Raw genomic sequence first — 253,781 nt, 5'->3', positions numbered from 1 at the left:
AAATCTTTATGATACACACTGCCCGTCCTCCTCTTCATTCTTCTGATACCGGAGACGCGCGGCTTCTGCTTTCACTATAGTCAGAGCGCCCCCTGCCGTTGTCTGGCCCCAGCCCCGTGCAGTGTGGAGGCAGGGAGGGGGCGCTCTGTCTATAGACTATGATACAGAAGCCGCGCGTCTCCTGTATCAGAAGAATGAAGAGGAGGGTGGGCAGTGTGTATCATAAAGATTTATAACATGTAAAGGTCAGTGGGGCCGGACACTTGCGCTGGGAACCCACACAGCGGTCCCAGCGCTCACTATAGAAGGGGTCAGTATTAGTCTGGGGGGGGGGTACAGTACACATAACAATTATATACTGTAGAAGCGGCTCCACTCGCTCCCCTGTATAGACCTGTCACAATTCATAATCCCCGCCAGAAGACAGGAGCTCTGATTGGCTAATAGTGGTGAATAGCTTTCCACCAATCAGAGCTCCCCTCTCCCAGCGGCGGGGATTATGAATCGTGACATCTGTATACAGGAGGAGGGGGGGGGAGGGGAGTGCAGTGTTGCCGCTGGCTTTTTAAGTTAATAAATGCAGATCGCAGCGGGTCTCTGGAGAATGACCTGCTGCGATCTGTCCTTCAGCCCGAGGACTACAACTCACATCATGGACAGAGTCTGTCCATGATGGGAGTAGTAGTCCTAACAGTCACAATACAGTTTCGCAGCTGGGGGATGTGTAAGAGCCATCCCTCAGCACTGCGGTACTACAACTACTCCCATCATGGGACACAACATTTCCCATGATGGGAGTAGTAGTCCAAGGGCAGACTGACGGATCTCAGGGGTCTCACTCTTGAGACCCCTTGCAACTTCTCCGCCCCTGCCCCCTATATGACATCATTAGGGGGCGGAGCTTCACAGTCCAGGCCTGAAGCCAGGGTGGTAAGTATGGCTCTGTTCTCATTATGCGTTTTGCATAATGGGAACAGAGCCTTTTTGGCAGTGTGTTCCCAAACAGGGAGACTCCAGCTGTTGTTTACCTACAGCCCCCATGATGGGAGTTGTAGTTTAGCAACAATTGGAGGCTCCCTCTTTAGGAACACACTGCATTATGTGCGCTCTACCCAGGGGAGAGCGCCAAAAATGTACTGACCCATTTTTCGTGTTTTTATTTTCTTGTCATTTCAGATAAGTGAATGCAGAGGACTACCTGAGATTCGGTGGAGTGTGACGATGACTAGCATTTTTTTAATGTCAATAAAAGGGTTAACGAGGGCTGTGGGGGAGTGTTTTTTTAAATCCATTTTTTATTTCATGTGTTGTGTTTTTTATAATTGAAATTTCAGGCTTAATAGTGGAAGCCGTCTTGTAGACGGAATCTATTACTAAGCTGGGCTTAGCGTTAGCCCCGAAAACAGCTAGCGCTAACCCCCAATTATTACCCCGGTACTCACCGCCACAAGGGTGCCGGGAAGAGCCGTTACCAACAGGCCCGGAGCATCAAAAATAGCGCTCCTTGGCCTAGGCAGTAACAGGCTGGGGTTATTTAGGCTGGGGAGGGCCAGTAACAATGGTCCTCGCCCATCCTGGTAATGTCAGGCTGTTGCTGATTGGTTGGTGTCTGATTGACACTGAAAATATGGGGAAGCCTATGTGTTGTTTTTTTTTGTAATAAAAAAAAAGTGTGTGGTTCCCCATATTTTCAGTGTCAGTCAGATACCAACCAATCAGCAACAGCCTGACGTTACCAGGGTGGGCGAGGACCATTGTTACTGGCTCTCCCCAACCTAAATAACCCCAGCCAGGAGTGCTATTTTTGACACTCCAGGCCTGTTGGTACTGGCTCTTCCCGGCAACCCTGTGGCGGTGGGTAACGGGGTAATAATTGGGGGTTAGCGCTAGCTGTTTTTGTGGCTAACGCTAAGCCCGGCATTGAAAAAAAAATGTATTTAAAAAAAAAAAACACTCCCCACACAGCCCTCATTAAACCTTTTATTGACATTAAAAAAAAGCTGGTCATCATCGCAATACACTGAATCTGACGTAGTCCTCCCCATTCACGTATCTGAAATGAGGAAAAAAAAAGGTGAGGACATCATTTGCGATCTCACCTGGGGAGTGCGCCCATACTGCAGTATGTAACAGGGAGCCTCCAACTGTTCTTGTCTGCCTACTGTATCCTGTATATACAGTCATCTATAGATGGCTGTATATACAGGAGAACGCACAAAGATTTAACTCAGAGCTGCAGTGTGGGTTAACTCTTTCCTTGCTGGGCTCCTGTATAGTATACATGGATACACTATGCCCCCTGTATACTATACAGCGGGCGGAGGTAAGTAGTGATGCTCTGCACCCTGTATATGTATATGCTATACATCACTCCTTACCTCCTTACACTCCGTGGGGCGGGCGCTCTGCATCCGGCCCCTGGAGTAGTACCTGCAGTGAAAAAAATGCACACAGGGTACAAAAATGTTTGTTTCCGCACATCAGCAAAAATGCAAGAAAAAACACAAGGGGAGAGATTAATCAAAACCTATGTAGAGGAAGAGCGGTGCAGTTGCCCATAGCAACCTATCAGATTGCTCCTTTCATTTTTGTAAAGAAGCAATCTGATTGGTTGCCATGGGCAACTGCACTACTCTTCCTCTGTACAGTTTTTGATAAATCTCCCCCAAGAAAAATTACCAAAATGCAGGAAAAGCTGGGACCGTTTTTCAGGCGTTTTTGCTGGTGGACAAAAAAAAAACCTCAGTGGAATCCTGAAAAACAATAGAGCAAAAGCCCAGTGTCCAGGATACACCACTATTCCTGTGAGGTGTAGAACAGGTCTACAAATAGAACTTTGTGGAGATTTAGACCATTGCACGAAATTTATCATGGGGCTTGCACAAGTTTGATAAATTTGGAGAAATTGCTCCAAATTTAGACCAAACAAAATGATCTACAAAAAACGTCTACCAACAACAACATTGATACATCTCCCCCATAGAGTATGAGCATTGTGTAGACGGAGAGGAGCACCACTCACCCCACACTGAAAGAAATTTACCTGGACATTTCCTATGTTTATATACCAAATGGGAGAAGGGTATCACTGCATTCACCAAAGCCTTCCATTGAGATAAAGTAGGAGGGCTGGGGTCCATCCACTTAAGTGCAATAGCCTTCCTGGCCATGAATAATGTTTCCCTCAAGAAGACGCAGACATGATGAGTCCACATCTCCTCATCTAAAACACCAAATAGACAGATTAAGGAGTCAGCAGATAAGGGAGGCTGAGCAAGTGTGTTGAGATATCGAATAACCTCCCCCCAAAATGCATCAATATAGGGGCAAGCCCAAATGCCAAAAGTCCGCTCCGGCATCACCACAGCGGTGACAGGCATCAGAGTCGGAACGACCCATTCTAAACAGTCTGAGAGGGGTAACATAGCTGTAATGAATGATATTCAATTGAATCAATTTATTATTAGCCGCTGGGGACACCAGCATATGCGTATAAAATATTTCCTCCCAGATCTCTGTAGACACATTGGGGATGTGAGACTCCCAATGCCGGACCGCCGGCAGCTGGGAACCGGAAACCTTGGCCTGAATGAGGTGTGTATACAGGATGGACACCAGCCCCCTAGGACCCTGAGATCGCAGCACACCTATTAGAGGAAAGGCTGATATAGGGGCGCTACCTACAGGGAACTGAGCATTAAGCGCATGGCGCAACTGTAAATACCTGAAAAAACAGTGCCTGGGCAAAGCATAGGTGGATTGCAACTGATCAAAGGAACACAGTACATTGTCACGGTATACATGGTCTAAAGTAAGAATCCCGAGTCCCCTCCAAAAGGGTGGGTCCAGAGAGACAGTAATGTGTGGGAGATAGGGGTTGTCCCACATCGGGAGATCCAATGGCACACCAGTATAACCATAGAGCACCTTAGCAGAATGCCAAACCTTGATCGCCAGTTTATGGAGGGGTAGGTAAGCCCGCCCGCCAAGGGTGGGACTCTCCAGTAGAAGTCTCAGGGTCAAGAACGGGACAAAGCTAGCCAAGGATCGCTCCGGACCCGTTCCAACATCCTCTCCCACCCATTGCCTGAGATAACGCAGCTGGCCCGCCAAATAGTAAAGGTAGAAGTCGGGTAATGACATACCTGCCGCTAATTTAGGGCGTTGCAAAGTAGAAAGTCAAATTTTGCGTCTATTTGGGACCCAAATAAAAGGAGACAGGAGAGAGAGAAGGGAGTCAAAAAAATATTTAGGGACAGGCCCAGAAGCGTGTTCCAACATATACAGGCACTTAGGGAGGATAATGAGTTTAATAAGATTAACACGCCCAGTAACAGATAGCGGTAACGTAGCCCAAACTCCAAATTTGGATTTGACATATGGGATCAATGAGAGGATGTTAGACGATAGGTCACTAGCTGGGTCTCTATGGATAAAGATCCCCAGGTACTTAAACTCCGTGACCGCTGGAGCGCCATGCGCATTTGAGGCCTGAATAAGGAATTTGCAATAGGGGCGGACCCGGTTACCTACAGTAAAACCCTACAGCAGTATTTCCCAAACAGGGTGCCTCCAGCTGTTGCAAGACTCCCAGCCTGCCAGCACAGTCTATGGCTGTCCGGCAATACTGGGAGTTGTGGTTTTGCAACAGCTGGAGGCTCTGTTTAGGAAACACTGCCGTATGAGACGTTTTTAGTTTTTATTGGGGGGGGGACGTGTAAGGGTGTATGTATATGTAGTGTTTTACTTTTTATTATTTGTTAGTGTAGTGTAGTGATTTTAAGGTACATTCACACAGGCGGGGATTCAAAGTAAGTTTTCCGCGGGGGAGTTTGAGCTGCAGCGGAAAATTTGCCGCAGCTCAAACTTGTAGAAGGAAACCTACTGTAAACCAGTCCGTGTGAATGTACCCTGTACCCTGTACATTCACATGGGGGAGGGGGGGGGGCACCCCAAACCTTCAGCTGTGGCAAAATGACAACTCCCAGAATGCACTGACAGACCATACATGCTGGGAGTTGTAGTTTTTCAACAGCTGTAGGCACACTGGTGGGGAACCACTGAGTAAAAAAACAGACTCTAGCTCAGTGATTCCAACCAATGTGCCTCCAGCTGTTGCAAAACTACAACTCCCAGCATGTACGGTCTGTCAGTGCATTCTGGGAGTTGTAGTTTTGCAACAGCTGGAGGCACACGGGTTGGAATCACTGAGTTAGGGAACAGACTCTAACTCAGTGTTTCGCAACCAGTGTGCCTACAGCTGTTGCAAAACTACAATTCCCAGCATGACCAGACAGTCAGGGATGCTGGGCATGTAGCTCTGCAATATCTGGCCCTTCAGATGTTGCAGAACTACAACTCCCAGCATGCCTGGACAGTCTGGGCATGATAGGAGTTGTAGGTATGCAACAACTGGGGAAGAACAGTTTGGAGACCGCTAAGTAGTGGTCTCCAAACTGTAGCCCTCCAGATGTTGCAAAACTACAACTCCAAGCATGACCCGACTGTCCAGGCATGCTGGGAGTTGTAGTTCTGCAAGATATGAAAGGCCAGATATTGCAGAACTACATGCCCAGCATCCCTGACTGTCTGGCCATGCTGGGAATTGTAATTTTGCAACATCTGGAGGGCTACAGTTTAGAGACCACCGTGTGCCACTTCAGATGTTGCAAAACTACAACTCCCAGCATGCCCAGACAGTCAGTTCATGCTGAAAGTTGTAGATTTGCAACATCTGGAGGACCACAGTTTAGAGACCACTGCACAGTGGTCTCCAAACTGTGACCCTCCAGATGTTGCAAAACTACAACTCCCAGCATGCCCAGACAGCCTTTGGCTGTCTGGGCATGCTGGGAGTTGTAGTTTTGCAGCTTTTAGAAGGCCACAGAGAAGTTCACTTACCGCGATCTTCACTGCAGCCTTCTCCACACCGTACTTTCCAGCCGCCGCTCCTCCTGCTGCCGCCGCTGCTCCGGGATGCCGACTCCGCCGGTTTGGGTAAGTCGGGCCACGCTCCCCCCTCGCCGCCCATTTTCCCCCTGCTCTGCCCCGACTTCTGATCGGTGGGCAGAGTGGAGGAAATGAACTCTAACTCAACCAATGGCAGGGGATAGGAGGGGGTGGCAACACTGCCACCTCGCTCCTATCCTTTAGGATGGTCGGCGCTGTCTCTGACAGCTCCGATCATTCTTATTTATCGAATTGACCAGCGATTTGCCGCGATCGCCGACATTGGGGGGTCTCAGGACCTCCCTAGGCATTGCCATGGGATGCCTGCTGATAGATATCAGCAGTCATCCCGGTCCGATCATCGGCCGGCGAGCTGCGGTGAACGGTAATACGGAGGGCGTATGGATACGCCCTCCGTCCTTAAGTGACGGGACGCGAGGGCGTATGGATACGCCCTTCGTCCCCAAGGAGTTAAGGGGTGTAGTTTCCAAAACAGTATGCCATGTGTTTTTTTTTTTCTTTTTGCTGTTCTGGCACCATAGGGGCTTCCTAAATGCGACATGGCCCCCCAAAACCATTTCAGCAAAATTTGCTTTCCATAAGCCAAATGTGACTCCTTCTCTTATGAGCATTGTAGTTCGCCCTCAGAGCATTTTACGTCCTAACATGGGGTATTTCCATGGGGTATTTCCATAAAAAAGATGGGGTTACAAATTTTGGGGGGCATTTTCTCCCATTACCCTTTGTAAAAATGGTAAATTTGGGGGGAAAAATGCACTTTAGTGAAAATGTTTTTTTTTTCATTTACACATCCGACTTTAACGAAAAGTCGTCAAACACCTGTGGGGTGTTAAGGCTCACTATACCCCTTGTTACGTGCCTTGAGGGGTGTAGGTTCCAAAATGGTATGCCATGTGTTTTTTTTTTTGCTGTTCTGGCACTATAGGGGCTTTCTAAATGCGACATGCCCCCGAAAAAATTCACTCTCCAAAATCCCATTGTTGCTCCTTCGCTTCTGAGCCCTCTACTGCGCCCGCCAAACACTTGACATCCACAAATGAGGTATTTCCTTACTCGAGAGAAATTGGGTTACAAATTTTGGGGGGCTTTTTCTCCTATTACTCCTTGAAAAAATTCACCTAAAGGGTTAACACACTTACTGAATGTCATTTTGGATACTTTGATGGGTGCAGTTTTTATAAAGGGGTCATTTATGGGGTATTTCTAATATGAAGGCCCTTCAAATCCACTTCAAAACTGAACTGCTCCATGAAAAATTCAGATTTAGAAAATGTTGTGAAAAATTGGAAAATTAATGCTGCACTTTGAAGCCCTCTGATGTCTTCCAAAAGTAAAAACATGTAAACTTTATGATGCAAACATAAAGTAGACATATTGTATATGTGAATCAATATATAATTTATTTGGAATATCCATTTTACTTATAGGCAGAGAGCTTCAAAATAAAAAATGCTAAATTTTCAATTTTTTCATCAAATTTTGGAATTTTTCACAAAGAAATGATGCAAGTATCGACAAAATTGTACCACTAATATAAAGTAGAATATGTCACGAAAAAACAATATCGGATTCAGAATGAAAAGTCGGCTATGTTGTTCCAGGAGCCATGAGGCGCCATGAGCTTCAGGTGAACAAATGACGTACAACAAGTCCTTTCCATGAACCGAGGATTATCCGCTATAGGGGGAGATTTATCATGACCTGTCCAAAGGAAAAGTCGGCCAGTTGCCCATAGCAACCAGATTGTTTGTTTTATTTTTAACAAGGCCTCTGCAAAGTTCTTCCTATAGAAGATCCAACTTCTTTATAATAAACAGATCGTTCTCACTATAACCGCGATGTGTCGTCTCTTTGTTCTTTGGTCTCTTTGCCGTCTTCTTACAGCAGTGGTCTCAAAGTGTGGCCCTCCAGATGTTTTAAAACTTCAACCACCAGCCAAGCACCTGACTTATATTCCATTGAAAATCTACAGGAAAGAACTGAAGATCATGATTCATAGAAGAGGCCCACGGAACCTTCAGGATTTGAATACTATTTTGTTTTTTTTGTGTCACAGTTTAGACTATTGTTTCCCAACCAGGGTGCCTCTAGCTACTGCAAAACTATAACTCCCAGCATGCCCGGAGTTGAAGTTTAGCAACATCTGGAGGGCCACACTTTGAGACCACTGTCTTGGACGAGTATCGGGTGGAATATTCCCATCATATATATCTCAATGGGTTTTTAGTCTCAAGTCCCATGCAAGTATCTCCTCTGCGCCCTGCATCTCCTGGTGAGTGCGTCAGTCCAGCTTACAAGCCACACCCCTCCAGCATTCCCCACCACATCTAACAAAGCCACACCCACAATGTAAGCCACACCCCTTTTATTTTCTACCCTTTTTTGTGCATCAGCCCAGCTTGCAAGTCACGTTCATTCCCACAAAGCCACGCCCCCCATCTCTTCATCACAACTTAGCCCCACCTGAGGGCGGGATATGAGAACAGCATACAAGGTCAAGATACGGGGACGGGATATTAGGATGGGATATGAGCTTGCAAGTCACGCCCATTTCCACAAAGCCACACCCCCAATCTCTTCATCACAACTAAGCCCCACCTGAGGGCTGGATATGAGGTCGGGATATGGTGACGAGATATGAGGACGGGATATGAGGTCAGCATATGAGGACGGAATATGAGGACGTAATTCGAGGTCAGGATAAGGATATGAGTTTGTGATATGAGGAGAGTATATTGAGACGGGATATGAGGATAAGAGCTTCCTCCTATTTTGCTTTTCCTCCCCCACAAGGATTAGGTAGGGAAAACCGGACAACACCCGGTGCTCAGCTACTGATAAATGTTAGAGGCTTCAGCCCCTCAGAGAGCTGGGAACCAACCATAGAGCCACCTGGTTAATTCTTCTCCGCACTTCGGCCGAATACAACTTGTTCTTCCCTCTATAACCTAAGGAAGGACCCTGTGTAGAGTAGGAGACCCCACTAATCTAACACCTATATGATCAGAATGTCCTAGAAGCCAGAAGATAGAAGTGATTTTATATGTCTAATCTGGTCATGTCCTGGAATTCTTCATCACTGGAATAAGTCCCTTCTCTGTGAGGTGTTTGGGTCTCCAGTAGCAGCTCCCCATGGATTATGCCTGTTGGGTCTTCTTAATGAGGAGCAGTGAATATCACAACCATACAGGGATGTGGAATTCCTATCGCCTGACGCCTGGGACATGCAGTTCCGGATGCCGGGAAGGTGAAATTTTCAGGCCCTTAGCTCAGCTTCAGGCAAGCAGGGCCAGACCTGACAAGTGCGGCGGCGCTCAGCAGTCTGTATGGAGCAGCATCCGGACTGGAGCCTGTTCCATACTCTGCAGCCCCCGACTGATTTCAGTAGCTGGGGGCCACCGCTAATAGCGAGCATGTGGCGATCGCCGTGGCTGGCTATTGCTATTAACCATTTAGATTGCCGCTGTCAAAGCTGACAGCGGCATCCAAAGGGACATGTGAATGCTCCCTGGTGGGCTAGTGGAGTGAATCGCCACCCACAGCACGATCCACTGTAAAGGTAGCCGGAGGGCTTGCCTCTACTTCCCTGGTGTCTGTGGCTCTGTCATTGACAGATCCTGGCTGGACCAGGCTCTATCAGTGGATCACAGAGCACACAGATCAATAGGGTTCAGTAGAACTCTATTGATCTGTATGAGGAATCTAATGATTCCTCCTAAAAGTCTAATAAAGTGTAAAAAAAAAAAACAAGTTTTAATAAAAGTTTAAAAGACATTAACCCCTTCAAATCATCCCCCTTTTCCTACATAAAAAACATGTAAACATATTAAAAATAAACATATTTAGTATCACAGCGTGCGTAATTGTATGAGCTATTAACCTGTTCAGGACCCATGACGTATGCATACGTCATGGCGTTTTCCGGTCTCTGCCGCTCGCCGGGCAGAGATCGGAACTGGATGCCTGCTGAAATCCTTCAGCAGGCATCCAGGGCAAACGCCGAGGGGGGCCATGTAGGCCCCCCATGTCGGCGATCGCCGCAAGTCGCAAGGGAAATCGCCCTTGCGATCTGCGGCGATACCGGGCTGATCGGGTCTCTGGGACCCGACCGCCCGGTAATTTCGCATGATCCCGGCTGTCGCAGACAGCCAGGACCATGCTGGAGTATCGGAGCGAGGTGGCAAGCCGGCCACCTCCTCCGATCCCCTGCGATCTGTCGGTTAGTTAACCGACCAATCGCAGGAGGGGGGGCGGTTACTTCCTCCCGTCCTGCCCGGCCCCTGAAAGTCCGGAGAGGACGGGAGGAAGACCGGAGGACGCGGCGGGGGACGGGGGAGTGCTGGGGACCGGCCCCGGTACTTACCTCGTCCCTGAAGACCCGGATCCAGACGATGAAGACGGCGGCGGCGACAGGTGAGTGGATCTTCAGCCGCGGTCGGGCCCTTTACAGCAATGCACGTCGCCGTAAAGCGACATGCATTTCTGTAATAGGACCCTGTAAACTACAACTCCCAGCATGCCCAGACAGCCCTTGGCGTCTGGGCATGCTGGGAGTTGCAGTTTTGCAACATCTGGAGGTACACAGTTTGGAGACCACTGTGCCCTTCCAGATGTTGCAAAACTACACATCCTCAGCATGCCCTTACTGTCCAGGCATGCTGGGAGTTGTAGTTCTGTAACATCTGGCCCTTCAGATGTTGCAGAACTACAACTCCCAGCATGCCTGGACAGTTTTGGCATACTGGGAGTTGTAGTTTTGCAACATCTGGAAGGGCACAGATTGGGAACCACTGTATTAGTGGTCTGCAAACTGTAGTCCTCTAGATGTTGCAAAACTACAACTCCAAGCATGCTGGGAGTTGTAGTTCGGCAACATCTGGCTCTAAAGATGTTGCCGAACTACTACTCCCAGCATGCCTGAGAATGTTTGGGAGTTGTGGTTTTGCAACAGCTGGAGGCACACTGGTTGGGAAACATTGTTTCCTAACTCAGTGTTTCCCAACCCGTGTGCCTCCAGCTGTTGCAAAACCACAACTCCCAAACATTCTCAGGCATGCTGGGAGTTGTAGTTTTGCAACAGCTGGAGGTCCCCCCCCTGTGAATGTACAGGGTACATTCACATGGGCAGGGGGCTTACAGTGAGTATCGGACTGCAAGTTTGCGATGCAGCAAATTTTGCGCGGCAGCTCAAACTCGCTGTAATCCCCCGCCCGTGTGACTGTACCCTAAAAACACTACACTACACTAACACAAAATAAAAAGTAAAAAACACTACATATACACATACCCCTACACAGCCCCCCTCCCTCCCCAATAAAAATGAAAAACGTCTGGTACGCCACTCTTTCCAAAATGGAGCCTCCAGCTGTTGCAAAACAACAACTCCCAGTATTGCCAGACAGCCGTTGACTGTCCAGGCATGCTGGGAGTTTTACAACAGCTGGAGGCACCCTGTTTGGGAATCACTGGCGTAGAATACCCCTATGTCCACCCCTATGCAAATCCCTAATTCAGGCCTCAAATGCACATGGCGCTCTCACTTTGGAGCCCTGTCGTATTTCAGGGCAACAGTTTAGGGCCACATATGGGGTATCGCCGTACTCGGGAGAAATTGCCTTACAAATCTTGGGGGTCTTTTTCTCCTTTCACCCCTTATGAAAAGGTGAAGTTGGGGTCTACACCAGCATGTTAGTGTAAAAAAAATAAACTTTTTACACTAACATGCTGGTGTTGCCCTATACTTTTCATTTTGACAAGAGGTAAAGGGGAAAAAAGCCCCACAAAATTTGTAACACAATTTCTCCCGACTACGGAGATACCCCATATGTGGGCACAAAGTGCTCTGGGGGCGCACAACAAGGCCCAGAAGGGAGAGTGCACCATGTACATTTGAGGTGATTTGCACAGGGGTGGCTGATTGTTACAGCGGTTTTGACAAACGCAAAAAAAACAAAACCCCACATGTGACCCCATTTCGGAAACTAGACCCCTCACGGAATGTAATGAGGGGTGCAGTGAGAATTTACCCCCCACTGGTGTCTGACGGATCTTTGGAACAATGGGCTGTGCAAATTAAAAATGTTGTACAGCCCACTGTTCCAAAGATTTGACAGACACCAGTGGGGGGGTAAATGCTCATTTTATGCCTTGTTACGTTCCTCAAGGGGTCTAGTTTCCAAAAATGGTATGCCATGTGGGGGTTATTTTGCTGTCCTGGCACCATATGGGCTTCCTAAATGCGACATGCCCCCCGAGCAAAATTTGCTCTCAAAAAGCCAAATATGACTCCTTCTCTTCTGAGCATTGTAGTTCGCCCGTAGTGCACTTCAGGTCAACTTATGGGGTACCTCCATACTCAGAAGAGATGTGGTTACAAATTTTGGGGGGTATTTTCTGCTATTAACCCTTGTAAAAATGTGAAATTTGGGGGGAAACACATTTTAGTGATTTTTTTTATTTTTTTTTTACGTATGCAAAAGTCGTGAAACCCCTGTGGGGTATTAAGGCTCACTTTATTTCTTGTTACGTACCTCAAGGGGTCTAGTTTCCAAAATGGTATGCCATGTGGGGGATTTTTGCTGTTCTGGCACCATAGGGGCTTCCTAAATGCAACATGCCTCCCAAAAACCATTTTAAAAAAACGTACTCTCCAAAATCCCCTTGTCGCTCCTTCGCTTCTGAGCCCTCTACTGCGCCCGCCGAACACTTTACATAGACATATGTGCTTACTCGAGAGAAATTGGGCTACAAATATAAGTATACATTTTCTCCTTTTTCCCCTTGTAAAAATTCAAAAATTGGGTCTACAAGAACATGCGAGTGTAAAAAATGGAGATTGTGAATTTTCTCCTTCACTTTGCTGTTATTCCTGTGAAACACCTAAAGGGTTAAAACGCGGACTGAATGTCATTTTGAATACTCTGGGGGGTGCAGTTTTTATAATGGGGTAATTTGTGGGGTATTTCTAATATGAAGACCCTTCAAATCCACTTCAAACCTGAACTGGTCCATGAAAAATTGTGAGTTTGGAAATTTTGTGAAAAATTGGAAAATTGCTGCTGAACTTTGAAGCCCTCTGGTGTCTTCCAAAAGTAAAAACATGTAAATTTTATGATGCAAACATAAAATAGACATATTGTATATGTGAATAAAAAAAAAAATATTTGGAATATCCATTTTCCTTACAAGCAGAGAGCTTCAAAGTTAAAAAAATGCAAAATTTTCAAATTTTTCATAAAATGTTGGGATTTTTCACCAAGAAAGGATGCAAGTTACCACAAAATTTTACCACTATGTTAAAGTAGAATATGTCACGAAAAAACAATCTCGGAATCAGAATGATAACTAAAAGCATCAGAGTTATTAATGTTTAAAGTGACAGTGGTCAGATGTGCAAAAAATGGCCGGGTCCTGAGGTGTAAAATGGCTGGGTCCTTAAGGGGTTAAAATATAACATTATGTATCCCAGTATCCCATACGGTAAATGACATAAATGTAAACAAAATACCAAACCACAAAATTACAATTTTTATAATATCCCAGAAAAAAAAGTTGAAATGCGATTAAAAGTCAGATCCATACCAAAATGGTACAAAAAACTGATTATTGAGCAAAAAATTTGCCCTCATACAGCCTGGTATGCGAAAAAGAAAGCTACAGGGGTCAAGAAATGGCAATTAAAAGAAATCGAAAAAAAGTTCAGAATTTTTTTTTAAATTAATAAAACATGACGGAAGCTCTACAGATCTGGTATTGGTGTAATCAGGCGACTAAAGTATCAAAACAACATGTTACCTCAACCACAAGGTGAATGGTGTAGAAAAGGAAAACACCAAATCTGCTAAATTATCTTTTACTAATTCAATTTCACTTCACCGATTATCTATCTATCTATCTATCTATCTATCTATCTATCTATATATATATACACACACAAAAAGAGAAGACCTGACTCACTGACTGCTCAACGCCCAGCCTAAACCCTTGGACCTAGAAAGCTGAATTTTTTCACAGGTGTTGTATTTAAGACGTAGACGAGGAATAAGAAAGGATTTTTCGAAATTCAACCCTTGAGGGGTTGAAAGTTTGTATGGAAGTCCGTCATTTTTGAAGCTAGAAGCATGAAACTTTGTTTTTGGGCTAACAATTAGAGATAAAGAAACACGTGTTTAAACGATTTCTAATATTCCACCCCTGAAGGGGTAAAACGGGGGTTCAAAGTTTGTATGAATTAAGATTAGGTTGAATGCGCCATGCACGCGCTGCACCCAGACAGTATATAAGCAGCGCGAGAAGGCGGGTTCCCCTGCGTGCAAACTCGGTAGAAGTCCTCGAAGGATGTTGATCTTCAATTCCATGGAACAGCAGACGTAATGTTTGGTAGAATTCGGGTTGTTTGGATGCCCGTAGACTTTACCCAGAGCGGCCTCATTACTATAGGATCGTAAAAAGTAGATCTAAGTTACCCCAAATTTAACGAGAGCGAAGCCGCGGGCAAAAGCTACTATATTTATATATATTTATATTTGGTTCGGAGAAGGTTATTGAACAATTAAATGGTATCATTATAGTAGTTAGTTATGGTTATTATCGGGTGAGGAGGAAAGAACGAGAGCGTAAAAACGAAAATTGGCCGGACAAGTGGATCCTCAGGAGGGACAAGTAGATTTTGCTCCATTTTAGTCCCATGGACAAGCAGTTTTTTTTTATTACATTTCCACACCCCTGACCATATATAATACTCTTCTCCTACCATGTAAACTATAGTGATGACATCGCTGGATCGGTGACTACGTCCTAAAAGAAAACTTTTATTAACAATTGGTAACAAGTTTGGAGATGCAGTATATGATATATGTATAAATGTCAGATATCCTATGTACATGGTTAATATATAGATGTGTTATCTGCATCATTTATTGCTCTGAATTGGCTTCTCTCCTGTAGGAATTCTTAGATATCTAATAGGTAATGATTTCTAAATAAAACATTTCCCACATTATGAGCATGAATATGGCTTCTCCCCTGTGTGAGTTTTCTGATGTTTAAGAAGATTTGATTGACAAGTAAAACATTTCTCACATTCTACACATACAAATGGCTTCTCTCCTGTGTGAGTTCTTTGATGTTGAATAAGACTTGTTTGATCAGTAAAACATTTCCCACATTCTGCACATAAAAAGGGCTTCACCCCTGTGTGAGTTCTTTGATGTTTAACAAGATCTGATTTCTGAGCAAAACATTTTCCACATTCTGAACAGGAAAATGGCTTCACTCCTGTGTGAGTTCTTTGATGTACAACAAGATATGATTTCTTAGTAAAACATTTCTCACATTCTACACATGAAAATGGCTTCTCTCCTGTGTGAATTCGTTCATGATTAACAAGATTTGATTGCTGAGTAAAACATTTCCCACATTCTGAACATGAAAATGGCTTCTCCCCTGTGTGAGTTCTTTGATGTTTTATAAGAGCTGATTTCTGAGTATAACATTTTTCACATTCTGAACATGAAAAGGTTTGTTCCCCTGTGTGAGTTCTTTGATGTTGAACAAGGTGTGATTTCCGATTAAAACTTTTTTCACATTCTGAACATGAAAATGGCTTCTCTCCTGTGTGAGTTCTTTGATGTACAAAAAGATATGATTTCTTAATAAAACATTTATCACATTCTACACATGAAAATGGCTTCTCCCCTGTGTGAGCTCTTTGATGTTTTATAAGATCTGATTTCTGAGTACAACATTTTCCACATTCTGAACATGAAAATGTTTTCTCCCCTGTGTGAGTTCTTTGATGTTGAACAAGATGTGATTTCCGATTAAAACATTTTTCACATTCTGAACATGAAAATGGCTTCTCTCCTGTGTGAGTTCTTTGATGTACAACAAGAACTGATTTAAATGTAAAACATTTCCCACATTCTGAGCATGAAAATGGTTTCTTTCCTGTATGAGCTCGTTGATGTCCAACACCCCTTCTGTGACCTTTATTTTGCAGAACATCCTGTGATGAGTGAGAAGACAGGACCTGTATATAAGGATGAGATGACAGATCTTGGCTGTGAAGGGCTGAGGGTGTATCTGGGATAATGGAATGTTCTTCATATGTATCTTGTGTGATATCATCATCTGCTTTATAATCTGAAGATATAAGATTCTCCTCTGATCTCCAGGTACAATTATCTGCCAAGAATAAAACAGATTTTATCAGTATTAACCCTTTAACCCCTTAAGGACTCAGCCCATTTGGACCTTAAGGACTCAGACAATTTTATTTTTATGCTTTAGTTTTTTCCTCCTCCCCTTCAAAAAATCATAACTCTTTTATATTTTCATCCACAGACTAGTATGAGGGCTTGTTTTTTGCGGGACCAGTTGTCCGTTGTAATGCCATCACTCGCTTTACCATAAAATGTATGGCGCAACCCAAAAAATACTATTTGTGTGGGGAAATTTAAAAGAAAACCGCAGTTTTGCTAATTTTGGAAGGTTTTGTTTTCACGCCGTACAATTTATGTTAAAAATGACATGTGTTCTTTATTCTTTGGGTCAATACGATTAAAATGATACCCATGATTATATACTTTTCTATTACTGTTGCGCTTAAAAAAATTAAAATCGCAAACTTTTTAACCAAATTAGTACGTTTAAAATCCCCATTTTGAAGACCTATAACTTTTTCATTTTTCCGTATAAGCGGCGGTATGAGGGCTCATTTTTTGCGCCATGATCTGTACTTTTTATTGATACCATATTTGCTTATATAAAAATGTTATTACATTTTTTATTAATTGTTTTTGGAATAAAATGTTATAAAAAAGCAGGTATTTTGGACTTTTTTTTTTTTTTATGTTCATGCCGTTCCCCGTACGGGATCATTTACATTTTATTTTAATAGTACGGATATTTACGCACGCGGCGATACCAAATATGTATATAATTTTTTTTTACACTTTTTGGGGGTAAAATAGGGAAAATGGGACAATTTACGTTTTTATTGGGGGAGGGGGTTTTCAAATTTTTTATACTTTATTTTTTTTACTTTTATTTTTACACTCTTATAGTCCCCATAGGGGACTATTTATAGCAACCATTCGATTGCTAATCCTGTTCAGTGCTCTGTATAGGACATAGCACTGATCAGTGTTATCAGTCATCTTCTGCTCTGGTCTGAAGGAAGGCAGATCAGAGCAGAAGACTCCCGAAAGACAGCGGAGCCAGGTGAGGGGACCTCCGTCTGCCGTGTAGGATGATCGGATCGCCGCGGCAGCGCTGCGGGCGATCCGATCATCCTGTTAAGTGATCACGATGCTGCAGATGCTGTGATCTGTCTTGATCACGGCATCTGAGGGGTTAATGGCGGACATCCGCGGGATCGCGGGTGTCTGCTATTACCGGCGGGTCCCTGGCTGCGATCCACAGCCGGGACCTGCCGCGCATGATGCCGGCATCGCTCTGATGCCCGGGGTTATGCTCAGGACGTAAATGTACGTCCTGGTGCGTTAAGTACCGCATCACCAGGACGTACATTTACGTCCTGCATCGTTAAGGGGTTAATAACACAGGAAATTTTAAATTTTGAATTTTCTTTTTTCCTCCTCTTCTAAGAGCCATAACTCTTATTTTCCCATGTACAGAGCCGTTTGGGAGCTTGTTTTTGTAGGACCGATCTTGCATTGTAATGACACCCTACATTAACTGTGTGGTAAAATTATTCATCAGCTCAGTACGATCACAATGATATATTTCATTACACTTTAGTCCTAACAACAATTACAACAATTTTTTTAATTACAACTTTACATTTTTACACCAAAAAAATTTACGTTTTTATTATTCGAGGGGGTTTATTTACATTTTTAGTCCTCGTATGGGACTTGTATAAGCAATCATTCTATTGCTCATACAGATGAATGCAGTAAATGTGCACTGTATTGATTCATTACATCTGCGCTCTATTGATAGGAGTTTCAAATGTATTTTCCTTTTTTTTTTTTTATATATGATTTGAGCAAAAATCTGCATTTTTGGCATTTGGCTTTTTTTATGATTAGACTGTTGACTCTAGGGCATCAAAACATTAGATTTTAATAGTTTGGACAATTCCTTATTTGGGAATACCACATATGTTTATTATTATTATAATTTTTTTGTAAAATGGAAATAGAAGGGTGATATTATTTTTTATTAGGGGAGGGGCTTTTACACAATAGTAAATAAATTTTTTGTTTTTTATTCCCCTTAGAGGACTTTTATACATAATCCTTAGGTTGTATTCACTGTAGAATATTAAATCTTAATTAAGCACACATTAATTTAAAAGATACAGTGTTTTTCCACTCCTAAGGTAATAGCTGCTATATAGCACTCTCCGTATTTATGATCGGTGCACACCTGCAGCGTGTACAACCAATATAGGAGCTAAAACTGATATTTAAAATCAAAGCTCAGCCCCCCTCAACATGTTTCGCTGCTGGACGCAGCTTTGTCAAGAGGTTAATGAGTGCCGCAGCAGCGATCCCCGGGGTCCCCAGCAGCGGGACCGCGGCGATCTGACATCTTATCCCCTATCCTTTGGATAGGGGATAAGATGTCTAGGGGCGGAGTACCCCTTTAAGCCTATAACTACATTTCAAGATTAATATAAACCATTTCTAGGTTTTACAGATCTTGTTTTTGGTTCATATAGAGAAGCTTTGTTTTTGTTCTAAAACAACCAAATAATGAGGTTTGTATTTTTGAACTAGTAAAGTTCTTGTTCCTGATGTTTATGCCGACTGCTACTATCCAGCCACTTGATTAAATTAATAAAAAAAATAAAAATAAAAAACTTTGTTGTTTTCATTGTGTTTGTCTTTTGCTTAAACTGTTCAATACAGTAGACTGTTGGCTTCCCAGCCAGGAGTCCTGTGGTAATGACATGTCTGTCGCCTTTCTTTCCTTCCTGGAGTGTATAAAATACATTCGTATATTAATACAGAGGAGTCGGAAGTACAAAAACCTGCGGAGTCGGAACATTTATCTACTGACTCCACAGCCCTGCTGAGCAGGAGTGTACATGGTTGGTGGTTGAGGTACAAAAAGCTCAACAGGAGGCAAACAGAACTGTAGCATATTAAATAGCCAGGGCCCAGCAGGGAAATGTGTTGCTGATTGTTAATAATGCTGAGGAAGAGAGAGAACCCATCCTTCAAAGACTCCTTCTGTTATCTGGTACATGGCTCCATGTTGTGTATTGTGTTATCTGGTATATGTCTCCATGTTGTGTATTGTGTTATCTGGTATATGTCTCCATGTTGTGTATTCTGTTATCTGGTATATGTCTCCATGTTGTGTATTGTGTTGTCTGGTATATGTCTCCATGTTGTGTATTGTGTTATCTGGTATATGTCTCCATGTTGTGTATTGTTATCTGGTATATGTCTCCATGTTGTGTATTGTTATCTGGTGATATATCTCCATGTTGTGTATAGTGTTATCTGTTATATGTCTCCATGTTGTGTATTGTGTTATCTGGGTATATGTCTCCATGTTGTGTATTGTGTTATCTGGTATATGTCTCCATGTTGTGTACTGTATTATCTGGTATATATCTCCATGTTGTGTATTGTATTATCTGGTATATGTCTCCATGTTGTGTATCCTGTTATCTGGTATATGTCTCCATGTTGTGTATTGTGTTATCTGGTATACGTCTCCATGTTGTGTATTGTGTTATCTGGTATATGTCTCCATGTTGTGTAGTGTGTTATCTGGTATATGTCTCCATGTTGTGTATTGTGTTATCTGGTATATGTCTCCATGTTGTGTATCGTGTTATCTGGTATATGTCTCCATGTTGTGTATCGTGTTATCTGATATATGTCTCCATGTTGTGTATCGTGTTATCTGGTATATGTCTCCATGTTGTGTATTGTGTTATCTGGTATATGTCTCCATGTTGTGTATTGTATTATCTGGTATATGTCTCCATGTTGTGTATTGTATTATCTGGTATATGTCTCCATGTTGTGTATTGTGTTATCTGGTATATGTCTCCATGTTGTGTATTGTGTTATCTGGTATATGTCTCCATGTTGTGTATTGTGTTATCTGGTATATATGTCTCCATGTTGTGTACTGTGTTATCTGGTATATGTCTCCATGTTGTGTATTGTATTATCTGGTATATGTCTCCATGTTGTGTATTGTGTTATCTGGTATATGTCTCCATGTTGTGTATTGTGTTATCTGGTATATGTCTCCATGTTGTGTATCGTGTTATCTGGTATATATCTCCATGTTGTGTATTGTGTTATCTGGTATATGTCTCCATGTTGTGTATTGTGTTATCTGGTATATGTCTCCATGTTGTGTATTGTATTATCTGGTATATGTCTCCATGTTGTGTATTGTGTTATCTGGTATATGTCTCCATGTTGTGTATTGTGTTATCTGGTATATGTCTCCATGTTGTGTATTGTGTTATCTGGTATATATGTCTCCATGTTGTGTATGGTGTTATCTGGTATATGTCTCCATGTTGTGTATTGTGTTATCTGGTATATGTCTCCATGTTGTGTATTGTGTTATCTGGTATATGTCTCCATGTTGTGTATTGTGTTATCTGGTATATGTCTCCATGTTGTGTATTGTGTTATCTGATATATGTCTCCATGTTGTGTATTGTGTTATCTGGTATATGTCTCCATGTTGTGTATTGTGTTATTTGGTATATATGTCTCCATGTTGTGTATTGTGTTATCTGGTATATGTCTCCATGTTGTGTATCGTGTTATCTAGTATATGTCTCCATGTTGTTTATTGTGTTATCTGGTATATGTCTCCATGTTGTGTATTGTGTTATCTGGTATATGTCTCCATGTTGTGTATCGTGTTATCTAGTATATGTCTCCATGTTGTGTATTGTGTTATCTGGTATATGTCTCCATGTTGTGTATCGTGTTATCTGGTATATGTCTCCATGTTGTGTATTGTGTTATCTGGTATATGTCTCCATGTTGTGTGTTGTGTTATCTGGTATATATGTCTCCATGTTGTGTATTGTGTTATCTGGTATATGTCTCCATGTTGTGTATCGTGTTATCTAGTATATGTCTCCATGTTGTGTATTGTGTTATCTGGTATATATGTCTCCATGTTGTGTATTGTGTTATCTGGTATATGTCTCCATGTTGTGTATTGTGTTATCTGGTATATGTCTCCATGTTGTGTATTGTGTTATCTGGTATATGTCTCCATGTTGTGTATTGTGTTATCTGGTATATATCTCCATGTTGTGTATTGTGTTATCTGGTATATATGTCTCCATGTTGTGTATTGTGTTATCTGGTATATGTCTCCATGTTGTGTATTGTGTTATCTGGTATATGTCCCCATGTTGTGTATTGTGTTATCTGGTATATGTCTCCATGTTGTGTATTGTGTTATCTGGTATATGTCTCCATGTTGTGTATCGTGTTATCTGGTATATGTCTCCATGTTGTGTATTGTGTTATCTGGTATATGTCTCATTGTTTTCTATACTATTCTCTAGATTCATATTAGTTTGCATTTTAGCTAAATGTAGGAAAGACTAACAGGACACAGAGCTTAACGAATACACAAACAATTATTTTGGCCGGTGACTGAATAGAATCTGTGACCCTTCTCTATATTTAGTGGTCACGACTTACCTGGGTGGTTACTTGTAGAAATGTCCTCCTTATACTGCTCATCACCGCTCACATCTGTCTCTTCTTCTACTTTTACTATTATGTCTGGAGCGTTAATATAGATCAGATCTTTCCTTGTAGGAATGTCCTCCTTATACTGCTCATCACCGCTCACATCTGTCTCTGCTTCTTCTTCCTTTATATCTGTAGCATTAATATAGATCAGATCTTTCCCTGTAGGAATGTCCTCCTTATACTGCTCATCACCACTCACATTTGTCTTTTCTTTCTTTATGTCTGTAGCATTAATATAGATCAGATCTTTCTCTGTGGAAATGTCCTCCTTATACTGCTCATCACCACCCACATCTGTCTCTTCTTCTTTTATCTCTGTAGCATTAATGTGGATCAGATCTTTCTCTGTAAGAATGTCCTCCTTATACTGCTCATCACCGCTCACATATGCCTCTAGAGCATTAATATTCTTCCGATCTTCTCCCTAATTCATAAAATGTAGAACAAAAATTATAAAAGTCATCAGACAATAGAAAGAGTCACGTGGGATGTTATAGATGAGGAGACATGGAGGGTGAGGGGACTGACCACAAGAGCTTCACAGCCCTTCTACAGATCATAGGGAATATCTCCATCTACCTGATCATCCTGTGGAAGAAGAGGGCGGGGACACCTCTCTGGTGCTGTTCTCTTACTGGATCTGACTGTAGGGAACACATACAGAGACTGAATTCATTCTTTACATACAAATAATGAGAGGACGTGTGTATATAGTCATGTCTATTACCTGGTGATGTGAGGGGCTGCTGATCCTCCATCATGACCTGATCCTTGTACTGATCCTTGTGTCCTTCTACATACTCCCACTCCTCCATGGAGAAATAGACCGCCACGTCCTGACACCTTATAGGAACCTGACACACAATGATACCGTCATCACCCCGACCCCTCCAGTGGTGTTACTGTATAATGTCCCAGCATTCCCAGCAGTGTCACCTCTCCAGTCATCACCAGACCCCTCCATTACTGTATAATGTCCCAGCATTCCCAGCAGTGTCACCTCTCCAGTCATCACCAGACCCCTCCATTACTGTATAATGTCCCAGCAGTGTCACCTCTCCAGTCATCACCAGACCCCTCCATTACTGTATAATGTCCCAGCAGTGTCACCTCTCCAGTCATCACCAGACCCCTCCATTACTGTATAATGTCCCAGCAGGGTCACCTCTCCAGTCATCACGAGACCCCTCCATTACTGTATAATGTCCCAGCAGTGTCACCTCTCCAGTCATCACGAGACCCCTCCATTACTGTATAATGTCCCAGCAGTGTCACCTCTCCAGTCATCACCAGACCCCTCCATTACTGTATAATGTCCCAGCAGTGTCACCTCTCCAGTCATCACCAGACCCCTCCATTACTGTATAATGTCCCAGCAGTGTCACCTCTCCAGTCATCACCAGACCCCTCCATTACTGTATAATGTCCCAGCATTCCCAGCAGTGTCACCTCTCCAGTCATCACCAGACCCCTCCATTACTGTATAATGTCCCAGCAGTGTCACCTCTCCAGTCATCCCCAGACCCCTCCATTACTGTATAATGTCCCAGCAGTGTCACCTCTCCAGCCATCACCAGACCCCTCCATTACTGTATAATGTCCCAGCAGTGTCACCTCTCCAGTCATCACCAGACCCCTCCATTACTGTACAATGTCCCAGCAGTGTTACCTCTCCAGTCATCACCAGACCCCTCCATTACTGTATAATGTCCCAGCAGGGTCACCTCTCCAGTCATCACCAGACCCCTCCATTACTGTATAATGTCCCAGCAGTGTCACCTCTCCAGTCATCAACAGACCCCTCCATTACTGTATAATGTCCCAGCATTCCCAGCAGTGTCACCTCTCCAGTCATCACCAGACCCCTCCATTACTGTATAATGTCCCAGCAGTGTCACCTCTCCAGTCATCACCAGACCCCTCCATTCCTGTATAATGTCCCAGCAGTGTCACCTCTCCAGTCATCACCAGACCCCTCCATTACTGTATAATGTCCCAGCAGTGTCACCTCTCCAGTCATCACCAGACCCCTCCATTACTGTATAATGTCCCAGCAGTGTCACCTCTCCAGTCATCACCAGACCCCTCCATTACTGTATAATGTCCCAGCAGTGTCACCTCTCCAGTCATCACCAGACTCCTCCATTACTGTATAATGTCCCAGCAGGGTCACCTCTCCAGTCATCACCAGACCCCTCCATTACTGTATAATGTCCCAGCAGTGTCACCTCCCCTGTCATCACCAGACCCCTCCATTACTGTATAATGTCCCAGCAGTGTCACCTCTCCAGTCATCACCAGACCCCTCCATTACTGTATAATGTCCCAGCAGTGTCACCTCTCCAGTCATCACCAGACCCCTCCATTACTGTATAATGTCCCAGCAGTGTCACCTCTCCAGTCATCACCAGACCCCTCCATTACTGTATAATGTCCCAGCAGTGTCACCTCTCCAGTCATCACCAGACCCCTCCATTACTGTATAATGTCCCAGCAGGGTCACCTCCCCAGTCATCACCAGACCCCTCCATTACTGTATAATGTCCCAGCAGTGTCACCTCTCCAGTCATCACCAGACCCCTCCATTACTGTATAATGTCCCAGCATTCCCAGCAGTGTCACCTCTCCAGTCATCACCAGACCCCTCCATTACTGTATAATGTCCCAGCAGTGTCACCTCTCCAGTCATCACCAGACCCCTCCATTACTGTATAATGTCCCAGCAGTGTTACCTCTCCAGTCATCACCAGACCCCTCCATTACTGTATAATGTCCCAGCAGGGTCACCTCTCCAGTCATCACCAGACCCCTCCATTACTGTATAATGTCCCAGCAGTGTCACCTCTCCAGTCATCAACAGACCCCTCCATTACTGTATAATGTCCCAGCAGTGTCACCTCTCCAGTCATCACCAGACCCCTCCATTACTGTATAATGTCCCAGCAGTGTCACCTCCCCAGTCATCACCAGACCCCTCCATTACTGTATAATGTCCCAGCAGTGTCACCTCTCCAGTCATCACCAGACCCCTCCATTACTGTATAATGTCCCAGCAGTGTCACCTCTCCAGTCATCACCAGACCCCTCCATTACTGTATAATGTCCCAGCAGTGTCACCTCTCCAGTCATCACCAGACCCCTCCATTACTGTATAATGTCCCAGCAGGGTCACCTTTCCAGTCATCACCAGACCCCTCCATTCCTGTATAATGTCCCAGCAGTGTCACCTCTCCAGTCATCACCAGACCCCTCCATTACTGTATAATGTCCCAGCAGTGTCACCTCTCCAGTCATCACCAGACCCCTCCATTACTGTATAATGTCCCAGCAGTCACCTCTCCAGTCATCACCAGACCCCTCCATTACTGTATAATGTCCCAGCAGTGTCACCTCTCCAGTCATCACCAGACCCCTCCATTACTGTATAATGTCCCAGCAGTGTCACCTCTCCAGTCATCACCAGACCCCTCCATTACTGTACAATGTCCCAGCATTCCCAGCAGTGTCACCTCTCCAGTCATCACCAGACCCCTCCATTACTGTATAATGTCCCAGCAGTGTCACCTCTCCAGTCATCACCAGACCCCTCCATTACTGTATAATGTCCCAGCAGTGTCACCTCTCCAGTCATCACCAGACCCCTCCATTACTGTATAATGTCCCAGCAGTGTCACCTCCCCAGTCATCACCAGACCCCTCCATTACTGTATAATGTCCCAGCAGTGTCACCTCTCCAGTCATCACCAGACCCCTCCATTACTGTATAATGTCCCAGCAGTGTCACCTCTCCAGTCATCACCAGACCTCTCCATTACTGTATAATGTCCCAGCAGTGTCACCTCTCCAGTCATCACCAGACCCCTCCATTACTGTATAATGTCCCAGCAGTGTCACCTCTCCAGTCATCACCAGACCCCTCCATTACTGTATAATGTCCCAGCAGGATCACCTCTCCAGTCATCACCAGATCCCTCCATTACTGTATAATGTCCCAGCAGTGTCACCTCTCCAGTCATCACCAGACCCCTCCATTACTGTATAATGTCCCAGCAGTGTCACCTCTCCAGACATCACCAGACCCCTCCATTACTGTATAATGTCCCAGCAGTGTCACCTCTACAGTCATCACCAGACCCCTCCATTACTGTATAATGTCCCAGCAGTGTCACCTCTCCAGTCATCACCAGACCCCTCCATTACTGTATAATGTCCCAGCAGTGTCACCTCTCCAGTCATCACCAGACCCCTCCATTACTGTATAATGTCCCAGCAGTGTCACCTCTCCAGTCATCACCAGACCCCTCCATTACTGTATAATGTCCCAGCAGTGTCACCTCTCCAGTCAGCACCAGACCCCTCCATTACTGTATAATGTCCCAGCAGGGTCACCTCTCCAGTCAGCACCAGACCCCTCCATTACTGTATAATGTCCCAGCAGTGTCACCTCTCCAGTCATCACCAGACCCCTCCATTACTGTATAATGTCCCAGCAGTGTCACCTCCCCAGTCATCACCAGACCCCTCCATTACTGTATAATGTCCCAGCAGTGTCACCTCTCCAGTCATCACCAGACCCCTCCATTACTGTATAATGTCCCAGCAGTGTCACCTCTCCAGTCATCACCAGACCCCTCCATTACTGTATAATGTCCCAGCAGGGTCACCTTTCCAGTCATCACCAGACCCCTCCATTCCTGTATAATGTCCCAGCAGTGTCACCTCTCCAGTCATCACCAGACCCCTCCATTACTGTATAATGTCCCAGCAGTGTCACCTCTCCAGTCATCACCAGACCCCTCCATTACTGTATAATGTCCCAGCAGTCACCTCTCCAGTCATCACCAGACCCCTTCATTACTGTATAATGTCCCAGCAGTGTCACCTCTCCAGTCATCACCAGACCCCTCCATTACTGTATAATGTCCCAGCAGTGTCACCTCTCCAGTCATCACCAGACCCCTCCATTACTGTATAATGTCCCAGCAGTGTCACCTCTCCAGTCATCACCAGACCCCTCCATTACTGTATAATGTCCCAGCAGTGTCACCTCTCCAGTCATCCCCAGACCCCTCCATTCCTGTATAATGTCCCAGCATTCCCAGCAGTGTCACCTCTCCAGTCATCACCAGACCCCTCCATTACTGTATAATGTCCCAGCAGTGTCACCTCTCCAGTCATCACCAGACCCCTCCATTACTGTATAATGTCCCAGCAGTGTCACCTCTCCAGTCATCACCAGACCCCTCCATTACTGTATAATGTCCCAGCAGTGTCACCTCTCCAGTCATCACCAGACCCCTCCATTACTGTATAATGTCCCAGCAGTGTCACCTCTCCAGTCATCACCAGACCCCTCCATTACTGTATAATGTCCCAGCAGTGTCACCTCTCCAGTCATCACCAGACCCCTCCATTACTGTATAATGTCCCAGCAGTGTCACCTCTCCAGTCATCACCAGACCCCTCCATTACTGTATAATGTCCCAGCAGTGTCACCTCTCCAGTCATCACCAGACCCCTCCATTACTGTATAATGTCCCAACAGTGTCACCTCTCCAGTCATCACCAGATCCCTCCATTACTGTATAATGTCCCAGCAGTGTCACCTCTCCAGTCATCCCCAGACCCCTCCATTCCTGTATAATGTCCCAGCATTCCCAGCAGTGTCACCTCTCCAGTCATCACCAGACCCCTCCATTACTGTATAATGTCCCAGCAGTGTCACCTCTCCAGTCATCACCAGACCCCTCCATTACTGTATAATGTCCCAGCAGTGTCACCTCTCCAGTCATCACCAGACCCCTCCATTACTGTATAATGTCCCAGCAGTGTCACCTCTCCAGTCATCACCAGACCCCTCCATTACTGTATAATGTCCCAGCAGTGTCACCTCTCCAGTCATCACCAGACTCCTCCATTACTGTATAATGTCCCAGCAGTGTCACCTCTCCAGTCATCACCAGACCCCTCCATTACTGTATAATGTCCTAGCAGTGTCACCTCTCCAGTCAGCACCAGACCCCTCCATTACTGTATAATGTCCCAGCAGTGTCACCTCTCCAGTCATCACCAGACCCCTCCATTACTGTATAATTTCCCAGCAGGGTCACCTCTCCAGTCATCACCAGACCCCTCCATTACTGTATAATGTCCCAGCAGTGTCACCTCTCCAGTCATCACTAGACCCCTCCATTACTGTATGATGTCCCAGCAGTGTCACCTCTCTAGTCATCACCAGACCCCTCCATTACTGTATACTGTCCCAGCAGGGTCACCTCTCCAGTCATCACCAGACCCCTCCATTACTGTATAATGTCCCAGCAGTGTCACCTCTCCAGTCATCACCAGACCCCTCCATTACTGTATAATGTCCCAGCAGTGTCACCTCTCCAGTCATCACCAGACCCCTCCATTACTGTATAATGTCCCAGCAGGGTCACCTCTCCAGTCATCACCAGACCCCTCCATTACTGTATAATGTCCCAGCAGGGTCACCTCTCCAGTCATCACCAGACCCCTCCATTACTGTATAATGTCCCAGCAGTGTCACCTCTCCAGTCATCACCAGACCCCTCCATTACTGTATAATGTCCCAGCAGTGTCACCTCTCCAGTCATCACCAGACCCCTCCATTACTGTATAATGTCCCAGCAGTGTCACCTCTCCAGTCATCACCAGACCCCTCCATTACTGTATAATGTCCCAGCAGTGTCACCTCTCCAGTCATCACCAGACCCCTCCATTACTGTATAATGTTCCAGCAGTGTCACCTCTCCAGTCATCACCAGACCCCTCCATTACTGTATAATGTCCCAGCATTCCCAGCAGTGTCACCTCTCCAGTCATCACCAGACCCCTCCATTACTATATAATGTCCCAGCAGTGTCACCTCTCCAGTCACCACCAGACCCCTCCATTACTGTATAATGTCCCAGCAGTGTCACCTCTCCAGTCATCACCAGACCCCTCCATTACTGTATAATGTCCCAGCAGTGTCACCTCTCCAGTCATCACCAGACCCCTCCATTACTGTATAATGTCCCAGCAGGGTCACCTCTCCAGTCATCACCAGACCCCTCCATTACTGTATAATGTCCCAGCATTCCCAGCAGTGTCACCTCTCCTGTCATCACCAGACCCCTCCATTACTGTATAATGTCCCAGCAGTGTCACCTCTCCAGTCATCACCAGACCCCTCCATTACTGTATAATGTCCCAGCAGTGTCACCTCTCCAGTCATCACCAGACCCCTCCATTACTGTATAATGTCCCAGCAGTGTCACCTCTCCAGTCATCACCAGACCCCTCCATTACTGTATAATGTCCCAGCAGTGTCACCTCTCCAGTCATCACCAGACCCCTCCATTACTGTATAATGTCCCAGCAGTGTCACCTCTCCAGTCATCACCAGACCCCTCCATTACTGTATAATGTCCCAGCAGGGTCACCTCTCCAGTCATCACCAGACCCCTCCATTACTGTATAATGTCCCAGCAGGGTCACCTCTCCAGTCATCACCAGACCCCTCCATTACTGTATAATGTCCCAGCAGTGTCACCTCTCCAGTCATCACCAGACCCCTCCATTACTGTATAATGTCCCAGCAGTGTCACCTCTCCAGTCATCACCAGACCCCTCCATTACTGTATAATGTCCCAGCAGTGTCACCTCTCCAGTCATCACCAGACCCCTCCATTACTGTATAATGTCCCAGCAGTGTCACCTCTCCAGTCATCACCAGACCCCTCCATTACTGTATAATGTCCCAGCAGGGTCACCTCTCCAGTCATCACCAGACTCCTCCATTACTGTATAATGTCCCAGCAGTGTCACCTCTCCAGTCATCACCAGACCCCTCCATTACTTTATAATGTCCCAGCAGGGTCACCTCCCCAGTCATCACCAGACCCCTCCATTACTGTATAATGTCCCAGCAGGGTCACCTCTCCAGTCATCACCAGACCCCTCCATTACTGTATAATGTCCCAGCAGGGTCACCTCTCCAGTCATCACCAGACCCCTCCATTACTGTATAATGTCCCAGCAGGGTCACCTCCCCAGTCATCACCAGACCCCTCCATTACTGTATAATGTCCCAGCAGGGTCACCTCTCCAGTCATCACCAGACCCCTCCATTACTATATAATGTCCCAGCAGTGTCACCTCTCCAGTCATCACCAGACCCCTCAATTACTATATAATGTCCCAGCAGTGTCACCTCTCCAGTCATCACCAGACCCCTCCATTACTGTATAATGTCCCAGCATTCCCAGCAGTGTCACCTCTCCAGTCATCACCAGACCCCTCCATTACTGTATAATGTCCCAGCAGGGTCACCTCTCCAGTCAGCAGCTCCATCATCTTGTTGATGAGTTCTCGGATCTTCTGTTCATCCATTTCCTCATGTATCAGGGAGTGAGGTGGGGGCCCCAGGATTGGGCTCAGGGTTTCTCCCCATCCTTCACACATAGAGGCCTGACAGCGCCCACTAGAGGACTTCTTCACTACTGTGTAATCCTGTGTATGGAGAGACACATTAATATCACTACATAAATTCCCAGAATCCCTCACCTCTCCAGTCATATCCATCTGTTATTACATAGATAAGAATGAGGTCATGTGACATCACTCCCAGAATCCCTCACCTCTCCAGTCATATCCATCTGTTATTACATAGATAAGAATGAGGTCATGTGACATCACTCCCAGAATCCCTCACCTCTCCAGTCATATCCATCTGTTATTACATAGATAAGAATGAGGTCATGTGACATTACTCCCAGAATCCCTCACCTCTCCAGTCATATCTATCTGTTATTACATAGATAAGAATGAGGTCATGTGACATCACTCCCAGAATCCCTCACCTCTCCAGTCATATCAATCTGTTATTACATAGATAAGAATTAGGTCATGTGACATCACTCCCAGAATCCCTCACCTCTCCAGTAAGCCGGAAGAGTATCTGTAGGGTGAGGTTTATGATCCTGTCGGCCATCTTGTTCCTGTCTCTCTCCATGGTTGATGGGTCATCCAGGAGAATTCTCTTATATAGAAGATATCAGCAGAGGATCCTGGATTGGAGAAACCTGAAGGGAAGAAGAGGAGACGATGATAAACCGCACCAGATTCTATGGAGAAATAAAATCCATTTCCTGGAGATAATCTGGGGAAACATCTGAGGAGACATTATAGTCACAATCATGGAGGCTGTAAACCTAGTCAGGGGATCCATCATAGTCTGGAGCGGAGTCATGGGGGATGGGTAGAATACGGAGACAGGAATCCACCCTCCATGTTATCCAGGTAATACCAGAAGCCGCGAGTGGTGAGAAGAGGGAAATGGTGGACAAAGTGTCTGAGGACTCTTGATCATCCAGTAGATGTGACCTGTCGTGGTCGGAGGTCAGGAGGTCACTGTCCTATGTCACACACCTTCTCTTACCATCCTATTTTAACTATAGTCAGTTATTCTGATGCCAACTAGGTGTTTACCCCGACCACTGGAGGGCGCCAAATATCAGGACTCCAGACAATAAACAGTTACACATAAGAGATTTGGTGACACCGCACTGGAATCACTGATAAAGGGATCATCCATCTGGGATATTTCCACACAGGATCGAGAACTTTTGCGTCCTACTAATCCCAAGGATTTCCTCACATTATCATCTTCTATTATATACATACGTATACGCTTATTGTGAGCGGCTTTACCTCATCTCACCTTCTCTCATAGTGGACTGAGGACATCTAGACCTGATATTCCTTCATTGTATGTATCCCACTGCAAACAAACCATTGTGCCTCCCCTCAGGGGTGTAAAGACCTTCACTCAGAACAAACATGGCGGAAACATTACAACAACGAGACACAAACAAACCATTGTGCCTCCCCTCAGGGGGTGTAAAGACCTTCACTCAGAGCAAACATGGCGGAAACATTACAACAACGAGACACAAACAAACCATTGTGCCTCCCCTCAGGGGTGTAAAGACCTTCACTCAGAGCAAACATGGCGGAAACATTACAACAACGAGACACAAACAAACCATTGTGCCTCCCCTCAGGGGTGTAAAGACCTTCACTCAGAGCAAACATGGCGGAAACATTACAACAACGAGACACAAACAAACCATTGTGCCTCCCCTCAGGGGTGTAAAGACCTTCACTCAGAGCAAACATGGCGGAAACATTACAACAACGAGACACAAACAAACCATTGTGCCTCCCCTCAGGGGGTGTAAAGACCTTCACTCAGAGCAAACATGGCGGAAACATTACAACAACGAGACACAAACAAACCATTGTGCCTCCCCTCAGGGGTGTAAAGACCTTCACTCAGAGCAAACATGGTGGAAACATTACAACAACGAGACACAAACAAACCATTGTGCCTCCCCTCAGGGGTGTAAAGACCTTCACTCAGAGCAAACATGGAGGAAACATTACAACAACGAGACACAAACAAACCATTGTGCCTCCCTTCAGGGGGTGTAAAGACTTTTGTGACATGGTCACATGACACTTCTCTGTGCTTTCTGTACTTTAGTTCACATAAAGCTTTGGTGGGATCATAGTTGAATGGATCCGCGTCACACTGGGAATTATTGTCCAGAATCCGGGCAGAAAGCCAATCTGCTCTCCAGGGTCGGTACAACACTGTGTCGGGAGTTTGAATCCTGACGTGGATGTTGTCCCTCCAGGTAACCACATTATGGATCCTTTTCATCTGGAACACGTTGTTTGTGGTAAAGGGGATGGAACAGAGGGGCCCCGAGCAGAGAAGGCTGAGGGAGAAGCCTCTGAGGAGAGACCATATGTTACCACTGTGCCTCGTGTGCAGCCGTAAGGAAGGAGGTAGAAGCAGCCACCGGGACCACAGAGGCGGCCATCTTAGATTGCTGTATGGAAGAAATGGCTAATACCCAGAGAAGAAATTAACCAGATGACAGGATGAGCGGGGAGGTGACCTGCAGCCCTTCACCATACAAACACGCCCCTTCCATAGATCTGCATTGAGAGGGCGTGACAGAACGAGGGGCGGGGCTTTGCCAGCACAACCCCCGCTCCAATCGTTCTGAACACTGGGGCAGCAGAGTACCCCTTTATTGGGTTAATCATTAGCGGCGAGTCCTGGCTGCTTATAGCTCCTAAGCTCTAAATCCCATATGGGGCGCAGGGCGTAAATTAGGGCTGGGCGTTATACCGGTTCATACCAAATACCGACATTTTTGTGCTGCACGATATGAATTTTAACCCATTCCGCAATACCGGTTGGGCCCCTCCCCCTCGGGAGAGTAATGAATGAATGAACCCAGCGCAGCCCTGTCCCCACATCGGGGAACTAATAAACAGTCACCCGCGAGCGCTGTTCTGCCCCCCAATTAATTATCAGCCCAGCGCTGTCCCCATCGGGGTAAATACTGATATGTCACCCGCATGCGCTGCCCTCCTCATCCTCATGATTGTTGCAGCCGCCGGCGCTGACACTCTATACCAGTGGTCTTCAACCTGCCGACGGCTGTCCGGGCATGCTGGGAGTTGTAGTTTTGCAACATCTGGAGGTCGGCAGGTTGAAGACCACTGCTCTATACTGTGTGTTATCCCTATGCCCGGGATGCAAAAAGTAAACAAAATAAACTTTAACTCACCTCCCGTTGGTCCGTTACCGGCCTCATCTGCTTCCTAGTGAATGGAACGTCGGACAGCCGTCAGCCTAACACAGGCCGCTTATATGCTGAGCCCACTGTCATGTAAGAAGCCGCCCAGAGCTTCTTACATGACAGTGGGCTCAGCCTATCAGGGGCCAAGGCGGAACATCGCTGCGGCCGGTGATAGGCTGACGGCTGTCCGCTGTCCTAGCGTAAGGCCGACGTCGGAACATGCGTGAGTTTATTTTGTTTACCTTGTGTCAGCGCCGGCAGCCGCAACAAACAGCACAAGGAGGGCAGCGGGTGACATGTGATGGGGGCAGCGCTGGGCTGAAAATTTTTGTTGGGGGGGGGGGCAGAATAGCGCAGTGCTGGGCTAATTAATTTTTGCTGGGGGGGGGGGCAGAATAGCGTAGCGCTGGGCTGATAATTAATTTGGGGGGGAGGAAATACCGTTACATACCGTGGAACCGCCGAAAGTTACAAAAATACCGTGATACGCAGATTTGGTCATACCGCCCAGCCCTAGCGTAAATGTACCGCATGTTCATAAAGGAGTTTTGTAGGGACCCCCTGCGATCTCTTGTACAGGGCCGCGACAGTCCACAGGAAGGGGGCGAGCCAACCCCTGCACGGAGTGGCGCCCAAAACGCCCCCACCATGTATCCCATAGAAATACAGGGAGGAAGTGCTTCGGCAGCGGCTTCCTGCGAACTGATGGGGACCCGTACAGGAGATCGCGGGGGATCCCAGCAGTTGGACACCCGCAATCTATAACTAATGTTATTTTTCACTGCCCTAGTCCTTTAAGGGTTAATAACATCCCCAATAATCCTGATCTGATGGTGACCTCACACACATACCTGTATCTGTAGAGGAGCCGTGGCTTAAAGGACCTGCGATGATGTCACCATCATGTGATCAGTCACATGGAGGAGGAGGAGTCACATGATCAGGGGCTGCTGCTCTGAGCGATCTCCACACACAACACAACGGCAGTGACTGCCCCACCAGGACCTGCTCTATATCTGCTACATGCTGGAGGTGTAGGACCTGTGATGATGTCACAATCATGTGACCAGTACATTTGGGGGCAAAGTTTAGCAGTATAGCAGTAACTGTGGATGAAGGACCTGTAGGGAGGATCATGTGACATTAGTGGGCGTGGTTGAGCAATTCAGGACATAAGAGATTGTAGTTGAAGGACCTGTGATGATGGTCATGTGACAGCAGAGTCCTGCATACACTGAGCAGATGAGCCTAGAGCAGCAGCCCCTGATCATGTGACTCCTCCATGTGACTGATCACATGACGGTGACATCATCGCAGGTCCTGTAAGTACACGGCTCCTCTATAGATACAGGTATGTGTGTTCTCTCCCTGTCAGGATTCTCTTACGTCCCTCCAGCAGCACAGATGGTATATTCCTCCCCCCGCACACTGGTATGACCCATGCATTGTACTGACAATAAAACCTTACAAGGGTTAATCGCACCCCCTCCCCTATATAGAGGCCGATCCCCTCATCCTGTGATTTCTCCTTTGGGGATTATTTTTATGTATTTTTGTGTTTTTTACTATAATATTATTTTATCTTTGCTCCTGGTGAGAGAAGGGTTAATATATTGTCTTGTTTCTGCTGCTGTTTGTGTTATTCCGCCATCTTTACTCATTTCCTATATCTCCGCCCACTTGGCCCCCAGCTAGAAGCCCCGCCCTCCTGTCCTTGTGGCCCTATTCCTGTTATGTCTTTACCTCTAATATGTCAGGTTCTTCTTCTCCTTCTGGTTCTCTCCCCGCGGTGTCCACATGTCTCCCCGGCCGCCGCCATCTTGTAGAAGGAGGTTTATGGAGAACTGGGCCGACTCCTCTGTGGATCCAGGCTCTGCCGACACCCCCCCCCCTCCCATAGACATGAATGGAGGGGGTGTGGCTGTGACATCACGAGGGGGTGTGGCTGTGACGTCACGAGGGATTGTGGCTGTGACATCAAGAGGGTGTGTGGCTGTGACATCATGAGGGGGTGTGGCTGTGACATCAAGAGGGGGTGTGGCTGTGAGATCATGAGGGGGTGTGGCTTTAATGTCACGAGGGTGTGTGTCTGTGACGTCACGAGGGGGAGTGGCTGTGACATCATGAGGGGGAGTGGCTGTGACATCATGAGGGTGTGTGGCTGTGACATCATGAGGGGGTGTGGCTGTGACATCATGAGGGGGTGTGGCTGTGACATCATGAGAGGGTGTGGCTGTCAGCATGAGGGGGTGTGGCTGTGACATCACAAGGGGGTGTGGCTGTGACTTCACGAGAGGGTGTGGCTGTGACATCACAAGGGGGTGTGGCTGTGACTTCACGAGGGGGTGTGGCTGTGATATCATGAGGGTGTGTGGCTGTGACATCATGAGGGGGTTTGGCTGTGACATCACGAGGGGGTGTGGCTGTGACGTGACAAAATGAACCCCTATAAAGGTGACTCCGCCCCCAGACACCAGAGTGTTCTCTGCTATATTGCTGGGTCATGTGATTGGTCGTCCATTCCCGCCTTATGCTCCTCCCCCCCTTGTTTCCCTTCACCCTCTATCCTCCCTTTTCCTTCTCTTTTCTTTACGTTTACCTTCTTGTCTTTCTTTTCGTGTTCTCGGTGTTTGTTCTTCTGTATTTGATTCTTTGCCGCCAAAGATTCTGAAAGATTTTCTGGTAATTTCCGAGGACGTCATCATAGAGGAGAACTCATCCGAAATCATTGTGACTATAATGTCTCCTCAGATGTTTCCCCAGATTATCTCCAGGAAATGGATTTTATTTCTCCATAGAATCTGGTGCGGTTTATCATCGTCTCCTCTTCTTCCCTTCAGGTTTCTCCAATCCAGGATCCTCTGCTGATATCTTCTATATAAGAGAATTCTCCTGGATGACCCATCAACCATGGAGAGAGACAGGAACAAGATGGCCGACAGGATCATAAACCTCACCCTACAGATACTCTTCCGGCTTACTGGAGAGGTGAGGGATTCTGGGAGTGATGTCACATGACCTCATTCTTATGTATGTAATAACAGATGGATATGACTGGAGAGGTGAGGGATTCTGGGAGTGATGTCACATGACCTCATTCTTATCTATGTAATTACAGATGGATATGACTGGAGAGGTGAGGGATTCTGGGAGTGATGTCACATGACCTCATTCTTATCTATGTAATAACAGATGGATATGACTGGAGAGGTGAGGGATTCTGGGAGTGATGTCACATGACCTCATTCTTATCTATGTAATAACAGATGGATATGACTGGAGAGGTGAGGGATTCTGGGAGTGATGTCACATGACCTCATTCTTATCTATGTAATAACAGATGGATATGACTGGAGAGGTGAGGGATTCTGGGAATGTATGTAGTGATATTAATGTGTCTCTCCATACACAGGATTACACAGTAGTGAAGAAGTCCTCTAGTGGGCGCTGTCGGGCCCCTGTATGTGAAGGATGGGGAAGAACCCTGAGCCCAATCCCGGGGCCCCCACCTCACTCCCTGATACATGAGGAAATGGATGAACAGAAGATCCTAGAACTCATCAACAAGATGATGGAGCTGCTGACTGGAGAGGTGACCCTGCTGGGACATTATACAGTAATGGAGGGGTCTGGTGATGACTGGAGAGGTGACACTGCTGGGACATTATATAGTAATGGAGGGGTCTGGTGATGACTGGAGAGGTGACACTGCTGGGACATTATACAGTAATGGAGGGGTCTGGTGATGACTGGAGAGGTGACCCTGCTGGGACATTATACAGTAATGGAGGGGTCTGGTGATGACTGGAGAGGTGACACTGCTGGGACATTATACAGTAATGGAGGGGTCTGGTGATGACTGGAGAGATGACACTGCTGGGACATTATACAGTAATGGAGGGGTCTGGTGATGACTGGAGAGGTGACACTGCTGGGACATTATACAGTAATGGAGGGGTCTGGTGATGACTGGAGAGGTGACACTGCTGGGACATTATACAGTAATGGAGAGGTCTGGTGATGACTGGAGAGGTGACACTGCTGGGACATTATACAGTAATGGAGGGGTCTGGTGATGACTGGAGAGGTGACACTGCTGGGACATTATACAGTAATGGAGGGGTCTGGTGATGACTGGAGAGGTGACACTGCTGGGACATTATACAGTAATGGAGGGGTCTGGTGATGACTGGAGAGGTGACACTGCTGGGACATTATACGGTAATGGAGGGGTCTGGTGATGACTGGAGAGGTGACACTGCTGGGACATTATACAGTAATGGAGGGGTCTGGTGATGTCTGGAGAGGTGACACTGCTGGGACATTATACAGTAATGGAGGGGTCTAGTGATGACTGGAGAGGTGACACTGCTGGGACATTATACAGTAATGGAGGGGTCTGGTGATGACTGGAGAGGTGACACTGCTGGGACATTATACAGTAATGGAGGGGTCTGGTGATGACTGGAGAGGTGACCCTGCTGGGACATTATACAGTAATGGAGGGGTCTGGTGATGACTGGAGACGTGACACTGCTGGGACATTATACAGTAATGGAGGGGTCTGGTGATGACTGGAGAGGTGACACTGCTGGGACATTATACAGTAATGGAGGGGTCTGGTGATGACTGGAGAGGTGACACTGCTGGGAATGCTGGGACATTATACAGTAATGGAGGGGTCTGGTGATGACTGGAGAGGTGACACTGCAGGGAATGCTGGGACATTATACAGTAATGGAGGGGTCTGGTGATGACTGGAGAGGTGACACTGCTGGGACATTATACAGTAATTGAGGGGTCTGGTGATGACTGGAGAGGTGACACTGCTGGGACATTATACAGTAATGGAGGGGTCTGGTGATGACTGGAGAGGTGACACTGCTGGGAATGCTGGGACATTATACAGTAATGGAGGGGTCTGGTGATGACTGGAGAGGTTACACTGCTGGGAATGCTGGGACATTATACAATAATGGAGGGGTCTGGTGATGACTGGAGAGGTGACACTGCTGGGACATTATACAGTAATGGAGGGGTCTGGTGATGACTGGAGAGGTGACACTGCTGGGACATTATACAGTAATGGAGGGGTCTGGTGGTGACTGGAGAGGTGACACTGCTGGGGCATTATACAGTAATGGAGGGGTCTGGTGATGACTGGAGAGGTGACACTGCTGGGACATTATACAGTAATGGAGGGGTCTGGTGATGACTGGAGAGGTGACACTGCTGGGGCATTATACAGTAATGGAGGGGTCTGGTGATGACTGGAGAGGTGACCCTGCTGGGACATTATACAGTAATGGAGGAGTCTGGTGATGACTGGAGAGGTGACACTGCTTGGACATTATACAGTAATGGAGGGGTCTGGTGATGACTGGAGAGGTGACACTGCTTGGACATTATACAGTAATGGAGGGGTCTGGTGATGACTGGAGAGGTGACACTGCTGGGACATTATACAGTAATGGAGGGGTCTGGTGATGACTGGAGAGGTGACACTGCTGGGACATTATACAGTAATGGAGGGGTCTGGTGATGCCTGGAGAGGTGACACTGCTGGGACATTATACAGTAATGGAGGGGTCTGGTGATGACTGGAGAGGTGACACTGCTGGGAATGCTGGGACATTATACAGTAATGGAGGGGTCTGGTGATGACTGGAGAGGTGACACTGCTGGGAATGCTGGGACATTATATAGTAATGGAGGAGTCTGGTGATGACTGGAGAGGTGACACTGCTGGGAATGCTGGGACATTATACAGTAATGGAGGGGTCTGGTGATGACTGGAGAGGTGACACTGCTGGGAATGCTGGGACATTATATAGTAATGGAGGGGTCTGGTGATGACTGGAGAGGTGACACTGCTGGGACATTATACAGTAATGGAGGGGTCTGGTGATGACTGGAGAGGTGACACTGCTGGGACATTATACAGTAATGGAGGGGTCTGGTGATGACTGGTGAGGTGACACTGCTGGGACATTATACAGTAATGGAGGGGTCTGGTGATGACTGGAGAGGTGACACTGCTGGGAATGCTGGGACATTATACAGTAATGGAGGGGTCTGGTGATGACTGGAGAGGTGACACTGCTGGGAATGCTGGGACATTATACAGTAATGGAGGGGTCTGGTGATGACTGGAGAGGTGACACTGCTAGGAATGCTGGGACATTATACAGTAACACCACTGGAGGGGTCGGGGTGATGACTGTATCATTATGTGTCAGGTTCCTATCAGGTGTCAGGACGTGGCGGTCTATTTCTCCATGGAGGAGTGGGAGTATGTAGAAGGACACAAGGATCAGTATAAGGATCAGGTCATGATGGAGGATCAGCAGCCCCTCACATCACCAGGTAATAGACATGACTATATACACACGTCCTCTCATTATTTGTATGTAAAGAATGAATTCAGTCTCTGTATGTGTTCCCTACAGTCAGATCCAGTAAGAGAACAGCACCAGAGAGGTGTCCCCTTCCTCTTCTTCCACAGGATGATCAGGTAGATGGAGATATTCCCTATGATCTGTAGAAGGGCTGTGAAGCTCTTGTGGTCAGTCCCCTCACCCTCCATGACTCCTCATCTCCTGCTCATCTATAACATCCCACGTGACTTCTCCTACTGTCTGATGACTTTTACTATATTTCTTCCACATCTTATGAATCAGGGAGAAGATCTGAACAATATTAATGCTCCAGAGACACATGTGAGCGGTGATGAGCAGTATAAGGAGGACATTCCGACAGGAAAAGATCTGAACAATATTAATGCTACAGATATGAAGGAAGAAGAAGAGACAGATGTGAGCAGTGATGAGCAGTATAAGGAGGACGTTCCTACAGGTAACCGCCCAGGTGAGTAGTAACAACTTAATATAGAGAAGAGTCACAGATTCTTCTGCTGTAATAATTGTGTAGAATTCTTTAATCTCTCTGTCCTGTCTCTTGCTGTATATTCTTCTATTCAGCCAAAATGCAAACTAATGTGATACTACAGCTGGAATATGGACAAGAAATATCCCTATGTGTACGAGGCCATCACACCCGCTCCCATAGACTTGCACTGAGGGGGCACGATGTGACATCATGACCCCCGCAGCCCACACCCAGCGTTTGGAACTAAATGTTCTGACTGCTGGGGCAGTGGAGTACCCCTTTAATCTCCCTGTCCGTTCTCCCTCTGCGGCAGAACAGCTCATGTCCATGTATCAGAGATCTCGAAGAGCTCTTATCTTTCACTATTCTAGTTGACACCATTCAGATAGATCACTATTTTGGGACCCTTTGAGGAGGCCTTCTGTCAGATTGTCGCCTCGCCTTTCATGCCCCCCTCACGCCTCCCATGCCTCCCTCACCTCCCATGTCTCCCCTCACCTCCCATGCCTCCTTTACCTCTTATGCCTCCCTCGCCTCTTATGCCTCCCTCGCCTCTTATGCCTCCCTCACCTCTTATGCCTCCCTCACCTCTTATGCCTCCCTCACCTCTTATGCCTCCCTCACCTCTTATGCCTCCCTCACCTCTTATGCCTCCCTCACCTCTTATGCCTCCCTCACCTCCCATGCCCCCCTCGCCTCCCATGCCTCCCTCGCCTCTTATGCCTCCCTCACCTCCCATGTCTCCCTCGCCTCTTATGCCTTCCTTGATCATATAGTGACGGGATAATTCTACCGTACTGATACTGAATAAAACCCCTGTACGCAGACCACTATCACCCTAACCTCTTAAGGACGCAGGGTGCACCCGCTCCCGTGCTGTAACACAGGGTCGGGCCCGGCACCTAGCAATGACCGGGACCGGTGGCTAATATCGGACATCACTGATTGCGCTGATGCCCGGTATTAACCCTTTAGACGCGGCGATTAAAGTTGATTGCCGCATCTAAAATAAAAAATAAATGCTTCCCGGCAGCTCAGTCAGTGGTGAATCCGTGATGTCCCGATCAGCTGTGAGGGCGTGGAGGGTCCCCACCTGCCTCCTCGGCGTCCGATCGTCGTCACTCTATTGCTCCATGCCTGAGATCCAGACAGTGGAGCGCCGATAACACTGATCAATGCTATTCTATGGCACAGAACAGTGTCTGCAATCAAAGCATTGTATGTAATAGTCTCCTATGGGGGGATATAAATGTGTAAAAAATATAGTTAATAAATTTGATTTAACCCCTTCCCTAATGAAAGTTTGAATCGCCCCCTTTTCCCATAAAAAAAAAATTTAAATAAAAATAAATATAAACATGTGCTATCGCCGCGTGGGTAAATGTCCGAACTATAAAAATATATCGTCAATAGCGAATACGTAAAAAAAAAAAATCCAAAGTCCAAAATAGCATATTTTCTGTCGCTTTTTATACCATAAAAAAATTTGTAAAAAGCGATCAAAAAGTCAGATTAAAACAACAATAGTACCGATAAAAACTTCAGATCAGGGCGCAAAAAAAGAGCCCTCATACCGGCCCATACGCAGAAAAAAAAAAGTTATAGGGGTCAGAAGATGACAATTTTTAAACGTATTAATTTTCGTGCACGTAGTTATTTTTTCCATAAATACGACAAAATCAAACCTATATAAGTAGGGGATCATTTTAGTCGTATGGACCTACAGAATAAAGAGAAGGTGTCATTTTTACCCAAAAATGTACTGCGTAGAAACGGAAGCCCCCAAATTTTACAAAATGGCGTTTTTTTTTTATTTTGTCCCACAAATATCTTTTCACCATAGATTTTTGGGTAAAATGATTGATGTAAAATTACAAAGTACAACTGGTGGCACAAAAAAACTGTGCAAATATGGAAAAACGTTGAGTCGTTAAGGGGTTAAACCCATTTCCACCTTAAAGGGTACTCCAGTGGAAAAATATTTAGAAAAAATCATCTGGTGCCATAAAATTCTACAGATTTGTAAATTACTTCTATTATAAAATCCTAATCCTTCCAGTACTTATCAGCTGCTGTTTGCTCCACAGGAAGTTTTTGTTTTTGCACTTTCGTTTTTTCCCTTATCACCTTCTAAAAATCATGATGCGTTCAATTTTGCACCTACAGACCCATATGAGGCTTGTTGTTTTTTGCGTCACCAATCGTACTTTGTAATGACAGCAATTATTTTATAACAAAATCTACGGTGAAACCAAAAAAATTGTTTGTGGGGTGAAATAAAATTAAAAAAATCGCCAATTTGCCACTTTGTAGGGCTTCCGTTTTTACGCCGTGCACTTTTTGGTAAAATTAACACCTTATCTTTATTCTGTAGGTCCAGACGGTTACAAGGATACACAAGTTATATAGGTTTTATTTTATTTTACTACTTTAAAAAATTCATGCACCAACATTAATATGTTTAAAATTCTCCTCTTCTGAGCTCCATAACTTTATTTTTTTCCGTATACGCGTCTGTATGAGGGTCATTTTTTGCGCCGTGGTCTGTAGTTTTTATCGGAACCATTTCTGTTTTGATGGGACTTTTTTTTATCGCATTTCATTAATATTTTTATAGTATATGAAGTGACCAAAAATGCAAAATTTTGGACTTTGGTATTTTTTCACCTGGACGCCATCGACAATGCGGTTTGGCCAACCTTATATTTTAATAGTTCGGACATTTATGCACACGGCGGTACCACATGGGAATTATTTTTTCTATTTAAAAAAATAATAATTTTTATTACATTTATTTAAAAAAAATGGAAATGGGGGGGGGGGGGAGGGATTCAAACTTTTATTAGGGGAGGGGCTTATTCACATGTATTTACTTTTTAAATTTATCTTTTAGCCCCCATAGGGGACTATTACCTGCAATCTTCTGATTGTATATACTGATCAGTGCTATGCCATAACATTGATCATTGTTATCAGTGCTCTGCTGCTTCAGTCTTGGAGTAATAGAACACTGATCAGATGGCGAGGAGGCAGGTAAGGGCCCTCCCACCGTCCTCTCAGCTGATCGGGACATCAGGATTTTGTGGTGATAAAGGAATAAAAGGGATGAATAATTGCACCACATCATGACCACCACCATTACCACCATATAGTGACGGGATAATACTGCCATACTGATACTGAATAATACCCCTGTACACAGACTAATATCCCCCATACAGTGCTCCCGGCTCTACACAGGCACTGCAGACCATATAAGTGATTACAGTGCAGTTACATGTAGTGAATCACAGGGGGCGTCTTCCTGAAGTCGTTCTCTTTCCTTTTCGTCCCCACAGAATCTGCCGGAGAAACATGTTAGGCACCGCACGTTTCCAGCACGTTTCCCAATTCTTTCCTACCCTCAGTGCCCTAAATAGTGTAGATAATGCCAGTATGAAGGCAGATAATGGCGGTAGGTAGATAGCGTTGGTAGGTAGACTGTGTAGGTAGGTAGTGGTGGTAAGTAGATAGATAATTTTACCACAAAAACAAAAATAATACATAATTTGTGGCTTCCATTCTTATGCAGTGCACTTTTCGGTACAAATGACGTCATCTATATTGTGTCCAAACAATGACATCGATTCCCAATATATATAGGTTTTGTGTTATTGTATTATATTATTATTATTGTATTATATTGTATTATAACTTTTTTTTGTAATTTTTCTGTAATATTTCTGCCCCCCCCCATAACACTTTATTTTCCTGTATGAGGGATCGTTATTATTTGCACCGTGATTTGTAGTTTTTGTTTCGCTTTTTATGCTTTTTTTTTTTTCTGCTATTTTTTTACATTTGCGCCATTCACTGTGCGGTTTAATTAACAACATTATATTATAATAGTTCAGATATTTACACCAAATATGTTAATTTATTTTTGTTTACATTAATTTATTCCAAAAATGGGAAAAGGAAGGGGGGGGGTGTAATCAAACTTTTATTAGGGGAGGGGCTATTTCACATTTATTTCAAAATGTTTTCAATATTTTTATTTACTTTTTCTGCTATAAATCAGTGATCTGAAACCTAAGGCTCTCTGCCTGCTGCAAAACTACTACTCCCAGCATGTTGCACTATATAGTAGTATAGGTCATGGTACAACATGCTGGGAGTTGTAGTCTCTGGTCGGCTGCAAAGCCAGAGGCTGTGTCAAGGAATGCTGGGAGTTGAAGTTTGTAACTACATCACCCAGCATGCTCTGATACGGCCTATGGCTCTGCAGCTGACCAAACCCAAAACTACTCCCAGCATGTTTCACCATATACTAGTATAGTAAAAGTAATGGTGCAACATGCTGGTAGTCGCGGTTTTGGGTCTGCTGCAGAGGTATAGGCTGTATGAGGGCATGCTGGGTGTTGTAGTTGGTAACTGCCACTCCCAGCATTCTTTGAATCCCAGCATTCGTGATGTCACACATCCCCCGCAGCCCGCCCCTCCAATAGACTTACATTGATAGAGCATGGCTTGACTTTACGAGGGGCGTGACCGTGACATCACGACCCCCGCAGCCCGAACCCAGCGTTCGTAACAAAATGTTTTGAACGCTGGAGCAGTGGAGTGCCCCTTTAAGGGGTTACAAAGTAGTAAAGCGTAACAAAAACTATGCAAATTGAGCATTGTGATCGTATTCACCTGAGAAATAATTGTACCGCACAGTGAATGAAGGAAAAAATGTTATGGCAAAATAAGAGTTTTGGCTCTACTCTTTTCCTTCAAGCCTCCACCCAATCCCCCCCCCCCCCCCCCCCCTCCGTCTCCTTATAACTCTAATCTAAATATTAAGTTTTATATCTTGTCTATTCTCCCTATGTCTTAAACAACTTATGATTATTTGAAGTTTGTTGTCCGTGCCCATGAACAATTCATACAGTATATTTTTATATCATGGCTAAATTCTGTAATAATTTATTACAATGAATTATCTTAAAATGAAGTATTAATGTCCGGATATCCCCTATGATATTTAGAGACTCATTGTCTGAGGAGTTAACGATGTCCCCCCCCCCCTCTCTGGTCCGTGATGGGCTAGAACTCAGTACACATTGCGCCGTAGCCAGTGTGATGTCTGTGTCTTAGCCATAGACCTACCTGTCAAATACCCTAATATCTGTCTACATCAGCGCTCCGTGCCGCTAAGTGATTAGGCATCAGCTCTGACGTGCGCAGCTGCACACGCCCTCGGTGGTTGCGTCGACCGGGGGCGGGGCCTAGCGCATACTTAGCCGCGGCCATGAGCGGATGTGACGTCAGACGCCACACGCTCGCCGGAACCTGCGAGAGAGCCAGTAATTCCCGGCTCCCTGCTGGATGCAGGTGTCTCACGCCGGACAACTGTATAACTGCAGTAACCGTGAGTACTATAGTCTGTCACCGTACAGATCTATAGAAAATTCTCTCCACAGGACACTATTGTGAGTGGGATTCTTTTGTTTTATTTTGCAGGTGATGCACAATATCAGCGGCATCTGAACAATTGAGCCTTGGGACATATTCATATATATGAGGAAATACAATTTCTTTTTCCCTTACAGGACTGTCATAGTGCAGATGTAGCCATATACTTTGTACATGATTCTGTCGTTTGGGTCCATGGGCTAATTGTATCATATTATTTTGCAACTGCTGGAGGCTGCCTTTAAATTGCCTCCGATTCTTGTGATTCGCTGTGGTTATAATCGTGTCCACAGCATCATATAGTTGTCTTGATTTAAACAGCCCCACTTGCTTGACTTTAGTGGGCTCCATTTCTATGTGAAGTTACGATTGTCTTTTGCATATACCTCCCTGATGACACCACCAAGGCCGGTGGTAGAAACGCGTTGGCGGTATATTTAGAGTTTCTGACACAGTTTTTTTTTAACAGTTTATGTGCGGGACTTTGTGTGGCTGGGCCCAGCCGCACTTAGCCAGTGCATTCTTTCTTTTTTTTGCCATTGTGCAATGTTATATTAACAACACTAAGTAATTTACCTTTTTAACTTAGTAATAATAATTAAAGGTTACGTTTTATAGCACATCCCGAGAAAGATATTCTCTATTTTGTTGTTCTCAGAGGAAAGCTTATATTTCCTTAGTTGTTAAGGGGTTAAAATAAAATGTGTGTTATTCTCTGCAGATTCTTGTAGCAGGAGATCAGAGGAGAATCTTCTATCTTCAGATTATAAAGCAGATGATGATATCACACAAGATACATATGAAGAACATTCCATTATCCCAGATACACCCTCAGCCCTTCACAGCCAAGATCTGTCATCTCATCCTTATATACAGGTCCTGTCTTCTCACTCATCACAGGATGTTCAGCAAAATAAAGGTCACAGAAGGAATGATGGACATCAACGAGCTCATACAGGAAAGAAACCATATTCATGCTCAGAATGTGGGAAATGTTTTACTTTTAAATCAGGTCTTGTTACACATCAAAGAACTCACACAGGGGAGAAGCCATTTTCATGCTCAGAATGTGGGAAATGTTTTACTCAGCAATCACATCTTGCTGTACATAAAAGAACTCACACAGTGAAGAAGCTATTTTCATGCTCAGAATGTGGGAAATATTTTAGTGAGAAACCAAGGCTTGTTAAACATCAAAGAATTCACACAGGGGAGAAGCTATTTTCATGTTCAGAATGTGAGAAGTGTTTTACTAATAAATCATACCTTGTTGTACATCGAAGAACTCACACAGGGGAGAAACCATTTTCATGTTCAGAATGTAGGAAGTGTTTTATTGACAAATCAAATCTTGTTCAACATCAAAAAACTCACACAGGGGAGAAGCCATTTTCATGTTCAGAATGTGGAAAATGTTTTACTGAGAAATCAAGTCTTCTTTATCATCAAAAAACTCACACAGGAGAGAAGCCATTTCCATGTTCAGAATGTGGAAAATGTTTTATTCAAAAATCACATCTTGTTAAACATCAGAGAACTCATACAGGTGAGAAGCCATTTTCATGTTCAGAATGTGGAAAATGCTTTACTTGCAAATCAGGTCTTGTTAAACATGTAAGAACTCACACAGGGGAGAAGCCATTTTCATGTGCAGAATGTGGGAAATGTTTTACTGAGAAATCAAATCTTAAAAAACATAAGAATTCACACAGGAGAGAAGACAATTCAGAGCAATAAATGACGCAGATAACACATCTATATATTAACCATGTACATAGGATATCTGACATTTATACATATATCATATACTGCAGGGGTCTCAAACTGGCGGCCCTCCAGATGTTGCAAAACTTCAATTCCTAGCATGCCTGTGAGGGGAGTCAGCTTGTTATATGTTTTTATATAACCTTTTATAATAATCCTTTATATGATTATACGCCATTTTGTATATCATCACCATGTTGTCTATAGTCCACCATCTTGTCTATGTTCCTTCATTATGAACTGAGTGTGAACTTTACCAGAATTATAACCAGGAAACTTGTAAACAAGAACCACAACTGCTGAGCGTACAGAAAACTCCAAGGCTACTGAGTCTGAAGACGTTCACACTTCCCGTCCTTCCTACTTAGAGATAAGACGTCTGTTTGTAACCAGGTATCATTGGGCAGTTTGCCGTCCTTTCATCTTTGTCTATAAGAATTCTGCTGTATGTAGTAAACGTCAGAAGACGCTGTATACAGATCCCAGTCTGTGTCATTTCTTCCAATCTATCAGGCCTGATTGATAAAACATTTCCAATTTGGCCTCGAACAGCAAATGTACCTGAAGGAATTGGTTAAATTCCTTAACATGGCCGACACCGGTTATCTGCAGCCAACAGCTGTCCGGGCATGTCCTGGCATGCTGGGAGTTAAAGTTATACAACATCTGGAGGGCCACCAGTTTGAGACCCCTGATATACTGCATCTCCAAACTTGTTACCAATTGTTAATAAAAGTTTTCTTTCTTATATAATTTATTATTCTTATATTCATCTCCGCACACTGGACTTATAATAAATGTAATATTGTCCCTGACGTTGTATATAGGGAATGTAACGCGTCAGGTTCTTAAATCTTAATATTTAACCCCTTCAGGACCCCCCCCTAAAAAAAAAAAAAAATCCCCCTGACCCCCTAATAGGTCCTCAAGGGTCCGCATTTGGCCCCCTTTAATTTTTTTCTTATAATGGTGTGTGATTTCTTTTTTTTTTTTTATATAATAACAATTTTTATTAATTTTCCAATGCCTTAGATACAATAATAAGAAAAAAGCGTGATACATCGCCAAAGGTTAAGCTTGACATTGAGTATTGACAAGACATTTGCAGCAAATATAGTAATATAATAAATCCCAACGTATCAAATCAGCGATATTCTCCGTACCGCTTCTCGTTCACCTGACACTATCATGTTTGTACGCAACGGCCATCATAGATGCGTTACTAGTAATAAGTCTACTATTGTGATGACCGCATTGAGACATATCAGAAATAACGAATAAACAGTATTCGAGAACAAAACATATAAACATTATAACCGGCCCTCTTCAAGCATTCATTCCCTCCCCTCTACTGCAAGCGCTCCTAGAGTTCCCCATAAAGACTCCATAGTGTACCACTCAGTCCTACTGAATTTATTCATCAGATGTCTCCTGTCCCCATCAGGCATGATCCTCTCTATAACTTTCCTCCACTTGGAGAAGAAGGCCCTTGTGTGTTTGTCTGGATCTTTCAGAGTCTCCCCTGCCTCCAATCCCAGTAGGTGAATTAGTGTATCCCTGACCTCCGTGAGCGTCGGCACAGTAGCCACAAGCCAGTGGCGTAATAAGCACTTCACCCCTATCAGCAAAGTAACATGGACATCTTTAGCCGCGAGCGTGGCCAAAGCAATATCATTTGTCGGTTTAGGAATATGGTGAAAGATAAAGTGTAGTGGTTCCAAGGGAATGTGTATGTTCCAAATATGGGAAATGAAGGCCTGAATAGTCTTCCAATACTCCCTCACCTGGTCGCATTCCCAAAGGCAGTGCCACAGGTCAGCCCTGTCCCAATGGCATTTCGGGCATGCTATTAAATAATGAGCAGGAACTTCCCAGTGTGAAAAATGAAAAGCATAAATCGCCCCGTGGAGAATCTTGAAGTGCATTTCCCTCCAGTCCTCCCCATTTCCCTCCAGTCCTCCCGTGTGATTTCTAATCACACACTGTTATATATAAATTACACCAAACAAATTAACTACACACTTCCCTGATAAGACCTCTGGGGGTATTTTTTTCTCTGGGTCATAGGTCACTGAGTCACTATCAGGGACTTTTTTATGTTGCCTCAAATGCGCAGCGTTCTCTCTCCACATGAGCGGCGCATTTGAGGCAACAGGTTAGGGACGGCCACACACATCACATTCCCAGAATGATGATTCAGAGCATAGGGTTTGGGGCGGGCATATTTTTTAGTTTTGGCTATGCTCTGGGTCATCAATCTGGGAACATAACAACCTATTTTGTAATTTTACGTCCCACTGTACCCCAATTTAGTAACTCAGTGTACCCCATGTAATGTTCCTTGAGGGGGGGTCCCACTCTTCTGGCTCCATAGGCAGCTATGTAAATGCTCGAGGCCCCTGACTGTGCTCCTGCTCCTCCAAGACCTGGTGTGCGCCCGCAGAGCTGTTTATGTCCTAATATGAGGTATTTTCTTACTCCAAAGAAATGTATGTACAAATGTACAGTGACATTTTATCCTATTACCACTTGTGAAAATGAAAACTTTGGGGTAACCCCAGCATTTTAGTGTAAAAAATCAAATTTTTCCTTTTCACATCCCATTATAATGCACATTTATCAAACACCTGTGTGGTGTTAAGGCTCACTGTACCCCTTGTTACATTCCTTGAGGGGGTTTAGTTTCCAGAATAGTATGCCATGGGTTTTTTTGTTTTTTTTTGCTGTTCTGGCACCATAGGGGCTTCCTAAATGCGACATGCCCCCCAAAAACCATTTCAACAAAATCTGCTTTCCAAAAGCCAAATGTGACTCCTTCTCTTCTGAGCATTGTAGTGCGCCCGCAGAGAACTTTTTTTTATTATTCTTTATTTTTCTCTTTTCTTTTCGTATATACATAAAACATAAACATATTGGCATAGAATTGTAGGATTATACATTTACAAATTTGGGCAACAAAAGTTTAAAGAAAAAGAACGAAGAGAACAGGGGAAAAAGCAAGAAAGGGAAGGGGAGAGAGAAAGAGGAAGAAGAAAAAAAAAAGGGGGGGGGGGAGACGGAGTTATTAAGATCTAAATTCAAGCCAATTTGCCCATACAGAAGTAAATCTTGACAATTGGTTATTAGCAGAAGCAATGGATTTTTCCATACTATAATTATAGTGGATTTTATTGATAATATACTGAAGGTCAGGTGTTTCTACGCTTTTCCATTTTAGTGCCACTGCCGCTCTGGCAGCTGTGAGAAAATGTCCCACTATATCCGCATCTGCAAAATGGACCTCCTCGAGGCCCAGGTTCAGTAATGCCACTTCTGGGCCCCAAGGGGGAGTGTAGCCTATAATTGTACGCAGAGTAGAGTACACTTTACACCTAAGGGTTGTATCTCTCTACAATCCCACCATACGTGAATCATATTGCCTTCTCCTTCATTGCAGCGCCAGCATATGTTAGATTGGCCTGGGAACATTTGTGCCAGTTTATACGGTGTTAAATACCATCCATATAGAATTTTTTGAGCTATTTCTAAATGAGAAATATTATGGGAGATCTTAATATTCAGACTTTATATTCTGCCCACAGAGAACTTGACGTCTACACATGGGGTATTTCCATACTCAGAAGAGAAGGGGTTACAAATTTTGGGGGACATTTTCTCCTATTACTCCTTGTAAAAATTACAAATTTGGGGAAAAAACTGCATTTTAGTGAAAAAAAAATCCTAAATGTGACATGCCCCCCAAAAACCATTTCAGAAAAACACTCTCCAAAATCCCATTGTCGCTCCTTCCCTTCTGAGCCTTGTAGTGCACCCAAAGAGCACTTGACATACACATATGAGGTATTTCCTTACTCGAGAAAAATTGGGTTACAAATTTTGGGGGATTTCTCTTCTTTTACCCCTTGTAAAAATTCCAAAAACTGGGTCTACAAGAACATGCGAGTGTAAAAAATGAAGATTTTGAATTTTCTCCTTCACTTTGCTGCTATTCCTGTGAAACACCTAAAGGGTTAACACACTTACAGAATGCCATTTTGAATACTTTGAGGAGTGCAGTTTTTATAATGGGGGTCATTTATGGGGTATTTGTAATATCAAAACTGAACTGGTCCCTGAAAAATTCTAATTTTGAAAATGTTGTGAAAAATTGGAAAATTGCTGCTATACTTTGAAGCCTCTGATGTCTTCCAAAAGTAAAAACATGTCAACTTTATGATGGAAACATATAGTAGACATATTGTATATGTGAATCAATATATAATTTATTTGGAATATCCATTTTCCTTATAAGCAGAATCAGAATGAAAAGTAAAAGCATCCCAGTTATTAATACTTAAAGTGACAGTGGTCAGATGTGCAAAAAATGCTCCCGTCCTTAAGGTCAAAATGGTCTGAGTCCTTAAGGGGTTATAATGCATCAGCTGGGGACTCTATATGACAATATGACGGTGAGCCACCTCAGTGGACTCCTCCTTGTCTACAGTCAAATGGTGTGGTGGAAATGTCCAACCTAGACACTGTGTATCCTCATCTCTGTCTTTGTCCCCCTCCTGCTATGCAGAAGGATAGCACTAGCCACAAGGAGAGACAAGCTTTAGAGTGTGTTGCCAAGGTGGTGGAGGTTGAATTGGTGGCCGAGCTTAGAACTCGCAGGACTGGTGGTGGTAGGTGTGATGAGGATAATTTAAGGTGTCATAATGGCTATGCTGAGGGCAAGCAAGGAGCCCAAGAAGTTTATGAAGAAAGAAGTAGTTTGGATGAAGAGGAGTTTGTTTTTGAGGATATTGTGTGGGAGAAGACATGGGAACCAGTTGAGGAGGAGTTGACGTGTTCAGAGCAGGATGGTTGTGGCAGTATCAGAGAAGAAAAGCATAGTCAAAGTAGGTGGTAAAAACTGTGAAATGTAACAGATGTAGGGCTGCTGTTCTGATGAGCTCAGGTGACACAGACGCTGCTGCATGTGTAGGTTCTATAAAACACCTTCCAGAGGAGGAGCACAGTCAGGTGGAGCAGTCACTGCCCGGTATTCTTTTCTACCTTACCAGATGAAGATAACATGGTACTATGTCATCTGTACATACAGAGAGTAAGCCGTGGCCAGGGTCCGAGTGTAAGAACTACGTCTCTATGTAGCCATATGGAGTGTCACCACATGGGACAGTCAAGACTGTATCAGTTGGAGAATCTATGTCCTCCAGACAACAGTATTTACCCTGTTGTACTGCGCCTTAATTCGCACCTGGTCAAGCTGTTGGTAGGTGTTCCCGCACCATCTTGTTGACTCCACGGCCTTCAGGCTTCTGTGAGCAGAACAATGCATGCTACCGTAGATACATGGAGTAGTAGCTATGGCCAAGGCCAATACATGGCCCAATGGTTCAACATCCTGCAGAATGAGGCTTCACTGTAACAAGGCCAGGTAATTTTGGTGACCACCACCACAGTTGCACCAATCAGGTTGAACTGCTTACACCACCCACCTATCCTCCCCCTCATGCGGGTCCTCCTCTTCCACAAACATCTTGCATCACCCCACAGGGAAGAGCGTATCTTATCCCCCTCCCTCCTTTCATCACTGCATAATCAAGCGCTGCCATGCTGTGTTACATCTGCTTAGCCTGGGAAACACACAGGAAGTTTTATCACACTGGCTCTTTGGTCGTGATCTGACATTAAGAAACGTGGTCGCTGATAACAGCACAAACATCATCAAGGCGCTGCGTCTAGGTGGTATGACTAACTATCCCTGTTTGGCACAAGTGCTAAATCTTGTCGTGAAGTCTTTCTTGAAACTTTGTGGCAGAAAGTGTGCATTCAGTTCAGCCATTCCTATGCTCTTAACCCCTTAAGGACGCAGGGTGTACCCGTACGCCCCCGTTCCCGAGTCCTCAAGGACTCAGGGCATATAGGTACGGACCGTACCTCTGTGTGTGGCCTGCCCCACCACTGATCAGTGGTTTTTGTTTTTTTGGGTTCAGGAGGATGCTTTTTTTGGGGGGGGGGGGGGTAATCATTTTTTTTATTTTTTTGTGTGTTTTTTTGTGTGGGGGGTCTGTGTACGTGCCACCAGCCACTGTTCTTGACTGAGTGGCCTGACCCCCCACTGACTTCTGCACTCCCTGCCACCATCAAGCACTAATCAGTGTGCACACCACTGATAATGTAAACGCTTTTTTTGGCGAAGGTTTTTTTTTTTATTTAGTTTTATTTTATATTTTTATATTTTTGTTCTTAGGGCGGGTTAGGGTAGCACCACACTACATGCAGCACACACACCAATAAAGTTTTTCCCCACACATATACACTTCATCCACCATTAGAGTAGGGAAATGGCCCGCAGGGCATTTTCAGCAGAGGAGGCATATGCCTCACTTGCCTCCGACACTGAAAGCGCCTCAGAGGACAAGGAAGACCCCCCCCCCTTCCTTATTTCCACATCCTCCTCATCATCTAGTTCTGATGATGAGCCACCAAGGTGACGGAGACGCCGCCATGCTAGGCCGCAAACCTCCTCTGCTCCTGACCCTGTGCCCCATTCTAGTATGAGTCCCCCTGGTGCTCATACTAGTTAAGCCCCAAAGCCAAGTTCACTGGTGCCTGGTACCGGTGAACTTGTCTGGACTAGATACAGTAGTGATATAAAAAATATAAATTTCGTTAAATACAATTTTTTCCAAAAACATTTTTATACATTTTTAAACAGAGATGAATTTATGTGGGTGGGCAGGGAACTAAAAATGTTGCCGACAATAACATAAAATTTAGAAAGGGGCCATTTAAATGTAAGTATTACATATAAGTTTTTAATAGTAATGTATTTGAATAATGTGTTTAATAAAGTGTGTGTTTTTAACTTTTTTATCCTTAATTGTTTAGGTAGTACTACTACTCCCAGCATGGAACAGACTGTTCTATGATGGGATTAGTAGTACCTGTACTAATAGACAGATCGCCCCAGGCAGCACTTCTGACACCCAATGGGATCGTCTTATCAATTGCAGAGATGCAGAGCGGCTTTCTCCTGCGCTGGCTTCTCCGCACTATACTCCGGCCGGCCAGTGATGTGAATAGAATATCACTCATTCATATTTCCCGCTGAGAACTGTGATTGGCTGCAGCCATCCGGCCAATCACCACTCTGGGCGGAAAATATTCACATCACTGGCCGGCCGGAGTACAGTGCGGAGATGCCAGCACAGGAGAAAGCTGCTCCGCATCTCTGCAAAAGATAGGACGATCGCATTGGGTGTCAGAAGTGACACCCGCTGTTATCTGACCTTAACTGCAGGTACTACTACTCCCAACATGGAGCACACTCTGCTCCATGCTGGGAGCTGCAGTACCTGCATTAATAGTCAGATTGCAACAGATGTCAGAAGTGACACTCGGGCCATCTGTCTTTAACTACAGATACCTCAACTCCCAGCATGGAGCAGAGTGTGCTCAATGTTGGGAGCAGTAGTACCTGCAGTAAAAGACAGATCGCAGCAAGTGTCACTCCTGACACCTGTTGTAATCGTCCTGATGTGAATTTCGGGACTCATCTGTGCTTGTGGCTACAGAGCCAGGAGAACAGCTGATGCTGAGCAGTAGATATATGCATTGTATATATACTGCCCAGCAAGAACTTACAGTGGGCCTGCAATGGGTATACAGTATACACATTGCTGGCTCACTTAATCCCTTGCTGGGCTGTGCGCTATGCACCAGCCCAGCAAGGAAAAAGTTAACTTACACTGCTGGACAGTGTAGGTTAACCCTTTGAGCAGTATACAGAATATACAGCTATCTATAGATAGCTGTATATAGTGTATACAGAAGATGAAGTCCCCTTACCTCCCTCCAGTCCTGGCTTGTTCCGTGTAGCTCCGCCCCTAGAGATGACATCATTAGGGGGTGGAGCTTCAAACAGGAGCCAGGTTGGTAAGTTTGAGGCTTTGTTCACATTGTATGTTTTGTATAATGTGGACACACCCTCTGGCAGTGTCTTCCCAGACAAGGAGACTCAAGCTGTTGCTAAACTACAACTCCCAGCATGCCCAGATGCTGGGAGTTGTAGTTTTGCAACAATTGGAGGCTACCTGTTCGGGTAGACATTGCATTATGGACGCTCTCCCCAGCGGAGAGCGCCAAAAATGTACCAACCAATTTTTGGTGTTTTTTTTTTTTTCGTTTCAAATCCGTGTATGCAGAGGATTACGGCAGATTCGGTGGATTACGGCGGATGAACTGGTTTTCTTTTCTTTTAATACAATGGCTAGCAAGGACTGTGGGAGAGTGTTTTTTTAAATCAAATAATTTTTCCAATGTGTCCTGTTTTTTTTTTTTTTTATTATTGAATTTTCAGGTTTTCGTAGTGGAGGCTGTCTTATAGACGGAGTCCATTACTAAGCCGGGGCTTAGCGTTAGCCCCAAAAACAGCTAGCACTAACCCCCATTTATTACCCCGGTACCCACCACCACAGGGGTGACGGGAAGAGCCGATACCAACAGGCCAGGAGCATCAAAAATGGTGGTCCTGGGCCTAGGTGGTAACAGGCTGGCGTTATTTAGGCTGGGGAGGGCCAGTAGCAATGGTCCTCACCCAAGGTTGGCGAGGACCATTGTTACTGGCCCTCCGCAGCCTAAATAACGCCAGTCTTTTACCACCTAGGCCCAGGAGTGCCATTTTTGACGCTCCGGGCCTGTTGGTACCGGCTCTTTGTGTCACCCCTGTGGCGGTAGGTACTTGGGTAATAATTGGGGGTTATCGCTAGCTATTTTTGGGGCTAACGCTAAGCCCCAGCTTAGTAATGGATTCCGTCAATAAGACGGCTTACACTACTAAGCCTGAAAATTCTATAGAAAAATAAAATAAAAAACAAGACACATTGGAAAAATTAGCCCTCTTATAATGTGAACAGACCCTTCTGCCAGTGTCCTCCCAGATAGGGAGACTCCTGCTGTTGCTAAATCACAACTCATGCTGGGAGTTGTAGTTTTGCAACAATTGGAGGCTCCCTGTTTGGGGGTGACATTTTATTATGAGCGCTCTTCCCAGCGGAGAGCGCCAAAAATGTACAAACCAATTTTTTGTGGGTTTCTTTTTCTTCTCATTTCAGATCCATGTATGCAGAGGATTACTGTGGATTCAGTGGATTACAGCGATGAACTAGATTTTTTGTAAATAATTTTTTTTTAAATTCATTTTATTAAAAGAAATTTGGTGGATTACAGCGATTTTTTTTTTAAAAGAAACATTTTTTATTTTATTCATTTTATTAAAAGAAAAAAAATCTAGTTAATCGCGGTAATCCACCAAATCTGCCGTAATCCTCTGCATACACGCATCTGAAACAAGAAGAAGAAGAAGAAAAAAAGAATTGGTTAGTACATTTTTGGCGCTCTCCACTGAGAAGAGCGCCCATAATGCAATGTTTTTTCAAACAGGGAGCCTTCAATTATTGCAAAGCTAAAACTCCCAGCATGAGTTGTGGTTAAGCAACAGCTGGAGTCTCCCTGTCTGGGAGGACACTGCCACAAGGGTCTGTTCACATTATACAAAACGTACAATGTGAACAAAGCCTAACACTTACCACTCTGCCTACCATCTGTAGCTAAACCCCATAATGATGTCATCACTAGGGGCGGAGCTACATTGACCCCCACAGGGAGCGAGGGAGGTAAGGGGATCTTCTCTTCTGCATACACTATATACAGCTATCTATAGATCGCTGTATATCCTGTATACCGCCCAAAGGGGCTATAGGAGCAGGGAGTCCTCTATCAGTCTGGTGACAGGATTCCCGGCTCCTGTATAATATACACGTGTACACTATGTCCCCTGTATACTATATGGCGGGGGAGGTGAGTAGTGACGCTATACATCACTCATCACCTCCTTACACTCCATGGAGCGAGTGCTCAGCATCCGACCCACAGAGCGGTACCTGAAGACAGTAAAAAAAAACAACTGCCAAAATGCAGGAAAAAGCTGTGACAGTTTTTCTGATGTTTTTGCTGCTGTTTTTTAAGGTGTAAAAAAAAAAAAAAAACAAGTGTAAACTTCTCCTTAGTCATACAACGTTTAGACTGAATTTCTCCAGTTAAATAGGGGAAATGAGCCGGGGAGATGGAAAACACCTGCGCCAGGTCATTTAACCCCTCACATTATTAGAAATACCGTAGTATACATAATAGAAGAGAAAACCATCTATAACATATGACTAAAGTGCAGGAAGAAATGAGTGGTGTAATAAGGATCCGCTCTTATATTCAGCCCATTCAGGACCCGTGTACAACAGTCATGATCCACAATATCTCCGGGGATAATACTTTTTGTGTAAAGTCTGACTCGTTCTATTCCCTGGCCAAAGAAAGCAAAACTAATCCTAAATATTTTTTAAGATATATACATACAAAAAAACCAAGGACAGAGCATGTAAGACCCCTTAATAATGATAATGGGGAGGTTGTCACGGGCGATCAAGAGAAGGCGGAGCTACTGAATGGGTTCTTTAGTTCTGTATACACTATGGAAAAAGGAGCTGACATTGGCCAGGTCAGTGCTGGTAACACATCATGTACAGGTCAGTGCTGGTAACACATCATGTAATGTACTGAACTGGCTTAATGTAGAGATGGTACAAGGTAAGTTAAGTAAAGTAAATGTAAGCAAATCTCCAGGGCCGGATGGACTACACCCAAGAGTTCTTAGAGAGGTAAGTTCAGTAATATCTGTACCCCTGTTCATGATATTTAGAGATTCTCTGGTGTCTGGTATTGTGCCAAGGGGCTGGCGCAAGGCTAATCTGGTACCAATCTTCAAGAAGGGCTCTAGGTCTTCGACAGGCAATTATAGACCGGTAAGTCTAACGTGCATTGTGGGTAAATTGTTTGAAGGACTTATAAGGGATTACATACAGGAATACATAGGGGATAATAATATTATAAGTGATAGCCAGCATGGGTTTACTAAGGATAGAAGTTGTCAAACCAATCTAATTTGCTTTTATGAAGAGGTGAGTAGAAGCCTTGACAGAGGAATGGCTGTGTATATAGGAGGGGGGCTGTGTATATAGAGGGGGGCTGTGTATATAGAGGGGGGCTGTGTATATAGAGGAATGGCTGTGGATATAGTGTTTCTGGATTTTGCCAAAGCGTTTGATACTGTCCCTCACAGACGTCTGACAGGTAAGTTAAGGTGCTTGGGCTTGGAAACTTTAGTTTGTAACTGGATTGAACACTGGCTCATGGATCGTACCCAGAGAGTGGTGGTCAATGATTCGTACTCTGATTGGTCCCCGGTAATTAGTGGTGTCCCCCAAGGTTCAGTACTGGGCCCGCTGCTGTTTAATTTATTTATCAATGATATAGAGGATGGTATTAACAGCTCCGTTTCTATCTTTGCAGATGACACCAAGCTTTGTAGCACGGTACAGTCTATAGAGGAGGTGTATATAGTGGGGGGCTGTGTATATAGTGGGGGGCTGTGTATATATAGAGGATGGTAATAACAGCTCTGTTTCTATCTTTGCAGATGACACCAAGCTTTGTAGCACGGTACAGTCTATAGAGGATGTGCATATAGAGGGGGGCTGTGTATATAGAGGATGTGTATATAGTGGGGGGCTGTGTATATAGAGGGGGGCTGTGTATATATAGAGGATGTGCATAAGTTACAAGATGACTTGGATAGACTAAGTGTCTGGGCATCCACTTGGCAAATGAGGTTCAATGTGGATAAATGTAAAGTTATGCATCTGGGTACTAATAACCTGCAGCATCGTATGTCTTAGGGGGGCTGTGTATATAGAGGGGGGCTGTGTATATAGAGGGGGGCTGTGTATACTAATAACCTGCATGCATTGTATGTCTTAGGGGGGATTAAACTGGCAGAGTCACTGGTAGAGAAGGATCTGGGTGTACTTGTAGATCACAGACTACAGAATAGCATGCAATGTCAGGCTGCTGCTTCCAAAGCCGGCAGGATATTGTCATGTATAAAAAGAGGCATGGACTCAAGGGACAGGGACATAATACTCGCCCTTTATAAAGCATTGCTACGGCCTCACCTGGAATATGCTGTTCAGTTTTGGTCGCCTGTTCATAAAAGGGACACTGCGGAGTTGGAAAGGGTGCAGAGACGCGCGACTAAACTAATATGGGGCATGGAACATCTTAGCTATGAGGAGCGATTAAAGGAGTTACAATTGTTTAGTCTTGAGAAGAGACGTTTAAGGGGGGATATGATAAATGTATATAAGTATATTAATGGCCCATACAAAAAATATGGAGAAAAACTGTTCCAGGTTAAACCCCCCCCAATGGACGAGGGGGCACTCCCTCCGTCTGGAGAAGAAAAGGTTTAGTCTAAAGGGGCGACACGCCTTCTTTACCGTGAGGACTGTGAATTTATGGAACGGTCTACCTCAGGAACTGGTCACGGCAGGAACAATTAACAGCTTTAAAACAGGGTTAGATACATTCCTGGAACAAAATAACATTAATGCTTATGCAGAATTATAAAACTACATCCCTTTCCCTTATCCCCTTACACCCTTCACTTCAATTCCCTGGTTGGACTTGATGGACGTATGTCTTTTTTCAACCATACTAACTATGTAACTATGTAACTACTTGTAGTGCGGTTGTATTGTCTGAATGATATTGTGCACAGTGAGCAGACACTGCGGAGACATTTCCAATGTAAAGTATGGAAGAAATGTTTCCTAATTCTAACTATGAGAGGGGTAGTGGTACAACCGCCATATTGGAATTGGCAGTCAGTACATGAAATAAGGGAAATAACCCGTAGTGTATGACATCACCGTATTGTCCGGTGTTATTATATATTATGTAAATGAGCCCGTATGTCTTAGCCATGTGGGGACACGTTCGGGAGAAATAGAGAAAAGACTGGGTGACAATAGGTGACCCAATGTGGGTGCACGTCTGGCCTCACATTTCTATCTACCAGTTAGGATATTATTATAGATTATGTGCCGGTGCCTCCTAAACATGGCGGATTTACCGGTTTTGGCGACTGCAGATAGACTATATTCAGCTCTCCTTGTGAGGAGGGTATGAATACTTTTTGGTGTGTGTGGATCTCTTTTCAGGTTGGCCTAAGGCCTATCCGGGGAGAAATGGCGATGTAAAGATGGCAGCAGGGCAGATTGTGAAGGATATGGTAGATAGTTCCAGAAGTTATTGATAGTGATGGAGGTCGCACTTTACTGGATGAATTATGATGCAGGTAATAGGAGCAGGTTATGGATTTATTGGGACAGAACATTGATCCAGGGATTTATTCTGATATTTTGGGAAGGAATTTTTCCCCCGTCATGGGGCAATGGGAATCAGCCTCATAAGGTTTTTTTTTGCCTTCCTCCGGGTCAGCACAGTAGGGACACAATAGGGATATGGATTGACCTTTATGGACTCTGGTCTTTTACAACCTTATGAACGATGTTATGAAGAAGCAGCGGGTTGTCTCCTTATGGGGGGACACTTTTTGGTTGTGCTCCTAGAACAGGGTTGTACTGTCCACAGCTACTGCAGATGTAACACAGTCACCTATCTAGCTATGTGCGGCCGTACACAAGCACGTACAACAAGCGCATACACAAGTCTTTATTCTATTCCAGATGGTAAAACTCCTGATATAGATCCTGGAGATCGGGTGGTGAGAAAGAGACACAAAGAGTCCTGAATCCATCCTCCTGGTCTTGTAGTATATAATGCTCGGCCTAGAAGTAAATGACCTGTGGTAAAATCAGAGGCATTAATCCCACTTCTATTGTTATCTGATATACAAACTAATAGAAATGCATAGAATAGGGCCGCCCGAAATTATTAGCTGTATAACCATGGCCGTGAAGAAGTAGAGAACCTGGGTTGTTTTAAAGTGGAACTCCACTGCCCTAGTCTTGGGAACATATAGATCCAAATGCTGTGTGCGAGCTGCAGGGGTGGTGATGTCACGAACATGCCCCTCTTGACGTCACACCAAGCCCTCTCAATGCAAATCTATGGGAGGGGGTGTGGCATGACATCACAACCCTCCCAGCCCACACCCAGTGTTGGGAAATAAATGTTCTGAACGCTGGGGCAGTGGAGTACCCCTTTAATCTACATCCATACAGACAGACAGCCTCCGGCATCAAGCAAGTTGTAAGCGGTGATTGGCGGTCCTGGCTTTTGGACCTTCTCCCTGATTGGTTGAGGAATATCTTCTCCTGGTTGAAGGGACTCATAGCTATAGTGATGGGACTGATTGTATTTATACTCGTAGGTTACTGTACTATAATAAATCTGCTGCTGGGGGCTCCGCAGAGATACTAAATCAAAAAGCTATCGATTAAATAATACGAACATCGGAAACAATGAACATTACTATGAATGGACGGCACCAGGAGATGAGGAGATCCCAAATCCTTCTATAAAAATGTATTTGTTACATAGTTAGTACGGTTGAAAAAAGACAAACGGCCATCAAGTTCAACCAAGGAATTGAAGGGAAGGGGTGTGGGGCGATATTGGGGAAGGGATGTGATTTTATATTTCTGCATAAGCATTTGTTATTTTGTTCTAGGAATTTATCTAACCCTGTATTAAAGCTTTCAACTGTTCCTGCTGTGACCAGTTCCTGAGGTAGACTGTTCCATAAAGGCGTGTCGCCCCTTTAGACCAAACCTCTACTTCTCCAGACGGAGGGAGAACCACCTTGTCCAAATGTAATTCTTTTAACCTTTCTTCATAGCTGAGATGTTCCGGCCCTTTATTAGTTTATTCGCGCGTCTCTGCACCCTTTCCAGCTCCACAATGACCCTTTTATGGACTGTGTCCAAAACTGAACAGCATATTCCAGGTGAGGCCGTACCAATGCTTTATAAAGGGGGAGTATTATGTCCCTGTCCCTTGAGTCCATGCCTCTTTTGATACATGACAATATCCTGCCGGCTTTGGAAGCAGCAGCCTGACATTGTGCTATTCTGTAGTCTATGATCTTCAGGTCACCCAGATCCTTCTCTACCAGTGACTCTGCCAGTTTATCTCCTAAGACATTTGTTGCATGCAGATGTTTAGTACCCAGATGCATAACTTTACATTTATCCACATTGAACCTCATTTGCCAAGTGGATGCCCAGACACTTAGTCTATCCAAGTCATCTTGTAACCTATACACATCCTCCATAGACTGTACCTTGCTACAAAGCTTGGTGTCATCTGCAAAGATAGAAACAGAGCTGTTATTACCATCCTCTATATACACAGCCCCCCTCTATATACACAGCCCCCCCCCCCACTATATGCACATCCTCTATAGACTGTACCGTGCTACAAAGCTTGGTGTCATCTGCAAAGATAGAAACAGAGCTGTTAATGCCATCCTCTATATCACTGATAAATTAACAAGAGTGGGCCCAGTACAGAACCTTGGGGTCACCACTAATAACCGGGGAACAGAGTATGAATCATTGACCACCACTTTCTGGGTACGATCCTTTAGACAGTTTTCAATCCAGTTACAAACTAAAGTTTCCAAACCAAAAGACCTTAACTTACCTGTCAGACGTCTATGGGACGATTAGCAAAATCCAAAAATACTATATCCACAGCCATTCCTCTGTCAAGGCTTCTACTCACATCTTCATAAAAGCAAATTAGGTTGGTTTGAGTTCTCTCTATTACATTCAGTGCTCCGGACAGACAAGCTGACCATGAGCGCTTTTCTTCTCTGTCCTCCTCAGCTGGCGGGGCTGGGATTCGCATTGTGGCACATGCCCGCTTGTGAATCCCAGCCTGTCACTCACCTCTGCTCTCTGCTGTCCCTTCATGCTCTCACAGTGGCGGCGCGTGTGCTTCAGCCTCGTAGGGCACTCGCGCGCCGGTGCTCTTGAATTTAAAGGGCCCCCCACTCACTGCCGGATCTTTGTTTGCCATTATGCCTTAGAGAAACCGTTCTGTCTTTGCCATACCGTGTTCCTGACCTTTTGTTCCGTGACCTGACCTTGCTCCAGTGCCACCTGCCTATTGACCTCTTGCCACGTTCCTGACCACTCACCTGTGCTGCCAGCCCTGACCTTCGGCTATCCTGACCACGAGTTGCCGTATGCCTCCTGTACCACGTTACATCTCAGCAACCTGTGAATACGAGTCATGCCAGGGGTAGCTAGCTGGGTGCCGCCTGCCGCAGCAAGTCCATCCCCATTGTGGCGGGCTCTGGTGAATGTCAGCAGCACCTTAGACTCTGCTCCCTGGCACGGCCCACGTAATCTTCCACATAGGCCCTGAGGATCCACTACTGCCGTGTTTCACTATCCTTAGTAAACCCATGCTGGCTATCACTTATAATACTATTATCCCCTATGTATTCCTGTATGCACTAAGAGAAGGACATTGGGGGAGATTTATCAAAACCTGTCCAGAAGAAAAGTTGCCCAGTTGCCCATAGCAACCAATCAGCTTGCTTCTTTCATTTTTAACAAGGCCTCTGCAAAATGAAAGAAGCAATCTGATTGGTTGCTATGGGCAACTGGGTAACTTTTCCTTTGCACAGGTTTTGATAAATCTTCCCCATTGTCTTCACTAACTTAGAGAATAGTGGTTTTCCTGCTCACCGGTTCGGTTTGTTAGAAGTTATACTGTGGGAATTTACCTAAAGTGAGACCATTAAAAGGGACACTCCACTGCTAGACATCTTATCCCCTATCCAAAGGATAGGAGATAAGATGTCTGATCACGGGGATCCCGCTACTGGGGCTCTCTGCGATCTCCCGCAGCACCGGGTGTTCTAAACAAACACTGGGTTCCTGCAGCAGTGGTCATGATGTCATGCCATGCCTCCTCCATTCATGTATATGAGAGGGGGTGTGACACGGCTGACATGCCCCCTCCCATTGACATGAATTGTGGGGAGTGGCGTGACATCACGATCACAACCTCCGACAAAATATCCGAATACAACTTGTTCTTACCTCTATAACCTAAGGAAGGACCCTGTGTAGGGTAGGAGACCCCACTAATCTAACACCTATAGGATCAGAATGTCCTAGAAGCCAGAAGATAGAAGTGATTTTATATGTCTAATCTGCTCATGTCCTGTTACCTTGTAGCCATATATGAGACTCTTTTCCTCCCATGTAAAATTATAGAGATGACATCGCTGGATCGGTGACTACGTTATAAAAGGAAAACTCCCCCCCCCCCCCAATGTCTCTTTTATTGTTAACAAAAGATTTTTTAAAAAGTAAAAAATAATTGCTTTTTTTTATTTAAATGTATTTTTATCACATCATGTATAACAATAATTACATTCTATGTTAATAACCTATAACATCCCAACCTTCCCCCCCCCCTCCCATAAAGAGAGACCGAAGAGAAGAGGAAAGAAAAAATGATTTTAATAAACTTTTAATGCTGTTTTAATCTGTCCATTTCTCCCATGTCTCCACCAGTCTTTTCCCTTCCCTAGCGGATCCTTTGTTTGCCAGTAACTCATATCTCTTTATTTATTAGATTTATCCAAGTCCTTATATCTGGGACCTCTGAAAGCCACAATCTTAGAATTAATAATCTAGCAGAAAAGAGGAATTTCAAGCAAAGTTCTGAATTCTTATTTATTTCCGTATTATCTCCCAAAATAGCTACCTCAAATTTAAATGGTATATCTATCCCCAATCTCTTTTTAAGTTCTTCATATATCCTTTCCCTATATTTCTGAATTTTTCTGCACGCCCAAATAATATGGGTGTAATCTGCCTCATTTAGCTGGCATCTTGGGCATTCTGCGTCAAGCCTATACCCAAATCTCACCAAGTCAACCGGAGCCAGGTGAGGTTTCCACAAAATGTTCCACTGGATAAATCTGTGATCCCTATTAATTGAAACCCTATTAACATTCTTAAACACAGGACCCCAAAAATGTTCATTTTTACGCTGAAATTGATTTATCCACCTCCCTTCTACTCTATGTAAATTCTCTTTGTTTATTTCCACCAATATTTTTTGGTATATTTGGGTCATATCTTTTTTATTATAGAACCCATTCACCAAAAATTCAATAATATTATGTGAATCAACCTGAAAGTGTTGTATCTACAGTGCATTTATACATGTGATATACAGTGCATAGTGAAAGTATTCGGCCCCCTTGAACTTTTCGACCTTTTGCCACATTTCAGGCTTCAAACATTAAGATATAAAACTGTAATTTTTTGTGAAGAATCAACTACAAGTGGGACACAATCATGAAGTGGAACAAAATTTATTGGATATTTCAAACTTTTTAAACAAATAAAAAACTGAAACATTGGGCGTGCAAAATTATTCAGCCCCTTTACTTTCAGTGCAGCAAACTCTCTCCAGAAGTTCAGTGAGGATCTCTGAATGATCCAATGTTGACCTAAATGACTAATGATGATAAATAGAATCCACCTGTGTGTAATCAAGTCTCCGTATAAATGCACCTGCACTGTGATAGTCTCAGAGGTCTGTTTAAAGTGCAGAGAGGCTGGTCCGAGATACTGTTGTGGAGAAGTTTAAAGCCGGATTTGGATACAAAAAGATTTCCCAAGCTTTAAACATCCCAAGGAACACTGTGCAAGCGATAATATTGAAATAGAAGGAGTATCAGACCATTGCAAATTTACTTTCAGCTCATACAAGGAGAAGACTGACCAGAGATGCAGCCAAGTGGCCCATGATCACTCTGGATGAACTGCAGAGATCTACAGCTGAGGTGGGAGACTCTGTCCATAGGACAACAATCAGTCGTATACTGCACAAATCTGCCCTTTATGGAAGAGTGGCTAGAAGAAAGCCATTTCTTAAAGATATCCATGAAAAGTGTTGTTTAAAGTTTGCCACAAGCCACCTGGGAGACACCAAACATGTGGAAGAAGGTGCTCTGCTCAGATAAAACCAAAATCCAACTTTTTGGCAACAATGCAAAACGTTATGTTTAGCGTAAAAGCAACACAGCTCATCACCCTGAACACACCATCCCCACTGTCACACATGGTGGTGGCAGCATCATGGTTTGGGCTTTTCTTCAGCAGGGACAGGGAAGATGGTTAAAATTGATGGGAAGATTGATGGAGCCAAATACAGGACCATTCTGGAAGAAAACCTGACGGAGTCTGCAAAAGACCTGAGACTGGGACGGAGATTTTTCTTCCAACAAGACAATGATCCAAAACATAAAGCAAAATCTACAAAGGAATGGTTCACAAATAAACATATCCAGGTGTTAGAATGGCCAAGTCAAAGTCCAGACCTGAATCCAATGGAGAATCTGTGGAAAGAACTGAAAACTGTTGTTCACAAACGCTCTCCATCCAACCTCACTGAGCTCCAGCTGTTCACAAACGCTCTCAATCCAACCTCACTGAGCTCCAGCTGTTTTGCAAGGAGGAATGGGCAAAAATTTCAGTCTCTTGATGTGAAAAACTGATAGAGACATACCCCAAGTGACTTACATGTGTAATCGCAGCAAAAGGTGGCGCTACAAAGTATTAACTTAAGGGGCTGAATAATTTTGCACGCCCAATTTTTCAGTTATTTATTTGTTAAAGTTTGAAATATCCAATAAATTTCGTTTCACTTCATGATTGTGTCCCAATTGTTGATTCTTCACAAAAAATGTAAGTTTTATATCTTTATGTTTGAAGCCTGAAATGTGGCAAAAGGTCGAAAAGTTCAAGGGGGCCGAATACTTTCACTATGCACTGTATTTGATAATATCTGAATCTATAGGATTCACCGATATTACATCTTACTTTTAATTCTACAAAAGTGCACGTTTTCCCTTTCACAAAAAAGTGTTCAATTAATCTTACCCCGACCTTAATCCAAGAACCACTATCTTGAAATTCATTAAATTCCTTCAACCTAGGGTTAAACCACACCGGTGTAAACCTAAGATTATTTTTTATATGACAAATTCTTTTAAAATTAACCCATATTTTCCTAAATAATTAGCATTGCGTGATAGTAACAAATCATCGTTACACCACAATAATATTCATATTGCCGCAATACAGAAATACAAACTCTAAATAATAAACTCTAGAAATAGATAACAGATAAACAGATAAACCTGACGTCTAGCATAAACCGTAAAAATCAATTATCTAATTAAAAGGTTCTAAAAGTAATCTAAGGAGAACAAGTCTCCAAGGAATTACTTAAGAAATTTTGCCAATGGGGGGCGTGGCTTGGCGCTTGCCGGAGATGGCCGCTTGATCAGAGCGCTACGTGCACTGCTAGCGACTTAAGCGACTTACACCCCTCACAGTTCCTGCAAATTCAGCGAAAGTCTTACCCACTGACTCGCCATGTCATATAGGACCCGCAGGAGGCAAAACCGGGCTGACCGACTTCTACATTCAGGCTGATTTGAGCGGATCTCAAGATGGCGCCGGTGCGCGTTCTCCGGCGGGGCCAGGCTCTCCAGCGTCCCAGCACTGTGTGTACAGCACATCGGAGAGGCGGCAGAGGAGTGCTTCCGTGCCACCTTCACCTCCAGTGCCTGGCTTGGTCCCTGCTGCCCTGGATCCGAACTTTCCCGACAGTGCGAAGCGGCACTTGGGTGGAGGAACGTCCTTCCCGGCTACACTACCCTCCGGGAGCCCGGCGAAACAGAGACAGCACCTGCAGGGAGAAGAAGATCTCCCCCCTGACACTGAGGTGAGCGACTCCTTATATGCAGTGGTGGACTGCCTGGCTAACCAGACCTCCTCTGATGCTCCGGTGACAGAGTTAACACTTAAGAATATGGTGGTGGCCCTGCATCATTCCATTCATTGTGATGTACACTTATTGAACCCAGTGAAACGGGACCTGGCTGAAGTGCAGTCTAGGATATTGCACGTTGAGACAAAGATGGGGGAACTGGTGCCCTCTCATAATGAACTGGTGGATGCTCATTACAAGCTAGAAGATGAAGTATCCTCTATTAAAGCAAAGATTGCCGACCTCGAAGACCGGTCACGCCGAAATAATGTTAAATTCTGAGGTATTCCTGGGACTGTACCACCTTCTGCGCTCAAACAGTATTTGCTGGACTTTATTCAATTGATCCACATTGTACCCCTATTGATCTGACCATAGACAGGGCTCACAGGGTCCCTAGACCGAAGCACTTATCCGAGGATGTACCGCGTGATGTCTTGGCAAGGATTCACTATTTTCACGTTAAAGAAGAACTAATGGCGGCTGCTCGAAAATCTCCGCCCTTGCCTGACAAATTTCGCAATGTTCTGCTGTTCACCGACCTGTCTGCTACGACTCTTCAACAGAGGCACCTTGTTGCTCCTATCACCACAGTGTTGCGTGAGGAAAACATCATGTACAAGTGGGGGTTCCCGGTACGCCTCCTTGTTCAAAGGGACAATACTATGCATGTTATCCGTAATTTGGAAGAGGGCTCCAGATTGCTGTTGAAGTGGAATCTACCCCTTCCTAAGGACCCTGCCTTTCTGGGCTCCCACACATGTTCCTCAGGACTGGAAAGTAGTGGGATCTGCTACTTGAGGGTTCAGTGCCGACCTGATTGAGTGTCCTCTTCGGTGCAAGTGAACTGTGCTCCTACCCTTTTTGGTACCATCTGCTCAATGTGGCAGGTTTTCCAAACTTTGGACTTGCTGTTTCATTCCATGTTGTTTTTGTTGTTATGTCTTTTCTCACCTTGTTCCTTTTCAGGTAGACCATCATCTCCTTATCCTTTAGTATTTGAGAATCCCTCACCTGCTAATGTCGGGTATGCTTCATATGCTGATGCATTTTATATTCTGATATCATGGTTTTGAGGTTTATTTCCATTAATGTGAATGGGCTTAATTGGGATTCATTGTGGAGGGAGGCTAAGAAGTTGAGGTGCGATATACTCTGTGCCCAAGAGACGCATTTATTAGTGAGTGATGCCCGCAGACTCACAAACCGGTTCTTCCCCCATATATTTCAAGCTCATGCCCCTAAGAAAGTATGTGGTGTTATGGTGGCTCTTAAAAATACTGTAGCTTTTCAATTAGTGGACTCCTATGCTGACCCGAAGGGTCGTTTTCTCATTGTGGTGGCTTATCTCAACAACATTCTCTACACCATAGTCACATTATATGCCCCTAACCACGGCCAAATTAGTTTCATCCGTAAAGTGTTGCGCAGGGTGGAGTAGATGGGGAAGGGGAGAGTGGTGATTTGTGGGGATTTTAATGCGGTGGCTGACAAGGAGTGGGACTGCACCGGGATCACATGTACACTCGTCTGACCTTAGAGAGGTTATCTCTTCATCCTCTTTCTATGATATATGAAGGGCTATGCATTCCTCAGAGAGGGACTACTCCCACCTCTCCTCTGCCCACAATCGTTACGCCAGATTAGATATGTTCTTAGTCGACAAAGCAGTTTTACTAGATACAGCCATAGAACTTAATACATGGTCAGACCACTCGCCCATCACTATGTCGATTAAGGAACAGGGCCGCCTCCCTCTCACATACCTATGGCGCACAAATTTATTCTTGCTTAACCATGCTACACATAACAATACACTATTGAGAGATTTGAGTTTTTCCACATTCATGCTAATGACCCCTCTTGCATTCATACAATCTGGAATGCCCACAAGGCCTTCATTAGGGGGTCCTTTATTAAACTTGGAGCCAGAGTTAAGAGGGAACAGGAAAAAGCTATGACCTCCTGGCTTTCTGAAATGACCTCCTTGCTTTCTGAGATCAAGCAGGCAGAACTTACTAACCAACAGACACCTTCCCCTGTTACTATAGATAAGCTGAAGGCTCTGAGAACCTCTCTACAGGAACTCTTATTCATAGATTATGAGAAGAGGGCAAGGAAACTCAGGGCTTCGTATGACATGAACTCGGATAAGGCGGGGAGGCTATTGGCCTCTAGGCTCAAGGCCAAACATTGTAAATCCTTGTCCATCCCATATTTGTGGGATCCGGCACACCGAGGGAAATTGACTGACCCCAGAGCAATAGCTAACAGATTTAAAGACATTTTGACATGAAACAGGTTTCTCAAATTTTGAACTGGGAACTTTTTTTGCACCGATGGTTTGAACTAAAGTCTCTATATTCATAATGAGATGGGGGCGGGGACAACACTGACGCGTTACATTCCCTATACACAACGTCAGGGACAATATTACATTTATTATAAGTCCAGTGTGCGGAGATGAATATAAGAATAATAAATAATAAGAAAGAAAACTTCTTAAAAATTAATAACAAGTTTGGAGATGAAGCATATATTGTATAAATATATATAAGTATGTATTACTGTCAACTATCCTATGTACTTGGTTAATATATAGATGTGCTAGTTCTTTTATGTTTAATAAGATGTGATTGCTGAGTAAAACATTTCCCACACTTAGAACATGAAAATGGCTTCTTCCCTGTGGGAGTTCTTTGATGTTTAACAAGATTTGATTTCCCAGTAGAACATTTACCACATTCTGCACATTAAAATGGCTTCTCCCCTGTGTGAGTTCTTTGATGTTGAACAAGATTTGATTTCCCAGTATAACATTTCCCACATTCGGAACATGAAAATGGCTTCTCCCCTGTGTGAGTTCTTTGATGTACAGCAAGAATTGATTTCAGGATAAAACATTTCCCACATTCTGAGCATGAAAATGGCTTCTCCCCTGTGTGAGTTCTTTGATGTCCGATAAGACTTAATTTCCGAGTAAAACATTTCCCACATTGTAAACATGAAAATGGCTTCTCTTCTGTGTGAATTATTTGATTTTTAACAAGATTTGCTTGCTGAGTAAAACATTTCCCACATTCTGAACATGAAAATGGCTTCTCTCCTGTGTGAATTCTTTGATGTTTAACAAGATTTGATTGCTGAGTAAAACATTTACCACATTCTGAACATGAAAATGGCTTCTCTCCTGTGTGAGTTCTTTGATGTTGAACAATAATTGATTTCAGAGCAAAACATTTCCCACATTCTGAACATGAAAATGGCTTCTCTCCTGTGTGAGCTATTTGATGTTGAATAAGATTTGATTTCGTATTAAAACATTTCTCACATTCTGAACATGAAAATGGCTTCTCCCCTGTGTGAGTTCTTTTATGTTGAACAAGATGTGATTTAGAAGTAAAAGATTTTTCACATTCTGAACATGAAAATGGCTTCTTTCCTCTTTGAGCTCTTTTATCTTTAACACCTCTTCTGTGACCTTTATTTTGCTGAACATCCTGTGATGAGTGAGAAGACAGGACCTGTATATAAGGATGAGATGACAGATCTTGGCTGTGAAGGGCTGAGGGTGTATCTGGGATAATGGAATGTTCTTCATATGTATCTTGTGTGATATCATCATCTGCTTTATAATCTGAAGATATAAGATTCTCCTCTGATCTCCTGCTACAAGAATCTGCAGAGAATAACAGATTTTATTATCAGTATTAACCCTTTAACAACACAGGACATTTAAGCTTTTGTGTTTTCATTTTTTCCTCATAGCAATAACATTTTATTTTTCCATCTACACTGGGTTTAACCCCTTAGCGACCACGGATGCATATTTACCGTATATACTCGAGTATAAGCCGACCCGAGTATAAGCCGAGACCCCTAATTTCAACCCAAAATCCCAGGAAAAGTTATTGACTCGAGTATAAGCCTAGGGTGGGAAATACCTCATCCCCCCTGTCATCATCCAGACCCGTCATTAACATCCTCATCATCATCCCCTTGTCATCATCCCACACATCCCCCCTTCATCATCCCCTTATCATCCCACACATCATCCCTTCATCATCCCCTTGTCATCATCCCACACATCCCCCCTTCATCATCCCCTTATCATCCCGCACATCCCCCCTTCATCATCCCCATATCATCCCACACATCCCCCCTTCATCATCCCCTTATCATCCCACACATCCCCCCTTCATCATCCCCTTATCATCCCGCACATCCCCCCTTCATCATCCCCTTATCATCCCACACATCCCCCCTTCATCATTCCCTTGTAATCATCCCACACTCCCCCCCTTCATCATCCCCACCCCCCTTCATCATCCCCACACCCCCCCTTCATCATCCTCTTCTCATCATTCGCCCTCAGTGGTCTTCAACCTGCGGACCTCCAGAGGTTTCAAAACTACAACTCCCAGCAAGCCCGGGCAGCCATCGGCTGTCCGGGCTTGCTGGGAGTTGTAGTTTTGAAACCTCCGGAGGTCCGCAGGTTGAAGACCACTGCGGCCTTCAACATCATCCAGCCCCCTCTCACCCCCCTTTAGTTCTGAGTACTCACCTCCGCTCGGCGCTGGTCCGGTCCTGCAGGGCTGTCCGGTGAGGAGGTGGTCCGGTGAGGAGGTGGTCCGGGCTGCTATCTTCACCGGGGGCGCCTCTTCTCCGCGCTTCCGGCCCGGAATAGAGGCGTTGCCTTGACAATGACGCAGAAGTACGTTGGCAATGAACGCACCTCTGCGTCGTTGTCACGGCAACGTGACTATTCTGAGGCCGGGCCCGAAGCGCTTAGAAGAGGCCTCCCCGGTGAAGATAGCAGCCCGGAACCACTATCCCACCGGACCACCTCCTCTCCGGACAGTCCTGCAGGACCGGACCAGCGCCGAGCGGAGGTGAGTATTCAGAACTAAAGGGGGTGAGAGGGGGCTGGATGATGTTGAAGGCCGCAGTGGTCTTCAACCTGCGGACCTCCGGAGGTTTCAAAACTACAACTCCCAGCAAGCCCGGACAGCCGATGGCTGCCCGGGCTTGCTGGGAGTTGTAGTTTTGAAACCTCTGGAGGTCCGCAGGTTGAAGACCACTGCGGGTGGGGGAGTTCACTCGAGTATAAGCCGAGGGGGGTGTTTTCAGCACGAAAAATTGTGCTGAAAAACTCGGCTTATACTCGAGTATATACGGTACGTCCGTGGCCGGCTCCCAATCTGTGAAGCGCGCTCACAAGCTGAGCGCGCTTCATAACTGCTGGGACCTGGTTGCTATCAGCACCAGGACGCGCGGCTAATACCGGATATCACTGATCGGACTGATGTGCGGTATTAACCCTTTAGTTAGTTGATCGCGGCATCTAAAATGGGAGAAATCCATACCGGCTAGCTTAGCGGAGCTGTTCGGGACCGCCGCGGTGAAATAGTGGCGTACCTAACAGCTGAGAGGACAGTGGGAGGTATCTTACCTTCTTCCCGGCCGTCCGATCGGCGTATGATTGCTCCAAGCCTGAAATCCAGGCTTGAGCAATCAAGCGCAGAAAACAATGATCAATGAATTCCTATGGCAATGCATTGAACAGTGTATGCAATCTTATAGCCCCTAGAGGGGGCTATAAAACTGCATAAAAAAAGTAAAAAAATAATAATAATAAAGTTAATAGATTTAACCCCTTCCCTAATAGAAATTTTAATTACCACCCCCCTCCTTTTACCATTAAAAAAAATATATATACTGTTTTAATAAAAAACATAAGTGGCATCACCGCGTGCGTAAATGTCCGAACTATAAAAATATATTGTTAATTAACCTGCACGGTCAATGGCGTACACGTAAAAAAAAAAATCCAAAGCCAAAATAGCGTATTTTTGGTCACGTTTTATACCATAAAAAAATTAATAAAAATCAAAAAGTCTGATCAAAATAAATATGATACCGATAAAAACTTCAGATCATGGCACAAAAAATTATCTTTCAAACCGCACCGTACGCGGAAAAAAAAAAAAGTTATAGGGGTCAGAAGATGAGAATTTTAAACGTATACATTTTCCTGCATGTAGTTATGATTTTTTCCAGAAGTGCGACAAAATCACCTATATAAGTAGGGGATCATTTTAATCGTATGAACCTACAGAATAATGATAAGGGGTCATTTTTACCAAAAAATTTACTGTGTAGAAACTGAAGCCCCCATAATCTACAATTTTGTTCAATTTTGTTGTACAATGATATTTTTTCCTGTTTCGCTGTAGATTTTTGGGTAAAATGACGTCATTACAAAGTAGAATTGGTGGCTAAAAAAAATAAATAAGCAATCATATGGATTGTTAGGTGCAAAATTGAAAGGGTTATGATTTTTAAAATGTAAGGATGAAAAACGAAAGTGCTAAAACGGAAAAATGCTTGGTCCTTAAGGGGTTAAGAGCTTGTTTTTTTTGGGACCAATCTTACCAATCTAGCGCAATTTGTTAGTGTTCTTAATGCCAAGAAGAAAGGAGACACATAATAAAATGGGTAGAAGAAGAAGAGAGCCCACCTAGCCTGTCCTAGAGATAAACATTTGGCCGCAGGGAGGTAAATGAAGTGTTTGTGATCCATAAGAATTAGAATAGGTCCGGTAGTACCCACAGACAAGTGCGGCCACTCCTTGAGGGACAAATGATGGCCACTGAGGAAAGTTTCTTGGTAAGAAAGCTATAAGGATAAAATGGTCTCTCTGGGGTAGGAAGGTGAGACACCTATTCTGTCTCAGACGCATCGTATGAACAGGAAAGCTGGGTTGTGGTGACCCAGGATGGGAGCTGTGGTGACGGCAGCTTTCAGGGTGGAAAACGTTTGTGACCTTCGTGGAATTCACATTTCTCCAGTTTGTAATACAGAACAATCTCTCACAACGTAGCAATGCAGCTAAAGATTACAGCGCCGGAACTCTGCATATACTAAACGGATGTGAGTAAGTGACCCCTCTTTGTAAAGCTGTTTACCCCACTATAACCCCGTATATTGGCTTTAGTGTGGAGAACAAGGGGTCAGATTCTCTATAAGTTACTTTGGATAAGACTGTAATGTGATTGAGGCCCCTGCGATTGATACAGGGCCTCAACTCACCAATCCCAGGGGCCTCAACTCACCAATCCCAGGGGCCTCAACTCACCAATCCCAGGGGCCTCAACTCACCAATCCCAGGGGCCTCAACTCACCAATCCCAGGGGCCTCAACTCCCCAATCCCAGGGGCCCCAACTCACCAATCCCAGGGGCCTCAACTCACCAATCCCAGGGGCCTCAACTCACCAATCCCAGGGGCCTCAACTCACCAATCCCAGGGGCCTCAACTCACCAATCCCAGGGGCCTCAACTCACCAATCCCAGGGGCCTCAACTCACCAATCCCAGGGGCCTCAACTCACCAATCCCAGGGGCCTCAACTCACCAATCCCAGGGGCCTCAACTCACCAATCCCAGGGGCCTCAACTCACCAATCCCAGGGGCCTCAACTCACCAATCCCAGGGGCCTCAACTCACCAATCCCAGGGGCCTCAACTCACCAATCCCAGGGGCCTCAACTCACCAATCCCAGGGGCCCCAACTCACCAATCCCAGGGGCCTCAACTCACCAATCCCAGGGGCCCCAACTCACCAATCCCAGGGGCCTCAACTCACCAATCCCAGGGGCCTCAACTCACCAATCCCAGGGGCCTCAACTCACCAATCCCAGGGGCCCCAACTCACCAATCCCAGGGGCCTCAACTCACCAATCCCAGGGGCCTCAACCCACCAATCCCAGGGGCCTCAACTCACCAATCCCAGGGGCCTCAACTCACCAATCCCAGGGTCCTCAACTCACCAATCCCAGGGGCCTCAACTCACCAATCCCAGGGGCCCCAACTCACCAATCCCAGGGGCCTCAACTCACCAATCCCAGGGGCCTCAACTCACCAATCCCAGGGGCCTCAACTCACCAATCCCAGGGGCCTCAACTCACCAATCCCAGGGGCCCCAAATCACCAATCCCAGGGGCCCCAAATCACCAATCCCAGGGGACCCAACTCACCAATCCTAGGGGCCCCAACTCACCAATCCCAGGGGCCCCAACTCACCAATCCCAGGGGCCTCAACTAGATTTCTGGATGAACTCCTGGGACAGTCCATCTGTAACATACTCTTCTATGGGTTGGTTCTCTGCCACAAACAGAGGGTAGACTCGGCCCTTTGGGGGTATAGCACCTGGTTGAGGCTCAATGGTACAATCATGGGGTCTGTGGGGAGGTAGTGCCCCCCGCCTACATCTTATCAAACACATTGCTGTACTCCTGGTATACTTTAGGAAGAGAAGATCTTTGTCGTGTACAATTATACAACAGACCGAGGAGATACAAACCAACCAAACCGATCTATATATACAGGTAGAAGCAAACTGAGGGGACCAAGACAAACCTCAGCTGTGACCCAGTCCAAACGGGGATTATGTCTCTGGAAACAAAGAGAACCGAGCACAACAGGATAATGCCGAGAGATAATCACCTGGAACTAGAGGGTCTCCTAGTAAAGAGCCCCCAAAACCACAGACAAGGGAACTGTCTCATGGATAAGGTGAGGGGGCTGTAAGGGTCTTCTATAAATCACTTCCATGGCCAGAGGACCCAAAGCTGGAGTGGAATAGAGTTTTTGGCTACAAACACATGATCCTTAAAATACCCATCAGCACTGGAGACCACGGGGACCTGCGTGACCACAGAGGAAATATACCATGATAGGATAATCCTAATCATAGCTTTGTCTTTGTGGAACTCTGGGGATGAAGGAAAAACCACCCAATATCTGTCCCTAGCAGGACCCCAAGTGTTTCCTCACCAGGTTTGGCATGATCCGAGCAAAGGGCCCAATAAAGACACATCCCCTCCCCCCTACTATAATCCTTCTCTTCCACGGAAAGGGGGGTGGTCCTGAGCAGCATTGGTTTCTCCCTTTCAGATGATCCAGGAGGCCACAATCTCATCTTGTATAATATTGGAGAGTCCACGAGAGAACGTGTCCACCAGCGCTTCCTTATCCCAGCACACTTCTGCTGCTACAATACACAACTCTATTGAATTCTTGGCCACAGTTCTCGTCCCCTGTTACATGAACATGAGCTGCTCTGCCGCAGAGGGAGAACGGACAGGGAGATGAAATGTCTCTGTAGTCGTAGATAATACGTTTATCAGTCTCCAAAGAGGATTCACCCGGGATAAAGCGTTATCAGTAAGGAGGGAGATCAGGAAACCTACCTTACTTCTATCATTAGGACAGGACTACGGGACTATTTCCAGATAAATGCCCACTTGGTTCAGGGAGCCTCTACATTCATTAGGATCGCCCCCATAATGCTGGGGAAGCGGGGCAGATCCAGTAAACCCACAGGAGGCAATGGCTTCTATGGCAGCAGAAATAGTTGCCGGAGCAGGAGGGTAGGTGGCTGCCGGTTGAGGCACAGGAGGCTCTAGGGGAGACGTACGATTCTAAAGCGTCTGCATTACAAGTGCCAATTGCTCAATCCTCTGATCCTGCAGATCCATTATAGTGAAAATGTTTGGTGCTGGTGGATTGTCTGCATCATCCGGATTCATGGCCCTTGTGTAATGTCAGGAACCACAAAACCAGATGGAGATGATCAGAACAAATCACCTTTATTATATTCTCAACCGTCTCACATTCTCATCATTTATAGTTTATATTCTGACTGAATAAAGGAATATACAGCAGAAAAGACTGACAGGACACAGGGCTTAAAGGGGTTCTCCGGTGGAATACAATTTTATTTAAATCACCTGGTCCCCAAAAGTTTAACAGGTTTCTTAATTACTTTTATTTAAAAATCTTAATTCTTCCAGAACTTATCAGCTGCTGTATGCTTCACAGGAAGATGTGTAGTTGTTTTCTGTCTGACCACAGTGCTCTCTGCTGACACCTCTGTCCATGTCAGGAACTGTCCAGAGTAGGAGAAAATCCTCATAGCGAACCTCTCCTGCTCTGGACAGTTCCTGACACGGACAGAGGTGGATAAGAGCTGATAAGTACTGGAGGGCTAAAGATTTTTAAATAGTAATATACAATTCTGAATAACTTTCTAGCACCAGTTGATTAAAAAAAATAGTTTTCCATCAGAGTACCACTTAAAAAAATTCCATAAAAAATTATTACAGTCGGTGACTGAGCAGAATCTGTGACTGATCTCTGCAATTAGTAGTTACTACTCACCTGGGCGGTTACCTGTAGGAATGTCCTCCTTATACTGCTCATCACTGCTCACATCTGTCTCTTCTTCTTCCTTTATGTCTGTAGCATTAATATGGATCAAATCTTTCTCTGTAGGAATGTCCTCCTTATACTGCTCATCACCGCTCACATCTGTCTCTTCTTCTTCCTTTATGTCTGTAGCATTAACATTGTTCAGATCTTTCCCTGTAGGAATGTCCTCCTTATACTGCTCATCGCTGCTCAAATCTGTCTCTTCTTCTTCCTTTATGTCTGTAGCATTAACATTGTTCAGATCTTTCCCTGTAGGATTGTCCTCCTTATACTGCTCATCACTGCTCACATCTGTCTCTTCTTCTTCCTTCATATCTGTAGCATTAATATTGTTCAGATCTTTTCCTGTTGGAATGTCCTCCTTATACTGCTCCTCACTGCTCACATCTGTCTCTTCTTCTTCCTTCATATCTGTAGCATTAATATTGTTCAGATCTTTCCCTGTAGGAATGTCCTCCTTATACTGTTCATCACCGCTTACATCTGTCTCTGGAGCATTAATATTGTTCGGATCTTCACCCTGATTCATAAGATGTGGAAGAAATATAGTAAAAGTCATCAGACAGTAGGAGAAGTCACGTGGGATGTTATAGATGAGCAGTAGATGCGGAGTCATGGAGGGTGAGGGAACTGACCACAAGAGCTTCACAGCCCTTCTACAGATCATAGGAAATATCTCCATCTACCTGATCATCCTGTGGAAGAAGAGGACGGGGACACCTCTCTGGTGCTGTTCTCTTACTGGATCTGACTGTAGGGAACACATACAGAGACTGAATTCATTATTTACATACAAATAATGAGAGCACGTGTGTATATAGTCATGTCTATTACCTGGTGATGTGAGGGGCTGCTGATCCTCCATCATCACCTGATCCTTGTACTGATCCTTGTGTCCTTCTACATACTCCCACTCCTCCATGGAGAAATAGACCGCCACGTCCTGACACCTTATAGGAACCTGACACACAATGATACAGTCGTCACCCCGACCCCTCCAGTGGTGTTACTGTATAATGTCCCAGCATTCCCAGCAGTGTCACCTCTCCAGTCATCACCAGACCCCTCCATTACTGTATAATGTCCCAGCATTCCAAGCAGTGTCACCTCTCCAGTCATCACCAGACCCCTCCATTACTGTATAATGTCCAAGCAGTGTCACCTCTCCAGTCATCACCAGACCCCTCCATTACTATATAATGTCCCAGCAGTGTCACCTCTCCAGTCATCACCAGACCCCTCCATTACTGTATAATGTCCCAGCAGTGTCACCTCTCCAGTCATCACCAGACCCCTCCATTACTGTATAATGTCCCAGCAGTGTCACCTCTCTAGTCATCACCAGACCCTCCATTACTGTATAATGTCCCAGCAGTGTCACCTCTCCAGTCATCACCAGACCCCTCCATTACTGTATAATGTCCCAGCAGTGTCACCTCTCCAGTCATCACCAGACCCCTCCATTACTGTATAATGTCCCAGCAGTGTCACCTCTCCAGTCATCACCAGACCCCTCCATTACTGTATAATGTCCCAGCAGGGTCACCTCTCCAGTCATCACCAGACCCCTCCATTACTGTATAATGTCCCAGCAGTGTCACCTCTCCAGTCATCACCAGACCCCTCCATTCCTGTATAATGTCCCAGCAGTGTCACCTCTCCAGTCATCACCAGACCCCTCCATTACTGTATAATGTCCCAGCATTCCCAGCAGTGTCATCTCTCTAGTCATCACCAGACCCCTCCATTACTGTATAATGTCCCAGCAGTGTCACCTCTCCAGTCATCACCAGACCCCTCCATTACTGTATAATGTCCCAGCAGGGTCACCTCTCCAGTCAGCAGCTCCATCATCTTGTTGATGAGTTCTAGGATCTTCTGTTCATCCATTTCCTCATGTATCAGGGAGTGAGGTGGGGTCCCCGGGATTGGGCTCAGGGTTCTTCCCCATCCTTCACACACAGGGGCCCGACAGCGCCCACTAGAGGACTTCTTCACTACTGTGTAATTCTGTGTATGGAGAGACACATTAATATCACTACATACATTCCCAGAATCCCTCACCTCTCCAGTCATATCCATCTGTTATTACATAGATAAGAATGAGGTCATGTGACCTCACTCCCAGAATCCCTCACCTCTCCAGTCATATTCATCTGTTATTACATAGATAAGAATGAGGTCATGTGACATCAATCCCAGAATCCCTCACCTCTCCAGTCATATCCATCTGTTATTACATAGATAAGAATGAGGTCATGTGACCTCACTCCCAGAATCCCTCACCTCCCCAGTCATATCCATCTGTTATTACATAGATAAGAATGAGGTCATGTGACATCACTCCCAGAATCCCTCACCTCTCCAGTCATATCCATCTGTTATTCCATAGATAAGAATGAGGTCATGTGACATCACTCCCAGAATCCCTCACCTCTCCAGTCATATCCATTTGTTATTATATAGATAAGTATAAGGTCATGTGACATCACTCCCAGAATCCCTCACCTCTCCAGTCATATCCATCTGTTATTACATAGATAAGAATGAGGTCATGTGACATCACTCCCAGAATCCCTCACCTCTCCAGTCATATCCATCTGTTATTCCATAGATAAGAATGAGGTCATGTGACATCACTCCCAGAATCCCTCACCTCTCCAGTCATATCCATCTGTTAATACATAGATAAGAATGAGGTCATGTGACATCACTCCCAGCATCCCTCACCTCTCCAGTCATATCCATCTGTTATTACATAGATAAGAATGAGGTCATGTGACATCAGTCCCAGAATCCCTCACCTCTCCAGTCATATCCATCTGTTATTATATAGATAAGAATGAGGTCATGTGACATCACTCCCAGAATCCCTCACCTCTCCAGTCATATCCATCTGTTATTACATAGATAAGAATGAGGTCATGTGACATCACTCCCAGAATCCCTCACCTCTCCAGTCATATCCATCTGTTATTACACAGATAAGAATGAGGTCATGTGACATCACTCCCAGAATCCCTCACCTCTCCAGTCATATCCATCTGTTATTACATAGATAAGAATGAGGTCATATGACATCGCTCCCAGAATCCCTCACCTCTCCAGTCATATCCATCTGTTATTACATAGATAAGAATGAGGTCATGTGACACCACTCCCAGAATCCCTCACCTCTCCTGTCATATCTATCTGTTATTACATAGATAAGAATGAGGTCATGTGACATCACTCCCAGAATCCCTCACCTCTCCAGTAAGCCGGAAGAGTATCTGTAGGGTGAGGTTTATGATCCTGTCGGCCATCTTGTTCCTGTCTCTCTCCATGGTTGATGGGTCATCCAGGAGAATTCTCTTATATAGAAGATATCAGCAGAGGATCCTGGATTGGAGAAACCTGAAGGGAAGAAGAGGAGACGATGATAAACCGCACCAGATTCTATGGAGAAATAAAATCCATTTCCTGGAGATAATCTGGGGAAACATCTGAGGAGACATTATAGGAGTTTTCAGATTTCTCTATAAAACAAATTCCATTGTCCGAGGGCTGTAAAATAAGAGACTAGAGCGCACTCCCCTCTCCCGTCCAGTGGTGGCGCTCTGGTCCTCCAGGTCTTCTGAGGTCGCTCTCCCTGCTCTGCTGAAGACGTTGTGAATCCATTTCTCCTAATCTCTGAGGCTGCGGTGTATTCAGAACGTCTTCATCAGAGCAGGGAGAAGAATAGAGGGATTCAATATGACATTGTCCAATGAAGAATAGTGAAATGTGTCCACTAGGGGGCACAATATACATCACAATTACATCAGGATTTTATGTGAATTGTGATATGTCCCCCCGGAAGAACCTGCTATTACCTGCAGCAGAGGCCGAGCATCATATACCGTTACACACGCAGGGTCTAGGCCAACACCGGAGTCAGTGTTTCCCAAGCAGGGTGCCTCAAGCTGTTACAGCATTTGGCTGTCAGGGCATGCTGGGAGTTGTAGTTTTACAACAGCTGGAGGCACGCTGGTTTGGAAACACTGTCTTATGTAATAATAGGGGCGCGGGAGAAACTTAAAAAACCTGATGCTTACATAGTCCTGTATGGAAGAAGTGGCTGATACCCGGAGAAAAGAGACTGACCAGGTGACAGGATGGGCGGGTAAGTGACCTGATACCTTCACCATCCAGACATCCCCTGGGGGGCAGTATAGGCAGGAAATCAGGCAAACATCCGCTGGTCGGCACGGCGCTGCCTAGAGAAACAACCGCACAGCGCCATGTCTAAGCCACGCCCACCTGCATTATTTTATTACAGAAATGGGATATAAACTTATTAGGGGAGGGGCTTCTATTACAAACCCTGAATAACGCTCTGCCATAGTGATCAGTGTTATCGGTGCTCGGCTTATACAGGCTGTGGAGGTGTCTGTATACTTAGAGCACCGATCTGAGCACAGAGCACGGTAAGGGGCCCTCCGACCGTCATCTCAGCTGATCTAGACTCCGCCCCCCAACAACTGCATTTTACTAATTTTACATCCTGCAATCGACTTTGATCATGGAATCTAAAGGGTTAATGGCGATGAGCGTCATTAGTGGTGAGTCCTGGCTGCTTATAGCTCCTGAACTCTCCTCAAAGTCCCATATGGGGCGGAGAATGTAAATATATATTGTGTCCTTAAGGGGTTAATAATAAACATCCCCAATAATCCTGATCTGATGGTGACCGCACACACATACCTGTATCTGTAGAGGAGCCGTGTGCTTACAGGACCTGCGATGATGTCACCATCATGTGATCAGTCACATGGAGAAGGAGGAGGAGTCACATGATCAGGGGCTGCTGCTCTGAGAGATCTCCACACACAACAGCAGTGACTGCCCCTCTAGGACCTGCTCTGTATCTGGTGGAGGTGTAGGACCTGTGATGATGTCACAATCATGTGACCAGTACTTTTGGGGGTAAAGTTTAGCAGTATAGATGCGACTGAGGCTGAAGGACCTGTGGGGAGGATCATGTGACAGTAGTGGGCGGAGCTCAACAGTGCAGGATAGAAGAGATTGTAACATAGCTGTTGAGCCTAGAGCAGCAGCCCCTGATCATGTGACTCCTCCTCCTCCATGTGACTGATCACATGACGGTGACATCATCACAGGTCCTGTAAGCACACGGCTCCTCTATAGATACAGGTATGTGTATGCGGTCTCCATCAGATCAGGATTATTGGGGATGTTTATTATTAACCCCTTAAGGACACAGTATATAATAACATTCTGCACCCTCTATAGGACTTTGAGGTGAGCTCAGGAGCTATAAGCAGCCAGGACTCACCACTAATGTTGGTCACCATCATTAACCCTCTAGATCACACAATCAGAGCTCTGTGGAAGCTCTGTGCCGGTGCATTGCCGTAGAATGAGATTTGCCATAGAATGAGATGGTCCGCCTCCATCACATCCTATTGGCTCTCTCTTGTCACGTGGCATATTTAAACGTCACGCATCGATGCGCACAGCAGTGTCAGTTTGGCTATCACAGGGAGAGGATCTCCTCACCCTGTGATAGCTGAAGCTGCACGGAGCTCTCATGGCCTCTGTGGCCCGACAGAAGTTCACACATTTACGCAGCTCATACGGCTGCCTCATATACATTTACTGTTGATCCACAGCGATATCGGGATCCCGATGCCCGATGGCGCTGTCATCAGTGTGCGTCCCCGCGAGCGCCCCACGCCCGCAGCTCTACTCCCCGTCCCCCACAGCTCTACTCCCCGTCCCCCGCTCCCCGCAGCTCTACTCCCCGTCCCCCGCTCCCCGCAGTTCTACTCCCCGTCCCGTTAACGCTCAGGGAGCGGGGAACAGAAAGTAGAGCATCGGGCGCAGGTTAAGTTATTTGCGTAGTGCTGCGCATGCGCAGTACTACTTTACCTGCGCCCGATGCTCTACTTTCTGTTCCCCGCTCCCTGAGCGTTAACGGGACGGGGAGTAGAGCTGCGGGGAGCGGGGGACGGGGAGTAGAGCTGCGGGCGTGGGGCGCTCACGGGGACGCACATTGATGACAGCGCCATCAGGCATCGGGATCCCCATAGCACTGTGGATCGCTCCCTGAGCGTTAACAGGGGACGGGGAGTAGAGCTGCGGGGGACGGGGAGTAGAGCTGCGGGGGACGGGGAGTAGGGGGACGGGGAGTAGAGCTGTGGGGGACGGGGAGTAGAGCTGCGGGCGTGGGGCGCTCGCGGGGACGCACACTGATGACAGCGCCATGGGGCATCGGGATCCCGATAGCGCTGTGGATCAACAGTAAATGTAATAATACAGTAAATGTATATGAGGCAGCCGTATGAGCTGCGTACATGTGTGAACTTATGTCGGCCCACAGAGCCCATGTGAGCTCCGTACAGCTTCAGCTATCACAGGGGGTGATTGAAAGAAGATCCTCTCCCTGTGATAGCCAAACTGACACTGCTGTGCGCATCAATGCGTGACGTTTAAATATGCCACGTGACAAGAGTGAGCCAATAGGATGTGATGGAGGCGGACCATCTCATTCTATGGCAAATCTCATTCTACGGCAATGCACCGGCCAGCACTCATTTACCTGATCTCCTGCCTATACTGCCCCCCAGGGGATGTCTGGATGGTGAAGGGCTGCAGGTCACCTCCCCGCCCATCCTGTCACCTGATCAGTCTCCTTCCTCCGGGTATCGGACACTTCTTTTGGAGGCTACGATCCTGAGCCGCCTCCAGATATTAATCTAAGATGGCCGCCACTGTGGTCCTGGTGGATCTCCCCACCTCCCTTTGTTACCAAAAACAATGTGTTCCAGATGAGAAGGGTCTATAACGTGGGTACCTGGAGGGACAACATCCACGTCAGGATTCAAACTCCCGACTTAGTGTCGTACCAACCCTGGAGACCAGATTGGCTTTCTGCCCCATTTTTGGACAATTCCATAACATTCCGGGACAATAATTCCCAGTGTGACGCGGATCCATTCACCTATGATCCCACCAACGCTTTATGTGAATCCGAGTACGAAAAGCGCAGAAATGTGTCATGTGACTGCGACAATAACTGAGGAGGACAATGTGGTAAACGCTGTTATAATACAGGACAGATGTCAGCGCCGTTTACCCAATATGACCGTTATATCCAATGATCAAGTCCTGATGAAAGTCATCGCCCGACCGTCTCCCGTAACTCCAGGATTATGATCGTGCTCTGTATCATGGTGAGATAGAGGATATTGAGGGGGAAGTGGAGACGCCTTCCGAAACTGGGAGATTGTCATTGACCCTGACTTGGCATTTTTTCTAGATCATAAGCCCAGCCGTACGGCCCGAATGGTCATCCGTAATGATGATGTCACCGTGGTATGCTGCGCTCTACTTTTGAGGATTTCTGAAACAACTAATTGGGGCACAATTTATTGGTAAAGGAAATCGTCGACATCGATTACCAATAGTTATTTTAATCGAAAATGTCCATTAATCCCTTCTCATCCCCCATGTGATCACCGTCCAACAGAGAAAGTGAGGTCCTGTTCCTGGAGCTCGGAGAAGGCAACGGGCAGGATCCTGTGTAGAATGCAGGAAAGAGAAAGCGAAAGTTCCTGTTCCCAGGAAAAAGGATAGTTAAAAATCCAACCCTCCCCATAGACACGTCAGTAAGAACTAAACAGCATTGGATTCCTGTCTCCATATTCTGCCCATCCCCCATGACTCCACCACAGACTATGATGGATCCCGACTAGGTTTACAGCCTCCATGATTGTGACTATAATGTTTCCCCAGATTATCTCCAGGAAATGGATTTTATTTCTCCATAGAATCTGGTGCGGTTTATCATCGTCTCCTCTTCTTTCCTTCAGGTTTCTCCAATCCAGGATCCTCTGCTGATATCTTTTATATAAGAGAATTCTCCTGGATGACCCATCAACCATGGAGAGAGACAGGAACAAGATGGTCGACAGGATCATAAACCTCACCCTACAGATACTCTTCCGGCTTACTGGAGAGGTGAGGGATTCTGGGAGTGATGTCACATGACCTCATTCTTATCTATGTAATAACAGATGGATATGACTGGAGAGGTGAGGGATTCTGGGAGTGATGTCACATGACCTCATTTTTATCTATGTAATAACATGGATATGACTGGAGAGGTGAGGGATTCTGGGAGTGATGTCACATGACCTCATTCTTATCTATGTAATAACAGATGGATATGACTGGAGAGGTGAGGGATTCTGGGAGTGATGTCACATGACCTCATTCTTATCTATGGAATAACAGATGGATATGACTGGAGAGGTGAGGGATTCTGGGAGTGAGGTCACATGACCTCATTCTTATCTATGGAATAACAGATGGATATGACTGGAGAGGTGAGGGATTCTGGGAATGTATGTAGTGATATTAATGTGTCTCTCCATACACAGGATTACACAGTAGTGAAGAAGTCCTCTAGTGGGCGCTGTCGGGCCCCTGTGTGTGAAGGATGGGGAAGAACCCTGAGCCCAATCCCGGGGCCCCCACCTCACTCCCTGATACATGAGGAAATGGATGAACAGAAGATCCTAGAACTCATCAACAAGATGATGGAGCTGCTGACTGGAGAGGTGACACTGCTGGGAATGCTGGGACATTATACAGTAATGGAGGGGTCTGGTGATGACTGGAGAGGTGACCCTGCTGGGATATTATACAGTAATGGAGGGGTCTGGTGATGACTGGAGAGGTGACACTGCTGGGAATGCTGGGACATTATACAGTAATGGAGGGGTCTGGTGATGACTGGAGAGGTGACACTGCTGGGAATGCTGGGACATTATACAGTAATGGAGGGGTCTGGTGATGACTGGAGAGGTGACACTGCTGGGAATGCTGGGACATTATACAGTAATGGAGGGGTCTGGTGATGACTGGAGAGGTGACACTGCTGGGACATTATACAGTAATGGAGGGGTCTGGTGATGACTGGAGAGGTGACACTGCTGGGACATTATACAGTAATGGAGGGGTCTGGTGATGACTGGAGAGGTGACACTGCTGGGACATTATACAGTAATGGAGGGGTCTGGTGATGACTGGAGAGGTGACACTGCTGGGACATTATACAGTAATGGAGGGGTCTGGTGATGACTGGAGAGGTGACACTGCTGGGAATGCTGGGACATTATACAGTAATGGAGAGAACTGGTGATGACTGGAGAGGTGACACTGCTGGGAATGCTGGGACATTATACAGTAATGGAGAGAACTGGTGATGACTGGAGAGGTGACACTGCTGGGACATTATATAGTAATGGAGGGGTCTGGTGATGACTGGAGAGGTGACACTGCTGGGACATTATACAGTAATGGAGGGTCTGGTGATGACTGGAGAGGTGACACTGCTGGGACATTATACAGTAATGGAGGGGTCTGGTGATGACTGGAGAGGTGACACTGCTGGGACATTATACAGTAATGGAGGGGTCTGGTGATGACTGGAGAGGTGACACTGCTGGGACATTATACAGTAATGGAGGGGTCTGGTGATGACTGGAGAGGTGACACTGCTGGGAATGCTGGGACATTATACAGTAATGGAGGGGTCTGGTGATGACTGGAGAGGTGACACTGCTGGGACATTATACAGTAATGGAGGGGTCTGGTGATGACTGGAGAGGTGACACTGCTGGGACATTATACAGTAATGGAGGGTCTGGTGATGACTGGAGAGGTGACACTGCTGGGACATTATACAGTAATGGAGGGGTCTGGTGATGACTAGAGAGGTGACACTGCTGGGACATTATACAGTAATGGAGGGGTCTGGTGATGACTGGAGAGGTGACACTGCTGGGACATTATACAGTAATGGAGGGGTCTGGTGATGACTGGAGAGGTGACACTGCTGGGACATTATACAGTAATGGAGGGGTCTGGTGATGACTGGAGAGGTGACACTGCTGGGACATTATACAGTAATGGAGGGGTCTGGTGATGACTGGAGAGGTGACACTGCTGGGACATTATACAGTAATGGAGGGGTCTGGTGATGACTGGAGAGGTGACACTGCTGGGACATTATACAGTAATGGAGGGGTCTGGTGATGACTGGAGAGGTGACACTGCTGGGACATTATACAGTAATGGAGGGGTCTGGTGATGACTGGAGAGGTGACCCTGCTGGGACATTATACAGTAATGGATGGGTCTGGTGATGACTGGAGAGGTGACACTGCTGGGACATTATACAGTAATGGAGGGGTCTGGTGATGACTGGAGAGGTGACACTGCTGGGACATTATACAGTAATGGAGGGGTCTGGTGATGACTGGAGAGGTGACACTGCTGGGACATTATACAGTAATGGAGGGGTCTGGTGATGACTGGAGAGGTGACACTGCTGGGAATGCTGGGACATTATACAGTAACACCACTGGAGGGGTCGGGGTGATGACTGTATCATTATGTGTCAGGTTCCTATAAGGTGTCAGGACGTGGCGGTCTATTTCTCCATGGAGGAGTGGGAGTATGTAGAAGGACACAAGGATCAGTACAAGGATCAGGTCATGATGGAGGATCAGCAGCCCCTCACATCACCAGGTAATAGACATGGCTATATACACACGTCCTCTCATTATTTGTATGTAAAGAATGAATTCAGTCTCTGTATGTGTTCCCTACAGTCAGATCCAGTAAGAGAACAGCACCAGAGAGGTGTCCCTGTCCTCTTCTTCCACAGGATGATCAGGTAGATGGAGATATTCCCTATGATCTGTAGAAGGGCTGTGAAGCTCTTGTGGTCAGTCCCCTCAGCCTCCATGACTCCTCATCTCCTGCTCATCTATAACATCCCACGTGATTTCTCCTACTGTCTGATGACTTTTACAATATTTCTTCCACATCTTATGAATCAGGGTGAAGATCCGAACAATATTAATGCTCCAGAGACAGATGTGAACGGTGATGAGCAGTATAAGGAGAACATTCCTACAGGGCAAGATCTGATCTATATTAATGCTGCAGACATAAAGGAGGAAGAAGAAACAGATGTTAGCGGTGATGAGCAGTATAAGGAGGACATTCCTACAGGTAATCACCCAGGTGAATAGTAACGTCACAGATTCTTCTCTGTCACCGAATGTAATACGGCATCCGATGAAAAACTATTTTTTAATCAACTGGTGCTAAGTTATAAGTTAGAATTGTAAATTACTTCTATTTATAAATAGTTATCCTTCCAGTACTAATCAGCTGCTGAATGCTCCAGAGGAAGTTGTGTAGTAATTTCCAGTTTGACCACACTGCTCTCCGCTGCCACCTCTATCCATGTCAGCAACTGTCCAGAGCAGGAGAGGTTAGATAGATAGATGTGGCAGAGAACCAAGCCATAGAGGAGGATGTTACAGATGGACTGTCCCAGGGGTTCATCCAAAATCTAGTTGAGGCCCCTGGGATTGGTGAGTTGAGGCCCCTGGGATTGGTGAGTTGAGGCCCCTGGGATTGGTGAGTTGAGGCCCCTGGGATTGGTGAGTTGAGGCCCCTGGGATTGGTGAGTTGAGGCCCCTGGGATTGGTGAGTTGAGGCCCCTGGGATTGGTGAGTTGAGGCCCCTGGGATTGGTGAGTTGGGGCCCCTGGGATTGGTGAGTTGAGGCCCCTGGGATTGGTGAGTTGGGGCCCCTGGGATTGGTGAGTTGAGGCCCCTGGGATTGGTGAGTTGAGGCCCTGTATCAATCGCAGGGGCCTCAATCACATTACAGTCTTATCCAAAGTAACTTATAGAGAATCTGACCCCTTGTTCTCCACACTAAAGCCAATATACGGGGTTATAGTGGGGTAAACAGCTTTACAAAGAGGGGTCACTTACTCACATCCATTTAGTATATGCAGAGTTCCGGCACTGTAATCTTTAGCTGCATTGCTACATTGTGAGAGATTGTTCTGTATTACAAACTGGAGAAATGTGAATTCCACGAAGGTCACAAACGTTTTCCACCCTGAAAGCTGCCGTCACCACAGCTCCCATCCTGGGTCACCACAACCCAGCTTTCCCGTTCATACGGTGCGTCTGAGACAGAATAGGTGTCTCACCTTCCTACCCCAGAGAGACCATTTTATCCTTATAGCTTTATTACCAGGAATCTTTCCTCAGTGGCCATCATTTGTCCCTCAAGGAGTGGCCGCACTTGTCTGTGGGTACTACCGGACCTATTCTAATTCTTATGGAGCACAAACACTTCATTTACCTCCCTGCTGCCAAATGTTTATCTCTAGGACAGGCTAGGTGGGCTCTCTTCTTCTTCTCCCCATTTTATTAGGTGTCTCCTTTCTTCTTGGCACTAAGAACACTAAGGCCGGGTTCAAATGGCTGAAAATGTGCGGAATGAACACCCAGAAAACACGGGCGACATTCCACACATTTAAATGATCCGATGCAATCACTACACCTCACTACCTCCTTGACGGGGTCGGATTATGAGGTCTGCAGTATCCTTGACTCCCATATGTCCAGGGGCGGCCTCCAGTATCTAATCCACTGGAAAGGCTATGGACCAGAGGAACTATCCTGGGTTCCAGCTACAGATATATGTGCTGCTGCCCTTCTCCGTGCCTTTCATGCTTAATCCCTTCACAAATCTGTTGCTCCCCTATCTGGAGGGTTTGTTTAGAGGTGGGTACTGTGAGGGCTCTTGCCTTTGCTCCACTTCTGGTTTCTCAGACAACAAAATCTTAGCTGATATTAATGAGCACCTCTTTATTTCCCTGGCTACCTTTCAATCAGCCAGTCTCTTCCCTGCTGGGTCCTGGCTATTTAACAGCAACAGTTCAAAGACCACGCAAGGGCAGAGGCAGTCTGATCTCCAAGCGCATTACTGTTGTTCCTGATTGTGATTCCATGTATGACCCTGGTCTGGTTGACATCCACTCTGGTTCCCAATCCTGGTTCTGACTTTTGGGTGTCCTGACTTCGGCTATTCCTGAGTACCAGCTTTGGTTTCTGAACCTGGCTGTGTGTTTGACCTGGTTTTCGCTATAGTTTATTTTTGTATTTTTTATTATTTTGACCTCATAATGATGCAGCCAATTTTCATTTTTGCGATCCCTCCACCCATTGAAGCAGACAGGCTCCCTGTCATCAGCTGACTAGTGAGGTCAGGTCTCGGCCGCATTGCAACCTGGGAAAAATCCGAGACAACAGTCATTTTGTATGCTGTTAAAAATAAATGTGGTGAAAATCACAGAAGAATTGTGAGAAAACCGTCACACACAGGTACAGACACTATATTATGGACTACACTAACTTTACAGCCCCTGTAGCATAGGAAAAAAACAATTCCTGGAATACCCCTTTAAGGCTGTGTTCATACATTGCATATTTGCCATCATTTTCCTAAATTGCTTTAAAATGATTCTTTTCCCATAGTTGCGCAAATTGCCCAAAAAAACAGGTATCCTTGGAAACGTGTGAACTCGTCTGAAGACTTCAAATCTTCAGAAAACAACTGAAGATTACATTTTGGGAATATTTCTCTAAAAAACCCTCATCTTGAATAAGAAAGTGCCCTGATAAGTTCCATAAGGTATGGGGGGGCCGGGGTGGTTCTCCCTCGGCTTTCACCTCTTTTCTGTCCTCCGCACTCTTGGCTCCTCCTTTTAACCCTTTCCTCTTCTGTCTTTCTCCTTTCTTTCTTCCTTTTCTGGTGGGTAGTGTGGGGGGTCCCTCTGCTCCAGTCAGGGAATTCTTTCCAGCTCAGTCTAGGGTCCTACCCTATCCGTGGTGGCTCAGGAGGCGTTACCTGTTCAAGTTTAAAGTGTTACTCCGCCCACAGACATCTTATCCCCATCTTATAAGGGGATAAGATGTCTGATTGTGGGGGTCCTGCCGCTGGGACCCCCTGCGATCTGCGTGAAGCACCAGGCATTCTAAACAGTATGTTTAGAACGCTGGGATTGGGTGGCCGGAGATGTGAGCTCATGCCACGCCCCCTCGCGACGCCATGTCACGCCCGCTCCCATAGACATGAATCATAAGCACAACCACTGCCACCCAAACCAAGCATTCTGAAAACAAACTTTCTGCCTGGAGATCATGGAGGGTCCCAGTTGCAGGACCCCCGTGATCAAACATCTTATCCCCTATCCTTTTTTTGTTGTATTTGTTTTTAACGGAAACTATTCAAATTAGATATCGCTGTGATCGTATGGACCGGACTTATATTTAATGCACAGGTAATATAATATAAGATCGGTCCCACAAAAAACAAGTTCTAAAACCCAGTGTAGATGGAAAAATAAGAGTTATGGTTATGAGGAGAGGAGGAAAAAAAAAACAAAAGCTTAAATGTCCTGGGTTGTTAAGGGGTTAATACTGATTAATAAAATCTGTGTTATTCTCTGCAGATTCTTGTACCAGGAGATCAGAGGAGAATCTTATATCTTCAGATTATAAAGCAGATGATGATATCACACAAGATACATATGAAGAACATTCCATTATCCCAGATACACCCTCAGCCCTTCACAGCCAAGATCTGTCATCTCATCCTTATATACAGGTCCGGTCTTCTCAGTCATCACAGGAGGTTCAGCAAAATAAAAGTCACAGAAAGAATGATGGACATCAAAAAGCTCATATAGGAAATAAACCATATTCATGTTTAGAATGTGGGAAATATTTTACTGGGAAATCAAGTCTTGTTAGACATAAAAGAACTCACACAGGAGAGAAACCATTTTCATGCTCAGAATGTGGGAAATGTTTTACTCAGAAATCGCAGCTTGTTCAACATAAAATAACTCACACAAGAGAGAAGCCATTTTCATGCTCAGAATGTGGGAAATGTTTTACTAAGAAATCACAGCTTGTTCAACATAAAAGAACTCACACAGGGGAGAAGCCATATTCATGTTCAGAATGTGGAAAATGTTTTCCTGGGAAAAAAAATCTTGTTCAACATAAAAGAACTCACACAGGGGAGAAGTCATATTCATGTTCAGAATGTGGAAAATGTTTTCCTGGGAAAACAAATCTTGTTCAACATCAAAGAACTCACACAGGAGAGAAGCCATTTTCATGCTCAGAATGTGGAAAATGTTTTACTCAGCAAACAAGTCTTCTTAGACATCAAATAACTCACACGGGGGAGAACTCATTTTCATGCTCAGAATGTGGAAAATGTTTTCCTGGGAAAACATATCTTGTTCAACATCAGAGAACTCACACAGGGGAGAAGCCATTTTCATGTTCAGAATGTGAGAAATGTTTTACTATTAAAGCAAATCTTGCTGTACATCAAAGAACTCACACAGGGGAGAAACCATTTTCATGTTCAGAATGTAGAAAGTGTTTTACTGACACATCAGGTCTTCTTAGACATCAAAGAACTCACACAGGGGAGAAGCCATTTTCGTGTTTAGAATGTGGGAAATGTTTTACTCGGAAATCAGCTTTTCTTCAGCATCAAAGAATTCACACAGTAAAGAAGCCAATTCAGAGCTGTAAATAATGCAGATAACACATCTATATATTAACCCCTTAACAACGCGGGACATAAATGTACGTCCTGGTGAGGTGGTACTTAACGCACAAGGACGTACATTTACATCCTATACATAACCGCAATGTAAATGTAGGACGTTCATGCTCGGCTGGTCCCAGCTGCTGATAGCAGCCAGGGACCCGCCGGTAATGGCCAACATCCGCGATTGTGCGGATGTTCGCCATTAACCCCTCAGATTGCGGTCACTAAAATGGATGATCGGATTGTCCGCAGTGCTGCTGTGGCAATCTGATCATTCAGAACGGCTGACGGAGGTCCCCTCACCTGCCTCCACTGCCTTCCATGGGTCTTCTGCTCTGGTCTGCGATTGAGCAGACAATACAAGAAGATCACCGATAACACTGATCAGTGCTATGCCCTATGCATAGCACTGAACAGTATTAGCAATCGTATGATTGCTATGAATAGTCCACTATGGGACTATTCAGTAAAAAAAGTAAAAAAAAAAATAAAAATTTGAAAACCCCCTCCCCAATAAAAATCTAAGTTGTCCCATTTTCCATTTTTCACCCCAAAAAAGTAAAATAAATAAGTAATTTATATACATATTTAGTATCGCCGTGTGCGTAAATATCTGAACTATTAAAATAAAATGTTAATGATACCGTACAGTGAACGATATGAACGTAAAAAAATTAAATAAAAAAAAGTCCAAAATTGCTGCTTTATTTTATAACATTTTATTTTAAAAAAATTTATAAAAAAAAGTATTAAGTCTTATAAGCAAATATGGTATCAATAAAAAGTTCAGATCACGGTGCAAAAAATGAGACCACATACCGCCACTTATACGGTAAAAATGAAAAAGTTATAGGTCTTCAAAATAGGCGGATTTTAAACTTACTAATTTGGTTAAAAAGTTTGCGTTTTTTTTTTTAAGCGCAACAGTTATAGAAAATTGTATAATCATGGGTATCATTTTAATCGTATTGACCCAAAGAATAAGGAACACGTAATTTTTACAATAAATTGTACGGCGTGAAAACAAAACCTTCCAAAATTTGCAAAATTGCTGTGTTCTTTTCAATTTTCCCACACAAATAGTATTCTTTTGGTTGCGCCATACATTTTATGGTAAAGTGAGTGATGACATTACAACGGACAACTGGTCCCGCAAAAAACAAGCCCTCATACTAGTCTGTGGATGAAAATATGAGTTATGATTTTTCGAAGGCGAGGAGGAAAAAACTTAAAAATAAAATTGTCTGAGTCCTTAAGGCCCAAAAGGGCTAAGTCCTTAAGGGGTTAACCATGTACATAGGATATCTGACATTTATACATATATCATATACTGCATCTCCAAACTTGTTACCAATTGTTAATAAAAGTTCTCTTTCTTATATGATTTATTATTCTTATATCCATCTCCGCACACTGGACTTATAATAAATGGAATATTGTCCCTGACGTTGTATATAGGGAATGTAACTCGTCAGTGTTGTCCCCGCCCCCTTCTCATTATGATTATAGAGACTTTAATTCAAGGCATCAGACAGGATCCGCGCGTCTCCCTTGAAGATCGTCTCTTCTGAACATAAGACGCTGCAGATACTTTTATTTATCACAAACCCTAGACCAGCGTTTCCCGTCTTGACGTCTATTTTTGGTCTCAGATCTTAAAGGGGAACTCTAGTGGAATTTTTTTTTTCAAATCAACTGGTGCAAGAAAGTTAAACAGATATGTAAATCATTTCTATTTAAAAATCATAACCCTTCAATTACTTATCAGCTGCTGTATACTACAGAGAAATTTGTGAAGTTCTTTTCTGTCTGAAAACAGTGCTCTCTTCTGACACCTCTGTCCGTGTCAGGAACTGTCCAGAGCAGGAAAGGTTTTCTATGGGGATATGATTCTAATCTGGACAGTTCCTGATATAGACAGGGGTGTCAGCAGAGAGCACTGTGGTCAAACAGAAAAGTAATTCACAAATCTCTCTGGTTTATACAAAAGCTAATAAGTACTGGAAGGATTAAGATTTTTTTAATAGAAGTAATTTACAAATCTGTTTACCGTATTTATCGGGGTATACCACACACCCTAATTTTACCAAAGATATTTGGGTAGAAAAAAGGTTTTTACCCAAATATCCTTGGTAAAATGAGGGTGCGTGTGTGTGCATGCGTATACCCCGATACACTGTTTCTGACCCCGCAGAAGCCCCCAGGAAAGACAGGGGGAGAGAGGCCGTCGCTGCCAGCTTCTCTGCCCCTGCCTTTCCTGGGGTCTAGAGCCATGGTGCCGCCGCTTCTCTCCCGCTGGCTATCGGCGCCACTGCCCGTTCTCTCCCCCTCACTATCGGTGCTGGCGCCGATAGCCAGGGGGAGAGAAGCGGCGCCTGCAATGGGGCAGCGGCGCCGATAGCCAGGGAGAGAGAAGGGGCAGCGGCACCCATTGCCGGCACCGCTGCCCCGTTGCCTCCCCCATCCCCGGTTGTATAATTACCTGTTGCCGGGGTCGGGTCCGCGCTGCTTTGGGCCTCCAGTGTGCGTCCCCTGTGTCGTTGCTATGCACTGCGCGGCGCAATGACGAGTGACGTCATTGCGTCTCTCAGCGCATAGCAACGACGCAGGGGATGCACACCGGAGGCCTGAAGCAGTGCGGACCCGACCCCGGCAACAGGTAATTATACAACCGGGGATGGGGGGGCAGAGGCGCCGGCAATGGGTGCGCTGCCCCTTCTTTCCCCCTGTCTGTCGGCGCCGCTGCCCCATTGCCGGCGCCGCTTCTCTCCCCCTGGCTATCGGCGCCGATAGCCAGGGGGAGAGAACGGGCAGTGGCACCGATAGGCAGGGGGAGAGAAGGGCCGGCAGCAGGGCTCTAGACCCCAGAACAGGCAAGGGCAGAGAAGTCGGCAGCGACGGCAGGTCTCTGCACCTGCAAAGCCGCTGCAGTTCATTGATTTACAGCACCCGCTTTAAATCATTGAACTGCAGCGGCTTATCGGCGTATAACACGCAGATAGACTTTAGGCAAAAAATTTTAGCCTAAAAAGTGCGTGTTATACGCCGATAAATACGGTAACTTTCAGGCACCAGTTGATTTGAAAATATTTGTTTTCTACTTATTTCCACCGGAGTTTCCCTTTAAAATCCATTTTTCTATATGAGAAGTCGTCAATATGTCAGCGTCCCCCGGGTTCAGTAAACATCGGTGTAATTCTTTTCCTTTTCTTTGTCCTCCCCGGGGTATAAAATCCCTAGAGATCTGATCACATCTGGTACAAGATCTCTTTACTTCACACTTTGCGCCATTATTACACGGATTGAAGACCCAGTTACACGCTCGTAAATTCCCATATATGTCGTGGATTGGAAGGAAAAAGGTTCTTAAATCTTATATTTACCAATAATATTTTATATTTTTACAGTCCGTCCCTATCATAGTACGGAATTGTTATTTCTCTTCTATCCGATGGTTATTTAGTAATTTTGTTATGATTCAGAAGAGACCACGTGTCCCGTATAGACGCCCACCCTGAAGACATTAGACGGCGGTTTTGTGTTTCCGGATTTACACACTTATTATAAAGCTTTTCCTTCGTCTGGATTATTAGAGCTCGTTCGCTCTTCTTTTTCTTATCCTCCCCTTTATATTCCTCCTCATGTAGATATGTAATGGATGTGTGTGTGTGTGTATATACATATATATGCATAAAATTACTATTTGACAATGCCCATCCCCCACGCTACTTTGCTCCTTGCTCTCCCCCCCCCCCCACCACCGAGTAGAGGAATTTCCTGTCCTCTTGGACAACTCCTTGAAGCCCTCCAAAAATCTAACAGTGGGTATACCTTATAATGGTATACCAGAGCTAAAAACACCTCCCTAGTGAGGGCGGGAACTTATGTTAATTGCAATGGTTATATAAGCTTGGACAACCGCCTAATAAAGAAGAACTATGAAGTATTTGAAACTGACATAACTCTGTTTGATTTACTTTGGTGTATACCTTCTGATAACGAATTTGGTCGGGAGTACGATATTTACTAGGTCACTGATAAAATCCATATCGGTTTTGGCGCCCAAACAAGGACTCTGGGTTATGATACCATGAGGCAGTCGCCCAATTTACAAGGCATTAAGATTGGACCATAGAGATGGAACAGACGGGAGCTGCTCACCTCCCCAAGAGTACGGTAGGACACTTTCATGTACCTAGCCAAAGTACCACTTTCTCCCCCTCTGGTTTATCTTGGTGCCTTAAGTCGACTGTCTCATGGCCAACAAAAGACAGGTAACATAAATTCCTGCCCAGAGTCATTCACCTGTACCTGTCATAATGTAACTATCTGCTACCGGAGTCTGTATGAAATGTGAGTGAGTGAATAAGCAGGATCTTGGGTCTCTGGGGGGATTGAATAGTTTCAGAGAAAGCTGATGATCATCCATAGAGAGGATATCAGTGGAGTTTGGCGCAGGACGCCGATTAACTGGGACTGTTTCTTCGGGGAATGGAATTCTGGGGTAAACCGATAATCGCTCCTCCAGAAGTCTGTCTGTGAGAGAAGATATCAGAGGATACTGTCATAAGTAGACACTGAAGGCGTGTCTAGGACGGGACTCTCCAAAAATAACATAATCCCTGGGACACGTCCTGTTGGGTCTATAATATTCTCACATATCAATTGCCATACCTAAATTCATATACTATAGCTAAATGTTATATGCTGTAGCTAGAAATATTGCAAAGAACTTTGCTTTCCTTAATCCAAAACATTTCAGCTCGCTTTTGGCCTTAATCAAGAAAAGAACCGTGGGATACAGATTAATGACCAAAGTTTGGATTTGAAGTCTAAACATTTGAACTTTTAAGGAAGGATGGAAAAACCTCAAGAGGGAGACGTTGAATTATGCTTTGAGTGCTTAAATTTGCTGCGCCATGCTCAAATGACCAATCAGTATATAATACGATGATTTGGAGGAGTTTACTCCCCTTTATCAACTGTAAAAACTAACGTGATTTCCTGTTTTAATAAAGAGAACGCTCATCGGGGGCTCTGGGGAACAGCTCCTGGGCTTCCTGCTGATTTAGGGTGCATTCCCACAGGGCGTATACGCAGCGTATTTGACGCTGCGCAAAATTTATGGCAGCAGCGGGAAATACGCTGTGTATCCCTTGCTCACTATACACACAGGGCTTTCCGGCGGCAGCCCTATGTGTGTAGTGAGTTTTGGAGGCGGAGCCATATGCCGGCGTGTCTGTGACGCGCGGCTCCGCCTCCAAAACTCACTGCACACATAGGGCTGCCGCCAAAAAGCCCTGTGTGTATAGTGAGCAAGGGATACGCAGCGTATTTCCCGCTGCTGCCATAAATTTTGCGCAGTCAAATACGCTGCGTATACGCCCTGTGGGAACGCACCCTTAAGAGGTTTTATACCACAAATCCTGTCTGGTGTATATTTTCTTGCAAAGAACTTAGCAAAGAATAACAGTACGGTCAATGACATTTAAAAGCCTCTCCTTGGCCGATCCTTGACAGTTGGTGCCCTGCTCGGATGGTGACGAGGTTCATGCATATCTGTTCCCTGGATCACACTCGAGGAAAGAGCCAAATCTGGGGGAGCGACAGCTTTAACCATCCAGAGGAATCTGGAACTGCTCAAAATGAAGGGCTTGATCACCTCTACGGGACATGGTAAGGCTCCTTTCACACTATAGAAGTTCACCCGTTATATACATACGTTAGAAAAGCGTTAAACGTTCAGTAAACAACCCCATTCAACTCTATGGTGTTTTTATATTCCACGTTATGACCCGTTATAGCCCCTCATTAATAACGGACGTTATTTCTAACGGGAGAAAAAACGTGACATGCACTCATTTTCTGCCCGTCACAAGAAACGTGTAAATTAACGTCTGTTATTTTTAACATTGAAGTCTATGGCCGACGTACGTTAGTAAATACACCCCTTAATGGCCATTATTATAACAGATGTTATTTTTACTGAGCATGCTCAGAAGAGGTGACATCAGCAGACTGCTGCAGTGCTGAGGGACTACTACTACTCCCATCATGAAACAGACTTGTTCCCATGATAGGAGTAGTAATTCCCCACTGCGGAAGTCTGCCGGCGGCTTGGGAGGTTACATTAGTGTTTGTACTACAACCCCCATCATGGAACAGAGTATGTTCCATGTTGGGAGTAGTAGTACAGGGGCTGAGGGACTGATCGCACCGGGTCTCACGTCTGACACCCGATCTGATCAGAAGTTATTAAGCAGGGGAGCGGGTGGCATGGTCCGCAACCCTGCGATTAGAGATGAGCGAACTTACAGTAAGTTTGATTCGTCACGAACTTCTGGGCTCGGCAGTTGATGACTTTTCCTGCGTAAATTAGTTCAGCTTTCCGGTGCTCCGGTGGGCTGGAAAAGGTGGATACAGTCCTAGGAGACTCTTTCCTAGGAATGTATCCACCTTTTCCAGCCCACCGGAGCACCTGAAGGCTGAACTAATTTACGCAGGAAAAGTCATCAACTGCCGAGCCGACAAGTTTGTGACGAATCGAATTTACTGTAAGTTCGCTCATCTCTACCTGCGCTCACAATGTATTTTTTACTTTCATTTTTAAATTCCCCACGGGGATCCCTGAATGGCCGGTACTGAGGAGCCATACAGGGCACCTGCAGGGTTTTTAAAATGGATAATGTGAGGGGACATATGTATATTAAAAGTGTTATGGGGATGGGGGGGCATAGAGCGCTATATATCTAGCCCCCCAGCGCATTAATAAAAATATGATCCCTGCCAGCGCATTAATAAAAATATGACCCTCGCCAGTGCATTAATAAAAATATGGCCCCCGCCAGCGCATTAATAAAAATATGGCCCCCACCAGCGCATTAATAAAAATATGGCCCCCCACCAGCGCATTAATAAAAATATGGCCCCCGCCAGCGCATTTATATGTATATATCTATACCCAAGCCAGCGCATAATGTGACCCAGCCGGCACATTTGTCTTAATTTTCCATTGCAGCGCTATATGTGACAAGTATATCTATCAGAACGCATCCAGCAGCCGCCCGGCCAGATGATCCTGATTGATGTACTATTCATTCATAGCGCCGGAGGCTGCATATGTATATAAATGTGCTGGGGGGGCAGACATATACCGTTATCTGCCCCTCACAGCACATCTATATACATATGCAGCCACCGCTCTATGAATGAAAAGTATATCTGTCAGCATCATCGGCCGGGCGCCTGCTGGCTGCGTATATCTATTAGCAGGGCATAGTGCCGACAGCCGTCTCCTGACACTATGCCCTGCTAATAGAAATACTTTCCATTAATAGCGCTGCAGGGGTATATGTATATAGATGTGCTGGGGGAGGCAGACATATAGCGTTATCTGCCCCCCCACAGCGCTTCTATATACATATGCAGCTGCAGCGCTATGTATGAAAAGTATTTTGGGCGGCCGATGCTGCTGCTAGAATGCTTTTCACATATAGCGCTGCTGTGGCATAGGTATATAGAAGCGCTGCGAGGCTACATTATACATGCGCTGCGGGGGGTATTTATTTGATGCGCTGGCGGGGGTATATATCTAATGCACTGCTGGGGGCTAGATATATAGGCTATATGTCTGTCCCCCTCCTGCAGCGCTATATATCTTGCCCCCACAGCGCTTTGACTGGAGAGGTGACACTGCTGGGACATTATACAGTAATGGAGGGGTCTGGTGATGACTAGAGAGGTGACACTGCTGGGACATTATACAGTAATGGAGGGGCCTGGTGATGTCTGGAGAGGTGACACTGCAGGGACATTATACAGTAATGGAGGGGTCTGGTGATGACTGGAGAGGTGACACTGCTGGGAATGCTGGGACATTATACAGTAATGGAGGGGTCTGGTGATGATTGGAGAGGTGACACTGCTGGGACATTATACAGTAATGGAGGGGTCTGGTGATGACTGGAGAGGTGACACTGCTGGGACATTATACAGTAATGGAGGGGTCTGCTGATGACTGGAGAGGTGACACTGCTGGGACATTATACAGTAATGGAGGGGTCTGGTGATGACTGGAGAGGTGACCCTGCTGGGACATTATACAGTTATGGAGGAGTCTGGTGATGACTGGAGAGGTGACACTGCTGGGACATTATACAGTAATGGAGGGGTCTGGTGATGACTGGAGAGGTGACACTGCTGGGACATTATACAGTAATGGAGGGGTCTGGTGATGACTGGAGAGGTGACACTGCTGGGATATTATACAGTAATGGAGGGGTCTGGTGATGACTGGAGAGGTGACCCTGCTGGGACATTATACAGTAATGGAGGGGTCTGGTGATGACTGGAGAGGTGACACTGCTGGGACATTATACAGTAATGGAGGGGTCTGGTGATGACTGGAGAGGTGACACTGCTGGGACATTATACAGTAATGGAGGGGTCTGGTGATGACTGGAGAGGTGACACTGCTGGGACATTATACAGTAATGGAGGGGTCTGGTGATGACTGGAGAGGTGACACTGCTGGGACATTATACAGTAATGGAGGGGTCTGGTGATGTCTGGAGAGGTGACACTGCTGGGACATTATACAGTAATGGAGGGGTCTGGTGATGACTGGAGAGGTGACACTGCTGGGACATTATACAGTAATGGAGGGGTCTGGTGATGACTGGAGAGGTGACACTGCTGGGACATTATACAGTAATGGAGGGGTCTGGTGATGACTGGAGAGGTGACACTGCTGGGACATTATACAGTAATGGAGGGGTCTGGTGATGACTGGAGAGGTGACACTGCTGGGACATTATACAGTAATGGAGGGGTCTGGTGATGACTGGAGAGGTGACACTGCTGGGACATTATACAGTTATGGAGGGGTCTGGTGATGTCTGGAGAGGTGACCCTGCTGGGACATTATACAGTAATCGAGGGGTCTGGGGATGACTGGAGAGGTGACACTGCTGGGACATTATACAGTAATGGAGGGGTCTGGTGATGACTGGAGAGGTGACACTGCTGGGACATTATACAGTAATGGAGGGGTCCGGTGATGACTGGGGAGGTGACACTGCTGGGACATTATACAGTAATGGAGGGGTCTGGTGATGACTGGAGAGGTGACACTGCTGGGACATTATACAGTAATGGAGGGGTCTGGTGATGACTGGAGAGGTGACACTGCTGGGACATTATACAGTAATGGAGGGGTCTGGTGATGACTGGAGAGGTGACACTGCTGGGACATTATACAGTAATGGAGGGGTCTGGTGATGACTGGAGAGGCGACACTGCTGGGACATCATACAGTAATGGAGGGGTCTGGTGATGACTGGAGAGGTGACACTGCTGGGAATGCTGGGACATTATACAGTAATGGAGGGGTCTGGTGATGACTGGAGAGGTGACACTGCTGGGACATTATACAGTAATGGAGGGGTCTGGTGATGACTGGAGAGGTGACACTGCTGGGAATGCTGGGACATTATACAGTAATGGAGGGGTCTGGTGATGACTGGAGAGGTGACACTGCTGGGAATGCTGGGACATTATACAGTAATGGAGGGGTCTGGTGATGACTGGAGAGGTGACACTGCTGGGACATTATACAGTAATGGAGGGGTCTGGTGATGTCTGGAGAGGTGACACTGCTGGGACATTATACAGTAATGGAGGGGTCTGGTGATGACTGAAGAGGTGACACTGCTGGGACATTATACAGTAATGGAGGGGTCTGGTGATGACTGGAGAGGTGACACTGCTGGGACATTATACAGTAATGGAGGGGTCTGGTGATGACTGGAGAGGTGACACTGCTGGGACATTATACAGTAATGGAGGGGTCTGGTGATGACTGGAGAGGTGACACTGCTGGGACATTATACAGTAATGGAGGGGTCTGGTGATGACTGGAGAGGTGACACTGCTGGGACATTATACAGTAATGGAGGGGTCTGGTGATGACTGGAGAGGTGACACTGCTGGGACATTATACAGTAATGGAGGGGTCTGGTGATGACTGGAGAGGTGACACTGCTGGGACATTATACAGTAATGGAGGGGTCTGGTGATGACTGGAGAGGTGACACTGCTGGGAATGCTGGGACATTATATAGTAATGGAGGGGTCTGGTGATGACTGGAGAGGTGACCCTGCTGGGACATTATACAGTAATGGAGGGGTCTGGTGATGACTGGAGAGGTGACACTGCTGGGACATTATACAGTAATGGAGGGATCTGGTGATGACTGGAGAGGTGACACTGCTGGGACATTATACAGTAATGAAGGGGTCTGGTGATGACTGGAGAGGTGACCCTGCTGGGAATGCTGGGACATTATACAGTAATGGAGGGGTCTGGTGATGACTGGAGAGGTGACACTGCTGGGACATTATACTGTAATGGAGGGGTCTGGTGATGACTGGAGAGGTGACACTGCTGGGAATGCTGGGACATTATATAGTAATGGAGGGGTCTGGTGATGACTGGAGAGGTGACACTGCTGGGAATGCTGGGACATTATACAGTAACACCACTGGAGGGGTCGGGGTGATGACTGTATCATTATGTGTCAGGTTCCTATAAGGTGTCAGGACGTGGCGGTCTATTTCTCCATGGAGGAGTGGGAGTATGTAGAAGGACACAAGGATCAGTACAAGGATCAGGTCATGATGGAGGATCAGCAGCCCCTCACATCACCAGGTAATAGACATGACTATATACACACGTCCTCTCATTATTTGTATGTAAAGAATGAAATCAGTCTCTGTATGTGTTCCCTACAGTCAGATCCAGTAAGAGAACAGCACCAGAGAGGTGTCCCCGTCCTCTTCTTCCACAGGATGATCAGGTAGATGGAGATATTCCCTATGATCTGTAGAAGGGCTGTGAAGCTCTTGTGGTCAGTCCCCTCACCCTCCATGACTCCTCATCTCCTGCTCATCTATAACATCCCACGTGACTTCTCCTACTGTCTGATGACTTTTTCTATATTTCTTCCACATCTTATGAATCAGGGTGAAGATCCGAACAATATTAATGCTCCAGAGACAGATGTGAGCGGTGATGAGCAGTATAAGGAGGACATTCCTACAGGGAAAGATCTGAACAATGTTAATGCTGCAGACATAAAGGAAGAAGAAGAGACAGATGTGAGCAGTGATGAGCAGTATAAGGAGGACATTACTACAGGTAACCACCCAGGTGAGTAGTAACTACTAATTGCAGAGATCAGTCACAGATTCTGCTCAGTCACCGTCTGTAATAATTTTTTATGGAATTTTTTTAAGTGGTACTCTGATGGAAAACTATTTTTTTTAATCAACTGGTGCTAGAAAGTTATTCAGAATTGTATATTACTTCTATTTAAAAATCTTTAGCCTTCCAGTACTTATCAGCTCTTATCCACCTCTGTCCGTGTCAGGAACTGTCCAGAGCAGGAGAGGTTCGCTATTTGGATTTTCTCACACTCTGGACAGTTCCTGACATGGACAGAGGTGGCAGCAGAGAGCACTGTGGTCAGACTGAAAACAACTACACATCTTCCTGTGAAGCATACAGCAGCTGATAAGTTCTGGAAGAATTAAGATTTTTAAATAAAAGTAATTTAGAAACCTGTTGAACTTTTGGGGAGTACCCCTTTAAGCCCTGTGTCCTGTCAGTCTTTTCTGCTGTATATTCCTTTATTCAGTCAGAATATAAACTATAAATGATGAGAATGTGAGACGGTTGAGAATATAATAAAGGTGATTTGTTCTGCACTATCATCTTCATCTGGTTTTGTGGTTCCTGACATTACACAAGGGCCATGAATCCGGATGATGCAGACAATCCACCAGCACCAAACATTTTCACTATAATGGATCTGCAGGATCAGAGGATTGAGCAATTGGCACTTGTAATGCAGACGCTTTAGAATCGTACGTCTCCCCTAGAGCCTCCTGTGCCTCAACCGGCAGCCACCTACCCTCCTGCTCCGGCAACTATTTCTGCTGCCATAGAAGCCATTGCCTCCTGTGGGTTTACTGGATCTGCCCCGCTTCCCCAGCATTATGGGGGCGATCCTAATGAATGTAGAGGCTCCCTGAACCAAGTGGGCATTTATCTGGAAATGGTCCCGCAGTCCTGTCCTAATGATAGAAGTAAGGTAGGATTCCTGATCTCCCTCCTTACTGATAACGCTCTATCCGGGTGAATCCTCTTTGGAGACTGATAAACGTATTATCTACGACTACAGAGACATTTCATCTCCCTGTCCGTTCTCCCTCTGCGGCAGAGCAGCTCATGTCCATGTAACAGGGGACGAGAACTGTGGCCAAGAATTCAATAGAGTTCTGTATTGTAGCAGCAGAAGTGTGCTGGGATAAGGAAGCGCTGGTGGACACGTTCTCTCGTGGACTCTCCGATATTATACAAGATGAGATTGTGGCCTCCTGGATCATCTGAAAGGGTGAAACCAATGCAGCTCAGGACCACCCCCCTTTCCGTGGAGGAGAAGGATTATAGTAGGGGGGAGGGAATGTGTCTTTATTGTGGCCCTTTGCTCGGATCATGCCAAACCTGGTGAGGAAACACTTGGGGTCCTGCTAGGGACAGATATTGGGTGGGCTTTCTTCATCCCCAGAGTTCCACAAAGACAAAGCTATGATTAGGATTATCCTATCATGGTATATTTCCTCTGTGGTCACGCAGGTCCCCGTGGTCTCCAGTGCTGATGGGTATTTTGATGATGTGTTATCCGTGGTGGCTCAGGAGGTGTTACCTGCTCAAGTTTAAAGTGTTACTCCGCCCACAGACATCTTATCACAAAGGATAGGGGATAAGATGTCTGACTGTGGGGGTCCTGCTGCTGGGACCCCTGCGATCAGCGTGCAGCACTTTGCATTATAAACAGTATGTTTAGAACCCTAGGTTTGGGCAGCCGGAGATGTGACGCCCCCTCCCATAGACATGAATGGAGAGGACGTGATGTGACATCACGAGGGGGCATGACATGACGTCACAACCACTGCTACCCAAACCAAGCATTCTAAAAAAACTTTCAGAACGCTGGGTGCTGCCTGGGTGCTTATCCCCTTTAGATAATGGATAAGATGTTTGTGGGCAGAGTACCCCTTTAGGGTATGTTACGTACGCAGATTTGTTGCGCAGGATTTGATGCACAGGATTTTCTGCTGCAGATTTCAATGTAAACTAAATGACTGAGCACAACTTTTAATCTGCAGTTACAAATCCTGCGCATCAAATCTGCAGAGGATCCTGTACGTGTGAACGTGACCTTAAAGGGGTACTCCGCCCCTAGACATCTTATCCCCTATCCAAAGGATAGGGCATAAGATGTCAGTTCGCCGCCGTGCCGCTGCTGGGGACCCCCGGGATCCCCGCTGCAGCACCCCGCTATCATTACAGCACAGAGCGAGTTTGCTCAGCACGTAATGACGCGCAATACAGGGGCCGGAGCATCGTTACGTCACGGCTCCGCCCCTCGTTACATCATGGCCCGCCCCTTTCAATACAAGTCTATGGGAGGGAGAGCGGCGGTCGTCACGCCCCCTGCCATAGACTTGCATTAAGGGGACGGGCCATGATGTCACGAGGGGTGGAGCCGTGACGTAACGATGCTCCGGCCCCTGTATCGCCCGTCATTGCGCACAGAGCGAACTCGCTCTGTGCTGTAATGATAGGGCGGTGCCGCAGCGGGGATCCCGGGGCTCCCCAGCAACAGGACCGCGGTGATCTGACATCTTATCCCCTATCCTTCGGATAGGGTATAAGATGTCTGTGGGCAGAGTACCCCTTTAAGGTTCCCGGTTTAGGTTGTATTGTGTCTGTAGTCAGTGACTGTGTTATGCAGCTGTCCTCACTCTGTATACATCATGCTGTGCTGAATGGGATTTTGTCATAGACTTCCACGGTCTGTACTTACACTGTACGGCTCTTTACTCACTTTTCAGTAAAATAAGTTTAACCCCTTAACGACGCAGGATGTAAATGTACGTCCTGGTGAACTGGAACTTAACGCACCAGGACGTACATTTACGTCCTATACATAACCGCGGTCATCGGAGCGATGCCCGGATCATGCACGGCAGGTCCCGGCTGTTGATCGCAGCCAGGGACCCGCCGGTAATGGCGGACATCCGCGATCACACGGATGTCCGCCATTAACCCCTCAGATGCCGTGATCAATACAGATCACGGCATCTGCAGCATTGCGGACATGAAAATGGATGATCAGATCGCCCGCAGACTGCTGCGGCGATCCGATCATCCAGAACATCAGACGGAGGTCCCCTCACCTGCCTCTGCTGCCTTCCACAGGTCTTCTGCTCTGGTCTGCGATCGAGCAGACCAGAGCAGAAGATGACCGATAACACTGATCAGTGCTATGTCCTATGCATAGCACTGAACAGTATTAGCAATCGAATGATTGCTATAAATAGTCCCCTATGGGGACTATTAAAGTGTAAAAATAAAAGTAAAAAATATTTGAAAAACCCCTCCCCCAATAAAAATGTAAATTGTCCCATTTTCCCTATTTCACCCCCAAAAAGTGTAAAAAAAAAAGTTTTGGATACATATTTGGTATCGCCGCATGCATAAATATCCAAACTATTCAAATAAAATGTTAATGATACCGTACGGTGAACGTACAAAAAAAACTCCAAAATAGCTGCCTTTTTATAACATTTTATTCCAATAACAATTAATAAAAAAATTATTAAAAGTTTTATGTAAGCAAATATGGTATCAATAAAAATTACAGATCAAGGCGCAAAAAATGAGACCACATACCACCGCTTATACAGAAAAATAAAAAAGTTATGTGTCTTCAAAATAGGGGGATTTTAAACTTACTCATTTGGGTAAAAAGTTTGCGATTTTTCTAAGCCCAACCGTAATAGAAAAGTACGTTATCACGGGTATCATTTTAATCGTGTTAACCCAAAGAATAAAGAACAACATTTTTACCATAAATTGTACGGCGTGAAAACGAAACCTTCCAAAATTTGCTAAATTGCGGTTTTCTTTTTAATTTCCCCACACAAATAGTATTTTTTTGGTTGCGCCATACATTTTATGGTAAAGTGAGTGATGGCATTACAACGGACAACTGGTCCCGCAAAAAACAAGCCCTTATACTAGTCTGTGGATGAAAATATAAAAGAGTTATGATTTTTTGAAGGCGAGGAGTAAATACGTACTGCACTGATCTGTATGAGCAATCCAAGTCCTATAGAGGGACCAAAAAGTGTTTAAAAAAAAAAAAACATTTAAAAGATTTTTTTAAAAATGTAAATTAACCCCTCCAATAATATTTGAACTTTTTTGTTTTAAAAATGTAAAATCAATTTTTATTGTAATTGTTTTCAAAAAGTTGTAAAGTGTAACAAAAACTATGCAAATTAGATATCACTGTGATCATATGGACCTGACTTATATTTTAATGCACAGTTAATACAATGTAAGATCGGTCCCACAAAAAACAAGCTCTAAAATGCAATGTAGATGGAAAAATAAAAAAGTTATGGCTATGAGGAGAGGAGGGGGGAAAAAAACACAAAAGCTTACATTTCCTGGGTTGTTAAGGGGTTAATACTGATAATAAAATCTGTGTTATTCTCTGCAGATTCTTGTAGCAGGAGATCAGAGGAGAATCTTATATCTTCAGATTATAAAGCAGATGATGATATCACACAAGATACATATGAAGAACATTCCATTATCCCAGATACACCCTCAGCCCTTCACAGCCAAGATCTGTCATCTCATCCTTATATACAGGTCCTGTCTTCTCACTCATCACAGGATGTTCAGCAAAATAAAGGTCACAGAAACGGTGTTGGACATCAACGAGCTCATACAGGAAAGAAACCATATTCATGCTCAGAATGTGGGAAATGTTTTACTGACAAATCAAGTCTTCTTAGACATCAAATAACTCACACAGCAGAGAAGCCATTTTCATGTTCAGAATGTAGAAAGTGTTTTACTGACAAATCAAGTCTTCGTAGACATCAAAGAACTCACACAGGGGAATTTTCATGTTTAGAATGTGGGAAACGTTTTACTCGGAAATCAACTTTTCTTCAGCATCAAAGAACTCACACAGGGGAGAATCCATATTCATGCTCAGAATGCAGGAAATGTTTTATTAAGAAATCACATCTTGTTCAACATAAAAGAACTCACACAGGGGAGAAGCCATTTTCATGTTCAGAATGTGGAAAATGTTTTAATGACAAATCAATTCTTGTTAAACATCAAAGAACTCACACAGGGGAAAAGCCATTTTCATGTTCAGAATGTGGGAAATGTTTTACTTCGAAATCAGGTGTTACTCGACATGAAAGAACTCACACAGCGGAGAAACCATTTTCATGTTCAGAATGTGGGAAATGTTTTGCTGGGAAAACAAATCTTGTTCAACATCAAAGAACTCACACAGGGGAGAAGCCATTTTCATGTTCAGAATGTGAGAAATGTTTTACTAATGAATCAGGTCTTGTTGTACATCAAACAACTCACACAGGGGTGAAGCCATTTTCATGTTCAGAATGTGGGAAATGTTTTCCTGGGAAAAAAAATCTTGTTCAACATCAAAGCACTCACAGGGCGGAGAAGCTATTTTCATGCTCAGAATGTGAGAAATGTTTTACTAATAAATCAGGTCTTGTTGTACATCAAAGAACTCACACAGGGGAGAAGCCATTTTCATGTTCAGAATGTGGGAAATGTTTTACTTGGAAATCAGATGTTACTCGACATCTAAGAACTCACACAGGGGAGAAGCCATTTTCATGTTTAGAATGTGGTAAATGTTTTACTCGGAAATCAGACCTTGTTGTACATCAAAGAACTCACACAGGGGAGAAGCCAATTCAGTGCAATAAATGATGCAGATAACACATCTATATATTATCCATGTACATAAGATATCTGACATTTATACATATATCATATACTGCATCTCCAAACTTGTTACCAATTGTTAAAGGGGTACTCCGATGGAAAACTTTTTAAAATCAACTGGTGCCAGAAAGTTAAACAGATTTGTAAATTATTTTAATATGCAAATTGTAATTCTTCCAGTACTTATTAGCTGCTGAATACTACAGAGGAAATTCTTTTCTTTTTGGAACACAGTGCTCTCTGCTGACACCTCTGTCCATTTTATGAACTGTCCAGAGTAGGAGAAAATCCCCATAGCAAACATATGCTGCTCTGGACAGTTCCTAAAATGGACAGAGATGTCAGCGTTTTTCAGTTTTTGCATTTTAGTTTTTTCCTCCTTACCTTTTAAAAATCATAACCCTTTAAATTTTCCACCTAAAATTCCATATGACGGCTTATTTTTTACACCACCAATTCTACATTGCAGTGATATCAGTCATTTTACCCAAAAATCCACAGCGAAACAGGAAAAAAAAATCATTGTGCGACAAAATTGAAGAAAAAACACAATTTTGTAACTTTTGGGGGCTTCCGTTTCTACGCAGTGCATATTTTGGTAAAAATGACACCTTATCATTATTCTGTAGGTCCATACGGTTATAATGATCCCCTACTTATATAGGTGATTTTGTCGTACTTCTGGAAAAAATCATAACTTCATGCACGGAAATTTATACGTTTAAAAATGTCCCCTTCTGACCCCTATAACGTTTAAATTTTTCTGTATACGGGGCGGTATGAGGACTCATTTTTTGCGCCATGATTTGAAGTTTTTATAGGTACTTTTTTATTTTATTTTTTATCGCTTTTTATTCATTTTTTAATGGTATAAAAAGCAACCAAAAATACGCTATTTTAGAGTTTGGAATTTTTGGCGCATATGCCATTGACCGTGCAGTTTAATTAACAATATATTTTTATAGTTCGGACATTTACGCACTCGGCGATACCACATATGTTTATTTTTATTTACACAGTTTTTTTTTTTAGAATGGGAAAAGGGGGGTGATTCAAACTTTTATTAGGCAAAGGGTTAAAAATGACCTTTATTAACTTTTTTTTTCACTTTTTTTTTGCAGTGTTATAGCTCCCATAGGGACCTATAACACTGCACACACTGATCTTTTACGCTGATCACTGGCATGCATTAACATGCCATTGATCAGGGTTATCAGCACTTGACTGCTCCTGCCTGGATCTCAGGCATGGAGCAGTCATTCGCCGATCGGACACCGAGGAGGCAGGTAGGGTCCCTCCAGGTGTTTTGTAAGCTGTTCGGGAAGCGGCGGTCAACTTTGATCGCCGCGTCTGAAGGGTTAATACAAGGCATCACCGCGATCGGTGATGTCCTGTATTAGCCGCGGGCCCGGCCATTGATGGCCGCCGGGACCGACGCGATATGACGCTGGGTCACCGCGTGACCCCATGTTATATCGCAGGAGCCGGCGCAGGACGTAAATATACGTCCTGCGCCGTTAAGGAGTTAATAAAAGTTTTCTTTCTTATATGATTTATTATTCTTATATTCATCTCCGCACACTGGACTTATAATAAATGTAATATTGTCCCTGACGTTGTATATAGGGAATGTAACGTGTCAGTGTTGTCCCCGCCCCCTTCTCATTATGATTATAGAGACTTTAATTCAAGGCATCAGACAGGATCCGCGCGTCTCCCTTGAAGATCGTCTCTTCTGAACATAAGACGCTGCAGATACTTTTATTTATCACAAACCCTAGATGAGCGTTTCCCGTCTTGACGTCTATTTTCGGTCTCAGATCATAAAATCCATTTTTCTATATGAGAAGTCGTCAATATCTCAGCGTCCCCCGGGTTCAGTAAACATCGGTGTAATTCTTTTCCTTTTCTTTGTCCTCCCCGGGGTATAAAATCCCTAGAGATCTGATCACATCTGGTACAAGATCTCTTTACTTCACACTTTGCGCCATTATTACACGGATTGAAGACCCAGTTACACGCTCGTAAATTCCCATATATGTCGTGGATTGGAAGGAAAAAGGTTCTTAAATCTTATATTTACCAATAATATTTTATATTTGTACAGTCCGTCCCTATCATAGTACGGAATTGTTATTTTTCTTCTATCCGATGGTTATTCTGTAATTTTGTTATGATTCAGAAGAGACCACGTGTCCCGTATAGACGCTCACCCTGAAGACATTAGACGGCGGTTTTGTGTTTCCGGATTTACACACTTATTATAAAGCTTTTCCTTCGTCTGGATTATTAGAGCTCGTTCGCTCTTCTTTTTCTCATCCTCCCCTTTATATTCCTCCTCATGTGGATATGGAATTCTCCTCAGTCCCTCCTTCTATAGGGCCCATTTTGTGGCCCCCGCACTCCTCCTTGGCCTCTCTAGTTCTTTCCTCTTTTATATATAACTTTGTCGGTATTACGAGACTGCTCTACGACTGATTCTGATTTCCCTTCTCCCCTAACCCCACTTTCTTTATACCCTATGGTTATTACTAAACACATTTTCCCTCTTCCCCTTTGTGGGAACGTTTACATTCTTTTACGTTACGAGATTTATATTCTTCTACTAAGCCTTTGGCCATAGAGGAATCTCAGGCTTTCTGGGGTTTTATAAGTAAATTTATCTTTACTCTCCAATGTTTTAAGCGTTATACTAACATACGTCCCTGAAATTGGTTAGAGAGATTGTATTTATTTCCTAAATAATAATACTATCTAAGCTTTATTCTTATCTGATTTCTTCTGCTCCTAATAGTAACCAAAATGCATCTTATATGAGAAGAGGAGCTGAATATCCAACTCTCTGAAGAACAGTGCGGATTTATCTCTAGCGCTCACATGGCTCTTCCCCCTGTATTCGTATACAGGAGAGTTCATATAAGTTATATTGTCGGGGGTATGGGACTCCTCCTCTCCTTTTGTCACATGGTATTCCAGAATCTTCTCAATGTTGGAGGTGTGGAAGTGAGTTGTGGACTCTTTTACATATACAGGGGTCTTGCTTTAAAATTTAATCTTTCTGGCGGGAAGATATTTCGATTACCGTATATACTCTAGTATAAGCTCGTTTTTTCATGGTGAAAATTCCCCCCTCTGATTAAACTCGAATGAAAAAAAAAATTAGTACTGACATCAGTCCAGGCATACAGATGGTGGTGGTGGTCTGGGTCGTCTGTCTTCACCGTGAGGCCCCCTTTCTCCGCTCCTTGCCGGCCACAGACACATCCACAGGTACCATCCGCATACCTGTGGGAAAAGTGAGCTCATCTGGTCTGTCCATCCGGCCCCTGACTAGTGATGCTGGGGTAGGATCTCTGCCACACAGGGATTCCCCTGACGTCACGGACCTGTCCCTTTCCCGGCTCTCAGGCAACAGGAAAAGACCTGCCGCCACGAGAGCTACAACTGGGGAGGTGATTAGATGATGAGAGGGGGATGGATGATGACAAGAGGGGGATGGGTGTTTGTTGCAGTGGGTGATGATAGGCTTATACTCGAGTCAATAGGTTTCCCCCCCAGGTTTTTGTGGTAAAATTGGGGCTTTGGCTTATACTCCAGTATATACAGTATTTTCTTGGTTACAACAAAAAGAGATTAATTTTACTCTGGAAATGGTTCTTCTTGCGGTTACTTCTTCGGATTTCTGTCCTATCTCGACTTGCTGAATCACACACCTACTATTGGTGACTAGACGCTTATTCCGATATACTAGAGATCTTCTACCCCCTCCAACCATCGGTGCAAAAAAAGTTCCCAATTCAAAATTTGAGAAACCTGTTTCATGGCAAAATTTCATAAGCAATTCCTTGGAGACTTGTTCTCCTTAGATTACTTTTAGAACCTTTTCATTAAATAATTGATTATTACGTTTTATGCTAGATGTCAGGTTTATCTATTTCTATCTTTATTTTTTTTTCTAAAGAGTTTGAGTTTGTAATTTCTGTATTATTGCGGCAATATGAATATTATTGTGGTGTAACGATGATTTGTTACTATCACGCAATGCAAATTATTTAGGAAAATATGGGTTAATCTTAAAAGATTTTGTCATATAAAAAATAATCTTAGGTTTACACCGGTGTGGTTTAACCCTAGGTTGAAGGAATTTAATGAATTTCAAGATAGTGGTTCTTGGATTAAGGTCGGGGTAAGATTAATTGAACACATTTTTGTGAAAGGGAAATCGTGCACTTTTGTAGAATTAACAGTAAGATGTAATATCGGTGAATCCTATAGATTCAGATATTATCAAATATATCACACGTATAAATGCACTGTGGATAAAACACTTTCAGGTTGATTCACATAATTTTATAGAATTTTGGGGGAATTGGTTCTATAATAAAAAAAGATATGACCCAAATATACAAAAAATTATTGGTGGAAATAAACAAAGAGAATTTACATAGAGTAGAAGGAAGGTGGATGAAACAATTTCAGTGTAAAAATAAAAATTTTGGGGTTGTGTGTTTAAGAATGTTAATAGGGTTTCAATTAATAGGGATCACAGATTTATCCAGTGGAACATTTTGTGGAAACCTCACCTGGCTCCGGATGATTTGGTGAGATTTGGGTATAGGCTTGACGCAGAATGCCCAAGATGCCAGCTAAATGAGGCGGATTACACCCATATTATTTGGGCGTGCAGAAAAATTCAGAAATATTGGGAAAGGAGATATGAAGAACTTAAAAAGAGATTGGGGATAGATATAGCATTTACATTTGAGGTAGTTATTTTGGGAGATAATACGGAAATAAATAAGAATTCAGAAGTTTGCTTGAAATTCCTCTTTTATGCTCGATTATTAATTGTAAGATTGTGTCTTTCAGAGGTGGTCCCAGATATAAGGACTTGGATAAATCTAATAAATAAAGAGATAGGAGTTACTGGCAAACAAAGGATCCACTAGGGAAGGGAAAAGACTGGTGGTGACATGGGAGAAATGGACAGATTAAAACAGCATTAAAAGTTTATTAAAATAATTTTTTTCCTTTCTTCTCTTTGGTCTCTCTTCGGTCTCTCTTTATTTGGGGGGGGGGGAGGTTGGGATGTTATGGGGTATTAACACAGAATGTAATTATTGTTATATATCATGTGAATAAAAATAAATTTTAATTAAAATACGATGATTTGCTACTTTTTAAAATCTTTTGTGAACAATAAAAGAGACATTAGGGGGGGGGGGGGGGAAAGTTTCTTTTATAACGTAGTCACCGATCCAGCGATGTCATCTCTATAATTTTACATGGGAGGTAAAGAGTCTCATATATGGCTACAAGGTAACAGGACATGAGCAGATTAGACATATAAAATCACTTCTATCTTCTGGCTTCTAGGACATTCTGATCCTATAGGTGTTATATTAGTGGGGTCTCCTACTCTACACGGGGTCCTTGCTTAGGTTATAGAGGGAAGAACAAGTTGTATTCGGGTGAAGTGCAGAGAAGAATTAACCAGGTGGCTCTATGGTTGGTTCCCAGATCTCTGAGGGGCTGAAGCCAGCTGTGCGCTCTCCGTTCAAGAAAAGGACTTGTTAGACGTCATTTGTTCATTTAAAGGGGTATTTTTTATATCAACTGGCTCCAGAAAGTTAAACAGATTTGTAAATTACTTCAATAAAAAAAATCTTAATCCTTCCAATAATTATCAGCTGCTAAAGTTGAGTTGTTCTTTTCTGCCTGGCAACAGTGCTCTCTGCTGACATCTCTGCTTGTCTCGGGAACTGCACAGAGTAGAAGAGGTTTGCTATGGGGATTTGCTTCTACTCTGGACAGTTCCTGAGACAGGTGTCATCAGAGAGCACTTAGATAGAAAAGAACAACTCAACTTCAGTAGCTCATAAGTACTGAAAGGATTAAGTTTTTTTATTAGAAGTAATTTACAAATCTGTTTAACTTTCTGGAGCCAGCCGATATATAAAAAAAAAAAGTTTTTTCCTGGATAACCCCTTTAACCTGTTCAGGACGTAGGACGTATGCATACGCCCTGCATCCCGAGTCCTTAAGGATGTGGGGTGTATGGATACGCCAGTGGGAATTCCGGTCCCCGCCCTAGCCGGTTGGGGACCGGACCGGAATGCCTGCGCGATAGTAGCGAGGTCGCAGTGCTGTGATCTCCTCCTATCCCCTGCCATTAATCAGAAATTAATTCTGACCAATGGCAGTGCACGACAGGGTTGCCATGGAAACCCCCCGCTCTGCCCACCCCTGGATGTCGGGCAGAACGGGGGGGGGGAGAAGATGGCGGCGGGTACCTGAAGAGAAGATGCCGTGGGGACTGACGATCATCGGTGGAGACTGCAGAGATCAGCGGCACAGGTAGGGAGGCGACGGTGGGGGGAAAGGAAGATGGCAGTAAAGCGATCTTTACTGCTGCCCTTCTAGTGGTTGCCAAACTGCAACTCCCAGCATGCCCAGACAGCCAAAGGAGGGTCACAGTTTGGAGACCACTATTACAGTGGTGCCCAAATGGTGGCCCTCCAGATGTTGCCAAACTACAACTCTCAGCATGTCTAGACTGCCCAGGCATGCTGGGAGTTGTAATTCTGTAACATCTGTCCTTTCAGATTTTGCAATTTTCATGAAAATTTTGAAAATTGCTGCTCTATTTTGAAGCCCTCAAATTTTTTCTAAAAGTTAAAATATGTCCATTTTATGATGCCAACATATAGTAGACATATTGTATTTGTGAATCAATATAACATTTATTTGGAATATCAATTTTCCTTACAAGTAGAGAGTTTCAAAGTTAGAAAAATGCTACATTTTTAAAATTTTCATGTAATTTGGGGATTTTTCACCAAGAAAGGAAGCAAGTAACGCCGAAAATTTACCACCAAAATAAAGTAGAATATGTCACGAAAAAACAATCTCAGAATCAGAATATTCGGTAAAAGCGTCTTAGAGTTATTAATGCATAAAGTAGGGCTGCGTCCTAAAGGTGAAAATGAGCTGCGTCCTTAAGGGGTTAAGTCGTGTGATCCGTTTATCATGTGATATTTGTTAGGACCTGCAAGTCATGTGATGTACCCATGATTGAATGGTCACAGGTAACTAAGTAACTTGCCACCAATGAGCATTAGTCTAGCCCACACTATATAAAGGGCTGTATTCTGATCCTTCTTCCTGTTTGTTCCTGTGTTAGTTCCGGGATCATCAGATAAGACAAGCACAGATTTATCTCTTATCTCTACTCATCTCAGATAGGCCTCAAGCCATCTCACAGCAGCCACTTATAACTCCGGGACTACTTCCAAGCCAAAGTAACAGTAGCACAGTGGTTCACTCAAGTGTATGCTCAGTCCTGACAAGTGTGCGAGGTTACCTGCAAACCAGAGACCTCAGAACCGTAAAGACTGTTAATGGTTGTTATTGCTGCACAAGCTACAAGTAAAGAGTTAACGTTCTGATAACTTCAGCCGTGGACATTCTATTACTTCCATCACCGTTTCTGGGCAGATTAACTGGAAAAACCTGCACCCTGGCATCTCGATACAAGTAAGGGGTTAATACCAACTCGCCCCTACACAGGGTTAATACCACCAGCTTGCAGCTAGCTTGTATCACCCGACTACCACACTACTTCGCCCTAATGATCTGCACTACTGCCCTAATGATCTTTGACACTGCCCTCTAATGATCTGCACTACTGCCCCCTAATGATCTGCACCACTGCCCCCCTAATGATCTGCACCACTGCCCTCTAATGATCTGCACCACTGCCCTCTAATGATCTGCACCACTGCCCCCCTAATGATCTGCACCACTGCCCCCTAATGATCTTTGACACTGCCCCCCTAATGATCTGCACCACTGCCCCCTAATGATCTTTGACACTGCCCCCTAATGATCTGCACCACTGCCCCCTAATGATCTTTGACACTGCCCTCTAATGATCTGCACCACTGCCCCCTAATGATCTGCACCACTGCCCTCTAATGATCTGCACCACTGCCCCCTAATGATCTGCACCACTGCCCTCTAATGATCTGCACCACTGCCCCCTAATGATCTGCACTACTGCCCTAATGATCTGCACCACTGCCCTCTAATGATCTGCACTACTGCCCCTCTAATGATCTGCACCACTGCCCCCTAATGATCTGCACTACTGCCCTAATGATCTGCACCACTGCCCTCTAATGATCTGCACTACTGCCCCTCTAATGATCTGCACCACTGCCCCCTAATGATCTGCACCACTGCCCCCTAATGATCTGCACTACTGCCCTAATGAACAGTTTAGATGTTTTCAGAATACGTTACCCAGTTTCCCTGCTTGTCTTTCCATTAACCTGTAGACCTGACCTCTTGGTTCCACCCAACACCCCCCAGCAATCTACTTTTGTTACTATTGCTTATTTTTACATGTATATATGGATTTGCTCTATTCTTGACTTTATTTTTGGTATGAACTTTTGCTAATAATCAGAGGTGGCTCTCCTATTAGGCGAGCTGGGCTGCTGCCTAAGGCCTTGCGCTGGAGGGGGGGGGGGCTAAAGGGGGCTGCTGCTGCTTCTGCTTCCTAAATGGGGCTTCTGCTACTACTGCCTAAAAGGAGCTGCTAATACTACTGTCTAAAGGGGGCTGCTGCTGCTGCTACCACTTTCTAAAGGGAGCTGCTGCTACTATTGTCAAAGAAGGCTACTACTACTGTCTAAAGGGGGGGGGGGGGTACTATTTATTTTACCTAAAAGGGGCTGCTGATTTTCCTACCTAAAGGGGGCTGCTTCTACTATATGCTGGGGGCTGCTACTACTATATAGGGGGACCTACCTACAGGTGACACCTACTTACTTAAGACACCTGTGTAATGCAGAAACCATGTAAGGAGAATCTATCTACCCTTCCCCAAACCCACGTATCTACCCACTCTACTATGTGTGACACTCGTGTTATTATTACTGTATAGAGCGCTAAAGGTGCTAGAAAAATCTAAAATGTTTGTCTGGCTGGTTCTGTGGAGTTGTGGCTGAAAGAAATCATCATGACGGTCTGGGCTGTATAGAGAAGAAAAAGGAAAGTGATGAGAGAAGAGGTCACCTGATGTAACTGTATGTAATCAGTACTGTTATATGGTGTGTAGAGCCGGGGTCACTACTGTCTGTGTATAGCGGTGTTATAATGTGTAGTCATGGTGTGGTACAATCATTTGTCCCTTGTATAGTGGTGTTATTGGTGATACTGTGTATAGCGGTTTTATCCAGTATCAGTATGGTAGTATTATCCTGTCACTATATCATGCTCATTAGGGCTGCAGCTAACCATTATTTTAATAATCGATTAGTTGCAGATTATTTCATCGATTAATCGGAAAAAACTCCAAAATGCCAAAAAAAGGGGTTCAGCTGATTCTACTTGAAGAATCATGTACAATGGCCATATTAGAAGTTTGTAGCATGTGATTTCACCAAACAGCAGAATTATTATTTTTTTATGTTTATGCCGGTTGCTGTCATTATTAATGATCCTGTACAAAAACCAGCGTAAATTTGATACTGCCACATGGGTAACTGTCTGAACTATTAAAATAACATGTTAATGATTTACTAACATTTAATTTTAATAGTTCAGACAGTTCGCCACGCGGCAGTATCAGATATGTAAACATTTTTTTTTACTTTTTTTGTATAGCAATAGGAAAAGGGGGAGCTAATTTTTATTGGGGGAGCGGTTTATTTCCATTTCATTTTTTTTACTTTACACTTTTTATATAGCACTCCTATACACATGTGGGTATGTGCAGACTGCAGAGCATTGCACCCGACCCATGTCTGTTGTACAGACTCTGTAGTACAAACACTAGGGTGCAAATGCTCTGCAGCCCCCCATGTGTATAGCAGTGTATATGTACTACAAACACACTGCTTTACCTATGGGTGTATGTGCAGAGCATTGCATCCTAGTGTCTGTAGTACAGACACTAGGATGCAATGCTCTGCATATACTACCATGTGTATAGCAGTGTGTATGTAGTACACACTTACGCTGTTTACACACGCAGCTCTGCTACATACACACACTCACACACTCAGTTTTGCTACATACACAAACTCACACACTCAACTCTGCTGCATACACACACTCAGCTCTGCTACATGCACACACTCACACACTCAGCTTTGCTACTTACACACACTCAGCTCTGCTGCATACACACACTCACATATTCAGCTCTGCTACATACACACACTCACACACTCAGCTCTGCCACACACACAATGACACATAACTCTGCTGCATACACACACTCAGCTCTGCTACATACACACATTCACACACTTAGCTCTGCTATATACACATTCACACACTCTGATCTGCTACATACACACATTCACACACTCTGCTCTGCTACATACACACATTCACACACTCTACTCTGCTACATACACACACACACTCAGTTCTGCTACATACACACAATATTGCAGTCAACTCTGCTGCATACACACTCAACTCAATTTTCACAAAGTCTAGAGCCGCTCATAGAACTCTAGGCTTATATGTATTATGATCGTGTCATCAATGTTGTTGAATGTTTTGATTCTATGATTTTCACTTTTATCTTTTTCATGTATATTTAGTCCACAATATGACAGGTTTCTTAGGTTTATATATATTTATTATAAGTCACACACTAGCACTTAAACTCTGCTAAAATGAAATGAAGTCCTGTGCTTCTTAGTTGAGCCATTGACAGTCAGCACTGTAATTGCGGTGGTGGTCTTACTTTTCCTTTGTGGGAAATTTGGTTATGATACCGTTCTGTAGACACGTTATGAGATGTCCCCTTATTGCCGTGTGGTCATATGTCACCTCTGGGTCTCCGTCCTTTGCCAGCAACTCATAAGCATAAGCGATGGCAAACACTCCACAGTCGTAGTTATTACTCTGCTGGTCTACGTCCAGAAAGTGCAGATGATTAAGGGGCTCGTGTACCACTCCACTGTATAGGTTTGTTATCTGGTCACGTATGGAAGGTGACAGATTGTGGGTTCTTATGCTGTCGGCCACCATGATCTTGCCATCTCTATAGCAGGTGGTTAGCCAATGCATTCTTTTCCAGTCGTTATGGATCTGAACGGCATCTTTTGTTACCTCGTACCCGGGAAAGAGGACAGCGGCCACAGGCTGGAGGCCATCGGAGTCGGGGAATTGCCTTTGGAGGAGATCTTGAGCCATGTTGATGATCTCATCGTCCAGCATGCCGTCATAGCCTTGACTTTGCAGCACTGACATTTGGTTGGGAGACAGGCCCTTGGTGTTCTGTGGTGTGTAGATATTGGGCTCATCCTGGGATGGACCTTCATCTTCACCACTTTGATCACACTTGCCTTCTGTCCTGGGTTTCTTGGCTGGTGGTGCGGTGTCAGGCTCCTCCGAGGCCGCAGCCTTTCTCTTCTCTTCTTCTGAGTTGTCATCATCAGAAGATTGGTTTTTATTGGTTGGTTTCTCTACAACAACTTCTTCTAAGTCGTCATGTTGTGTAGATTTATATTTCTTAATACAGATGTAGAATATGACCCCGATCACTAACAGGGTAAATAATCCACTGGGTATAGCAATAATATAAAGCTCCATGATCGCTCTCAATCACAGTCTGAGGCTGAAGCTGGTTACACAGAACCTTTCATCAGTATGTCCAGCATTGTCACATCATCCAGGACTATTTTCTTTGGTGCATTTTACTTTTCCATCCACAGGACTTGTTTTTTTGCACAACTGATTGTACTTTGTAATGACACCTTCTATTTTACTATAAAATGTCCAGCGACACCAAGAAAATGTCATTTGTGGAGTAGGAATTAAAGAGAAAATAAATGTGCACCTTTTGGTGTTTTTGTTTTTCCACAGTGCAGTTCATGGTAAACCTGGCACGTTCTCTTTATTTTGTCATTTAATAGGATTTCAGCGATACTCATAGTTACATTTGGTTTATACTATCGCACTTCTTTTAGAAAAGTAAAACCTTTTTTTCCCAAAATAAATCTTCTTCCAATTCCCCTATTCTGCCCCTTATGACTTTCGCCATCTTCCATGTACAGGGCTGTTTGTGGGGCGGGTTGCGCTGTCATCTACAGGTTTTAATGGCGCCATTTACCATTTTTCTTTAGAATGGACTCATTGGGAGAGATTCATCAAATCCGGTGCAGAGGAAGAGTGAAGCAGCCGCCCACAGCGACCAGTCAGACCGCATATCCCATCTTTATAAAGGCCTATGAAAAATGAAAGTAGCGATCTGATTGGTCTTCATGGGCGACTTATCCCCTCCTCCTCCACACGGGTCCGATAAACCTCTCCCATTACAGATTATTTATACACCAGATTTTATTGTATTATAATGTAAGTCAATGGTAAAAAGATCCTGTAGTAATGTGAAGCGCAGAATCTGTTTTAGCTTCTAACGTTACGTTTTTGTCCTTTCCAAGAGTATAAACGGAATCACAAACACAGTTATCAAAACCTGTCCAGAGGAAAAGTTCCCCAGTTGCCCATAGCAACCAATCAGATGGCTTCTTTCACTTTGCAGAGGCCTTGGTAACAATGAAAGAAGCGATCTGATTGGTTGCTATGGGCACCTTTTCCTCTTGAAGGGTTTTGATAAATCTCCCCAGTGTGACTCTCGCCCCCTACTGGACACATTACACAACTAAGAACCATGCCGGCTGCTTCACAATACCAATATCTTCCCACTATGTTTTATCACCATTTCTGGGATAGAAAAGGCCCCAAAAAAGGCTCAAAAATCTGTCCCAAAAGGAGCAAATATTTCCTGTAGAATTCCTATAAATGTAATGGGGAAATGGCTTTTTGTGCACAGTTTAATGTTCCAGCCATTATTGTTACAGAAAATGGTGGGGATTATAGCCTAAAGCTTGGACCTGTATGCCAGGAAAGTTTAACTTGTTACATCCCGGCCTGCGTGACTTGCTGCACCACTTAAGCAGGACTAGGTCTGTGCATCGCTATACGGTAGTGTTTCCCAAACAGGGTGCCTCCAGCTGTTGCAAAACACCCAGCATGCCTGGACAATTTTAAGAGATGTTTTTCTATTTTAGAAACTACTCTCAGCTCCCAGCATGTACTGACAGACCATGCATGCTGAGAGTTGTAGTTGTGGACACAGCTGTAGGCACACGGGTCAGGAAACACTAAGTTAGGATCTGTTTTCTAACTCAGCGTTTCCCAACCCGTGCACCTCCAGCTAGTGCAGAACTACAACTCCCAGCATGCCTGGACTGTCTGGGCATGCTGGGAGTTGTAGTTTTGCAATATCTGCACAGTGGTCTCCAATCTGTGGCCCTCCAGATGTTGCAAAACTACAACTCACAGCATGCCCAGACAGCCATAGGCTGTCTGGGCATGCTGGGAGTTGTAGTTTTGTAACTTCTAGCAGGCCACAGAGAAGATCACTCGTAATTTTACTTAAATAGTTTGAGATTTTTATAAAGCGGTAGAATAATAGAAAAGTATATAACATGGGGATCATTTTAATCGTATTGACCCATAGAATAAAGAAAATGTCATTTTTACCGTAAAGTGAACAGTGTGAAAACAAAACCTGACAAATTTTACAAAACTGCGGTTTTCTCTTAAATTTCCCCACATATAATAATTTTTGGGGTCCGCCATACGTTTTATGGTAAAATGAGTGATGTCATTACAAAGGACAAAGCGCAAATAACAAGTCCTCATATGGGTCTGTGGAGGGAAATATAAAAGTTATGATTATTAGAAGGCGAGGAGGGAAAAACGAAAATACAAAAACCACGCAGGACATATATTTACGTCCTGCGCCGGCTCCTGTGATATAACGTCAAATCGGGTCGTTCCTGGCGGCCATCAACGGCCAGGACCCGCGGCTAATACCGGACATCACCAATCGCGGTGATGCCCGGTATTAACCCTTCAGACGCGCCGATCAAACAATAGCATGGCATTGATGAGTGTTATCGACGCTCGACTGCTCCTGCCTGGATCTCAGACACGGAGCAGTCATTCAGCGATCGGACAACGAGGAGGATCCCTACCGGCCTCCTCACTGTCCAATCACCAAATGACTGCTCCGTGCCTAATATCCAGACAGGAGCAGTCGAGTGGAGATAACACTGATAAATTCCCTGCTATTGTATGGCAGTGACCAGTGTAGGAAATCAGTGTGTGCAATGTTATAGCCTCCTATGGGAGGTGTAACATTGCAAAAAATAAATAAATAAAGTTAAAATAAATGTGATTTAACCCCTTTCCTAATAAAAGTCTGAATCCCCCCCCCCTTTTCCCATAAATAAAAAAAAAATAACTATGTCAATAAATATAAACATATGTGGTATCATCGCGTAAGTAAATGTCCAAACTATAAAAATATATTGTTAATTATACCGCACGGTCAATGGCGTACACGTAAAAAAAAAAATCAAAAATAGCGTATTTTTGGTCACTTTTTATACCATAAAAAAAAGAAAAAGCGATCAAAAAGTCCGATCAAAACAAAAATTGGACCGATAAATCCTTCAGACCACGGCCCAAAAAAATGAGCCCCCATACCGCCCCAAAGTCTGGATACTTAAGACTAATGTCCTGGGAAATCCCGGTGTGAACGACAGATTGGAAATGATGCATCATCTGGATTTTGGTGAAGACGAGTGATCAGACGCACACGATTTGTTATTAATTCACTGTGTGTTAGGACGAAGTGACACCCCCTCTTCTGTGACGTGGGTGGGGGAGGTGTATTTTACCTGCGCCCAGGTGGGGGGTCTGACGGAGCACTGCTTGATCAGTGTGACAGCAGCTGTTAACCTGTTTGATCCCGGGCTCTTGGCGTCCCGCTGTATGAAGTGTATGCACCGCACTGTTCTAGAATAAAGACATCACCTGCATTCCCCCAAATCCTGACTGCTCCCTCTGTTCTTCTTCCAGTTTTGTCACATGATTTGTACTTTTACTCTTAAGAGGTTGTAGCAGGGAAGATAGCTTTAATGGCGGTACCGCTATTGTGACCCTTCTGCTGTTGTAAGAGTACGTACCGGGGAAACCAGTCTTCTCATATGGCAGTTACCGACCTCTGTCTCTTCCTGCATCGTGTGTATGATTAGACTTAGAATCGTCCTCCTCTGACCCCTATAACTCTTATTTGTCCGTATACAGGAATGTACGAGCCGGATGTGCCGGGATCTGTACTATTTTATTACCACTATAGTTTTCCTGGGGCTTATTGATCGATTGGTAGTTTTTATGTTTACGCCATTGACCGCGCGGTTTCATTAAAGAGAACCTCTCATTAACTTGTTACATGTTATAAACCTCCCAGGTCACTGCCCCCATCATGATAAACCACCCCCGGCCTTTATTTTTATTATTTGTTATTTTTCTACCTTGATATTACTCTGTATTTTCTTCTCAGTCAGATTCACAGACTGGGAAGGGGCGTTCCCCAGCAGGCGTGACATCATCTGAAGCCATACAGGGGAGAACTTCCTCCCTCACTCTGCTGCACACAGCACAGAGCAGTTCAGTGTGAGATGAGCCATGATTGGATAAGGCTGCACCCCCCACCCCACTCAGCACTCCAGGCTGCACTTCCTGTGTTTGGACTTCTGCCAGGCCAGCAGGAGTCCAAAGTCTGTGTATGAGATGGGGGGGAAAAATGTGCTCTGGACAAGAAGGGAAACACCTAGTTGCAGCTTTTTTTAAACACAAATAAAACATAAAAAACAAAGATTTAAACAAAGATTTTTTATTTACCATAAGGAGTACAATAGCAAAAATTTGTTTTATTGAGAGTGACCATTAAAAATTCAACTAGAGAAAAAAACAGACAACATGTGCAGTGATCTCGGCCTCTCAGCAAAATGTATTAAAATAACAGGAGGTTATTGTACTTAATGATCATAAAGTCACCGCCACCTGTATATAACCACCATATACAGCTCTACTGTGTACACATACAGCTCAGCTACATGTATATTACACATATACAGCTCTACTGTGTACACATACAGCTCAGCTACATGTACATTACACATATACAGCTCAGCTACATGTACATTACATATATACAGCTCTACTGTGTACACATACAGCTCAACTACATGTACATTACACATATACAGCTCTACTGTGTACACATACAGCTCAGCTACATGCACATTACACATATACAGCTCTACTGTGTACACATACAGCTCATCTACATGTACATTACACATATACAGCTCTACTGTGTACACATACAGCTCAGCTACATGTACATTACACATATACAGCTCTACTGTGTACACATACAGCTCAGCTACATGCACATTACACATATACAGCTCTACTGTGTACACATACAGCTCAGCTACATGCACATTACACATATACAGCTCTACTGTGTACACATACAGCTCAGCTACATGTACATTACACATATACAGCTCTACTGTGTACACATACAGCTCAGCTACATGCACATTACACATATACAGCTCTACTGTGTACACATACAGCTCAGCTACATGTACATTACACATATACAGCTCTACTGTGTACACATATAGCTCAGCTACATGTACATTACACACATATACAGCTCTACTGTGTACACATACAGCTCAGCTACATGTACATTACACATATACAGCTCTACTGTGTACACATACAGCTCAGCTACATGTACATTACACATATACAGCTCTACTGTGTACACATACAGCTCAGCTACATGCACATTACACATATACAGCTCTACTGTGTACACATACAGCTCAGCTACATGCACATTACACATATACAGCTCTACTGTGTACACATACAGCTCAGCTACATGTACACTACACATATACAGCTCTACTGTGTACACATACAGCTCAGCTACATGTACATTACACATATACAGCTCTACTGTGTACACATACAGCTCAGCTACATGTACATTACACATATACAGCTCTACTGTGTACACATACAGCTCAGCTACATGTACATTACACATATACAGCTCTACTGTGTACACATACAGCTCAGCTACATGTACATTACACATATACAGCTCTACTGTGTACACATACAGCTCAGCTACATGTACATTACACATATACAGCTCTACTATACACATACAGCTCAGCTACATGTACATTACACATATACAGCTCTACTGTGTACACATACAGCTCAGCTACATGTATATTCCACATATACAGCTATACTGTGTACACATACAGCTCAGCTACATGTACATTACACATACAGCTCTACTGTGTACACATACAGCTCAGCTACATGCACATTACACATATACAGCTCTACTGTGTACACATACAGCTCAGCTCCATGTACATTACACATATACAGCTCTACTGTGTACACATACAGCTCAGCTACATGTACATTACACATATACAGCTCTACTATACACATACAGCTCAGCTACATGTACATTACACATATACAGCTCTACTGTGTACACATACAGCTCAGCTACATGTACATTACACATATACAGTTCTACTGTGTACACATACAGCTCAGCTACATGTACATTACACATATACAGCTCTACTGTGTACACATACAGCTCAGCTACATGTACATTACACATATACAGCTCTACTGTGTACACATACAGCTCAGCTACATGTACAATACACATATACAGCTCTACTGTGTACACATACAGCTCAGCTACATGTACATTACACATACAGCTCAGCTACATGTACATTACACATATACAGCTCTACTGTGTACACATACAGCTCAGCAACATGTACATTACACATATACAGCTCTACTGTGTACACATACAGCTCAGCTACATGTATATTACACATATACAGCTCTACTGTGTACACATACAGCTCAGCTACATGTACATTACACATATACAGCTCAGCTACATGTACATTACATATATACAGCTCTACTGTGTACACATACAGCTCAGCTACATGCACATTACACATATACAGCTCTACTGTGTACACATACAGCTCATCTACATGTACATTACACATATACAGCTCTACTGTGTACACATACAGCTCAGCTACATGTACATTACACATATACAGCTCTACTGTGTACACATACAGCTCAGCTACATGCACATTACACATATACAGCTCTACTGTGTACACATACAGCTCAGCTACATGCACATTACACATATACAACTCTACTGTGTACACATACAGCTCAGCTACATGTATATTACACATATACAGCTCTACTGTGTACACATACAGCTCAGCTACATGTACATTACACATATACAGCTCAGCTACATGTACATTACATATATACAGCTCTACTGTGTACACATACAGCTCAACTACATGTACATTACACATATACAGCTCTACTGTGTACACATACAGCTCAGCTACATGCACATTACACATATACAGCTCTACTGTGTACACATACAGCTCATCTACATGTACATTACACATATACAGCTCTACTGTGTACACATACAGCTCAGCTACATGTACATTACACATATACAGCTCTACTGTGTACACATACAGCTCAGCTACATGCACATTACACATATACAGCTCTACTGTGTACACATACAGCTCAGCTACATGCACATTACACATATACAGCTCTACTGTGTACACATACAGCTCAGCTACATGTACATTACACATATACAGCTCTACTGTGTACACATACAGCTCAGCTACATGTACATTACACATATACAGCTCTACTGTGTACACATACAGCTCAGCTACATGTACATTACACATATACAGCTCTACTGTGTACACATACAGCTCAGCTACATGTACATTACACATATACAGCTCTACTGTGTACACATACAGCTCAGCTACATGTACATTACACATATACAGCTCTACTATACACATACAGCTCAGCTACATGTACATTACACATATACAGCTCTACTGTGTACACATACAGCTCAGCTACATGTACATTACACATATACAGTTCTACTGTGTACACATACAGCTCAGCTACATGTACATTACACATATACAGCTCTACTGTGTACACATACAGCTCAGCTACATGTACATTACACATATACAGCTCTACTGTGTACACATACAGCTCAGCTACATGTACATTACACATATACAGCACTACTGTGTACACATACAGCTCAGCTACATGTACATTACACATATACAGCTCTACTGTGTACACATACAGCTCAGCTACATGTATATTCCACATATACAGCTATACTGTGTACACATACAGCTCAGCTACATGTACATTACACATACAGCTCTACTGTGTACACATACAGCTCAGCTACATGCACATTACACATATACAGCTCTACTGTGTACACATACAGCTCAGCTCCATGTACATTACACATATACAGCTCTACTGTGTACACATACAGCTCAGCTACATGTACATTACATGTATACAGCTATACTGTGTACACATACAGCTCAACTACATGTACATTACACATATGCAGCTCTACTGTGTACACATACAGCTCAGCTACATGTACAATACACATATACAGCTCTACTGTGTACACAAACAGCTCAGCTACATGTACATTACACATACAGCTCAGCTACATGTACATTACACATATACAGCTCTACTGTGTACACATACAGCTCAGCAACATGTACATTACACATATACAGCTCTACTGTGTACACATACAGCTCAGCTACATTACACATACAGCTCAGCTACATGCACATTACACATATACAGCTCTACTGTGTACACATACAGCTCAGCTACATGTACATTACACATATACAGCTCTACTGTGTACACATACAGCTCATCTACATGTACATTACACATATACAGCTCTACTGTGTACACATACAGCTCAGCTACATGTACATTACACATATACAGCTCTACTGTGTACACATACAGCTCAGCTACATGTACATTACACATATACAGCTCTACTGTGTACACATACAGCTCAGCTACATGTACATTACACATATACAGCTCTACCGTGTACACATACAGCTCAGCTACATGTATATTACACATATACAGCTCTACTGTGTACACATACAGCTTAGCTACATGTACATTACACATATACAGCTCTACTGTGTACACATACAGCTCAGCTACATGCACATTACACACATACAGCTCTACTGTGTACACATACAGCTCAGCTACATGTACATTACACATATACAGCTCTACTGTGTACACATACAGCTCAACTACATGCACATTACACATATACAGCTCTACTGTGTACACATACAGCTCAGCTACATGCACATTACACATATACAGCTCTACTGTGTACACATACAGCTCAGCTACATTACACATATACAGCTCTACTGTGTACACATACAGCTCAGCTACATTACACATATACAGCTCTACTGTGTACACATACAGCTCAGCTACATTACACATATACAGCTCTACTGTGTACACATACAGCTCAGCTACATGCACATTACACATATACAGCTCTACTGTGTACACATACAGCTCAGCTACATGCACATTACACATATACAGCTCAGCTACATGTATATTACACATATACAGCTCTACTGTGTACACATACAGCTCAGCTACATGTACATTACACATATACAGCTCTACTGTGTACACATACAGCTCAGCTACATGCACATTACACATATACAGCTCTACTGTGTACACATAAAGCTCAGCTACATGCACATTACACATATACAGCTCAACTACATGTACATTACACATATACAGCTCTACTGTACACATACAGCTCAGCTACATGTATATTACACATATACAGCTCTACTGTGTACACATACAGCTCAGCTACATGTATATTACACATATATACAGCTCTACTGTGTACACATACAGCTCAGATACATGTACATTACACATATACAGCTCTACTGTGTACACATACAGCTCAGCTACATGTATATTACACATATACAGCTCTACTGTGTACACATACAGCTCAGCTACATGTACATTACATATATACAGCTCTACTGTGTACACATACAGCTCAACTACATGTACATTACACATATACAGCTCTACTGTGTACACATACAGCTCAGCTACATGCACATTACACATATACAGCTCTACTGTGTACACATACAGCTCAGCTACATGTACATTACACATATACAGCTCTACTGTGTACACATACAGCTCAGCTACATGCACATTACACATATACAGCTCTACTGTGTACACATACAGCTCAGCTACATGTACATTACACATATACAGCTCTACTGTGTACACATACAGCTCAGCTACATGTACATTACACATATACAGCTCTACTGTGTACACATACAGCTCAGCTACATGCACATTACACATATACAGCTCTACTGTGTACACATACAGCTCAGCTACATGCACATTACACATATACAGCTCTACTGTGTACACATACAGCTCAGCTACATGTACATTACACATATACAGCTCTACTGTGTACACATACAGCTCAGCTACATGCACATTACACATATACAGCTCTACTGTGTACACATACAGCTCAGCTACATGTACATTACACATATACAGCACTACTGTGTACACATACAGCTCAGCTACATGTACATTACACATATACAGCTCTACTGTGTACACATATAGCTCAGCTACATGTACATTACACACATATACAGCTCTACTGTGTACACATACAGCTCAGCTACATGTACATTACACATATACAGCTCTACTGTGTACACATACAGCTCAGCTACATGTACATTACACATATACAGCTCTACTGTGTACACATACAGCTCAGCTACATGTACATTACACATATACAGCTCTACTGTGTACACATACAGCTCAGCTACATGTACATTACACATATACAGCTCTACTGTGTACACATACAGCTCAGCTACATGTACATTACACATATACAGCTCTACTATACACATACAGCTCAGCTACATGTACATTACACATATACAGCTCTACTGTGTACACATACAGCTCAGCTACATGTACATTACACATATACAGCTCTACTATACACATACAGCTCAGCTACATGTACATTACACATATACAGCTCTACTGTGTACACATACAGCTCAGCTACATGTACATTACACATATACAGCTCTACTATACACATACAGCTCAGCTACATGTACATTACACATATACAGCTCTACTGTGTACACATACAGCTCAGCTACATGTACACTACACATATACAGCTCTACTGTGTACACATACAGCTCAGCTACATGTACATTACACATATACAGCTCTACTGTGTACACATACAGCTCAGCTACATGTACATTACACATATACAGCTCTACTGTGTACACATACAGCTCAGCTACATGTACATTACACATATACAGCTCTACTGTGTACACATACAGCTCAGCTACATGTACATTACACATATACAGCTCTACTGTGTACACATACAGCTCAGCTACATGTACATTACACATATACAGCTCTACTATACACATACAGCTCAGCTACATGTACATTACACATATACAGCTCTACTGTGTACACATACAGCTCAGCTACATGTACATTACACATATACAGTTCTACTGTGTACACATACAGCTCAGCTACATGTACATTACACATATACAGCTCTACTGTGTACACATACAGCTCAGCTACATGTACATTACACATATACAGCTCTACTGTGTACACATACAGCTCAGCTACATGTACATTACACATATACAGCACTACTGTGTACACATACAGCTCAGCTACATGTACATTACACATATACAGCTCTACTGTGTACACATACAGCTCAGCTACATGTATATTCCACATATACAGCTGTACTGTGTACACATACAGCTCAGCTACATGTACATTACACATACAGCTCTACTGTGTACACATACAGCTCAGCTACATGCACATTACACATATACAGCTCTACTGTGTACACATACAGCTCAGCTACATGCACATTACACATATACAGCTCTACTGTGTACACATACAGCTCAGCTACATGTATATTACACATATACAGCTCTACTGTGTACACATACAGCTCAGCTACATGTACATCACACATATACAGCTCTACTGTGTACACATACAGCTCATCTACATGTACATTACACATATACAGCTCTACTGTGTACACATACAGCTCAGCTACATGTACATTACACATATACAGCTCTACCGTGTACACATACAGCTCATCTACATGTACATTACACATATACAGCTCTACTGTGTACACATACAGCTCAGCTACATGTACATTACACATATACAGCTCTACCGTGTACACATACAGCTCAGCTACATGTATATTACACATATACAGCTCTACTGTGTACACATACAGCTCAGCTACATGTACATTACACATATACAGCTCTACTGTGTACACATACAGCTCAGCTACATGCACATTACACACATACAGCTCTACTGTGTACACATACAGCTCAGCTACATGCACATTACACACCGCTCTGCTGTGTACACATACAGCTCAGCTACATATATATTACACATATACAGCTCAGCTACATGTACATTACACATATACAGCTCTACTGTGTACACATACAGCTCAACTACATGCACATTACACATATACAGCTCTACTGTGTACACATACAGCTCAGCTACATGCACATTACACATATACAGCTCTACTGTGTACACATACAGCTCAGCTACATGCACATTACACATATACAGCTCAGCTACATTACACATATACAGCTCTACTGTGTACACATACAGCTCAGCTACATTACCCATATACAGCTCTACTGTGTACACATACAGCTCAGCTACATGCACATTACACATATACAGCTCTACTGTGTACACATACAGCTCAGCTACATGCACATTACACATATACAGCTCAGCTACATGTATATTACACATATACAGCTCTACTGTGTACACATACAGCTCAGATATATGCACATTACACATATACAGCTCTACTGTGTACACATACAGCTCAGCTACATGCACATTATACATATACAGCTCTACTGTGTACACATAAAGCTCAGCTACATGCACATTACACATATACAGCTCAACTACATGTACATTACACATGTACAGCTCTACTGTACACATACAGCTCAGCTACATGTATATTACACATATACAGCTCTACTGTGTACACATACAGCTCAGCTACATGTATATTACACATATATACAGCTCTACTGTGTACACATACAGCTCAGATACATGTACATTACACATATACAGCTCTACTGTGTACACATACAGCTCAGCTACATGTATATTACACATAAACAGCTCTACTGTGTACACATACAGCTCAGCTACATGTACATTACATATATACAGCTCTACTGTGTACACATACAGCTCAACTACATGTACATTACACATATACAGCTCTACTGTGTACACATACAGCTCAGCTACATGCACATTACACATATACAGCTCTACTGTGTACACATACAGCTCATCTACATGTACAATACACATATACAGCTCTACTGTGTACACATACAGCTCAGCTACATGTACATTACACATATACAGCTCTACTGTGTACACATAAAGCTCAGCTACATGCACATTACACATATACAGCTCTACTGTGTACACATACAGCTCAGCTACATGCACATTACACATATACAGCTCTACTGTGTACACATACAGCTCAGCTACATGCACATTACACATATACAGCTCTACTGTGTACACATACAGCTCAGCTACATGTACATTACACATATACAGCTCTACTGTGTACACATACAGCTCAGCTACATGTACATTACACACATATACAGCTCTACTGTGTACACATACAGCTCAGCTACATGTACATTACACATATACAGCTCTACTGTGTAAACATACAGCTCAGCTACATGTACACTACACATATACAGCTCTACTGTGTACACATACAGCTCAGCTACATGTACATTACACATATACAGCTCTACTGTGTACACATACAGCTCAGCTACATGTACATTACACATATACAGCTATACTGTGTACACATACAGCTCAGCTACATGTACATTACACATATACAGCTCTACTGTGTACACATACAGCTCAGCTACATGTACATTACACATATACAGCTCTACTGTGTACACATACAGCTCAGCTACATGTACATTACACATATACAGCTCTACTATACACATACAGCTCAGCTACATGTACATTACACATATACAGCTCTACTGTGTACACATACAGCTCAGCTACATGTACATTACACATATACAGTTCTACTGTGTACACATACAGCTCAGCTACATGTACATTACACATATACAGCTCTACTGTGTACACATACAGCTCAGCTACATGTACATTACACATATACAGCTCTACTGTGTACACATACAGCTCAGCTACATGTACATTACACATATACAGCACTACTGTGTACACATACAGCTCAGCTACATGTACATTACACATATACAGCTCTACTGTGTACACATACAGCTCAGCTACATGTACATTACACATATACAGCTCTACTGTGTACACATACAGCTCAGCTACATGTATATTCCACATATACAGCTCTACTGTGTACACATACAGCTCAGCTACATGCACATTACACATATACAGCTCTACTGTGTACACATACAGCTCAGCTACATGTACATTACACATATACAGCTCTACTGTGTACACATACAGCTCAGCTACATGTACATTACACATACAGCTCTACTGTGTACACATACAGCTCAGCTACATGCACATTACACATATACAGCTCTACTGTGTACACATACAGCTCAGCTCCATGTACATTACACATATACAGCTCTACTGTGTACACATACAGCTCAGCTACATGCACATTACACATATACAGCTCTACTGTGTACACATACAGCTCAGCTACATGTATATTACACATATACAGCTCTACTGTGTACACATACAGCTCAGCTACATGTATATTATACATATACAGCTCTACTGTGTACACATACAGCTCAGCTACATGTACATTACATATATACAGCTCTACTGTGTACACATACAGCTCAACTACATGTACATTACACATATACAGCTCTACTGTGTACACATATAGCTCAGCTACATGTACATTACACACATATACAGCTCTACTGTGTACACATACAGCTCAGCTACATGTACATTACACATATACAGCTCTACTGTGTACACATACAGCTCAGCTACATGTACACTACACATATACAGCTCTACTGTGTACACATACAGCTCAGCTACATGTACATTACACATATACAGCTCTACTGTGTACACATACAGCTCAGCTACATGTACATTACACATATACAGCTCTACTGTGTACACATACAGCTCAGCTACATGTACATTACACATATACAGCTCTACTGTGTACACATACAGCTCAGCTACATGTACATTACACATATACAGCTCTACTGTGTACACATACGGCTCAGCTACATGTACATTACACATATACAGCTCTACTGTGTACACATACAGCTCAGCTACATGTACATTACACATATACAGCTCTACTATACACATACAGCTCAGCTACATGTACATTACACATATACAGCTCTACTGTGTACACATACAGCTCAGCTACATGTACATTACACATATACAGTTCTACTGTGTACACATACAGCTCAGCTACATGTACATTACACATATACAGCTCTACTGTGTACACATACAGCTCAGCTACATGTACATTACACATATACAGCTCTACTGTGTACACATACAGCTCAGCTACATGTACATTACACATATACAGCACTACTGTGTACACATACAGCTCAGCTACATGTACATTACACATATACAGCTCTACTGTGTACACATACAGCTCAGCTACATGTACATTACACATATACAGCTCTACTGTGTACACATACAGCTCAGCTACATGTACATTACACATATACAGCACTACTGTGTACACATACAGCTCAGCTACATGTACATTACACATATACAGCTCTACTGTGTACACATACAGCTCAGCTACATGTACATTACACATATACAGCACTACTGTGTACACATACAGCTCAGCTACATGTACATTACACATATACAGCTCTACTGTGTACACATACAGCTCAGCTACATGTACATTACACATATACAGCTCTACTGTGTACACATACAGCTCAGCTACATGTACATTACACATATACAGCTCTACTGTGTACACATACAGCTCAGCTACATGTACATTACACATATACAGCTCTACTGTGTACACATACAGCTCAGCTACATGTACATTACACATATACAGCTCTACTGTGTACACATACAGCTCAGCTACATGTACATTACACATATACAGCTCTACTGTGTACACATACAGCTCAGCTACATGTACATTACACATATACAGCTCTACTGTGTACACATACAGCTCAGCTACATGTACATTACACATATACAGCTCTACTATACACATACAGCTCAGCTACATGTACATTACACATATACAGCTCTACTGTGTACACATACAGCTCAGCTACATGTACATTACACATATACAGTTCTACTGTGTACACATACAGCTCAGCTACATGTACATTACACATATACAGCTCTACTGTGTACACATACAGCTCAGCTACATGTACATTACACATATACAGCTCTACTATACACATACAGCTCAGCTACATGTACATTACACATATACAGCTCTACTGTGTACACATACAGCTCAGCTACATGTACATTACACATATACAGTTCTACTGTGTACACATACAGCTCAGCTACATGTACATTACACATATACAGCTCTACTGTGTACACATACAGCTCAGCTACATGCACATTACACATATACAGCTCTACTGTGTACACATACAGCTCAGCTACATGTATATTACACATATACAGCTCTACTGTGTACACATACAGCTCAGCTACATGTACATTACACATATACAGCTCTACTGTGTACACATACAGCTCAGCTACATGTACATTACACATATACAGCTCTACTGTGTACACATACAGCTCAGCTACATGTACATTACACATATACAGCACTACTGTGTACACATACAGCTCAGCTACATGTACATTACACATATACAGCTCTACTGTGTACACATACAGCTCAGCTACATGTACATTACACACATACAGCTCTACTGTGTACACATACAGCTCAGCTACATGTACATTACATGTATACAGCTATACTGTGTACACATACAGCTCAGCTACATGTACATTACACATATGCAGCTCTACTGTGTACACATACAGCTCAGCTACATGTACAATACACATATACAGCTCTACTGTGTACACAAACAGCTCAGATACATGTACATTACACATATACAGCTCTACTGTGTACACATACAGCTCAGCTACATGTACATTACACATACAGCTCAGCTACATGTACATTACACATATACAGCTCTACTGTGTACACATACAGCTCAGCAACATGTACATTACACATATACAGCTCTACTGTGTACACATACAGCTCAGCTACATGTACATTACACATATACAGCTCTACTGTGTACACATACAGCTCAGCTACATTACACATACAGCTCAGCTACATGCACATTACACATACAGCTCTACTGTGTACACATACAGCTCAGCTACATGTACATTACACATATACAGCTCTACTGTGTACACATACAGCTCAGCTACATGTACATTACACATATACAGCTCTACCGTGTACACATACAGCTCAGCTACATGTATATTACACATATACAGCTCTACTGTGTACACATACAGCTCAGGTACATGTACATTACACATATACAGCTCTACTGTGTACACATACAGCTCAGCTACATGTACATTACACATATACAGCTCTACTGTGTACACATACAGCTCAGCTACATGTACATTACACATATACAGCTCTACTGTGTACACATACAGCTCAGCTACATGCACATTACACACAGCTCTGCTGTGTACACATACAGATCAGCTACATATATATTACACATATACAGCTCAGCTACATGTACATTACACATATACAGCTCTACTGTGTACACATACAGCTCAACTACATGCACATTACACATATACAGCTCTACTGTGTACACATACAGCTCAGCTACATGCACATTACACATATACAGCTCTACTGTGTACACATACAGCTCAGCTACATGCACATTACACATATACAGCTCTACTGTGTACACATACAGCTCAGCTACATTACACATATACAGCTCTACTGTGTACACATACAGCTCAGCTACATTACACATATACAGCTCTACTGTGTACACATACAGCTCAGCTACATGCACATTACACATATACAGCTCTACTGTGTACACATACAGCTCAGCTACATGCACATTACACATATACAGCTCAGCTACATGTATATTACACATATACAGCTCTACTGTGTACACATACAGCTCAGCTACATGTACATTACACATATACAGCTCTACTGTGTACACATACAGCTCAGCTACATGTACATTACACATATACAGCTCTACTGTGTACACATACAGCTCAGCTACATGCACATTACACATATACAGCTCTACTGTGTACACATAAAGCTCAGCTACATGCACATTACACATATACAGCTCAACTACATGTACATTACACATATACAGCTCTACTGTACACATACAGCTCAGCTACATGTATATTACACATATACAGCTCTACTGTGTACACATACAGCTCAGCTACATGTATATTACACATATATACAGCTCTACTGTGTACACATACAGCTCAGATACATGTACATTACACATATACAGCTCTACTGTGTACACATACAGCTCAGCTACATGTATATTACACATATACAGCTCTACTGTGTACACATACAGCTCAGCTACATGTACATTACATATATACAGCTCTACTGTGTACACATACAGCTCAACTACATGTACATTACACATATACAGCTCTACTGTGTACACATACAGCTCAGCTACATGCACATTACACATATACAGCTCTACTGTGTACACATACAGCTCATCTACATGTACATTACACATATACAGCTCTACTGTGTACACATACAGCTCAGCTACATGTACATTACACATATACAGCTCTACTGTGTACACATACAGCTCAGCTACATGCACATTACACATATACAGCTCTACTGTGTACACATACAGCTCAGCTACATGCACATTACACATATACAGCTCTACTGTGTACACATACAGCTCAGCTACATGTACATTACACATATACAGCTCTACTGTGTACACATACAGCTCAGCTACATGCACATTACACATATACAGCTCTACTGTGTACACATACAGCTCAGCTACATGTACATTACACATATACAGCTCTACTGTGTACACATACAGCTCAGCTACATGTACATTACACACATATACAGCTCTACTGTGTACACATACAGCTCAGCTACATGTACATTACACATATACAGCTCTACTGTGTACACATACAGCTCAGCTACATGTACACTACACATATACAGCTCTACTGTGTACACATACAGCTCAGCTACATGTACATTACACATATACAGCTCTACTGTGTACACATACAGCTCAGCTACATGTACATTACACATATACAGCTCTACTGTGTACACATACAGCTCAGCTACATGTACATTACACATATACAGCTCTACTGTGTACACATACAGCTCAGCTACATGTACATTACACATGTACAGCTCTACTGTGTACACATACAGCTCAGCTACATGTACATTACACATATACAGCTCTACTATACACGTACAGCTCAGCTACATGTACATTACACATATACAGCTCTACTGTGTACACATACAGCTCAGCTACATGTACATTACACATATACAGTTCTACTGTGTACACATACAGCTCAGCTACATGTACATTACACATATACAGCTCTACTGTGTACACATACAGCTCAGCTACATGTACATTACACATATACAGCTCTACTGTGTACACATACAGCTCAGCTACATGTACATTACACATATACAGCACTACTGTGTACACATACAGCTCAGCTACATGTACATTACACATATACAGCTCTACTGTGTACACATACAGCTCAGCTACATGTATATTCCACATATACAGCTATACTGTGTACACATACAGCTCAGCTACATGTACATTACACATACAGCTCTACTGTGTACACATACAGCTCAGCTACATGCACATTACACATATACAGCTCTACTGTGTACACATACAGCTCAGCTCCATGTACATTACACATATACAGCTCTACTGTGTACACATACAGCTCAGCTACATGCACATTACACATATACAGCTCTACTGTGTACACATACAGCTCAGCTACATGTATATTACACATATACAGCTCTACTGTGTACACATACAGCTCAGCTACATGTACATTACACATATACAGCTCTACTGTGTACACATACAGCTCAGCTACATGTACATTACACATATACAGCTCTACTGTGTACACATACAGCTCAGCTACATGTACATTACACATATACAGCACTACTGTGTACACATACAGCTCAGCTACATGTACATTACACATATACAGCTCTACTGTGTACACATACAGCTCAGCTACATGCACATTACACATATACAGCTCTACTGTGTACACATACAGCTCAGCTACATGTAAATTACATGTATACAGCTATACTGTGTACACATACAGCTCAGCTACATGTACATTACACATATGCAGCACTACTGTGTACACATACAGCTCAGCTACATGTACATTACACATATACAGCTCTACTGTGTACACATACAGCTCAGCTACATGCACATTACACATATACAGCTCTACTGTGTACACATACAGCTCAGCTACATGTACAATACACATAAACAGCTCTACTGTGTACACAAACAGCTCAGATACATGTACATTACACATATACAGCTCTACTGTGTACACATACAGCTCAGCTACATGTACATTACACATACAGCTCAGCTACATGTACATTACACATATACAGCTCTACTGTGTACACATACAGCTCAGCAACATGTACATTACACATATACAGCTCAACTGTGTACACATACAGCTCATCTACATGTACATTACACATATACAGCTCTACTGTGTACACATACAGCTCAGCTACATGTACATTACACATATACAGCTCTACTATGTACACATACAGCTCATCTACATGTACATTACACATATACAGCTCTACTGTGTACACATACAGCTCAGCTACATGTACATTACACATATACAGCTCTACCGTGTACACATACAGCTCAGCTACATGTATATTACACATATACAGCTCTACTGTGTACACATACAGCTCAGCTACATGTACATTACACATATACAGCTCTACTGTGTACACATACAGCTCAGCTACATGCACATTACACACATACAGCTCTACTGTGTACACATACAGCTCAGCTACATGCACATTACACACAGCTCTGCTGTGTACACATACAGCTCAGCTACATGTACATTACACATATACAGCTCTACTGTGTACACATACAGCTCAACTACATGCACATTACACATATACAGCTCTACTGTGTACACATACAGCTCAGCTACATGCACATTACACATATACAGCTCTACTGTGTACACATACAGCTCAGCTACATGCACATTACACATATACAGCTCTACTGTGTACACATACAGCTCAGCTACATTACACATATACAGCTCTACTGTGTACACATACAGCTCAGCTACATTACACATATACAGCTCTACTGTGTACACATACAGCTCAGCTACATGCACATTACACATATACAGCTCTACTGTGTACACATACAGCTCAGCTACATGCACATTACACATATACAGCTCAGCTACATGTATATTACACATATACAGCTCTACTGTGTACACATACAGCTCAGCTATATGCACATTACACATATACAGCTCTACTGTGTACACATACAGCTCAGCTACATGCACATTACACATATACAGCTCTACTGTGTACACATAAAGCTCAGCTACATGCACATTACACATATACAGCTCAACTACATGTACATTACACATATACAGCTCTACTGTACACATACAGCTCAGCTACATGTATATTACACATATATACAGCTCTACTGTGTACACATACAGCTCAGATACATGTACATTACACATATACAGCTCTACTGTGTACACATACAGCTCAGCTACATGTACATTACACATATACAGCTCTACTGTGTACACATACAGCTCATCTACATGTACATTACACATATACAGCTCTACTGTACACATACAGCTCAGCTACATGTACATTACACATATACAGCTCTACTGTGTACACATACAGCTCAGCTACATGTACATTACACATATACAGCTCTACTGTGTACACATACAGCTCAGCTACATGTACATTACACATATACAGCTCTACTGTGTACACATACAGCTCAGCTACATGCACATTACACATATACAGCTCTACTGTGTACACATACAGCTCAGCTACATGCACATTACACATATACAGCTCTACTGTGTACACATACAGCTCAGCTACATGCACATTACACATATACAGCTCTACTGTGTACACATACAGCTCAGCTACATGTACATTACACATATACAGCTCTACTGTGTACACATACAGCTCAGCTACATGTACATTACACATATACAGCTCTACTGTGTACACATACAGCTCAGCTACATGTACATTACACATATGCAGCTCTACTGTGTACACATACAGCTCAGCTACATGTACATTACACATATACAGCTCTACTGTGTACACATAAAGCTCAGCTACATGCACATTACACATATACAGCTCTACTGTGTACACATACAGCCCAGCTACATGTACATTACACATATACAGCTCTACTGTGTACACATACAGCTCAGCTACATGTACATTACACATATACAGCTCTACTGTGTACACATACAGCTCAGCTACATGCACATTACACATATACAGCTCTACTGTGTACACATACAGCTCAGCTACATGCACATTACACATATACAGCTCTACAGTGTACACATACAGCTCAGCTACATGTACATTACACATATACAGCTCTACAGTGTACACATACAGCTCAGCTACATGTACATTACACATATACAGCTCTACTGTGTACACATACAGCTCAGCTACATGTACATTACACATATACAGCTCTACTGTGTACACATACAGCTCAGCTACATGTACATTACACATATACAGCTCTACTGTGTACACATACAGCTCAGCTACATGTACATTACACATATACAGCACTACTGTGTACACATACAGCTCAGCTACATGCACATTACACATATACAGCTCTACTGTGTACACATACAGCTCAGCTACATGTACATTACACATATACAGCTCTACTGTGTACACATACAGCTCAGCTACATGTACATTACACACATACAGCTCTACTGTGTACACATACAGCTCAGCTACATGTACATTACACATATACAGCTCTACTGTGTACACATACAGCTCAGCTACATGTACAATACACACATACAGCTCTATTGTGTACACATACAGCTCAGCTACATGTACATTACACATACAGCTCTACTGTGTACACATACAGCACAGCTACATGCACATTACACATATACAGCTCTACTGTGTACACATACAGCTCAGCTACATGTACATTACAGATATACAGCTCTACTGTGTACACATACAGCTCAGCTACATGCACATTACACATATACAGCTCTACTGTGTACACATACAGCTCAGCTACATGTACATTACACATATACAGCTCTACTGTGTACACATACAGCTCAGCTACATGTACATTACACACATACAGCTCTACTGTGTACACATACAGCTCAGCTACATGCACATTACACACATACAGCTCTACTGTGTACACATACAGCTCAGCTACATGCACATTACACACAGCTCTGCTGTGTACACATACAGCTCAGCTACATATATATTACACATATACAGCTCAGCTACATGTACATTACACATATACAGCTCTACTGTGTACACATACAGCTCAACTACATGCACATTACACATATACAGCTCTACTGTGTACACATACAGCTCAGCTACATGCACATTACACATATACAGCTCTACTGTGTACACATACAGCTCAGCTACATGCACATTACACATATACAGCTCAGCTACATGTATATTACACATACAGCTCTACTGTGTACACATACAGCTCAGCTATATGCACATTACACATATACAGCTCTACTGTGTACACATACAGCTCAGCTACATTACACATATACAGCTCTACTGTGTACACATACAGCTCAGCTACATTACACATATACAGCTCTACTGTGTACACATACAGCTCAGCTACATGCACATTACACATATACAGCTCTACTGTGTACACATACAGCTCAGCTACATGCACATTACACATATACAGCTCTACTGTGTACACATACAGCTCAGCTACATGTACATTACACATATACAGCTCTACTGTGTACACATACAGCTCAGCTACATGTACACTACACATATACAGCTCTACTGTGTACACATACAGCTCAGCTACATGTACATTACACATATACAGCTCTACTGTGTACACATACAGCTCAGCTACATGTACATTACACATATACAGCTCCACTGTGTACACATACAGCTCAGCTACATGTACATTACACATATACAGCTCTACTGTGTACACATACAGCTCAGCTACATGTACATTACACATATACAGCTCTACTGTGTACACATACAGCTCAGCTACATGTACATTACACATATACAGCTCTACTATACACATACAGCTCAGCTACATGTACATTACACATATACAGCTCTACTGTGTACACATACAGCTCAGCTACATGTACATTACACATATACAGCTCTACTGTGTACACATACAGCTCAGCTACATGTACATTACACATATACAGCTCTACTGTGTACACATACAGCTCAGCTACATGTACATTACACATATACAGCTCTACTGTGTACACATACAGCTCAGCTACATGTACATTACACATATACAGCACTACTGTGTACACATACAGCTCAGCTACATGCACATTACACATATACAGCACTACTGTATACACATACAGCTCAGCTACATGCACATTACACATATACAGCTCTACTGTGTACACATACAGCTCAGCTACATGTACATGTACATTACACATATACAGCTCTACTGTGTACACATACAGCTCAGCTACATGTACATGTACATTACACATATACAGCTCTACTGTGTACACATACAGCTCAGCTACATGTACATTACACATATACAGCTCTACTGTGTACACATACAGCTCAGCTACATGTACATTACACATATACAGCTCTACTGTGTACACATACAGCTCAGCTACATGTACATTACACATATACAGCTCTACTGTGTACACATACAGCTCAGCTACATGCACATTACACATATACAGCTCTACTGTGTACACATACAGCTCAGCTACATGTACATTACACATATACATCTCTATTGTGTACACATACAGCTCAGCTACATGTACATTACACATATACAGCTCTACTGTGTACACATACAGCTCAGCTACATGTACATTACACATATACAGCTCTACTGTGTACACATACAGCTCAGCTACATTACACATATACAGCTCTACTGTGTACACATACAGCTCAGCTACATGCACATTACACATATACAGCTCTACTGTGTACACATACAGCTCAGCTACATGTACATTACACATATACAGCTCTACTGTGTACACATACAGCTCAGCTACATTACACATATACAGCTCTACTGTGTACACATACAGCTCAGCTACATGCACATTACACATATACAGCTCTACTGTGTACACATACAGCTCAGCTACATGTACATTACACATATACAGCTCTACTGTGTACACATACAGCTCAGCTACATGCACATTACACATATACAGCTCTACTGTGTACACATACAGCTCAGCTACATGTACATTACACATATACAGCTCTACTGTGTACACATACAGCTCAGCTACATGTACATTACACATATACAGCTCTACTGTGTACACATACAGCTCAGCTACATGCACATTACACACAGCTCTACTGTGTACACATACAGCTCAGCTACATGCACATTACACACAGCTCTACTGTGTACACATACAGCTCAGCTACATGCACATTACACATATACAGCTCTACTGTGTACACATACAGCTCAGCTACATGTACATTACACATATGCAGCTCTACTGTGTACACATACAGCTCAGCTACATGTACAATACACATAAACAGCTCTACTGTGTACACAAACAGCTCAGATACATGTACATTACACATATACAGCTCTACTGTGTACACATACAGCTCAGCTACATGTACATTACACATACAGCTCAGCTACATGTACATTACACATATACAGCTCTACTGTGTACACATACAGCTCAGCAACATGTACATTACACATATACAGCTCAACTGTGTACACATACAGCTCAGCTACATGTACATTACACATATACAGCTCTACTGTGTACACATACAGCTCAGCTACATTACACATACAGCTCAGCTACATGCACATTACACATATACAGCTCTACTGTGTACACATACAGCTCAGCTACATGTACATTACACATATACAGCTCTACTATGTACACATACAGCTCATCTACATGTACAATACACATAAACAGCTCTACTGTGTACACAAACAGCTCAGATACATGTACATTACACATATACAGCTCTACTGTGTACACATACAGCTCAGCTACATGTACATTACACATACAGCCCAGCTACATGTACATTACACATATACAGCTCTACTGTGTACACATACAGCTCAGCTACATGTACATTACACATATACAGCTCTACTGTGTACACATACAGCTCAGCTACATGCACATTACACATATACAGCTCTACTGTGTACACATACAGCTCAGCTACATGCACATTACACATATACAGCTCTACAGTGTACACATACAGCTCAGCTACATGTACATTACACATATACAGCTCTACAGTGTACACATACAGCTCAGCTACATGTACATTACACATATACAGCTCTACAGTGTACACATACAGCTCAGCTACATGTACATTACACATATACAGCTCTACTGTGTACACATACAGCTCAGCTACATGTACATTACACATATACAGCTCTACTGTGTACACATACAGCTCAGCTACATGTACATTACACATATACAGCTCTACTGTGTACACATACAGCTCAGCTACATGTACATTACACATATACAGCACTACTGTGTACACATACAGCTCAGCTACATGCACATTACACATATACAGCTCTACTGTGTACACATACAGCTCAGCTACATGTACATTACACATACAGCTCTACTGTGTACACATACAGCACAGCTACATGCACATTACACATATACAGCTCTACTGTGTACACATACAGCTCAGCTACATGTACATTACAGATATACAGCTCTACTGTGTACACATACAGCTCAGCTACATGTACATTACACATATACAGCTCTACTGTGTACACATACAGCTCAGCTACATGTACATTACACACATACAGCTCTACTGTGTACACATACAGCTCAGCTACATGCACATTACACACATACAGCTCTACTGTGTACACATACAGCTCAGCTACATGTACATTACACATATACAGCTCTACTGTGTACACATACAGCTCAGCAACATGTACATTACACATATACAGCTCAACTGTGTACACATACAGCTCAGCTACATGTACATTACACATATACAGCTCTACTGTGTACACATACAGCTCAGCTACATGTACATTACACATATACAGCTCTACCGTGTACACATACAGCTCAGCTACATGTATATTACACATATACAGCTCTACTGTGTACACATACAGCTCAGCTACATTACACATACAGCTCAGCTACATGCACATTACACATATACAGCTCTACTGTGTACACATACAGCTCAGCTACATGTACATTACACATATACAGCTCTACTATGTACACATACAGCTCATCTACATGTACATTACACATATACAGCTCTACTGTGTACACATACAGCTCAGCTACATGTACATTACACATATACAGCTCTACCGTGTACACATACAGCTCAGCTACATGTATATTACACATATACAGCTCTACTGTGTACACATACAGCTCAGCTACATGTACATTACACATATACAGCTCTACTGTGTACACATACAGCTCAGCTACATGCACATTACACACATACAGCTCTACTGTGTACACATACAGCTCAGCTACATGTACATTACACATATACAGCACTACTGTGTACACATACAGCTCAGCTACATGCACATTACACACAGCTCTGCTGTGTACACATACAGCTCAGCTACATGTACATTACACATATACAGCTCTACTGTGTACACATACAGCTCAACTACATGCACATTACACATATACAGCTCTACTGTGTACACATACAGCTCAGCTACATGCACATTACACATATACAGCTCTACTGTGTACACATACAGCTCAGCTACATGCACATTACACATATACAGCTCTACTGTGTACACATACAGCTCAGCTACATTACACATATACAGCTCTACTGTGTACACATACAGCTCAGCTACATTACACATATACAGCTCTACTGTGTACACATACAGCTCAGCTACATGCACATTACACATATACAGCTCTACTGTGTACACATACAGCTCAGCTACATGCACATTACACATATACAGCTCAGCTACATGTATATTACACATATACAGCTCTACTGTGTACACATACAGCTCAGCTATATGCACATTACACATATACAGCTCTACTGTGTACACATACAGCTCAGCTACATGCACATTACACATATACAGCTCTACTGTGTACACATAAAGCTCAGCTACATGCACATTACACATATACAGCTCAACTACATGTACATTACACATATACAGCTCTACTGTACACATACAGCTCAGCTACATGTATATTACACATATATACAGCTCTACTGTGTACACATACAGCTCAGATACATGTACATTACACATATACAGCTCTACTGTGTACACATACAGCTCATCTACATGTACATTACACATATACAGCTCTACTGTACACATACAGCTCAGCTACATGTACATTACACATATACAGCTCTACTGTGTACACATACAGCTCAGCTACATGTACATTACACATATACAGCTCTACTGTGTACACATACAGCTCAGCTACATGCACATTACACATATACAGCTCTACTGTGTACACATACAGCTCAGCTACATGCACATTACACATATACAGCTCTACTGTGTACACATACAGCTCAGCTACATGCACATTACACATATACAGCTCTACTGTGTACACATACAGCTCAGCTACATGCACATTACACATATACAGCTCTACTGTGTACACATACAGCTCAGCTACATGTACATTACACATATACAGCTCTACTGTGTACACATACAGCTCAGCTACATGTACATTACACATATACAGCTCTACTGTGTACACATACAGCTCAGCTACATGTACATTACACATATACAGCTCTACTGTGTACACATACAGCTCAGCTACATGTACATTACACATATACAGCTCTACTGTGTACACATAAAGCTCAGCTACATGCACATTACACATATATACAGCTCTACTGTGTACACATACAGCCCAGCTACATGTACATTACACATATACAGCTCTACTGTGTACACATACAGCTCAGCTACATGTACATTACACATATACAGCTCTACTGTGTACACATACAGCTCAGCTACATGCACATTACACATATACAGCTCTACTGTGTACACATACAGCTCAGCTACATGCACATTACACATATACAGCTCTACAGTGTACACATACAGCTCAGCTACATGTACATTACACATATACAGCTCTACAGTGTACACATACAGCTCAGCTACATGTACATTACACATATACAGCTCTGTGTACACATACAGCTCAGCTACATGTACATTACACATATACAGCTCTACTGTGTACACATACAGCTCAGCTACATGTACATTACACATATACAGCTCTACTGTGTACACATACAGCTCAGCTACATGTACATTACACATATACAGCTCTACTGTGTACACATACAGCTCAGCTACATGCACATTACACACATACAGCTCTACTGTGTACACATACAGCTCAGCTACATGTACATTACACATATACAGCTCTACTGTGTACACATACAGCTCAGCTACATGTACATTACACATATACAGCTCTACTGTGTACACATACAGCTCAGCTACATGTACATTACACATATACAGCTCTATTGTGTACACATACAGCTCAGCTACATGTACATTACACATATACAGCTCTACTGTGTACACATACAGCTCAGCTACATGCACATTACACACAGCTCTGCTGTGTACACATACAGCTCAGCTACATATATATTACACATATACAGCTCAGCTACATGTACATTACACATATACAGCTCTACTGTGTACACATACAGCTCAACTACATGCACATTACACATATACAGCTCTACTGTGTACACATACAGCTCAGCTACATGCACATTACACATATACAGCTCTACTGTGTACACATACAGCTCAGCTACATGCACATTACACATATACAGCTCAGCTACATGTATATTACACATACAGCTCTACTGTGTACACATACAGCTCAGCTATATGCACATTACACATATACAGCTCTACTGTGTACACATACAGCTCAGCTACATTACACATATACAGCTCTACTGTGTACACATACAGCTCAGCTACATTACACATATACAGCTCTACTGTGTACACATACAGCTCAGCTACATGCACATTACACATATACAGCTCTACTGTGTACACATACAGCTCAGCTACATGCACATTACACATATACAGCTCTACTGTGTACACATACAGCTCAGCTACATGTACATTACACATATACAGCTCTACTGTGTACACATACAGCTCAGCTACATGTACACTACACATATACAGCTCTACTGTGTACACATACAGCTCAGCTACATGTACACTACACATATACAGCTCTACTGTGTACACATACAGCTCAGCTACATGTACATTACACATATACAGCTCTACTGTGTACACATACAGCTCAGCTACATGTACATTACACATATACAGCTCCACTGTGTACACATACAGCTCAGCTACATGTACATTACACATATACAGCTCTACTGTGTACACATACAGCTCAGCTACATGTACATTACACATATACAGCTCTACTGTGTACACATACAGCTCAGCTACATGTACATTACACATATACAGCTCTACTGTGTACACATACAGCTCAGCTACATGTACATTACACATATACAGCTCTACTATACACATACAGCTCAGCTACATGTACATTACACATATACAGCTCTACTGTGTACACATACAGCTCAGCTACATGTACATTACACATATACAGCTCTACTGTGTACACATACAGCTCAGCTACATGTACATTACACATATACAGCTCTACTGTGTACACATACAGCTCAGCTACATGTACATTACACATATACAGCTCTACTGTGTACACATACAGCTCAGCTACATGTACATTACACATATACAGCACTACTGTGTACACATACAGCTCAGCTACATGCACATTACACATATACAGCACTACTGTGTACACATACAGCTCAGCTACATGCACATTACACATATACAGCTCTACTGTGTACACATACAGCTCAGCTACATGTACATTACACATATACAGCTCTACTGTGTACACATACAGCTCAGCTACATGTACATGTACATTACACATATACAGCTCTACTGTGTACACATACAGCTCAGCTACATGTACATGTACATTACACATATACAGCTCTACTGTGTACACATACAGCTCAGCTACATGTACATTACACATATACAGCTCTACTGTGTACACATACAGCTCAGCTACATGTACATTACACATATACAGCTCTACTGTGTACACATACAGCTCAGCTACATGTACATTACACATATACAGCTCTACTGTGTACACATACAGCTCAGCTACATTACACATATACAGCTCTACTGTGTACACATACAGCTCAGCTACATGCACATTACACATATACAGCTCTACTGTGTACACATACAGCTCAGCTACATGTACATTACACATATACAGCTCTACTGTGTACACATACAGCTCAGCTACATTACACATATACAGCTCTACTGTGTACACATACAGCTCAGCTACATTACACATATACAGCTCTACTGTGTACACATACAGCTCAGCTACATGTACATTACACATATACAGCTCTACTGTGTACACATACAGCTCAGCTACATGTACATTACATATATACAGCTCTACTGTGTACACATACAGCTCAGCTACATGCACATTACACATATACAGCTCTACTGTGTACACATACAGCTCAGCTACATGTACATTACACATATACAGCTCTACTGTGTACACATACAGCTCAGCTACATGCACATTACACATATACAGCTCTACTGTGTACACATACAGCTCAGCTACATGTACATTACACATATACAGCTCTACTGTGTACACATACAGCTCAGCTACATGTACATTACACATATACAGCTCTACTGTGTACACATACAGCTCAGCTACATGTACATTACACATATACAGCTCTACTATACACATACAGCTCAGCTACATGTACATTACACATATACAGCTCTACTGTGTACACATACAGCTCAGCTACATGCACATTACACATATACAGCTCTACTGTGTACACATACAGCTCAGCTACATGTACATTACACATATACAGCTCTACTGTGCACACATACAGCTCAGCTACATGTACATTACACATATACAGCTCTACTGTGCACACATACAGCTCAGCTACATGTACAGCTCTACTGTGTACACATACAGCTCAGCTACATGTACATTACACATATACAGCTCTACTGTGTACACATACAGCTCAGCTACATGTACATTACACATATACAGCTCTACTGTGTACACATACAGCTCAGCTACATGTACATTACACATATACAGCTCTACTGTGTACACATACAGCTCAGCTACATGCACATTACACACAGCTCTGCTGCAGACATATATAACACACACATACACAGCTCTGCACCACGCACATCACACACACACAGCTCTGCTGCATACACATAACTTCAGCTCATCCAGCAGCGATCACAACCAGCACAGCAGAGTCCTGCATACACTGAGCAGATGAGCCTAGAGCAGCAGCCCCTGATCATGTGACTCCTCCTCCTCCATGTGACTGATCACATGACGGTGACATCATCGCAGGTCCTGTAAGCACACGGCTCCTGTACAGTCTGCAGGTGGAGGTATATACGGTTGTGGTGACATCAGGAGCGCTGGGGGAGGGGACATTACTATTAACCCCTTCAGGTCCACAAGGTCTTATGACTTAAGGAGGAAGATCACAAGATCCAGAACTTTCTGTGTATTTGTCCCTTTCTTTCTCTGTTGTTGTTTCTATTAGCAGCCGCCATTTCTCATCGTCTCCTCTTCTTCCCTTCAGGTTTCTCCAATCCAGGATCCTCTGCTGATATCTTCTATATAAGAGAATTCTCCTGGATGACCCATCAACCATGGAGAGAGACAGGAACAAGATGGCCGACAGGATCATAAACCTCACCCTACAGATACTCTTCCGACTTACTGGAGAGGTGAGGGATTCTGGGAGTGATGTCACATGACCTCATTCTTATCTATGTAATAACAGATGGATATGACTGGAGAGGTGAGGGATTCTGGGAGTGATGTCACATGACCTCATTCTTATCTATGTAATAACAGATGGATATGACCGGAGAGGTGAGGGATTCTGGGAGTGATGTCACATGACCTCATTCTTATCTATGTAATAACAGATGGATATGACTGGAGAGGTGAGGGATTCTGGGAGTGATGTCACATGACCTCATTCTTATCTATGTAATAACAGATGGATATGACTGGAGAGGTGAGGGATTTTGGGAGTGATGTCACATGACCTCATTCTTATCTATGTAATAACAGATGGATATGACTGGAGAGGTGAGGGATTCTGGGAGTGATGTCACATGACCTCATTATTATCTATGTAATAACAGATGGATATGACTGGAGAGGTGAGGGATTCTGGGAGTGATGTCACATGACCTCATTCTTATCTATGTAATAACAGATGGATATGACTGGAGAGGTGAAGGATTCTGGGAGTGATGTCACATGACCTCATTCTTATCTATGTAATAACAGATGGATATGACTGGAGAGGTGAGGGATTCTGGGAGTGATGTCACATGACCTCATTCTTATCTATGTAATAACAGATGGATATGACCGGAGAGGTGAGGGATTCTGGGAGTGATGTCACATGACCTCATTCTTATCTATGTAATAACAGATGGATATGACTGGAGAGGTGAGGGATTCTGGGAGTGATGTCACATGACCTCATTATTATCTATGTAATAACAGATGGATATGACTGGAGAGGTGAGGGATTCTGGGAGTGATGTCACATGACCTCATTCTTATCTATGTAATAACAGATGGATATGACCGGAGAGGTGAGGGATTCTGGGAGTGATATCACATGACCTCATTCTTATCTATGTAATAACAGATGGATATGACTGGAGAGGTGAGGGATTCTGGGAGTGATGTCACATGACCTCATTCTTATCTATGTAATAACAGATGGATATGACTGGAGAGGTGAGGGATTCTGGGAGTGATGTCACATGACCTCATTCTTATCTATGGAATAACAGATGGATATGACTGGAGAGGTGAGGGATTCTGGGAGTGATGTCACATGACCTCATTCTTATCTATGTAATAACAGATGATATGACTGGAGAGGTGAGGGATTCTGGGAGTGATGTCACATGACCTCATTCTTATCTATGTAATAACAGATGATATGACTGGAGAGGTGAGGGATTCTGGGAGTGATGTCACATGACCTCATTCTTATCTATGTAATAACAGATGGATATGACTGAAGAGGTGAGGGATTCTGGGAGTGATGTCACATGACCTCATTCTTATCTATGTAATAACAGATGGATATGACTGGAGAGGTGAGGGATTCTGGGAGTGATGTTCACATGACCTCATTCTTATCTATGTAATAACAGATGGATATGACTGGAGAGGTGAGGGATTCTGGGAATGTATGTAGTGATATTAATGTGTCTCTCCATTCACAGGATTACACAGTAGTGAAGAAGTCCTCTAGTGGGCGCTGTCGGGCCCCTGTGTATGAAGAATGGGGAAGAACCCTGAGCCCAATCCCGGGGGCCCCACCTCACTCCCTGATACATGAGGAAATGGATGAACAGAAGATCCGAGAACTCATCAACAAGATGATGGAGCTGCTGACTGGAGAGGTGACCCTGCTGGGACATTATACAGTAATGGAGGGGTCTGGTGATGACTGGAGGGGTGACACTGCTGGGACATTATACAGTAATGGGGGGGTCTGGTGATGACTGGAGAGGTGACACAGCTGGGACATTATACAGTAATGGAGGGGTCTGGTGATGACTGGAGAGGTGACACTGCTGGGACATTATACAGTAATGGAGGGGTCTGGTGATGACTGGAGAGGTGACACTGCTGGGACATTATACAGTAATGGAGGGGTCTGGTGATGACTGGAGAGGTGACACTGCTGGGACATTATACAGTAATGGAGGGGTCTGGTGATGACTGGAGAGGTGACACTGCTGGGACATTATAAGGTAATGGAGGGGTCTGGTGATGACTGGAGAGGTGACACTGCTGGGACATTATATAGTAATGGAGGGGTCTGGTGATGACTGGAGAGGTGACACTGCTGGGACATTATACAATAATGGAGGGGTCTGGTGATGACTGGAGAGGTGACCCTGCTGGGACATTATATAGTAATGGAGGTGTCTGGTGATGACTGGAGAGGTGACCCTGCTGGGACATTATACAGTAATGGAGGGGTCTGGTGATGACTGGAGAGGTGACACTGCTGGGACATTATACAGTAATGGAGGGGTCTGGTGATGACTGGAGAGGTGACACTGCTGGGACATTATACAGTAATGGAGGGGTCTGGTGATGACTGGAGAGGTGACACTGCTGGGACATTATACAGTAATGGAGGGGTTTGGTGATGACTGGAGAGGTGACACTGCTGCGACATTATACAGTAATGGAGGGGTCTGGTGATGACTGGAGAGGTGAGACTGCTGGGACATTATACAGTAATGGAGGGGTCTGGTGATGACTGAAGAGGTGACACTGCTGGGACATTATACAGTAATGGAGGGGTCTGGTGATGACTGGAGAGGTAACATTGCTGGGATATTATACAGTAATGGAGGAGTCTGGTGATGACTGGAGAGGTGACACTGCTGGGAATGCTGGGACATTTTACAGCATACAATATTTCTTCCACATCTAATGAATCAGGGTGAAGATCCGAACAATATTATTGCTCCAGAGACAGATGTGAGCGGTGGTGAGCAGTATAAAGAAGACATTCCTACAGGGAAAGATCTGAAATATATTAATGCTTTAAACATAATAGTAAAAGAAGAAGAAGAAGAGACAGATGTGAGCAGTAATGAGCAGTATAAGGAGGACATTTATACAGGGAAAGATCTGATCTATATTAATGCTACAGACACAAAGGAAGAAGAAGAGACAGATGTGAGCGGTGATGAGCAGTATAAGGAGGACATTCCTACGGGGAAAGATCTTATCTATAGTAATGCTACAGACAAAAAGGAAGAAGAGACAGATGTGAGCAGTGATGAGCAGTATGTGGAGGACATTCTTACAGGTAACCACCAAGGTGAGTAGTAACCACTAAATGTAGAGAACAGTCACAGATTCTGCTCAGTCACCGACTTTAATAATTGTCTATGAAATTTTTTAAAGGGGCACTTCGATAGAATTTTTTTTTTTTTAAATCAACTGGTTCTAGAACATTATTCAGAATTGTAAATTACTTTTATTTAAAAATCTTAATCCTTCTAGTACTTATCAGGTGTTGTATCCTGCAGAGAAAGTTGTGTAGTTCTTTCAGTCTGACCACAGTGCTCCCTGCTGATACTTCTGTCCGTATCAGGAACTGTCCAGTGCAGGAGAGGTTCGCTATAGGGAGTGTCTCCTACTCTGGACAGTTCCTGACATGGACAGAGGTGTCAGCAGAGAGCAGTGTGGTCAGACTGAAAACAACTACACAACTTCCTGTGAAGCATACAGCAGCTGATAAGTTCTGGAAGAATTAAGATTTTTAAATAAAAGTAATTTAGAAACCTTTTGAACTTTTGGGGACCAGGTGATATAAAATAAATTGTGTTCCACCGGAGTACCCCTTTAAGCCCTGTGTCCTGTCAGTCTTTTCTGCTGTATATTCCTTTATTCAGTCAGAATATAAACTATAAATGATGAGAATGTGAGACGGTTGAGAATATAATAAAGGTGATTTGTTCTGATCATCTCCATCTGGTTTTGTGGTTCCTGACATTACACAAGGGCCATGAATCCGGATGATGCAGACAATCCACCAGCACCAAACATTTTCACTATAATGGATCTGCAGGATCAGAGGATTGAGCAATTGGCACTTGTAATGCAGACGCTTTAGAATCGTACGTCTCCCCTAGAGCCTCCTGTGCCTCAACCGGCAGCCACCTACCCTCCTGCTCCGGCAACTATTTCTGCTGCCATAGAAGCCATTGCCTCCTGTGGGTTTACTGGATCTGCCCCGCTTCCCCAGCATTATGGGGGCGATCCTAATGAATGTAGAGGCTCCCTGAACCAAGTGGGCATTTATCTGGAAATGGTCCTGCAGTCCTGTCCTAAGGATAGAAGTAAGGTAGGATTCCTGATCTCCCTCCTTACTGATAACGCTCTATTCCGGGTGAATCCTCTTTGGAGACTGATAAACGTATTATCTACGACTACAGAGAGTTTGTTGTGTCCTTTAAACAGATATTTTCAGTTGAGTTCTTTATTCTAAAATCTTATATAGAAGGGAAGATAATAAGGGTCCCTCTAATGCCCTAACAGATAATGCACACCCTTGGTGTAAAATTAAATGATATCCACAAATAGAGTACACCAATTAGGTAAATGAATAAAACATAACTTTTACTTATAAATCAAAACATAAAATAAATCAAATATAAGGTTACCGTAATATCACCATCAATGTGGGGGAATGGGGAAAAGGGTACAGGTGAATACCTAGTCTTGGCTACCTACAATGGGCCCTTCCTAATATAGTGTGGATAGGGTAAGGGAATTAAAAGCAGATGGTGGCAGAACTCCAACGCGTTTCATCCTGTAATGTGCAGGACTCATCAGGGAGTAGACATAAATTGGTAATACTATCAATATTCAAGATCTGGTACCAATGAACAGTAACACATATAGGATAGAAAGCAAGTTAGGTCAGTCAGGCACTGTCGTATGCAGTCAGTAATGCGGTCAGGTGGTAAGGAATAGTGACAAGGAGGATGTAACATAAAGCATTAAACAATAGACACTGTAACACCAATGCAAGATCAGAATTATTAAATAATATAAAATGAAATCCCAGGGGATCCAAATTTAAACCAAGATGTACTGCACCCCTATCAGATAGGTACTGGATGATTGTTGTAATAGTAATAAAAGGTGTAACAGCGCAATAAAGATGGTCTCTATAGTCAGCAGAGGATATCGCCGGTGATCCCTCAAGGTGGAGGACGCCACCTGGAGGGATCACCGGCGATATCCTCTGCTGTCTCATCTACCCCACTTGGGTTATAGGTGATTTCACCTACCTGCACTGTGGTTTTTGGCTGTTACCTCCTTGAAGTACCCACTTTAGCCACTAGCTGTCTTTTTGCATTATTGTGCATTTGGGTTTATACCTGTACCTTAATCATCCGGTACAACCAGGTCCGTGACTGGTCCGTGAATCTAGTGACTATAGAGACCGTCTTTATTGCGCTCTTACACCTTTTATTACTATTACAACAAACATCCAGTACCTATCTGATAGGGGCGCTGTACATCTTGGTTTAAATTTGGATCCCCTGGGATTTCATTTTATATTATTTAATAATTCTGATCTTGCATTGGTGTTACAGTGTCTATTGTTTAATGCTTTATGTTACATCCTCCTTGTCACTATTCCTTACCACCTGACTGCATTACTGACTGCATCCGACAGTGCCTGACTGACCTAACTTGCTTTCTATCCTACATGTGTTACTGTTCATTGGTACCAGATCTTGAATATTGATAGTATTACCAATTTATGTCTACTCTATGTGTACTCTATTTGTGGATATGAGTTCTGTATTCTAGCAGCAGAAGTGTGCTGGGATAAGGAAGCGCTGGTGGACATGTTCTCTCGTGGACTCTCCGATATTATAAAAGATGAGATTGTGGCAAGAGATCTCAAGGAGATATTGTCTTCCACCATCCTAATTGACACTCCCATGTCTCCCTCACCTCCCATGCCTCCCCTCACCTCCCATGCCTCCCTCACCTCCCATGTCTCCCTCACCTCTCATGTCTCCCTCACCTCCCATGTCTCCCTCACCTCTCATGTCTCCCTCACCTCTCATGCCTCCCTCATCTCCCATGCCTCCTGTTTCCAAAACATCTGAAGGGATCGAACCAATGCATCTCAGGACCACCCCGCTTCCCGCAGTGCAGTCGAATGACTAAACCCCCCTCCCCAATAATAATTTTATTTTAAGCTTTTTAATATTGTTATGAAAAGCAGTAAAGCATAAAGAAAACTATGCAAATTAGATATCGATGTGATTGCATTGACCTGTAAAATAATTTTACCACACACTTAATGACAACAGTCATAACAACGAAAGATCGGTCCCGCAAAAAATAAAAAGCTCTCAAACAGCTCTTAGGAGAGGAGAAAAAATTAAAACGCAAAAGCTTAAATTATCTGGGTTGTTAAGGGGTTAATACTCAAAAATAAAATCAGTTTTTTTCTTGGCAGATTCTTGTACCAGGAGATCAGAGGAGAATCTTATATCTTCAGATTATAAAGCAGATGATTATATCACACAAGATACATATGAAGAACATTCCATTATCCCAGATACACCCTCAGCCCTTCACAGCCAAGATCTGTCATCTCATCCTTATATACAGGTCCTGTCTTCTCAGTCATCACAGGATGTTCAGCAAAATAAAGGTCACAGAAGGGGTGTTGGACATCAAGGAGCTCATACAGGAAATAAACCATATTCATGCTCAGAATGTGGGAAATGTTTTACTTTTGAATCACTTCTTGTTATACATCAAAGAACTCATACAGGGGAGAAGCCATTTTCATGTAGAGAATGTGGGAAATGTTTTATTAAGAAATCACATCTTGTTCAACATCAAAGAACTCACACAGGGGAGAAGCCATTTTTATGCTCAGAATGTGGGAAATGTTTTACTTGGAAATCAACTCTTCTTCAGCATCAAAGAACTCACACTGGAGAGAAGCTGCTTTCATGCACAGAATGTGGGAAATGTTTTACTTTTAAATCACTTCTTGTTAATCATCAAAGAACTCATACAGGGGAGAAGCCATTTTCATGTTCAGAATGTGGAAAATGTTTTACTGACAAATCAAGCCTTGTTAAACATCAAAAAACTCACACGGGGGAGAAGCCATTTTCATGTTCAGAATGTGGAAAATGTTTTACTGAGAAATCAAGTCTTGTTAAACATCAAAGAACTCACACAGGGGAGAAGCCATTTTCATGTGCAGAATGTGGGAAATGTTTTACTCAGCAATCAAGTCTTGTTAAACATAAAAGAACTCACACAGGAGAGAAGCCAATTCAGAGCAATAAATGATGCAGATAACACATCTATATATTAACCATGTACATAGGATATCTGACATTTATACATATATCATATACTGCATCTCCAAACTTGTTACCAATTGTTAATAAAAGTTTTCTTTCTTATATTATTTATTATTCTTATATCCATCTACGCACACTGGACTTATAATAAATGTAATATTGTCCCTGACGTTGTATATAGGGAATGTAACGCGTCAGTGTTGTCCCCGCCCCCTTCTCATTATGATTATAGAGACTTTAATTCAAGGCATCAGACAGGATCCGCGCGTCTCCCTTGAAGATCGTCTCTTCTGAACATAAGACGCTGCAGATACTTTTATTTATCACAAACCCTAGACCAGCGTTTCCCGTCTTGACGTCTATTTTCGGTCTCAGATCATAAAATCCATTTTTCTATATGAGAAGTCGTCAATATCTCAGCGTCCCCCGGGTTCAGTAAACATCGGTGTAATTCTTTTCCTTTTCTTTGTCCTCCCCGGGGTATAAAATCCCTAGAGATCTGATCACATCTGGTACAAGATCTCTTTACTTCACACTTTGCGCCATTGTAATGTGACTCAAATAGAGAAACGGAACATGGCCGCACATCCACAACTTGTACTATGATCTTATTGCTTCTCAGTATAAGTTCAGACTAACAGGTTGTTGTAGCTTTTGATCATAACGTACAAGCCCACTCGCCACTGGTGTGGTGCTCTGTTGCGGCCATTGTTGCTGTGGTGCTTTGTCTGTGGGGTGGCTCAGAGCGGGGGCTTGGTCGGGCAGCAGTGGGGCTCCCTGGCCACTGGGTCATTCCCCCCCTGTGGACTTGTTGTCATGGTGATGGTGGTCGCCGCCCAGTGCTACAGCAATTTTAGTTTACGGACCCCCTCATATCAGGTGGCTTTGACGTGGCGAGTGGGCTTGTACGTTTTCATTAAAAGGCAGAATAATAACCTGTTAGTGTGAGATTATACTGAGAAGCAATAAGATCCTAGTACAAGATGTGGATGTGCGGCCATGTTCTGTTTATCTAGTTACATAACCTGTATTGTTATTACTCTCCAGAAATGCCTTCCGGACCCTTTTGATCTCTTTTATGACCGTTGTGGTGTGTACCTGAAAAGGAGGAAGGATCAGCGCTCATGCTGAGGCTTCCCTGTCTCTTCCACAGCCTTCAGAATCTTATTTTTCAAGGTAGAATTGAAAGGGGTACTCCACTGCTCCAGCATTCTGCTTCAGCGCCCCTCACTACGTCACACCATGCCACCTCAATGCAAGTCTATGGGAGGGGGGTGAGGGCTGTCATGCCCCCTCCCATTGAATTGCAGTGTGGGGGCATTGTGTGATGTAGTGAAGGGTGTGGCCGTGACGTCACGACCCCCGCCACCCGCTCCAAGCGTTCTAAACGAATGCCGGGTACTGCACAGATATCACAGGGGTCCCTGCTGATCAGACATCTTATCCCCCCAAGATCAGACCTCTTATCCTCAATCCTTTGGATAGGGAATAAGATGTCTAGGGGCAGAGTACCCCTTTAATCTTTCTACTCTCTTACTACTCTGTGGGTCATGGGGTGTAAAACACTTGTTTGGATACCCAGGGCTCCTATTAAATGCATCATAATTCATCCAGTAAAGTGCGACCTTCATCACTATCAATAACTTCTGGAACTACCTACCATATCCTTCACAATCTGCCCTGCTGCCATCTTTACATCGCCATTTCTCCCCGGATAGGCCTTAGGCCAACCTGAAAAGAGATCCACACACACCAAAAAGTATTCATACCCTCCTCACAAGGAGAGCTAAATATAGTCTATCTGCAGCCGCTAAAACGGGTAAATCCGCCACGTTTAGGAGGCACCTGCACCGCTTTCCCTACATTAGGTCTTGCACAGGTCATGCCGGCCGGTGTTTACCTGGTGACCACTGTGGTAAATCCTGGGGCTATCCAGTGATCACTCTTCAGTGATATTATAGTCATTTTCCAGTTGTGGTGACTCCATGAGTCTCCGGGGGCCTTCATTGGGCACAGAACCTTTGGTAGACAGATTTTATCCTTGTTGTTTTTATACAGACCGGTATCATTCAGGGCAGCTCGTTGCTTTACCCACTTGCCCTCCTCGGTGCCTCTGGAGACCTGTTAAGATGGTTGCGTCAACCACATCAGGTCCATTGTGCTTTTCTTACCTGTAATAGAGAAACAGACTTGTCCTGGGCCCTCAGCACCTTAGCAGATTGTTAAACTGCTTTGTCTGTAAGATCCTATCCTCTTGTCTGCTCAGCAGAAAGTGAGAACATTAAAGGGACACTCTGGTGCTACACGGACGGATGGAAATGTGAGAAAATATGTCTTATTCAGCCGTGTTGTTCAGGTCCCTTGAGCTTTAAAGGGGTACTCCGCTGCCCCAGCATTCGGAACATTATGTTCCGAACGCTTGGATCAGGCGGCGGGGATCGTGATATCACGGCCACGCTCCTTGTGACATCACTCCAGGCTCCCTCAATGCAAGTCTATGGGAGGGGGCGTGGCATGAAATCACGAGGGGCATGGCCATGATGTCACGGCCCCGCCGCCAGCACGCAGTGTTCAAAACGAATGCTGAGTGATGCACAGAGATCGCGGGGATCATAGCTGTGTGACCCCCACAATCAAAGATCTTATCCCCTAAACTTTGGATAGGAGATAAGATGTCTAGGGGCGGAGTACCCCTTTAAATGATGTCTAACAAGTCCTTTCCTTGAACGGAGAGCACACAGCTGGCTTCATCCCCTCAGAGAGCTGGGAACCAACCATAGAGCCACCTGGTTAATTCTTCTCCGCACTTCGGCCGAATACAACTTGTTCTTCCCTCTATAACCTAAGGAAGGACCCTGTGTAGAGTAGGAGACCCCACTAATCTAACACCTATAGGATCAGAATGTCCTAGAAGCCAGAAGATAGAAGTGATTTTATATGTCTAATCTGCTCATGTCCTGTTACCTTGTAGCCATATATGAGACTCTTTACCTCCCATGTAAAATTATAGAGATGACATTGCTGGATCGGTGACTACGTTATAAAAGAAAAACGTATTTTTCCCAATGTCTCTTTTATTGTTAACAAAAGATTAAAGAAAGTAACAAATCACCGTTACACCACAATAATATCCATATTGCCCCAATAATACAAAAATTACAAACAAACTCTTTATAAAAGAAATAAATAAATAAATAAATAGGAAAATAAATAGATAAACCCGACGTCTTGGATAAAACATAATAAATAATTATTTAATGAAAAGGTTCTAATATAAATATGGCGCAACAACATATTTATAATGCAGCATACTACATACGGTGGAGTACTGGAGAAAGACCTGGATTTCTTTTTCTAGACAAATATGTCCCCAGATACACGTCCTGCGCTCCTCTGGATCACTGGGGTACATTAGAGGGTCATTTATTCAACTTGGACATGCGTACAAGAAACAAGATAACACACGACTAGACATGTTAAAGGGATACTCCGCTCCCCATTTAGTTTCGAACGCTGGGTGAGGGCTCCCGTGGTCGCCCCGCCCCCTAATGACATCAAGCCCTGCCCCCTTAACATTAATTCCCCCCCCCCCCTCAATGCAAGTCTATGGGAGGGGGTGTGATGGCCATCATGCCCCCTTCCCATAGACTTGCATTGAGGGGGCGGGGCGTGGCGTCACGGGGGCAAGGAGTGATGTCATGAGGGGACAGGGTGACCACAGAAGCCCGCACCCAGTGTTTGGAACTAAATGTTCCGGACACTGGGGAGCAGAGTACCCCTTTAATAAATGAGCAACAAGAATTTGGAAACCAGAATAATGACATCACTCATTTTACCGTATAATGTACGGCGAACCTAAAAAATAATTATTTTTTTGTGATAAAATTTAAATGAAAACAACAATATTGCAAATTTTGGAGGGTTTCGTTTTCACGCTGTACACTTTACGGTAAAGATTACATGTTTTCCATATTCTGTTGGTCAATACAATAAAAATGATCCCCATGATTATTGACTTATTTTCTTTAATGTTTGCACTGTTCACCGTACGGGATCATTTATCCATTTACGCACATGGCGATACCAAATATGTTTATTGATTTCTTTTTATTATGCTTTTTGGGGGTAAAATGGGATTTACATTTTATTGGGGGAGGGGATTTTTCAATTTTTTTTAATTAGTTTAAAAAAAAATTTTTGTACACATTTTATGTCCCCATAGGGGACTATTTATAGCAATAATTAGATTGCTAATACTGTTCAGTGTTATACATAGGACACAGCACTGATCAGTATTATCGGCGATCTTTGCTCTGGTCTGCTCGATCTCAGACCAGAGCAGAGGTTTAGTGAACCTCCGTCCGCCATTATGGATGATCGGATCCCCGCGCAGTGCCGCGGGCAATATAGTCATCCATTTAAACACACGCATTGCTGCAGATGATGTGATCTGTATTGATCAAGGCATCTGAGGGGTTAATGGCGGTATCAGTGCGATCGCTGATGTCCACCATTACTGGCAGGGTCCCTGGCTGCTGATAGCAGGCGGGTCCTGCAGTGTATGATGCCGTTGCGGTCATGTAAATGGACGTAAATGGACGTCCTGGTGTGTGAAGTACCCTGCACCACGACGTACATTCACGTTAAGGGGTTAAATATGGATTTAAAAATATACACTAAAATTCTAGTCTTTCCATGTTGATGCCTCAGTTGGTTTATTAAAGGTCGCCAAACATGTGACAACACCGGGAGAATCTTGAACCTACTCCATGATGTGGCGCTGGAGGAGGAGTCTACTGTTTCGGTCGCTGGATGCTGAGAAGGGATTGGACCGTATAAACCGGTGGTTTACCTTCTCACCATCCAGCAGAGGGGGATGGGGAGGACTTTTTGGATGCAGTAAAAGCTCTATATACAGCCCCATATGCTGGGGTCTTTACATACAGAGAATTATCACAAGAATTTATGATTAGTAACAGGACCCGACAAGGTCCCCCCCACCCCCCCCCCCGTCCTCTTTTATCCTCTGCATAGAACCTATAGCTCAAGCAGTTCCACAAGATCCTGGTATTTCTGGGGTCTCAATAGGAGAAGGAACCAGACAATCTCCCTCTATGCAGATGACATAATATTCACCCGACAACAAGAGTCATTGCCTAAGTTTCTATCACTGAAGGATTTCAGCAGGATCTCTTATTACAAGCTTAAAGGGGCATTCCAGTTAAAAACTATTTTTTCATATCAGCTGCTAAAGTTGAGTTGTTCTTTTTGTCTGAGCACAGTGCTCTCTGCTGACACCTCTGTCTATGTCAGGAACTGTCCAGAGCAGGAGAGGTTTGCTATGGGGATTTGCTCCTACTCTGCACAGTTCCTGAGACAGACAGAGGTGTCAGCAGAGAGCACTGTGCTCAAACAGAAAAGAACAACTCAACTTCAGCAGCTGATAAGTACTGGAAGGATTAAGATTTTTTTTAATAGAAGTAATTTACAAATCTGTTTAACTTTCTGGAGCCAGTTGATGTGTTTTTTTAACTGGAATACTCCTTTAACTCCTTGAGGACTTAGGGGTTTTCCATTTTTGCACTTTCGTTTTTCCTACTCACTTTTTAAAAATCATAACCCTTTCAATTTTGCACCTACAGATCCATATGAGGGCTTTTTTTTTTTGCACCACCAATTCTATTTTGTAATGACATCAATCATTTTACCCAAAAATCTACAGCGAAACGGAAAAAAAAAATCATTGTGCGACAAAATGAAAATAAAAAATACAATTTTCTAACGTTTTATGGGCTTCCATTTCTACACAGTACATTTTCCGGTAAAAATGACCCCTTATCATTATCCTGTAGGTCCATACGATTAAAATGATCTCCTACTTATATAGGTTGGATATTGTTGCACTTCTGGAAAATATCATAACTACATGCAGGAAAATGTATATGTTTAAAATTCTCATCTTCTGACCCCTATAACTGTAATTTTCCACGTACAGGGCGGTATGAGGGCTCATTTTTTTTGCGCCGTGATCTGAAGTTTTTATCGGTACCATTTTTGTTTTGATCTGACTTTTTGATTGATTTTTAATAATTTTTTTATGGTATAAAAAGTGACCAAAAATACGCTATTTTGGACTTTGGAATTTTTTTTACGTGTTCGCCATTGACAGAGCTGTTTAATTAACGATATATTTTTATAGTTCAGACATTTACGCACGATACCACATATGTTTATTTTTATTTATTTATTTATTTTAAATAGGAAAAGGGGGGTGATTTGATCTTTTATTAGGGAAGGGGTTAAATCACATTTATTAACACTTTTTTTTTTTGCAATGTTATTGCCCCCATTAGGAGACTATAATATACAGTACATTGATTGCCAGCACTGATCAATGCTATGCCTTAGCATTGCATTGATCAGTGTTATCGGCGGTCGATTGCTCAAGCCTGGATTTCAGGCTTGGAGCAATCAATCATCGATCGGATGCACCGGAGGCAGGTGAGGGACCCTCCTCTTGTGTCCTTGGTACCCCGCAGTTTTGTTGTGACGGTCCTGATCAGCGCCCTCAGCCAGCTGGAAATGCTATTTTCCTATTTTAAACGCTGCAATCAATTTTTTTTCTTTAAATCAACTGGTGCCAGAAAGTTAAACAGATTTGTAAATTGAAAATCTTAATCCTTCCAGTACTTATCAGCTGCTGTGTGCTCCACAGGAAGTTCTTTTCTGTCTGACCACAGTGCTCTCTGCTGACACCTCTGTCCGTTTTAGGAACTGTCTAGTGCAGGATAGGTTCGCTATGGGGATTTGCTCCTGCTCTGGACAGTTCCTGACATGGACAGAGGTGTCAGCAGAGAGCACTGTGGTCAGACAGAAAGGAAATTAAACAAGAAAAGAACTTCCTGTGGAGCATACAGCAGCTGATAAGTACTGGAAGGATTAAGATTTTTTTTTGTTTAACTTTCTGGCACAAAAATGTTCTCCAGCAGAGTACCCCTTTAACTCATACTAATAGTCATGGGTATGTCTATTATATTGTGGGGGGGGGGTGTCTATGATAATTGAGGATATGTCTATTATAATTGAGGGTGTGTATTATTTTTTGGGTCTGTCTATTATAATTTAGGGTGTCTCCTTTATAAATGGGGATGTGTCTATTATAATTGAGGGGGCGTCTATTATAAATGGGGATGTGTCTATTATAATTGGGGGTGTCTCCGTTATAAATGGGGATGTGTCTATTATAATTGAGGGGGCGTCTATTATAAATGGGGATGTGTCTATTATAATTGAGGGTGTGTATTATTTTTTGGGTCTGTCTGTTATAATTTAGGGTGTCTCCTTTATAAATGGGGATGTGTCTATTATAATTGAGGGGGCATCTATTATAAATGGGGATGTGTCTATTATAATTTAGGGTGTCTCCTTTATAAATGGGGATGTGTCTATTATAATGGAGGGTGTGTCTATTATAATTCAGGGTGTGTATTATAATTGAGGGTGTGTCTATTATAATTGGGGGTGTGTCTAATATAATTGAGGATGTGTCTATTATAATTGGGGGGGTGTCTAATATAACTGGGGTTGTCTATTATAATTGAGGGTGTGTCTATTATAATTGGGGGGTGTCTATTATAATTGGGGTTGTGTCTAATATACTTGAAGGTTGTCTATTATAATTGGGGGTGTGTATTATAATTGAGGATGTGTATATAATTGGGGTGTGTCTATTATAATTGGGGGGGTGTCTAATATATTTGGGGTTGTCTATTATAATTGAGGGTGTCTCCTTTTATAATAATTCTTTATTTATATAGCGCCCACAGATTCCGCAGCGCTGTACACTCATATTGGTCCCCATTGGGGTCACATATTATTGAAGTGTGGGAGGAAACCGGAGGAAACCCACACAAACATGGAAGAACATACAAACTCTTTGCAGATGTTGTCTTCTGTGCTACAAGGTAACAGTGCAAACCACTGAGCCCCCGTGCTGCCCCATGAGGGGGTTTATCCTAATATATATATATATATATATATATATATATATAAATATCTGGTTCATTACGAGTCCAATCCTCCTCCCTTGTGGGCCGGTGCAGTGCCGTAGATTGTGATTTGCCATAGATTGTGATGGAGTGACTCAGCAGTTTTCCCTGCTCGAGCGCTCCGCCTCCATCACATTCTATAGGCTGACACTCGCACAACCCCCCAACCATTGGTTACTGCGGGGGCTGGGGGGGCGAGTGTCACGTGACCTATTTAATCATCAGGCATCGCAGCTCACGGCAGCCTCACTTGGGCTATCACAGGGACAGGATCTCTCCCTGTCATAGCCCGAAGCTGCACGGAGCTCTCATGGCTTTTGTGGCCCAATTTCGAGAGCGGTATCGGGCCACAGAAGCCAATCCATTTACTGTTTTATTGTCACCCGCCAGCGCGCTCGCTCGACACCGCTATCGGTATGCCTATGCCTGATAGCGGCGTTATCAGCTTGTCACCCGCCAGCGCGATCGCTCGACAGTGCTATCAGGATCCCTATGCCCGATAGCGCTGACAACCGCTTGCCTCCCCCCCCGCTGCTCTACTCCCCGTCCCCTGTTAACTCTCAGGGAACGGGGGACAGAAAGTAGAGCAGCGGGTGCCGCTAAAGTAGTACTGCGCATGAAATACTGAAAAAATAGTATTTGTTGTAATCTACAGACCCCCTAATATCACTGAAGAGATAGAAGTTCGGCTTCATAAACAAATAGAGAGGGCCGCCCGGGCAGGTACAGTGGTAATAATGGGAGATTTTAACTATCCAGATATAGATTGGGGTCCGGGGTTGGCTAAAACTACAAAGGGGCGACAATTCCTAAATGTATTGCAGGATAATTTTATGGGCCAGTTTGTGGAGGACCCAACAAGAAGTGATGCCTTGTGGGATCTGATCATTTCCAACAACGCAGAGCTGGTTGGTAATGTAACTGTGCGGGAAAACCTTGGGAATAGCGACCACAATATAGTTACTTTTGACTTAAAATGTAGAAAACAAAGACAGGCGGGGAAGGCAAAAACATATAACTTTAAAAAGGCAAATTTCCCTGGGCTGAGGGCTGCACTACAGGGCATAGACTGGGGGGAGGTGTTGGGAAATACTGATACAGAAGGGAAATGGGACATCTTTAAATCAACTCTAAATAACTATACAGCTAAATATATACCAAAGGGGAACAAATATAAATGATTAAAACTAAATCCTACATGGCTGACACATGATGTTAAAAGAGCAATAAACAACAAAAAAATAGCCTTCAAAAAATACAAATCTGATGGGTCAGCGATAACATTTAAACAGTACAAGGAGCTTAATAAAATCTGTAAAAATGTAATAAAAGCAGCAAAAATTCAAAATGAGAGACAGGTGGCCAAAGAAAGCAAAACTAATCCTAAATATTTTTTTAGATATATAAATGCAAAAAAACCAAGGACAGAGCATGTAGGACCCCTTAATAATGATAATGGGGAGGTTGTCACAGGTGATCAAGAGAAGGCGGAGCTACTGAATGGGTTCTTTAGTTCTGTATACACTATGGAAGAAGGAGCTGACATTGGCCAGGTCAGTGCTGGTAACACATCATGTACAGGTCAGTGCTGGTAACACATCATGTACAGGTCAGTGCTGGTAACACATCATGTACAGGTCAGTGCTGGTAACACATCATGTAATGTACTGAACTGGCTTAATGTAGAGATGGTACAAGGTAAGTTAAGTGATATAAATGTAAGCAAATCCCCAGGACCGGATGGACTACACCCAAGAGTTCTTAGAGAGGTAAGTTCAGTAATATCTGTACCCCTGTTCATGATATTTAGAGATTCTCTGGTGTCTGGTATTGTGCCAAGGGACTGGTGCAAGGCGAATGTGGTGCCAATCTTCAAAAAGGGCTCTAGGTCTTCCCCAGGAAATTATAGACCGGTAAGTCTAACGTGCATTGTGGGTAAATTGTTTGAAGGACTTATAAGGGATTACATACAGGAATACATAGGGGATAATTGTATTATAAGTGATAGCCAGCATGGGTTTGCTAAGGATAGAAGTTGTCAAACCAATCTAATTTGCTTTTATGAAGAGGTGAGTAGAAGCCTTGACAGAGGAATGGCTGTGGATATAGAGGGGGGGGGGGGGGGCTGTGTATATAGAGGAGGGCTGTGTATATAGAGGGGGGCTGTGTATATAGAGGGGGGCTGTGTATATAGAGGGGCGGTGTATATAGAGGGGGCTGTGTATATAGAGGGGGGCTGTGTATATAGAGGGGGGCTCTGTATATAGAGGAATGGCTGTGGATATAGTGTTTCTGGATTTTGCTAAAGCGTTTGATACGGTCCCTCATAGACGTCTGACAGGTAAGTTAAGGTCTTTGGGTTTGGAAATTTTAGTTTGTAACTGGATTGAACACTGATCATGGATCGTACCCAGAGAGTGGTGGTCAATGATTCGTACTCTGATTGGTCCCCGGTTATTAGTGGTGTACCCCAAGGTTCAGTACTGGGCCCGCTGCTGTTTAATTTATTTATCAATGATATAGAGGATGGTATTAACAGCTCTGTTTCTATCTTTGCAGATGACACCAAGCTTTGTAGCACGGTACGGTCTATAGAGGATGTGTATATAGAGGGGGGCTGTGTATATAGAGGGGGGCTGTGTATATAGAGGGGGGGCTGTGTATATAGAGGATGTGTATAAGTTACAAGATGACTTGGATAGACTAAGTGTCTGGGCATCCACTTGGCAAATGAGGTTCAATGTGGATAAATGTAAAGTTATGCATCTGGGTACTAATAACCTGCAGCATCGTATGTCTTAGGGGGGCTGTGTATATAGAGGGGGGCTGTGTATATAGAGGGGGGCTGTGTATATAGAGGGGGGCTGTGTATATAGAGGGGGGGCTGTGTATATAGAGGGGGGCTGTGTATTCTAATAACCTGCAGCATCATATGTCTTAGGGGGGATTAAACTGGCAGAGTCACTGGTAGAGAAGGATCTGGGTGACTTGTAGATCACAGACTACAGAATAGCACAATGTCAGGCTGCTGCTTCCAAAGCCGGCAGGATATTGTCATGTATCAAAAGAGGCATGGACTCAAGGGACAGGGACATAATACTCCCCCTTTATAAAGCATTGTTACGGCCTCACCTGGAATATGCTGTTCAGTTTTGGGCACCTGTCCATAAAAGGGACACTGCGGAGTTGGAAAGGGTGCAGAGACGCGCGACTAAACTAATATGGGGCATGGAACATCTTAGCTATGAGGAGCGATTAAAGGAGTTACAATTGTTTAGTCTTGAGAAGAGACGTTTAAGGGGGGATATGATAAACGTATATAAGTATATAAATGGCCCATACAAAAAATATGGAGAAAAACTGTTCCAGGTTAAACCCCCCCAAAGGACGAGGGGGCACTCCCTCCATCTGGAGAAGAAAAGGTTTAGTCTAAAGGGGCGACACGCCTTCTTTACCGTGAGGACTGTGAATTTATGGAACGGTCTACCTCAGGAACTGGTATCAGCTGGAACAATTTACAGCTTTAAAACAGGATTAGATACATTCCTGGAACAAAATAACATTAATGCTTATGAAGAAATATAAAATCCCTTCCCCAATATCCCGCCACACCCCTACCCCTTAATTCCCTGGTTGAACTTGATGGACATATGTCTTTTTTCGACCGTACTAACTATGTAACTATGTAACTATGTAACTATGATTTCATGCGCATGCGCAGCACTACGCAAATAGCATAGGTAGGTAGCGTAGCCGTACATTAGTGTAGGTTGTAATTTAGCATAGTTTAGCATTAATAGTGAAAGGGGGTTAGGCACCACAACTCCCAGCATGGGAGTTGTAGTTAAGGACAACAACTCCCAGCATGCCCAGACAGCTAAAGGCTGCCCAGGCATGCTGGGAGTTGTAGTTTAGGACTACAACTCCCAGCATGGCCAGATAGCTAAAGGCTGCCCAGGCATGCTGGGAGTGGTAGTTTAGCTTAGATTAAACAGCGAAGGGACCACAACTCCCAGCATGCCCAGACAGCTGAAGGCTGCCTGGGCATGCTGGGAGTTGTAGTGCAGTGAAAGGACCAGAACTCCCAGCATGCCCAGACAGCTGAATGCTGCCTGGGCATGCTAGGAGTTGTAGTGCAGTGAAGTCACCACAACTTCCAGCATGCGTAGACAGCTAAAGGCTGCCCAGGCATGCTGGGAGTTGTAGTTTTACACAGGTATAAAGTAGTTAGCGTAGTGTTAGCGCGATTTTAGAGTAGTTAGCATAGCGTTAGCTCAATTTTAGCGTAGCTTTAGTTTAGTGTTAGCGCAGTTTTACAGTTTTTAGCGTAGCATAGTGTTAGCGCAGTTGTAGTGTAGCTTAGTGCTAGCGTATTTTTAGCGTATTTAGCATAGTGTAGTGTTAGTGCACTTTTAGTGTAGTGTTAGCATAGTTTTAGTATATTTAGCGTAGCGTATTGTTAGCGTAGTCTTAGAGTAGTTAGCGTAGTGTAGCGTTAGTCCAGTTCTAGCATAGTTGGTGTAGTTGTACACGGGTGTAGTGTAGCCAACTTAGTTTTACAGGCAGATGAAGTGTAGTTTACAGAGTTTAGCGTGGGGTGTAGCTTAGCTTAGTCATAAAGTGAAGGGGCTACAACTCCCAGCATGCCCAGAGAGCAGTTGCGCTCTGCTACGTTAATGTAGTATACAGCCACCTGTATAGATGGCTGGATACAGTGATCACAAGGCCACTTACCCACCTCCATTCCTGCTCAGTCACTGGACTATTAGCAATGCAGGAAGATGACGGAGCTGGAACGGGGGTGGTAAGTTAGGCTCTCCAGGTAATAACCCATTTTTTTGTGTTTGTCTTCTCTTTTCAGATACGTGAATGCGGAGGACTACATGGGAATCGGTGGACTACGACGATGACCTGCATTTTTTTCTTTTCTTTTAATAAAATGGTTAACGAGGGCTGTGTGGGAGTGTTTTTCCTAATAAAAATGTTTTAACTTGTGTGTGCTTTTTTTCTTTGTTATTACTTTACAGGCTTAGTAGTGGAAGCCCTCTTGTAGACGGAGTCCATTACTAAGTCGAGGCTTAGCGTTAGCCCCAAAAACAGCTAGCACTAACCCCCAATTATTACTCCGGTACCCACCGCCACAGGGGTAGCGGGAAGAGCCGATACCAACAGGCCTAGAGTGCCAAATATGGCGCTCTTGGGCCTAGGCGGTAACAGGCTGGTGTTATTTAGGCTGGGGAGGGCCAGTAATGATGGTCCCCGCCCACCCTGGTAACGTCAGGCTGTTGCTGTTTGGTTGGTATTTGGCTGAAAATGAAGACTGGGAACCACACGTTTTGTTTTTTTTATAAAAAAAAAAAACATCTGTGGTTCCCCGTCTTTTCATTTTCAGCCAAATACCAACCAAACAGCAACAGCCTGACGTTACCAGGGTGGGCGGGGACCATCATTACTGGCCCTCCCCAGCCTAAATAACACCAGCCTGTTACCGCCTACAACTTCCATCCTGCCCGGACGGCCTTTGGCTCTCTGGGCATGCTGGGAGTTGTAGCCCCTTCACTTTATGACTAAGCTAAGCTACACCCCACACTAAACTCTCTAAACTACACTTCATCTGCCTGTAAAACTAAATTAGCTACACTACACCCGTGTACAACTACACCAACTATGCTAGAACTGGACTAACACTGCACTACGCTAACTACTCTAAGACTACGCTGCGCTCACTACTCTAACACTACGCTAACAATACGCTTCGCTAAATACGCTAAAACTGCGCTAACACTACACTAAAAGTGCACTAACACTACACTACGCTAAATACGCTAAAAGTACGCTAGCACTAAGCTACGCTACAACTGCGCTAACACTATGCTACGCTAAAAACTGTAAAACTGCGCTAACACTAAACTAAAGCTACGCTAAAATTGAGCTAACACTACGCTAGCTACTTTATACCTGTGTAAAACTACATCTCCCAGCATGCCTGGGCAGCCTTCAGCTGTCTGGGCATGCTGGGAGTTCTGGTCCCTTCACTGCACTACAACTCCCAGCATGCCCGGGCAGCCTTCAGCTGTCTGGGCATGCTGGGAGTTGTGGTCCCTTTGCTGTCTAATCTAAGCTAAACTACAACTCCCAGCATGTCTGGGCAGCCTTTAGCTTTCTGGGCATGCTGGAAGTTGTAGTCCTAAACTACAACTCCCAGCATGCCTGGGCAGCCTTTAGCTGTCTGGGCATGCTGGGAGTTGTGGTCCCTTCGCTGTCTAATCTAAGCTAAACTACAACTCCCAGCATGCCTGGGCAGCCTTAAGCTGTCTGGGCATGCTGGGAGTTGTAGTCCTAAACTACAACTCCCAGCATGCCTGGGCAGCCTTCAGCTGTCTGGGCATGCTGGGAGTTCTGGTCCCTTCACTGCACTACAACTCCCAGCATGCCTGGGCAGCCTTTAGCTGTCTGGGCATGCTGGGAGTTGTGGTCCCTTCGCTGTCTAATCTAAGCTAAACTACAACTCCTAGCATGCCTGGGCAGCCTTTAGCTATCTGGGCATGCTGGGAGTTGTAGTCCTAAACTACAACTCCCAGCGTGCCTGGGCAGCCTTTAGCTGTCTGGGCATGCTGGGAGTTGTGGTCCCATTGCTGTCTAATTTAAGCTAAACTACAACTCCCAGCATGCCTGGGCAGCCTTTAGCTGTCTGGGCATGCTGGGAGTTGTGGTGCCTAACCCCCTTTCACTATTAATGCTAAACTATGCTAAATTACAACCTACACTAATGTACGGCTACACTACCTACCTATGCTATTTGCGTAGTGCTGCGCATGCGCAGTACTACTTTAGCATTTGTGTAGTGCTGCGCATGCACAGCACTACTTTAGCGGCACCCGCTGCTCTACTTTCTGTTCCCCGTTCCCTGAGAGTTAACAGGGGACGGGGAGCAGAGCAGGGGAGGCAAGCGGTTGTCAGCGCTATCGGGCATAGGGATCCTGATAGCACTGTCGAGCGATCGCGCTGGCGGGTGACAAGCTGATAACGCCACTATCAGGCATAGGGATCCCGATAGCGGTGGCGAACGAGCACACTGGCGGGTGACAATAAAAGTATTAGCTTCTGTGGCCCAATACCGCTCTCGGAATCGGGCCACAAAAGCCATGAGAGCTCCGTGCAGCTTTGGGCTATTACAGGGAGAGATCCTGTCCCTGTCATAGCCCAAGTGAGACTGCTGTGAGCTGCGATGCCTGATGGTTAAATATGTCACGTGACACACGCACACCCCCCCCCCCCCCCCAGCCCCCGCAGTAACCAATGGTTGGGGGGGGTGCGAGTGTCGGCCTATAGAATGTGATGGAGGCGGAGCGCTCGAGCAGGGAAAACTGCTGAGTCACTCCATCACAATCTATGGCAAATCACAATCTACGGCACTGCACCGGCATGGTATACATTAGGTGGTGGGTGTTTTCTTATTGGATACTTCGTGTATATATGGTATATCCTCCTACTGTACTGAAATAGTATTGTCCTATGTCATTAGATTCTATATATATACATCCAGCACTGTACAGTGTATCTCAGTGATAACCTGTAACCTTGATAATGAGAACATGTATTGAGAAATATCCCATAATATGTAACATATGTGAACAAAGAGCGATCTGTCAATCATGGCCGGTGGGGAATATCCAGTCCCAGCAGCTCCCCATGGATTATACCTGTTGGGTCTTCACCATGAGGAGCAGTGGACACATCATATCTCTACATTGTTATGGGGGATTATTTCCCAGCAGACAAAATTATAGAGATAAATGGATAAGAAACTTTATGTCTGAAAAGTAAATCTTTATTAATCACTCGTAACAATGAGAAGTTTTCAGCGGGCACTACCGTGGATTCACAGGGAGGGATACAAATCCCTTCTCTGATGGCAATAATACGGCCGCTCATAAATGCCTCTATCTGGTGGTGCTCAGCAATAAAGTCCTTAGACTAATGCAACTCCAAACAAATAAGAGAGAGAATGCGACAGCGCAACAAAATCCTTCAGGCTTTATATCATGCGGGTGTACAAACAGGTGCAAATCACAGAGAAACGTCCGGTTCACACTGACTTGTGCTTCTTCCTGCTCCCGGAGCCAGAAGAAGTACAAGTCAGTGTGAAAGGGACGTTTCTCTGTGATTTGCACCTGTCTGTACACCCGCATGATATAAAGCCTGAAGGATTTTGGTGAGCTGCCGCATTCTTTCTCTTATTTGTTTGGAGATTATTTTTATATATATAATATTCTAGTACCTGGTGACATATATACAGATGTGTTATTTGGATTCTGTTTGCATTTTGTATATCAGACATTTTTTGGAATACTTCTACTTTTCCCATGTAAATTTATTGCTCTAAATTGATGTCTCTTGTGACTTTGACTGCAATGTTGTAGTTTTTGTACAATTTGACAAGTTAGAAGGCTACTTTGTGTGCGTTCTTTGGTGTATAAGAAGACTTGCCTTTCGAGTAAAACATTTTCCACATTCTGCACATGAATATGGCTTCTCTCCTGTGTGGGTTCTCTGATGTTGAACAAGCCATGATTTGGAAGTAAAACATTTTCCACATTCTGAGCATAAAAATGGCTTCTCTCCAATATGAATTTTTTGATGTTCAGACAGATGTGATCTCTGAGTAAAACATTTTCCACATTCTGAACATGAAAATGGCTTCTCTCCAATATGAATTTTTTGATGTTCAGACAGATGTGATCTCTGAGTAAAACATTTACCACATTCTGAACATGAAAATGGCTTCTCTCCAATATGAATTTTTTGATGTTCAGACAGATGTGATCTCTGAGTAAAATATTTTCCACATTCTGAACATACAAATGGCTTCTCTCCTGTGTGAATTCTCTGATGTCTAACAAGCCGTGATTTAAAAGTAAAACATTTTCCACATTCTGAACATAAAAATGGTTTATCCCCTGTGTGAGTTCTCTGATGTTCAACAAGACTTGATTTAGAAGTAAAACATTTTCCACATACTGAACATGAATATTGCTTCTTCCCTGCACAATCTCTTTGATGTCCAGCACCCCTTTTGTGACTTTTATTTTGCTGAACATCCTGTGATGACTGAGAAGACAGGACCTGTATATAAGGATGAGATGACAGATCTTGGCTGTGAAGGGCTGAGGGTGTATCTGGGATAATGGAATGTTCTTCATATGTATCTTGTGTGATATCATCATCTGCTTTATAATCTGAAGATATAAGATTCTCCTCTGATCTCCTGCTACAAGAATCTGCAGAGAATAACACAGATTTTATTTTTAAGTAAAAAAGAAAAAAAACAACAATAAAAACTTTAACCTCTTAAGGACCCAGGGCGTACATGTACGCCCGACTATCGCGATAGTCCCGATCAGCTAGGATGCGAGCGGAGACCCCCTTACCTCGCTCCGTCACATTCGATCAGCGTTTGATTGCTCCAAGCCTGAGCTACAGGCTTGAGCAAGCAACCCCCTATTATGCTGATCCATGCAAAGTTATGGCTTTGCAGGGATCAGGGGGAAAGATCAGTGTGTGCAGTGTTATAGCCCCCTATGGGATAATAATGATCAGTGTAAGAGATCAGTGTGTGCAGTGTTATAGTCCCCTATAGGATAACAATGATCAGTATAAGAGATCAGTGTGTGCAGTGTTATAGTCTCCTATGGGATAACAATGATCAGTATAAGAGATCAGTGTATGCAGTGTTATAGTCTCCTATGGGATAATAATGATCAGTATAAGAGATCAGTGTGTGCAGTGTTATAGTCTCCTATGGGATAACAATGATCAGTATAAGAGATCAGTGTGTGTAGTGTTATAGTCTCCTATGGGATAACAATGATCAGTATAAGAGATCAGTGTGTGCAGTGTTATAGTCTCCTATGGGATAACAATGATCAGTATAAGAGATCAGTGTGTGCAGTGTTATAGTCTCCTATGGGATAACAATGATCAGTATAAGAGATCAGTGTGTGCAGTGTTATAGTCCCCTATGGGAGCTATAACACTGCAAAAAAAGTGGGAAAAAAAGTTAATAAAGGTCATTTAACCCCTTCCCCAATAAAAGTTTGAATCACCCCCCTTTTCCATAAAAAAAAAAAATATCTAAAAAAAAAAAAGTGTAAATAAAAATAAACATATATGGTATCGCCGCGTGCAGAAATGTCCGAACTATAAAAATGTATCCTTAATTAAACCGCACGGTCAATGGTGTGCGCGCAAAAAAATTCCAAAGTCCAAAATAGCGTATTTTTGGTCACTTTTTATATCATAAAAAAAATGTTTAAAAAGCGATCAAAATGTCAGATCAATGCAAAAATGGAACCGCTAAAAACTTTAGATGACGGTGCAAAAAATGAGCCCTCATACCACTCCGTACGCGGAAAAATAAAAAAAGTTATAGGGGTCAGAAGATGACAATTTTTTACGTATAAATTTTCCTGCATGTAGTTTTTTTTCAGAAGTGCGACAAAATCACCTATATAAGTAGGGGATCATTATAATCGTATGAACCTACAGAATAATGATAAGGTGTCATTTTTACCAAAAAGTGCACTGCGTAGAAATGGAAGCCCCCAAAAGTTACAAAATGAAATATTTTCTTCAATTTTGTCGCACAATTAATTTTTTTTTCTGTTTCGCCGTGGATTTTTTGGTAAAATGACTAATGTCACTGCAAAGTAGAATTGGTGGCGCAAAAAATTAGCCATAATATGGAATTTTATGTGCAAAATTGAAAGAGTTATGATTTTTAGAAGATGATGAGGGAAAAAATGAAAATGCAAAAACAGAAAAACGCTGAGTCCTTAAGGGGTTAAACACTGCACCCATATTTATAGTCTTTTTAGTAGAACATTATAAGTGCAGCATGTGACATCATGGAACCTTCTCCCCGTCCTCCGGATAATAAATAGTTAATGTAGACATAATATAGGGTCTTCAGGTCACATACACCCCACTCCTGGACCCCATCACACTCCCATCCAGCAGCAATGAACAATCCATAGGGCACAAATCAGACGACAGCCGAGGCGGTTCAGAGCCCCCAGCAATACAGAAGTGCTGGGAAATATCCCAAATTAGGGCTGGGGGGTATATACCAGTTCATACCGAATACCGAAATTTTGGGGCTCCACTATATGAATTTTTCCCATACCGCAATACCGGTCGGGCCCCTCCCCCTCGGGAATAAATTATCAGCCCAGAGCTGCGCTGTCCGCACATCGAGGAACTAATCATACGTGACCCGCCAGCACTGTTCTGCTCCCCCCAATGATCACCCCAGCGGGGCACTACTCACATATGTCACCCGCAAGCACTGCCTTCACTCCACTTTGTTGTGGCCGCCGGCGCTGGAACTCTATACTGTACGCCAGTGGTCTCCAACCTGCGGACCTCCAGATGTTGCAAAACTACAACTCCCAGCATGCCCGGACAGCCAACGGCTGTCCGGGCATGCTGGGAGTTGTAGTTTTGCAACAGTTGGAGGTCCGCAGGTTGGAGACCACTGCTGTACGCTGTATCCCTATGCCCGGGCTGCAAAAGATAAAGAAAATAAACTTTAACTTACCTACGTCCGCCTCACGCTGGGGACGGGAACGTCTGAGAGCCATCAGCCTATCACCGACCGCAGCGATGTCCCGCCCCGGCCAGTGATAGGTTAAACTCACTGTCATGTAAGGAGCCGGCTTGGGGGGGAGCAGAACAGCGCTGGCGGGTCACATGATTTGGGGGGGTGAAAGAAATACCGTTTTATACCGCGGAACCGCCATAAGTTATAAAAATACGGTGATCCACATATTTGGTCACAGCGCCAGCTCTATCCCAAATTATTCCTCTAGTCGTCTACATGGAAATCCTGCTGACTATATAAGATGGAGACAACAGGGACAAGAAAAACAACAGCGCAAACAAGGACTTTAACCCTTTAATGACACATGACTTAAATGCACATGACTTTGCGCACCAGGACGTACATTTGTGTCCTATACATGACCGTGAGTATCGGAGCAGAGATTCCACTGATGTCCGCCATTAACCCCTCAGATGCCGCGATTAATACAGGTACAGTGCGGCACTGATTGTGATCTGATTGTCAGCGGCACGGAGGCCTTCCAGCAGAATTCTAACTCTGTGCTGCGCTCTGAGGCAGGGAAAGAAGCGCAGTTAGTTTACAGACAGCTCTAACGTCCTAGTGACGCGAGTCGCATGTCATGTGAGCGCCGCGCTCTGAGGCAGGAGAAGAAGCGCAGTTAGTTTACAGACAGCTCTAACGTCCTAGTGACGCGAGTCACATGTCACGTGAGCGCCGCGCTCTGAGGCAGGAGAAGAAGCGCAGTTAGCTTACAGACAGCTCTAACATCCTAGTGACGCGAGTCACATGTCACGTGAGCGCCGCGCTCTGAGGCAGGAGAAGAAGCGCAGTTAGTTTACAGACAGCTCTAACGTCCTAGTGACGCGAGTCGCATGTCACGTGAGCGCCGCGCTCTGAGGCAGGAGAACAAGCGCAGTTAGTTTACAGACAGCTCTAACTTCGTAGTGACGCGAGTCGCATGTCACGTGAGCGCCGTGCTCTGAGGCAGGAGAAGAAGCGCAGTTAGTTTACAGACAGCTCTAACGTCCTAGTGACGTGAGTCGCATGTCACGTGAGCGCCGCGCTCTGAGGCAGGAGAAGAAGCGCAGTTAGTTTACAGACAGCTCTAACGTCCTAGTGACGCGAGTCACATGTCACGTGAGCGCCGCGCTCTGAGGCAGGAGAAGAAGCGCAGTTAGTTTACAGACAGCTCTAACGTCCTAGTGACGTGAGTCGCATGTCACGTGAGCGCCGCGCTCTGAGGCAGGAGAAGAAGCGCAGTTAGTTTACAGACAGCTCTAACGTCCTAGTGATGCGAGTCACATGTCACGTGAGCGCCGCGCTCTGAGGCAGGAGAAGAAGCGCAGTTAGTTTACAGACAGCTCTAACGTCCTAGTGACGCGAGTCACATGTCACGTGAGCGCCGCGCTCTGAGGCAGGAGAAAAAGCGCAGTTAGTTTACAGACAGCTCTAACGTCCTAGTGACGTGAGTCGCATGTCACGTGAGCGCCGTGCTCTGAGGCAGGAGAAGAAGCGCAGTTAGTTTACAGACAGCTCTAACGTCCTAGTGACGCGAGTCACATGTCACGTGAGCGCCGCGCTGAGGCAGGAGAAGAAGCGCAGTTAGTTTACAGACAGCTCTAACGTCCTAGTGACGCGAGTCGCATGTCACGTGAGCGCTGCGCTCTGAGGCAGGAGATGAAGCGCAGTTAGTTTACAGACAGCTCTAACGTCCTAGTGACGCGAGTCGCATGTCACGTGAGCGCTGCGCTCTGAGGCAGGAGATGAAGCGCAGTTAGTTTACAGACAGCTCTAACGTCCTAGTGACGCGAGTCGCATGTCACGTGAGCGCCGCGCTCTGAGGCAGGAGAAGAAGCGCAGTTAGTTTACAGACAGCTCTAACGTCCTAGTGACGCGAGTCACATGTCACGTGAGCGCCGCGCTCTGAGGCAGGAGAAGAAGCGCAGTTAGTTTACAGACAGCTCTAACGTCCTAGTGACGCGAGTCACATGTCACGTGAGCGCCGCGCTCTGAGGCAGGAGAAGAAGCGCAGTTAGTTTACAGACAGCTCTAACTTCGTAGTGACGCGAGTCGCATGTCACGTGAGCGCCACGCTCTGAGGCAGGAGATGAAGCGCAGTTAGTTTACAGACAGCTCTAACGTCGTAGTGACGCGAGTCACATGTCACGTGAGCGCTGCGCTCTGAGGCAGGAGATGAAGCGCAGTTAGTTTACAGACAGCTCTAACGTCGTAGTGACGCGAGTCACATGTCACGTGAGCGCCGCGCTCTGAGGCAGGAGAAGAAGCGCAGTTAGTTTACAGACAGCTCTAACGTCGTAGTGACGCGAGTCGCATGTCACGTGAGTGCCGCGCTCTGAGGCAGGAGAAGAAGCGCAGTTAGTTTACAGACAGCTCTAACGTCCTAGTGACGCGAGTCGCATGTCACGTGAGCGCCGCGCTCTGAGGCAGGAGAAGAAGCGCAGTTAGTTTACAGACAGCTCTAACGTCGTAGTGACACGAGTCACATGTCATGTGAGCGCCGCGCTCTGAGGCAGGAGAAGAAGCGCAGTTAGTTTACAGACAGCTCTAACGTCGTAGTGACGCGAGTCACATGTCACGTGAGCGCCGCGCTCTGAGGCAGGAGAAGAAGTGCAGTTAGTTTACAGACAGCTCTAACGTCGTAGTGACGCGAGTCACATGTCACGTGAGCGCCGCGCTCTGAGGCAGGAGAAGAAGCGCAGTTAGTTTACAGACAGCTCTAACGTCCTAGTGACGCGAGTCGCATGTCACGTGAGCGCCGCGCTCTGAGGCCGGTCACTAGGACATGAGAGCTGTCTGTAAACTAACTGCGCTTCTTCTCCTGCCTCAGAGCGCATATACTAATAGAGGCAGATTGTTTCAGGGGGCAGGAAGAAGCAGGGGGCGGACAGCCATCATGGGTAACCGAACTGAGCACGGGACATTTGTTGGGCAATATCACAGGAGCCACTGGAGGGAATTTGGTAAGTGACCCTTCTTTGCACTCCTGGTCACCCACACTATAACCCTTTGTGTATTGGGTTTAGTGTGGGTGATCAGGGTGACAGTTTTCTTTTAAATCACCCTTTTCCCAATTTTACTAAAAAAAAAAAAAGTAATAATGATTAACCCTTTGGGGACGCAGGGTTTTTCCATTTTTGCACTTTCGTTTTTACCTCCTTACCTTTATAAAATCATAACCCTTTCAATTTTGCACCTTAAAATCTATATGAGGCTTATTTTTTGCGCCACCAATTCTACTTTGCAGTGATATTAGTCATTTTACCCAAAAATCTACGGTGAAACGGGAAAAAAAAAATAATTGTGCAACAAAATGTAAGAAAAAATGCAATTTTGTAACTTTTGGGGGGGTTTACGTTTCTACGTAGTACATTTTTTGGTAAAAATTACACCTTCTCTTTATTCTGTAGGTCCATACGGTTAAAATGATCCCCTACTTATATAGGTGATTTTGTCGTACTTCTGGAAAAAATCATAACTACATGCAGGAAAATGTATACGTTTAAAATTGTCATCTTCTGACCCCTATAACTTTTTTATTTTCTGCGTACAGGGCGGTATGAGGGCGCATTTTTTGCGCCGTGATCTGAAGTTTTTATTGGTACCATTTTTGTATTGATCTTTTTGATCGCTTTTTATTCATTTTTTCATGATATTAAAAATGACCTAAAATATGCTATTTTGGACTTTGTAATTTTTTTTTGTGCGTACGCCATTTACCATGCGGTTTATTTAACTATATCCTTTTATAATTCGGAAATTTCTGCCGCAGCGACATCACATATGTTTATTTTTATTTACACTGGATTTTTCAAACTTGATTCAAACTTTTATTAGGGAAGGGGTTAACTGATCTTTATTAACTTTTTTTTCACTTTTTTTTTGCAACGTTAAAGCTCCCATAGGAGACTATAACACTGCACACACTGATCTCTTATACTGATCACTGTTATCCCATAGGAGACTATAACACTGCACACACTGATCTCTTATACAGATCATTGTTATCCCATAGGAGACTATAACACTGCACACACTGATCTCTTATACTGATCATTGTTATCCCATAGGAGGCTATAACACTGCACACACTGATCTCTTATACTGATCATTGTTATCCCATAGGAGACTATAACACTGCACACACTGATCTCTTATACTGATCATTGTTATCCCATAGGAGGCTATAACACTGCACACACTGATCTCTTATACTGATCATTGTTATCCCATAGGAGACTATAACACTGCACACACTGATCTTTTACATTGATCATTGTTATCCCATAGGAGACTATAACACTGCACACACTGATCTCTTATACTGATCATTGTTATCCCATAGGGACCTATAACACTTCACACACTGATCTCTTATACTGATCATTGTTATCCCATAGGAGACTATAACACTGCACACACTGATCTCTTATACTGATCATTGTTATCTCATAGGAGACTATAACACTGCACACACTGATCTCTTATACTGATCATTGTTATCCCATAGGAGACTATAACACTGCACACTGATCTTTTACATTGATCATTGTTATCCCACAGGAGACTATAACACTGAACACACTGATCTCTTATACTGATCATTGTTATCCCATAGAGGGCAACTTTGGGGGCAACTTTGAATGCCGCGTCTACAGGGTTAATAGTGCTTTGCACCGCGATCATTCCCACGCGCTACTAGCCACGGGTTCTGGCCGTTGTTAGAGGCTGGGCCCGACCCACTAGGACGCATGGCCCCGCATTATGGAAAGGAAGTTGGCGAAGGGCGTACAGGTATGCCCTCCGTCCCCAACAGGTTAACATAATGTTAATGATGCCGTACGGTGAATGACATGGTGCCATCACATTCACCAAAAATGTTTTCAAATTTATAAAAAGTGACTAAAAAGTCAAATATATACAAAAGTGGAACTAAAAAAACTACAGGTCATGGTGCAAGAAATGAGCCCTCATACCGTCTCGAACACAAAAAAAAAAGAAAAAGGTAGAGATGGTAAAAATAGGGCGATTTTAAAGATACTGATTTTGTAAAAAAAAAAAAAAAAAGTTTGAGATAAGTATTTAATCGAATTGACCCACAGAATAAAGAAAACTTAATTTTTATCGTAAAGTGTACAGCGTGAAAACAAAACCTGACAAAATTAGCAAAATTGTGTTTTTTATAAAAAATGTCTTTTGTTTTGTGTTTGCCGTACATTTTATGGTAAAATGATTGATGTAATTACAAAGTACAATTGGTCGCGCCTCATATGGGTCTGGGAATGTAAATTGTAAAGAGTTACGGATTTTAGATGGCGAGGAGGAAAAAACTAAAACACAAAAATAAAATTGGCCTGGTCCTTAAGGGGTTAAAAACAAAACGCATGCTCAGTATCAGTAAGGGCCACACTTTGAGACCACAGATCTAAAACATAATCCTGTCCGGCTGCAGCATCATCTCTGTCCCAGCTGAAGCACAGACCTGGCAGGACTAGTACTCCTCTGTGCTCACTCCTGTCCTATCAGACTGCAGCATGAAAGCAGAGAGGAGGGGGTTACAGAGCAGACTGCAGTGATTGGATAAAAAGAATGAATGAATGAATGGTGAGTGAGGGCGGGCTCAGTGCTTGCCTCGGACACTCCCCTTCCTGAGCAGTTTATGTCAGAATAAGTGAGCAGCAGAACAGAGGGATTTGTGAGCCAAATACAGAAGACAAACAAAAAAGACCTGTATAGCATCTGGATGACCTAGTGAGTAACATATATGAGCATTATTTTTTTCTGTGATTATTGCAGCCGGTGACTGAGTAGAATCTGTGACCCTTCTCTGTATTTAGTGGTTACTACTCACCTGTGCGGTTATCTGTATGAATGTCCTCCTTATACTGCTCATCACCGCTCACATCTGTCTCTTCTTCTTCTTCCTTTATGTCTGTAGCCTTAATATAGATCAGATCTTTCCCTGTAGTAATGTCCTCCATATTCTGTTCATCACCAGACCTGACACACAATGATACAGTCATCACCCCGACCCCTCCAGTGGTGTTACTGTATAATGTCCCAGCATTCCCAGCAGTGTCACCTCTCCAGTCATCACCAGACTCCTCCATTACTGTATAATGTCCCAGCATTCCCAGCAGTGTCACCTCTCCAGTCATCACCAAACCCCTCCATTACTGTATAATGTCCCAGCAGTGTCACCTCTCCAGTCATCACCAGACCCCTCCATTATTGTATAATGTCCCAGCAGTGTCACCTCTCCAGTCATCACCAGACCCCTCCATTACTGTACAATGTCCCAGCAGTGTCACCTCTCCAGTCATCACCAGACCCCTCCATTACTATATAATGTCCCAGCAGTGTCACCTCTCCAGTCATCACCAGACCCCTCCATTACTGTATAATGTCCCAGCAGTGTCACCTCTCCAGTCATCACCAGACCCCTCCATTACTGTATAATGTCCCAGCAGTGTCACCTCTCCAGTCATCACCAGACCCTTCCATTACTGTATAATGTCCCAGCAGTGTCACCTCTCCAGTCATCACCAGACCCCTCCATTACTGTATAATGTCCCAGCAGTGTCACCTCTCCAGGCATCACCAGACCCCTCCATTACTGTATAATGTCCCAGCAGTGTCACCTCTCCAGTCATCACCAGACCCCTCCATTACTGTATAATGTCCCAGCATTCCCAGCAGTGTCACCTCTCCAGTCATCACCAGACCCCTCCATTACTGTATAATGTCCTAGCAGTGTCACCTCTCCAGTCATCACCAGACCCCTCCATTACTGTATAATGTCCCAGCAGTGTCACCTCTCCAGTCATCACCAGACCCCTCCATTACTGTATAATGTCCCAGCAGTGTCACCTCTCCAGTCATCACCAGACCCCTCCATTACTGTATAATGTCCCAGCATTCCCAGCAGTGTCACCTCTCCAGTCATCACCAGACCCCTTCATTACTGTATAATGTCCCAGCAGTGTCACCTCTCCAGTCATCACCAGACCCCTCCATTACTGTATAATGTCCCAGCAGTGTCACCTCTCCAGTCATCACCAGACCCCTCCATTACGGTATAATGTCCCAGCAGTGTCACCTCTCCAGTCATCACCAGACGCCTCCATTACTGTATAATGTCCCAGCAGTGTCACCTCTCCAGGCATCACCAGACCCCTCCATTACTGTATAATGTCCCAGCAGTGTCACCTCTCCAGTCATCACCAGACCCCTCCATTACTGTATAATGTCCCAGCATTCCCAGCAGTGTCACCTCTCCAGTCATCACCAGACCCCTCCATTACTGTATAATGTCCTAGCAGTGTCACCTCTCCAGTCATCACCAGACCCCTCCATTACTGTATAATGTCCCAGCAGTGTCACCTCTCCAGTCATCACCAGACCCCTCCATTACTGTATAATGTCCTAGCAGTGTCACCTCTCCAGTCATCACTAGACCCCTCCATTACTGTATAATGTCCCAGCATTCCCAGCAGTGTCACCTCTCCAGTCATCACCAGACCCCTCCATTACTGTATAATGTCCCAGCAGTGTCACCTCTCCAGTCATCACCAGACCCCTCCATTACTGTATAATGTCCCAGCAGTGTCACCTCTCCAGTCATCACCAGACCCCTCCATTACTGTATAATGTCCCAGCAGTGTCACCTCTCCAGTCATCACCAGACCCCTCCATTACTGTATAATGTCCCAGCAGTGTCACCTCTCCAGTCATCACCAGACCCCTCCATTACTGTATAATGTCCCAGCAGTGTCACCTCTCCAGTCATCACCAGACCCCTCCATTACTGTATAATGTCCCAGCAGTGTCACCTCTCCAGTCATCACCAGACTCCTCCATTACTGTATAATGTCCCAGCAGTGTCACCTCTCCAGTCATCACCAGACCTCTCCATTACTGTATAATGTCCCAGCATTCCCAGCAGTGTCACCTCTCCTGTCATTACCAGACCCCTCCATTACTGTATAATGTCCCAGCAGGGTCACCTCTCCAGTCATCACCAGACCCCTCCATTACTGTATAATGTCCCAGCAGGGTCACCTCTCCAGTCAGCAGCTCCATCATCTTGTTGATGAGTTCTCGGATCTTCTGTTCATCCATTTCCTCATGTATCAGGGAGTGAGGTGGGGGCCCTGGGATTGGGCTCAGGGTTCTTCCCCATCCTTCACACACAGGGGCCCGACAGAGCCCACTAGAGGACTTCTTCACTACTGTGTAATCCTGTGTATAGAGAGATACATTAATATCACTCATTCCCAGAATCCCTCACCTCTCCAGTCATATCCATCTGTTATTACATCGATAAGAATGAGGTCATGTGACATCACTCCCAGAATCCCTCACCTCTCCAGTCATATCCATCTGTTATTACATAGGTAAGAATGAGGTCATGTGACATCACTCCCAGAATCCCTCACCTCTCCAGTCATATCCATCTGTTATTACATAGATAAGAATGAGGTCATGTGACGTCACTCCCAGAATCCCTCACCTCTCCAGTCATATCCATCTGTTATTCCATAGATAAGAATGAGGTCATGTGACATCACTCCCAGAATCCCTCACCTCTCCGGTCATATCCATCTGTTATTACATAGATAAGAATGAGGTCATGTGACATTACTCCCAGAATCCCTCACCTCTCCAGTCATATCCATCTGAAATTACATAGATAAGAATGAGGTCATGTGACATCACTCCCAGAATCGCCGATACCAACAGGCCCGGAGCGTCAAAAATGGTGCTCCTGGGCCTAGGCGGTAACAGGCTGGCGTTATTTAGGCTTGGGAGGGCCAGTAACAATGGTCCCCGCCCATCCTGGTAACATCAGGCTGTTGCTGTTTGGATGGTATTGTGCTGAGAATGAAAATACGGGGAACCCTGAGGTCATGTGACATCACTCCCAGAATCCCTCACCTCTCCAGTAATATCCATCTGTTATTCCATAGATAAGAATGAGGTCATGTGACATCACTCCCAGAATCCCTCACCTCTCCAGTAATATCCATCTGTTATTCCATAGATAAGAATGAGGTCATGTGACATCACTCCCAGAATCCCTCACCTCTCCAGTCATATCCATCTGTTATTACATAGATAAGAATGAGGTCATGTGACATCACTCCCAGAATCCCTCACCTCTCCAGTCATATCCATCTGTTATTACATAGATAAGAATGAGGTCATGTGACATCACTCCCAGAATCCCTCACCTCTCCAGTCATATCCATCTGTTATTACATAGATAAGAATGAGGTCATGTGAAATCACTCCCAGAATCCCTCACCTCTCCAGTCATATCCATCTGTTATTACATAGATAAGAATGAGGTCATGTGACATCACTCCCAGAATCCCTCACCTCTCCAGTAATATCCATCTGTTATTCCATAGATAAGAATGAGGTCATGTGACATCACTCCCAGAATCCCTCACCTCTCCAGTCATATCCATCTGTTATTACATCGATAAGAATGAGGTCATGTGACATCACTCCCAGAATCTCTCACCTCTCCAGTCATATCCATCTGTTATTACATAGGTAAGAATGAGGTCATGTGACATCACTCCCAGAATCCCTCACCTCTCCAGTCATATCCATCTGTTATTCCATAGATAAGAATGAGGTCATGTGACATCACTCCCAGAATCCCTCACCTCTCCGGTCATATCCATCTGTTATTACATAGATAAGAATGAGGTCATGTGACATTACTCCCAGAATCCCTCACCTCTCCAGTCATATCCATCTGAAATTACATAGATAAGAATGAGGTCATGTGACATCACTCCCAGAATCGCCGGTACCAACAGGCCCGGAGCATCAAAAATGGTGCTCCTGGGCCTAGGCGGTAACAGGCTGGCGTTATTTAGGCTGGGGAGGGCCAGTAACAATGGTCCCCGCCCACCCTGGTAACATCAGGCTGTTGCTGTTTGGTTGGTATTGTGCTGAGAATGAAAATACGGGGAACCCTATACGTTTTTTTTTTTTTTTTTAAATAGTTGTAGTTCTGTAACATCTGTCCCTTCAGATTTAGCAATTTTCATGAAATTTTTGAAAATTGCTTCTCTACTTTGAAGCCCTCTAATTAAAAAAAAAAAGCAAAAATATGTCCATTTTATGATACCAACATAAAGTGAACATATTGTACTTGTGAAGAAAAATAAAATTTATTGTGAATATCAATTTTCCTTACAAGTAGAGAGCTTCAAAGTTAGAAGAATGCAAAATTTTCAAAATTTTCATTAAATTTGGGGATTTTTCACCAAAAAAGGATGCAAGTAACGCCGAAAATTTACCACCAAAATAAAATAGAATATGTCACGAAAAAACTATCTCAGAATCAGAATATTCGTAAAAGTGTTTTCGCGTTATTAATTCGTAAAGTGACGGTGGTCAGAATTGCGAAAAAGGGCCCAGTCCTTAAGGTGAAAAAGGGTTGCGTCCTTAAGGGGTTAAGAAACACCTTATTTTCTGTCCGCCAATACAAAATTCTCTAATAGTGCCCCTCCCGAGACTAGACTCTGGATCCGCCCCTGGTTGTGGCTAAACTTTACTTTCATGGAAAAGTTTCTGAGTTGCCCATAGCAACCAATCAGATTGCTTCCTTCATTTTTCAGAGGCCTTTTCAAAAATGAAAGAAGCAATCTGATTGGTTGCTATGGGCAACAGCACAACTCTTCCTCTGCACTGGTTTTGCTGAATCTCCCCCATAGAGGAAGATTTATCAAAACCCAAAACCTGTCCAGAGGAAAAGTTTCTGAGTTGCCCATAGCAACCAATCAGATCGCTTCTTTAATTTTTCATAGGCTTTTTCAAGAATAAAAGAAGCAATCTGATTGGTTGCTATGGGCATCTCAGCAGCTTTTCCACTGGTCAGGTTTTGATAAATCTCTCTCTATGGGGGAGATTCATCAAAACCAGTGTAGAGGAAGAGTTATGCAGTTGCCCATAGCAACCAATCAGATTGCTTCTTTCATTTTTTAAAAGACCTCTGAAAAATGAAGGAAGCAATCTGATTGGTTGCTTTGGGCAACTCAGAAACTTTTCCAGAAATGGAGGATGCTAACTTTTTGTATCTTATATGGAATTATTCCTATATTCATACATTTTGGAATCATCGATCTTATTGAAAAAAGGTATAACATTAAGATCGAACGAGACCCTTAGATGCTTATCCTTGGAGATGTCGGGGAGTCTATATATAAGAAAAGTTTAATTAGGCTATTTCCTTATGCAAAGTTACTGTCCGGGCATGCTGGGAGTTGTGGTTTTGCAGCGGTTGGGGGTTCACAGCTTAGAGACCACTGCTATAGAGGGTGCAAATGTATCCGAGCCCTGGAACTCAAATAATGTGAAATATGAGATGATCAAAATGGAGCCCCTGCACTAATTACTTGGGTTCTGGGGTCTGTAAGGTCCATAGTAGAAACATCAGGTTATGTCCATAGCAGATACTAAATCATGGCAGCTCTAAGAAACAAGCAGTCATCGTGACAACAGACATGTGATGTCATAGACAGCTGGAGTCCTGACATTCCACTGACAGCCGCCCGAGCCTTCATTCTGTAGATTGTTACAGTGCGATTAGCAACTTCTATTTCTTCTTCTTGACTGAGATGGAGCTAAAAGGTTTGGGGTTCGTCCCCCTTCTGTTGGCGTTTTGGTGTGCGGCCTGGCTTGCCACCAGCTACATCGTGACGGTCGTCCTCGGCCATGCCGCCTCGCCACTGATGCATATCAGGTAAGATAAACAAGCACATGATTCTTATTTTATGGGTTGGGAGTGAGGAAATATCCACAATAACATTGGTTTCTTTTCCTTCACAGTGACGTGGGAAATTTCTTTCCCGAAAACATATTATTGAGAATTGGTTTCATAGGGACATCCATTGGCACTTTGGTACTAACCTTTCTTATTTATAAGTATATGGTTATGCATACTGAAGAGTTCAGGGGTCATCAGGTCCTGATCCAGAGGATCCTGCTCGCCATTGTGTGGGCCTCCTGTTTTGGTACAGCTGTCATGCATGTATTGTCCCCCGAAGAATATCCCAGGATACACTTTGTCAGCACGATAATTTCCATTACATGTGAAGCCTTATACTACCTTGGGCAGTCCATCCAGATGTATAAATTACCAGGAGCAAACAAAGTCATCCACCATAGTAGATGCACCTGCTGTGGCCTGACTTTTACCTGCGCAATTTTCTACTTTGGATATAAAACATCACAGGAATTATTCTATGATGATGAAGACTGGGACGAGATCCGTGAAATCACCACCATAATCATCGAGTGGGTGATGCTTCTACTGATCCTGATAAACATCGTGACCTATTATTCCACCATGCAGAGGTTAATGTTAACCGTCTCCAGGAACAGCTGCAAACTCTCTCTTAGAGTAAGAATTGATGACTTCGGGGTGTAGACCACCACGGGGGCCATCAAGTGGACTTCTGGGAGAGATACTGCACAGGACACGGGAAAACCATAAAAAAAATAATATGAGCTGGTAATATTACCTATACAAAAAAATAATATGAGCTGGTAATATTACCTATACAAAAAAATAATATGAGCTGGTAATATTACCTATACAAAAAAATAAAAAACATAAAAGAAAAATATTGGTGTGTGACGTGTAATACCTACCGTATATACTCGAGTATAAGCCGAGTTTTTCAGCACCATTTTTCGTGCTGAAAACGCCCCCCTCGGCTTATACTCGAGTGATCTCTCCGCCTGTCAATCCCTTTTCAGTGGTCTTCAACCTGCGGACCTCCAGATGATGCAAAACTACAACTCCCAGCATGCCCGGGCATGCTGAGTGTTGTAGTTTTGAAACCTCGGGAGGTCCGCAGGTTGAAGACCACTGCGGCCTTCGTCATCATCCAGCCCCCTCCTTTTGTTTTGTACTCACCCCCCCCCAGTTTGGGTTAGCTGGTTCGGGCCCTCTATGGTGCAGGGACCATCCGGTGGGGAGGGTTAGTCGTTGCGGGCTGTCCATTTTCACCAGGGGGCCCTCTTTTCCACGCTTCGGGTCCGGTCACGGACTAGTGACGTTGCCTTGATGACGACGCACAGGGATGTTCATGCACAATGTCCCTGTGCATCGTCGTCAGGGCAACGTCACTAGGACCAGCTCACCCTAACTTCCTGCCGAGGGGAGGCGAGTACAAAACAAAAAGGTGAGGGGGGGGGGGGTCTGGATGATGACGAAGGCCGCAGTGGTCTTCTACCTGCGGACCTCCAGAGGTTTCAAAACTACAAATCCCAGCATGCCCGGACAGCTGATGGCTGTCCGGGCATGCTGGGAGTTGTAGTTTTGCAACATCTGGAGGCCCGCCGGTTGAAGACCACTGATGAAGGGATTGACAGGCGGTGATGATGAAGGGGGGGGGGGTGATGATGAAGGGGAGGGGGATGATGAAGAAGGCCGCAGTGGTCTTCAACCTGCGGACCTCCAGAGGTTTCAAAACTACAACTCCCAGCATACCCAGACAGCCGATGGCTGTCCGGGCATGCTGGGAGTTGTAGTTTTGCAACATCTGGAGGTCCGCAGGTTGAAGACCACTAATGAAGGGATTGACAGGCGGTGATGATGCAGGGGGTGGGATGATGACGGGGGTCTGGATGATTACATGGGGGGTTGATGTATTTCCCACCCTAGGCTTACAGTCGGGTCAATAACTTTTCCTGGGTTTTTGGGGTGAAATTAGGGGCCTCGGCTTATATTCGCGTCGGGTTAGAAAACCAGAATCAAATTCATCAGATTCTTTTCATTTGACCGAATGGAATGTTCTTCTTCCATTGTTTCCGATGGCAACTGTTAAAGTCGAGGTAGCTGTTTGCATCCACCTTCTCAAAATAGGAGGCAGTATGCAAACAGCCATCCGGAATATAGATATTTAAATCCAGGAACTCAAATTTTTGGGGGGACTGATGCAGCTCTGCCTTTGGCAATCTCTGGCTCTGCCATAGCGCTTTTTTTGAAGGGGCGTGTCGGCTGCCGCTTCGTCTGGTGGTCAACACGCGCTATCTGGCCAGCGAGCCATGGCCCCATACAGGAGATCGCGGGGGCCCACCAGCGGTCGGACCCCCCGCAATCTGAATCTTATCCCCTATCCTTGGGATAGGGGATGCTTTTCAGCACTGGACTACTCCTTTAATGGCCTCCAAAATGAAGTTCCTCCGATGTATGGGCATCAAGGGATCTTCCACTAAAAAAGATGACACAGCTTCCACTCCTCTGTCATGTGGTATATTACTATATAATGAAGAAACATCTAGTGTTGCCCACATATAGTCCTCTTCCCGTATGATATCTCTCTATAGGGTTAATAAATGCCCTTTATCTCTGAGGTTTGCTGGTAAAGACCCCGCACATTTCTGTAACTGATGGTCTATATATTCAGATAAACATCAGGCAACTATCGGACAACAAGGGGATTTTTTTTTTCCCGGTCTTTATGTACCTTAGGTAGAAAATAAAAATAAGGTACATTTGGGTTGGTTTTAAATATATATCATGTTTTTCTCTCTTAACCCCTTAAGGACTCAGCCCATTTTGGCCTTAAGGACTCAGACAATTAAATTTTTACGTTTTCATTTTTTCCTCCTCGCCTTCTAAAAATCATAACTCTTTTATATTTTCATCCACAGACTAGTATGAGGGCTTGTTTTTTGCGCGACCAGTTGTCCTTTGTAGTGACATCACTCATTATATCATAAAATGTATGGCGCAACCAAAAAACACTATTTTTGTGGGGAAATTAAAACGAAAAACGCAATTTTGCTAATTTTGGAAGGTTTCGTTTTCACGCCGTACAATTTATGGTAAAAATGACGTGTGTTCTTTATTCTGAGGGTCAATACGATTAAAATGATACCCATTATTACATACTTTTATATTATTGTTGCGCTTAAAAAAAATCACAAACTTTTTAACCAAATTAGTACGTTTATAATCCCTTTATTTTGATGACCTCTAACTTTTTTATTTTTCCGTATAAGCGGCGGTATGGGGGCTCATTTTTTGCGCCATGATCTGTACTTTTTTTTTATACCACATTTGCATACAAAAAACTTTTAATAAATTTTTTCTAATTTTTTTTAAATAAAATGTATTAAAAAAGTAGGAATTTTGAACTTTTTTTTTTTCCGTTCACGCCGTTCACCGTACGGGATAATTAACATTTTATTTTAATAGTTCGGACATTTACGCACGTGGTGATACCAAATATGTCTATAAAAAAAGATTTTTTACGCTTTTTGGGGGTAAAATAGGAAAAAACTGACGTTTTACTTTTTTATTGGGGGAGGGGATTTTTCACTTTTTTTTTTACTTTTACTTTTACATTTTTTTACATTTTTTTTTACACTTGAATAGTCCCCATAGGGGACTATTCATAGCAATACCATGATTGCTAATACTGATCTGTTCTATGTATAGGACATAGAACAGATCAGTGTTTTCGGTCATCTTCTGCTCTGGTCTGCTCGATCACAGACCAGAGCAGGAGACGCCGGGAGCCGGACGGAGGAAGGAGAGGGGACCTCCGTGCGGCGTTATGAATGATCGGATCCCCGCAGCAGCGCTGCGGGCGATCCGATCATTCATTCAAATCGCGCACTGCCGCAGATGCCGGGATCTGTATTGATCCCGGCACCTGAGGGGTTAATGGCGGACGCCCGCGAGATCGCGGGCGTCGGCCATTGCCGGCGGGTCCCTGGCTGTGATCAGCAGCCGGGATCAGCCGCGCATGACACGGGCATCGCTCCGATGCCCGCGGTTATGCACAGGACGTAAATGTACGTCCTGGTGCGTTAAGTACCACCTCACCAGGACATACATTTACGTCCTGCGTCCTTAAGGGGTTAAAGGGGTACTACGCACCTAGACATCTTATCCCCTCTCCAAAGGACCCCCGTGATCTCGGTTGCGGCACCCTGCTGTCAGCATACTTGCTCTGTGCGTAATGACGGGTGATACAGGGGCCAGAACATTGGCATAGCCATTGACTGTCCTGGCATGCTGGGAGTTTTGCAACAGCTGGAGACACCCAATTTGGGAAGCACTGCCGTAGGGTAATTTGTTGGTGGATGCAAATCCCTAATTTAGGCCTCAAATGCGCATGGTGCTCTTTCCCTTTGGAGCCCTCTCATATTTCAAGTTTTGGGTTACAAATTTTTTTTCTCTTCTTTTACCCCTTAAGAAAAGGTAAATTTGGGGTCTACACCAGCATGTTAGTGTAAACAAATTTAATATTTTACACTAACATGCTGGTGTTGCCCCATACTTTTAATTTTCACAAGAGGTAAAAGGAAAAAAAAATTGTATATTTTGACGCAAAGTGCTCTGCAGGCGCATAACATGGCTCAGAAGGGAGAGTGCACCATATACATTTGAGGCCTAAAGTCACAGCAGTTCTGACATAAACATAAAAAAAACACCCACATGTGACCCCATTTTGAAAACTACACCCCTCACGTAAAGTAACAAGGGGTATAGTGAGCCTTAACATCCCACAGGTGTTTGACAAATTGGAGGTGAAAATAAAAAAAATTAAACATTTTTTTACTAAGATGCTGGTGTTACCCCAATTTTATCATTTTCCCAAGGGGTAATAGGAGAAAAAGCCCTGCAAAATTTGTAACCCCATTTCTTCTGAGTCAGAAAATACCCCACATGTGGATGTAAAGTGCTCTGCGGGTGAACTACAGGGCTCAGAAGAGAAGGAGCACCATTGGGCTTTTGGAGAGAGAATCTGGCTGAAATTGAAGGTCATGTGAGTTTAGGCCTCCATGGTGCCAGAACAGTGACCCCCCCCCCCCCACATCTGACCCCATTTTGGAAACTACACCCCTAATAAGAGGTGCAGTAAGAATTTACACCTCACATGTGTCTGATAGATTTTTTGAGCAGTGGTCTGTGAAAATGAAAAATGAAAATTTTTCATTTGTACAGCCCACTGTTCCAAAGATCTGTCAAGTGCCAGTGGGGTTTAACATACACATATGAGGTATTTCCTTACTCGAGAGAAATTGGGCTACAAATTTTGGGGGGCTCTTTCTCCTATTACCCCTTGTAAAAATTCAAAAACTGGGTCTACAAGAACATGCAAGTGTAAAAATATTGAGATTTTGAATTTCCTCCTTCACTTTGCTGCTATTCCTGTGAAACACCTAAAGAGTTAACACACTTACTGAATGTCATTTTGAATACTTTGAGGGGTGCAGTTTTTATAATGGGGTCATTTGTGGGGAATTTCTAATATGAAGGCCCTTCAAATCCACTTCAAAACTGAACTGGTCCCTGAAAAATTCCGATTTTGAAAAGTTTGTGAAAAATTGGAAAATTGCTGCAGAACTTTTAATCCCTCTGATGTCTTCTAAAAGTAAAAACCTGTCAAGTTTATAATGAAAATATAAAGTAGACATATTGTATTTGTGAATAAATATATAATTTATTTGGAATGTCTGATTTCCTTACAAGCAGAGAGCTTCAAAGTTAGAAAAATGCGAAATTTTCAATTTTTTCATCGAATTTTTGAATTTTTCACCATCAAATGATGCAAGTATCGACAAAAATTTACCACTAACATGAAGCAGAATATGTCACAAAAAAACAATCTCGGAATCAGAATGAAAAGTAGAAGCATCCCAGAGTTATTAACGCTTAGGCTGGGTTCACACTGTGGCATTTCTGGGCAGAATTTCTGCTGGAGATCAAGATGGCAGCACTAGGACCCCGCAGACTGCATTGTCGTCCCCATAGATGCCAATGCATTTCTGAGCAGATCTCCCAAAAGATCCACCCAGAAATGCATTGCCATCTATGGTGACGGCAATGCAGTCTGTGCGGTCTTAGTGCCGCCGGCTAAATCTCCAGCAGAAATTCTTCCCAGAGATTCCGTAGTGTGAACCTAGCCTTAAAGTTACAGTGGTCAGATGTGCAAAAAATGGCTGCGTCCTTAAGGTGAAAATGGGCTGGTTCCTTAAGGGGTTAAACCCCACTGGCATTTGACAGATCTTTGGAACAGTGAACTGTACAAATGAAAAATTTTAATTTTTCATTTTCACAGACCACTGCTCAAAAAATCTATCAGACACCTGTGAGGTGTAAATGCTCACTGCCCTTCTTATTATGGGTGTAGTTTCCAAAATGGGGTCACATGTAGGGGGGGGGGGGGGGGTCACTGTTCTGGCACCATGGAGGCCTAAACGCACATGGCCTTCAATTTCAGCCAGATTCTCTCTCCAAAAGCCCAATGGTGCTCCTTCTCTTCTGAGCCCTGTAGTTCACCCGCAGAGCACTTTACATCCACATGTGGGGTATTTTCTGACTCAGAAGAAATGGGGTTACAAATTTTGTGGGGCTTTTTCTCCTATTACCCATTGTGAAAATGATAAAATTGGGGTAACACCAGTATTTTAGTGAAAAAAAATATGCATTTTTTTATTTTCACCTCCAACTTTACCAAAAATATGTCAAACACCTGTGGGATGTTAAGGCTCACTATACCCCTTGTTACTGTACGTGAGGGATGTAGTTTTCAAAATAGGGTCACATGTGGGTGTTTTTTTTAATGTTTATGCCAGAACTGCTGTAACTACCATCAACCCCGGTGAAAATCACCAATTTAGGCCTCAAATGTATATGGTACACTCTCCCTACTGAGCCATGTTATGCGCCTGCAGAGCACTTTGCATCAAAATATAAAAAAAAATTCTCCTTTTACCTCTTGTGAAAATTAAAAAGTATAGGGCAACACCAGCATGTTAGTGTAAAAAATGTAATTTGTTTACACTAACATGCTGGTGTAGACCCCAAATTTACCTTTTCTTAAGGGGTAAAAGAAGAGAAAAAAAATTTGTAACCCAAAACTTGAAATATGAGAGGGCTCCAAAGTGAAAGAGCACCATGCGCATTTGAGGCCTAAATTAGGGATTTGCATCCACCAACAAATTACCCTACGGCAGTGCTTCCCAAATTGGGTGTCTCCAGCTGTTGCAAAACTCCCAGCGTGCCAGGACAGTCAATGGCTATGCCGATGTTCTGGCCCCTGTATCACCCGTCATTACGCACAGAGCAAGTATGCTGACAGCAGGGTGCTGCAACCGAGATCACGGGGGTCCTCTGGAGAGGGGATAAGATGTCTAGGTGCGTAGTACCCCTTTAACTCCTTGGGGACGAAGGGCGTATCCATACGCCCTCGGCATCTCTGATCACTGCCGCTCGCCGGGCGGTGATCGGACCGGGATGACTGCTGATATCACTGGTGACCCGATATCCCGGAAAATAAGAGTGATCGGAGTTGTCAGAGACAGCTCCGACCAGCCTAAAGGATAGGAGCGAGGTGGCAGTGTTGCCAATCCCTCCAATCCCCTGCCATTGGTCGGTCAGGCTGACCACCAATGGCAGGAGGGGGGTGGGGGGGGGGGATAGAGTTAATTTCCCCCGCTCTGGCCACCGATCGGAAGTCGGTACAGAGCGGGAGAACACGGGCGGAGAGGGGGAGCATGGCCCGGCTTACCCAGACCTTCGGAGGCGGCATCGGCGGCATCCACGGAGCAGCGGCTGCAGCAGGAGGAGCGGTCGGCCGGAAAGTGCGGCTGAGAAGGCTGCAGTGAAGATCGCGATAAATGATCTTCACTGTGGCCTTCTAAAAGCTGCAAAACTACAACTCCCAGCATGCCCACACAGCCAAAGGCTCTCTGGGCATGCTGGGAGTTGTAGTTTTGCAACATCTGGAGGGTCACAGTTTGGAGACCATTGTGTAGTGGTTTCTAAACTATGGTCCTCCAAATGTTGCAAAACTACAACTTTCAGCATGCACTGACTGTCTGGGCATGCTGGGAGTTGTAGTTTTGCAACATCTGAAGTGGCACAGTTTGGAGACCACTATATGGTGGTCTCCAAACTGTAGCCTTCCAGATGTTTCAAAACTGCAACTCCCAGCATGCCCAGACAGCCTTTGGCTTTCTGGGCATGCTGGGAGTTGTAGTTTTGCAACATCTGGAGGTCCTCAGTTTGGAGACCACTGTATAATGGTCTCCAATCTGTGCTCTTCCAGATGTTGCAAAACTACAAATCTCAGCATGCTCAGTCTGTCCAGGCATGCTGGGAGTTGTAGTTCTCTAACATCTGGAAGAGCACAGATTGGAGACCATTATACAGTGGTCTCCAAACTGTGGACCTCCAGATGTTGCAAAACTACAACTCCCAGCATGCCCAGACTACCCAAGCATACTGGAAGTTGTAGTTCGGCAACATCTGATCCTTCAGATATTGCCGAACTACAACTTCCAGCATGCCTGGGCAGTCTGGGCATGCTGGGAGTTGTAGTTTTGCAACAACTGGAGGCACACTAGTTGGGAAACATTGTCCGTTTCCTACCTCAGTGCCTCCAGCTGTTGCAATTGTTGCAAAACTATAACTCCCAGCATGCACTGACAGACCATGCATGCTGGGAGTTGTAGTTTTGCAACAGCTGGAGGCACACTGGTTTGGAAACACTAAGTTTGGTTGCAAAACACTTGAAAGTTTATTACTTAACTTAGTGTTTCCAAACCAGTGTTCCTCCAGCTGTTGCAAAACTACAACTCCCAGCATGCACGGACAGCCAAAGGGCATGCTCAGAGTTTGCAACAGCTGGATGTTTGCCCCCTCCCCCCAATGTGAATGTACAGGGTACACTCACATGGGCGGAGGTTTACAGTGAGTGCTGCAAGTTTGAGATGGCGCAAATTTTGCGCTGCAGCTCAAACTTCCAGCGGCAAACTTGCTGTGAACCTCTGCCCATGTGACTGTACCCTAAAAACACTACACTACACTGACACTAACCTAAAATAAAAAGTAAAAAACACTACATATACACATACCCCTACACAGCCCCCCCTCCCCAAAAAAATGAAAAACGTCTGCTACGCTACTGTTTCCAAAACGGAGCCTCCAGCTGTTGCAAAATAATAACTCCCAGTATTGCCGGACAGCCATTGACTGTCCAGGCATGCTGGGAGTTTTGCAACAGCTGGAGGCACCCTGTTTGGGAATCATTGGCATAGAATACCCCTATGTCCCCCCCTATGCAAATCCCTAATTCAGGCCTCAAATGCGCATGGCGCTCTCACTTTGGAGCCCTGTCGTATTTCAGGGCAACAGTTTTGGGACACATATGGGGTATCGCCGTACTCGGGAGAAATTGCCTTACAAATTTTGGGGGGCTTTTTCTTCTTTAACCCCTTATGAAAAGGTGAAGTTGGGGTCTACACCAGCATGTTAGAGTAAAAAAATAAATTATTTACACTGACATGCTGGTGTTGCCCTATACTTTTCATTTTCACAAGAAGTAAAAGGGAAAAAAGACCCTCTAAATTTGTAATGCAATTTCTCCCGAGTACGGAGATACCCCATATGTGGGCGCAAAGTGCTCTGGGGGCGCACAGCAAGGCCCAGAAGGGAGAGTGCGCCATGTTCATTTGAGGCGATTTGCACAGGGGTGGCTGATTGTTACAGCAGTTCTGACAAACGCAAAACAATAAATATTCATATGTGACCCCATTTTGGAAACTACACCCATCACGTATTATAATAAGGGGTACAGTGAGCATTTACACCCCACTGGTGTATGACAGATTTTTGGAACAGTGGTCTGTGAAAATGAAAAATAAAATTTTTGATTTGCACAGTCCACTGTTTCAAATATCTGTCAAACGCCAATGGGGTGTAAATGCTCACTGCACCCCTTATTAAATTCTATGAGGGGTATTGTTTCCAAAATGGGGTCACATGTGGGGGGGGTCCCCTGTTCTGGCACCATAGGGGCTTCCTAAATGGGACATGCCCCCCAAAAACCCTTTCAGAAAAACTCACTCTCCAAAATCCCATTGTCGCTCCTTCCCTTCTGAGCCCTCTACAGCGCCCGCCGAACACTTTACATATGCATATGAGGTATTTCCTTACTCGAGAGAAATTGGGTTACAAATTTTAGGGTCATTTCTCTCCTTTTACCCCTTGTAAAAATTCAAAAATTGGGTCTACAAGAAAATGTGTAAAAAATGAAGATTTAGAATTTTCTCCTTCACTTTGCTGCTATTCCTATGAAACACCTAAAGGGTTAAAACACTTACTGAATGTCATTTTGAATACTTTGGGGGTGCAGTTTTTATAATGGGGTCATTTATGGGGTATTTCTAATATGAAGACCCTTAAAATCCACTTCCAACCTGAATCTTGAGAAAAATTGGAAAATTGCTGCGGAACTTTGAAGCCCTCTGATGTTTTCCAAAAGTAAAAACTTGTCAATTTTTTTATGCAGACACAAAGTAGACATATTTAATATGTGAATCAATATGTAATTTATTTGGAATATCCATTTTCCTTTCAAGCAGAGACTTTCAAAGTTAGAAAAATGCTAAATTTTCAAAATTTTCATGAAATTTTTAGATTTTTTACCAAGAAAGGATGAAAATATCAGTGAAATTTTACCAATAACATAAAGTAGAATATGTCACGAAAAAACAATCTCGGAATCAGAATGATAAGTAAAAGCATTCCAGAGTTATTAATGTTTAAAGTGACAGTGGTCAGATTTTCAAAAAATGCCCAGGTCCTGAAGGTGAAAATGGGCTGGATCATGAAGGGGTTAAAGGAGTAGTCCAGTGCTGAAAAACATCCCCTATCCCAAGGGTAGGGGATAAGTTTCAGATTGCGAGGGGTCCGACCGCTGGTGGGCCCCCGCGATCTCCTGTATGGGGCCATGGCTCGCTGGCCAGATAGCGCGTGTTGACCACCAGACGAAGCGGCAGCCGACACGCCCCTTCAAAAAAAGTGCTATGGCAGAGCCAGAGATTGCCAAAGGCAGAGCTGCATCAGTCCCCCCAAAAATTTGAGTTCCTGGATTTAAATATCTATATTCCGGATGGCTGTTTGCATACTGACACCTATTTTAAGGAACTACCTCGACTTTAACAGTTGCCATCGGAAACAATGGAAGAAGAACATTCCATTCGGTCAAATGAAAAGAATCCGGAGGAATTGTTCTTCCACACAAAAATGCCATCAACAACTAGATAACCTGGAGGATCGTTTTAAACAAAAAGTGTATCCCAAACCCCTTATACAAGGAGCACGCCAGAGAGTGGACGAATTAGAACAAAGTGCTTGCTTGGAAAATAATAAACAGGGTAATGCAGAGGGAGGTTATAATGATTCTGGTTTTCTAACTACCGTATATACTTGAGTATAAACCGACCCGAATATAAGCCAAGGCCCCTAATCCCCCCCCCCCCCAAAAAAAAAAAAAATAATAATAATAATAATAATAATAATAATAATATATATATATATATATATATATATATATATATATATATATATATATATATATATATATATATGTTATTGACTCGACTATAAGCCTAGGGTGGGAAATACCTCATCCCCCCATGTAATCATCCAGACCCCCGTCATCATCCCCCCCCCCCTTCATCATCACCGCCTGTCAATCCCTTCATCAGTGGTTTTCAACCTGCGGACCTCTAGATGTTGCAAAACTACAACCCCCAGCATGCCCGGACAGCCATCGGCTGTCTGGGCATGCTGGGAGTTGTAGTTTTGAAACCTCTGGAGGTCCGCAGGTTGAATACCACTGCGGCCTTCATCATCATCCCCCTCCCTTTCATCATCACCGCCTGTCAATCCCTTCATCAGTGGTCTTCAATCTGTGGACCTCCAGATGTTGCAGAACCACAACTCCCAGCATGCCCGGGCATGCTGGGAGTTGTAGTTTTGAAACCTCTGGAGGTCCGCAGGTTGAAGACCACTGTGGCCTTTTTGTTTTGTACTCACCTCCCCTTGGCAGGAAGTTAGGGTGAGCTGGTCCTAGTGATGTTGCCTTGACGACGACGCACAGGGACGTTGCGCATGAAGAGGGCCCTCCGGTGAAAATGGACAGCCCGGAATGACTATCCCTCCCCACCGGACGGTCCCTGCAGCATAGATGGCCCGGACCAGCTCACCCTAACTTCCCGCTGTGGGGGGGAGGGGTGAGTACAAAACAAAAGAGGGGGGGGGGGGCCTGGATGATGACAAAGGTCGAAATGGTCTTCAACCTGCGGACCTCCAGAGGTTTCAAAACTACAACACCCAGCATGCCCAGACAGCTGATGGCTGTCTGGGCATGCTGGGAGTTGTAGTTTTACAACATCTGGCGGTCTGCAGGTTGAAGACCACTGAAAAGGGATTGACAGGCAGAGAGATCACTCGAGTATAAGCCGAGGGGGGCGTTTTCAGCACGAAAAATGGTGCTGAAAAACTCGGCTTATACTCGAGTATATACGGTAGGTATTACACGTCACACACCAATATTTTTTTTACATTTTTTTTATTTTTTTGTATAGGTAATATTACCAGCTCATATTATTTTTTTGTATAGGTAATATCACCAGCTCATATTATTTTTTTTATGGTTTTCCCGTGTCCTGTGCAGTATCTCTCCCAGAAGTCCACTTGATGGCCCCCGTGGTGGTCTACACCCCGAAGTCATCAATTCTTACTCTAAGAGAGAGTTTGCAGCTGTTCCTGGAGACGGTTAACATTAACCTCTGCATGGTGGAATAATAGGTCACGATGTTTATCAGGATCAGTAGAAGCATCACCCACTCGATGATTATGGTGGTGATTTCACGGATCTCGTCCCAGTCTTCATCATCATAGAATAATTCCTGTAATGTTTTATATCCAAAGTAGAAAATTGCGCAGGTAAAAGTCAGGCCACAGCAGGTGCATCTACTATGGCGGATGACTTTGTTTGCTCCTGGTAATTTATACATCTGGATGGACTGCCCAAGGTAGTATAAGGCTTCACATGTAATGGAAATTATCGTGCTGACAAAGTGTATCCTGGGATATTCTTCGGGGGACAATACATGCATGACAGCTGTACCAAAACAGGAGGCCCACACAATGGCGAGCAGGATCCTCTGGATCAGGACCTGATGACCCCTGAACTCTTCAGTATGCATAACCATATACTTATAAATAAGAAAGGTTAGTACCAAAGTGCCAATGGATGTCCCTATGAAACCAATTCTCAATAATATGTTTTCGGGAAAGAAATTTCCCACGTCACTGTGAAGGAAAAGAAACCAATGTTATTGTGGATATTTCCTCACTCCCAACCCATGAAATAAGAATCTTGTGCTTGTTTATCTTACCTGATGTGCATCAGTGGCGAGGCGGCATGGCCGAGGACGACCGTCACGATGTAGCTGGTGGCAAGCCAGGCCGCACACCAAAACGCCAACAGAAGGGGGATGAACCCCAAACCTTTTAGCTCCATCTCAGTCAAGAAGAAGAAATAGAAGTTGCTAATCGCACTGTAACAATCTACAGAATGAAGGATCGGGCGGCTGTCAGTGGAATGTCAGGACTCCAGCTGTCTATGACATCACATGTCTGATGTCACGATGACTGCTTGTTTCTTAGAGCTGCCATGATTTAGTATCTGCTATGGACAGAACCTGATGTTGCTACTATGGACCTTACAGACCCCAGAACCCAAGTAATTAGTGCAGGGCCTCCATTTTGATCATCTCATATTTCACATTATTTGAGTTCCAGGGCTCGGATACATTTGCACCCTCTATAGCAGTGGTCTCTAAGCTGTGAACCCCCAACCGCTGCAAAACCACAACTCCCAGCATGCCCGGACAGCACCTTTGCATAAGGAAATAGTCTAATTAAACTTTTCTGATATATAGACTCCCCGACATCTCCAAGGATAAGCATCTAAGGGTCTCGTTCGATCTTAATGTTATACCTTTTTTCAATAACATCGATGATTCCAAAATGTATGAATATAGGAATAATTCCATATAAGATACAAAAAGTTAGCATCCTCCATTTCTGGAAAAGTTTCTGAGTTGCCCAAAGCAACCAATCAGATTGCTTCCTTCATTTTTCAGAGGTCTTTTCAAAAATGAAAGAAGCAATCTGATTGGTTGCTATGGGCAACTGCATAACTCTTCCTCTACACTGGTTTTGATGAATCTCCCCCATAGAGAGAGATTTATCAAAACCTGACCAGTGGAAAAGCTGCTGAGATGCCCATAGCAACCAATCAGATTGCTTCTTTTATTCTTGAAAAAGCCTATGAAAAATTAAAGAAGCGATCTGATTGGTTGCTATGGGCAACTCAGAAACTTTTCCTCTGGACAGGTTTTGGGTTTTGATAAATCTTCCTCTCTGGGGGAGATTCAGCAAAACCAGTGCAGATGAAGAGTTGTGCTGTTGCCCATAGCAACCAATCAGATTGCTTCTTTCATTTTTGAAAAGGCCTCTGAAAAATGAAGGAAGCAATCTGATTGGTTGCTATGGGCAACTCAGAAACTTTTCCAGGAAAGTAAAGTTTAACCACAACCAGGGGCGGATCCAGAGTCTAGTCTCGGGAGGGGCACTATTAGAGAATTTTGTATTGGCGGACAGAAAATAAGGTGTTTCTTAACCCCTTAAGGACGCAACCCTTTTTCACCTTAAGGACTGGGCCCTTTTTCGCAATTCTGACCACCGTCACTTTACGAATTAATAACGCGAAAACACTTTTACCGAATATTCTGATTCTGAGATTGTTTTTTCGTGACATATTCTATTTTATTTTGGTGGTAAATTTTCGGCGTTACTTGCATCCTTTTTTGGTGAAAAATCCCCAAATTTAATGAAAATTTTGAAAATTTTGCATTCTTCTAACTTTGAAGCTCTCTACTTGTAAGGAAAATTGATATTCACAATAAATTTTATTTTTCTTCACAAGTACAATATGTTCACTTTATGTTGGCATCATAAAATGGACATATTTTTGCTTTTTTTTTAAATTAGAGGGCTTCAAAGTAGAGAAGCAATTTTCAAAAGGGACAGATGTTACAGAACTACAACTATTTAAATAAAAACAAAAAAAAAAAAAAACGTATAGGGTTCCCCGTATTTTCATTCTCAGCACAATACCATCCAAACAGCAACAGCCTGACGTTACCAGGGTGGGCGGGGACCATTGTTACTGGCCCTCCCAAGCCTAAATAACGCCAGCCTGTTACCGCCTAGGGCCAGGAGCACCATTTTTGATGCTCCGGGCCTGTTGGTACCGGCTCTTCCCGGCACCCCTGTGGCGGTGGGTACCGGGGTAATAATTGGGGGTTAGCGCTAGCTGTTTTTGGGGCTAGCGCTAAGCCCTGGCTTAGTAATGGATTCAGTCAATAAGACCAGCTTCCACTACTAACCCTGAAAATTCATTAAAAAAAACACATTGGAAAAATTATTTTCTTTAACCCCTTAAGGACGCAGGACGTAAATGTACGTCCTGGTGAGGTGGTACTTAACGCACCAGGACGTACATTTACGTCCTGTGCATAACTGCCTGTGTCATGCGCGGCTGATCCCGGCTGCTGATCGCAGCCAGGGACCCGCCGGCAATGGCCGACGCCCGCGATCTCACGGGCGTCCGCCATTAACCCCTCAGGTGCCGGGATCAATACAGATCCCGGCATCTGCGGCAGTGCGCGATTTAAATGAACGATCGGATCGCCCGCAGCGCTGCTGCGGGGATCCGATCATTCAGAACGCCGGACGGAGGTCCCCTCTCCTTCCTCCGTGCGGCTCCCGGCGTCTCCTGCTCTGGTCTGTGATCGAGCAGACCAGAGCAGGAGATGACCGATAATACTGATCTGTTCTATGTCCTATACATAGAACAGATCAGTATTAGCAATCATGGTATTGCTATGAATAGTCCCCTATGGGGACTATTCAAGTGTAAAAAAAAAAATGTTAAAAAATGTAAAAGTAAAAAAAAAGTGAAAAATCCCCTCCCCCAATAAAAAAGTAAAACGTCAGTTTTTTCCTATTTTACCCCCAAAAAGCGTACAAAAACATTTTTTATAGACATATTTGGTATCACCACGTGCGTAAATGTCCGAACTATTAAAATAAAATGTCAATGATCCCGTACGGTGAACGAAAAAAAAAAAAGTCCAAAATTCCTACTTTTTTAATACATTGTATTAAAAAAAATTATAAAAAATTTATTAAAAGTTTTTTATATGCAAATGTGGTATAAAAAAAAGTACAGATCATACGATTAAAATGATACCCTACTTATATAGGTTTGATTTTGTCGTACTTCTGGAAAAAGTCATAACTACCGTATTTATCGGTGTATAACACGCACCCCCATTTTAACAGGGAAATTTAAGTAAAAAAAATAAAATGTAAAATAAATGACTTGGACTAAATGCCACATCATCTCCCCAACTTCGTTTTCTTCTGCACCTCAGTTTGGTCCCGTCCCCTCCAGGGCCACATCATTCCTTCCCTTTTATCAGTTCCTGTGCCACATTTACCCCTCTCATCACCACCCCCCATATCTCATCATCTCCCCATGTCTCATCATTCCCCCCTCATCATCCCCCACCCTGTCTCATCATTTCCCCCTGTCTCATCCCCCCCTCATCATTTCCCCCTGTCTTATCCCCCCTCATCATTTCCCCCCTCTTCCCCCATCATCCCCCCTCTCATCATTTCCCCCTGTCTCATCCCCCCTCATCCCCCCCATCATTTCCCCCTGTCTTATCCACCCTCATCATTTCCCCCCTCTTCCCCCCATCATCCCCCCTCTCATCATTTCCCCCTGTCTCATCCCCCCTCACCCCCCCCATCATTTCCCCCTGTCTCATCCCCCCTCATCCCCCCATCATTCCCCCCTGTCTCATCCCCCCATCATTTCCCCCTGCCTCATCCCCCCATCACCCCCCCTCATCATTTCCCCCTGTCTCATCCCCCCATCATCCCCCCTCATCATTTCCCCCCTCTTCCCCCCATCATCCCCCCTCATCATTTCCCCCTGTCTCATCCCCCCTCATCCCCCATCATTTCCCCCTGTCTCATCCCCCCTCATCCCCCCATCATTTCCCCCTGTCTCATCCCCCCATCACCCCCCCTCATCATTTCCCCCTGTCTCATCCCCCCTCATCATTTCCCCCTGTCTCATCCCCCCTCATCCCCCCATCATTTCCCCCTGTCTCATCCCCCATCATTCTTCCCTCTCATCATTTCCCCCTGTCTCATCCCCCCTCATCCCCCCATCATTTCCCCCTGTCTAATCCCCCATCATTCTTCCCTCTCATCATTTCCCCCTGTCTCATCCCCCCCTCATCATTTCCCCGTCTCATTATTCCCCCATCATGTTCCTCCTATGGCATTCAATGGTCTTCAACCTGCGGACCTCCAGATGTTGCAAAACTACAACTCCCAGCATGCCCGGACAGCCAACTGCTGTCCGGGCATGCTGGGAGTTGTAGTTTTGCAACATCTGGAGGTCCACAGGTTGAAGACCACTCTTCCCCTTTCCTTACTTGTCTGCACTTCGGCTGTCTTGCGGGGTCAGTGAAGCAGATGAGTTACGCTCTCTCCCGGCTCCTCTGCACGGCATCACGGAGGTCACTTTTCGGCGGCGACTAAAAAAAAAATAAAAAAATTAAAAAATAATAAAAAAAAAAAAAACGTGTGTGGTTCCCCGTCTTTTCATTTCCAGCCAAATACCAACCAAACAGCAACAGCCTGATGTTACCAGGGTGGGTGACGACCATCGTTACTGGCCCTCCCCAGCCTAAATAACGCCAGCCCGTTACCGCCCAGGCCCAATTGCGCCATATTTGGCACTCTGGGCCTGTTGGTATCGGCTCTTCCCGGTACCCCTGTGGCGTTGGATACCGGAGTAATAATTGGGGGTTAGTGCTAGCTGTTTTTGGGGCTAACGCTAAGCCCCGGCTTAGTAATGGACTTCGTCTACAAGAGGGCTTCCACTACTAAGCCTGTAAAGTAATAACAAAGAAAAAAAAAGCACACACAAGTTAAAACATTTTTATTAGGAAAAACACTCCCCCACAGCCCTCGTTAACCATTTTATTAAAAGAAAAGAAAAAAATGCAGGTCATCGTCGTAGTCCACCGATTCCCATGTAGTCCTCCGCATTCACGTATCTGAAAAGAGAAGACAAACACAAAAAAAATGGGTTATTACCTGGAGAGCCTAACTTACCACCCCCGTTCCAGCTCCGTCATCTTTCTGCATTGCTAATAGTCCAGTGACGGAGCAGGAACGGAGGTGGGTAAGTGGCCTTGTGATCACCGTATCCAGCCATCTATACATGTGACTGTATACTACATTAACGTAGCAGAGCGCAACTGCCTCTGCTACTTTTGCAAAACTACAACTTCCATCCTGCCCGGACGGCCTTTGGCTCTCTGGGCATGCTGGGAGTTGTAGCCCCTTCACTTTATGACTAAGCTAAGCTACACCCCACGCTAAACTCTCTAAACTACACTTGATCTGCCTGTAAAACTAAGTTAGCTACACTACACCCGTGTACAACTACACCAACTATGCTAGAACTGGACTAACACTGCACTACGCTAACTACTCTAAGACTACGCTGCGCTCACTACTCTAAGACTACGCTAACAATACACTATGCTAAATATACTAAAAGTATGCTAACACTACACTAAAAGTGCACTAACACTACACTACGCTAAAAGTACGCTAGCACTAAGCTACGCTACAATTGCGCTAACACTACGCTATGCTAAATAAGCTACAACTGCGCTAACACTAAACTAAAGCTACGCTAAAATTGAGCTAACGCTACGCTAACTACTTTATACCTGTGTAAAACTACAACTCCCAGCATGCCTGGGCAGCCTTCAGCTGTCTGGGCATGCTGGGAGTTCTGGTGCCTTCACTGCACTACAACTCCCAGCATGCCCGGGCAGCCTTCAGCTGTCTGGGCATGCTGGGAGTTGTGGTTCCTTTGCTGTCTAATCTTAGCTAAACTACAACTCCCAGCATGCCTGGGCAGCCTTTAGCTGTCTGGGCATGCTGGGAGTTGTGGTCCCTTCGCTGTCTAATCTAAGCTTAACTACCACTCCCAGCATGCCTGGGCAGCCTTTAGCTGTCTGGGCATGCTGGGAGTTGTAGTCCTAAACTACAACTCCCAGCATGCCTGGGCAGCCTTTAGCTGTCTGGGCATGCTGGGAGTTGTAGTCCTAAACTACAACTCCCATGCTGGGAGTTGTGGTGCCTAACCTCCTTTCACTATTAATGCTAAACTATGCTAAATTACAACCTACACTAATGTACGGCTACGCTACCTACCTATGCTATTTGCGTAGTGCTGCGCATGCGCAGTACTACTTTAGCGGCGCCCGCTGCTCTACTTTCTGTTCCCCATTCCCTGAGAGTTAACGGGACGGGGAGCAGAGCAGGGGAGGAAAGCGGTTGTCAGCGCTATCAGGCATAGGGATCCTGATAGCACTGTCGAGCGATCGCGCTGGTGGGTGACAGGCTGATAACGCCGCTATCGGGCATAGGGATCCCGATAGCGGTGTCGAGCGAGCGCACTGGCGGGTGACAATAAAAGTATTAGCTTCTGTGGCCCAATACCGCTCTCGGAATTGGGCCACAGACACCATGAGAGCTCCGTACAGCTTCGGGCTATTACAGGGAGAGATCCTGTCCCTGTGATAGCCCAATTGAGACTGTCGTGAGCTGCGATGCCTGATGATTAAATAGGTCACGTGACACTCGCCCCCCCCAGCCCCCGCAGTAACCAATGGTTGGGGGGTGTGCGAGTGTCAGCCTATAGAATGTGATGGAGGCGGAGCGCTCGAGCAGGGAAAACTGCTGAGTCACTCCATCACAATCTATGGCAAATCACAATCTACGGCACTGCACCGGCCCACAAGGGAGGAGGATTGGACTCGTAATGAACCAGATATATATATATTAGGATAAACCCCCCTCATGGGGCAGCACGGGGGCTCAGTGGTTTGCACTGTTACCTTGCAGCACAGAAGACAACATCTGCAAAGAGTTTGTATGTTCTTCCATGTTTGTGTGGGTTTCCTCCGGTTTCCTCCCACACTTCAAAAACATGTGACCCCAATGGGGACAGTGACCAATATGAGTGTACAGGACTGAGCAAAAAGTCCACTTTTTATCCCTCACTTGATTAAAACTTAACTTTTAATTAAACAATAAAGTGGGTATATAGAGCTATAAGTGATTTTAAAAAATCCAGCATATTAGCACCACATGTATTAGTGTACTTGTTGTCCCTAGGGACCAACTAAATATAGAAATCTACTCAGCGCATCTGCAGAATGCGCTGATTAAGGGTGCTTATGCTGATAATTAAAATGCTACCACACTGTCCCTCCTAACATGTTTCGCCACCAAAGTGACGTTAGGAGGGACAGTGTGGTAGCATTTTAATTATCAGCATAAGCACCCTTAATCAGCGCATTCTGCAGATGCGCTGAGTAGATTTCTATATTTAGTTGGTCCCTAGGGACAACAAGTACACTAATACATGTGGTGCTAATATGCTGGATTTTTTAAAATCACTTATAGCTCTATATACCCACTTTATTGTTTAATTAAAAGTTAAGTTTTAATCAAGTGAGGGATAAAAAGTGGACTTTTTGCTCAGTCCTGTTGGGCTGAGTTGAGGTATTAAATAAACATATGTTTAGTCCACCCCTCACTAGGGTCATTGATCCTTGTGATCATTATTTTTGAGTCTATCTATTAGAGGAGTTAATCACTCCAATCCTTTGACCCTGCACTGAGTGCATTTGTGTCATGGCTGGAGGATTTTTGTCTTCAGGTCCTAATATTGATAATTTTGTGAGTCAAGCAGCTCATGTATTTTCCAGTAATAGGCTACCGTTGGACCAAATAGATATCTGGTCTGCGTTTAGGGATTTACAAAAAACATATAAACAGCATTTACGTTCTTGGTGGGAGGTGGCTAGCTTGGAAACTTACACCCAACAAAAAATAACATATCGTGGGTTACGTATTAACATTCTACCTAATTCTCATCAGGAGGATATTGAGTTTATAGCAGGTTGGCAAAACCTCCTGACGGATTGTACTATTCGTATGCAAGAATATCTTCTCAATTATGAGAAGCAAGTGTTAAGGAGAACAGGGGCACAACTTGAGAAACAGATCGCAGAAATACAAGTCTTTAAAACAAGTGTGGAATTCAGCAATTTGGAGTCCAAATTGCAAAAACATATTGAGTCCCACCAGCAAGAAATTAAAGAAAGAAAACATCGCAAATATATACGCGACAAACGTGATTTTGAAACAGGGGTGATTTACATTAAAAGGAATAACAGTTACAATTATAACCCCAACCCCTACACTGATATCTCAGAATCTGATATTTCTGAATCCGAGGACTCCAATAAAGGGAGACCCAATAATTACACAGATAATAGAGGACGCAGAAGAGGGGGAAGAGGGGGTTATTCACGTAGACAACCCACACGTAAATCACCTGTCAACACAAGATCTGGTGAATCAAGATGTCCCCCCGGCCAAAATCCAAGCTTTCAGAACCCGAACAACATGCAAGGAGGATATATACCACCTGTCTCTGGCTCATCCTCCTTTTTACAGTTAACACCGCTAGCACACCATCCCGTTGCGAATATAGCACCACCAGTTTCGGTATCAACATCAGCCACAACGGCTATGACTGGTTCAGTAACCACTGGCGTAGGAGCAACAGCAGCAACTCCCTCTTTTTTAGGGATGGGAATAATATCTCGGGACAAGATGATGGGGCCCAACATGTTTTGACACCTAGGACCCAAGATTTACAGATTTATAATTTATCCTCACATCAACTGACTGAGAGTCAAATAAGGGTGTTACAGAAAGGGTTATCATTTACCCCTACACCGAGATTCAAATCCTTTGAATGGGTTAAAGATATTAATTTGTTTGGGAGGAAACTGGCTCTACATAAGTTTCACTTAAATTTGTCAAGAAATGGGATTAATAATGATCAAAGAGAAAGAGAAGCCATTCAAATTTTGGAAGAGTTAGAGAGAGAAAATGAGGAAGGAGTAGTGATGGATCCACCCTTCTCGAGTCTACGTCCTAGATCGACGATGACTCCTAGTCTATCCCAATTCTCGAACATTGACACATTTGTAAACATGGTCTGTCAAGAAATAACAGAGTTACAACCTAATACTAGATTGGATAATCTAATGGAAGAAGAGAAAAGAGCACTAAGAGAATTGGCGAACAATGACTCCCTTGTCTGCAAACCAGCAGACAAGGGAGGTAACATTGTTCTTTTAGATAGAGATGATTATAAAAGGATGGTAATGCAGTTATTGGATGATAGATCCACCTATATCATCCTTCCCAAGAACCCTATGGAGGATTTCAATAAAGAATTGAAGACAATATTAATAACAGCGAAAAGTGAGAATTTGATTTCAGAGGATGAATTTAAAGTTCTGTATAACCCTACACCAACTATTGCAACAATGTACGCACTTCCTAAGGTGCATAAGAAAACCCGACCTATTCCCGGTCGTCCCATCGTTTCGGGAAATTACAACCTGACTCAGGGAATCAGTTTATACGTAGATCAATTCCTTGCACAATTTGTAACAAGTCTACCGTCTTATTTGCGGGATACCAAAGATGTAGTTACGAAACTACAAGAATTGACGTTTCCAGTAACAACACTTATTGCTAGTTTGGATGTGGAGTCCCTGTATACGAACATCTCCCATGATTTAGGAATTCAAGCCACTGAATATTTTTTGAACACTAGGGGTACTCACTTTCACCGTCACAATGAATTTTTGTTAACACTTTTACGTTTTTTACTTACACATAACTTCTTTCTATTTGATCGTAAATTTTATTTTCAGATTAAAGGCACCGCAATGGGCACGACTTGTGCACCTAATTATGCTAATTTATTTTTGGGGTGGTGGGAGAACACGATAGTTTTTTCTGAGTTTTCTGATTTTACTAATCACATTTTATTTTGGGGGAGATTTATCGATGATATTTTGATTTTTTGGGATGGCACTATCACTGAATTTAATTCATTTGTAACAGCATTAAACACAAATAGTATAGGTATGAAATTCACTTCGGAAATTCACACTAACACGATCACTTTTTTGGATTTGGTTATATCACTTGATTTAGATTGGACAGTACATACCAACATACATAGAAAAGAAACGTCCACCAACAGTTTTCTCCACTGGGATAGTTTCCACCCCCCTCCCCTCAAAAGAGGGATTCCGATAGGCCAGTATTTACGGGCTAAGAGAAACTGTTCAAGTGAGGAGGCCTTTCAGAAGGAATGTAAGGAGTTGTATGAGAGATTCCTGAGTCGGGGTTACCCCAAAAAGTGGCTCCATAGAGCCTATGCCAGAGTGAGAGCGACACCACGTAGTTATTTATTGTCTAATCAATCTAGAAGTACTAATGAATCTGGAAAGGTCATACGCTGTATTGGCACATATGACTCTAACAATAATCAAGTGGTAAGGATATTGAATAAATTTTGGCCCTTACTTATGAGTGATATGGACCTCAGAGAAGTATTACCCCAAAGACCAGCAATAACGTATCGCAGAGGACGAAACGTGAAGGAGTCTCTTGTTCATAGTTTCTACTCTGAGAGCAATATGCAAATGTGGCTGAAGTCACCAGCTACTGGTTCTCACCCCTGTGGAAGTTGCACTTTTTGTAAGTTTATGCCTAGAACAAAAGAATTTACTAATCCGGTGGATAATAAGAGCTATAAGATTCAGACCTTCATAAATTGTCAAACGACTGGGGTGGTGTATGTGGCCCAGTGCCCATGTCCGAAATTATATGTGGGTAAAACTATTCAACAACTACGGAGGAGAATATCCAAACATCTGAGCACAATTAATACCCATATGGATACCCCTCTGTCCAGACATGTTAGGGAAGTTCATAGCGGTAATGTTACCCTGTTAAAATTTTGGGGCATCCAAAAGTGCATTTTAGGTCCACGACGGGGAAATCTGAACCGTAAACTTCTCAAGGAAGAAGCATTTTGGATTTTCAAATTGAAATCTAGAAGCCCGTTAGGTCTGAATGAAGGCTTTATATTTTCAGCCTTCTTGTAAAGCAAGACATTTTCGTAAAGTGAGACATACCTCCAGCAGTGACAGTTTACTTATACTAATATGTGTATTGATAATAGCATCGATTGTTGAGCTACGCCCACAATACATTATGACAGTCTCCCTTCCTGTTTTTCCACAATTTATATATTTTTTGTTTTGTTCTATGTGTATGAAGATTATGGATTCTATTTATTGCAAATTTCACTTGGATTACTTACCTTACAAATGTGGAAACATGCTTGCATTTGAGGTGTACTCTTTGATACATACTTTGCATGTTTATACTTTTATAAACCATTGAGTTTGCTAGATTAATCCCTTCACACTGCAATTTGATTTGTGAAGGTCCACCCAGGATTTATTGCTGGCCAGCAACCAATCCTTGAATAAAGGTCCAGTATATAGTATGAGGCATACACACAATAAAGGTAGATGTATATGGGATATTTGGTTTATTACCACCATATCTAGTATTGTATATGGAGCCTCGTTAATCCTAATCCTAATTCTTTGTACACAATATTTTATAAACAAATCCTATATGATTGACAGTTGCCTGCCTTTTCCCCCCCCCCTCCCCCCTTTCCTTATTGGGATGTACTTACCTGGTAATGGATCCAGAATTGTAAAAAGGAATAATTATATTGTTAAAAGGAATAATTTATTGGTTCCGATACAATGATTAACAGAACTTTTGCAGGTTGGATTAAGCCATTATTAGTGAGTACCCCTTTAAACTTAGTCTTCCCTCATGCATGTTAAATCTGCAGTTACCCCTCTCCCAGTTCTAAGTTTTCCCGCATGCGCGTTTTCATTCTGGCCACTACGTTCTATTTTCTAAGTTTTTTCGCATGCGCGATTGATCGGTGTACGGGCACTTGCGCTAACTCATGTAGTGACGTTTTTTGTTTACAATTCAGAGCGCAAGCGTGGCTTTTACACAGGCGCATTAGGGACCTGCCGTGATTCAGCGCAGAAGGAACCGGAACTGACGGAGCTCCGTGAGTGGCGATGAATTGACCTATCAGATTACAGTTGGGGAAGATAGACAGGCAATTTAACGTATACCTTGGGAGGTTAGTACCTGCCCAGGTGTTATTATTGTGATTGGCTAACCTAATAATCCTGGCAATTGAGTAGGTGAACTGCCAATCTTATTGATAGTTCCCTATTGGAGGGTTAAACACAGGAAGGGGCTGTAACCTTGGTAAGGGAGGTTATATAAACCCTCCACGCGGCGTTCTTATAGCCATTGTTCCCTAACCTCTGAAGACGTCACTTTGGTGGCGAAACATGTTAGGAGGGACAGTGTGGTAGCATTTTAATTATCAGCATAAGCACCCTTAATCAGCGCATTCTGCAGATGCGCTGAGTAGATTTCTATATTTAGTTGGTCCCTAGGGACAACAAGTACACTAATACATGTGGTGCTAATATGCTGGATTTTTTAAAATCACTTATAGCTCTATATACCCACTTTATTGTTTAATTAAAAGTTAAGTTTTAATCAAGTGAGGGATAAAAAGTGGACTTTTTGCTCAGTCCTGTTGGGCTGAGTTGAGGTATTAAATAAACATATGTTTAGTCCACCCCTCACTAGGGTCATTGATCCTTGTGATCATTATTTTTGAGTCTATCAATATGAGTGTACAGCGCTGCGGAATCTGTGGGCGCTATATAAATAAGGAATTATTATAAAGGAATCATCCTCAATTATAATAGACAACCCCAATTATATTAGACACCCCCCCAATTATAATAGACACACCCCAATTATATACACATCCTCAATTATAATACACCCCCCCAATTATAATAGACACATCCCCATTTATAATAGACACATCCCCATTTATAATAGACGCCCCCTCAATTATAATAGACACATCCCCATTTATAAAGGAGACACCCTAAATTATAATAGACACATCCCCATTTATAATAGACGCCCCCTCAATTATAATAGACACATCCCCATTTATAAAGGAGACACCCTAAATTATAATAGACAGACCCAAAAAATAATACACACCCTCAATTATAATAGACATACCCACAAATATAATAGACATATCCTCAATTATCATAGACACCCCCCCCCCCCCAAATATAATAGACATACCCATGACTATTAGTATGAGTTAAAGGGGTACTCTGCTGGAGAACATTTTTGTGCCAGAAAGTTAAACAAAACAAAATCTTAATACTTCCAGTACTTATCAGCTGCTGTATGCTCCACAGGAAGTTCTTTTCTTGTTTAATTTCCTTTCTGTCTGACCACAGTGCTCTCTGCTGACACCTCTGTCCATGTCAGGAACTGTCCAGAGTAGGAGCAAATCCTCATTGCGAACCTATCCTGCACTAGACAGTTCCTAAAACGGACAGAGGTGTCAGCAGAGAGCACTGTGGTCAGACAGAAAAGAACTTCCTGTGGAGCATACAGCAGCTGATAAGTACTGGAAGGATTAAGATTTTCAATTTACAAATCTGTTTAACTTTCTGGCACCAGTTGATTTAAAGCAAAAAAATTGATTGCGGCGTTTAAAATAGGAAAATAGCATTTCCAGCTGGCTGAGGGCGCTGATCAGGACCGTCATAACAAAACTGCGGGGTACCAAGGACACAAGAGGAGGGTCCCTCACCTGCCTCCGGTGCATCCGATCGATGATTGATTGCTCCAAGCCTGAGATCCAGGCTTGAGCAATCGACCACCGATAACACTGATCAATGCAATGCTAAGGCATAGCATTGATCAGTGCTGGCAATCAATGTACTGTATATTATAGTCTCCTAATGGGGGCAATAACATTGCAAAAAAAAAGTTAATAAATGTGATTTAACCCCTTCCCTAATAAAAGTTCAAATCACCCCCTTTTCCCATTTAAAAAAATAAATAAATGTAAATAAAAATAAATATAAACATATATGGTATCGCCGCGTGCGTAAATGTCTGAACTATAAAAATATATCGTTAATTAAACAGCTCTGTCAATGGCGAACATGTAAAAAAATTCCAAAGTCCAAAATAGCGTATTTTTGGTCACTTTTTATACCATAAAAAAATTATTAAAAATCGATCAAAAAGTCCGATCAAAACAAACATGGTACAGAGAAAAACTTCAGATCACGGCACAAAAAATTAGTCCTCATACCGCCCTGTACGTGGAAAATTACAGTTATAGGGGTCAGAAGATGAGAATTTTAAACGTATAAATTTTCCTGCATGTAGTTATGATATTTTCCAGAAGTGCGACAATATCCAACCTATATAAGTAGGGGATCATTTTAATCGTATGGACCTACAGAATAATGAGAAGGGGTAATTTTTACTGCAAAATGTACTGTGTACAAATGGAAGTCCATAAAAAGTTAGAAAATTGAATTTTTATTTTTATTTTGTCGCACAATGATTTTTTTTTTCCGTTTCGCTGTCGATTTTTGGGTAAAATGACAGATGTCATTACAAAATAGAATTGGTGGTGCAAAAAAAAAAAAAAAAAAAAAAAGCCCTCATATGGATCTGCAGGTGCAAAATTGAAAGGGTTATGATTTTTAAAAAGTGAGTAGGAAAAAACGAAAGTGCAAAAACGGAAAAAGCCTGAGTCCCCAAGGGGTTAAAGAGGTATTCCAGTTAAAAACTATTTTTTCACATCAACTGGCTCCAGAAAGTTAAACAGATTTGTAAATTACTTCTATAAAAAAAAAATCTTAATCCTTCCAGTACTTATCAGCTGCTGAAGTTGAGTTGTTCTTTCCAGTCTGACCACAGTGCTCTCTGCTGACACCTCTGTCTGTCTCAGGAACTGTCCAGAGTAGGAGCAAATCCCCATAGCAAACCTCTCCTGCTCTGGACAGTTCCTGACATGAACAGATGTGTCAGCAGAGAGCACATCCTGTAGTCCAGAGGAGTTCTGTGTGAGAAGCTGTCGGGTGTGTCTCTTTTGAGCTCCAGACATCCAGAGAAGCAGCATTTTACATCAAGGCTTTCCCAGGGGTGTGGCAGGCTCCCTGGGAGAACTTTCCTGCATGGAGCCTCAGGCCTCCATTCCCCGTTCTTCAAGGCTGGCGGGGGGTGGAGAGAAAACTGCTACAGCCATTGTTCCAGCCGGAGGCAGAAGATCCAGCAGAGTCTGCAGCAATGCAAGCTCTGCTCATCAAGCAACAGGTGCCAGCCAGAGATCTGGTGGTGGAAGGAAAACAAGGAGGAAGAGTTTGGAGATGTGGGCTGAAAGAGGCCCCAAAGAATCAAGTGAGACCTACTGCTCCCGCATGGCCGCACGCTTTGCGGAATACGACCGCTGCAGTAAAGAGCTCAGGCTTGCAAGAGAAGATCTGCGTGGGACTCAGAGTCTGGCAAACTCTGGGTCCAGAAGAAGCAAGCCTGAGCTGAAGAAAAGGATCACAGCCCTGAAAGCCCAGATTTCCAAGCTGGAGGAGAGGAAGGCAGAGATCCTGGAGGGCAGCGGTCTTCTAAGAGAGAAGCTGGCAAATGATGAAAGGTTTGCCGCCATGAAATCCCCAGGTAAGGTGGAGGTTGAGGTGGATGATGGGGAGAGTAGTGGCGGTGAAGATAGTGAGGATGGCAGTGAAGGAGTTAAGGAGAAGGTAGAGGAAGGAGCGCATGTGGTGGAGGATGCTGTGTCTGTTCCTATGCCCTGTGACACCCAGGACAGCTACATAGAGCCGGCCCAAGTGGCGCTCCCTGTGACTGACAGTGAGGAGGACGATGTGGAGAGTGAGGCTGGGGGTTTATTGAGGGCAATTGTCATGCAGGAATCCCCAGTCCACCTCCAGAATTTCACCTTCGGTGAAGATCAGTGCGAGGATGGAAAAGTCAGGCGTAAAGCAAAGAAGCAGAAGACCCAACAATCTGTGCAGTACATGTTCGTACCTTTCCAGCAGTCTGGGTCAGCTGCAAAGCTGGTTCAGGCTGCTGAGCCCCCCAAACTGCAAGACGCCGTTCCTGTGGTGGAGCGGGGCCAGCAAGGGGGGTATAGAATGGCGTCTGAAATGGCTATGGACGCAATAGATGTGAAGCCCACCCGTCCTGCCGGTAGGGAAGGGCAGGATGGGCTCATGTTGGGCAACTCTGGCGCTGCTGGGACGCCCCAGGGTGGCGGGGGGCATGTCCAAATGCCAGAGAAGAGCTATGCTGCCGTGTGCTTGGGGGGCGGTTCCCCGAGTGCTGTGGGCACTACCGACGCTGCTGGGTACTCTCCTGTGAGGGGGGGGGGAGTGTCCGGGCGTCGGAAGCAGAGAAAGGTCGGTCCGTGTGCTCGGGGGGCGGTCCCCCGAGTACTGTGGTTTCTGCGGGCGCTGCGGGGCACTCCTCTGTGAGGGGGGAGAGTGTCCGGGCGTCAGTGTCATCAGCAGAGCCTGAGCGGTCGGGCAAGCCTAGTGGTGGCATTGTGGGAGGAGCTGGGGTGCGCCCGGTGGGGCAGCCCCAGACTCAGGTGGTAACATCGCCTATGAAGGAGGAGCCATCAACGTTGACCCCAGCGGCAGCTAAGCCAGCAAGAAAACCTGTATTAAAACCGGCGGTACTACAAGTCCCAGCCAGCCCAGGATATGTTAGGCAGGAAGTGAGTGCAGGTTGTGAGAATGATGGGGGTGGTAGTGTTGTGATTGGGAGGAGTGTCAGTGGAGTGAATGATGGTGGGAGTAGTGGTGGTGTGAATGCAACATCTGGTATGGATGATGGGAGTTGTGGTGTGAATGGTGCTCCTGGGTCTGGGTCTGGTCCGGCTGCCCCCCCGGCAGTGACTGCTCCTAGGAGCTATGCCAGTGTTGCTGCCGGGGATTCGGTGGGGTCCCCATCTCCGTCCGGCCCCGGGGGATACTTGCAACAGCGCCTCCTGGAGGCTCTGCGTAGGGGCGACAGGTCGATGCAGGTAGAGGGAAGGGGTGAGGTCGACCTGTCTTTCTGGATAGAGAGGCACGGTTTGGGGGCTTTCCGAGAGCAGAATGGGGAGGTGGTCTGGTCCCTCCCGACACCCGGGCAGGACAATAACCGTAGGAATGTGGTCCGTCTGATTTGGAGGGGCGAGGATGCGTGCCCGCCTCGCGCTAAAGTGGTTGAGCTCCTCCTCCAGATGGAATTCAGGGCGAGTGACATCTTTGCCCTGATCCACCCCTACGGTTCGTCTGAGTTTGACGTCAGTTTTGTTCGGCCGGAGGGTCTCGAACTCTTCTGGTCAAACTACAAAGTGGCGAAGAACGAGCCCTGCTGGCGGGATTTTGCTGTAAAGGCGATTTCCCGTTAGAACTCAGTCAAGAAAGTGACAGTTTTGACCCGTAATGAGTCACTTTCTTGTTATGACATCATGACCTGGCTCGGTCGATATGGGGATGTGACGGACATGCCCAAGAAAAATTTGGATGAGCACGGGATCTGGTCCGGGGCCTGGACGTTTTCCGTCAAACTCAAACGTTCAGGTAGTACAGTTGCCCACATTCCGTCAGCCGCCTTCCTTGGACGTGACAGGATCCAGGTCTTCTACCAGGGGCAGCCTAAGGTCTGTCACAGGTGCGGCAGCCCCACCCATTTTAGCGCAGCCTGTACTGTACAGGTCTGTGCTTTGTGTGGTGGGGTGGGTCATCTGGCCGCATCCTGTAGGCAGATCCGGTGCCACCTGTGTGGTGTCCTCGGGCACCCTTTCAGCCGTTGTCCGAGTGCTTTCGCTCGTGCTGCGACTGCTCCGGCCGGGGAGAGCTGTGAAGTTGCCTCGGCTGGGGAGGGTACGAGCAGGGATGGGGGCACAACAGGGCTAGTGACGAGGATAAAGGGCCCCGCCAAACTAAGGCGGGAGGAAACTCGTAGGAGGAGTAGGGAGCTGGAGAGTGCCCAGGTGACTGGGGTAGCTCCGGCCCCTGGTCCTGAAGCTGGCCCTGTAACCACTGAAGCTCTGGGGGAGAATGTGCTGAATGAGGAGATCAGGAGGCTGCGCAGAGAGGAAGGCAATATGGCCGACCCTTCCGATTCCTCCCACTATGAAAGTGTGGATAAGGAGAGTGGGGAGAGGCCAAAAAAGAAAGACAAGGGCAAAAGGAAAGGGAGAAAGAAGAGGTCGGAGCCCTCTGTTAAGCCTTGTACTACGGGCCAGGTCCAAAACGGAAGCCTGACTGCCCCCCCTCTGATTGACCTGTCAAACCGGTACCTCGTCCTCGATACCATCTCCTCCCCCTCCTTGGAGGGGGAAGGTGAGGGCGGGGTGCCTAGGGTAAGAGAGCCTCTGGGGGGAACTGGGCCCTGTCCTGCGGAGGCACCTTCCTCGGAGGGCAGGGCTAGACTGGGGCCGGACGGAGACGGGGACCCCATGGACCAATCAGAGTCTAAGAAAAGGTCGAAAAGTGGTCCTGCCCTTTCCTCTTCTTCAGGGGATGAGGGGGCAAAAAAGAAGGAGAAGCAGAAGTAAAGGTGTGGCCGTCTAACTCAATCACCAATGATGGCGGCACTCACCCCATTGACGCTGGCATCTATTAACTGTGCCAGTATAAAGTCAGATACGGCTAGATTCGCAGCCTTCGATTTTCTCGGCCGTGTTGAAGCCGACATTTTCCTTTTACAGGAGACCAGGTTGTCAGATCTAGCCTCTCTGGTGAAAGCCAGAAGAGAGTGGAGGCGCGGGCCCTCCCACTGGTCTCTTGCGGCTGAGCCGTATAGTGGGGTGGCGTTCCTTTTTACCGCTCCGGTTGAATGCAGACGGGTTATTGAGTTAGGAATGGGGAGGTGCCTGATCTTAGATGTCCTCATGAAGGGACAAGAGCTCCGGCTCATAAACATCTATGCCCCACAAACAAAGCTGGGCCGTAAAAATCTCTTTATGAGGATTAAGCCCTTCCTTTTTACTAGCCGGCTGGTGATCTTTGGAGGGGACTTCAATAATGTCACAAGGTCCCAAGATAGGAGAGGCTCCAACGGTCCGCTGGATTGCGATAGTGTGGCCCTTAATAATATAGTTAGGGAAGCTCGCCTAGAGGATGCCCACATCCGGAGCCCCTCAGGCCACGCGGGTTTCACCTATCATCAAGGTAGTCGCAGGTCTAGGATAGACAGGTTTTATTTAAAGGAGGAAGCCGTCTCTTCCGCAGTGTCCGTGGTTGAGGTGGAGTTCTCTGATCACTGTATGATTTTGTTTTCCCTGAATGTTTCAGAGACCCCCCGGATGGGTAAAGGTTATTGGAAGCTGAATTCGTCCCTCCTGGAGGAAGCGGAGATAAGACAGTCCTTTGAGGATTTTCTTCAGAGTCAGGTACCTTTACTGGGCCTTTGTAGTAGTAAGTCAGAGTGGTGGGAGATATTCAAGAAGCGGGTTGCGGGGTTCTTCCGCCAGCTCTCGAGCCTCAGGTCCCTGAATAGGTATCGCCTGTATCAGGGTCTGAGGAGGAAACTCGAGTTTCTTGTCTCGACTGGAGGTAGTCGTGATGATATCTCCAGAGTGAAGTCCTTGCTGATGAGGTGTCAGTACGATAGGCACGCATCTTTGGTTTTTGAGAGGGATTACGGGAAGTACCGCTCGCCCGACCCTTACAAGAACTGCAAGATGTCAGTGAGTAGTAAAGTAGTCTCAGGACTGGTTGATAGTACAGGATCTCTGAATCGGTCCAGATCAGGGATCCTGGAGGTCGTCAGATCCTTCTACTCGCACCTCTTGGGGAGGAAGGAGCTAGATCGAGACAGGATGTCGGTTTTCCTGGCTGAAACCATTCCTGAGCCAAGGGTAGACCCCTCTCTTGATGTTTTGGCAGAAGATATCAGGGAAGAGGAAGTGAGACTGGCGATCGAGGGGCTCGCCCCCAAGAAGTCGCCAGGTCCAGATGGCTTAACATCCGAGTGGTATAAGACCTTTAAGGAGTCTTTAGCTCCTCTCTTGACCAAGGTATTCAATGAGTGTCTCTCCTCGGACACTCTGCCAAAGTCAATGAGGAGGTCAGCCCTGATTCTTCTCTCAAAAGGTAAAGATCCTAGCCGTGTTGAGAATTGGAGGCCCATAGCTCTTCTCAATACGGACAGGAAGCTTCTGGCCAAGATACTGTTTAATCGGCTGGTGAAGTTTGCACCCCGGCTCCTTTCGGGGGCTCAGCACTGCTCTGTTCCATGCCGAAGCACCTTAAGTGCTGTCCTCAGTGTCAGGGAGGCAGTGGAGCGGAGTAGTGCGGGTCTCTGGAAGGGGTACTTGCTGTCCTTGGATCAGGCCAAAGCATTTGATCGGGTGAACCACGAGTACCTCTGGTCCGTCCTCCTGAGATATGGCTTACCGAGTACTTTTGTGAATTGGCTTAAGATCTTGTATGCCGGGGCAGAGAGTTTCCCACTGGTGAACGGGTGGTCTGGCCGCTCTTTTGAGGTGGGGTCCGGAGTCCGTCAGGGTTGTCCTTTGAGCCCGCTTTTATACGTGTTCTCGATTGATCCCTTCGTCCGGAGAGTAGATCGTGGGCCGTTGGCGGGAGTCGGGATGAGTCTGGTGGAGCTGGATGTCACCCAGAGAGTGGTGGCGTACGCTGATGATGTCACTATTATCGTCTCCTCGAGGGAGGAGGTCGATGTGGTGATGTCAGAGGTGGAGCGCTACTCGGAGGCATCCGGGTCCAAGATCAACCGGGAAAAGTGTGAAAGTCTCTGGCTGGGAGGGGGGGATCCCACATTTGATCTCCCGGACACCCTCCCAGGGCCCCAAGACTCAGCAAAAATTCTGGGCATCACATTCGGCCAGGATGATTATCCCACCAAAAACTGGGACGGTAAGCTCCATGATGCCACTTAGAGGGTGAACCAGTGGAAGGGTTGGTCTATGACTCTCAGAGAAAGGGTACACCTGATCAAATCATACCTGCTCCCCTTGTTTATCTATCTGGGCAGTGTATGTATCTTGCCAGAGGCTTACTACACTAGGGTCTACAGCCTGTTTTTCCAACTGTTATGGGGGAACAGGTTGAACCTAGTCAAGAGGGAGGTTACGTACCGTACGAGGAGACTAGGGGGTTTATCTATGGTAAACCCTGTGGTGTTCTTAACAAACACCTTCTTGAAAGCTAACATCTCGAACCTCTGGAAAGAGAGGGCTTCTCCGTGTGTACTCTCCTGCAGGGAATGGTTTCGGCCTTTCTTCCAGGAATGGGAGAGAGGAGGGCAAGTGAAGGACCTCCGTACACCCCATGGATATCTTCCGGCTTACGCTACCCCGACTCTGAAGGCGTTACGTCGGTGGGGTCTGGGAGTGTGGGAGATCAGGACCCAGTCAAGGCAGTTCCTTGACAAACGGGTTCTGTTGACCCACTTCCAGAAGCCTCTGGCGCTCAGGGACTGCCCAGGTCGGGATCTGAGGGTGGGGTTGTATCTTTTAAACTTGAAAAGGATCCCCCAGAAGTTTTGGGACTTGGCCTGGCGCTGCTTTCAGGGGAAGCTAGGTGTAAGGGACAACCTGAAGTACAGGAACTCTGATGACCGGGGGTGTCCCCGAGAAGAGTGTGTGGACACGCTGGAAAGCATGGACCACTTCCTGCTTCATTGTCCCTTTAACGTAGGGGTCTACAACCGGGTGGGCGCTTCCATTGGCTGGAGTCAGCTTGCCGGCCTTACCTATCCGGAGTGGGCTTATGGGGCATTCAGGACCCTCGGTGGCCGAGATCGGGGCACTTTATTTTTAGTCAGCTTAGTGGTTAAGTATCACACGTGGAATGCACGGTGTTTAGTGTCAACCCAGCAGAAAGTCCTCTCCGAGGTGGAGGTCTGTAGGAACATCACCGGTGACCTTGGGAAGATCAGGTCTTTGGAGTATGGCAGTCTTGGCACCAGTAGGGCTTCTCTCCTATGGAGAGGGTTTTCTTTTGATGTGCCCTAGGTACTAGACCTTTTTGGTAGAGTACCTTTATTTTGGTTAAGGAAAGGCATACAGGGATAGAGATAGAGTGATAGTAGGGTCAGTTTGATGAAGGGATAGAATTAGGGAGAATAGTAAGGGGAGTTAGGGAAAGAGTTTAAATTTCTTCAGTGTATCAGATCTGCCATCCTTCTCCCTGGTAGTGGGTTGTTGCATGTGCACCATAGCTTTTTGTTTTGTTTTCAGCTGATATGGTATGAAGGGCTTACAGGCACTGAACTTGGGCCTAAATTGGGTTGTGGTCTTGTATGTAAGGTTGTATTTAGTTGGTTGGTTGGAGTGCTAGGTGGGGAGGGGGCATTTGTGGGTGTTTTTTTTTTTTTTTTCTTCCTTAAGGGATCTGACATGGGTCAGTTAAGGACTGGACTTAAGAACTGTACGAACGGTTATGGACTGTCCCATGTACAGGAGGGGTGGTGTGGGAGAGGGCACAGTTTTAGTGTAGGATTTATTTTTGGGTTTTTGTAGGTATTTTTGTGAGGCACATTTATTATATTTGTATGTATACTGTGCTATGTATATTGTTTTATATTATTGTTTTATTTTATTTATTTGTTGGTATATTGTGTCATGTATTTTGTTTTATATTGTTGCATTAGCCATAAGAAAAGGGCAGTCAGACCAGTTGTAGTTATGTAGTATTATTATTGTATATAGGTGTTTTTTTTGTCTGTGTATATATAACTTTTATTTAAAAAGCAGAGGTGTGCATTTAATAATATTTTTTTTTTTTTTTTTTTTTTAATAAGCCAAGTTGTGCTGTTGTTATTTTCATTCTCAATATATGTGTGTGTGTGTGTGTCTTTCTTAGTTTTGGAGATTATGCGTGTGTTATGTTTTCTGTTGCTTTATTTATTTATTTATTTTCCCAAGTATGGATGATTTTGAGTTATAGCCAGGTGGTGCTGAATTTTATGTTGGTTTATTTATTTCATTTAATTAGCCAAGTTGAGCAAATAATATATATATATATTTTTTTTTTTTTTGTTATGTGTGTGAGTGAGTGTGAATTTCATAGTTTGCTTAGGTGTATAGGTATAGTATAGTTGTAGTTTGGTATATTTTGGAATTTATTAAAGCTGGGCTGGCCGGTTAGGCAGGGTTTTATTTTATTTTACATTTCTGTTGTAGCTAGTTAAGCTTGTTTTGTGTTCTTGTTTTTTGGAATGGTTTTGTATTTTTATAATAAAAAAGAGTGTCAGCAGAGAGCGCTGTGCTCAGACAAAAAGAACAACTCAACTTTAGCAGCTGATATGAAAAAATAGTTTTTAACTGGAATGCCCCTTTAAGCTTGTAATAAGAGATCCTGCTGAAATCCTTCAGTGATAGAAAATTAGGCAATGACTCTTGTTGTCGGGTGAATATTATGTCATCTGCATAGAGGGAGATTGTCTGGTTCCTTCTCCTATTGAGACCCCAGAAATACCAGGATCTTGTGGAACTGCTTGAGCTATAGGTTCTATGCAGAGGATAAAAGGGGACGACGGGGGGGGGGGGGGACCTTGTCGGGTCCTGTTACTAATCATCAATTCTTGTGATAATTCTCTGTATGTAAAGACCCCAGCATATGGGGCTGTATATAGAGCTTTTACTGCATCCAAAAAGTCCCCCCCCCCCATCCCCCTAAGCTGGATGGTGAGAAGGTAAACCACCGGTTTATACGGTCGAATCCCTTCTCAGCATCCAGCGACCGAAACAGTAGACTCCTCCTCCAGCGCCACATCATGGAATAGGTTCAAGATTCTCCCGGCGTTGTCACATGTTTGGCGACCTTTAATAAACCAACTGAGGCATCCACATGGAAAGACGGCCTGACAGAATTTTAGTGTATATTTTTAAATCCATATTTAACCCCTTAACGACCACGGACATAAATGTTTGTCCTGGTGCTGAGGTGTCGAGGTTTTCTTCTGGTTAGGCCTTAAATTGTGAGTGACGGCCGCTGTATACTGCTGAGGGCCGACACAAGAAATAAACACCAGACAAAAAGTTGGTATAAATCTCCTTCTCAGCAGAAGCACCGGCTAAGGAGCTGTCCCAAGGAGTTCTGTTTATTATACGGTAGTGCATTGTTTTTTACAGTTGACAAAAAGGGGAGGTTAGTTATCACATCAAGTCATCGTGTTATATGTTGATTGGTTATTTGAGTATTGTGTATGTATATATTAACATTTTAAGCATTCATTTGCTTCCTGATAATTGGTCACTTATGTTGCAATTTCTCTATTCTAACAGAAAATTCCAGATGTATCCGTCATTCTGCACAGTCTGTATATTTTCTCAAATGTTTTGTCTCCAACTTCCAGCTTCTTCTTTATCTTACATCTTTCGGCATCGTCCCAAGGTCTTCAAGCAAATAGCAAACTGATATGTAGTGTAAGGGAAACAAATATATTTCTGCAGAATTAGCAATAGCATCTAAGTATTAATATATTGATTAACAATCAGAATCATTATAGAGGTACTTCACACACCCGGACGTACATTTACATCCTGTACATGACCGCGAGGATCGGAGCAATGCTCACATCATGCACTGCAGGACCCGCCTGCTATCAGCAGCCAAGGACCCGCCGGTAATGGTGGACATCAGCAATCACACTGATACCACCATTAACCCCTCAGATGCCTTGATCAATACAGATCACAGCATCTGCAGCAATGCGCATTTTTTAATTGAAGGTCGGATTGCCCATGGCGCTTCCGCAGGGATCCGATCATCTAAAATGGCCGACAGAGGTTCACTAAAATTCTTCTCTGGTCTGAGATCAAGCAGACCAGAGCAGAAGATTGCCAATAATACTGATCAGTGCTATGTCCTATGTATAACACTGAACAGTATTAGCAATCTAATTATTGCTATAAATAGTCCCCTATGGGGACATAAAAAGGGTATAAAATGTAAATCCCTTTTTCCCATTTTACCCCCAAAAAGCGTAAAAGGAACGACGTAAACGTTAAAAGAAAAAAAGAAAAAATTGCTGTTTTTTGGTCTCTTTTGTCAAAAGCAGTACAATTGTATTGACCAACAGAATGTGGAAAACATGTAATTTTTACTGTAAAGTGTACAGCGTGAAAACAAAACCCTCCAAAATTTACAATATTGTTGTTTTCATTAAAATGTTATCACTAAAAAAATAATTTTTTAGGTTCGCCGTACATTATATGGTAAAATGAGTGATGTCATTAAAATAAAAGACGAAGAGATCTTATTCTGGTTTTCTCATTCTTGTTGCTTATTTATTAAAGGGGTACTCCGCTCCCCAGCATCCGGAACATTTAGTTCCATACATTGAGTGCAGGCTTCCGTGGTCGCCCCATCCCCTCGTGACATCACTCCCTGTCCCCGTGATGTCACACCCCGCCCCCTCAATTCAAGTCTATGAAAAGGGGGCATGACGGCCATCACACCCCCTCCCCTAGACTTGCATTGAGGGGAGGGGATTAATGTCAAGGGGGCAGGGCTTGATGTCATGAGGGGGCGGGGCGACCACGGGAGCCCTCACCCAGCGTTCGAAACTAAATGGGGAGCGGAGTATCCCTTTAACATGTCCAGTCGTGTGTTATCTTGTTTCTTGTACGCATGTCCAAGTTGAATAAATGACCCTCTAATGTACCCCAGTGATCCAGAGGAGCGCAGGACGTGTATCTGGGGACATATTTGTCTAGAAAAAGAAATCCAGGTCTTTCTCCAGTACTCCCCCGTATGTAGTATGCTGCATTATAAATATGTTGTTGCGCCATATTTATATTAGAACCTTTTCATTAAATAATTATTTATTATGTTTTATCCAAGACGTCGGGTTTATCTATTTCTTTTCCTATTTCTTTCTTTCTTTTATTAAGAGTTTGTTTGTAATTTTTGTATTATTGGGGCAATATGAATATTATTGTGGTGTAACGGTGATTTGTTACTTTTTTTCTTTTGTTAACAATAAAAGAGACATTGGGAAAAAAACGTTTTTCTTTTATAACGTAGTCACCGATCCAGCGATGTCATCTCTATAATTTTACATGGGAGGAAAAGAGTCTCATATATGGCTACAAGGTAACAGGACATGAGCAGATTAGACATATAAAATCACTTCTATCTTCTGGCTTCTAGGACATTCTGATCCTATAGGTGTTAGATTAGTGGGGTCTCCTACTCTACACAGGGTCCTTCCTTAGGTTATAGAGGGAAGAACAAGTTGTATTCGGCCGAAGTGCGGAGAAGAATTAACCAGGCGGCTCTATGGTTGGTTCCCAGCTCTCTGAGGGGCTGAAGCCAGCTGTTACATAGTTACATAGTTACATAGTTAGTATGGTTGAAAAAAGACATACGTCCATCAAGTCCAACCAGGGGATTGAAGGGAAGGATGTAAGGGAATAAGGGAAAGGGATGTAGTTTTATAATTCTGCATAAGCATTAATGTTATTTTGTTCCAGGAATGTATCTAACCCTGCTTTAAAGCTGTTAATTGTTCCTGCCGTGACCAGTTCCTGAGGTAGACCGTTCCATAAATTCACAGTCCTCACGGTAAAGAAGGCGTGCCGCCCCTTTAGACTAAACCTTTTCTTCTCCAGACGGAGGGAGTGCCCCCTCGTCCTTTGGGGGGGTTTAACCTGGAACAGTTTTTCTCCATATTTTTTGTATGGGCCATTTATATACTTATATACGTTTATCATATCCCCCCTTAAACGTCTCTTCTCAAGACTAAACAATTGTAACTCCTTTAATCGCTCCTCATAGCTAAGATGTTCCATGCCCCATATTAGTTTAGTCGCGCGTCTCTGCACCCTTTCCAACTCCGCAGTGTCCCTTTTATGGACAGGTGACCAAAACTGAACAGCATATTCCAGGTGAGGCCGTACCAATGCTTTATAAAGGGGGAGTATTATGTCCCTGCCCCTCGAGTCCATGCCTCTTTTTATACATGACAATATCCTGCCGGCTTTGGAAGCAGCAGCCTGACATTGTGCTATTCTGTAGTCTGTGATCTACAAGTCACCCAGATCCTTCTCTACCAGTGACTCTGCCAGTTTAATCCCCCCTAAGACATACGACGCATGCATGTTATTAGTACCCAGATGCATAACTTTACATTTATCCACATTGAACCTCATTTGCCAAGTGGATGCCCAGACACTTAGTCTATCCAAGTCATCTTGTAACTTATGCACATCCTCTATAGACTGTACCGTGCTACAAAGCTTGGTGTCATCTGCAAAGATAGAAACAGAGCTGTTAATACCATCCTCTATATCATTGATAAATAAATTAAACAGCAGCGGGCCCAGTACTGAACCTTGGGGTACACCACTAATAACCGGGGTCCAATCAGAGTGCGAATCATTGACCACCACTCTCTGGGTACGATCCATGAGCCAGTGTTCAATCCAGTTACAAACTAAAGTTTCCAAGCCCAAGGACCTTAACTTACCTGTCAGACGTCTGTGAGGGACAGTATCAAACGCTTTGGCAAAATCCAGAAACACTATATCCACAGCCATTCCTCTGTCAAGGCTTCTACTCACCTCTTCATAAAAGCAAATTAGATTGGTTTGACAACTTCTATCCTTAGTAAACCCATGCTGGCTATCACTTATAATACTATTATCCCCTATGTATTCCTGTATGTAATCCCTTATAAGTCCTTCAAACAATTTACCCACAATGCACGTTAGACTTACCGGTCTATGCTGTGCGCTCTCCGTTCAAGGAAAGGACTTGTTAGACGTCATTTGTTAATTTAATGGGGTACTCCGCCCCTAGACATCTTATCTCCTATCCAAAGGTTAGGGGATAATATCTTTGATCGTGGGGGTCACACAGGTATGATCCCCGCGATCTCTGTGCAGCATCCGGTGTTGGTTTTGAACACAGGGTGCTGGCGGCGGGGCCATGATGTCATGGCCATGCCCCTTCCATAGACTCGCATTTAGGGAGCCTGGCGTGATGTCACAAGGAGCGTGTCTGTGATGTCACGATCCCCGCCACCTGCTCCAAGCCTTCGGAACATAATTTTCCAAATTCTGGGGCAGCGGAGTACCAGTTTAACTCCTTAAGGACATGCGCCGTAAATGTACGGCGCTGCCAAGAAGTACTTAGCCCACAGCGCCATACATTTACGGCGCAGCTTTCCTTGATCACCGTGTCTCTGGGCACGGTGATCGGAATAGGATGACTGCTAATATCTATCAGCAGTCATCCCAGCATATCGCCCATAGGGGTCCTGAGACCTTCCCATGTTGGCGATAGCGGCAAATCGCGTGTCAATTCAGACCTGCGATTTTCCGCTATTCCAGGTCAATCGGGTCTCTGGTGACCCGGAAAAAAAGGGTGAATGGGTCAGCCCCATTCACCCATACCCAGCAGGAGTGAGGTGGCATGGGTGCCGCCTCACGATCACGATTGATCGGTCGGAACAACTGAACAATCACGGACCTGCTGGGTGGAGATTGGCGCCGGCGGGGGCCTCCTACCATGCCCTGGACCGGCGGGGGTCCCCTCAGGATCGGTGGCGGAGACAGGAGCAGCAGGATCGGTCCCAGCAGCAGGATACAGCACGCGGTCCCGGCGGCAGGATACAGCAGGAGGTGAGCCTGTTCACCTCCTCTACCTCCTTTTTGGTAGTCTGTGCATGCTGGGAGTTGTAGCAGTGTGCCTCCAGCTGTTGCAAAGTTACAACGCTCAGCATGCCCTTCGACTGTCAACGCATGCTGATTGTTGCAGTTTTGCAACAGCTGGAGACACATTGGTTGTGAAACAGAGTTTGTTACCTAACTCAGTGTTTAGCAACCAGTGTGCCTCCAGCTGTAGCAAAAATACAACTCCCAGCATGCACCGAGAGACTGTACATGCTGGAAGTTGTAGTTTTGCAACAGCTGGAGGCACACTGGTTGCGAAACACTGAGTTAAGTAACAAACGCTCAGTGTTTCGCAACCAATGTGGTTCCAGCTGTTGCATAACTGCAACTCCCAGCATGTATGGTCTGTCAGTACATGCTGGGAGTTGTAGTTTTGCAACAGCTGGAGGTTTGCCCCCCCCCCCATGTGAATGTACAGGATACAGTCACACGGGTGGGTTTACAGCAAGTTCTGCTGCAAGTTTGAGATGCAGAAAATTTTCTGCCACAACTCAAACTCATTGTAAACCCAACCGTGTGAATGTACCCTAAAAACAATACACTACACTAAACCTACACAAAATAAAAAGTAAAACACTACATATACACATACCCCTGCACAGTCCCCCCCTCTCCAATAAAAAAAAAACGATTAAAAAAAACTTCTTGTACGGCAGAGTTTCCAAAACGGAGCCTCCAGCTGTTGAAAAACAACAACTCCCAGTATTGACGAACAGCCACTGACTGTTCAGGCATGCTGGGAGTTTTGCAACAGTTGGAGGCAACCTGTTTGGCAAACACTGCCATGGGGTATTTTCGTGGTGGATTCAAATCCCCAATTTAGGCCTCAAATGCGCATGGCGCTCTCTCACTTCGGAGCCCTGTCGTATTTCAAGGAAACAGTTTAGGGCCACATGTGGGGTATTTCCGTACGCAGGTGAAATTGCGTTACAACTTTTGGGGGCTTTTTCTCCTTTTACCTCTTATGAAAAGGTAAAGTTGGGGTCTACATCAGACTGTTAGTGTAAAAAAAATTATTTTACACTAACATGCTGGTTGCCCCATACTTTTAGTTTTCACAATCGGTAAAAGGAAAAAGAAAAAAGACCCCCAAAAATTGTAACACAATTTTTCCTGAATACGGAAATACCCCATATGTGGGCGTAAAATGCTCTGCAGGCGCACAACAAGGCTCAGGAGTGAGAGCGCACTATGTACAATTGAGGCCGAAACTGGTGATTTGCACAGGGGTGGCTGATTTTACAGCGGTTCTGACATAAACGCAAAACAATAAATACCCACATGTGACCCCATTTTGGAAACTGCACCCCTCACGGAATGTAACAAGGGGTATAGTGAGCCTTAAAGACGTACTCCGGTGAAAACCTTTTTTCTTTTAAATAAACTGATGGAAGAAAGTTAAACATATTTGTAAATTACTTCTATTAAAAAATCTTAATCCTTCCAGTACTTATTAGCTGCTGAATGCTACAGAGGAAATTCATTTCTTTTTGGAACACTGATGACATCACGAGCACAGTGCTCTCTGCTGACATCTCTGTCCATTTTAGCAACCGTGCATAGCAGATGTATGCTAAGGGCAGTATGGTGGCTCAGTGGTTAGCACTGCTGCCATGCAGTGCTAGGGACTTGGGTTCAAATCCCACTAAGGACAACAATAAATAAAGCATTATTATTATTATAATAACATCATCAGAGAGCAGTGTGTTCGTGATGTCATCAGAGAGCATTCCAAAAAGAAAAGAAATTCCTCTGTAGTATTCAGCAGCTAATAAGTACAGGAAGTATTAAGATTTTTTAATAGAAGTAATTTACAAATATGTTTAACTTTCTGCCACCAGTTGATTTAAAAGAAAAAAGGTTTTCACCGGAGTACCCTTTTAACACCCCACAGGTGTCTGACAGATTTTTGGAACAGTGGTCCATAAAAATGAAAAATTTAATTTTTAATTTGCACAGTCCACTGTTCCAAAGATCTGTCAAACGCCAGTGGGGTGTAAATGTTCACTGCACCCCTTATTAAATTCTGTGAGGGGTGTAGTTTCCAAAATGGGGTCACATGTGGAGGGGTCCACTGTTCTGGCATTATGGGGGCTTTGTAAACGCACATGGCTCCTGACTTCTATTCCAACCAAATTCTCTCACCAAATGCTCAATGGCGCTCCTTCTCTTCTGAGCATTGTAGTTCGCCCGCAGAGCACTTTACATCTACATATGGGGTATTTCCATACTCAGAAGAAATGGGGTTACACATTTTGGGAGGCTTTTTCTCCAACTACCCCTTGTGAAAATGAAAAATTTGGGGTAACATCAGCATTTTAATTAAAAAAAATTACATTTTTCATTTTCCTGTCCAACTTTTGAAGAAATTTGTCAAACACCTGTGGGGTGTTAAGACTCACTGTACCCCTTGTTACGTTCCTTAAGGGGTGTAGTTTCCAAAATAGTATGCCATGTGTTTTTTTTTTTGCTGTTCTGGCACCATAGAGGCTTCCTAAATGCGACATGCCCCCCAAAAACCATTTCAGCAAAATTTGCTTTCCAAAAGCCAAATGTGACTTCTTCTCCTCTGAGCATTGTAGTGCGCCCGCAGTGTGCTTGACGTCCACACATGGGGTATTTCCATATTTCGAAGAGATGGGGTTACAAATTTTGGGGGACATTTTCTCCTATAACCCCTTGCAAAAATGTAAAATTTCGGGGAAAACCAGCATTTTTGTGGAAAAAAATTCATTTACACATCCGACTTTAACGAAAAGTCGTCAAACACCTGTGGGGTGTTAAGGCTCACTGGACCCCTTGTTACGTTTTTTTTTTGCTGTTCTGGCACCATAGAGGCTTCCTAAATGTGACATGCCCCCCAAAAAACATTTCAGAAAAACTCACTCTCCAAAATCCCATTGTCGCTCTTTCCCTTCTGAGTCCTCTACTGCGCCCGCCAAACACTTGACATACACATATGAGATATTTCCTTACTCGAGAGAAATTGGGTTACAAATTTTGGGGGGCTTTTTCTCCTTTTACTCCTTGTAAAATTTCAAAAACTGGGTCTACAAGAACATGAGAGTGTAAAAAATAAAGATTTTGAATTTTCTCCTTCAATTTGCCGCTATTCCTATGAAACACCTAAAGGGTTAATACACTTTCTGAAAGTCATTTTGAATACTTTGGGGGGGGGGGGGTGCAGTTTTTATAATGGGGTATTTCTAATATGAAGACCCCTCAAATCCACTTCAAAACTGAACTGGTCCCTGAAAAATTCCAATTTTGTAAATTTTGTGAAAAGTTTGAAAATTGCTGCTGAACTTTGAAGCCTCTGATGTGTTCCAGAAGTAAAATCATGTCAACTTTATGATGAAAATATAAAGTAGACATATTGTATGTGTGAATCAATATATCATTTATTTGGAATATCAACTTTCCTTACAAGCAGAGAGCTTCAAAGTTAGAAAAATGCTAAAATTTACCACTGTATTAAAGTAGAATATGTCACGAAGAAACAATCTCGGAATCAGAATAATCGGTAAAAGCATCGCAGAGTTATTAATGCATAAAGTGATAGTGGTCAGAATTGCAAAAAAGGGCTCTGTCATCAAGGTGAAAAAGGGCTCAGTTCTTAAGGGGTTAAAGCTCAAGGCGTCTGAACAACATTGCTGAATAAGGGTGGGTTCACATTACATTTTTCCCCATATGGGAGCGCAAACGGCAGGGGGAGCTAAAAACTTGTGCTCCCGTATGTAATTCACTTCAATAAGCCGACCGGACCGAACGTTTCACTCTGGTCGGCTTATTGAAATGAATTACACTCGTGAGCGCAAGTTTTTAGCTCCCCCCCTGCCGTACAACAGAGAGGTCCCACTGGGTTATGGGCTCTTACTGAATAAATCTCCAATCCCCTTCAGGAGGGGAAACCCCCCCTTTCCGGGGAACAATGCCCTAACTTATAACCCAAATAAAATGTAACTTTTATTGTTATTGATTAAAATAACATGGGAAACGTGAAAATCAAATGTAGTGATTTAAAACTATCAGGAAATACAGGGTGTCTTCCAATGATAGCCCACTAGGTGGTGCTACAGTGTAAGTTATGGAGTTCTCTTTTTCCCCTATGCCGGTTCACTACCGTTACATAGTCACTCCACACTTAGACACAGCCTGTATTCCTGTCTAAAAGTGTATAGATGCTCTAACGTTTCGTTTGTGACCAAACTTCTTCAGAGAGCTGCCTAAAAAAAATAAAAAAAAAATGCGCTACTGTATGTGGAAAAACATAATGGCCCTCATTTACTAAGAAAATCGGGTTGTAAGTCTATGTTGCTTTCTTACCCGACTGCTTTTTTCCCCTGGTATTTATTATTATGTCGCATCCTGTTTGTCGCACGTGGGTTTTGTTGGTTTTGGTTTCCAACTCCTCTGAGCTGTCGGGAAAAATTCCACAACAATTCAACAAATTCGAGTTGGAAACCTTAATAAATACGTGGGAACGCTCAGAAATGTCGGGTTACGCCCCTTTTTCGGGTTTGGGAGAATCCACATCGGGTCCGTCGGGAAAAATTTTTGCATCGTGTCGCAGACTGGCGCACGATGTCTGCGACATGGCGCAGACAAAGATGCGCCAAAAAAACCCGACAAAAGAGGTCGGGTTTAGAATAGTAAATGAGGGCCAATGTGAACCCATCCTAAGACATATTCTCCCACATTTCCATCTGTCTAGCACCAGAGTGTCCCTTTAATGTTCTCACTTTCTGCTGAGCAGACAAGAGGATAGGATATTACTGACAAAGCAGTTTAACAATCTGCTAAGGGGCTGAGGGCCCAGGACAAGTCTGTTTCTTTATTACAGGTAAGAAAAGCACAATGGACCTGATGTGGTTGACGCAACCATCTTAAAAGGTCTCCAGAGGCACCGAGGAGGGCAAGTGGGTAAAGCAACGAGCTGCCCTGAATGATACCGGTCTGTATAAAAACAACAAGGATAAAATCGGTCTACCAAAGGTTCTGTGCCCAATGATGGCCCCGGAGACTCATGGAGTCACCCACAACTCGAAAATGACTATAATATCACTGGTGAGTGATCACTGGATAGCCCCAGGATATACCACAGTGGTCACCAGGTAAACACCGGCCGGCATGACCTGTGCAAGACCTAATGTAGGGAAAGCAGTGCAGGTGCCTCCTAAACGTGGCGGATTTACCCAGTGGCGTTGCGACCGGGGTGCGGGGGGTGCGGCCCGCACCGGGTGACACCATCCTGATGGGGTGACACCAGGTACGCCCCCGCTCCTCACTTGCTCTGCCTCTGTAATAGCACCCCTCACCCTCCCCCCCGTCCTCACTTTTTCGCTGTCTCACTTGTCTCTGTACTAGTAGAAGCACCCCCACCCCCGTCACCTGCACAGTGAACCGGCCTGCGCCCCCACGTCTTCTGTTGCGCCGACCCGACGTCACTCCGCAGGGCCGCGCAGGAGGACGTGACGTCACTCGCAGAGCGCCGGAGAGAAGGAGCGCTGCGCTGGATGGGTAAGTGAGTGTGTGTCTGTCTCACTCTATCTCTGTTTGTGTGTCTCTGTCTGTGTGTGACTGTGTGTGTGACTCTCTGTCTTTGTGTGTGTGTGTGTCTCTGTGTGTATGTATGTGTGTGTGTTTGTGTGTGTCTGTGTGTGGCTCTCTGTCTGTGTGTGACTGTGTGTGTGTGACTGTGTGTGACTCAGTCTGTGTGTCTCTCTGTCTGTGAGTGTGTGTGTCTCTATCTGTGTGTGTCTCTGTGGTGTGTGTGTGTGTTTTTTTTTGTGTGGGGGGAGGGGGGGGGGTTTGTTTGAACCAGCGATCTAATGTGGGGAGACTTTGACCTATTGTGGGGAACATGCAAGGGAACCTGCGGCCTAATGGGGGGAAACTACTACCATATGTGGGGAATCTATGCTACCTCATGTGAGGAAACTGCTACCTAATGTTGGAAAACTGCTACCTAATGTGCGAAAGCTGCTACATAATGTGGGAAAACTTCTACCTAATGTGTGGAATCTGTGCTACCTAATGTGTGGAATCTGTGCTACCTAATGTGTGGAATCTGTGCTACCTAATGTGTGGAAATTACTACCTAATGTGGGGTAACTGGTACCACATGTGGGGAATCTATGCTACCTAATGTGGGGTAACTGCTACCTACCTAATGTGGGGGAACTGCTACCTACCTTAAGTGGGGGAACTGCTGCCTATCTAATGCTCCCCCCTGGCAGTAGCACCCTCATCATCCACCAGCAAACCCCCCCAGCAGCACCTCCATCAGCAGATTCTGATGGTGGATGATGGGGGTGCTCCTGCCAGGAGGACGATCCTGCCGATGGATGATGGGGGTGATACTGCCAGGGGGGATGGCCAGTAGCACCCTCATCATCCTCCAGCAACACCCCCCCCAGTACTAGCACCCCCATCATCCACTAGCAACACCACCAGATTTATAATCAGAGGGTACAGTATGTGTTGGTATTATATTCAGAGAGTACAGTATGTGGCAGATTTATATTCAGAGGGTACAGTATGTGGCAGATTTATATTCAGAGTGTACAGTATGTGTTGGTATTATATTCAGAGGGTGCAGTGGGTGGTAGTATTATATTCAGAGGTTACAGTGTGTGGCGGTATTATGTTCAGGGGTACAGTATGTGGCAGATTTATATTCAGGGGTACAGTATGTGGCAGATTTATATTCAGAGTGTACAGTATGTGTTGGTATTATATTCAGAATGTACAGTGTGTGGTAGTATTATATTCAGTGGGTACGGTGTATGGAAGGTTTATAATCAAAGAGTGTAGTGTATAGTAGTATTATATTTAGAGGATACAGTGTCTGGCATGTTTATAATAATACTTGTTTTCATATAGAGGATGAGAATCCACTGACATAGTGAGGAGACGTCTGGGCGTCACATTCTGCAGAGAGAAGTTTTAGTTGGACCAGGCGGTATGTACCATCTGAATTACATAAGGGATGACTATAGAGAAGACGTCACCTGTCGTCACTGATATCATTGTGTATTCTCCTCATTATAGAGAAGACGTCACCTGTAATCACTGATATCATTGTGTATTCTCCTCACTATAGAGAAGACGTCACCTGTAGTCACTGATATCATTGTGTATTCTCCTCACTATAGAGAAGACGTCACCTGTAGTCACTGATATTATTCTGTATTCTCCTCACTATAGAGAAGACGTCACCTGTAGTCACTGATATCATTGTGTATTCTCCTCACTACAGAGAAGACGTCACCTGTAATCACTGATATCATTGTGTATTCTCCTCACTATAGAAAAGACGTCACCTGTAGTCACTGATATCATTGTGTATTCTCCTCACTATAGAGAAGACGTCACCTGTAGTCACTGATATCATTGTGTATTCTCCTCACTATAGAGAAGACGTCACCTGTAGTCACTGATATCATTGTATATTCTCCTCACTATAGAGAAGACGTCACCTGTAGTCACTGATATCATTGTGTATTCTCCTCACTATAGAGAAGAGGTCATCTATAATCACTGATATCATTGTGTATTCTCCTCACTATAGAGAAGACGTCACCTGTAGTCACTGATATCATTGTATATTCTCCTCACTATAGAGAAGACGTCACCTGTAGTCACTGATATCATTGTGTATTCTCCTCACTATAGAGAAGAGGTCATCTATAATCACTGATATCATTGTGTATTCTCCTCACTATAGAGAAGACGTCACCTATAGTCACTGATATTATTCTGTATTCTCCTCACTATAGAGAAGACGTCACCTGTAGTCACTGATATCATTGTGTATTCTCCTCACTATAGAGAAGACGTCACCTGTAGTCACTGATATCATTGTACATTCTCCTCACTATAGAGAAGACGTCACTTGTAGTCACTGATATCATTGTGTATTCTCCTCACTATAGAGAAGACGTCACCTGTAGTCACTGATATCATTGTGTATTCTCCTCACTATAGAGAAGACGTCACCTGTAGTCACTGATATCATTGTGTATCCTCCTCACTATAGAGAAGACGTCACCTGTAGTCACTGATATTATTCTGTATTCTCCTCACTATAGAGAAGACGTCACCTGTAGTCACTGATATCATTGTCCTCACTATGTCCTATCAGAGCTGTAGTCGCTTGTCAGTTCTACAGTTAGGTCAGTGAATCTCAACTCCCAGCATAACCTCACCACTGCATAAAGGGGTACTCTACTGGAAAAAAAATGTAATCAACTGGTGCTACATAGTTAAACAGATTTATAAATTACTTCTACTTAAAAATCTGAATCCTTCCAGTACTTATAAGCTGCTGTATAAGCAATTCACAGGAAGTTCTTTTCTTTTTTAATTTCTTTTCTGTCTGGCCACAGTTCTCTGTGCTGACACCTCTGTCCATGTCAAGAACTGTCCATAGTAGGAGCAAATCCCCATTGCAAACCTATCCTGCTCTGGACAGTTCCTAACATGGACAGACAGAGCACTGTGGACAGACTGGAAAGAACTACACAACTTCCTGTGAAGAATACAACAGCTTATAAGTACCGTAAGGATTAAGATTCTAAATAGAAGTAATTTAAAAATCTGTTTAACTTTCTGGCACCAGTTGATATAAAAGTAAATGTTTTCCAGTGGAGTACCCCTTTAAGTAATTCTGGGAGCTGTATATTTAAATGGTGAAAACTTCTTTAACACTTTCCCATTCTGTGGCAACTGGTATATCTGATTATTATACTAGAATTTCTCACAGTGCGCTACAACAGTGGTGTCTGTCACAACTGGCCAAAAACTTACTGGGGGGAGGTATGGGGTGACACCATTTTCTACCGCACCGGGTGACACCAACCCTAGCAACGCCACTGGATTTACCTGTTTTGGCGACTGCACATAGACTATATTCCGGTCTCCTTGTGAGGAGGGTATGAATACTTTTTGGTGTGTGTGGATCTCTTTTCAGGTTGGCCTAAGGCCTATCCGGGGAGAAATGGCGATGTAAAGATGGCAGCAGGGCAGATTGTGAAGGATACGGTAGGTAGTTCCAGAAGTTATTGATAGTGATGGAGGTCGCACTTTACTGGATGAATTATGATGCAGGTAATAGGAGCAGGTTATGGATTTATTGGGACAGAACATTGATCCAGGGATTTATTCTGACATTTGGAGTTGGGAAGGAATTTTTCCCCCGTCATGGGGCGATGGGAATCAGCCTCATAAGGGTTTTTTGCCTTCCTCCGGGTCAGCACAGTAGGGACACAATAGGGATATGGATTGACCTTTATGGACTCTGGTCTTTTACAACCTTATGAACGATGTTATGAAGAAGCAGCGGGTTGTCTCCTTATGGGGGGACACTTTTTGGTTGTGCTCCTAGAACAGGGTTGTACTGTCCACAGCTACTGCAGATGTAACACAGTCACCTATCTAGCTATGCGCGGCGGTACACAAGCGCGTACAACAAGCGCATACACAAGTCTTTATTCTATTCCAGATGGTAAAACTCCTGATATAGATCCTGGAGATCGGGTGGTGATAAAGAGACACAAAGAGCCCTGACCTCCATGTGACCGGCCTTTCCAAGTCCTGCTGACAACAACCACTGCAGTAATAGAAAGGAAAGCCTATGTGGATCCATGCCAGTCCTTGTACCAAAGTGACCTCACCAGATACCACATAAAACACCCGACACTCATCAGGATTTTTACCTCAGGACTAATATTTTTTGGCACCAGATCCCTCCCAGATTATTCAATTACTGGTGTATCCTGAGAACTATGGACACGTGGACAAATTCTGAACGTTTGGCACTTTTGTGTGAAGAATGTGCTGAGTGCGGATGATCCTATATCCACCTGCCTTATAGCTGCGCCCACTGCGGTGCCGACACTAAGAACTATTTTCAGTCTAATACACAAGGACCAGGATGTGGAAAACCATCATGTATCACAACATATTCTCCGTATAGGAATCATTATACCACAAACCCTATAATTCTCCGTATAGGAATCATTATACCACAAACCCTATAATTCTCCGAATAGGAATCATTATACCACAAACCCTATAATTCTCCGTATAGGAATCATTATACCACAAACCCTATAATTCTCCGTATAGGAATCATTATACCACAAACCCTATAATTCTCCGTATAGGAATCATTATACCACAAACCCTATAATTCTCCGTATAGGAATCATTATACCACAAACCCTATAATTCTCCGTATAGGAATCATTATACCACAAACCCTATAATTCTCCGTATAGGAATCATTATACCACAAACCCTATAATTCTCCGTATAGGAATCATTATACCACAAACCCTATAATTCTCCGTATAGGAATCATTATACCACAAACCCTACAAACTGTTGACTCCACATCAGGACTCTGGACATGATAAAGAGAGGTGAAATGTCATGTGACCCAGATAATATACCTAGGGGCAAGTAATGGAAAATGATAGAACAAGGTGATAAATTACAAATTACAAAAAGATAATGAGATGGAGTGTGACGCTATTATAGTGCCGCCTTGTCACATGACACGTTAGGCTTCTTTCACACTACCGCCATCTTCCTGCCTTCTGACACCCGTTATTCTGCAAAAACAGATCATTAAAAAATAGATACAATAACTGAACATATCGGGTGATAACTGATGCCCAATGTACATTATTATAACGGCATTCTATCAAAATAATTGACATATTCCATCCGTTACTACCCGTTATTTCATCCGTCATGCACTGTTGTAGCTGTCTGTTTTAACCCCTTCTGGTTGTGACGCTGTATGGAGCATGCTCAGTAGCAATAAGGGATCATAACGGAATATAAAAATACTGGGTGCTAACGGATGTCATTTGTGAACATTCATCATCCATAGACTTCAATATTAAAATTTTAAGGTCTGTTAATCCAACGTTATTTTTGACGGGACAAAAATGAGTGCATGCACCGTTATTTGCCCCGTCAAAAATAACAGACGTTAGTCTTAAGGGGACATAACTGATCATGAAGGATGGTCAAAGAATGAATAAAGAATGGACTTACTTAGGGGTACTCCGCCCCTAGACATCTCATCCCATATCCAAATAAGATGACTGGCCCCCTGTGCCACTTTATTTCCCCTGTGACAAATCACCCCTCCCTTTATTACCACCTGTGCCACATCCTTTCCTCTTGATCCCCCTCTGTGCTATTTCATTACCCCTTTATTACCCTTTGTGCATATTCATCACCCCCTCTGCCACTTTATAAAGAGGGGGAGAGGAATTTATACAGAAGGTACTAATGGGAGAATGAATGGCTCAGGGGGATCAAGGGGAAATGATGTGGCACAGGGGGTAAGGGAGGGGGATAATTTGGCACAATGCACAGGGGAATAAGATGGCACAGGGTAAAAAAAAGGGAGGGGGATGATTAATGATACAGGGGGTGATTAAACGACACTGGGAGATTCTACTGTAATATTTTTTTTATTGTTTTATAGGTAATTACACTCTGGAGTTAGCACAGGACAGTATTCAGTCATTTAGGAAGAATTTGGAGCCTTTTTCCCAATAGGGGCCATCTCTCAATAATGGACACTTTTATTCCCTGTGAGTGTCCGCTATTGGGAGATTCTACTGTCATCATTCATCCCCCTCCTGTCATCATCCACTGCCACAGACACCCATCCCCCATCATCAACCATCCTCCCTGTCATCATACACTGACAAAAACACCCATTCCCCGTCATCATCCATCCCCCTCGTGTCATCATCCCCCTCGCTTATCGTCTAATCACCTTTTCCTGTTGCCTGGCAGTAGAGAAAGGTACACTCCGTGACATCAGGGGTGTCCTTGCATGGTGGCCTTAATGCGCAGCAGCGACCCTACCCCAGAATCACTATTCCGGGGCCAGCCCAGAGTGGAGAAGGTGTATGGACCAGACCAGCTCACTTTTCCCACTGGTATGCGGACAGTCCCTGCGCAGACAGTCCCTTCAGCGTCCCTACTCTGGATGAGTCCGGGGCCGTCCCGGTAAAGATGGATGGCTCCACCCCCCCCCCCCCCCCAACCTGAATGCCTGGACTGATGTCACTACTATTTTTTTTTTCACTTGAGTTTAAGCCGAGGGGGACATTTTCTGCACAAAAAAAAGGTGCTTATACTCGAGTATATATGGCAATCGAAATAACCTGCCAGAAAGATTGAATTTTCAAGCAGGACCCCTATATATGTAAAAGAGTCCATGACTCAATCACACACCTCCAACATTGAGAAGATTCTGGAATACCATGTGACAAAAGGAGAGGAGGAGTCCCATACCCCCGACAATATAACTTATATGAACTCTCCTGTATACGAATACAGGGGGAGGAGCCACGTGAGCACTAGAGATAAATCCGCACTGTTCTTCAGAGAGTTGGATATTCAGCTCCTCTTCTCATATAAGACGCATTTTGGTTACTATTAGGAGCAGAAGAAATCAGATAAGAATAAAGCTTAGATATTATTATTATTTAGGAAATAAATACAATCTCTCTAACCAATTTCAGGGACGTATGTTAGTATAACGCTTAAAACATTGGAGAGTAAAGATAAATTTACTTATAAAACCCCAGAAAGCCTGAGATTCCTCTATGGCCAAAGTCTTAGTAGAAGAATATAAATCTCGTAACGTAAAAGAATGTAAACGTTCCCACAAAGGGGAAGAGGGAAAATGTGTTTAGTAATAACCATAGGGAGTAAAGAAAGTGGGGTTAGGGGAGAAGGGAAATCAGAATCAGTCGTAGAGCAGTCTCGTAATACCGACAAAGTTATATATAAAAGAGGAAAGAATTAGAGAGGCCAAGGAGGAGTGCGGGGGCCACAAAATGGGCCCTATAGAAGGAGGGACTGAGGAGAATTCCATATCCACATGAGGAGGAATATAAAGGGGAGGATGAGAAAAAGAAGAGCGAACGAGCTCTAATAATCCAGACGGAGGAAAAGCTTTATAATAAGTGTGTAAATCCGGAAACACAAAACCGCCATCTAATGTCTTCAGGGTGAGCGTCTATACGGGACACGTGGTCTCTTCTGAATCATAACAAAATTACTAAATAACCATCGGATAGAAGAAAAATAACAATTCCGTACTATGATAGGGACGGACTGTAAAATATAAAATATTATTGGTAAATATAAGATTTAAGAACCTTTTTCCTTCCAATCCACGACATATATGGGAATTTACGAGCGTGTAACTGGGTCTTCAATCCGTGTAATAATGGCGCAAAGTGTGAAGTAAAGAGATCTTGTACCAGATGTGATCAGATCTCTAGGGATTTTATACCCCGGGGAGGACAAAGAAAAGGAAAAGAATTACACCGATGTTTACTGAACCCGGGGGACGCCGAGATATTGACGACTTCTCATATAGAAAAATGGATTTTAAGATCTGAGACCGAAAATAGACGTCAAGACGGGAAACGCTGGTCTAGGGTTTGTGATAAATAAAAGTATCTGCAGCGTCTTATGTTCAGAAGAGACGATCTTCAAGGGAGACGCGCGGATCCTGTCTGATGCCTTGAATTAAAGTCTCTATAATCATAATGAGAAGGGGGCGGGGACAACACTGACGCGTTACATTCCCTATATACAACGTCAGGGACAATATTACATTTATTATAAGTCCAGTGTGCGGAGATGGATATAAGAATAATAAATCATATAAGAAAGAAAACTTTTATTAACAATTGGTAACAAGTTTGGAGATGCAGTATATGATATATGTATAAATGTCAGATATCCTATGTACATGGATAATATATAGATGTGTTATCTGCATCATTTACTGCTCTGAATTGACTTCTCTCATGTGTGAGTTATTTTATGTTTAACAAGACTTGATTTCTGAGTAAAACATTTCCCACATTCTGCACATGGAAATGGCTTCTCCCCTGTGTGAGTTCGTTTATGTTCACCAAGAATTGATTTCTTAGCAAAACATTTTCCACACTCTGCACATGAGAATGGCTTCTCCCCTGTGTGAGTTCTTTGATGGTAAACAAGATTTGCTTTCTCAGTATAACATTTACCACATTCTGAACATGAAAATGGCTTCTCTCCTGTGTGAGTTATTTGATGTTTATAAAGATTTGGTTTGAGAGTAAAACATTTCCCACATTCTGCACATGAAAATGGCTTCTCTCCTGTGTGAGTTATTTGATGTCTAACAAGATGTGATTTAAAAGTAAAACATTTCCCACATTCTGAACATGAAAACGGCTTCTCTTCTGTGTGAGTTTTTTTATGTTTAACAAGAACTGATTTAGAAGTAAAACATTTCCCACATTCTGAGCATAAAAATGGCTTCTCTCCTGTGTGAGTTCTTTGATGTACAACAAACTCTGATTTAGAAATATAACATTTCCCACATTCTAAGCATGAATATAGTTTAAATACTGTATGAGCTTGTTGATGCCCAACATCCCTTCTGTGACCTTTATTTTGGTGAACATCCTGTGATGACTGAGAATACAGGACCTGTATATAAGGATGAGATGACAGATCTTGGCTGTGAAGGGCTGAGGGTGTATCTGGGATAATGGAATGTTCTTCATATGTATCTTGTGTGATATCATCATCTGCTTTATAATCTGAAGATATAAGATTCTCCTCTGATCTCCTGCTACAAGAATCTGCAGAGAATAACACAGATTTTATTATCAGTATTAACCCCTTAACAACCCAGGAAATGTTAACTTTTGTGTCTTAATTTTTTCCTCCACTCCTCATAGCCATAACTCTTATTTTTCCATCTACATTGCATTTGAGAGCTTGTTTTTTGTGGGACGGATCTTATATTGTATTAACTGTGCATTAAAATATAAGTCCGTTCCATATAATCACAGCGATATCTAATTTGCATAGTTTTCATTACACTTTACTACTTTTTAAAAACAATTACAACAAAAATAGCTTTTACATTTTTACAACAAAAAAGTTGAAATATTATTGGAGGGGAAGGGGGGGGGGTCATTTACATTTTTAAAAGCATCTTTTGAATTTTTTTTTTTTTTTTTTTACACTTTTTGGTCCTTCTATAGGACTTGTATGAGCAGTCATTGGATTGCTCATACAGATCAGTACAGTATTTACTGCATTGATCCATTAGAGCCGACCATAGACAGGCTGTATCAATAGCAGAGTCCCGGCAGTGACAGAGTCCTAGCAATCATGTTATGTGCAGTAAAATTGACTTGTTCTCCTCATAGATCAGGTTGGTACGATCGGTATGTATAACATAGTGTTATCTTTTACTCCGTTTTTTTAAATTTTTTATTTAAACTTATTTTACTGAAAAGTGAGTAAAGAGACGTACAGTGTAAGTACAGACCATGGAAGTCTATGACAAAATCCCATTCAGCACAGCATGATGTATACAGAGTGAGGACAGCTGCATAACACAGTCACTGACTACAGACACAATACAACCTAAACCGGGAACTAGAGCCTGCGCAGAACTGGTTGTTCAATCCCACTCCCGCCCGCTCCCGATGATTTTTTTGTCCAATCCCGCCCGAACACGTAGGGTGTTTGCTCCACTCCCGCCCGCTCCCTCTAAAATGTTTGTCCAATCCCGCCCACTAACATAGTAATGTACAGACACAAGGGTGCAATGCTCTGCACATACTCCCCATTTTGTAACTTTTGGGGGCTTCCATTTCTATGCAGTGCACTTTTCAGTAAAATATCTTTATTCTGTAGGTCCATATGGTTATAATGATACCCAATTTATATAGGTTTGATATATGGGAAAGGATGGGGGGATTTAAGCTTTTATTAGGGAAGGGGTTAAAGGGAAAGGGTTAATTTTTTTACACTTTTTACTTTTTGTTATAGCTCCCATAGGGTATGTGCAGACTGCAGAGCATTGTACTCTAGGGTCTGTAGAAGATACTAGGGTGCAATGCTCTGCAGTGCATTAACCCCCATGTGAATAGCAGTGCAGAGGCCCTGACTGGGAGGATCACCAAGATGCAGTCACTTACACACCCAGCGGGGGCAGCAGCACGAGCACAGCGCACTTTATGTCTCTGTGCTCGTGCTGCTGAACATTGGTGGCGGCTCTGACCTGCTGGGCTGACAGGAAAGAAACAGAGGTCACACTGTACCGCTTATATACTATATATTACAGCTGTCTCATAATCTGGACCAAGTGAGGGCCTCAGACAATAGGCCGAGCGACCAAACAGAGGAGAATATTTTATATAAGCGGCACAGTGCGACCTGTTTCTTTCAGGTTTTATGTCTATGTTTGAGTTTTTCCGCTATAAAATAGGATCTTGTTAGACTCTATGTACAAAAATCAGAAAAAAGGAAATGTATGGTCCTTCAGCCAATGATGTATATGCCCTTGGAGACAATTTACCAAAATAATAACGCTACTGAAATCTACCAATGAGGCCACAAAGAACGCATCAAGCTAAAAAATGCATAATTTTATTAATAAAGATAATAGAAAAAACCATGCCTCACAATACAGTGCTCAGAAAGGTATCAGATATAGCACTGAATAATGAGCAACAGACCAAGGGAGGGGGTTTGGGGTACAGGTGAAGAACCTGACCTAGCCGACCCTACCTAGTCTAACCCCTTGCCCTCACTACAATAAGTGTGGACAGGGAGTAGGGATAATATAAGTCACATAAACATGAAAAATGAACAATGTAATGACTTAATATGTGTATATTCTTACTCCTAATGACCTACGCGTTTCACCCTCACTTATAGTTAGGGGTTCATCAGGGCTCAGGGGAGCAGTCAACATATCACAAATAATAATCAAAGTGATAAACAAACAAGTGAAGCAAACGTGATACAAAAATATAGTAACCGCACATTGATACTGAGTAATGATAGATAAATGTATAAGAAGTAGATAAATCATCCCACACTGGCCACAATGGAAAAAATGTGGATCCTTAATTGTATTATGAGTAGATGAAGAATATGTCCCTTGTCCAAGGTAAGTACTGTAAAAATAAGATGACAAAACCACCTGTCAGAGTTCCATATTTTAACAAAACTATCAAATGTATGAAGTATAAAGTATAAAAAATGTATAATAATAATATATACCTCCAATAGTAATTGGGTAGATATGAAACAGCCCAGCATCATATTAAAGATATAGTACCACAGGGATCACTGTTTGCCACTCCCTTATGTTAGTGAGTGTGCTAGAACTTAATAGATAAAAACATCAAAGTTAACTTAGATAGAGAAAACCAAAGATGACACAAAAACAAATAATGAGCCAGTCTTACCCATGTATGATGGTAATAAACTAAAGACTGATAACTGGTGTGACACGCCAAATGTAATAATACAAGATGTTGGGCCGAAGATACTAAAGGTGGATTTATAGATGGATTAGAAACACTTCCAGCAGAGTACTAAAGATAAAACCAAAAACATAAAATAAAACACCATATGACCAATAGGTGTTATTATTGCCACATCACTAAAGCCCCCATAATACAAGCAAATATAGTATAATATATATATTGCCTACC

The 253,781-nt window shown here is 43.9% G+C and overlaps 5 protein-coding genes across 5 annotated transcripts; 2 read left to right on the top strand and 3 right to left on the bottom strand.

Annotated features, from left to right (window-relative positions):
• Positions 1 to 14,767: 14,767 nt before the first annotated feature.
• On the bottom strand, positions 14,768 to 22,642 carry LOC130297891 (oocyte zinc finger protein XlCOF22-like). The gene is made up of 4 exons (XM_056550736.1): positions 22,429 to 22,642; positions 22,281 to 22,345; positions 21,648 to 22,125; positions 14,768 to 16,155 (listed from the first exon to the last, which is right to left on the bottom strand). Exons 1-4 carry the CDS (start codon positions 22,514 to 22,516, stop codon positions 14,969 to 14,971), a joined length of 1,818 nt encoding a protein of 605 aa, XP_056406711.1. The 5' UTR covers positions 22,517 to 22,642; the 3' UTR covers positions 14,768 to 14,968.
• An 11,912-nt stretch (positions 22,643 to 34,554) lies between these two features.
• Positions 34,555 to 39,675, top strand: LOC130297909 (gastrula zinc finger protein XlCGF66.1-like; the record flags this gene model as incomplete). Its single annotated transcript, XM_056550760.1, has 4 exons — positions 34,555 to 34,689; positions 36,208 to 36,355; positions 36,780 to 36,959; positions 39,607 to 39,675. Coding segments are annotated over exons 2-4 (327 nt in total), but the record flags the coding sequence as incomplete, so codon positions are not given.
• A 163-nt stretch (positions 39,676 to 39,838) lies between these two features.
• LOC130297925 (zinc finger protein 850-like) lies at positions 39,839 to 162,995 on the top strand. Its single transcript, XM_056550774.1, has 11 exons — positions 39,839 to 39,881; positions 40,048 to 40,234; positions 46,416 to 47,413; positions 51,942 to 52,338; positions 65,213 to 65,275; positions 67,791 to 68,389; positions 89,350 to 89,518; positions 92,829 to 93,926; positions 98,195 to 98,223; positions 109,779 to 110,805; positions 162,385 to 162,995. The coding sequence occupies exons 2-11, from the start codon at positions 40,159 to 40,161 to the stop codon at positions 162,933 to 162,935; spliced, it is 5,007 nt and encodes a 1,668-aa protein (XP_056406749.1). The 5' UTR covers positions 39,839 to 39,881; positions 40,048 to 40,158; the 3' UTR covers positions 162,936 to 162,995.
• Positions 162,996 to 179,292: 16,297 nt separating this feature from the next.
• LOC130297923 (gastrula zinc finger protein XlCGF26.1-like) lies at positions 179,293 to 252,684 on the bottom strand. The gene is made up of 3 exons (XM_056550772.1): positions 252,662 to 252,684; positions 250,095 to 250,897; positions 179,293 to 180,059 (listed from the first exon to the last, which is right to left on the bottom strand). Exons 1-3 carry the CDS (start codon positions 252,682 to 252,684, stop codon positions 179,449 to 179,451), a joined length of 1,437 nt encoding a protein of 478 aa, XP_056406747.1. The 3' UTR covers positions 179,293 to 179,448.
• LOC130297901 (DNA damage-regulated autophagy modulator protein 1-like) lies at positions 207,071 to 208,062 on the bottom strand. Its single transcript, XM_056550749.1, has 2 exons — positions 207,881 to 208,062; positions 207,071 to 207,794 (listed from the first exon to the last, which is right to left on the bottom strand). The coding sequence occupies exons 1-2, from the start codon at positions 208,003 to 208,005 to the stop codon at positions 207,194 to 207,196; spliced, it is 726 nt and encodes a 241-aa protein (XP_056406724.1). The 5' UTR covers positions 208,006 to 208,062; the 3' UTR covers positions 207,071 to 207,193.
• Positions 252,685 to 253,781: the final 1,097 nt, after the last annotated feature.

The sequence above is a fragment of the Hyla sarda genome (assembly GCF_029499605.1).
Source record: "Hyla sarda isolate aHylSar1 chromosome 1 unlocalized genomic scaffold, aHylSar1.hap1 SUPER_1_unloc_1, whole genome shotgun sequence".
Lineage (NCBI taxonomy): Eukaryota > Metazoa > Chordata > Amphibia > Anura > Hylidae > Hyla > Hyla sarda.
The sequence above is the reverse complement of the archived record's forward strand: the minus strand, read 5'-3'. Positions and strand labels throughout refer to the sequence as shown.

Excerpts from the sequence above, each read along its gene's own strand:
- LOC130297891 (XM_056550736.1), bottom strand. The coding sequence starts at position 22,516 with ATGGAGGAGTGGGAGTATGTAGAAGGACACAAGGATCAGTACAAGGAT. Across the intron at positions 22,346-22,428 it reads GCAGCCCCTCACATCACCAG|TCAGATCCAGTAAGAGAACA; the intron begins GTAATAGACATG and ends TGTTCCCTACAG. Across the intron at positions 22,126-22,280 it reads TTCTTCCACAGGATGATCAG|GGAGAAGATCGGAAGAATAT; the intron begins GTAGATGGAGAT and ends TTTATGAATTAG.
- LOC130297925 (XM_056550774.1), top strand. The coding sequence starts at position 40,159 with ATGAAGGAAGAAGAAGAGACAGATGTGAGCAGTGATGAGCAGTATAAG. Across the intron at positions 68,390-89,349 it reads ATTACAAGCTAGAAGATGAA|GATCCGAACAATATTAATGC; the intron begins GTATCCTCTATT and ends AATCAGGGTGAA. Across the intron at positions 93,927-98,194 it reads AAAGAAGCCAATTCAGAGCT|TCGACTGTCTCATGGCCAAC; the intron begins GTAAATAATGCA and ends TGGTGCCTTAAG.
- LOC130297901 (XM_056550749.1), bottom strand. The coding sequence starts at position 208,005 with ATGGAGCTAAAAGGTTTGGGGTTCATCCCCCTTCTGTTGGCGTTTTGG. Across the intron at positions 207,795-207,880 it reads TCGCCACTGATGCACATCAG|TGACGTGGGAAATTTCTTTC; the intron begins GTAAGATAAACA and ends TTTCCTTCACAG.
- LOC130297923 (XM_056550772.1), bottom strand. The coding sequence starts at position 252,684 with ATGCGTTCTTTGTGGCCTCATTG. Across the intron at positions 250,898-252,661 it reads CGTTCTTTGTGGCCTCATTG|TTGTAGCAGGAGATCAGAGG; the intron begins GTAGATTTCAGT and ends CTCTGCAGATTC. Across the intron at positions 180,060-250,094 it reads GAAATCAAGTCTTGTTAAAC|ATCAAAGAGATTGTGCAGGG; the intron begins ATAAAATAACTC and ends GGGGTGCTGGAC.